At 45.6% G+C, this 242,500-nt stretch overlaps 1 protein-coding gene across 1 annotated transcript; it reads right to left on the bottom strand.

The window, feature by feature from the left end:
• Positions 1-24,426: 24,426 nt before the first annotated feature.
• Positions 24,427-193,622, bottom strand: grin2da (glutamate receptor, ionotropic, N-methyl D-aspartate 2D, a). The gene is made up of 19 exons (XM_070984035.1): positions 193,363-193,622; positions 123,471-124,108; positions 121,600-121,737; positions 117,829-118,095; positions 111,433-111,620; positions 105,653-105,793; positions 80,962-81,076; positions 71,058-71,263; positions 68,158-68,326; positions 64,761-64,914; positions 55,599-55,724; positions 53,897-54,009; positions 51,541-51,657; positions 50,876-51,036; positions 47,182-47,251; positions 46,406-46,523; positions 35,744-35,805; positions 33,822-33,992; positions 24,427-28,651 (listed from the first exon to the last, which is right to left on the bottom strand). The coding sequence occupies exons 2-19, from the start codon at positions 123,951-123,953 to the stop codon at positions 25,463-25,465; spliced, it is 5,988 nt and encodes a 1,995-aa protein (XP_070840136.1). The 5' UTR covers positions 123,954-124,108; positions 193,363-193,622; the 3' UTR covers positions 24,427-25,462.
• Between the last annotated feature and the right edge of the window lie 48,878 nt (positions 193,623-242,500).

Raw genomic sequence — 242,500 nt, 5'->3', positions numbered from 1 at the left:
CTGTTGGTGTACGAATTAGCTGACTCACTGCAACTGAACGAGGAGGACGCAGCAGCAAAAACGAAACGCAAAATGAGTCTAAAGCAAACTGTCAAAGCCTCACAGGAGCTACGTTTGTACTGTCACACCGTCCTAATCGCGCACACACACACACACACACACACACACACACACACACACACACACACACACACACACACACACACACACACACACACACCCTGACAGCACAGTGGAGTCGTCATCTCGGCTGTGGAGCTGCAGCAGCTCTGATCTGGGTTGTGCCACTTCCCATCTCATCCTCCCTTCACTGTAACAGAGTCTCCAGTCCTCTCCATTGGATTTCTGTCCTCTCCACTTTGCTGACTGTCCCGCGGTCCGGTCCACGCAGTCCAGCCCAGAGTTAAGAAAGAGGCGCGACAGCTGGCCAGTAATTACACCGCCGGCCCCGCTAATGTGCTTTATTAGGTCGAGCTGCAGCAGTGAGTAAGTCACTCAAGCAGGTAGTCAGAGAAGCAGTGCAAGAAGAATTTCCCTCCGTCCTTCTCTGACTGGGAAAACCACTGCATCTGGCACCCTCTAGTGGAGGGGATGCTGAAGTACAAGCACCGGGAGAGCAGATAATCAAAGCATGCTTCAGCTGCTGCCCTCAGCTGAGATGTTGCCTTTCAGGAAAGGTGATGAAGCTTATTGATTACTGAGTGTTAACAGTTTGTCTGGTTCTCTTTTTTTTCCTTCATGCACAAACCAGCTCCAGGAGGAAATGGTTTTCCCAGTTTGCTGTGGAGGAACATGACTGACCTGCACAGAACCGTGACTTCAGCCCCATCCAGCTCCTCTGGGATGAGCCAGACCTCGTCGCTGAATGCAGCCATGGCGCTCTCATTGAGCATTAGCACTCTTTTGGATGAATGGTAGCAAATCCCTGCAGCCGGGTTGGAGGCCTGAGAGCAGACGAGTGTTAGTACAGCAGATTAAAGCTCACGGCGGCTCCCGCCTCTCCGTCATCTCGTGTCCTTTTCACTTCGCCTCACTGTAAGTGGACGTAGATCATTCGTGGGACAGTTGTGGTTCATCTCAGGCTCCCCATCAGGTGCGTGATACTGCAATCAATGTTACATCAGACCAGACCTCGCGCTGCAGTGGGGAGGGTCAAAGGTCAAACTGAGCTCAGTGCATTAGAAGGTTTTCAATCTTACCTGTGCGATTGGTGTGCGTATATGACGACGCTTTAGAGGCTATTATTCATGTGGAAGTGTTTCACGAGAGGATTTCAGCTATAAATACGTGTGAAGGCTGCAGGTGGATGCCACATGAGGTTCATGATCACGTGCAGGTGTGTGTGCTCGATGACTTTTCTCTAGATGCTCTTTTTCATTTGCCTGCAGCTGTGAGGCGTCACCCGGAGGCCAGCGAGGAGCTGATGGGGAGCATGAACTCCAACCAGGCTGCCCTCCACTGGTCAGCGAGGGGACTATTATCTGCTCTGCCCACTTAAAAAAGGAGAAAGTAGCACAGACGTCACATGAGTATTTTATCCTTATTTTAATCTTAAGAACACGCAGAGCAGATGATGCAGTCCAGACGCAGGACCACACAAAGACAAACATGCAGGCAGACTGTCGCTGTGCTGTGTTTTCACCAAAAATCAGACAAACAGAGAAGAAACTGAGGCTGAGAAGACAGAATCTGCATGGCTTTACGTCTGCATGTCTGTAAACTCTTCACACTGCAGGATCATCTGAGCAAACACTGCTCAGACCAGCCTGGAGACGCGAATCAGACCCAGGATCAGCCCACTCATCCTCCAGTGTGGGGCCAGCTCAGGCTTTTCCTGCACCATTGCTCACAATGACCATAATATTATATCTGCAGCAGCTTGATAGCTTTATTGATCAATACAAATGATTCAGTGTGTGCTGAGAGTTCTGGCTTTCAAACCGCAGAGTGTGCTTTATTGTCCATGTTGGAATAAAAATAAAACTGCTGTCACGAAACGTCTTCATGGTTTATTCCTGGTGGATGTCGGCTTTTACGGGATTCATTAGTTTAGGCGTATAAAGGACAATCAGGCAACCATCTGTAGCGTTAAACGGCATTTTTGATTTGAAAATATTATTTTATTCTTTGTGTCGTTTGGAGCATTTCTATGTGGCGAGCATTTGAAGTAAATTTTCCAAAAAAGAAAAAGGAAATCAGAGTGCACAGAGCAGCAAGAGCCCCAAACCTTGAATATCTGCATTTGTCTGAGGTTAGAAACACAAAGATAATCAGAGAAAGCAAACGGAAACAAGAGCTGAGGAAGACGTCTGTGTTTATACTGAGATACTAATGAGAATAGAGAGCAGGTGTGCAGGTGGGCGTGGGCATCAAGACAGGTGACTGGGAGTGGTGGGACCACAGTGAGGGTCGCAGCACTGCACTGGTTCATTATTTATTAACCACAGGAAGGCTCCATAACTTCACACCTTCCCCTACGGTGAGCCTTTTTTGGCTATTTTCAGGTTTGTTTGGGTACAAATTGAAAATATGCAAAGCAAAAGTCAATTTTCTTACAGGCTCGGTTCACAGCAGTAACGCGATCAGAAGGTTTGCAGATGTTTATTCAGTCAGTCCAGTCAGTCCAGACAACGTGATTTATTCAGGAGGTGAGGCATTAAAACAAATATGGACCACCTAGTTTTAGATCTGCCCAGCAGCTCACAGACACAAAAGGTTTCTGCATACTTTCAGTAACGACACATTCAAGTTTAAAGCTCTTCAGCTCTGAGCAGCCACATGAGAGGAAACTCCTCAGTCGACTTTCTGTGCTCTCACACTGAAAGTCAAGTGACGGGAAACACAGAAAAGTCAGGAGCCAGGGCAGGAAGTTGTTAATTTACTCTCCATAGCGCTCGCTCGTTTCGCGGTCTTAACAAGTCCCCAAATTATCGCCTTCACAGGTTCCTTTACGCCGAGTGAAGGCAGCTGCTTCTGAGGAAGGGAAGACTGCGAGAACACGGAGGAGGCGACAACTTTGACAAGTTTCTTTCCAAAATCAACCAGCCACTATTTGACAGCTGCAGCTGCTGTTCTGAAAGTCAGTCCTGTTGGACTCGTCGAGGGACGTGAGCTGAATAAATATAAAAACACGTTGGAGGAAAACGTGCTGCAAACTTGAGAAAGGGATGACTTCTGCAAGGATTAGCATCCAGTTTTTTAATTACGAATTAAGACTCAGAATCAGTTTTACTGCCAAGTGGGGGGGCTCCTGCTGGAAGTTTGTTTCTGGGGTCCGCCACAGTCTTACCTGTATGCCTGGAGGTGATGTTCAGCTCCCACTTTAGGTCCTGGGAGATGACGGTTAGACAGTGTGATGGGGGCGGTGAGGCTGGGGTCCCTCTGTAATGCTCAACCATCACTAACATCCGCAGAGCGTTGAGCTTCAAGCTGCACCTGCAGATGGTCAGACCCGCCCCTCTAGGTGGACTCATCCCCACCAGAGGTGAGTCCAAAAACTGGGTGGAGTGAGTGGAGGTGCAGCAGTTGGTGTACCATGAAAGCACCCATCTTTGGGGGCATGTTAGCATTAGCATTTAGCTCAAAGCAACACTGTGTCAGCGTGCCCCCTCATGGAGCAGAGGGGTTTCTGAACCACTGCTTTGTAATTTTCCCTTGGAGATTGTAAAAACTATTTTCTTGCTAATTTTTCAAGCTAACTCATCCTATTAAGACCTCTTAGGGGCTCAGCGGGTAATTCTGGGGACTTTGAGACACACAAATTTAATATTAAAATCATTTCTGCATATCTTTGTTTTTCGGTAAAACACTAAGTATTTCACAGCCACTGAACACACCCTGATAATTGCCCAAAAGAAACAACCTGTGAAGGGGAAAATTACTCTTTAATTCTGCTCTCATGCATGTGCAGCCTGTGGCAGAAGTCCAAGTACACTGTGCTTCATTTTAAGGATACAGAAGCCGAACGTGCTCATAAACGTCGTCTGAAATGGTCAGAAAATCCACTCTTTGAAGCAGTGAAAACACATCACTGCAGCCTTTTTCTCTGACCACAGAGGCTTGAGTCAATGACATGACGTGATCTGTGAAATAAAAGCCTCCCTGCGGCAGGTTCACACTGTTATTAGAGTCAGGTAGAGGCTGCAGCACTGAGGAACTGTCCACACATCGTTAGTATTATCAGGAGAGGTCAGCCATTATGTTCGGGTCACGCACATTAAAATGTACAAACTGTCAAGCCGGCGATAAAATAATCTACCGGACGGACGCAGTAATGCAAGGACAAGAGGTCGCCTGGCTTTTAAAATTACATGGCTTGTTTAATCATCCTATGTGTTCAAGTGCATGAAATACCAGCTGTTCACCTGGAGGCAACACAGCGAATGATGTGAGTGTAAAACAGGGTGGACGTGGACAGGACGCGTCTCTGGAGGCACAAACAATAAAAGACTTCTTCTTCTTCTAAACATGGACGCTTTGTGCAAAGATACATGTGCATTTTTAGATCATGCTGCAGCTCACAGGAGAAATATAAACAACCATGATCACATGTTTAAAATCATATTTTCCAAATGTTCTTCATGCATCCGTCCTTTAACCAAATTTCCAATTATTCTCAAAGAAATTCACAATATTTCCCTCTTAAGGAACAACAAACACACCTTCTCACTTCTTTTATATCCAAGGGAAGAAAATGAGGATTAACGTCTATAAAAGGTGCCTCCGCTGAATGATTCAACCTTTTCGTTGTGTTTTCTTTGATGCTGCACAATTCTTCGAGTTCTCTTGGAGCTTCTTCCTCTTCCACACGAGCAAACTAATAAATGCTGCACGGCAGTTTGTGTTCGACAGTATGACGCAGTCACTGCTAACATGTCTCAATGCACAGCAGCAGAAACATAACCTGAAGCTGAAAGCGTCTCTGAAGATCTGAAACGTCTCAGGAGTCAGATTCTGTGAGGATGAAGCTTTCTTTCACTGCGGTACGTTTCATTTCAGGTCTTCTCTCAGCAGAAAGGACAGAGTGACAGCAGCTGTATTTGACCACGCACCTCTCCGACTCGCTCTTTGATTCATGATCTCCTGCTCATCGGCCCTGCCGTCCCCTCAGCATGTGTCTCGCTCTATTGTCCTCTGGTGTCCTGTCGCTGGTACGTCTCTGCTCTGCTGTCGCCTCCAATCGACGAGCCAAGCCTCGCTTTGAATGCGGTTTGTTCGGTCCTCAGAGGAGCTGGAGGGACGTTAAAGATTGTGATTTTCAGCAAGATGCTTTCAAAGCCGTTGTATTCAAGAGGGTAAAAACTTTAAACTGGAGGATTTGCAACACGTTGCAAAACACAGCGCGGAGCTTGGAAGTCACCTCTCACATCCTTTAAGCTCGTGTTTGGTAGAAAGCTGCTCCACCACACTGCACCCCCCATGAATTATTTAGCCACCAGTGTCCAACCGAGTGTAAGATAGCCGTAAGAAAGTATGAAACAAACTGCATTAATTGATTTTCTGGGTCTTTTGGGAGCAGTGGAACAAACTGTAAAGCCTCAAGCTGATATTGCTAACATGTTAGCATGGTGCATATCCCCACAGCCAGCAGACACGGAGCTGAATCATTCACCTGGAATCATGTTTATGATCCCTCACAAAACTCCCAGAAACGTGTCCTGATACAGTTTAAGCGGTCTGTTGGAAGCATTTCAGCCTACAGTTCTGGAATCAGTATTATGGAAATAATGTTGCGTTGAGCTGAACCTCGACGTCTGACACGTCAGCGCTGCCGTTGAAGATCGGGTCCTGGTGGAGAGGGTTGCCATCGAGACTACGAGATAAAAAGATGAAAATCCGTCGAGGCTGAGGACGAGCATCGCCGCCGCCTCCCTCTCTGAAGCTTAACCTTCTCACTCTGCCTCCTTTCATCTGCTTTCTTACATTCATCCTCTTCGTCAGACCCACTGCACCTCATCTCCTCTGTGGTAATAAGTTGAGGACATTTTTGAGATTTTACCTTTTTGTTGGAAACTACATTCTATTAGCTGCTCGAGTCAAATGTACATTTGTGTGAGTTTTATCAAATGCAGACAGGAAAACTAATTATCTTTAGTGTTTAACCAAAGAGCAGCAAATATTACATCAGACCTGCCCAGAAAATAGACTGATTCAGTCAGTTTATACAAGCGGTTCCTGATTTGCTCGATCACCTTCACTTCACTGTTAACACCTCAAAGACAAACTTCGTTACGAAAAGGAGAAATTAATTAGATACGTTGTATCTTTGCAGGGTTCACTGAAAGTGGAGCTCTGGCTTATTAAATTCAGAGTCAGATTTGAGACAGAAATATTTCATTACCACACAAGACTTGTGGCATTTCTGTGTAATCTTGGTCATCAAGTTTGTTTCCTGAATATTTTTTTAAACCAAAATGGGGCTTTTTCAGTTTTTTATCACTTAAATAACGAAGGAGCTGCAAGTTCTCAATGTTTTTGGTGGTAAAGATGATTTTGCTCTTGTTCAGGGGCTTTGTTAGAGCAGACAGTTTCTACATCTTGAACGTCGCTAACGGCACGGTCACACCTGCGAAATTAACATTGAATCCTTCAATATCTGAATCCTGTTTCTATGCAAATGAAGAGGCAAATAAAACATTTGCTTCCAATGGCAAAACAAATCAGCATCTTTGCTTTAGCTTTGTGTAGACTTCAACTTTGGTGACCTCTGAGCAGCACATCACAGCCAAAAGAAGTGAGCGTGGTTGAGCCATCGATTGCGCTACAAGCCAGCAAACTGGCTTCCACGTGCGTCACATCCTGCCCACGTTCAGACCTTCAGAGACAAAACCCCTGAAGACAGCAAGGACTCCACACTTGTTGTGCGATGCAGCGACTCGAGCCAAACATCAACCGAAGAGCAAAAAGTGCCTGAGAGAAGCAGGAAGTCCCAGGAGGGTTTTTAAAGGAAGCGCTGCACACGGGGCCCAGGTGTGCTGATGAACCCAGGTGTCGCCTTCTGGCTGATGACCCTCTGTCACGCCCACCTCCAGGTCCTGCAAAGACAGCAGCTACAGGGTCGCAGAGGGTCGTCGCACCGTCCCACTCTGGACATCCTGTTTCTTTCTGAGACGTGGTGCCAGTCAGAGCTCAGACTGAGACTCATCAAATGCCTCCACGTTCCTGAGAATCCACGGCTCGCACAATCAATGACGCCTCATCAATCACTCAAAACATTTCAACAAAGCAGCTGCAAACACAGCGGATCGAGCTGTCGATGCGGCGAAGTTACTGTCTTTGAATTCAGTTCAATGTCGTGTTCCAACCCTGAAAATGCACTTTCACAGAGGGAGACAATGCGATTCGATGCTGTCTCTGATTCATGACGTGATGACGGGATGAAGGGCAGCAGCGTGTGTTTCAGGTTCAGGCTCATTGTTACTGAACATCCTGCTCGTGTACAAACAGTCCTTTCTAAGCAATGGACGAGTGTGTTTCTATTGAGGGACAGCTCCAGCTAAGTGGTTCAGTACACATCACGAACGAAAAGATATCTACTGGTGACACACCGTCACTGGTTGAATATGTCTGAAAATGGAAAATCATCCAGTAATTCACAAATCAAAAAGCAACGTTTAGAGAAATGTCTGAAGAAATAAATATGATCTTGTATCTTTAATGATTCTTTATCCTGCTAATCATCTCATGACGCCTTTGATTCCTCGTGCGCCTCCTTTGAGATGAATTCCTCGACGATGGCGATTAACTCGGTGAGTAAACTGGTAAAAACAGAAGATCCAGGAGGTGAAAAAGTGTTTGAAGCTTCCCTCGAACTGCTGCTACTTTCCAAGTCAAAGCATTTCATTAATAGAGAAGAGAGACATGAAACACTGAGACAAATGGACAAAGACATGAGGGAGAAGATGAGACGAAGGGCGAAGATAAGGACAAATAAGAGCAATGGTGGAAAAGGTGAAGAGGAGAGAAGAGACATCTCAATCGATCAGCCTCTCCCTTCTCCTTGTCCTCTTCTCGTCTCTCTCCCTGTCTGTCCTCTCACTTTGCCTCAGCCTATCTGTCTATCAGCCAATCAAAAACCTCTCCTCTCACTTCCCTCTAAAACTCCCGGCTCCATCTCGGTCTCTTTATTTCTGCTCGTCTCTTTTCTCGCGTCGATCTATCTCGCCGAGCCTCTCTCTGTCTCCGCCGTGGCCTGATTTCCTCTCCACTTTGTCTACCAGCGACAGAAACAAAGAGCAGCATGTTTTCTTTGTGTTTCACTCTTCGCTCTGGCACCAAACCGAATCCAAAGAATACATAAATATATCTTCGGCGGTGATACGAGCTCTCGCGCTCGGCAGGAAAAGCAAAGCAGCAGTCGTCTGTTTTTAGCTGCACATGTTGTCGCTGGCAGAGAGTATGTGACAAAACTGACAATCATATTTTACAATGTTTGCTGGGTTAAATATAGCCTTTGTCACATCCAGTGTACAGTATGTGAAGAGGAAGATTTGGGCAGAAACTGAGCAGTTTGGAGCGTGAGCTTTTATTTTTAGAGGCAGAAGACAGATTTTTCCAGGAAACGTTTTTTGTAACTCAGAAGAAAAAATTTCTCATGATCACATTTTTTGTGTTTCTGTGGAAACAAATATAACAATTTGGCCACAGAAAATAACACAAAATAACTTTATTTATGTCCTTTCTGAGCTTCTGTACAGAGCTGGAAGCTGTTAATTTTTTCCTTAATTTATTCATCACTCCGACCTCCACGATGCTCAAAGCTAGCTCAACATTTGGATATTAAAAGCTGCTCTGATAATTCTAAATAAAAGTGGGAATACCAAATTTTTCTCTCAAGATCAGCAGTTTGTTGCTGGTCATGTCTGATCTCTATTGAGTCAGAGTATTTTACGGTGGCTGATGAGGGCCAAAATATCTCCAATGAGGAGAAATGTATAGTCTCAGAAGCGATCGTAATTCAAAAACACGCACAAAAAAATCAAAAACAACGGAAACGTGCTGCAGAACGCCAAAACAAAGACGTTAACAGCAAACAAGCTGCAAATACAGAAAAGATGCAAAACACACAGAAGAAAATGAAAAGAAAGCACTAAAAGACTCGAGAAAGAAATGTAAAAACAAAGAATAGGTCACTTCTTTTCACTTTTCTTCCCACATCAGAAACAAACACTCTTCATTGTTTGGTGGCGCCCTCTGGTGTCTGCAGTAATTATGACGGGAGCAAAGGAGGAAGTCAGGTGACATGGGAGGATGGATGGATGGATGGATGGATGGATGGATGGATGGATGGATGGATGGATGGATGGATGGATGGATGGATGGATGGATGGAACAAATGGAGGACTTTCACCAAGAAGATTTGGTGCCTGAAACTAAGCAGACTGTGATGACGAAGGTCCAGCGTGATGAAGGTTTGGTGCGCCTGACGCTGGTTGGCGACCTCTTCAGAGGGACGTGGTGCTGTCGCACTGAAGATGCTGGAGTTCACAGTTTATCTTATTTCCTTCTCTGAGCTCGTTTCTCTTCCCTCTGCCTGCTGAGATTTACACAAACTCTATAAATACGTTTATTTTCGCCTCCACATCAGACATCTTATGAGTCTGATCGGATAATGAAGAACTATAACTTCTCGATTTAATATTTAAACTCTGCACTCCATAATCGAATATTCAGGTACAGGAGCACCTGGAAGCGCAGAGGTTTCACAGCCTGGTGATGACGAGGAGTGAACTGTGGACGAGTTACGGTTTTTAATGAAACTGTAACGACTCAGTCATAAAGGCTGGATGCTCGGGTTCGACTTTATGACTTAATATCACTTTGAATACATTTGAAGGAAAAACCAAAGAGCGAATTAGGCAGAAGTACAAGGAGCAGGGAGGCGACAGCCATCCGGCAGATCTGCTTTTATTACAAACCGCCGTTGACGTGATTATGAGATTTTGTTTCCCTTCAATGAACCGAACCTCCAACATTTCCATCGTTTGCTGCAGCGTAACTTTCTTTTGCTTTACTTTCTAAATAAGTTTTTTTAATCTTATTGTTGTGGCGACCTTGGTCAAATGTCTTATTGAAGGAGAACATGGCAGAACGTTAATTTGAAGGGATTTCAGAGTCAATGTTCTCATCGGTCTGAGCTGGAGACGCTGACTTCACTGCAGTCTGTTGACTCTTATTACATGATGAGGATTTATTTCTGGGATTTCTGCTGAAATTGGGTTCAATTAAAATTGACTTTCCTGAATGTCTCCCTTCAGTCGTTTATATTGACTCCTTGGTTTACGACAGCAGGCGAGGTCGAGTCCTCCAAACAGCCAAACAGTTCCCGGGCTGAAAGCGTTTCCCCTCCTCTTCTCCTCAACTGTCAGGGCGGCAAACAAGCCGACATCAATTTCACAGAAAGGAGGACGCCGTGGAGGGATCGGAAAGGGATTTTTCAGAGCTTTTAGACACACCCAATGGGTCTCATTTGTCAATTTGATCCTGCTCGTATCCTCTGAGTATGAAATGTGGTTGTAGCATGTGGCGGCAATTCTGTAATAAAGACTCAGGGGAGAAGATGTCTTTCTGAGTTTTATTACATACACTTGCAAGCGGGCAAAACACTTCAGAGAGCTGTCTCAGGTAATGAGCCGTGCACTTATCCTGACAGTCAATATTTACACATTTCAGCAGATATGACGAGTCGCTGCACGCGTGGTCAGACTGACATATCCTACGTGACTGCCGTCCGATGTCGTCAATTACTGAAGATATTTAAGTCTAGATGAGTATTTGCATGGTCTACGTGAGCATTGACATCCTTGTGACAGCGGCAGGTTTGGGAGTTCAGTGCCAAAGTGAGGCTTGATTCACAGTGAAACCACAGTTAGTTATGGTTATAGTTCATTCATGGAGTTAATCAATCAATGATCTCATGGTTTTTCTCGCCCCTCCACCCACGACACCAACCTCAACTGCAGTTACCTGTTTGCATGAAGCGATCCTCAAACTCAAACTATGTTATTATTCATAATTTGAGTTTTTGATTCTTCTCAAGGCCGAAACCTTTCACAGCAGTTTGTGTTTCAGCCTCAATGTTCGGCACTGCAGCAGCCTTCAGGGGGAGCTGAAAGCATAAATAATTTGTGTTGTTACGTCTCTGCGCAAAAATTACACTAAAATAAAGCTGAAGAGTCTCTGAGTTCATGTGTTTATCTCCCTCATCCAGTCATGTGTTCACAAAGTGGTGAACCTCGCTCCATCCTCACTTGTGAACAACTGAGTCTTTCCAGGACGCCCCTTTCAGACCCAATCATGGAGGTGAAGCTTCTTGAAGCTTTCCAGCCAAATGGTTCAAGGTTCATTTCTCGAGGCTTCTTGTGCACACAAACCCCCCCTGCTGGTCAAAGACTGCTGAACAGCCAGATATATTATAGGTGGTGATGGGTCGTACCATGCCGACGCTTCGGAGCGGAACCTATAAATTATAGGAAATTGTAACTGTAATTTTATCAATTTGCCTGCAGCAGTGCAGCCACGGGGATGACTGCCAAGAAAGATAAATCAATTCATCTTAATAAATGCATTTCATGGATCGTTCATGTATTCATTCATATAAATACAATTTAGATTGTTGTTAGATTGTTTAGTGTATTGTGGGTATGTCACATGACAATACAATGGAATCTAATATTACTTGTTTATCAGTAAATAATTTTTTCAACGTCTGAAAGGAGAACAGTTGCTTTCAAACTCTTGCAGTGTTTTAACGAGGTAAGAGGCAGTGGATGTGCTTGTGAACATGAAGAGGGCAGTGAATCTGACTGTGCAACTTAAGGACTTCATTCATTTTATTCAGAAACAAAATACGGACTGGGTCCAGCCACATTCCCCTCATTATTTTCATGCAAAGCACGAAAATGCCTCAGCATGGATGAGCTGTTGTTGTACCCCGATTCTTTCCGAGCAGCATTGAAAGTTTTTGAAAAATAATAATCAGATTTAATATGAAAAATGCTCTATTTTTGCTCAATAGCTCTGGGGTCATGTGACCCAATGACCCCAAATGAGTGCAGAATCACCTGTCTACTTGGGCTGTGTGAGACACAGCCATTGAAAGCAGCATTGAACGGTTTTGAAAATTAATATTCATATATTTCATAAAAAATGATATATTTTGGCTCAATAACTCCGAGGTCATGTGATTTGTTGACTCCAAATCAGTGCTGGATCACTTGAACAGACAGGCTGCCTCAGACACAACTCTTTAAAAACAGCTTTTAATGGTCTCCAAAATTAGATAACATAGTTATTATAAACTGAGATTTTACCTCAATACCCTGGAAGTTATATGACTTGATGACTCCAAATCAATGCTGAATCATTTTAACAGACACGCTGCTTGAGACACGCCTCTCATAAAACCCCGAGAGTTCCTCCATCTGATTGATATTGATATTATTGAATTATTCTGTATTATTATTGATTGAGTTTCGGCCCAGAACACAGAAATCTTTGTGCAAAATGTTGATGATCAAAGATTTCTGGCTGTTAAACTGAGAGATAATTCTTCAGCTTCCATCAGTCAAGATATGTGACAGTGAGCTGCACCAGGGTCAGATCTTTATGTCCTGCTGCTTTATTAGACGTGGACGTCCAACAGACGTCTGTCTGTCAGTGAAAGTCAGGGACAGACTGCATGAAGTGAATGTGCGACTCCTCTGACGTCTCATTTCACAATAAAGACGTGTTTTCAAGAGCAGATGGTCAGAAATATGAAAGAGTTTGTGGAGCCAAATCTTTCTTTCTGAGTGTGTTTGTGTGTTTGTTGACTGCACAGCAGAGATGATGAGGATGTCTTGAATGCGCTGTAGTTCTTTTTGATTGTGTGTGCAGGAAAATAAGGTTTTTCAGTGATGAATAAAAGTGAAACTCTGAAAACTGAAATCATGACATGAAGTTTTTCTTGCAGTGACTCACTCTCTGAAGTATTTCTTCACTGCTTCTTCTGGAGTCCCAAACTTCCCAGAGTTTGTGACTGTTGGGATGGTTGATGACGTCCAGATCGATCACTATGACAGTAACACCAGGAGAGAAGAACCCAAACAGGACTGGATGAGCAGAGTCACAGCAGATGATCCACAGTACTGGGAGAGGAACACTTTGAAGTATATGGGTCACCAGCAGGTCTTCAAATCCAACATTGAAAATTTGAAGCCGCGCTTCAACCAAACTGGAGGTTTGTTTATTTTTCACTTTCTGCTGATAAAATGTTGTTTATATTTGAATCCTGTATTTTAGCAAACAGATGTTTCCACACACACACACACACACACACACACACACACACACACACACACACACACACACATGGATTCATGCATCGCCATCTTCACATAATGAGGTGATTTGATGACATAAACCTTAAAGAACACATATTGACAGTCAGCAGAGTTTTCTTCACCGTTTCTGCTCAGAAAGACGTTCTTTGGCTCTCTGCTTGTTTTCCATCACTGGAGGAAACACTGCAAATCAATCAGCAGCGTCCACAAACATGCTGTGGACAGTGGACGGCCTGAATCGCACTTTACTGTCACTGTTTATGTACTTATTTAAATATTGCTACTGCAAAGGAATAATTTACCAAATTGGCATCAGTAACAGTCTAAGTGTGAGCACACATACACAAAATAAAAGCATCAGTATGTCATGTATTTTCCAGATTTTGTTGTTTGCAGTCAGGAGATAAAAATGGATGTTTTTCAGGTTTTTCTTAACAAACAGGAGGATCTTTTTTGTTTCATAATATCCACCTTTGTCTGTTTTCAAACATTGTTCTATATTTGTTTCTTAAAGGGTTTTGGGATGTTTGAAGCTTCTCCACCTGTAACCAATGAGCCTGCTTACCTGTGGAATGATCCAGACGGGTGTTTTTGGAGCATCTTTCCCAGTCTGTGAAACGTGTTGCAGATTCAGAATAAGCAGATATTTACAGAAATCTATTGTAGCCTGTGGAATTAGACGCCACACAGGACACAATTCATCAGGGGAGCTTCAAACTTATTGTTTGCAACTTGTGCAGCAGAGTCTGTGAACACTGTGTGTAAGCTACCAAGTGGCGGTTTAACCAGCTTGATAAGTCTTGTCCAAAAGAGGAAATGGCAAATAAAATCAAAGAAGAATGAAACAGAGCGAGAAAATACAGCAGTGGCCTGAAACTACTGACAGAAAAAAAACAAGCAAACAAACAAACAAAACAATAAATTCCTTTCAAAATGTGCGTTTCAAAATCAGAAACCCACTTAATTACTCTGCAAACGTAACCTGTTAACTTACATTTCAAAGCAGTTCACCACACACCTGGAGATTGAACCCAACACTGTCATGAACAATGGACAATTCCACCACATTTCTCATCTGAGCCAACTGTCCTCTGCATCGGACCACCTGTGTCCCATCAGCGTGGGGACACACTGAGGGGACGACGTCCTGCAGATTTCAGAGCTCTGACAGTTAAAGACAGTCATCTGTGGAGTCCATTCAGGACTGAAGGACGAAACCAAACACAGCTCAACTCGAGTTGACGACGCCACCGCTCTATTCCAGGAAACTACAAACCCTGTTCAGCGATGCAGTAATATTCACACTTTTACTTGCTTTTAATGACGTGTTTATGGGATCAGTGCGTGAGGCGTGAAAAACCTTTATCATTCATCATCGTTCAACCTTCATCTTCATCGCGTTGTCCTTGATTTAAAGGCCTGACAGACCGTCTGTGCTGCTGTCTTTTGTCTTTTCAGCAGGGGCTGATTCGGCTCTAGTCTGCCACCTTATGGACGTTTAGTCCATCAACACAAAGCACATTAGCGTGTGAGCGATGACGCTGGCGTTGCAGCTGTGCGTCTGTGTGTCGGTAAAAAGCATAAAAAGCAGACACACCAGAGACTAAAGATCCAGCAGATGTCCATGTCCAAACGCCAGGTGAGAAGAATTTTACTGTTTTCTTTAAAACGTTAGTTTCACTCGACGCTGAAGCCTTTTGTGTGTCAGGATTAAATGTAAAACAACCTGCTGTGATACAATCAGCGTAACAAAGTGCCAAACACCTTCAGGTTTAAACTCTGACCAATCAGGTCACCAGGTGACTTCACTGACTGACGCAGCGTCAGAGCTAACGAGCCAATCAGCGGCCAGTCGTCATCTCCTCTTCTGGTTTTCTGTGAGTGTGACAGACGAATGAACGTCTTCATCGTGTGTGTGATGCGACGTGTTTTGTCAGGGCTGAGGACGTCTTCCAGCGTGTCCCGAGGCTCCTGCAGCGCCGCCACTCATCCTCCTGTTACCTGCGTTGCCCCTGGATACGGGAGCCATCTCTTTTCTTCTCTTCCCATCATGCCTTGCCTTGTATTCCAGGCACGCAGGAGTGTGTGTGTGTGTGTGTGTGTGTGTGTGAGGCAGTGAAGGGCGAGCACACACACACACACACACACACACACACACACACACACACACACACACACACACACACACACACACACACACACACACACACACACACACACAGGGAGAGCAGTGACACACAGAAACACTCATATACTCACATACATTTAAATACACACACTGACCTCGACACAAGAGACACACACGCAGAGAGAGGACATGAATATAGACACACACACACACACACACACACACACACACACACACATACACACAGTGCCAAGACTGTCAGGCTGTTGCATCAGAACAGGCGACGCCCCTCGTAAGACTCACACCACTGAAGTTAACTACAGTCAGATGAGTGTGCACGTGTGTGTGTGTGTGTGTGTGTGTGTGTGTGTGTGTGTGTGTGTACAGTAGAAGCTACTGAAATCCCAGAACATGAATACTCAATAAGTGTGTGTGAAGTGCTGGACTGTGGTTGAAGCCACAAACCACAAGGCATGAGAGCGCACAGCATCATGCACTTACTTCTGTGTGTGTGTGTGTGTGTGTGTGTCTGTGTGTGTGTGTGTGTGTGTGTGTGTGTGTGTGTGTGTGTGTGTGTGTGTGACTAAGTTGAAAGCAAAGAGCAGCAGCATGAGTAAAAATTAATAAAAGAAACAGGAAAAGGACGGAGCTCATTAGCATTTTCTGCCATTTTCTTCCCTTCATTTTCTCACCAGAAGAATTTTCTTTTTTTAAATCTGCAGGAAATAAATCTTGTTGTTTTGCTGCTGTGGTTATCATTTCCTTCTACGCTGGTGAGGAAAACATATTTTCACGCTGTGACGTTTCCATTCGTTTGGAGTCATCGGTGACTTCCTGCCGAATCGGCGGGAAAATCTGCTGGATGCTCCGTATGCTCGCCGGCTGGATGCTAACTCCGTCTGCTGTTTCAGCGCCGAGCAGGTCGAATAAACTCCGACTCAGCGAGCGCGTCTCTGCACAGCTGGACTCAAGAATGATCGTTTCAGATCAGTTTGTTCCTCTGAACGAAGCGTTAGCATTAGACGCGACTCCGCCCGCCTGCTCAGCCGACGCCACGCTGCCATGACGCCTCGCAGGGCCACGGCCCCCCAGACAGCATTAGCTTCTGGCCGGGGACCCCGTTTGCAAACCCACCGACAATGCTACAAAATACGTAAAGAAACATCAACTTTTAGAATGATTTTCTTACTTTTTTCACTATTCAATAATTATTACATTTGTTTAGCATAAGAATATTAACGAACATGTTTTAAACGCTGTTTTATTTTCCCAACATGTTTTGCTTTTTTCCTTAACTTCCCTCCAATTTTCTGAGGCCCCCCTAGCGCCCCCTGGCGGCCCTGGGCCCCCACTTTGAAAACCACTGTCATAGTGAACCTGAGCACGCTATCAGACCCAGAACCCAAAGCTGCTGTCGGCATCATGAACCCCTGTGAAGCACTGCGGGTTTGGACCACACTGAGCGGCACAGCGTGAGTTTAATGGCCGCTAGCAGGCCGGTGAGGCTCACACTGGAGGTCTATGGGTGCACGTTTTGGGGGGCATTGAGTTTGAGTCTGTGAGGATGTGCGAAGACAAAAAACTATAGATTCTGAATGCACGTGCAAACATTTAACGTGATCACTGCATTTCCACACAGCTGGTGGCGTGATGTCATATAGGCTGTTTCCATCGAGCAGATAATCAGAGTGTGTGCTGTTATTGTGATCGCACCTGTGATGGCGGTTTATTGAGCTCTTTGGGGACATTAAGGGGGACGCAGAGACGGGATGAAGACAGATTTTAAGGCCTTTGTGTGTGTTCGTGAGTGTAAAACATGGCTCAGAGACGACATGGAGGCGGGAGCGTCGACTGCGTGCAGACGCTCAGATGATCATCACGAGCGAAAACCTGAAGATCAGCTGAAAACAGCTGGTGTCACAGTGGCAGCGTAATGTGAGACGAGTTTTTTTCCCTTCAAACAGATAATAAGTGTGTGCTCTTATTGTGATTGCACCTATTAAGAGCAGATAGCAGATTATTAAGCCCTGTGGGGAGGCAGCGTAAAGGCCGATTTTTAAAGGTGCCGCATGTGTTGGAACATCAATCAATCATGGTGACAGTAATTATGGTGGAAGTATGATTAAAGATAACACATTAAACCGTCGTCACAAACACTGTTAGCCTGGAGCGAGCGCGGCTTTGCATTCAGAGGGGTGGGTGGAAGCAAAAATATAGCAAGAAAATTCAGATTTATTCACATTTAGATGCTAATGTCTCATTTCTCAGTGTTTCCATTTATTCCCACTAAATATTTTCAAACATTTTTGATCAAAATCTCTCTGTTTGCTCAGAAGCAGACGGCTCCATCGCTTAATAAAGACCAATGTTGGACGCAGAGTGTATTTATCTCCATTTCCTTCCAAAGTTCCTTCATTAGAAAACCTTTTTCAATACAAACCTTCACAAATCTGACCTGGAAAATCATCCGTCTCAACGAGTCAACCCCACTAATGCACGGGGGGCCGTGCTGCAGCCTCAGTCCTCAGAAACATGAACCTGAATGCACCACGCGCAGCTGTAAATCAATGTGACCCACAGCGTTCGTCTATAAATCAGACACATACACGCCTGCTAATGCACGATGCCTTCACAGGTATGTCGTACATCAAGTGTTTGTGGAGTCAATTCTCAGAGTCCTTCTTCTGCACCAGAGTTTATCTGATCATTCTTCACTTTAACTTGCTCTCTGATAGTCGATGGGAAAAACGTCCTGTTTGTAAGCGCCGCTGCGTGTGGTGCAGATTGCTGGTGAGTAAGGTCAGAATGGGAAGATCATGCACGTGTGTGAAGCGCATCGCTGTGATGCAGGATTACAGCGTGGAAGTGGAAGAGAAAGGGCAAAATCACAGGTATTAACGTGCCTCCATCGCAGCCTCCAGTCCTCTGTCTTCAGACGAGGTTTGCTCCTCTGCAGGTGATCAGGTGATGCAGGTGATGCAGGTGATCAGGTGATCAGGTCTGGAACTGGTCTTCCAGCTGAACCCTGAAGGTGTCGCTGGGCTTGAGATCAGGCTTCTGAGCAGCTTGTCAAACTGGGAGAAGAGCTGGTTTTGTGCTGGGGTCTTCAGAGTTGGACGGCTCAGTTTCCTTTTTACAGCCCAAATAAGTCTTTGTCTTATGTTTGTTTAGAGCAAACAAACAAACAAACAAATAAATGACAACTTCAGGTTTCTGAGTGTTCAGTTTTGTGTGTGTGAAGAAGCGCTTTGAAGAAATGTCAGCTGAGGGATTTTATGTGTTCAGATGCAAAACTATCAAGCCTTTTTGGCATCTCGTGACTTTTAAACGACGTGCTGATAAAGTTTTAATCTGATTAATCAACTTAATTAAATGTGTTTTTGGTTTTAAAATGTTTTCATGTATAATTTCTAGTAATCAATCAGGCCCTCTCATCTGATCTGCTAATCCTAAAAACATATTTTAAAGTATTCAGCCGCCTTTTTAAGTGCTGCTTTGTTTTACAGCATTAAATAAAAGGAGATTTGACAGATCCATGCAGGACTTGTGCTGATCAGGGTTCTTTTGTTGTGGACACAGTCAGCCGAAGCCTCCTGACCACACACAGGTGATCCTCGTGGACCGATAACGTGACTTCTACACCGAGCGGCTGCACCAGCTGCTAATATTTTACACTTGTAATGAACTTAGATTTCTTTGTTTTTGCTTTGACATTAAAGAATCTTTTGCTGTTGTGCGAAAAATCCACCTTAAATCAAAATAGTACAAATAAAACATGAAAATGTCAAAGTGATGAACACTTTTCTGAAATAATGAGTTTAACTGATGAGAAAAGGTTACGTACACTGTGTGTTAATGCTTTGGCACCAAACGTTTGCTAAGGTCAGCGGTGAATGCATTATCACATGGCGGCATTTATGGTATGTGCCGTCACGCCACGTCCATTACGCAGGTCAACAGCAGCGCGAGCCGTCTGCTGGAGCTTCGGGGAAAAGCTGAGTCCTGACGAACTGCAGCCCTGACATTTCACTGGCCTTCACACGAGTGTCGCAGGCTTTATGTAGACACACAGGAGGGCAGGTATAAACCCAGAGAGGGAGACATGAGAGGAGACATCAGTCAGACGAAGACACGCGGCAGCACAAACACACTGAGCTGCCTTTATGGAGCGTGCTTTGTGGGAAAAGCTCGTTTCCAGTCAACACGTTTGAACTCCTGAACCTTCTGTCTAATTATAGGAGTGCAAACCGGCAGGCGGAGGGAGTCCGAGGCGGTAAATCCTGCTGCGTTCGAGGGAGAAACCGTGTGTGAGGCTGATTGTGTGGTCGCAGGAAGCAGGAGTGAAGCGAGAGGAAGTGTGTGTGGATGAGATTTATCCGGATCTGCGGCGTCCTAATGCAGGCGGCGCTCAGCGGTGGCCTATTGTTGGCAGAAATGACAGCCGGCTCTATCTTTCCCTGCAGACAACAGGAGAGCCGTCTCCTTTCTTTCTTTTCTGTCCTCTTTCTATCAGCGTCTCTGTCTCTAACACCTCCTCTCTTGTCTCTGCTGTATCTTAATTTCTCCTTTCTGCCTTTTGTCCTGCTCTTCTTCAATTCATTCTGTCTCATTTAGCAGCCGCAGATTCATCTTTTCGCTCCGATTTTCAGCTTCATCAGCATTTCTTTACCAAACACTACAAGGCTTAAGGACACGCTACCAGCTCCATTTGACTCTGTTTACCTCTAATGCTCATAATCCTGGATTTTAAATGCATCGAGTTTCATTGGCTGCAGAGTAAAATCCATCATCTTCTAACACAGATTGGAGCAACAACAGAGAAATGTATCTTTAACTCAAACGAGGCCACTGATTTATCATTTCTGGTAATTGTAATTTGGCCAAAATAATCTTAGCCAGCAGTTAAATGAGCTGCTTCTCCTGAACAGAAATGACAAAATGAGCTTTTTTATTTGGCCACATGCACGAGTGTTTCAGGAAAAGTCCATTTCATTTCTCCTGCAGACGGCGGGTTGAACCATCAGTGCAGGAGATGAAAGCTGCCTTCAAACAGATCCGTCGTCTGTGGTTGAGTTGGAAAATGTCAGATTCTTCGATAAGAAGTCAAAGGTTTGTACCTTTTGCCTGTTTGCACATCAACGACGACACGTCTGATAGCAGCCGGTCACAAACCTGAAACCCGGCTCTGCGCTGCGAACACGACGGAAGCTGAACATCCTGATCTGAGTTTGCTCTGATTTGCGCCTCCGTCTGGTTTCTGTTGGTCTGAACATAAACCTGAAGGGTCATCACATAATCCAGGAGAGACCTGGATTAACTCAGAGTGGAGAAGCAGCAGCTGTTCCCCCTTAGCAGCGAAACTTTGGACCAAAATTAAAATAATTAGCACGATCAGTGGGTTTGCTCAGGGTGTTAAAGTATTTATTGAAGCAGATCTTTCTTCAAGTTAAACTTTGATTAACTTTAACATGCTGACCTTCGAGGGACATCCTCATCCTCACATCATCGAGACCTTTGCTTGATCGACTGAATGACTGCCACTGTCTTCCTTCTGTCCATCCTGGTGTTTGTCTCTTCTTCTTAATGTAATTTGGAGGTCACATGAAGGAACATACTGTGCATCTAAACCTGAAAACCTGCAGTGAAACCGGAGCTGGACCCATGATTACTGTGGTTTTATTGTATCTGCTGTCTCCAAACTGAGCTCTGAACGTGCTTCTCATGTTATTATAATTCCTCACATACGAACAATCAAACCGTTCACATTTCTTCACTCACTCAAAAATAAAAGTCAGGCATTTGTTTCAGTTCTTTATTAAAATCATCTTTTTATTTCTGTCCTGCTCGCAGTACAGCACAGTATTGTCATCGTCCTCACTGGTGGCGGATGTGGCTGAAGCAGAGCGATGGCAGCGTCTAACCACCCTCACCTGCACGAGTGTGTGTGTGTAGGTGTGTGTGTGTGTGTGTGTGTGTGTGTGTGTGAGGCGCTGACAATAAAGTGCAGCACAGCTAGCCATCATGTCATACAGTCTGTCAAGACAGCAGTATTAATACAAGGCCTTGAGACATTGTTCAGAGGTTTACAGGCAGAAACTGAATGTGTTTCCACTGGAGGCTAAAAGTGGGCTCGCTGGGGCTCAGGACCGCTCAACGCTTGGTGAAATTTACCTTCCATCATCCTGACTTACGTTAAAGTCTCACCAGCACGTGCAGTGCAGGTCGGCCAGGAGGGTGGAGCTCCTGTCTCAGGCAGTGTTGTTTCCGCGTTTACTCCATGATGTGTGCACCGTCACTGTTCTCCCTTCATGCTGGCAAAAAATGGAGATACTGACTTTTTTTTGTCTTTGTTTGAAGGTGATTATCAAAAGAAAGCCCATTTTTGGCCTCAGTGGACACCACACCGGCGAGCAGACGTAGCCCTGCCCCTGACATGTGTCGTATTAGCTTTACCAGTTTTGTAAAATTAAGAAATAGTGTGTTCGTTGTGTATAATTCTTTTTTTTTCTCTTTTTGTTTTACAGCACAGCAGCTTGGCAGATACAACACACTATGTACGTATATCAAAGTCCTTATATAGACCGTATAGGTTGGTTGGCAGGGGTAGCTGTGCATGTGTTTGTAGAGTAATACAGCTACTAAGAGATGCAAAAAAAGCCTGTGCTGCTCGCTACATCGTGTTTCAAAGAGGTCACCTCGCTCTACACTGCGGTACAAACTCCAGGGTCCGACGTGAACCTGAAACAGGGTCGAGAACGCGACCCCGACACAAGTGAGAGTTGTGGTAAAAGCTGCTGTATCCGTAAAAGGTTTAATTAGTCATTAATCTGTAGCCCAAACCAAAAATAAAGGCCCCTCTGGGTAGACAAACACACGCCGCCACTGCTACAGTGACACGGTCATAAGACACTCGCACTCCCCTCCACGCTGTCACTTTGTTGAAATTTTAGCGTTAGCTACAGTAGTAACTAATGGAGGCGGATGGTTGGTCTTAAGTGAGCAAAAACACAGTTACATACTGGTCTCTGTTTTCGCTGTGGGGTAGGGAGCTTGGCAAGAGGTTCGAGACAAGGAGAGACAGACAAACGGACAAAAAAGACATATTCATCGAGATAAATAGCGAAAAATTTAGTAGACAAACTTATAACATAGATCTTAGCGCCTTGAAATATACTATCATATATATTTAGATATGCTATTTTTTTTAGATGAAATAAATATTTCCACAGATACTCCTCTTTTTTAAAAACAGACCAGCTTCACAATAGCAGACACGCACCAACACGATGGATAGACATGAGGAAAAGGAGGCGAGGGGGGAGGAGGAAGAAATCGGTGGCTCATTCCTGTGACGGAGCGCCCGAGCTTTGCGTTCACGCCGCGAGCAGCTGCCGGGTTTAAGCTCGCCGTCCGATGTGTCGGCAGACTTGAGCCGCTCGCGGCGTGAACGCACAGAAACATGTCACACTCATGATACGCTTTTCCTGGTCTCCGTGAAGTTTGTATAAGCTGTTGATTCCTGATTGTAAAACGATCGCTTTGATAGAGTCACTCTCTTTAGAAGAAGGTAACTGAAGAAAGTAACTTCCCTGTTGTCAGTGAATATGAGGGAAGAAGCGTTTTTAACACATAATACTTGGATTATTATCATTGTGATGGACGTGGAATGAGAAACTATATCCCCAAATATCAAAACAACAATTTTCTCTAACGCTACCCACCGCCACAAATATATTTATATATATATATATATATATATTTATGATATATATATAGAGATTTTTTTCTTAGTGAAAGGCAAACAAACCACACAACAAGTCGATGTGAAAAACTTAAGTTTTCTTTTTGTTTTCTTCAGCTGAAGTAAATTATGGCTCAGATGCAGTTCCAGGCAAACAACAAGAGCTGACCAAACTGTTGTGAGAAAAATGGCTCAGGCTTTCAGACCGACTGTGTGCGCCGGCGGCTCCGGCCTCTCCACCGCACCTCCACCGATGTCCTGACGCTGAATCCTAACGTGGATGGAAATAACTAGCTTCTCTCGCTAAGTGCTTGACATCTGGGTGTAACTGCTGGTGTCAGCTCGTCGTGGATTAAAAAGCTATAGCTCTTGGTTGCACATTTACAAGGTGAGAAATACCTTTCTTTAAAAAAACAAAAGGAGATTGCACATGAGGCGCCGCTGTGTCTTTCAAACGCCATCGCTCTGACTCAGCGCTTCTTCTCACCCGCTAGCTAGCGTCCAAAGTAGGCACAGTCTCTTTGACATCAAAACGGCACTCGCACCAGATTCAATTTCACACCAGTCAAAATCCTCTGCGTCAGATTAAAATACACATCTTCATACTCATAAAACATATGGCAGGAGCGACTAGCATAAGGCTATTCATGTTTATTTCCCTGCAACAACCTTTCCCCTTGTAGCTCCACCTGGCATGCTAGACACACGCCTCCTGTTTGACGGCAAACAAGCGTGGGTTTGATTCGCGAATCTTTGCTGTATTCGAGTCTCGCCACCAACTGAGAAAAACCCTGCAGATCCTGAAGCACTCACCCTGCGAGGGCAGCACATCTGCTTACGTCAGGCTACATCTACAACTCAACTCTCTTCGCTCACGCTGAACATCATAAATGCTACGATTTCCATCTCCAAGTGTCTTAATTGCTGCAGCACACTTGTTGGCGGCTGACTTTACATTCAGTCAAATGCAGGAGGGCCAAAGACACTGCCTCCATTGTCGTAGTTAGGTAGTCGAGAGGACGTTTCATGTGCAGCTTGAGTTGAGTGGCACAGTGCTTACATTGTATTAGACTTAATGCATGTTTTGATATATAGATCACCATCAAGAACAGCAAGAACAACTACAACACAGAAGTAAAATGAAGGTTTCAAAGTATAAAACTGGAACACGAACAGAGGGTGAGTAATGTATTGCTCAAGAAAGAGAAGAGATGAAGTTACTGTTGGTGTGCATGTGCGCATATTTGGGAGATGACGGCATACTCTGCGAGATAAAAGGAAACACAGCAGCGAACGTACAGGTTGATGTCGAGCTCTACTTAAGTTTGGCACTCAGCTTTTCATTAAGCCAGCAGAATATCAGTCACAGTTGACTTACCCTGTTGTCAAGAATACAAACACAGAAAAGCACAGACGCACAGAATAATCACATCGAGGAGAGGAGCCAAGAGGGTGGGACGGGAGAGGACATGAGAAGACAGACGTGTGAATAAGGTGGCGGAGGAGAGGAAAATAGGAGGGGGAAATAAAGCAGAGGAAAGGGTGGAGAGGAACGGGAGAGAACCAAGGAGAACGAGAGAGGGAGCGTGGAGAACACAGAGAAGACGAGGTGGCTATCGCCCTCCTCTCCCTCCAAACAAGAAAGTATTGATCATACACAACAAACGTGCCTCAGGAGGGCGTCACAGTTCTGCGGGGGTGTAAACAGTTTGTTAAGGAAAAAGGAAAGTAGGGGGTAAGCGATTTGTTTAAGGGAAAAATAAGAACACTGTTCTGTGTTAAAGGCTTCCGAGAGCAGCAGGCATACAGTACTACAAAGTTCCTGAGCCCTCAGTAAGCATTAAGAATCATCTGAATACAAACTGCTGCTCTGCTTCAACATCCAAAGCCCTTTACTGTCTAAAGCAAAGGAGTCTCCTTCAGTTGAACCACTTTCAGTGTCTGATTTGCTTTTAGTGTATTGGTTAACCCAGTTCAGAATGCAATGTTGTTGCTGTGGTTGTAGTCTTTCACATACTGAGAGGAAAGAAAGGAAACAGCAGCAAGCGCAAGACCGCTCCCGTTTTCCTTTGACCTACCCCGTTGGGTTTGTTTGGCTTTCTGGTTTGTTTGTTTGTTTGTTTGTGCAGAATTTTAGGAAAGGGCTCAGTGCGTATACTGTACTGACTTGGCTGAGCAGCCATGTTCGCTGCCACGCAGATTCAGATCCAGATCACCCGCTGAAGGTCGGCCTTGCAGGGCTCTCTTAAGACTCTGGTACCTTGTTGAACTTCAGACCTCGCTCTCCACACTGGAGAAATGGGCCGAGCCCCTTCGCGAGCAAAGGCTCTTGGCTTTGAGGGGTAAGTGAGGAGACTGAGGAAACCTCTGGGGCTGAGGTACAGAGCGCAATCTCTGGTACTGTAGTTTAGCACTTGCCGAAGCCATGGTGGAGGGCTGGGGCGCCCCCGGGGTCGATGAGACCACAGAAGGAGAGGATACAGATGAAGAAGAGGTAGGGGGAGGAACGTGGATAGGGTGAGATGAGGACGGAGGAGCTGGGAGGGCAGGAAGCGGGGGAGGCAAATTAGGTATGAGGGTCGGAGGTGGGGATGATTGCCGCCCTCGATCTCGATCCCTGTCTGTCCTCTGTGTCCGCTGCTGGATGCTGAGGTTTGACTGGCTGCCAGATTTCGATGGATTCTGCGAGCGATCGGGTTTGGAGGACGATGAGGAGTCATGTTTGGGCTTAAGGGGACCACCAAAACTCTGGCAGTGTGGGTACAGCTCTTCCTGGCTCCGTGAGGTGATGCGGGCCCATTTGGAGGAATGGGAGTGTGGGTGGTGTCTGGGGGAGTGACAAGAGGAACAAGCCGTGTGCCCCCTCCCCTTGTCCTTGGACTTGCGTTTACTCTTCTTCTCATCCTGTATGTGGAGTTTGTCCACCGACCAGTATCGCCGAGGAGGTGGCGGCGTGAGAGGAGGCGGCGGCCAGTGTGATCCTGAACCCCAACCTCTCTCTCCTGCATCGCCTCTTCCTCCGCCACCACCACCTCCACTAGACCCCCATCCACTTTCTGCCGTCCCCCACCTCTCTCCTCGCTCCACGAACAGGTCGTCTCTACTGTTGATGCTGCCGGTTTTATCCCTGGAGGGGTAGGTGCTGAAAAACCAACCTCCCCCTCCGATTCCTCCCACTGCCCTGCCTTCATGATCCTCCCAGTACCTCTCAAACTTCCCAAACTCTCCTGAAGAACCATCATCATCAGAATATATCCCGACTACTTTATCATGCTCTCGCTCCTCATCGGACATTGTCCTTCCTCCTCCACGCCTCTTTCCACGCTCCACTTTCCTCCTCTCGAGCTCAGAATCTTCTTCTTCGTGCTCCACCTCGGACTCCCACTCGTGGAAGGACAAGCCCTCCTTGGAGTGCATCTCGCCTCTTCCGTTGCGTCCCAGCAATGGCCTCCTCTCTCCTTCCATTCCTACAGCATCCCTGTCTGAACTTTTACTCTTCCTCCTTTTAGAGGAGACAGGCAACAAGGGCAAAAAGGCAGATGGAATGGCGTCAGAGGATGGGTTGCCCCCTCCCCAGAACTTGACAGATGAAGAAGGCTTACTGCTCGAGCTTTGATAGTGCTTGCTGTTCCTCCGTCTGTGCTGTCTCTCTTTCCCTCTGCTGTCTTCCCCATCATCCCTCTCTTTCTCTTCCCTCTCCTTCCTCTCATCTTCACCTGGGATGTTCCATCCATAGCTTCTGATTGAGCTTTCGCTCTTTTTCCGAAAAGACTCTCGTCTCAAAGGTGGGTATGATGGGTAGTCTGGTGTCCCTGACTTGAGTTCCTCTCTCTTTTCAGCGTCTCCTCCCTCCTGCTCTGACCTCTTCCGCTCTCTCTTCCTTATCTTATCCTCTTTCTTCCTCTTCTTCTTTGTTTTGCGGCGCTTTCGCTCCCTTTCTCTCTCCTTCTCTTCCCTCTTCTTCTTCTTTCGGCCCTTCTTCCTCCTCTTCCTCTCGCGCTCCCTCTCCTTGTTGTGCCTCTTCTCCTCTCGGCCCAGTCCTACAACTCCTCGGCTTGTGGTTCCTCCCCTCCCTCGCTCTCTGTCACCCCATGATGCCCACCACTCCTGTAACTGGGCCAGCTGGCTGCCCGTTCTCTCTCTGCCATAATCTCTCTGAGGGCGAGGCTTTCGCGGTGGGATTGGTGGAGGTGGTGGGCTGCACGGCAGTGAGCGCGATGACATTCGACGCGAACGAATCTTCCTCCGTGACCCCAGGAGGAGGCTGGACTCCTCTGTAAGCAGATCTGAGTCATAATCGTCATCCACCGTAAAATCCCGGTCGCCTGCTCGATACCGGAAACTGAGCGAGGAGTTGTAGGAGCTGTCGCTGGAGCAAGAGGAGGGGGAATTTGACCTAGAGAGCGAGATAGAGGATGAGGAGGAGGATGAGGATGATGTGGAGGAAGAGGAGGAGGACGAGGCACTCGAGCAGGAGGAGTAGAAACGACACGGGGATGAGGGCGTGGTCGGGGTGTGCGTTGGGGAGGAAAGGGGGACAGGCAGAGGAGGAGGTGGAGGAGGACGTCGCCCTCTCCTTCCACCTCCATCACTTGCTCCATACCTCCCACCTCCTCTCCTCCCCAGGGGGAGTATATTCTCATAGAGGGGACCTCCTGAGCCTTTTCTCCTCGCCTGGACTAAGCTTCCCCGTCGCCAGAAAGGAGGCCTTCGCGGGGAAGATGGAATCGGTGGAGGTGGCTTGGAGATCAAGTGCCCCGGCCCTTGCTGGGGGCCTTTAGGAGGCAGACGTGGCATCCCGGAGGCTTTAGGGCCTCGAGGATTAGCTTTGGGAGTCTGCTGGGGGCCCCCGGCCTGTTGGTCTGAGTTAGCTCCTAGCCCCTCTGGATCTATAGGACCATAGTAGCGCTTATATTCATCTAGCCCTGTGTCACCTCCTCCCCCTGCACCACCTGCAACACCTCCTTGCAGGTTCCAGTGCTGTCCAAGGTTCTGCTGATATTGCTGCTGGGCCTGGAGTTCGCTGATGCCTCCTGCTATGCCCCCAATACCCACTCCTCCACCACTACCTCCGCTCATGACTTTTTCTGGCTTTGGCCTGTTCCAGCGATCGACCACAGCCAGTCTGCGGTCATGCCGCGGCAAGAAGGTGGAGCAGGGCATAGGCCCCTCCAGTAAGGGGCTGTTTGAGGGTCCCAGAGCCATTGCTGAGTGCCCTGTCGTTGGAGGCGATCCAGGTAGCATGGTGGTGTAAGTCTGCCCCTGCTGCTGCTGTTGGTGGTGCTTCTGCTGCTGTTGTTGCTGCACCATGGCAATGGCAGTCGTGTTATTTATTGTGGCTGTAACGAGGTGTTGTTGGGGTGCTGCAGGCATGGTGGTCATGGTGTGGTACTGGGGCAAAGAGCTTTTGCTTCCCCCTGGTGTTGTCTCATCCTCAAACTGGCAGCAACTGTACATCCCCTGGGTGGAGAGATAAAAGAAAGATTGTAATTAGACCAGCAGGCTGCCAAGTATGATAAGGAGGAAATGTGTGTGAGAGAGAGACAGACAGAGAGAGCCGACATCCCCGATTCTGAAAAGGAAACCGATCGAGCACTTTTGATCTGATACTTGCACAAACCACACGAAGGCTGTCTTCGGAAACCTGCTAGTGTGTGAATGCAGTACATAAGTCTACAGCCTGATGAATGATGATCTTTTGAAAGCAGCAGATCCATTTAAAGCTCACTACTTTCACCCACAAAAACACACTCTTCGCCACAGTTTAGAGCAGGCGTCTCAAACTCATTCCACAAAGGGCCGTGTGGCTGCAGGTTTTTCCTCCAACCAATCAAGAGCACGCAGTCTGACCAATCAGCTGTCTGAAGACTGAGATCAGCTAATGAAATGAGTCATGTCTGGTGTGCTGCTGCTTGGTTGCAAAGAAAACCTTCAGCCACTCGGCTCTTTGCGGAATGAGTTTGAGACGCCTGGTTTAGAGTATCAGGTTAGGACATTTTGGTAAAAGAATGTAGAAAAAGCACAAATAAGCTGGAGCTGCAAGAAATCTGGATTTCCACCAATGTTAAAGATCAACTGAGATCTCCTCTTACGTTAAAATGAGCAACAAGTGATGACACCACAGCTGTGTTGTTAGATTTTCTCCAGGTATTATTACCATGCTGAGTAGATAGACCTGATTTACTGTTTAGATGCTAACAATAACCAAACGTAATAAATCAGTGGCTGTAAAAACTCGGCATAATGTCAATATTTGGATTCATTCAATTAGCATGTCTTGATGAAACACTACGCATGCTGAAGCAAGCCTGTTTAACAGCCACTATAAACACTTTTTACCACGCAGTTAAAAGCGTGACAGGTCGCCGCATCAAGAGAGGCTTTAAATTTGTCTTGTGCTTCTATCCTCACTGTTTTCCTTTATCTTTATTCGGCGCGCTGCACAGCCACTGACTGTGTAACTTTGTCGGCTCAACACGTTTCACAAAAACATTTTGAAAAGAATAATCTGTCTTTCTCTCTCAGCGTGCTGGGAAATTGCTCTGGGTGGTTTTCCTCTACCTCAGGTTCTCTGTGTCACCACGTCGCCGCTAAAGGCAGACAACAGGGAGTACTGACCATTAAATATTGATGAGAGTTTTGGAGAAACTTTGGACTGAGTTTAGCAAGCTTCTTGGAGTGTCAGTTTTCACACAATCAAACCAAACAAAGCTTTCAGCAAACAAAGCATCACTCAGCTGGAACAGGACTGGGTTTTCTCCAAAAGCACTGCAAAAAATAATTGAAGAGGGAGGTATGTGCAAGGAGTGTACAGCTTCTGGAGAGGAGTCAAAACAATGGGGGAGAGCAAGGCAACAGAAGCTATTTTGTCACTGTGCAAATAAAACAGCTGGTGACAGATGATGCATCTTAAGAGAAGCACCTTTCCCGTCTTTCCTTAACCGAAACCCAACGAGCTTCAGCGTCTCCTCAGACGTCGTTCCCACTGCACGAATGAAGGCTGAAATAACGATGAGCGATCTTAACCCAACCTTAACCAGGTGATCTCCCAGCGCAGCTACAATATGTCAATTCATTTCCAACAGATTCAAAGAACTTTCCGTATCAAAAAGAAAGGTCAACTGACGCCAAAAACGACTTGAGAGGGAGATTTTTAAAGTGAAGGAAACAGTTGAAAATGGACGCAGGTCCAAACCTTCTGATCCAGAATGATCTACAGTTAATTCAATTTCAATTCAATTTTATTTGTATAGCGCCAAATCACAACAGAAGTTGTCTCAGGACACTTTCCATATAAAGCTGGTACAGACCAAGCTCTTTTATCTACAAAGAAACCAACAATCTGATGTCAAGATCTTGTTTCCAGCAGCCGGTCGCTGGATGCATCCCGACAGAGACTCGTCTTCACGTGTCTTGGAGCCGTTATTTGTTGCCACTTGAGTTTGAGTACGATCTTTCTCACTTGGTTTTAATGAACTGCTCCAAACACGGCGTTTTACATCTGAGCTGCAACATTCAACAATGTTTGATATGAATAAAACATCAGATGAAAGAGTCAGAAATCTGAGTAAATTACTAGCTCCTGGTGACAATGTCCTTTTCATTTTTATACCCGGAGCAGACTCCAAGTAAAACAGAAAAAACATCAGAGGGTGCTCCCTCTCCCCTACCTCAGTATATTTACGCCTCGCTGTAGATAGATGGGACTCAATTAGCAGCACTGAGGACAACCATGTAAATCAGAAAGACTCTATTATTCTTCATATATGACGATGATTTATAACATTCATCGATATCTGTCACATCTTAATGACTAAATGTGTGGCGCCTCCTGTAAATCTCTCCTCCCTGCCGGGACACAGATCTGATGGAGAGACTGTAATAACGGCCCTTCCGGACACATGAATCAGCAGTCCCAGCGGCAGAAATGCTATCGCAGGCTCCAGAGCACGGGGCGCACACACTGTGAAATTGAAACTTGGGTGAGTCACTGATTGGGTTAAAGCAAGGCGCAGAGGCCAGCTGCCGAGGCTTTAAAGCAAACGCAGCATATAGCTCGTGAGATAGGAGCGAACTGGTCTTGGGAGTGCCCGTTGCACGTATTGATGTTTTTATTCTTGGAATGAGGAATGCAACAGATAAGAGTCGAGTTCGCTCGAGCGAGAAGAATATGCAGTCTGAAGGCATGAAGAGAGGTGGAATTAAAGGGTCTGCAGGGAATATCTGGATATCACAGACTGCAGGGGACACAACGGATTTTCACCCACATGGACAATACAAATTTTCAATAAAACAGTGGAGTGTGTTCAGTAAATGGCTCTTCAGCCTGAAAGCCAAACCGTCTCCAGCAGTTCACGAAACAGTCGCGAAATTTAATCTACGGGACGCACTTTCCATTTTGTTCCTGACACTCAGCGCGAGTTTCACACTAATGCATTTCAGTTGGAGGCATCTTTCATGCCAAGTTAGCGATAATAATATGCAGCATGAGGGGAGACTTTCAAAATAAAGCTTGCTGAGAAACCTTTAAGATGACAGTCAGAGTTTGGTTAGGATTAGGCACGAAGGTTATGCTTTGTGCTTCCTTTAAACAAAGATGGCTGTCGGGTGTCACATGGGAATTGAGAAAATAAGCTAAAGTGATAGATAAGTAAAGGAAAACAGTCCCTTTCTGAGCCGAGCTCGATAGCTTTAGGTCTGAATATGCTTTAAGATTCCTGGCTGAGGTTCAATAAAGTGTATATTTTGAATTGCTGATTTATGTGCAAAAGCTATAATTCTGTTTTCTTTTCTTTTGCTTTGCTGGTGATTAGTTTGATTTAGTTGTACTTGTGTCGTGTCTTTAAATGTTGGAAGCATAAAGTAGGAGCTGTAATGTTATTTCCTCTCCCTCCTTTTTAGAGAGCAATTAGCTCACTCTTCCGCTGTGCATGAATTAGCCATTTTCTCTGCTTTGTCGGCAGGAGGAGGTAATAAATCAAATCTTCCGTCGTCATTCCAGCTTGATGGTACCACCCGTCCGACCAGCGGCACTTCCACAGCGAGCGTTCCATCACAGCGTCTGCTGACAAACAAGAATATCTCCCCAGTGCTCTATGAAGCTTGTTTTCCACTTCAGCAGCCTCCCCTCCACCTCGCCTCCGTCCTCCCTCCTCCTATCTGTCCCTGTCGTTTCTTTCCACCCTTCACCTCCTTCTGGCCTCTCCCCAGCACCTGCTATACTCCACTGCCTCTGCCATCCAAAGCCACAGCTGTCTCCTCGGCCGGCTCTCTTCTCCTCTTATCTCGGCTTCCCTCCCCTGCCTTCCCACTTCTCCTTACTCTCCCTCCCCAGTCACAGCATTTAATGCTTTCCCATCCCTTTCTTACCTTGTTGTCTTCTTCCCGGTCATCCTCTGTCTTCCCCTCATTACCTCTTTTCTCGAAGGCCTCCCTCCGTTTCACCTCCACCCCTGTAATTCCGTCTCGGGACCTGCACTAAATATTTTCAGGACCCCGAGCTGAACTTACAGAAACTGTATTGGCGCTGAACGAAAATAGCTGTGCGACAGCTAAGTGATCATTCTGTCTCAGACCTTTTGGCTTCTCTTGGTGTGACGCCAAGGATAGATGCCACTGATGCTCCTCTTTTTGGCTCTGCCTCCTTCTCCCCTGCTGAGTGCCAAAAACAAGCACCAGCGCTGAGTGTCACCTACTTTTGTGCGATCCATATCTTGATCGCGTCTAAAAACTGTTTTCTATTCTTGCTTCATCTATATTTTCCTGAATGAAGTGGACCTCTTGGCTGCATCAGCAAGACACCGTCTGCTCTAATTGCATGCAGGGAAGAGGAAACTCTGAAAGTCTCCTCACATTTCAGCCTAGCAGAACATCTGCTCCTGCATAAATCCTTTAACAATGCTCCCCGAGCTCTGCATTACGAATCTGCAGGTCGTTCCACTGATTGGGTTTTAGTTCCTCTGCAGGTCGAGGGTGTGCAAATCAGTGAGACGAGCGAGAAACGAACGTTTAAAACCTCCTGGCAGAAATTCTTGTGCAGACAGATAATATTTATAGCTGTGACCCGACATAAACAACTGGCCTCCACCTCAGAGGCTGTTCTGATGTGGATTCTAGGCAAAGGCCATACAATGGCGGTGCATCCATTTCTCCACATGATGCAAACCAAACCAAAAAACGGCCTCAAAGCGTGACGTGAGAACATGCTCCATATGTCCTGCACATCACTGCATAAGTCATAACAGCTTCCTGAATGAGAGATGAGGAGAGAGCTGGACTGTAGCACCTCATGGCTCAATCCTCGTCCTCATTCATTTCTGGCTGCACACGCTGCCTTTAAGTCAGTGAATTTTGGATAAGCTTCTGTTATTATGCAGATTGATGAGGACAAATAAGAGATGTTATTATGGAAAGACCAAATTACTGGTTAAAGACTAAAAGTGAGAACCTCGCTTGAATGTCTTTAAATCAATCTTTTGTTAAGCACACTGTATCGCACATGAAACCTCTGGTGGTTGCTCATCAAATCTTGAAACATGTGTATTTTATTGTTTAATGTGCTGTCCAATTCTGAGCCAGTAAGCAAGGACGCTTGTTGCGGTGTATCGGGGTCTTTGCTGCCTTCACCCACCCTGCTGAGAGCCAGGAGGAAGTCCATCCCGCCCGATCGCTTCACACAGTGCCGCAGTTTCCAGTACACCAGATGCTCCCACGCAAATACCAGGAGGCTGAGGCCCATGGCCACCAGCAGCATGTAGAAGACCCCGGCCATGTTGTCTATGTCCAGCTTACTGCTCATCACCTGGAGGGGAGAGGGGATAAACGGGGGAAGACAGGAGGGAGGGAGATTAATGGCAAACGTTATAGGAGATGAGAGCAGGGAGAAGAGATGAGGAAGAGGAAGCATGAGAGTAAGAAGCAGAAGAGGTGAAGGAAAGCATATGAGAAGGGAGGGGCAGCGATGAGACAGGAGAGTGTATTTATTGCTAACGAGGGCCAATTTGTCTCCCAGACAGCAGATAAAAAGTTAATTACAACCAGCGGTACAATAGAGAATCCTTTGCTGTCACTGGATGTCAGAGCACCCATCTGTGATATTTTAGAGCTCACAACACCGATGCAAAGACCAAAACACATCAGTCATCACAAGAAATCTGGTCTGCATCAAACAAAAAGCTTTTCAGGGAGCTTAATGTGTTCACTTTAACATTAATAGCTCTCATCTGCAGCCAGGCTGCGTCAAATCAATAATTATTATTGCTTTATATCGAGGGTTTCGGTTCCTGTGGAGGCATTTGCACCCAGTCTGCGTGCAGACGCTCATTCTGAGGCCTTTACGCCTTACGTTTGCTTTGTTTGTCCGAGCAACAACGATACAAATTTGAACTTGTGTAACACCAAATAAGCGCGCAGACACCCCTGAAATTGAGCGTCTCGGCCCTCCTCCAGTGCGGTTCTGTTAGGTGTGTGATTGTCGCTGCACAAAACAACCTGAAAATGCAGGGTGACACCTGATAGGCAGTTAGCTGTGTTTGGAAATCTGAGCAGAGCAAATGAAGCGACGGCGAGCAGGAGAGGGGGTGAGGAATCATACAGAGCAGAGACAAACCTCAACCCCGGTGAGATGACTGCTTTTGATTACACGGCTTACAAGCTGTGGTTTGCAACCCAAGTGCAGAGAAACTTTGGACTTTGACTTTAATCACTTAATTTACAGTTTTTCACTAAGACCCAATCCTGGCCCCCCCTTCAGCGCGACCACTTGGTCCGACCCTGCTGATTTACACGCATACGTGTGGGTTAGGGCGTCCCATTTGTTTTGGGCAGCAGTCATTTATTCTTCCAACAGGCCCTCCAAACACAGCGTTTTCTCCAGACAGAGCAGAGTCCCAGAATGCTTTGTGAACTGAGGCAGTGTGACATGAAATATGGCTCCGGGTGCAGAGAGAGAAGACCATATCTTTGCAAATCATCATGCAAAAAACGTTAAAATGTCAGTTTAATGAAGATGCAAAGGAGCAAGGAGGAGAAAAATCGCCATTCACGATGTCACGATTACTTCCTGTGTACGCCGATTTGTGAGTGACAGTGATGTTATTTCAATGTGCAGCAGCCAATTTTCTGCACTTCGTCTCATCTGAGATCTCTGAGGGCAGGACTACACTGACATTAGAAAACATGCTTCCTGGCTGTTGTCAATAGATTAATCTGTCTTGTTCCTTCCGGCAAATTTGGTCATTTTTGTCGGCAGTTTGGCCTACAGGAGCTGATAAACGGGGGATGATCAGAGAATAAAGGGTGAGCTCAGGTAAATATAACCTGCGTCAGTCTGGTTTCAGTGATACCTTGTTATCAGTGCCTCTGTCTGTTCTGGGGTCACAGCCGGATCATCACAACGGATCGAGCTTCATCTGTTTGGTTAGAAAACTAACCCGACTAACACCTGACTGACTGTCTGACCAGGACTACATTAGACTACATTAGCTGATCCTGAAAACAGCACAGAGGCTGATGTGTGACAGGTTGATGGAGAAAAGGTAGAAGACGTCGTACCTCGATCTTATCATTGTGGCAGATGCCCGACAGCCAGAGACGCTCCAACATGTCAATCTCATCTGTAAGAGAAAAGATGGAGGAGGTCAAAAGGAGGAGACGCTGAAAGAAAATGGAATAACAAGATAAGAAAAAGAGGAGAGAAGGAGGTTTATAAGGTTCATAGGAAAGAGCGCAAGATGATGAAGAGGGAACAAGACAAAGGAAAGATGAGGAATTAGGGCGAGAGAAGACAATAAAGGAGGAGTTAAAACAGTCCAGCACTGCAGGAGAAAATAAAAGAGAAATTTTAAAAAGGGGATTACCGCCCCTTTGTTATGAGAGTGAGGTTTCTGATCCCCCGAGGGAGAAGAAAGAAGGAAAGCTGAGGACGAGGAGAGAGGAGGAGGAGGAGGATGGAGTTTATTGTGTTACGCCAAAAAACAGAAGGACATATGATGAAATGCAGCAAAGAGGGAAGAAATGAGAGGAGGGAGAGAAACCTGACGTTAAAATCGAAGAAGAGAAAACAGAAAAATAAGATGGAAGGGCAGCAGGCGGTCACGTGACGTTCAATTCAGACGGAGGGCAGGAAGTGAAAGCCGCGATGGACGAGATGAAGGAAAGTTCTTAGTGGGCCAGTTTAGATGAAAGTATGAGAGAAAGGTACAAACAGAAAACCAGAACAGTCGAAGGAAAGCAGACGAAAATATGGCGGCAACAACTTTCTTGTTAGCGGTTGGGTTCCCGACCTCGGTACTCCGGGTTCTCTGCTGTTTGGTTTTTGCTCGGGTTCGTAGCTTTTATCGTTCTGTGGATTAACCGAGCTACAAACGTTCAGCGCCGCGGTGCTGAATGTTGATGTTTATGTTACGGTTGTTTGCTCGGTTAACCGCTCGCAAAGGTCCACTGAAACGCCACTAAAGACGTGGATCATCGCTAAACAACACAGGATACGTTATTTATGTTCAGCTGTCTTATGTGAAGCCGTTAACGCTGATTTAACAAGTGTTAGTTGTGTTGCTTGTAGATGTTACTTTAAATCCGTCACCACAGATTTAAAACAGCAGCTAATGTTTCAGCACTTCCACCATCATCCCACTGCAGACAGTTAACAAGACATTGTTTCCAGCGTTTTCTGGTCACTTTCTTGCATTTTTCACTCTCTGGTACTCAATAAAAGCTCCTTGTTGTGTCTTGGTTTGATCAATCTGAGCAAACGACGCAAAGCACAGGCATCTTGAGTGTGTGTTAAAGAGCTTCCCGGCCTCCACCTGCAGTTCACGCCGACAACAGAGTGACGTGACGTCACATGCAAACAACCTGTTCTGTGGCCACAGTGTGTGTGGAGTGAAATGAAAGTGCAGGATATCAGTTACTACAAATTACAAGCTACGATGTTAAAGATGCTCCGAATGACACCGAAACACAGCACGTGTAGTAGAGTAAATATCCAAGTATGAACGGAAAATGAAGGATTATGACACCGGGAAGAGGCTGAAGAGAGAGGGGAGGAGGAAAAAGCTGCATGAGAACGAATTAGAGGCCATTTTTACAGAGAAAGTCATGAATTGAAAAGAGAACCTGGGAGTTAGAGGCAGGCGTGGAAGCGGGAGAAGCCCTTTGAAGCAGCTTGTGAAATGGCCTGGTGTCTGAGGGCAGAGCGTCGCGGCAGTGCATGGGAGATGAAAGCTGGGGGGGGGGCACAAACATTAGACGATCCGCTCAACTATCAGCATCACGTGCACATCTGACACACACTCTGCGCTCCGGTGATACGGGCCTCTCAGCGCCGGCCATTAATGCATTAATCAAAAAGAATGAGACAGTGGGAAGGGGACGCAGCATCAGACGTGTGTACCGACCCGGTCACAGAGGACGTTTGACGCACTCTGAAGACGTCCCAGTCAAAGGAAGCTCCAGCTCCCAGCGCTCACAGTTACAATATTAATCGACCTCTGGGTTAATTAGTGCTGCGTGGAAACCTCTCGTGAAGCCCCGCCACGCGGATTAGACCGCCGCGGCTCGGCCGTGTTGACTGAAATGTCAAATCCGCTCAGACAAAACACAAATCTCACTCCAGCATGAATCACCGCGTGCCACAATCCACTTCCTCAACGGCCATGTGTGGGAATTCAAACGTTCCTTGACAGGCGAATTATGCCGGGCTCGACCTCGGCTCACATCCTGACAACAGACGCTAAAGACGCATGTTCATTCTGTGTGCGGCTCACTCCCGTAATCTAATTCATCGAGTTTCAATGAGTGCTCGGTTGATTTCTCTCTCCCTGTCCGGCTCTCTGCTCCCTTTATGTCCCTGTAAATACATTAATCACGGCAGTCGGCGGCGCATAAAGCCGCTCTTTGGGAGAAATCTTCCCCACAAAGAGCTGACAGACAGGCAGAATTTCAGCTATATCCTCTCTCACCTGCTCTAAGGAGGAAAATGCCACGGAGCAAAGAGGGGGAACGTCTGCACAAATAAAAAGAGCAGACGTGCAAACACAGAGGGGGAGAAGCCAGAGCTTACAATTAAATTTCATCCTGTCCATTTCTGACATTTTCGTGAAGATTTGGGGACATTTCAGCATATTTTCAGGTCTATTCTCACCTACAGAACATGCCTGCCTTTGAAGGCTTTACATGGGTCAACAGCGAGGATTTAAGGGCCTCGAGCTTCAATCCTCAGAAATAACATTTCCTTGATCCAATCTGTGCAGAAAAGCATTGAGGGAAAGGGTTTTATGACCCAGAGCAGTTTCAAACGTGTGGCATCACCTGGAGTACGTCCACATGCAGGCAGACCGACATGGCTAAGCACCTCAGCTGACTCCCTCCGTCGTTCTGCTCTACCCAGAGTATGAAACAGCATCAGTAATTTGTTCAGAAGATTAAAACTTCACAGGCCACAGCAGCGTAATGTTGTTAAACCACTGCGCACAAACCTCTTATTACGGAGGTCACTGTGGAGGCATTTGACTGTGAGACCAAACGCTGATATTCAAGTGTGCTGTTGTACTAACGGTCGACATCAGCTCCTTTCAAACACGACCACAGTCTGTGCTGAGGTCTAAGTTTACTACACTGAACCGAACTCTGAGTGCAGAGGTTACAGATCAGAAAACACTAAAGCAGGGCTGTACAGTGCGACAACTTCTGTCGCATTTGCTGCTAAAAATCATTCTGTGCGAAGAGAAACATGCATCCACAAGCACAAGTGCGACGGTGTTGCAGTGGGGGAAACTAGGCTATATTACTGTCGCTTGTCCTGTTCGTCAGATGTTGGAACAATGCTTCATGGGAGTTGTAGTTTGTGTGTGTGTACTGTCCTTCTACATTTCCGGGTAAACGTTCCCGCCCTCGCTCATCTGTGGCGGGAAAACGCAACTTTTCTATCATTTCTGTGACAAACCAACCGCAACAACTAAGAATAACAAGAAGACTCAAGCAAAATGAAGAGGTGTTTTTCTGTAGTTTCTACCTCAGTAGGTCACGACAACGAGGATAAAAGACGCCGTTTGGAGGAAAATAGTACGACTACAGCATTTATGGAGTCTGACGCTGAATCTTTGTCACTCGTCGCTTCTTCATCAGACCGGCCTGTCTCCTCAGATACAAACATGAATCGATTCAACCCTCAGTGGTTAAAAGATTTCAACTGGCTTTTATATGACCAGAGCAAAAAGGCAATGTTTTGTAAGTATTGTATGGCGGCAGGCAAACGGATGAGCAGCACAGACAGTTCACCGATGTGCATTGAAAATACAACGTTGTTGATTTTTCATGTTTAAAAATGTTTAAATTCATCCTGTTGTGTTCAGGTGGAGGAAAAATGTAGGTTAAAGAATCAGTTTAATTGTTGTTCAACATTATTAAAATTTCTTATCAGTATCAAATTAATTTAGCCAATAAACATGTTAACTAACTGTTTTTCATTTTTAACTTGCTAGCACCAGTGCTACCACCTAAAAAAGTAAGCGTACAGCCCTGTAAGAAGCCATTTTATCACCACTCGTGTGAATTATCTGAATAACAACTGTATTTGCTGTATTCACTGAGACCTCAGGAGGAGGCAGAGTGTGGGTGGAGCATGGGCCGACTGTCGCGGCTAGCTGGCTAGCTTAAGCTTTAATGCTATTTAAATGAGTGATTTATACAAAAATTCAGCCTCTGTACAGTTGTCATGAATGAGGAAATTAGTTAGAGACCAAAACTGCTTTTTGCACCATAATGTAAACATATTTCAAATTCATATCTGCTATAAAGTTGGGCATTTTAATGTGGGGGTCTATGGGAACTGTGGATTTTGGCGCTTCCAAGCTGGCTTCAGTCCTGGACTTTTCAGTCCTGGACATCGCTGCTTGCCCCAGACTGACTTTACTGCTTAGTTCCAGTCATATTTGGCCAGAAATCCCCCAAATGAATGAGGTCACAGCTGATTAAACAGAAAGAACACTGTCAGCAAAAAAGCAGAGCACATTGATCCTGAAGTCGCTGCAAAATCCTTCACTAATGGAGCCTAACGTGCCAGTAAGGGTGTCGCCTCCATTATGATATCTACATCACATAATATGTGCATGAAGACGCACAGTAAGCAAACATAAGTAAAGACTGGATGTAAGCTTTTACTTACTGTAGGCTGGACTGTTCAACAAAGACACTGCTTTGGCCTCGTCCCATTTCTTTCAAAGTTGTTTAATTTCATATTTCAGTAAGCTTTTTTTTGGCGTCTCATCCAGATTGGATAACATTTTACTCTCTGTGACACTCTGAGCAGCAGCAATATTCAGCATATGAATAACTGTAGATGAAGCAGAAGTGAACTTTGAGGGGAAAGAAATATTGGACGGGACAGACGACACAGTAGATGATTTAAAGTTACTGTGACAGCGTTTGTTGTGAGTGACAGAGGTAAATTAAACGAGCTGTGGTTGCTCCTGCCGTCGTGTCACTGCGCAGTTCCTCTATCTCTAAAAGAAATTGCTTTGTGAAAACTGAGAGCGGCTTTCGCCAGTCGACCTGTAAAAGCACAAACAATGATCGGACAACCAGCCGGAGAGGCAGGCGTTTTCAGGGTGGGAGGGACGGCAGAGGCGGTGGAGTCTAATTAATCTCCAAGGACTTGGATCCCTAAAAATATTAATCTTTTCAAGTGTACTTCTGCGAAGCACTCGGAGTTATGAGGGTTATCAAACTTCAGCCATCAAACAGCGCCAGAATATTTTGTCCAACTGCCAGAACGAATTCAACTTTAACAAGCGTCCCATCTTTTACTTCGCCTTGTCTTTCTGGAGTCGACCAGGAGCATCTGCATCCAAAGAGCCAGCATCTGATGTTTGAAGGTCTTTGTTGACTGAGATAATGCACATTATTGATTTTGCATGCTGGTGTATGTAACAATAAGAATAATAATGCCACGTGTGGCTCTGGAGTCTTTTTAAAGGGACGTTTCTGCCATTTCTAGTTTGCTTATTCCTTAATTTATTTGTTTTTAGATGCTGATCCCAGATGATCTGTGGATTCTGTTTGGATGTGGAAACCAAACATAAAACTAAATTGCAGGTTCAGAGAAACACGCTGCTCTATTCTGGGGCTATGAAATTAAAATCAACATCTGCGTCTCTGAAGACTCAGAGCCATCTGAACAGAAAAAGGATGTGAAGGAAAAAAGAAATCAGTTTCCCGAGGGTGTGCTGTGCCGCTGCAGCGTGTCCCGCCCTCAGCGCCCAAAGCTGTTTGCATCCACATTTTCCTTTTTATCAATCCTTTGTGCGTGAGATGTTGTGTTGGCTTTGCTCAGTCAGCATGAATCAATGTGAGTGACACAAAGGGGGAGTGGAGGCCAGCTTTGGATCCACGCTGCTGTGCCCAGGTGCAACGTCAGCAGCTGCATCAGTACGTATCTCGGTCCTTGCACTTCGAGGACGGTTTATTTCTTGGAAGCGGGACTTGCTGCACAGCTGCCTCGCCTTCAAAAAGTTTCCATTATCAAAAGTACTGCTGTGCATCTGCTCTCCAACTGGGTCTGCTCTCTATGTTTTGGCGAATGTGGGGTCAGCAGAGCTCCAGAAAAACAGTTCAACATGTAGTAATGTCCGTTACAGCCGGGGACTCATTTAGCTTCTGTCCTTTTACGTGAAACCAACACTTCCTGCAGATTTTCCAAAATAAAAGACAACCAGGGGAGGGAGAGGATCTGCACTTTGAGCTGCTAGGAGGCTTTTAATGTGGAAATACAGGAAGTGTTGAGTTTCATTTGCAGAAGCTTAACACTGATTAAAAAAAGGTGATTGAAAGTAGTGAATGACAACAGCACTTCTATTAAAACACCAACTCAGAGCAGCAGAATTGTGAGTATAATGTTGAGTTGTGCTAATGGAATTAATACACCTGAAATATAAACAAAGAGAAGGTGGAAATCAGTGGATAATCAGACAGACTTCATATAAAGATACACTTTCATAGACGAGAAAAACTAAAGAAGAAACAGGCCTGTATTTGAGACAGGCCTTTATTAATAAAGGCCTGGTCTTCTCTATGTGTAAGGTGTAAATATATTTGAGAATAAACAGCATGTCTCCATGTGGGAGTTTTATTGTTCCATATGAACAGTTTTGTAGTTGTGGTGTCACCCTATCAAACAGCCAGATGTCTCTTTTTAACGAACCCCCTCCCTCAGTCTCACAGTTTTCAGCCTCCAGTGTTCGCGACCCCTGGGAGCCGCTGTCACCGCCGCCACTGAGGCATTTTCCACCTCCACTCCCAAGTTTGCTAATTGCGAATGGACTAAATTGCTCTCCAGAGGAGCCAATTTGACGACTGACCAGTCGTGCTAAAAAATAAAAAAATAAAAAATAAAAAAAAAGAAGTGACAAGCCTCTAACAAAGAGATGTATTACGAGTAACAATTACAGGAGCTGCTGAGGGCCACAGCGGACGTGCCGGGGATAATGAACTCACATGATGTCTTTGGGGGTCAGTGTGAGCGTTCCGCATGAACAATGAAGAGAACACAATCAGACTAAACGGCATTGACCAAAAATGCAATTTACACTGGTCCTTCAGTGTTGTTCCGACAAATAATTCCTTAATTGGATTTGGGATTATTACACGGAACAGCGTTTTTTCACACCCCTGCATGAACGATCAGAGCGTTATCAAAGTTTCTGATTACCACGTGCTACCTGTGCAGGAGTGCTTCTGATGTTTCTCTTCACACTGTCAGTTTCCTTCACTGTTCAGAGTGAACCAGCTTTGTTTACGGCTGCCTGACGTTTGCTGCTTTTGAACTCTGTCGGGGTTTCAGAGTGTAAGATGTTTATCATCCTCTACAGACAGGTTTGAGTAACTTCAACGTTTTACTGTTCTAGGTTTGCCCAAACAAACAAAAAAAAAACACTTGTTGAAGCTGAAAACCCTTCAGTCAGACCACGTTTTCTGAAACCAGGATGTAACGTTTGCATGCATGAACATCAGCAGCATATCAGTGACAGTAGTCCTGGTCTCTGCACCTGTTTGTGAAATCATTTTCACAACTTATCTGCAGTCGTGCTGCAGACGGTTGGTACTAATTCAGCCTCAGTGTTTTTTCTCTGAATGCAGATTCATCACTGGTTTTACATTACTGAGCACTGACGGCAGCAGAAGCTAAAAAGCTCCGGCATTATGAAAACATAAAAGAAGGTTTTCAGTTTAATGTTGAGTCCTTCTGACGACTGCAAACCTAATTACTGCAACCCGTCAAGGTCACTGCGTAACAGCTCCTGGTCTATTCTAAAAGAGCTCCTGGCATGAACGGAGGAGGGCAAACATTGCCAAAACATCTGAGTCAATCAAAAAGACCTCCGAACATCACATCTGCTTTAGAATAAGAACCTCAATGCTTTAATAAAAGACATTTACTTCTGTCTTTGTCGCACAATTTTTCACCTTGAAACTAGTAATTTGGACGTGTTTTTGTGCCATTTAAAATCTTATTTTGACATATTTTTAAAGTTAAACCTCACTGTGTTTGCGTGCATGTGATACACTTTCCTTTCTGTGGGTCCACTAAGTTTGATGCAGCCTCTCTAACACTCGCTCCTCTGCAGGATTTAGTAAACTCATAAACTTCAACATGCAGGTGCGACTCGGGTTTCTCCTCCCTCATCTTTGCCGCCATTCCATCGATCTGTTTTGGGCCTCCTCTGAGAGGCCATGATTGACACAAACAGGCATAAACAGACTGGTTAACAATGCCATCCAGTTAATTGTGCTATTATAGGTACCAGAAGGAGCCGCGAGCGCCTCCGCACCTCCTCACATCTGTCTCTGTCACACCTCCTGCTCTTTATGCTTCCACTCCTCTTCCTTCTCTCTCTGACTGATCTGAATCACTTTCCTCCCTACAGCCGCTACCGACGGGTTCAGATGTAAAAACAAGATTTAGACATGCAACGACTTTTCCACAAGCTCTCTGCTGTGAAAAGAACCTCATCATTGTGAGGTGACGACATGAAAATATAACCGCAGACACATTTAAAATGATGGAAACCCAAATGCGCTGTAAAATGTCAAAACTGAGCTCGCCAGCAAACCAAAAGACTCCATTGATCTTAATCATCGTGAACCTTTTTAAGAGTGATTTGGATTGGGGAGAAATGTGAAAGGAACAAGTTCGACAGAGACGCTGACATAAGTCACGAGCCGGGAAGAAAGATGAAGTGAGGAGGTGAAGCCTCTGAGGAGCTTTTAAATATATCTCCCAGCGTCTGAAAAGGAGCAGAAAAAAGTCCAAAACTGACGAGCGAGACCTCTCAAACAGAAGGTCCGGAGACGGAAACATGCATCAACGACAGATAAGATGAATACAGTGAGAGGGAGGCGGGCTGTGTGTGTGTGTGTGTGTGTGTGTGCGTGCGTGCGTGCGTGCGTGCGTGCGTGCGTGCGTGCGTGCGTGTGCGTGCATCACACCTCCTTCCCTCTTCCTTTCTGCTCTTCTTCCCTTTAACCTTCTGTATCGATCTTCCTCTCTCTCCCTCCTCAAACCTTCCTCCTCTTTCATTTCTCCACTGACCCTCACCCACCCCCTCGCACCCCCCTCCCCTCACAACTCCATTTGTCTTCCTCACGCCTCGCTCCATCTCTCTTCCTCATCTTTGGCTCCTGCCTAACTTTGAACTTTGTCCCCTTTTATCCCGCCGCCACCTGCATCTGCTGCTGGCGCACATTCGTATCGACGAGTTGAAAAAAGCTTTTGATCAAACGTTTTATACCTTCACTGCCGCCATACTTGAACAACAGAAAGTATGTAAACTACTGTATGTGCAGGCAACTTCGCATAAAAAACAAATACTTTTATCCACGCTGCAAAAGACCAGTAAAATCCCCACGTAAGGTCAAGGTTACGGACAGACTGGGTTAAACAGTCTCCGCCCGTCCAAAGCTGCACTCATAACATCGTCAACTGTCACACAAAATGTTCTGCGCGTACCAAACGATGTTCTGCTGATGTTCGGTAACGTAGTGTTGTTTTTGGCGGCCTGTTTTAATTTTAGTTTTTATTAGTTTTAATCACGTTCATACTCTTTTTAGTCTAGTTCAGTCGACTAAAAGTCTGAGCGTTTAATCTTATTTTAGTCAGAATTATCTGTGACTGTTTTAGTCTAGTTTTAGAAAACTGATGACATTTTCGTCTAGTTTTAGTCAATGAAAACTGTATTTTAGTCTCTTTTTAGTAATACAATTCTATTTAACCCAGTCAATATAGTAGAAGTACCTCGCAGTATAGACAAACCAAAATGTTCTTTCTTTTGTTACCTTATAGACTCAGAATACATCCATTCCAGACACAAAGACGCTCTGATTTGAATTCACAACATATTTATTTTACCAAGCAAAGCCGGCTGGCCGGCCATCGGTCCCGTCCTCTGCGTCAGCTGCCTGTCGTTAACGCTAACCTACCGCAGCTGCGTCTTCTGAATAACGCCGCGAGCGGGGATTGAGGAAGTGACGTCGCTGCGACTGCGCAGTGCGACCTGATGCAGCCCCTGAAGTGAGACACAGGAAACAGAAACACTGCAAAATAATAAGAACGACGCGACTGAACCAGACGAAATAATGTCAGAACATTTCGTCTCGTTTTACTCAACGACAATGAAGAGACATTTGAGCAGAGCTTTTATTTTGTAAACCACGTTTAGTCTCGTTTTTATTCATCAATGATATTGCATTATATATTTAATTATAGTTATCGTCACATGACCAGCATTTATGTTGCGTCTCGTCTCGTTTTTGTCACGTGATAAAGGTTCGTTGTTGACGATATTTAGTCATAATTTTGACGAAAGCAACACTACAGTAACATACCGTCTGTGCGGTCCTACATTCCTGAGCTGAACGCAGCTTCTCTGAGCTTTGCGGTCTTGGTTGGATTACATCTTTGTACTATATGCAAAGCACTGCAGCGGCACGATGCAGAAAAGTGGAGGTGTTAAATGACCATCGACCTCCTTTCTGAGGAGTTTCAGGGTGACAGAGTAATAACACTGCACTCTGTGCTCAGCGACTGCAGGATCCTGCACCACTAATTATTTCATCAATGACAGTTTTCATTTTCCAGACTCATGACTGACTCCTTTCTTTCCCCTTAAGCCAACCCAGGTAAACGCTTCATGTGCCCCACCCTCGACCCCCCCGTCTCACCGTCTCCAACCAGCTGCAGCAGAGCCAGGTCCAGAGGGCGTTTCCAGCGGGAGTTCTTGTGCAGGGCGATGCCGTAGCCCGTGGTGGCGAACACCTTCCCGGAGCCGATGGTCATCACCTTGTGGAGTGAGACACGAAGATGTAAACACCTGCACACCCACGCACACAAACACACAAACCCCTCGACAGTCGGATTCAAAGAGACCGATGGCGGCGAGAAATGAAAATTAGCTTAATTTCTGCTGTAATATTTTCCGCCTGCTGTCACTGTTGCATACATGCAAATCAGCCGGCTGACTTCTAATATCGACGTGTGAAAAAGTCCCAGAGCCGGAGCGCAGGATATTGTTTCAGTGGAGGAATTAATATAGATCCACATCAGTTGTAATAATTACTGCAGCAGTGGCTGTTGTATGAGGCTGCTGGGAGCTCGGGCCTCCCACAGACCTTATTACAAATGATCACGGGTAGGATTTTCATTCTCGCTGCGGGAGCCGTATCAAATCCAAACTTATAAATAAATCAACACCAGCGCTGTCCAAAAATGACAATATTAACTAGCTACAGGCCGCGAGGGACACATGTAAATGCATCGGGCGTGTTTGATTCATTTAATGCAGCTGCAGAACTGCTCGTTTGGCCCGTCTGCTGTTCACCAGGCTGGAGATGCTCAAGTTTTTTAGCACGCAGTAGCTGCAGGGTCCTTCAACGACCGCTGACACTACGTACGAGCGCGACGGCGTGCAGAGCCGCGAAACGACAGACCTGCTTCTTACCTTGCAGCCCTCGTCCTTTCTGGCCATGTAGTTCAGCACTGCAGCGTCGTAAATGAAGGCATCCAGCTTCCTGCAGGGCAGAGAGGAAGGAGGAAAATTACAACAAAGGAATGGAAATCACTGACCTGCAGCTAAGTGACAACAGAGGAAGTGCAAGCAGTGTACAAAATGACAGAGATGATGGATAAACCGGCGCTGGGACGACGACGGAGGAGCAGAGGAGCTTCTTTCTCGACACCATTTTCAACAGTCGCACAGAGAGCTATTCATCACGGAGGAGGCAGAGATGTCAGCTCTCCTCCTACAACGGACCAGAGTACAGCTGGCGAGGTTGTGACGCGAGTAAGATGTGATTCTCACTTCTGCTAAGCTGGAAAAACTCCTCCTCTCATAAACTTCTGAGAGCACTTAATGTTTCTCACAGGTGAAGAAGAGAAAATCAGGTAATGGACCAGAAACACTGTGAATATTCCTCTCATGTCAGATCAGCCTCTGTGAATATGGGAAAACCTCTGGACTGCAGGAAGGTTAGCAACACTGCTGTTCAGTGTTAGCGTAGCATAAAGGACAGAGCGGCTAAGCAGAACTGTTTTCACACATTTCAAAGCAGATACGTCAGCGGTGAATGACACATTTCTCTCATCATGACTTCAAATGGATGAAAAACCCCGTATAGGACAGAGTATTTGTATGATTTGGTCTTCCACACATCAGACAAGAATCAATTTAGACAACATTAGCTTTTAAAACAATAAGACAACATGCTAACGTTGCTATGATACAAAGCCAATAAAGGCCTGTTTCAGCTGATCATTACTGCAAAGTTTAAGACATCATAAGACTCTTTCTACAACTCGGAGGCTGAGATTAAAGGACTTATCTTTCCATCTGCACACTGCGACACTGCAGCATTCAGCGCTCTAACAATTAATCTGTCATCAAAACATCATCCCAGCGCAACTTTAGTCATAAAGTGGAGCTTAAGTCATGTCTCATATGTGAGGATTTGATTCATATTTCTGGGTTTCAGAGTGTTGGTGGGTCAGAAACGAACGAGCTGAAGGTTTGAAACAGCGACAGACATTCACATTTTTCTGACGTTTCATAGACGAGACCATTAACTGAGTAATTGAAAAGTAATAAATAGATTAAAGTACGATGGAAAAAACATAATGAGCTGCATCCGTTAAAGTCCCTGCAGAGAAGGCAGGCTGAGGAAAGTGGGCGTGCACCAAAAGTCAGCGGGAGCACTTGATCTTAACGTAACGGAGTGGATGTAAAAGCTGAGTGATGAATATGAGGGTCTGATGAAGGATCTGTAACTACACCTGCTCTTCCTCTTCACATTCATTCAGATTCACACATGGCAGCGCTGCACTGTACAAGGAAAGGGGGGGGAGCGCGGCGGCGCTTTAAGGATGGAAGATTGAAAAGAGGTGAAGAGGAGGTTAGATGGTGCAGGAGGGGAGGAGGTGGGAGACAGGAAGAGGAGAGAAAAGGACGGTTAGAGATAATGGCTGGAGGGAGGAAGTGCGAGGCAGAAGCAAAGGAGCTGAGGAGCTAAGAGCAAGGAGTTAATGAGGGAGGAGGAAAGAGGCCAGGGGAGACAGAAAAAGGATGAGGAGGAGAAAGAGGGAGGAAGGAGAGGAGGAGGAAGGAGGAGAGAGACGGAGAGGTGGTGTTTGGTGGAATCTTCACGCCGCTTCGCTGTGACGGCGCAAACTGATGTTTCCTCCATCGATAAGGTCAGATCGAGAGTTAGAGGAAAGATGTCGATAACGAGGGAGACGCAGAGGCGGACATGATGGGAGGGGAGCAAGAAGGACGGCACAAAGAAAGGCATCATGGGAGTTTTAATAACACGGTACGTCAAATGTGCTAAAGACTGTGTGTGTGTGTGTGTGTGTGTGTGTGTGTGTGTGTGTGTGTGTGTGTGTGTTTGATTGTCCCATTAAACATCTGAACCCTCATCTGCATCGACTAACATCACTCCTCCTCCTCCTCCTCCTCCTCCCCCTCCTCCTCCTCCTCCTCCTCCTCCTCCCACTTCAAACTCGATGAGCAAGTGTATTTTTTATGGCAAGTGCCTTGTGTGCTCTGTGGCCCCACAGGCAGATAATAACCCCCGCCCGCCCTCCACCCCCACCCGGAAGACAAGAGGCGCCTGAGTGGCAGTCGGTGCTGAGATGGCGGGATCCCCCCCCCCCGCACTGTGGCCGCTGCGAGCATGTATTATTGAAAGTACTCCTTTCTCCCCTCGCCTCGTTCAGTGGCTGTGATCCTAATGGGGCTGCACAGGTTACAACAGGCGGATCAATGCGCTCGCACAGACAAGAGGGTCCCGTAATTGAAACGAGGCGCGGGCGAGACAACGTCGCCTCCAGTGCAACATGAAAAAATACACAAAGAGCCGAGGACAGAGGGAGGGCGGTGCTGCTGGAGCCGCCGTCAGACGGGTGTAGCTCCGGCGTGTGAATTACAGGAGAAAGGTGGAGTTTTTTTAACTGGAGAGGACGACGGTAGAAGTTTGGTAACAAGGTTTCTGTGGATACAGCCTGCGGCCACTGCCCGACTGCTTTCACCGCATGAGACGTTCAGAGCATTCAGACGTTTGAGTGAGCTGTGTCCTCCATCAGCAGCTCCATGCCAATGGGGGGGGGGGGGGTATTATCTGGAAACGTTTCATGACAGGAGAAAGGTGATCACTGGCTGCTCTGTCTGAGGCAACAAGCCAGTGCCAGGAAATGTCCCCCAGGAAGGATGTCTGTTTGGCGTCTCCTCCTGTTCTCGCAGTCTTTCCTTTAATTTGTCAAACATGTATATATGCATACAGTATAATGCTCCCAGAGGGCCTTTGCCTTGAGCACGTACTGTACAGACAAAGTATTTTTACCCTCTGAGTGTCTGATGGAAGTCAGCCGGAGTGAACGGACGCTTCAGACGTGGTTACACGCTGCAGGTCCCACTCTGGATCTACAGCTCTGACCTTTATGCCGCCTTATTTTGAGTGGGTTTTTTTTTAGCTTTTATAATTGGCTTTTTTTACACTTCAAGCCATGCTTCACTCTGTTTGTATGCACATGTGAGTGTCTCTGTTCTCAGGCGGCTCTTGAAGGCCCTGCACACCCACGCAGGTGTTTACTGATGTGGCTGATTAACCTTCTGCTCAGGGTGGTGTCGGGCGGAGACATGTGAGTTAATGAAAGAGCTGAACTCACGAGGACTCATGGTACAATCTGACTGACATTAGCTTCCCGTTCACGTCCATGCTGACGCGTTAGATTACTCCCATCCTTCAGTTCAACCTGATTGAACTTTGACCCATGAAATCAGGAGGTTCTCTGATGTCCAGCAGGTTTGACAGAGGGTGGGGCTGATGTCTCGTTTGTTTATACTCTTATTTTGTAAATGATGAGTGAGTGTGAGGACAGCAGGATGTTAACATGAACAAATCTGTGGCCTCCTGCTGTTAGCACGTAGCCACGTTAGCTCCCACAGTTTAAGTTAGAAACAACATCCACACGACCTGCTGCCACACCAGGAGCCTGACTGAGAAAGAGGCCCACACCTGGTCTGATCAGGTGGTGAAGTCAAAACCCCAAACAAAAGTAGAAATGTTTACAGAACTGTGCTGTAGATGGATTTATTTAAACCTTCTCTTACTGTTCCCTCCCCCACCTCCTCCGCTCCTTACCCAGTCTTGAGGTTGTCGATGGCCTCCTCCACGCCCTTCTGGTTGTTGCGGATCATGTACTGGTGCATGTTGGGATAGTTGGAGCGAATGTTCTCCTCCGTGCTGCCGTTTGGCACCGTGCCGAATCTCAGCGGCGGGTACTGCTCCGTCGGGTGCTGGAACTACACGAGAAGAAGAGGTGGGCGGAGATTAAAGCGACAGGAGGGAGTTAAAGAGAGGCAGACGAAAGCGAGGAAGAGGAGCTGCCGCGGGATGAACCGCTGCAAAGATTCAAAGCGTTCACTTTCAAAGCGCGGCCTCTCCGCTGCAGCCTTCTGAAGAGCTGAGGGGGGAGGCTGATAAAACAGACGAGGGTTTAAGGTGTCACAGCAGCAGGATACAGTTTGGTGGCTTCTGCTGAAGCTGCGCTGACACATAAAAAGCAGCAGCAGTGAGAGGGAACATTTCCAAGGACTGCACGCCATATTTTACTGGAGCTATTCTGAAGATGCCCACCTCTTCCGGAGGAACTAAAGCACCTTTGTAGGACGCTGTTAATTCGTTCTCTCATCTGCTCCAGTTTACTTGCATTATCTAAACTGTAAAGAGCTGTTTGGCTAACTGGTCCGTCTGGCCACCCACCTGTTGGCGCACGCATCGATCAGCCCCCGCCCCCCACACTGTACCTTCTTATCCGACAGCCCCGACACAGTGTCGATGTACTCCTCCTGGATCATGAAGGCAGCCAGGTTGGCAGTGTAGGAGGCCAGGAAGATGACAGCGAAGAAGGCCCACACCAGCACCTGAAGGAGCAGCGTGGAGGAGTCACATTAATGACGGCTGAGGAAGCTTTCTGAGATTCCACTGACACTGTTTTCACCTGTCGGTGATTCATTGCTAAACGGTCGATGCTCCATCCTGCCTGGAGGGTGGAGTCGGATTTGTCAGCACGACACCTCGAAATCCAAATGTCACTGCAACCTTGGTAATCTGGAGTGCGGAGGAGAAACGCTCTTTTCTCTCCCGACATAATCATACCTCACTACTCAAGCTCTGTAGCACATAACTGACGTACTTGTACTATGAGTATTTACACTTTCAGAGGGGAACAAGGCACTTTTTACTGGACTGCATCTGTCTGACAGCTCAGGTTTAATTGTGCAGTTTGAGATGATCGACAACGCTTATATGCTAAATATGCCTGCAGCGGGTTAGCTTAGCTTAGCGCAAAGACTGGAAAACACGGGGAAACAGCCAGCTTGACTTTGTCCACAGTCGACCACATCGACCTAAATCTGGCTATTAAACATGTTAAAAGTTTTTTTTTTTCAGTTATGCTGGAGGTTATGAGCTGGAAGCAGTGACTTCCTGGAGTCTCTGCTGGTTGTCCGGCCACACGTCGAGTTTTCTTTAGAAACAGGTCAAAAAAATATGTTTTTGCTTCTTACAAAGGTCTTCATAAAACAGCTGGATGCTGTAGTTTCACATTTACAGCTGAGCCTACACTACCTTCACCTGTAATGGAACATCTGCCTGTTAAGAAACGAAGAACAGTTTCCAGTGCTGGGTTATTGTAGCACATACAAAACATCCTTTGAAAGGTGGTTTAAGGACTCGGCGTAAACACATTCAGCTCTTCAGAAGTGCTTCCTTCATTGCTGCACTGTTGACATTCAGCCAGGGAGCGAGTGAGAGATGTGGATTAGTCTTAGCTCTAAATTTGCACTTGCAGTCGGTGATGAACGGGGCTATTTGCTTCCACGGTGCTCTGTGTTTATGCCAAAAGTTCATTTGCATAATTTTCTTAATGAATAAGATGAAAAATGTACACTCGCTTTTAAAAAGAAGCCATCTTGGTGAACGAGGACTCATTGTTTTGCTCGCGCTGCTTCAGCAGGAGGATCCGTCCTAACGAGAAGGTGAAGGACGGACTGCTCGCTAACAACAGCTCCCTGCAGAAGGTCACGACCCCTGGGTCGATGTAAAACCCATTAAAACCTCTACGTATGATATCAATAATACATGGTTGTCAGTTACCCACCCAGTGCATGCTGGGATGGACAGTGATGGCCCAAATAGGCTTTAGAAAGTATGTAACCTGAACAACACATAAGCAGAGGATACGCCTCCATTAGAGGTTCCATTTATCTGGTAACAGTTGTTGTTGCACCGTTGAGTTGTTGTTGCCTCATACGAACGTTTAGCGGGCAGGAAGCTGTTGTCGGGGAAACCTCTTAAAGGCACAGCGGGCTCTTCTGTGTGGGCTACGGGACCGTTAACCTGCGAGGTGACGTGCAGCAAACCAACAGTTTAACCTCAGACTGAAACACCTGCAGAAAAAGAAGGAAACTCTCTCCTCTGACCCGCTTTCAGAAAGCCTATTGAGCTGCTAATGAGCTCTTGAGATGATTGGGGTTATTGTGAAAAGCACTCGGGCAGTCAGAAGAAGAAAGACACCTCGAGTTTTTAACCTCCCGCGGCTCTTTACTCCGGCGTGGAGGGGGCGAGCCTGCGACTGATTTTTCGGCTCGTGAGGGCAGAGAGTAACAGCATGCATTAAACGGACCACCGCGGCGAAACCAGCGAACGAGCGCTCTCAAACTGATTGCGGCGGCTCATAAAGCTCACGAGTTTCAGTTTTTTTCTTGAAAATGCAAATTAGGGATGTGTCGGTGTGTGGGGAAAATTAGAGTCAAGATAAAGTTGAGTGGTACTGTGTTTTATTTTTCACCTGTCATTAAACTTTTTGTTCAATAAACCGATCGATTGACCCGCCAGTTGAATACTTAACTCACTAAACTAATAACGGCTCTAACGCTGCCCATTAAGCACTGATGGGGTGAGTTTTTGGTCCAAACTGGGCTGAAATTGACTTCTTATTGATTGAAAACATCTAGGTTGGCCATAGCAGCATTTTAATGGCTCTATTTTAATGTGAGGTAAAAGGAGTTGAACAGACGGTGAGACTTTGGTTCCTTCTAGGTGTCGACTGGTCGTCCAACTACCAAATACAACAATCAGCCAATCAGTCAGAGTGATCACCATGATCTTGCTGGTGGTTCCTCTGGGATTCTCCACTGGCACAGAGTTGTTGAAGACCAGCGCCCACAGCAGCCAGACGGACTTCCCTATGGTGAACTTAGACCCCCCTGACTCTGAGAGAGAGAGGAAGAGTGTTACAGAGTGAGATGTTAGGATGAAGAACACTTCACACACGTGCTGAGCGACAACAAGCAGGCGGACCACATGGCAGCGCAGACGAATGAACGTGGACACTGAAGTTAAGACAGCGTGTGATTGGTGAATGAGTCTTTCTAAAACCATGAGCCTTCCAGTCTGCTGGTCCAGTCCACCAGATGTTGAACCTGCTGCAAGGATTTGCCTCAAGAGCATCACTGGGGTCTGAAGGGTCTGACTCACAGTCAGCACTGCAGTTCATCCCACAGGTGTTGGATCGGGTTGAGATCAGGCTCCTGTGCAGGCCAGGCAGGCAGTGACGCCCGCATACATTCAGCCATGCAGCAGACTGGTTCTGATGGCGGGTTACAGGGACAAACTGTCCCACAGTGATCCAACAACTGTCTGATGTCGAAAGTTCAAACAGGGAGATTGAGTTAAAGACAGGGCAGAGGGAAGACTTATATGGAGTTATTAAAGATTAAACCTGGCACCTCGTGTTGAATGCAGAATCTGTGAAGCCTCAGAAGGACGAGAGACAAAACTGAGGAAGCTAATTGGGATGCTTGAGATGAAAGGTGGAGCTATACATTTCCTCTGAAGGTACGGACAGGACGGCGGGCGATAGAGAATATGAGTTATCAGCTTCTCACAGTGAGAGGTCAGTTTGACTGAATGTATGAGTGAAAAGGTGGAGATGATAAAAGAACAGAAGGATACATTAAAGCCAATAGCAGACTTAATTTAGCTCTGCAGCAAAAAGAAGCAGAAAAACTTACAGAGCAAAAGAAAGATGAAAGGAAGGAAGACGTTTCATTGACTGTGATTCTACAAATCAGCCCCAGAAGAGACAAAAATCTGAGACAGACACCTCAAAACCTGAACAAATGATAGTTTAAATGGCTAAAATGACCTTTAAAGGTGTTTAATACTATGACAAACAGCGCTGAGGTGGTCACACGTGGAGGGGGCTGTGACCTCTCACCAAGCTTCAATGACGGTCGGCCATAATGCGTCAGAATAATACATAAATATATCAAACTATCAGACTATGACCACTTAGCAGATTAAAGCAGACACTGAGGAACAGACAAGGAGATTAAGACAGAAGCAGATGTGTTTTAGCTTGAACTGATAAACACCAACCTGTCACTCCAGTTCAGTATAATTCCACTTATGTCGACTTATTAGAAAGTAATGAACAACATCTCTGAATGATTATTTAACATGAACGCAGCAGCGCTGAGGAGCAGCCAGCAAACACTCGGAATAAATGATGAACTGACAAGTTCTGTGAAAACGTCAAACTCCGGCACCACCCTGCCGTCAGTGTTTGTTTCATTAAAAATAAATAAGCCGGCTCGTGGGTGTGGAGTGATTGTTTTGACTCGTGTGCAGATAAAAAAAAAAGTGGGACGCTTTGCATAATTTGAGCAAACACCCTCCTCAAATCAGCCCCCCCTCGCTTACATAACTGACGAAGTGACAAGTCGGTAATAATGTCATGAAATGAGCAGTGGCGGCGGGTTGATTGGCGTGCCGGCGCCGGAGTGACTCCGTCTCTTACTCTTGGCGCTCTGCAGGCTGCGGTTGTATCCCACGGGGCTGAAGAACTCAAAGATGAAGACGGTGACAGCCACCACCGACAGGCACATCACAAACATCATCACCCACACCGCCGGGCTGTAGGGCTCTGCAACACACACACAAACACACACATGCAAACATCAGATAAAGTTTCAGAAGTTTTCCTCTCATCTGTGAAGTCACACTTTATCAAACGCCGCAGTGTCTGTCACGAATGGACGTGGACAAAGACGCCGTGTCCTGACGTGTCACTCGCTGTTTAGGAACAATTTGCACAATCAAATCAGGGCCTTCTGATTGGCTCTGTTAACATGAGTCAGCAGGGGCTGCACTTCCTGTTTTGGCGCAGTGTTTACCACTCTGGACCTCCAGGTGGCGCTGTAAGGTAACTAAGCGGAGCCACCTTGGCTAGCAGTGGATAGCAAAGACTCAAACCAGCACCTGGTGGCTGCTTCTGCACGCTGATATTTTTAAATATCCCCCAACATCCGCCACACAAAAGCTGTTTTTCTGCGATAATGTCAATACGCCTCACTCTCACACAGCCAGTGGTGACCAGTGCCGCCTCCAGCGCTTTCAATGTCAGCACAATGGTGGGCGTGCTGCTGAGGTCGGCGGCTGCAGCGACGAGCAGAGGGGGGGCGAGTCAAAATACAGAACGTCGGCGTAACAGAGTGGCATCAGCAGCAGCAGCGACCATCTGAAAGCACCTTTACTGCCTGAATGTTAATTGGCCGCATTTACATGGAGCTTTTCTCTCCCGCCGGCCGCTTCCTGTCGGCCGCTTCCTGTCGGCCGCTTCCTGTTCCTCCGTGTGGTGACACACAGCGTGAAGCCACTGAGAGAAGAGGGAGAATTCACTTAAGTGGCCGATCGCTTTAAGTTTGAGTGACTAAACCGAGGAAATGTACTGCTTTTAGAGGCTCATGAGCCAACTTTAGGAGAACCTGAAAACTTCCTCCGTAACACTAAATATGTACGACTCCTGAGCAACAATCAGAGTCAAAGTTCAGGTAAAAACATCCAGAGTTATTAATAATTTGCAGTTGAGCGCCTGTTCAGATTTGGCCTCCAATCATCAGTGAAGCACGCCACGACTGTCAGCGCATTTCAGCTCCAGAGAGCTTTGGCAGGCGAGTCAAGAAGTTAAATTTCATGCATTAGTGTGAGGGTGAACAAAGGCGATGACGCAGTGAAAGGAACACAGACGGAGCTGAAGACGACTCTCAGCCGTCGGATCAGATTAACAGCAACTCAAAACCGTCTGTTTTCCTTCGTACATTGTTTACTTGTCGTGTTTTGCTTTTTTTATTGAAGCTTCTTATCGTGACTCCCTGCTGGAGATTAAAAGATGATTTTAAACGGCACAAACGTCTCCAACGAGGAAGACTATACATTAAAGCATTATTTGGTCCTCAGAAACATGGAAATAATGATGTAACCAAAATGTACTTGATGACCTTTTTGAGAGCTTTTCTCATCTTTGATTGGACACCTGAACCACCCCTGAGCGAGGACAGGAGGACATCGTGTCTCCTCGTCTAACTTCTGGCTGAGGAAACGAGCCGATACTTGTGAGATTTGCTAAATCAGTGAGAGATTTTCTGAAAACAGCTGTAACGCTAATCAAACAGCGGCGAGCTGAGCCGCCGGCTTGCCTCATCGACACCTTTGCCTCTCAGCGTCGCGTCCAGGTAGAGATGCTCGATCAAACTCGGCTGCATGCTTCCAAAGAGTTTCCAAATATCAGGCTTTTAGCGGAGCCCCCCCCGCAGAGAGACGTACAGTGAGGGCGCAGGTGGAGGCGCTCAGGGCTGAGCCATTAAACCTCCTGCCAGACAGGGTTAAGATGCTTTTAGGGCTCAGCTGTCCGAGTGTGCGCCACGAGGACCGAAAGGTCTGATTCACATGCAGGTGTGTCGCAGCGGCCGACGTCACGTGTGCAGAAACATTCTGTTCACATCGTCTGATTTCATGATCCATTCAGATTCTGTAACATCATTCATGATTAAACACACAGTGAAAACCAGTCTGAAACACAAAGGAAGCCGCCAGCGGAGGAGATTTCAGCTCCAGCACTGAACTAAATGTTCCTGTAACGTGCAGGTGAAGGACGCCTCAGCCTGCTGAAGGGTCGCTTCAGCTGCCTGGCAGCAAAAATCTCCATTCTGCTGCTGTGATTTTCACCAACTGTTGATGTTCTGCGCTCTCTGCGTGTTTCTGTGTCACGCCGACAAAGAAACCGACAAATAAAACTCTGAAGACACTTTTCAGAGGCTCCTGCTTTGGTTTTCACGCCGTCAGCTGTCACTTAAAGCCGTGCAGTAAGAGGATCACATCATTGGGCTTTTCAACTGGACTCTTACACAATACATAATAACGGTGAAATTAAAGCACTTGGAGGCACTGACGTGTCAGTTTCCAGTTTATTGTGCTGCATGATGGAAAGCAGTCTGACATGATTTAATTCAGCTTGAGAGGTTTGTTCAGTGTGTTCAGATTATACAGCTGCAGTACTTTACAGAGTTAAATCAACATGAACGCCGTCTTGAACTGAATTGTATTTTCACAAACATTTAATGAATTGATGAGGAAACTGCACCAAGTGGTTCGACGTATGAGGCAGGAGTCAGAGGTTGAACCACGTCATTAGTCCTGAGAGATCGTTTAACGCGCCTCTCATTAACGCCGTGAGCTTTAAAGGCGCCTTGTTTTCTCGCGTGTGAAACGCTGAGATTTGAGCGTAACGCCGAGCTCCTTTGTCTCGTTGCGTTTGCTGAGCGCAGCCTGAAGGAGGTGATTTAAAAGTGATTTAAAATATCTGATTGCGTTCTTTGGTCTGAAGTGTTTTCCTGAGCAAAGATTACAGCGAAGCGGCGAGCAGCAGCCGTACAGGCAGCAGCTCGGCGTGCGTGTGACTCCTTTGTTCAAGGTCCCGTTTCTCTAATTGAACTGAATATTTTCACTGGAAGTCGTCCTGAAGCTCTGGACACAACACTGATTTATTGAATTTGTCTGCTCATTTTTGATGGCGGTTCCATCAGAACGGGCTTGGCAGAGGAAGAGTGTAAATAATTACATGGTGCGCCGCAAACACCGAAGGTTGCCTTTGATTTATTTTCTCTTACTCTGGCGGTGAGGAGCGTGAGGCAGATGTGCGCTCTTTTCAAAGTGCTGTCAGCCTTGAGTTAAGATCTGAGGAGCTTTATTGTTTTATTTCGCACTCTCTCTCGGCGAGTCTCTGCGTTTCCAGCAGCCGTATATCCACTTTGGACGACCACAGTCTATTTATAGAGCCGTATTTAATCAGGGAAAGTCAAGAGAAGACGTATGCTTTTTGTCAATGATGGCCTCTTTAAAATGCACACTGGGGAGCTGCAGGTACAACCAGCAGGCGGGGCTAAGGTCGGGGTTAATGAGGTTCACGTGCTCTTCCTCAAGGGCGTTCAAGCAGCGGTCGCTGAGTAAAGTGACAGCTTTACTTTTTCATGCTGCTTGCCAACACGTTCCCAGCAGGTGAGGGATTCAAACTGGTGACCTTCGTACTGGGGGCGCTGTGGAGTGTGTCTGATGTTGAGTCTCGCTGTGAGTCTGAACGCAGGCCGAGGTTAGCAGGGCTTCCTTATTATGCAAATATCATTTTATTATCTAGTCTCACACCTGGAAGACATGTGCACAGGAAACTGAAACTCGTGTTTGGTCACAACGCTTCACTGTTGGTAGCTCTAACTCAGCACATCATGTACAAAGATGTCTCCGCTCTTGTTAAATGGCTCCACCGCTGTGAAGGAAGTCTGTCTGTATCGTACTGTAGGAAGCATTTTAAACAACAACAGCACAGAGAGCGAAGCATCGTACTGGTGGAAGATCTTTGGCTTGTGTTGTGAGGCAGCTAAAAAATGTGGATAGAGTCACAGTTAGATTCATCAGTTTACACGGATTAAAATGCCCTTCAACGATGTGACTACAATCCACAAATCCTGCCTCAGTAACGCCTCCTGTGACCCGAACGATTCGTGAGCATAAGGTGTTTATTCGGGCGTCGCTCTCCTCGTAGCATCTCCTTAATTGTATTAAGAGTGAATTATTATTATGCCTGTGAGCAAAGTGTCTGTCTTTCCAGCAGAGTGGCTCCTAAGAACTGGAAACAAGTGAAATGCTCAACACACCTGTCAGGGAGAAGCTCACGAAGTCACTGTCACCTAATGAAAACCTGATAACCGTGTTAGTCACGCTCAGACAGACGCTTCACTTTCACCCATTAACGCAGTTTTTAGTCCCCAACTGTGAAACGTCTGCATGTGTTTCCATGAGGTGACAGAAATTTGAACCTCGCGGTCTGAAGGCAGGATGAGAGAAAACAGCTGTTTCCACCCAAATTTAGTGCAAATTCGAGCCAAATTTCAAGAAAATCAGAAAAGAACAAATGCAAATGAATTCGTTTCCATCATCCTCGTCAAAGGTTTAATTCAGATCACGAGCTGTGGAAATATTACAGCTGTGATCTTTATTCATCCCACGTTGAGGAAATGAAGAAAGAATAAGAGAGAGACAGAAAAGAACCAAAAAAAGACGCAGAAAAAGCAAAAGGCTCGTCTCAGCGGTCGTACATCCACGCGTGTGCACGATCGAAAGACAGCAGAGACACAAAAAAAAGCTCAAACAATTCAAAAATGCACGGCCGCTGTTAAAAAGTTATGTTCCGGTGCTGCGTCGCACACGAAGCAGCACTTTCTCTGCCTCAGACGTATTGACTGGTCGCTCGTAAATATATTCATTTCTACGCTCAATCCCTCAGAAGCTCTCGCTGAAGAGGAGCTCGGCGGTTTGGCCTGAGAGGTCTGCTGCTGCCTTTTCTGGAGACTTTTATCTCCCAATTGCCGATATGAGTGACAGCCGGGCCGCTGCCGATGACCATCCTAACCAACACACACACACACGCACACACACACACACACACACACACACACACACACACACTCTCCTCTTACTTCTCTTCACTTGTTCAATTTTCATGTCCCTCTTTACTGGCCCTTGACAGTTTAAGTGTTTGTCATCATCCAGGCTCAGACTCGGTGTCCTGCCGTGCTCTCCGGCTGCGTGCTCTGTCTGGGCCTCCTTCTGTTTCTCATTCAGCGGCTGTATCGAGGCGTCAGAGGAGCTCGGCTTATCGCAGCTAATCTAAAAAAGAGACGCGTCGTGTTTCAATAGTTAGAACAAACCCAGAATTAGGAGCTGTCTCACAGCAGCACACATGCGGACACGCTCGAGGTAACGTTCAAGGCTGGACGTGGAAAAAAAATATCTGAGTCCTTTTTCTTCAAGTTTTCTTTCTAATGGCGACAGGAAACTTCTGAGTGGCTCTTAATGCACACGGAGGCGACAGAAGTTACTCAGCAAATGTGTCTTCCGGCTTTTCAAAATGTTCCTTCTTGCAGAGGAAGAGTGGAGGAAGAATTGGACTTGTTATTTCTCACTAAAAGTGAAGCGAGGACTGACGGACGAGGCGCAGCCGAACATGATGAAATGCTTCTTTTCAATCTGAGATTTAGCAATGAGAGAGTTTTTTCTGCATGTAAACACTGAAAACCTACTCCGTCCTGTAAGGCCAGCTCAGCCTGCAGGAGCACAAAGCAACGAACGTGTCTGACACGACAAGAAAACCCTTTGTTAACGAGCGTCATCAAACATCTGACCGCCGGCAAGAAACACAGAGTCAAAGGACGTCGAGTCAGAAGACGAGGAGCCGAAAAGGGACTTAAATATTTAAAGAGTCGCACAAGCAGAAAACGTTTCATTCTCGCAGAACTGAGCGCTTCCAGGAGCTTTGACAGGAGAGTCTGAGCGATCCGAGTGAAGGAGGCTAACAGGCGAGCGTCATCGCGTGCGTCCACTGATTCAAACGTCTCGCCTCTTGGTGTCCATCGCCTGACGTCCTCTCTCCCTCTGCTCCTCTTGTCCCTCGTCTCTTCCTCTCCCATCGATAACCGGCTCTACTCAGACTGTTGGAGGGTTATTCGGCGGCAGCGTCATCCTCACACGCTCCTGTCGCCTCTTACCTCTCCGGCCTTGCTTACCTTTTTCCTTTTTGTCCTTCCCAGCAGCCCATCCACCCGCTCCCACACACGCGTCCATGCGGAGCTACAGTATGGACTCACTTCTGGCCCTGCGGCCCGGCGGCGTTCACATAAAACGGCCTCGGGAGCGCTGCACCTCCGTCCAACCATGACGTGTTTGGGATTGTCTCCTAAACGTCCTCTGACAGATGGACAGATGTACTGCTGAGACGTGTGAGTATGAAACAGATCCCTTAAGGAGCGCGAGGGAAAGATCAGGTGTGAGAGCGCGAACACAAGTCGAGCGCCGAGGCCAGAGAGCTGATCCATTACAGGAGGATCTGAAGAGGCTGCTGTCATTTTAATTTCATTCTTTTTATTCATCTTGATTGGATTGAATCTACAGCCGTGATGTGGCTTCGGGACATTAGCAGTCAGCTTTTTCCTAATTCTTTCATTTTGTGTCTCATATTTTCATCTGAATTGGAGCTGATGAAGGTTACAGAACAACACTTTGCACATAAAGCTTTTTGTCTCCTGCAAGTTTGTTCATCTCGAGCTATCCTGCATCCTGCACCTCCATTAGAAAGGATGCTTTAAGTGAGTGAGCATGAAATAAACATTTAATGAAGGTACAATGTATCACAGCTTTGACATATAATTAATAGTGTTATCACCAACATGGTCAAAACTGTGAGCAGCTTTGAAATATTTTGAGATATTCTGAGATATTCTGAGATATTCTGAGATGTCTGCAGACTCTTACTTCAGACTCAAACCTCTAACACTGAGTGAAGTTCAGTGCGAGCCCAGCGTGCACTGCGGTGGACTCGCAGGTTTTCGGTGACAGGCTGGAAGAGAAGTCGCCCGGGACGCTGCTCCGTGCTAACAAGTCAATTTGCTACGGGTTACAGTCTACAATACAAACACACAAACACACGCACACACAGCAGCATGTCAGCCAGCCGCCGCTCAGATTAAAACATCTGAGACTGAAGCAGCCTATCGCTCCTCCATCGGCCTCTCCCTCAGTGTTTTCTGTTTGCATTGGTGCTCGACACGACTCCCTCTCTCCTCCTCTAACCTCCCCCCCCCCTGTCTCTCTTTGTTTTAATTTCTCTGCCTCCAGCTCTCTCCTTTCATCTCTCCATCTCTCCACGCTTGGAAACGTCTGGAATTAGTCTTAGGAGATTTGTAAATGAAGAGGTGTTATCTTAGGAGAGGCTAACTTTGTCTGAGGCACAGACTCACTGTGGGAGCTCGTTGGATCCCAGAATATTCAATCTAAGGTCCGGGCCGGCCGCTTGGCTTTGAGATGAAAAGTCATGAGCGTGAACCTTTTCACGTGGAGACAAAAGCTTCAGAAAAGGCCTCGTCCGTAATGGAGGATCGTTTACGACACTCTGTGCGGGGTTACGTGAGATAGCCGATCTTTTCACTCGCTTTTGAAAACAACGCGGTCCACATCTGCGTGTTGCTTGGTCATGACGCCCCTCACAGCGCCTACAGCAGAGCGTTAGACTGAACAGATCGGCCCCCGTGTATCGGGCCCTATGTCACCGATACCAATCTAGAAGTTTCTTCAATATCGGGACCGATACGATACCAATATCAGATGGGTGCATCCCTAGTGGAAATCGACAGAGACAGATTTCCACAACCACGCCTTGCTCGAAGGCACTTCAGGCATGATTTAGCAATAGTGCAGAACACTATGCTTAATTATTTCCACACCTTTTTCCATTTGGAATGTCATTTTTAACGATTGCTGCCAGATGAGCACCTGATGCAGATGTTAACCTTTACAGCCTTTGGTTGGACTCTGATGCTGCTCAGAGCAGGTCGACGCTGTGCTTCCTCGATAACTGCGTCCCTGAGCAACGCTCGAGTGTCCTCAAAGCTCAGTGTCTATAGATAAAGCCCAGATTTTATGGACCTCAACTGTGTGACTTGAGGGGAAGTCGTCCTCAGAGCCAGCAGGCTGCACCCAGAGTACGTAAACTATCACCAAGACTGCAGATGTTCAAACACAGCACTGCTGAATCTCCTCCAGATGTGGCATTTCAGGCCCAAACAGCAGCACATCAGACAATCAGCTCTCTTCTCTCTGTGAATAACTGAAGGTCCTAGTTGACTCAGTGGGCCTTCATGTTTTTACTCGACGTGTTTTTTCACTGAACAGCGTCCAGTTGGTCGGTATGTGTGAGATCCTTCACACGTCGCTTTGGGTCGATTTGGTTAAAGTAAGTTTCGACTGTGCACCAAAGCCTGCGTGAGAAAATCAGATCACAACAATGACGAAAATAAAACTGTGAAATTCCCTTTTGGTTTGATTCAAAAACAGTAAGTAGGACAGAGAGAGAGACGGCGCGTAAATCAAGCAGCCGGGACACACGGGACGGTTCGCCCCCCTCAAACAAACCCACCTTCATCCAAACGCTGGATACCTTCTTCATGCTTCATGTCGGCCATACGTTGAATCTGTTACGGATGTTTTTACTGACACATCCGACGCAGACGAAGATTTCCCTTTTCCTCATGAATCTTGGATTTTAGGGCTCCTCTTGCAGAATGTAGGTTAGCAGCAGTTGATGTGTCTGTAAATCCCATTTTTATGGAAGCGCAAATAAACTTTTTTTTTTTTTTCAGATAATGCAGTTTATCACAGCTGCGCCTGAAAAATAAACATATAATCCAGGCTTTTCAGACTCAACAGGCTCATAAGCTCCATGCAAAATGTCCGTTTTTGTTTCGGCTTTTCTTTGAGCCTCTGCTCGAGCTCCTCTGTCAGGAGCCGAGCTCTTACACAAACAAACTTCCACTGCCAGCGTGCGTTTGTTATTTATGGAGAAAAACACACGGGATAATTACTTTAGCCACCTTTGAACGCCACGTCTGACACGCGAGAGTGGGATGAATCGCTGTGAAAACGGCCTCTTTCTGGATCTATTTTCAAGGCTGCGATGGAACACATTTCATTTGTCGCTCGCTGCATGACGCACGCTGACGCTTCACGACGCTCATTCTGAGCTCGGCTGATTAACGTGCGCTTCGTAAAGCGGCACAGCGCGAACGCTGAGACTCACCGAGGAAGGCGGAGGGAGACACGGTGCCGTTGCTGCGAGAGACCATGACGCTGATGCCGGTCTCCACGAAGGGGACGGAGAACTCCACGACCTCCGACCTCTCCTCGTTGATGGTGAGGGAGCCGATGGCCATGTCAGCCCTGTTGGACACCACCTGGAAGACAGGACCCTGAGGTTAGAGGCATGTCATGTGACTCAAAGGTGAAAGACTGAAAGACAATCCACATTATCCTGCGTCAACCTTATCTTATCTTATCTTATCTTATCTTATCTTATCTTATTACTGAGAAGCATCTTAACGTATGTGAACCTTACGCCCTCCTGCAAAGCAGTGCGTCAAGCCTGTGCTGTGCAGAGCGAAGAGAGAGTCTTTGAAAAGAGGAGCAGAGCAGCAGCGATGTCTGAAAAAAGACTTAATAGGCTTTGCCTGTGAACGGTATGTAAATTGGAGTGTGTTTCACTGGTCTTTTGTCTCGGCGTGCGGCCTGAAACTGGGCCGTGTTCCTCCTCGGGGCTCTTCTGACAGCTGTAAATGAGGCTCAGGTGGTCAGAGGGTGACGAAGTGAGGGGATTCGCAGCTCTGTCGTGTTTCACCTGGCAGGAAGCAGAGGTTACCTGACTGCACAGGAGGGACTGAGGAGGTCAGAGGAGCTGGCGGCGAACCAAAAGTTCATTAGTCTGAGTCCTGGCCCGGCCCCAAAGCCTGTGAAGACAAAGGGCCCGGCGGCCCCTCACCAGCCGCCGCTGAGACGCCTTTCAGCTCACTCTGCAGCCACAGAACTGCTCTCAAGGCCTCTGTCTCTGCGGACATCTCACGCTCAGGGCTCGCTGATTCGCTGCTGATGTACTGGCCTTCCCCGTTATCATCAGCCAATCACACAGAAGTGACGGCACGGCGACGTCTTCATCTTTGGATTTTTCTCTTTGGGATTCTGCAGGTGCCACTTTTTTATTCTTTGTTCAGCCACGATGGCTTTTACCGCTGCTGCCGGAGAGCCAGAGCGAAACGAGCTCGGCCACTCGAGCCAGTTCAGACCGCAACGTGGCAAAGAGCTATGGCGGCGCGAAAATGACCGACCTGTGAACGTTTCTGGACGACAGAGAACGACCTTTGAATCCCCACAGGTATCTCTGATTTGTTCAGGTATTTGTTTACATCAAGTCTCACTTTGTTGGAGAAACTATCCACCAATCAGAGCTCACATAAGAGTCAGCGGTGACTATAAAAACGGCTGCAGTAATGGTGGCAAGCGTGGATGACATGAAGTAACATGAACGTGCTGTCATAATGTCAAGTTTAATGAAAGAGATAAAGCGTCAGCTCAGCGGGGGAGTCGCTCACTCGCTCAGCAGGACGTTCGTAACATGAACGTTTAGTCGGCCTGGTGGGAGGTTCTGAAATCTCCGCTTTGACAGTTTGATGCTGAAAACTGCTGCGGTTTCAGGCGACGCTGCTGCGAAACGCAACCCAGAAAACTCAAAGCAAGCGTGTAGAAACAGATCAGTTTGGTTGTTCATCGGTTCGAGATCCACAACTTGACCATCAGCTTTTCTAATTAAGTCTTACTCTGCCATGAAATGACGACCTCACATAATCACATAATGTAATTAAACATACGTTCACTGTGATGGATCACCTGTTTCAATCATTCATTATAATACTGCAGCTTAACACGAGCATGAATTAATGTCTGAATGAGGCAGAAGGACTGAAACATCGTGTGCTCGGCGACCTTCTCCGGACGAGTGCAGGCGGAAACTTTTTAGCTTTACTTTGCAGAATCAATAGTTTGTCTTTGAACCCTCGGAGACGCTTTCAAGTACAAACTTTCCACAACAGCACGATGACGCGCAGGTTTTACACCTCTGATACCCCGTGAACAATCAAGCCGTGATGATTATTTCATTTAATTCAACCAGGTCACTTCAGCTGTCTGAATACAGTCTGAAAGCAGCACCTGTGACACCGTTCAGGAAGTCCTTCATCACTGCAGAGAAAAAAAATCTCACACCAGGATGATTCACAGCCTGGGACGAGGAAACGTCGAGGACATAGTAAATTACTGCTTTACTGAGAGGCGTTCATGTAAGGAAGAAGGACAAAGAGTCCAAGGCCGCAGGACGTTCTGAGGAACAGCACAAATGATTGTCCAAGCGAAGCTTTGACTGGAGGACACAGAGCAGTCTGAGGAGGACGGGCCGGTTAGCCTTGGTGAGATTTTACTGAGTCAGGATGAGACCAAAGACTAGTTAATAGAAAAAGACACAATGGAGGTAAAAAGAATAAGCTGAGGACAACCGGGGACAAAAGAGCCAACGCGAGACAAAAGCAAAAGAGGGGCGTAAGAAAAATGTTTGGACTAACAATCAGAAGCCACAGGTAGCAGGAAACAACGAGGAGGACAAGAGGATGTGGGGGGGGGAGGCAGGGGGTGGGGGGGAAAGAGAAGAGAGAGAGAGAAGGGGGGAGAGAGAAGAGGGGAGAGGGGCAGGGGAGGGAGAGAGAGAGAAGGGGGAGACACAGAGAGAGAGAGAGAGAGAGAGAGAGAGAGAGAGAGAGAGAGAGAGAGAGAGAGAGAGAGAGAGAGAGAGAGAGAGAGAGACCACGTGCATCATTCAGGTCTAACTCGCCCCTTTCATAAAACCTGTTCCAGGCAGGAGTGTGTCACTGTGACTCCGCCTCGAACCTCCAACCCTCAACCCCTCCCTCAGCAGATGACCCCCCCACCTCCTGAGCCGTGGCCCCCTGCATCCCCCGTCTAACCCCATGTTAAACCAGCTCCAGTGTTGCAGCCACCAGAGGGGGGCAGGATTCAAGGAAACAGCATGGTACATGCCACCACACACACTCACACTCTCACACACACACACACACACACACACACACACACACACACACACACACACACACACACACACACACACACACACACACACACACACACACACACACACACACACACACACACACAGTCTCAGTATTTCCAGCACTAATCTTTTCGACAGCCTCGCTCCATATTTCCTCTCTTCTTCGATTCGGGTCCAATCCTCTCGCTGGGTCGAGTTTTAGAGGATTTGAGGCGGGATAAAACGAATTTCACGGGAGCACGCGAATCAAACCCCATTTTTGTAAACACAACAGAAGAAAAAGACGGAATGAGAAAGAGGACAAAACTGCACCGGAGAGCCGAGAATTAAAAGCACAGCTACGACGTCTCAGTGAGGCGCAGACTAGACAGGCTCGCGGCGCGTTCGTGGTCTAAATTTCAGAATAGGAAATGCAGACTTCTGTCCTGGATCTGGGAGCGATGCGACCTGGACTAAGAGGCTGGATAAACGGAGATGTCTGAGGAGCCAATTTTCCACAAATACAATGCATGAAAAAACAGTGTCTCACCTCTCCCACCATGCCGTTCCACTCCCCGTCGATGTTCTTCCCGTGCCTCCCGTTGGTCACCAGGTAGAGGTCATAGGTGAAGCCCACGATCTTCGCCAGCCGCTTGAGGACGTCGATGCAGAAGCCTTTGCAGCAGTGCTTCATGGGCCCCGTGCCGTCCACCACCAGGCTGAGGAGACGATGTGAGGAGAGACAGAGAGGTGAGAATGCGAACATGCTTTTGAGGTGTTTTATCAAGGACGTCTTGACACGGATCGACTGCCGGCGGAGGGGAAGCGAGAGGAGGAACACCGGAGAACACGCCGCGAAGACGAGGAGGCTATGAATTACCGGCTCGGGACTGTAAGTGGATCGACGCTGACAGTCTGCGCTGTTGTGTTTAAAGAGGCAGTGCTTGACAGGTCGGAGAGTTTAGGAGGAGAAGCGCTGCATTATTAAAACTCCATTTTCAAAGTTCTGCAAAGGCCTGCGAGCGCCGCCAACATTCAACCTGTGAGCAGGTCGGACACACAGGACGTCCATTTATAGCACTGCCAGTCAAGTGGCTGCACTGTCCTCCGTCAGCTGTCCACACCTTTTATTACACAAGCCAAAATAACGCCTCACAGCGGGACATGTGACTCCTCGAACATCTCACACAGCTGTGAAACAAACGGCTTTTATTTGGTAAAACCAAAGAAAATACAAGCTGTGTTACTGGAAATATTGACGACAGAAAAAGAAAAAATTACATGTAATTAATGACATGAAATCATGAAATGATCCCACGTGATGTACAGCAGCACAGGTGCTACGTCATATGTCTTCACATATGCACAGCAGATGATTTGCGAGCCGTGCTTTGATAAAAAGATGCATGATGTCACGAGCCGATGAAAACAGGTCGTTAACTGAACTGATTAGTCAGGTAAAGCAGCAATATTTAATTTTTTAGCCACTTAAGAGCAGCTAAAGCCTCCACTATACTCACCAGCTAGCTGCTAGCACCTAGCAACTATAGCTAGTCGCTAGTTGCTGCGTTTATCTGAGCTTATCAGTGAAAACGATGAGCTGAAAGTAGCTGCAGAGCTGATGGTTATTCTCTGTGGGTTTGTCACTATGAGCAAAGACAATCACTAACATCAGTAACATCAAAACAGCTTGTTAATTAGTGCCTTCAGTTTTTCATTATTCATGGGATTGTATATAAAAACATATAAACACAGCTGCATGGTCAGCTCTGTAAGGTCTCGTTTTCATGTTGAACATGACTGTTTGAGATCAACACGTCACATGTGATGTGGTCTTCGTCAAAAGTGACAAATATTCATACTGAAAGGTGTTTAAGTGCTGGGTTGTGCCCCAGTAATTTATTTGCATGTTCACTTTAAGCGAACAAATCGCGACCTTGGCGGCGACGACAGGAGAAAAAAAGCATCAAGTGATGGAGAAAAACAGATTGCGAACCAGTGAAACAGTTTGTAAAATGTAAAAAGACAGACATGAGAGAAAGACGAGCGCTGTGGGAAAAAAAAAAAACAGGGTCAAAGCAGGTTGATTAAGAAGAGAGCAAACTTCTGTCTCAGCCAATAAAACTGGTGGAGGATGAACTCGTTATCTTCCTATTGGCCAGGTCATGCTGGCAGGAAGGAAGCTTATCTGGGATAGACCAGCAGGCTAGAACGCACACACACACACACACACACACAAACACACACACACACACACACACACACACACACACACACACACACACACACACACACACACACACACACACACACACACACACACACTCTCCCCTGACTTATTTTTGCCTTAAATGATCCTCAGACAGACATGAAACAGGAGAAAACTGAACTCTAAATAAATCTACTGCATGTTATATTTGAAATACACATGATATATGTAAGAAACAGGAGTCAGTGTTCATCGGTATTATGTTTTTTATACACATGAAGTACAGTGACGCTCACTGTAAATCGCTCTTCATGAGCCCAGTTATGATTGTGCAGAATGATTAAAAGACAATTAACTTTATTTTCCTCTGCGGTTTCTATTGCTGTCAGTCACATACTTTAGCTGGAGCCACACGACTTTGAACGCATCTCCAGCTGCTGTGAGGAAACTTCATTTTCTCTCTGGGGTAATTAGGTTATTTTGTGATGTTTTCATCTATTGATCCCAGGAGGAAAGTCTTTCTTTAAGCCTAGCCTCTCTGCTCACAGCACCTGGAGATGCTAAAGATTTACTGTCTTGTTCACGGATGCTCGGCCAGACATTTCAATTTCACGAGGGATCAGAGCCCAGAAACTTCTGGTTTCAGGATGGTCTCTACTCCTGCACTTTTTCAACTTTTCTACTTTCCTCTGAGGTCCGCAGGCTGATGAGGATTTAGAGGAGACCCCACCAGGAGACGTCAGCGTTAGACATCAAGTGTTATACACAGAAATGCCTGCTGTGGAAACAGTATCCTGCTTCTCTCGCTCATGCTCATTATAAACCGCACGCCACTTTCTTTGGCTGGTTCCAAAAACACTCTTTTCACGCTCACTTTCATTGCGATACTGTTTTTGTTTTCCTCCCATCTTTGCTTTTGTGATGCTAAGGTTTAAACCCCTCATCATCCTCTCTCAGCAAGTCAAATTAAACAACCAGAAAATGGCCTGAACACCACTGCAGTGGCAAGGGAGGTGTGCAGGTGACATTTTGCTTTAATGGCTATAATGGGCACATTCGTTCAAAGTCAAGTAGGTTCAAAACAACTGTTGTAAAGCATCTATTTCACAGCACCTAAAGAGCTCTGCTGAGCGAGCCGGAGACTCAGAATGACCTTTTTCTTTGACCATGTACATTCAGAGGGCATGTGATCGTTGCAGCAGTGAAGGGAGCGGGTGTGTTTCTGCGCTGTGTCGTGTTACCTGGTGTTCACGGGCATCCGACAGGGGACGGAGTCGCGGATGCAGGAGCTGGTGCCCGGGTCAGCCGGCTCCACGATGACGAAGGGCCTCTCTTCCAAAGTGACCACTCGGAGGTGCTGGGCGTCGTCCAGAGGCTTCAGGAAGGAGCCGTAACGTGACCAGGGGTGGTAACGCAGACGCAGGTGGCCGTTCTCCCACCAGCCAACCTGGATGGGCGTAAACAACAGAAACTAGCTTGTAAGCTAATGATATCACCTACATGACTGCTGCTAACACATGTGACCTGCTCACAACCCAGTCAGGCCACATTTAGTCACCTGCAGGTGAGAAGATGTTACATCATGTAGGTTTTTAAGCTCCCCATGTGTATCTAATGCGTTGTGCTTTCTACTGATGGAGGAACATGAGTCTGTGTTAGACGTCCAATAAAATGAGCAGCTGCACGCTAACGGAGCTGAGCGTTTTGAAGTCGGGACCGAGGCTAACGACAGGACAGTTTACAGTGCCACGCTGACCCACATGTGTAAACAAATCTGTTCACGTCGACTGAGGGCGCCGCCGCATCGACGCTCAGCAAACGTGTCATTTTCAAGCTGCGCTATCGTATATTTAGATGTTTGCATATTTGCATACAAGCAATCCTCCTGTGGATCTCCCTGACGGTGCCGGGCTTGGCTGCGGGGATTTGTGAAATAACATGCAAAGCCTCTTTAAACACACACACACACGCACACACACACACACACAGCACACCCACAAACACTTTTTGTTGCTTACTTACCAAAGCCTTAACCAGGTCTTAAACCTAAAGCAAGCGGTTAGCATTGAGGGGACTTAATGATTCAGACGTGAGTCCCCACAATGTGACAGTGTGGACAAACACGTCTTCACAAACATTTGTACTCGAGGACTCTTACTGTCATAATCCACCCCCTAAAACCAAACCCTGAACCCGAGCTGAGCTGGATTCTAACCTCATTCTTGATAGGTCACACCATTAAAGCACTACTAATCTCAACTACGTAAGATGTTAAAAATGTGTAAATTGGTTGCTGGAAAACAGGTGGCGCCATCAAGTCAGCAGAAATCAACTCAACAGAAAGTTAGCGCTGCGCTGCTAGCCATGTCATCCAAATGTAACCGGGTCAAGAGTTAAATTAAACTCAGTCTTTTGTAAATGATGGTATAACTTTGTGTTTATTCCAGCATTTACACTTTTCACTGGGAGGGAAGAACTTAACCAACCTCAACTGGTCTGCTGTCGAACACTATCAAATCCATAATTTATGAAGGCGTTGTATTTCTAAGTTTTATTTAAAATCTTAATGTAACTCCTGATTAATCAGCATTTGATAAAGTGTCCGTCCAGATATTAACGATATTACTGCACATATTAAGTTTTTTAATAGCTTGATCAGTTGTACCTGGTAATCAGTGGTTGCAAATATTATAAATAAAGATTACATAAGAACACATAAGACTACATAAGAACTAATCTCTATCTATGAACTACAGAGTGTGTGTGCTGCAGAGAGGTGGGAATCAGCTACGTCTGAACTTACAAACAGCAGGCAAGTCCAGACCCAGCTTATTGTCCCCACATGTGAGGTCAGTCCCCATAAGTCCTGTGGAAAACCATGTCCCCACAACGTCGTGAATACAAGTAGCCTCTCACACAGAAGGACAGGTGTGTGCATAATACTTCAACATCAGAGACGCACGCACACATAGACACAAACAAACAAACAAACACATGACGACAACACAGAACAGAAACAAAAAGACACAACTGGGCTGCAAAATGCAATGAGGTGCACTGACGCATGCACACACACACACACACATTCATAATTATCAATTTAGGCCACTTTAACAAATTAACATAAGGGTCAGAGATACAAACCAGAGAGCCACTACAAACCTCATTCACCGCCTCTTTTATGCATTTCCTGTCTCGATTTTTTTGGACGTCTTTCTGCTGGTCTTTGTCTCTGCTGCATGAATAACAACCAACACTTCATCACAGAGCGACGTGATAATTCATTCTTCCTGCCTCATTTGTTCTCCGGTTCACCGCGAACATGTTTAGCAGTAACTGAAGTAAATGCTTTCTGCGGCGCGCACACACACGCACGCACACACACATGCACACACACATGCACCCAGACGGCAGCTGAATCCCTGGACTGAGAGCAAAACGCACTGATGGACTATGATCTTGTATTTCGTGGTTCTCGGTCACCATGGAGCTCAGACAGGCCTTGGGATTTTTATCATGAAACTCAGCGACAGCAGCAACATTTAATCCAAAGTAAAATAATTAAAAGTGCAAATCATATTCACACCATTTGCTGCTCGTGATATTCAAAGATTGCGTAAAAAGCTTTATTTTTTCCACCTCGTCAAAGTGAGGTGAGCCGCAGCACAGCTCAGTCCATCTTTGACATTTCCAAAGCAGTTTAGAGTGCTCGATAGGTTGGGATGCAGCTCGCAGGACACAGTCGTTCAATACGCACTGCTTCCAAAATCAACATGTGAATCGATTCGGAGAACTTTTACTTCAGTGGTCATCACTCCAAAATGTCTCTGAGGGATCAATAATCTGATCTGCTATCAGTAATTCATTAATTATCCCAAACAAGTCAGTAGCTGCGTCACTGGATCCACAGCTCGGAGGAATATTTGATATTTTTCTTCATCTGTTCTGCTCACCCTAACGCAGCTCGTCTGTTTATTACAAACTAATCAGCTCTGCTGCTGCTGCAGAGGTGGAACTCATCACTATCTGAGCACCAAAGGACCTTTTCACACAAAGACCAAACACTCAGCGATGAGAATATCAATCGTAAAACAAAAGAAGAGAAGCCTGCTGTACACAGGCTCCATCACCGTCACAATGGAAAAACACGTTCATTCATTGCAAAATGTTTGCAAATATTTAAACAGTTCTCTTCAAAATAAAGTTTGAGTGTGATTTTTGATCAATGTGAACAAGTCTGGTTCTGTCGGAGCCATCGAACGATACAATGTTCAGAAAAACGTTAACTTTCCTTTTAATCGGACTGTAATCTGTCGTGTGTTTTCTGTGATTTTTGGTCCCTTTAAGTTTAAGTTCATATTTCACACATATATCAGTTTACAGTGCTCATCATTGGGAGCAGATTTTACAAATAACCCCAGTGATGTCATAGTGATGTCATTAGGATGACATCATCTTCTCTCAAACTTATAACAGAACACAAAAACCAGGTTACAAACAGGGGGCTTGGAGTTTGACATGTTCACCAGACAGGAAGTGAGTAATGATGGAGGCTATTTTTATAACAAGTGCATCATGGGAAGTGTAGGACGAAGGGTTTTCATAACTTGACCTGTTTTAGGGAATGATGTCAGGATATTTCAGCCTCTGCTGCTTTGATTTTTGACAATATTTCCCTCTTTGTGTCTCTCGTAAATCATCCATCTTCACCAAAGCAGGACTCATTTGCTCCACGTGGCCCTTTAAACAGATTATGGTGATGTGCTGCTGCAGGGGCACGTGGGGGACGGAGTTCACCTGATCGTAAAGGAAATGTGCCTTAAACCAGACCTCAGAACAATCTTTGCCCTCAACTTCCACCATGGTGCAGCGTTTTGTTTCATCTGTTTATGTTTGTTGTTTGTTCAAAGTTAAATTATTTATGCGTTTATTGAAAGCATTCACCAGTGATGATTCTGACTGATCCACAAGCTCCACCATCATATAATTGTGTTTTTGGCTGATTTATTGTGTTCATCTTTTGCTTTCCTTAACCTTGTAAGCTTCAGCATCAAGTATAAAGTCTTCTTGTCTGTCTGTTTGATAAATTTGGATTATAGTTGAGTCTTTTTCCGTCTGGACTTCCTGTCTGCTTCTGTCCTCTTCAGCTGTCTCATTACTTTCTTGGGTCAGACTTGGACGGCCCCGGCCTTCTTCTGTTTCCCAATGATGTCGGACATCCAAAGAGGAGTCGAGGCTCTTTAAGCACCAACACGACTAATATTCAGCCTCGCCGCTTTCCAACTTACTGCACTCAACTCCAATATTGAAATGTCAGGGGGAGAATGATTGCAGCCCAGAAATCCTTCCAACAGGAAGAATGAAAACAGCCGGAGCTCACCTGTACTGTGGCACTGCAGCCATTTCATGGACAGCAAAGTGTCAATAGAAACGCGTTCATCCGTGCAGCTCCTGCCAGGAGTGGATTCATTACTACTTTTAAGTGATTTCTGGCTCTATTTCCGCTCTGCAGGCCCATTCTGCGAGTGCAAAACAGCTGTAAATTGTAGTAAACAACTGAAGTGCAAAATTGGCAAAAATAGCTTATAAACTCCAGCTAGCAGCAGAAATGGAATACCTGCGAAAGGATGCCGAATAACGGCATCAGCTGAACAGGAACAAATAAAGTTTGAGTCATACTTTGATTTAATTCAACGTAGACAGACGCTGACTTCTAAAGGGTGTTCCTCACACCGCGGCGGCTCGGTCTGACTCAAGTAATGACTATTATGCTTTCAATGGTTAATAAATATGAAAACACGAGCCTGAATATGGACGTGGGGAGACACGGACAGTTTAAAAGCCAGGGTCACACCCTCTGGCTGAGCTCAAGACTTATTCTAAAAGTGGAACAATGGAAGAGATTTGGGCAAATTAGCATAAATGGTGTATTATGGGGATTAACTTTTCTCATTTAACACCAACTTCAGAATCCTGCCTGCACTGCAGCTTTAATGATACGATATAATGAGAAGATAAGGCGCTCACTGTAATGTATGTGTTTAATATGTGTCTGAGATAACGTCTGATTTCTGCTGATTGTGTGAGTGACCATCCATCACTGTGACCGTCATCAGTGTCCTGTCGTACATAGTTTGAATTTTAGGTTAAAACATTGATTTTTTTTTTTTTGATCAAATCTACAGTTCTGCTCTCCAACAGTGCACCGAGCTGGGTGACAATTACCAAACATATAAAGACAAAACCTCAGCATGCAAATGGCTGGAGAAACACGATTTTTGCAATCGATTATGGACTCTGTCAAACTCTTCCCGAAGACATATCGAGGTTACTCTGTGCTGAGAGGTGTGAAACTCTCACTGCGCCTTCAAACTGAACTGACATCCAGCTCTGTGTGTTTTAGGATTTCGGCTTCCTGTCATGTTGATTAAAAACGTGCTGCGGCTTTCTTGTCTTACTCGCTCATTGATCCACTGTATACTTCCCTGTTTACCTCAAAGAACAAACAAGTGGAAGAGGACTTGCCACACTGTTGCCTCATATAACACCTAACTTGATAAAACTCAGCTGTCACACATGCAATGTTCAAAAGCCTGAATGAAAGAAGGCTCAGCTGGCAGCAAAACAACAAAAATCCACACACGAAAGGACTAATTTACACTGCAGCTCAGAAAAATAATTTAAAATAGTATAAATAACTTCACTGCAGAGTGTTTAACAAGCTGCTGGGGTTAAGAAGTTAAGGTGAAGAATAACAATCATCTCATCAATCGTTTTGAGACTCCTGATACAGTTCCAGATTTCCATACGAGTTCACGGCCGCCCCAAGGTTGCTTCACTCAGTTAATGTGCTCCATAAGTTCAGGAGAGGTTAATTCAGCGAATGTACGCCTGGGAAACGGGGGTGTTTGGACAAACGAGACTGGAAAAGAGCACTGGGCGGTCAGGGTCAAGCGCCGCTCTGTGATGGAGACGGATCAGCGCTGTTTGTGCTTTGCTTGGCCATCATCCCTCAGACCAAAGCCCTCGTTCGACGTTCGCTTCCAGAGAGTCTGGATTCAGGCCTTCGTCCATCAAATCTGGAAGCCTTTGCCCAGAAATGACTGGCGAAAAAATGAAATGACATGTTCGGCTCAAATTTATGTTTAAACTGTCGTCCGTCATGATTTTCACCTGTGGCCATCCAGAGGCTTCATGGAGGCATTTTCAGGTGTCTTTTTCAATGCTAACGTTTTGGTCAGGTAATGGGCTTAAAACTGACTTGGCTTATTTTGTGAGCAGCTGAAGTAAGTGTTAGCAGAACAGTGAGCTAAGTGAGTTAAGTTGACATTCTGTACAGCGGATGAATGCAGTCCATCTTTCACTCTCCTGTTAGCTCCTTTAGCCTCCTCGCTAACTCATGAAGGGAAGGGCTGACACGCTCCACCGTGTTAGCCAGTTAAATGCTAACTGTGTCTGCCTGCAGCAAGTTTTTGGAGTGTCTTCGCTCAAATCTGTTTCCTGCTGCGTCTGAAGATGATACTGATCAGAGGTGAGAATAAACAGTAAAATAATGAGCTGAAAGACACTAAAATGCTCCATAAAGCTGAGGGTAACTGCCGAGTCGGGCGCTAACTCTCTGTGGTTTGCCACTGTTATTTGATGCATTGTTAATGGTAAAATATTGTTTATTGCAGCTTTAAGTGTGCATGTGTTTGAGCTCTGTTCCTAAAGAACCATATCTGTCTGCCTCCATGTCATTTCCAGAGAGGGATCATAAACTCTGTAGAATTACTGAACATTGTAATATCTTAAGGGGCATTTCCTGTATGAAACATGAAATTGGTACCCTGGTGATTTCCTCCTCGACTCACCTGAACATCAGATATAACAGAGCACCACAGGAGTCATCTTTAGAGAGCAGCGGTGAAAATTGAACCCTTATCTGCCACTTTTTCAGCTTGTTGCAGCCAAATTTTCTTCCTCTATCTTTTCCAAACCCGTGGAGTACAAGACAGTAAGCCATCTCCCCTGTCAGTATCTCAGCCTCCATTCAGTAAAAATTCAACACAGTAATGGGGAGCTGCATCAGAACAGGGTGGAAACAGGGAGAAAGTGTAAGGTACAGAAAACTCTTCAATCACATGATGAGAGGCTGCCTGTTTGTCAGGTTTTAAACTACACATTGTCCTTTAAGTGAACATTTCCACTGATCTGAATCTTCCTCTGAGGCTTGTTATCGTCCGCAAAACAAGATTGGGGTCAAATTTTAGATCACAGCATGCACGACATGTAAAACTGCAGACTCCCCTCGAACACCAGCACTCAGTCGAAGGGTTTTCACATGCAAATGACCAAAAGTCCGGAGGGAGGAACATTATGCATGCGTTGACAAGTTAATGTGTTTTATCGTGAGTGCTGACAGCTGAAAAGGGGGATTTAGAGGCCAGTTCAGATCAAAGAGTCGCCATGTGACACTGAGCAGGGTGGAAACTGGTGACAAAAGCCTGGCAAAATGTGATTCCACGACTGACCGAGGCGTCAAAGATGCTGTGATGTCACTGCGTCCGTCACCCGCTTCTCATCGCTGATTGTTTGTTTAAATACACAGTTGAAGACAGATGTGTGGAAATGTGTGAGCTCATGCAATGCGGCCAATAGAAGCTTTACAGTTTATCAGTGTGGCATCACGAAGTTTTGCTTTTCAATTTTTGATGGAGAGGAGCAGAACATTTCACCTTTGTGTGATTGTTCATTGTTAGCATTAGCATTGATCTATCCAGCCACAGAGCTCCATCATCGTTTAACGTCGCACCGCGTCAATGCTGTTTTTCCATTTCTGCATCACAAACCTGTTTTTGTGCTGCTGTTATCTGTGCTCGTACATGCTCACGTCCTTTACATCATGTGCAGTTTTTACTTTGCTGTATATTTTCTCAGCTGCGCAGTAGTACAAACACTGTGTTTGTTATCCAGATTGGCAGCAGTACTTTAATAATCTGTCCATAATGTACGTATACATAGTTAATTTTTAATTTTTTATCCCATATCCTTTTTATCTTGATCCTTCTCCGACACTGATTTTTTTGCTCTTTTAACTAAAGAGCATGCTAACATGCTGGCTGTAACAACTTAATTTCCTCAGTGCGGGATCAATACAGTCTAATCTAATCTCTTATCTCATGTTAATCTGCAGCTAATTAGAAACAGCAAATACGTTTTGAAGGAAATTTAATGCTGAAGTTTTTTATTAACACAATGACTGGATGTTAATGTAGCTGGCAGATCACAAAACCATTGATGCTGAATGCATGTTTACATACAACATGTTTCATCTGTCACCAAAAACAGGCAATCCTGCAGTGCACTATCCTCTCGTAGTGACTACAGCAGAATTCAGCTGTTTTATGGTTACGTTTGGGCTCAGTTGGTTAATGTTAAGGAAGGAGGTCTTACCCAACTGACAGAAGTTTCTGTGTAAAAATTGACAACTTTGCTTCTTCAAAAGCTCATCTTCCACATGGGGTCCCCCAGGACTCAATCCTCGGCCCTCTTTTATTTGCTCTTTATTTACTTCCCTTGGTTCTGTTTTTAGGAAACACAGCATTTCATTTCATTTTTATCCTGATGATTGCCAGATCTATGTTCCACTGGCACAAAACAATGCCCACTCAGTCCAGCCACTCATAGACTGTCTTAACGACATTAAAGCCTGGCTTTCATTTAATTTCCTCAGTCTAAATGAGAACAAGACCGAAGTAATGGTGTTCGGACCAAGTTGTTGTTCTTCCCCCAATGTTGCTCCTGAGCTCTGGAACGAGTTGCCTTTTAACATTAGACAGGCCTCGTCGCTTCCTGTTTGGAAATCTCTTTTTAAAAACACACTTTTATTCCTTGGCTTTTAATACATTTGAATACACTCTGTTTGGCATCCTCTAAGAAAGCACTTGCCGTGAGCTTGTTTGTATGTTTGCTTGCTTTTATGCTTGTAACTTTTAACTCAATTATTATTATTGATTGATTGGAGGACAGATCGTGGTTTGTTTCAATACAGATCAATACAGGAGCTTTTCTGCTTCCAGTTCATTCCAGTGTGTTGGACGGGGTTGAAGTCAGGGCTGTGCAGGCCGGTCATGCTCTTTCACACCAAATTGGGAGAGCCATTTTTGTAAGAACCTGGCTTTAAGCGTGGTGGTGCTGCCAGGTTGAGACAGGAAAGGGTCTTCTTCACGCTGCTGCCATCCAGTTGTCTTAAATATGATTGCATGAGGAAACAGCACAGTAAACCTCAACTGAAACTATCCCAAACGATGGCTAACAGCCCTCGAGCAAGCATACAGTGGACTGTGGCATCCACACGCTTTGGACCATGTTGCACACATTGTGATTCAGCCTGCTAAGAGGTGTAGAGCACACACAAATCCTGCTCAGAGAAACCTCTGACATAGATTGAGTTTACTCATTCCTTAAATCCCACTTAATGCTCTCTAATCTGAACCCTTTGTCCATCCTTCTCTTACAAGCTGAAATAGTGTGCAGCACAGCACCTTCAGGAGGAAGTTCAGCTCCGACAGGACGGTGAAGAACTACAAACACTTTGAAATCCCAGGGCTCACACTGATGCTGCACGCTTACAGCTTTCTTTTTTTCTTTCCAAAGGTTGATTTTTCCTTTTTGGTTATTATCCTTAAGATGAGGGGGCCTTGAGGCTGCATCAGCGATAAACATACTGAGTCATAAAAGGTCAGGAGCAAATGGAACACAGCGGGATAGAACAACAAGGTTTACTTGTTTTTCTCAGGTCGAAGGGAGTCTTGAGGAATTGAAGCTGCCCTCTGAGGGCAGGCCTTGGATTTGGGGCTATTACTGTGCTATTGCTACACGCGGCCCCCGATGGAGAGGATATTGGACTGTGAGTTAGCGCTGGCTAACAAGGCCGACAAACCGGTATGAAAGAGTAGAGAAGAGAGGAGGGGGAGGGGAGGGGGCTTAGGGGAGATCTAATTAGATCTGGGAGAGAGAAGGGGGGGGGGGGGCAGAGACAGTGAGACAGCAGAAAGGTGGAACTGAGCACTGATGAGTTAGCATGTTTGATGGGCTGTGAAATTGCGGTTAGCCAGTCTAGCCGCTGCGCTGTGATAATTAGTGCCACAGCTGTTTACTGACCTCCTCCCAGCCTCTCCCATTGGTGTAGGAGATGACATCAAGCAGCGGGTTGGACAGGTAGCCGTCACTGTTGAAGGAGTAGTCCCGCCCACCTATGGATATGTTGGTGAAGTACCTGCGGGAGGAGGCGGGAGAAGAGAGGTGAAATAGGAGATTTGATTCTTCTACCCTAAACGATGGAGTCCATGTGAGGACGACAGGAAGTGAGTGTGGCGGTATCTCAGTGCGGCGGTCCCACGTCACCTGTGGAAGACTGAACTGATTCCCTCACCCTGATATCATGGGGGGAGGTCTGACATCAGTTCAACCAACATCATCTTCAGCCAAACAGAAGCAGCAAACCTTTTCACAACAATAAAGAAAATTCGTTGACTGACAGCAGCATGTGCAAACGCTTCGGTCTCATTCATAGTGATCAACGTTTCGCTGTTGTTATTTTTAATGGATGAAAGAAGATAGAAAACTATGTACTGAGAAGATGAAGTTGCCTTTCTTAATCTTGCCTACTAAGCTCTGATTGGTTGATTGTTTCCCCAGATGGTGGAAACGGCCATTAATGAACCAAACACCAGCCCTATTTGAAGTGGTGGCGTCATGCTAGCTAGCTAATATCTTCCTGATTTCAGCATTTTGCTTAAAAATCAGGCTGATGAAGGTTCGGCCAAGTCTGATGTTACATGTACAGTCTGAGTGTGAAATGTCTTACATAAGCCACCGTAACCCCCTCTGGTTTGTCACATCATGACAACTTCAGCATCTGATAATGAGCACATTCATGCTGCCAAGCCAACAAGCTCGTTTGATTTTAATGGCCTCACAGCAGCCACCCTCAGGACAAACAGCTGCTGCTGCTGAGGGTCCACAAAAGCATCTGAAACAAGGAGTAACAGCGTTTTAGAAACACTGTCAGCAACTACCACTGGCACGTTTTCATTAGAAGATTAATGAGTAAAAATACAACCAAATGCTTTAAATGTATGCCATACTGTCTAAAAATATAAAGAAACAGAAGAAAATCAGGTAATCAAAGGTGTGGAGGAAGAGCCGGGACCTCCTCTGTGGGGAACAAACATCAGGGACTGAAGACAAAACACATTTCCGTTGACATGAGAGGAAATCACATGGAGGTGTAGAGACGCAAAGAGCCGAGAGGAGGTGACGCTGGGTAAAGAGCCGGATTCAGCGAAATGTTTGCCGTCTTCAGCTGCATCCTGGTGTCACACAACAGCGGGAGGTTTGCAAAGAAGAAAAACACTGCGGAGGAAAGCTGAAAGAGGGTAAACATCGGAGGACAAATGCACGGGAATACTTTCAATACCAGGAAAGACAAAAGCAAAGAGGGCTGCAGGAGAGTTCTACCTTTGATGTCTTTTAATCAAATGTCTACCTTAAAAGCATGTGGAAAAAAGCACATCAAAGCGCCCAATGCAGCCATCCCGCACACTCAGCAACACACGGCGACCGCGCCGAAAGAAAACCTCAATGACGTCTCAAATAACACTTAATCATCAGACTTCTGAGATACGGACTGCAGAACCCGTCTCAACGCCGGCGAACTGAAGTGACCACTGAAACAAACACGACCGGTTCATCCATCAGAGCGATGTAGACGCTGTCCCACATTCAAAATCTGAAGTATTAGCATCAAAGTATACTTGTAGCACCGAAAGTGAAAGTACTCATTATGCAGAAAGGAGCACTGGAGAATCGTACGCACTCCCTCTGGTGCAGAGGAAGCCAAAGAAAAAAAATCATCAATGGAAAACATCAGAAAAAAGCATCTCACTGTTTGACTGACAAGTGACAGAAAGTCAACAACAACAAAATCCTCCAGCACAAGAAGAAGAAGAAGAAGCTCCTGGAACCAGAAGACACCAGTCATCATGTGAGGTGACATCACCGAGCGTCAAACATGTTTGTTCCCGTCCATTTACTGCCATTATTTCCAGAACCTGCGACAAAACAACGTGAGTTCAAAAGGGAAGTTATCCTGAAACTTTCACCGTCAGTGAACGCTTCATTTGATCGGCGACACGCTGGTTACACGCCGCGATATACGTGAAGCTTCGAACTTTATTTTTGTGCGTAGAGAGCTCACAAAGACCAAGAATGAACTGTTTGAAAATGTCAGAAAACAGTGAAGCATGTGTGCTGCAGTTTTCCAGAGCTCAATGTGACGTAAAGAGTCTTCTGCACGATGTTCAGAGAACTAATCAATGAATCTCTGAACTGTTTCAGCACTTACGGTAATGAATGATGCTCTATCGTCCTCATAACTGTCAAAACCAGAATTTAAGGGTTCTGTTTGCCTCGAATAAGCGAAGCGAAAAGGGTGTTTGGAACGGCTAATATCAAAGCTGCCCCATAACCTCGTCCTGCTGCATCACAGCAACCTACTGGTCCCTCGTCAGTCCAAGGGTCTCAGTGTCTTCTGCGTGTGTTTGTAGTCCACAGTGAAAGGTTCAAATGGGAATAAAGGCGCACGTTGTCGGACAGCTTCTCTTTGAAGGCATTCACTGTGTTGCACTTGGTTTCACACATGAAAAGTGACAGCATTAGTCGTGCGAAGCGTGGAAAAAGAGAGCTCGAGAGACGTGGCCGACCGCTGCGTAACGTGGGCGTGATGGTTAAATCGTCTGTTTGGGAAACCTTCGAAAGCGTCCAGACGCTGTGAGAGGAAAGAGGTTTCCAGATGCTGTTAGACTATCTGGTACCATTATGAGCTGGGCCTATAATCCTTAGCGGTCCAGTGTGGGATTTCAGCGGTCACAGAGGAAGTCATATGTTGACTTTAAGTTATGAATCACAGGAAGTAGAAATAATGTAAAACAGCGTCAGAAAGCAGCTCAGAGGCTAGAAATAAGGATATTATATGCATATCCCTCTATCACATGAAGCCTTCTAAAAGTAAGAATGTGAGCTCTCCCTGCTATTGTAATGAAATATGGTGTTCAGTATTAAAACAGCACCTCAGTATTCTGAATATTTACACTTCCATCCAGGCGCTGAGCAGCAGCATCTCTTCACATTCAAAGAGTGAAGTGAGATTCAGCTGCTATAGGTGCAGCTGACTGAAAAGTCCCAGCCGTCACTGCAGAGCTGATTCACTTTGACTTGGGCTCCCAAAGGGGAACCGCTGGGCTCCCTCTGAATTCAAAAGAAACGGCCAGGTCACTAATTGGTTGAGAGAAACCAGGCTTTCTTCATGGTATGCTAATGTGGCCCCGGAGCACACCAGATTCAAGTAGACTTGAAGAGCTCCTGCTGCTTGTCATTACAGACAAACATGTTGCCCAGCAGACCTTTAAAAGGCAGGATTCAAGCTTTCCAGCAACCTCCTTTAACACAAGCAGTGCAATGATTAACACCCCAGCAGATGAATATCCGAACATCAGCAGCACCTGAACTAAAAACACACTGAACACAGCAGCTGCAGACCGAAGCTCACACGCTGTGCAGATCTCCAAGGGCGCTTTGACAAAAAGGTGCTCGCGTCTGCGCCTCTCCATTCATGTCCACATGTGTCGTGACTGGAGAGTGTTTGGCCTCCCTGGCAGGGGTTCTGTAGGAGGGGACCTCCAACCCGCCACAGTACCCACAAGCACCTGATGTTGCCTGACATGTGGAAGGTCCCTGAGGACTTGAGTTTTTCTCTTTCACCTGGTGTTACCTCAACAAAGAGGGAAGAATATCAGCCTGGAGGCTCAGAGCGGCAGAAGTGTGGGCTACTGTCCTCCTGTTTCCTCTCACCTCCTCTATCCTTTATTCTCCACCCTTCCTCTCTGCCTCCGCGGCCTCCTTCCACCCCACCGTCTCAAATTCTCTTGATTTGCCCAGGTGGAAGGTACAGTACAGTACAGAGGCGCAGCGAAGCAGAGGCGACAGCGGCGAGGACGAGGAGAAGAAACAGCGGGGGGAGGAGGAGGAGGAGGTGGAGAGAGGCAAAGAGAGGCTGGAGGAGAGAGAGAGAGAGAAAATACAAAAAGAGGAGACAGACAGGGAGAGAGAGGCAGAGTGTGTGCATGGCACAGAGATACGAGGGAGGGAAGCATCAAACAGGTTCACCATCCAACCGCTGCTTCACACACATGAACGAGGAGTCCAACAAACCCAAACCTCACTGTCAAATCCGGGGTTCCGTTTTTAGAAACAGGCATGATCACCAGCTCAAAGAGACTTCAGGGGTGATTCACTGAACTGCTTTACAGCAGCGTACACAAAGAAAATGGCTGCAGTTGTCACTGAGTCTCGGCCACGAGATGTGATTTCACTACGATCAGGAAGTAAATGATAACGAAGGCCAACGCCTAACCAACCCTGACCCTAACACACTTAAATGTCTGAACAACACACATGAGTTCAGCTGCAGCCTGCAGTGACTTTCAGAGTTCCCTGACGGTCCAGGTTCAATTCAGGTGTGATGAACAGAATCAGAGCATCTGTCCACTGTCTGCTTCCCTCACACTAATCTGATATTGATATCTACGTCAGCATCACTGCAACCTGCTTGATGAATGTCATTAAATGCAAAGTCTGAGCTCTCTGATGGATTTTGTTATATGAATGGATCAAACGCTGAAATCACCGCTTGTCTAACTCAAGCAAAGCAAAGCTCTGGAACAGGAAGCAGCAGCGATATGAGGTGCATTTTAGGGAAATCTGGAAGATCCAAAAACAAAAACAAAAAGGAGGTTTTGGTCTGTTCGGTGCATCTGAGTTTATTTTTTTATGTTGGTGACAATTTTCTTTGTAAGCTGTCGTGTTTTTTCTACGATCCAACCCACCTGTCAATCAAACGATGCGTCCACTAGCCTGAGTGCTGAGAGCTCGTTGGATTTTATTTGTTATTGTTGACAGCTTCTCGGTTTCTGAGTGCGGTAGTCTCTGCGTGGACTGTTCAGCTGTCGCACTTCTTACCAACCAGAGTCACAGACGAGTGTTCAGATAGTGACGCTGGCCTTTTGAGACAGAAGCTGTATTTGGAGCAGCTTTGTGGACCCGAAATGTCCTTCATATTTTGACCTGCTGTGTTTTTAAACGTCCCCATCACCTCCACGTTTGATATGAGATGACTAGTGTGCTGATTGTTGCTGTGGAAACGTGCAGGAAGCTGAATTTATGGGCTGTTCCTGCAAACCGTGCCCCCGGCCATTATTTGAGACTAATCATTTGAACATGGCTCTTACATGGGAGTATTGTATTTGAAAGAATTCTATTGAATTGTATTGAAAGGGCTGCTGTTAAAGTGTTCGAATTTACCCTAATCCATAAATGAAGATGTTCAAATTAACATGAAAAGGCCCTCGTGATTAAAGCCCTCATCTAACAGGAACAGAACATTACTGAAGAAACTGGAGTGGCAGTTGAGAGGTCTAGCTATTAAAATAAATCACCGGCTGTAGCGTAGAAAAGAAGCTGTTTCCCCAAGAACAACCTTTCAGACGCTGAAATCTGGGAGCAGCACATGGACAAGTTTACATATAGATCAAATACCTACTTTTCACTTCCATCAATTATCAATAAAACTGGCAACAATTTGTGTGAAAATGTCACACGTGATTGAATTTCACCTGCAAACCAGCAGATAGAATCCTGTGAAGGACTAGAAATAAAGACAGAGAGAGAGAGAGAGAGCGAGAGAGAGAGAGAGAGAGAGAGAGAGAGAGAGAGAGAGAGAGGACTAGAAATAAAGAGAGAGAGAGAGAGAGAGAGAGAGCTAGAAATAGAGAGAGAGAGAGAGAGAGAGAGAGAGAGAGAGAGCTAGAAATAGAGAGAGAGAGAGAGAGAGAGAGAGAGAGAGAGAGGGAGGGAGGGAGTGAAGAGGAGGCTGAGCGTACCTCTGCTCTCCATCTGTATGATACCTGCACAACAGCAGAGCTGAGACGGAGCTGATTTAATCAATTAATTCATTACTGCGACACGTGGCAACTGTACATTAAGGGGGGGGGCTCCCTGTGGAATTAGCACCTGTTTTATGACTTTAGAGACTGGAGGAGCAGAAGAGAGAAGAGCAGCAGATGAAGTACAGATATGAAAAGATGAAGGTGAAGAAGATGAGGAAAGAAAGGCTTTAAACCACAGACAGAAACAGACTGACCAGTTTGAAAGCCATGATCAGGGACACAGCTGAGATTCACCCCAGTTCATCCACCTTTTCATCTGCAGGATAAACTTTACCCACACCTCCACCTGTTCAGGCTCACAGGCCTGCTGAGGGCACAAAAACCTCGGATGACAAGATGAAATCTCGAGGTGGTCGTCTGAGGACACACACGGCTGGAAATGACCGGCTGAGTGTGAATAAGTTCCTCAGCTTAAATTATAACAACCAGCCTTTGTGTTTTCGGCCTCGTCTCATCAACCTGTTAATTCCTCATCACCGCGACTCTTCCTGAACCTCGCTGCGCACACACCCTGCACAAAGCCAAACTTTTAATTCTCACTGCATGAAAGAAAAATCAGGTTCTGTTCAATCTTGCAATATTTCTCTCTGGCAGAAGCTCGTGAAATCTGTTTCTAACAACTGACTTCATACAGTACATTCAGCAGGTACGTTTAATCAGCCCACGCTTGGAGCAATGAAGCACAGATGTTTTAAAATGTATCCATTGATTTTTGGCCACTAATGAAGAAGAACTCAAAGAAAGCTCTCACGCAGGTATTTTATCATCCTGCTGGAGTTGCCTCTGTTCACCTGGTGAATGTCAGCGGAGTGTTTCTTTAGTCCTGTTTTGCAAACATTTTGCAGAGACTCAGCTTGTTTGCTGAGAAGCACGACCTGCTGCTGCTGCTGAAACCAAAAACATGAACTAAAGGAGGCTTAAAAGCTCAGCGCAGTGGCAGAGATGGGGATAATTGGGTTTGTCACCTTAAGAACACGTCTCATTGGATTCTTGCTGAGGATTTCCTGATGGAGACCGAGACGAGCTGATTGGTCGGTCAGTTTCTCTCTGGGTGATAAGCCTGCTTTTTACCTCGATGCTCTGCCATTGGCCAACCATCCCCTCTATTGTGCTTTTTCTGACCAATCGCACCAAATGCCACCCCGGCCTGGAAACTGCGTGTGTGTGTGTGGGGCTGACAGCAGATCCTTCAGATCAAAACCAGAAGCCTGTTGCTTCTGCTGTGCAGGCCACAGATTCGCAGATTTCTCGTGGTGGAAATGACTCAGTCCTGCATCCTTTGCTCAGTTTTTGTGTGAATCCACAGTAAAACAAACTGAGGGGACATTTTATTTCTTTTTGCTAGCTGACGATTAATGATGAGAGCCAGCAGCTCTGAGCCTGTGCTGGCAGAACTGCTGGCTGTCCATCATTTAGGTCTCATTAATGTGGATAAACAGATAGAAACAAACAGATCCAGCAGCTCCATGAATCTCCTGCACAGTTAATGACTTTCAACACGTGACTGCTGCTCGTACTTGTACAAGATTTTCAGCCTCATCTGTGAATTTATTAAGTGCAAAGGGGGCCACTCTATGAATCCTACATTTAAATCCATCAGACCAGCCGAGAGCTCCCGGCCACAAACACAAAAACATTTTATATGGGAGAAAAAAAGCATTTCCATTAGTGTGTGTCACAAATTGAAATGTTCATGAATCCTAAAAGCTAAAACTGATCAGGACAAAATGATTAAATATATTTTCTATTTGTCGCTGTGGTTGGAAACGCTGCAGCAGAGAAACAGACAGCGGACTCCCTCAGAAGCTGGACGCCACAATCAGACAGAGACAGACAGACAAAAAAGATCCATTCAGGCAGAGGGAGGACAGACAGGCTGCAGAGGACGAGTGCCTGCCTGTCCGTCCGTCCAGCATGCAGTGTGCGCTAATGGCTTGCAGCCCCGCTTTAATAAGCAGCAAAAAGCTCGCCGGCTGATGTGAGCGTGATTTTCCATCAGTGGAAACATTCAAGCTGGTACAGCAACGCTTTCTCTGTGTCCATGACAACGTCTTCAAAAGTGGAAGAGAGAGACGGAGACATGGGGCGATGGAGTCCAGTGAAAAGAGAGACACAGTGAGTCTGTTATCAGGAGCCATTTCATGCTTCACATAAGGAAAGTTTAGGATTTGACAGGATTTATCCTCCATCGCTCTTCATCTCTCTTTCCTCTTCCTCTGTCACTCTGTTACAAAGCAGTGAACACAGCGCACTGTCACGAGGTAACAAACAGCAGAGTGGACGCCGAGCGCGTCCAGCAAAGGTCACGTCTGGTGGTCACACGCAGAGACAGATTCACGTTTAAAGTCAGCCGTTACTGGACGGACGGACTGTGTCGTGGTTTTTATTGGTCGTCATCTCCACCTCTTCAGCGAGATAAACAACTTCCTGTCCCCTCCTGCGGCGCGGATAACTCATCACGCTGAGCACGGCATGACGTCAGATCGCGGCTGTAATTATTATTGACAGACTTCTTTATTAAAGCGACGTCAGAGCTCTGCAGACACACACGTCAGCTGCTTCCCTGCTGAGGCTCTGACAAAGCAGCTGCTGCTAATCAGAGGTGACAGCGACCACAACCCCGCCCAGGTAAATGCTCACCTGGTGTCTGCTGTAACAGACCTAGATCCAAATAACAACACAGTCTGTTGCGTTTTGGTCAGTTCTGTCTAATGGGTGTGATCCAGGAAGTGTCTGAGAGCAACTCAAACTTTATCTCAGTGAGGAGGTGTGGTTGGCCCCGTTACTAGGTATGACGCACTCTTCTAAAAGCTGTGATTGGTTGTTACAAAAGGGAAAAAGAAAAGAAACAAAAAGAATGGACAGTAAAAATCAACCATTGTATTAAGAAATGTGCAATCCTGACATTAATTTTATGTCATGATGATGAATTGTGACACAGCTTCAAGATGTTTGAACTGTCCATGTCCATGCTCTGAGGCTTCTTAAACGTCCTCCACCTGACAGTTGTCCACCTGAGGAGCTCTCTTAAGGCCTTTGTGAGTAACTTTTACTTCACCAAGGGAAAATTCTTAGAAAAATCTTGGAATCTGAGGAAAGATTGTTCTAAGAATGACGTCTAAGAGCTACTTTTAGCCTGACGATGCTTTGTGAATACGGGCCCTGCTTCTTTCTTTCAGCTTGTGTGAACTTGGCTGGGTTGTGTTGTGCTGGTGTGATGTTGCCCTGATGGGGTTTGATAATGCTGGTGGATGAAATGGGTTTAAATACACGGCGGCACACTCTCTCACCCCCGTCTCTCTCTCTCTGCTAACTCTACTTCCATTTTCAAATTTCCCTCATTTCCCTTCATTTGTTCGGAGGCTGGCCCATTAGAGACTGAGATGAAGAGCTGGATGAATGAATGATTAAATAAAAAAGCCCTGAGCAGAAACTGCTCAATGGCGTCCTCGGCAGCACCTCTCCCCCCTCTCCCCCCCCGCCTCTCTCACTCTCACCTTCTCTTATTGACTAACATGATTCACAGTTTATCACGTCCCATGACAGAAGCGCCACGAGCCCGAGCTCGTCCTGTGGAAGTGAACGCACCAGCAGAGCCGTCTGTGCTCCTCGGCCGTGAAGAATAATGTTTGTATCTCATGCTACAGCGCACGCACACACACACACACACACACACACATGCACATACAGCAAATGAAAGAAAGGCTGAATCACACCACACAAAGAAAGGCTTGTGAGCATGAACAGCAGAGGGAGGGGGCGGCCTGATGGAGATGTAAAGGCTATCATGATGTTGTGACTCAGAGACTGTGTGAGGGAGGACACAATCTGCTGTGTGTGATTTAACCGGATCTTTAACATTCATTAATCATGGCGAGATCCACTGTGAGCCATGTCACATTGTTGTCAGGAGGTTCGTCAAACTGTAGGCTTGATTTGAGGCTTTTTGAAGAGCAGGAAGATCTGAGGAGACACTCGCTGGACGACCGCGGTGATCGATCCGTTTCAGACACACTAACCAGACACACACGCCGAAAAGGTGTTCATGATGTCACAGTTTTGGATGCATAACTTTATTGGACCTGACGGCTCAAATTGTGACAATAATATCAGTACTTGTTGTTTTCCAAAAAGATTCACGTGACCTACAGAAGATGGTGATTCCTAAATAACGGGGGAAAGTAGGAAGCAGTGAGATTTATTGGTGTTTTAAATTTTGATAAACTTGACAATGGGGTCATGTGTATGAGGTTTTTACATGTGACAGGAGAAAATAATAAAAGTCAGCGATGAATGAAATGCATTAAGCAGAGACTTTACGCTCAGGGTGATGGTCAGACTGTCACGGGCAGAACAGACCAGAGTCAGAGTTACTGCTGTCAGTAACAACAGAGACGTTCCTCCTATGACAACTTTAATGCCAATGAATGAGTGAGCACTGATTAAAACAATGATGTGTTCAGCTGTTTCAAATGAAAAGCCTGGTGAGCTCTGACCTTCAGTCAGTTCCTGTCTTGAGTTATCACAGCCCAAAACAACAGTAATCAGTGAAAGGTTACTCCACACTGAACGCAGCTTATCCTGACGCTATCCTTGCTTCTACATAATGAATGATGGTTCCTTCAGGCTTTAAACTGAAGTCCCTGTCCAGTCAAAAACATAAACCAACATCCACATATGGTCGGTCTCTCCTGGCACATTTGAGAAGGCAGGAATGGGTGCAGAGAGGGAGAACAGAAGTTTTCTGCTGGAGGATCAGTTGAAGCATAGACGGGTGCAGGCAACATATTTAAGGACTTCTTTGGGACTGCGGAGGTGCTGATTGGTAAAATCAAGCTGAGAAATCTAATTTTTCAGTCCTGATGCACCTTCATCGCTGGGTTTTGTCTCCGGACACAACATGCTGTTCACCATTCAGAGAGCAGAAGCACACAGGTAGAAAAAGAACATGTGCTTTCAAGGTCGTCCATTCGTTTTTCAAAATCCATCAACTTGCACGAAGTCCTGCGTAAAGCTCGAGTTTGTGGAGAGAATGTGAAGGTGTGCGACGCTGAATCAATGAGATCAAATATGCACAGGTAGCCGCTACAACCATTGTCTTATGAAAGAGGAGGAGGAGGAGGAGGTGCAGAGGTGAAGCAGCGCTCGAGAAATTAAAGGGAGGAAATAAAAGGGCGAAACGATAAAACACATAAAACCGGAGATGTCCAGTGAAAGGAATATTCGCTTGCTCTCTGGTCCGTGGCAGAATAATTATTTCATGCTTTGGACACAAGAAAAGATGGGGGATTAAAAAAAATCCTGCTGACAAATAAGAAATTATTCATCCGGTCAGGGCTTTGGTTCCTCGGTGGAGGAGGAGCGAAAGTATTTGGCTTTTCAAACAGGATGAACAAAGAGCAGCGTATCAATGGAAGCTCTCAGTTCAGCGTGCTCTGTTCTTCCTCCTCATCCTCCTCTCTGCCTCTTCATCCTTTACATCTCATATTTCCCTTCTTTTCCCAGTCGTCAAGCACCCCTTTCTTCCTTTTCGTCCTCTTTGAACCTCTTGATTTCTCTCTCACTGAGTCCATCAGTCTCCCTCTTCCTCCCCGTCTCGTTCCAGCTCTTCCTCGTCCCAGAAGGGTTGTCATGGTGATGTGTGGAGCTTGGCATTACATGTGTTTTCATTAGCGCCGTACATGGCCGGGCCCGAACGGCAACAAGGCGGCAGAGGCGAGACGTTTGAGTACAGCTCAGTCCTGGCAGGGACGTTTCTAAAGGAAACAGATGGAGGGAAGAAGATGGAAATCCCTCCATTAGCTTTAGCCGCTTACCCTTTGGAGGGTCGGGGGGTGGGACACTGGAGAGGCGGCCAGTTCATCACAGGATGACAAATAGAGACAAACAACCACTTGCTGCAGGCAGCTCATGGTCGGAAATGTCTTTGGAGGCCAAAGCTCAGAGGAAACGCCGGGAGAACACGCAGAACCTTCTTCCTGTGAGGCGACAGCGCTAACCCACGCTGGGCTGCCCAATGGCCTGGCCCAGACACACGACTTCAGCCCGATCTCGACTCGATTCTTGTCGTGGCCGATGAATCACCAGCTTCAGGAGGAGGAGGGACGCAGAGGCTGCTGCTGTCAGGTGGGACAACGGGGAGGTCACTTCCTCCTCGAGGGAGGAAGAGTCCAAAGCGACAAATGCTGGTGAGAAATAGCAGAATCAGCCCGGCGAGGGGCTGCTGTGCTGTGCTGTCACAACATTATCAGTCCTAACTGCAGGGATGTGCTGATCATTGCTAAGTCCGGATGTAACGTTAAAGGAGTCTGTTTGATGCGATCGACACAGCCAAGCCTGCTGCCTGTAGAATTAAGAGTAACAGAGAGGAAACACACCTTTGCAAGTCACGATGTAACACCTGTAACTGATGTAGTAAAAGTAGAACCTCCTGCTCTCCTGTACACTGATCCTGTGCGCCATAAATATTTAACGTACAGCATTCGAACGCATCACCAGCTGTGACAGTCAGCAGGCCAGCACTGCGGAGAGCCTCCGTAGGATTATTTTAGGATGCCATGTTAAAGCAAACGAGGTCTCTCTGCGCTTCTCCTCGGCTCTACGGAGCTTTTCAGCGTCTCTCAGTTTTGATTTTACAGCAGCAACGTTTTTGGTTGAGTCTCTCAGCTCTCATCTATCCAGCATCACATGGCTGAGTGACAGTCAGCAACCAGCTGGTGAAAACAGTATTTAGCAGCTAGAGAGCCACATATTTCTTTCAGGAGCTGGAGGACACAAACATGTGCTGGCAGCTGCGCACCAAGACATTCGGCGTGTCAGTTATGTTTATAGATTGTTGCATGTTTTATGCACATAGTTATGCGATTGGCTGAAAGCCACTGAAGAAGCAGCAAAGTAATTTGACAGCAGAGGAGACGCACAGTCTGAAAATGTAAGATGAGTATTTATCTTCAGATTTCTACTTAAGCTGCTCATTATCGTTTAGAGCTCCATCATTATTCTTAATCTTTTAAGTTGCGGCTTTGCACACACTCTAGAAAACACCACCAACACGCCACCGCGACGGGTAAGGCCAGAGCGTCATTAACGCCAGGAAGTTTGACCATGGATCAGTCAAACAGGTGCTCACTGCAAATGTCCAATTTCCAAATCCAATCACCAAGAAAAATAAAAGCTAAATGAAATCACGGTTGTAAAAATGTCTGTTAATCAGAGATTGCATAATTTCACCATCAAGAGCCTGAAAAAGAGGTCGATAGGAGGAACGAGTGATACAGAAGGACTGTGAGGACAGAAGGAGGGAGTGGGAGACAGCAAAGGAGGTGAGGAAGAGACAGGGAGAGAAAAATGATGAGGCAAATATTGGGGGAGGGCTGTAAAGAAGGCAGAAAGGGAAGGATGAGAAGGGAGGAAGGAAGAGAAGCAAAAAGAGAGGAAGCAGGAAAACGAGGAGAGACAGAGAGGAAACAAGAAGTGATGGAGAGGCAGGAGGAGTGCAGAGACAATTAACGATGGAGAGGAGGATGGCGAGGGGAGGAAAGAACAAGGAGGGGAGGGTGGAGGGGAGAGGGGGAGGAGGGTGGAGGGGAGAGGGGGAGGAAAGAACAAGGAGGGGAGGGTGGAGGGGAGAGGGGGAGGAAAGAACAAGGAGGGGAGGGTGGAGGGGAGAGAGGGGAGGAAAGAACAAGGAGGGGAGGGTGGAGGGGAGAGGGGGAGGAAAGAACAAGGAGGGGAGGGTGGAGGGGAAGAGTCTCTATTTCAACATCAAACAACATCGCAAGGAACTTAATGTTCCTTTTACAGCTCCATTTGCATGTTTATAAGAAGGAGTGGCAGCTACTGTATTAGACACACGTGCACACATACACACACACACACACACACACACACACACACACACACACACACACACACACACACACACACACACACACACACACACACACACACACACACACACACACACACACACACACACACACACACACACACACACACACGTATTAACACTTCACTCCCATCATCACACTGATGTGACTGCCTTCATTAGCACTGATAGGACAGGTCGCAGCAAGGGTGCCGGGGGAGTGTGTGCACGTGTGTGACAGTGTGTTTGTGTGCGTGCATGTGCATGTGTGTGCGCGTTTCACAGAGCTGACATCTTTCACAGCGATGCACTCAAAGAACTCGAGGAGATCTGCTCGCTGTCAATGACAACCGGTAATTTAGCGTGCAGCAAACGCAGCGAGTCGCCTGCACATCAGGAGCGCCGCCGCTCTGCTCCTCAACGGCAGCGAGCAGATGAATCCAAGAGAGCGCCACGACCCCCCGCCAATTAACCAGCATCTCAGGTGATGCGAGCGTTTGCGACTCGTCGTGAAGAAGGCGCCTTCTCGCTCGGGTCAGAGGCTGACGGGCAAAGTGGAAAATAGAGGTTCTTAAAAAACAAGTCAAACTGCAAACGAGGCCAGATTAACAAGGCAGGCCAACCACAGAAGAAACTCTTAAGAAATCCTTGTTGTCTGTAATCAATACTCAGACTGATCATTCACTGTCTCCACCCAAACATCAGCCCTTCACATGCAACCATTGCTCTGTGCAGAAAACTTGAGTTTCTCTTATTTAGAGCTCCTGGACGTCAGTCTGGAGACGGTTTGAGCCGTGCTAGGAACACTAAACTCCAGAGAGCATAAAAATGAAAGTTACTGTGACAATTATAAGAAAGATAATCAGCACACTGCCTTTAAAGACAGCAATCCACGATGCTAACTTTGACCAAATCGCTGTTTGTCATACAGCTGTTGAACGTTACCACAGCAGCCGTCTTTAATCTCTGCTGTGGTCTCCATAATGCAGACATGCAGCTCTCAGGACACGAAGTCTTTTACCAAAGAGATGAGTCTCTGCAGGTTATTTTACTGACATCATGTATTTTGTCGTGTCGTTAAGCGTCGTGTATGCTCATGATGTGTCTTGCATGTGCGGGTGTTTGGCTGAGTGTGTGCGTGCACTGACTTATTCATGCATTCACATGCGAGGATGTAAAAAGGCATGAATCTTTGGCTTTCCTGTCTCTTTCAATGCTGCCACCTCTCTAGCTGGCTCCTCTCATTCCCTTGATCCCACCTTGCCTCCTTCCTTTCTTCCTGCCTGCCACCATGCATTATGCGTCCGTATCCAATTATCCAATTTACATGCAAAACGACGCATCAGATGCCTTTGTGACCGCGGCCCCCGGAGGAGCCGAGATGGGAGACAAAGATGGGCAGGAGAGCAGAGCAGAGAGGTAGATGGATGGAAGGAGCGCAAGATAGAGTGAAAGGGGAGGAGGGGTTGATTTAATAAGCGAGGGGTGGGGGGGTGAAAAATGAGAGAGATGGAGAGTAGAGGGGAGAGCGGGATGGGAGGGCGATTTGTGTATGAATGACGGCGCTGGAAGGAGGGAGGGCGAGAGAGAAATTGATGGAAAATGACAAACAGCATGACGGACAGAAAGACAAATAACCAGTTAACTGAGCTAATTGATGATGGAATGAAAGAATCAATCAAACAGGAAATCAATTCGTCGATAAATCAATGGGCCATTTTGGTTTTGGCTTTTCACTGAGGGCTGTAAAGATCTGCGAACAGCGACGGCACCAGAAGAAGAAGAAGTCCGACGTCACATGATCAGACAGGTTTTAAACAATAACAGACCAGCCAGACTGGATCCTTCAAAAACACCTGTTTGGATCATTCCACAGGTAAACAGGCTGATTGGGAACAGGTGAGAGGATCATGATTGGGTATGAAAGGCTCAGTCGATCATAGAGGATGGAGCAGGTTCACCACTTTGTGAACATGTGACTGGATGAAGGAGATGAACACATGGTAAAAGAGTTCATTTACAAATGACTGCATTCTGTTTATATTTACATCTCACACAACATTGTTTTTGGGATCTGGGCTGCTCTCAGGCTCTTCCTGGAGGGATTGTTACCAACACTTCAGGATTCATTCACTTTCAGATAATCTGGATGGACTGTTTGTTTCCAGCCCTCTGATCATCTGACCGCTCTCTCTTTGTCTCATCGGAGAACAATCATATCAAAACTTTAAGAAATAATGTCCAAAGCTACGAAAATTAGACCTACTGCAGGTTTAAAGCTACAGCGGTGTCCTCACAGGCTGAAGGAGTTTGTGGTGTGTATAGTGTGTTGGAGCACTCATATTGTGCATTAAAGCCTGAACTTGTTGGTTCACTCCATGAAGGAGCACTGCCTACATTAACTCCTCACCTCCCTCCGCCTGTCATACATCAGCACGGAAACACTTTCCTCGTCAACAAAAAGTCTGATCTGGACAGGTCAGACTCCTGAAGCCATGTGTTAGCCTTGGCTGAACTTTAAAATGCATTTATGCATGGAACAAGGATTTTTTTCCCAATGTGCAACACTGGAGCCGCGCTGGAAAGCTCACCTCACGGTCAGCCTGGAGAAGGCGAATCATTAGAGGAAGAGGGAATGAGATTAGATTTATTGAACAGTGGGAAAGCAGTGCATGAAAGAAAGAGCAGGAGAGGCACCTCTGCTAAAAGAAGCCGGAGCAAGGGTGTGCTTTAATGTGAAAATGTGCATCTGTGCTTATTACGCATGTTAATCTGTGTTGTTTTCTGAGGATCAGGGTCATAAATATAAAAAACAGTTCACTCAAAGCAAAAAACAGCCTTGAAAGTTCAAAAAAGACCCTAAAACTAAAAAAAAACCTTAAAACAAAATGCTAATTTCTATAATTAACCGTGCATGTGTGCACCTGTGCTGCGTTTGTCTGCATCTGAGAGCAAACTGGACGAGGGAAGAATGGGCGCCGCATGTATTCTGAAAGCTCATCACATAATTGGTCGGAGCGGATGAGGAGGAAAAATAACATTAGAGCATCCATTACCCCGAGCAGAACCATTAACAAAAGCCTTGGCATAATTAGGCAGTAAAGTCGGCCCGCCTGTTTAAAACCCCCAAAGCACATATTACCAAACTCATTCTCGGCCTGCGCTCCCATTGGCTCTTCCCGTCTCAATAAATCACCCTGATTGTCGAGGACACGCGTTGTGTAACTTTATCTCGACTCCCGGGGACGAACCTCAGGTACGATGTGACGGGTCAGCGCTGACGGCCGGAGAGGACGGAGACGGGGACAGACGCACGTCATGGCCAGTCAGATGTTTCACACTCAACAACCACAGAGGCAAGAATGAGAGAAGACGGACGGACGGACGGACGGACGGACGGACGGACGGACGGACGGACGGACGGACGGACGGACGGACGGACGGACGGACGGAGCAGCAGACGCTCTGAAAACATGCTGGAGTGAGTTCAGGCCTGAAGACCTTGTTGCTCTGCTGTCTTGCTGTTACAGCGGCACTGTTTCAGCCTTCTCAGACTTCCTGTAGCGAATGCAACAACCTCACTGTACGCGCTCCCACAAGGCATCCTGGGAAATGCAGTAAACCGATAAGTAGAGGACAGACACTCGACATATGAGACGGCAGCATGGGGACAGCAGCAGTGTGAGGACATGTTGTTCTGCCATACCAAAGGCTAATTTCCATCTGCTGTCCCTCACAATGAGACAGAATAAAAGGACACGTCTCACGTCTGAGACAGACACTGAATATGAGAGGACGAGGCGGGAAAGGTGTCTCACCCAGCAAAGAAAAAAAGAGCGAATGCATGTGTGAGAGAGAAGGAGGACGAGCTAATAGCAGGCCAGGAAACACAACAGATGGGAGGGTGACGAGCAGATATGATGAGCGACGAGGGAAGGTGTGAAGAGAGAGAGAGAGAGAGAGAGAGAGAGAGAGAGAGAGAGAGAGAGAGAGAGAGAGAGAGGATGATAAAAAGGTCCTGTGACCGGACACACAGCTCTGACACTCCATCGTCCTCCCATCTCTCAGTGTCATGTTGTTCTTTCTGAAGAGGGAGCTGATGGAGCTAAAAACGAGCCTTTCAGCGGTGGAGTCTGGTGAAACGTGCGGATTAGACCTTTGGCCTCAGACACTAACATCAACTTTGTTCAAGTCTTTGCAACCGCAATCACATCTGATTAATCACCAATTTCTATTAAAGTAATCCAGGTCTCCAGCTCCCCGAACAATCAGCTGATTTAATCTGCTCTGTGAGCGGAGTCAGCGTTAAGGACCGGGACGTTAGATAGCTGTAAACTGTTTCTCACCATTATTTTCTGATGGATTTTTAATGTTTACGCTCGATAAATACTGCTGTTAGCTGTTAGCACAGTGGCTTTCATGAATATTTCATGGCGCTCCCACTGAAAAGATTTATGCTGCACAGGCCGCATCGCTGTGCACCCTGATTGGCTGCAGTCCATACAGGCAGAAGCTCTCCTGCCGCGTTGTGAAGACGAGGTGAAAGCCTGAATAAAGGATAAAGCCACGTGGTTTGTGGAGCTCGGAGGGGAAAGAGCGAAGCTCCTTCTGGTTGTTCCTGAATGAATGTGGCTGCTGAGGATGACCGAGGTTTGGTTATGAAGAAAGTGAGACAGAGCGGGCGGTGTGACACTCCTCCACTCCAGACGAGCAGTCGCTCCCTCTGGAGGTTCGAGGCGACTGGCTGAGCTTTGGTCTGACTCTCCTCCTCCTCCTCCTCCTCCTCCTCCTCCTCCTCCTCCTCCTCCTCCTCCTCCTCCTTTCTGCCTTCTCCTCTTCCTGCTCCTCTGTTTCTTCTTCCTCTCTCATCATTTCTCTCCTGCTTTCAGTTTTACTCTCCATCTCCTGTTTCCATCGCCTCCTTATTCTCATTTCCTCCTCCTCTCTCTCTGCCTCCCATCTTTTTCTCTCCTCTTGTTGGGTTTTGACATTAATCTTCATCATAAGCAACATTATAATTAACAGTTAATAATAACATGGTCTTTCTTCTCTGCGTCTTCTGTCCTACATCGTGCATCGCTGCGTTTCTATCCTTGAGTTAATGCTTCAATCCGGAGAGAATTACAGCATTTCCTTCCGTCTCATTCTGCGTCCACGCTGTCTTATTCTGGTCCTCCTGGCGTCTTTCTGTCCACACTTGTGTGTTTTACTCATTCGGTTTCAATGCGCTGCATGTCTCAGTTGTCTGAAGGCATTAAATCCTCCTTAAATCCGCCTCTCCTCCCTCCTCTGCATGTCTGATGAATGAAGTGGCTATAATCGCTCAAATCACGACGTGATTGTGGCTTTTGCCTCGATTTACCTGATCAGAGCGTTAAAAGACAGAGCCGGCCAGCCTCCTCGTTTGTTCAGCGCAGGCGTTTGCTGTTTAACGATGAAGGTAAACAACAAGTTTCAGCTGAGTTTAAGTCTGAGTAAGTTTGAGGCTACGACGATAAGCAGCAGTCAGACCTTAAAACAGAGCGTCACGTCCGACGCCTCTGTTTCCTGTCTGCGTATGCTGTCAAATAAAGTGGCAGAAAATAAAGCAGTGGTGGGCGGCGCTGCTTCAGCTGCCGGTGAGTCACGAAACCGAGTCCAGGAAGTCCAGTCAGAGCGACAGATGCATTAATCCGGAGGCTCATCAACACTGAAACACCGCACAGCGGCTCACACCTCAGAGAAGATTTCACAGCTCTGGAAAGTTTCACGGCAGGGATTGTTTTATCTTTTGTCACAACGCTCGCACACGCTTGACGGCCGCTGCAAGGACAGACTGGCTGCAGATAACTGTGTAGTGAGACTTTTGGTCTCTTTTAGCATTAGCATTAGCCGCAGCAGTCAGGCTGTCAGGCCCGTGGAGCTGTGGCCTAAAATTAACAAATGGCTTTGGTACATTTGTCGTGGAGCACTTTGGTTTGAAGGGACCTCTGAGTGTGACATCTTTGCTCTGTGTGAACAGAAACTTCACAAACCACTTTGGAGGGATAATCTTCCTCTGGCTGTTCGTCTGAACGCTCAGTGCAGCTCAGAGTTGCATCAAAATACGGCCAAACGCACAACATCTGTGTTGTGCCATCACCCTCCTATCAGCCGAAGCGAAGAACATACTGAGAACACACACAGACTCTGAGGAAGCACATTTTCCAGCACGAGCGCTTCGGGACGTTTCTAATGGTATTTGACACTTTTTTTCCTCCGTGAAAATGTGCCACCACTGAAATCCACTGGAGCCAAGTGGATTCAAGCTGTGCGGAAACACAGATTTTTAACACTGCTGACGCTCTTCATCTCACAGCTAAACATTAACAGACACCTGGAAAATTCTTCTTCTTCTTCGTTTCTTCCGTGCGTCGCCGTGAACTTTTGGAGCGCCGTCGCCGTGAGCCGCACCGCGTTCTGTCGTGCCGCATGCGTTAATTGATTTTGCCGCACTGGCTGACTCTGCTGCTGTTGTTTGTAATCTGATGGCCAGAAGCTGCAAAATGATTTCCGAGCCGACAGCCAAATCACCGCCATCGTCATCATCATCATCGTCGTTATCTCTGGCCCTCTCTCCTGTCATCTCCATCTCCCATTTGCTCTTTCTCTCCACCCTCTCGACTCTCCTCCAGCTCTGCCTGCCAAACCTCCATCTCGCACATTTCCTGTCTCCTCTGTCCTCACACCCGTCCCCTCCTCTTCCTCTGTCTGTGCATCCTGAAATCTGTGCTGCCAGCGTCTGTGTACGTGAGCAGCTGGCTGTTCACTGGATTTTGGGCTTTTCGGTGAATGCGGTCATGCAGCTCCGATGCTGTTTCATGTTGTGACACGTGTCTCGGATGTCAGGGCGCACAGAGAGCAGAAAGACTGACTGATGGAGATCGTTAGGAAGCAAAGCAGCTCTTAAACGTGTATTGTCTCATCTGACATGCTGTTTTCCAAACGTCTCCTGTTGTAAGAAAGATGATCCACCAGAAGAGCGTCGTCTCATAATCCAATCTCAATATTTCAGAAACATAAAGTCCATAAATCCATGAGATAATTAATAATATCAACTCCGCTTTGCTGTCTTTTAATTATTAATTATTCAGGGGAGATTTGCTGAGCGTGCGTTCGCTCTGCCTCCCACTCGTTTGCTACTGTTCAGTCAAACAGAGGGCCACTGGCGGCAAGTGAGCAGCTCCATTAATCTGCATCATTTTACTTCAGTGTGAAAGAAGCTGTCATGGATTTGAAAGGCACAACCACTGAAACACTACCTGCACTCAGACCTTTAGAAAGAAAGAAAGCCGCATGGGAGCCGTGTTGAGCAGGAGGTTCAGAACAGGTCCTAACATCACTCATGTGGGGAGTTATCACATAATAACCAGCTTTTCACGAGCTGAGCAACAGGACTGAAACCAGGATTAGAAACGACGCTCTTTGTCAACATCAGTTAAAAGGAAAACACCACTGAAAGTGTCACACACGTGCTCACACGTGGAGGCTCAATGGTTCTCAGAAGTTTACATCATTCCTCTATTTGGGGGACGGCAGCTGCAGTGAGCTTCAATTCAGGACAGTTACAATGGACTCCAACCACAATCCAGAGTCACAGCACAAAATGTGCCAGAATATTAAGGAAAGCGTCTCCGATCACTCCTGCAGCATCATCCACCTCTGAGCTGCAGTCCAGCCCGGCGTCTCCTGGAGAAACGTCCATAACCACGATCGTGATTCTCATCATGTTTCAGCTGACATGCAGAAATCATTCTGTGCTCAAGTTTGCAATAATAAAGACGGAATAAACGTTCCCTTTGTCTGTGTCAGATATATGAAATTTAAATGAATACGTGGCCAAAATGAACCACAAATGAACTGAATTGAATTTATCCAGATTCATCCAGTTTTAAAGTGACGACACGTAAACATTCAGTGGATGTTTCCATGCGAGCACGGCCGTCAAAAACACCAACAGGTTTGGCTTTAATTCTGTCAGCAGCAGTCAAAGGGGAGCCATCTTTGCGAAGGTGTGCTTCTCCCTGGAGAGCGAAAGCCCTTCACGTGTTACAGGTGTCATTCATGGCGCCGTGGCAGCGACTATCACCGCCACTCGATGAGGCTCCCACGAGCCCCGGCGCCTGTCAGCGTGACAGACAGCCCCGCTGCTGATTGAGAGCATCCCAAAGCCACATTCTGAGGGGTATGAAATGTTTTGCCGGGTTGAAAATGAACCTCCTCACTTCGTTAAAAAGCGCAGGCAGTCAACCTGCAGTAATCATCCATCTGCAGTCGAACTTGTTGTCTGTGCGGGGAAGATTTCTCTGACACTGTCATCAATCTGTCATATCTGCACCGATCTGTTATTTTCTGCTGTCACCTGTTGTAATTTAGCTTTTTGTCGCGCCTGCTCTCCCTCAACCTGCCTCATCTGCATCTATTTCAGGAGGAACTCTGCTGCATCGCACACACTGTCTTTCACCACACATGCAATTAGAGGAAACAGGTGCAAACACCCAGTTTTCAAAACACTCGAGAAGAGAAATGAGAAATAAAATTCACCTTTGTTCAGTTCAGTACAGTCAGCGGTTCTGCTGCTGCAGCTTTGCAGCTTCTGATATCTGCATGCATGACCCAGCTAGAGGCAATGGTAAGGTGTCAGGTATGTTCTAGCTTCTAGATTTGTGGTCCATTTGTACTGTCCAATCGCATTTAAGCAAGCTGTGGTTGCATGCAGGTAAACAGTCTGTGAGGCAGAGCGGATTGGCTGCTTTTTATTTGCTTTATTTCTTAATTTATCTGTGTTAATATGAAGATATCGGTTTATATAGATTAGCTCAAATGTGGGCCAATCCTCAAGTTGCTAATCGGACAATAAACAATAACCGCTGCACTGAAGATGAAGCATTGATATCACGATCCACTGGCTGCACCGGAAGCCCAGAAACATGGACCATGTCCTCACAGACTAAAGAGAACAAAGAAATGAATCAAAATAAAAAGCTGCATCGTCTAAACGTGCTCAGACTCCACAAGAATCCAACTTTAAAGGGGAGCATGACTGAATATGAAGACACAAGTGGTTGGTGGCTCAAACGGAGGCAAAGACGTGTGATGAGGGCTGAAAAATGTTCACCTTGAGTGAAGCATTCGTGACTCTGGAGGTGAAACAAAGGACAGAAGTGCAGCTCCTACGTCTAAAGCTGAGCCGTCACACAGAAACACTTCAGCGCTCACGTTTGTGAATCCGGTGAAAGATAAAAAACGCTGCTTTTGCTGTGGCTGCAGATGTTCTCCATACTCTGGCTTTTGGGTGGGTCTTCGCTGCTGCACACGAACAAACAGAAAGTTACTGATTTCAGCTTCAGTTCCAGCTGAAATTGGCTCTGAGCTCTCCTTTAAAATGCAAATTGTTTTCACACCTGTGTGTCCGGGAGCTTCTTTTCCTCCTTCCAGCAGCACGCTTCTTCATATTGGGTTCGCTGCAGTCCTCTGTTAGCTGATCCAGTGAGGCAGTGAGGGACTCGGTGCCTTGCTCAAGGGTATTTTGACATCATCTGTCGAGATCAGGGCTTCTCATTCACTCCCGTCTCCTGACACTGAGGCTTTTCCTGCGCGTTGAAGTGAAGGAACACAATGTACAAACCGGCTTTTGTGCATACATGCCGCATCTCTCCCGCAGACAGCTCATTTGTGAGTGTTATTCAGCACGACTGCATTAGTGAATCTGAACACAGCTCTCCAGAGCCGGCCTTGCAGCGGTTTACCAGACAGCTCCTGTAACCCTGACAGCTGAAAAGAGAGAGAAACCTGACTCCTCCAAACAGTTCCCAGAGGGGATTTTGCCAAAGAGCAGCAGCAGTCAATCAAGCATGCCGTTAAGATCTGGACTCCTGCTATCCTGCTCCTCTGCTCATTGTCCCTGCGCCTCCTTTAGGCCCCTCTGGGTACAAATGGCAAATTGTGCAAAATGTAAATATAAAGCTGGGATGTTTTGGAGACACTGTACCTGGTTTCTGACAGTGACACGGATATGAAAATGTCTGCAGACTGGCTGCCTTTCAGTCCTCTGAAGGACACACCTTTAAGCGTGACATCATCCTTCAAAGGCAGCATCACCTGAATTTTACAGTTTATATTACAACATTTGACTAAACTATTGAGATTTGCTCTTGTGCATAATGAAAATCAACATATTCGAACAGAGAAGTGACGTTTCCACAAAGAAAACACAGACAGCTGCATGAATTCAGCGGCCTTTCCTCCAGGACCTGAATGCACCATGTTTTTGGTCTGTTCTGGCAGCGATGAAGGCGACCCTGAACTGTGCTGAGCTGCAGATCAATGAGCTCTAACTGTCTTTTGTATGAAATATGTCCAATATGTCGATCCAAAGTGAGAAATACATTTGTTTGACCTCATGATAGCGATGTACAGTACTTAACCCTTTAAATCTGCAGCATTAGCAAACAAAGAGTTACTCAGAAACCCATCCACCACCAGGAAACCACAGTGTGGAGTTTCATCTATAAAAGGTACCACAGGGATTTTCCTCTGGGACTCGGACCCTTTGGAGGACCTCCGCCACAGAGACCAGGGTCTAATTTCACTTCAGACCGGAGGCCGGAGGAACCTTTTAGCTCGGTGCAAAGTAGCTCCTGGGCCTGAAAACTCCAGGTACTCTGGTTTAAACACGTCTGCTGAAACAAACCAGCTATTTTCAGGCCGGAATGACTCAGCTCTCTGGATTTGCTCTGGACGTGGAGGCTTCATTAAAGCTGCCTGCCACTATTTACTTTTCCATGCTGCTCTGCTGTTTGCTCGCTCGCTCGCTCGCTCGCTCTCAGTGTGTCACAAGCCGGTGCGGATGCCATCGAAATTCAAAGTCACCCTCCGTCATCTCCCGTCCCCTCCCTCTCACCTGATTCTGTCTGGCACTCTGTGGGTCTGGTTGCCGTCGCTCTGGCAGTTGCCGGCGTACTGCGAGCGGCTGGTGGCCCCCTGGTCCCTCCGCAGAGCCATCGCCCCATGGGTGAGCACAGAGACGCCTTTGGCAATGCGCCTGCAGGATTAAGGAGAGAACAATGTGAGACAGAGACGGGGACATTTTCAAAGGTCTCTTCTGACACTGCTGAGGTCCAGGAAACACAGGAGAGAGAGCCAGTCGGGGGGGAAGAGTGGTCCCTGATGGAATAAGTGCAAAGCCAGTGACAATGAAAATGCAAGACGGCTAAAACAGAATGAACGGACTCCATACCTCAAATGTGAACTGAGCCAATTTTTAAAGAACTCCTATCTTGGCAGTTTGAATTATGTGTGACTTCAACAAAATGAAAAGCAATTCCATCTCCACTGAATGAAACACTGTACAATTACCCAGTTCCTACAAATAAGGCTGCGGCGGCGGGTGCGTGCACCTCTCCGCTCACGGAAAGTCAAGAATAAAATCCAAACCGTCTCCTCATCATCCCAAAACTGGACTCCTCGGCATTAGATCTTCATCCTCTCGTCTCTCCAACATTTTGGGAACACATGTGTTTGCTGTCTTGCTAGAGAAGAGCAATACTGACTTGTGTGGTCGGTAGACTGGTAAATATTTACCTTTCACAACCTCTAAAATATTATGCACTGCACATGCTGTATGCTGTTATATTCTAGTCACCTTTACGTTCAAGAACCACAAAGGTTTTGATCAAAGCACGAGAAGTTCGAAAACTACGGCTTTCAAAAGTGCAGAAACGTGACAAAACACAAGAGCTTCCTCACTTTTCACACCTTCACTGGAAAGTTCCAGTTCCAGCTGGCACTGACGATGACACCTGATCTTCACCCAGCGCAGTAACAAACACAGTCGAGGGTGTTGAATATTCATAGCAACTCATTTTCGCTGCCGTCTCTTAGGCATTTTAAACCAAGCCATGATGTTTTCCTGAACTGAAACTTGTTGTCTAAAGCTGGAACCTGGGATCATAACGGGATAAGATGACAAAATGTTTGAGCTGCATGGAGTTGGAGCCACAGCACAGCTTGAAAAGAAGACTGAAACACTGCATCAAACATGTGAGAATGAGCAAATCATTGACTCTGCAGCACCTACAGCACACAGCACTGAAAATGGGCATCCCATCACAGATTTGGATTTGGCTGACACGCCGCCCCAGATGTCTCCTGACGCCAATGGATCAGCTGCTGAGGCTCCTAAACCAGCCCTCCCTAATGATGCTTTTTACTGGCACAGGACTGACGCTAGACCAAAGGCTTAAACTCTATCCAGGAGTGTACGGCACCAACGCTGACGCCACCGCCCAAACTCTCATCGCAGTATGACCCACTGACTCTGAGCAACACCCAAGAAAAAGCCCCAAAACCGCTGCGAGGCCGAGGGCCAGAAGACATACTGATAACCTCACATCTGATAGCCAAGTATGGAAGAATGAAGACTGAATATCTAAATACGACTGACAAATCATAGAGGAAAAGTTGCTCTTTCAGGGCGGCTACGAGTCACAACATGCATCCACATCAGGCCTCGTTCCAGCCTTGAGGAAAGGAGTCGAATCTTTCAGCGGACTCCTTGTCCTGAACATATGGCTTACATCGACGTGCCTCACCCATGGGATACAGTTAATTGACAATTTCAATATCTTCTGGAACTGTAAAGGCCGCTTTGAGCCTGATGGGATGCATCCAAACATCGCTGGCCGTAGACTGCTTGGGCTGAATCTGCGTCACACTCTTGGCACGCCGAACCAAACCAAGAACGCACAGATAAGCTTGAAGGCACTCGCCATTTCACATCACCCAAAGCATCCACAGGATCCCTCTGGCCCCGTCAGGGATCCACCAACCCCCTTCCCCCTCTCCATCACCTCCACCAGTGACCCAACAACGGCCCACCTCCACCACAACCACCAATCAAAGAGTTCGTTAAAGCTGCTACACTGACATTCAGTCAAACTGGTGAACTGAAACTGCTTTAAATAAAACCATCGGCAATTATTTCTGATGGAAATAATTTTGTTCCACCACTCACTTTATGTGCATGACACCATAAATAAGATAACTAACTATAGCAGGGCCACCTTCTACACCTGTGCTAATAAGACTGGACATTAGCGGTTAGCCGGTTGCTGAGCAGCTGATACATGAGTCACTGATGGTGAATCACGAACGAAGCAGCTGGTGCCAGTGAGCTAAAGCAAGAGCAGCTTCATTACAAGAGCGAACATCCAGTTTCTAAATGTATTTATGTGTCAAGTATCCTCCGTTCCCATAAATAAATATTAGCAGACTGCCTCGCTGCTGGTCTCAGGACAATTTAATAATAGATCAAACTTTGATGTTGAGGAAGCTTTCACAGAAGCTCGACACACTGCTTGCTAATACGGCTGTAAAGTCAGCTCTGATTTTTAACTCGCCGCGTAAAAACAAGACTTCTCACATCTGATTATACATGTTAGACTCATCATGTAAAATAAACATTTGAGACCAACAACAGATTCTCACTGCAGTCCTGAGGAGGCCTGCTTCAGCCTGGCAGGAAACCCGATCGAATGATCCCGAACCATAGAGCATTTCAGTGGAGTCTTGCTTCCATAATTCAGCGCTTTACATCTTCAGGCAAAGCTGGTGGGACGAGACACGGAGTGAGGACTGACTGCGGGAGTTCAAAAGTTCAGATGTGCTCTGCACACTAATCCGAGGTGCCACAAGTTCTGTCCTCTTCACAGGGAATTAATCCACAGTCCTGGCGTCTTCAGGAGAGCAGGCCGGGATCTCACAGTTACGCCACGTCGCCACCACTGCTGCTTTGAAAGCCTCTGCTGGTACGGAAACGTTGTGGTCACGTGACACATACAGTGTGCTGCTTCCCAGGGTGGAGAAGTAATGAATCTGGGTATTAAATGAAAATTTTCTTGCATGTTTGATTAGTGGAGTCAGCTAACAAGGTTTAATTTCACACGTGGCTTAAAAGAGCTGCTCGCGGTGCGGTGGGGGGAGACTACTGGTCCACATCATGAGCATCATTTTTACTGTCTACAAAGGCTCTCTGGAGGATCCAGCAGCAGCAGCAGCAGCAGCAGCAGCAGCAGCAGCAGCAGCAGCAGCAGCAGCAGCAGCAGCAGTCATCAACACTGCAGCAGAGAGCTGCCTGGACAGAACACACTTACAGTGAGTGGAGGCGGCACTTACTGTGTCAGAGTCACCTGAAAGTCTCACTTGGAGGACGCACTTATCTTTTGAACCCCCTTGTCTCCAATAATCATCGTTCAGGAGTCAACTGCGTAATGGTGCATTCAGGTGACCCTCATCAACTCATTAAGTTGGGAAATCTCACAAGTCGTTTTTACTTTTACTCGCTCGTACAGTGAATGTGTCACTCCAAACAGCCCAATGAAAACACACAAAAAATAGTCTTGCACATCAAAATGTCGCGTTACAAGATCAGATCTGACACACCTGTCTGAAAGACTTTCTGGTGTGCGAGAACTTTGTAGTAACTGCTTTCTGCTGAAGATAAAAATGGAAATTTTGCCTGTCCGCATGGGTCAGTGAATGCACTGTGAGTCCTGGTCTGAGAAAACCTTTTCGTTGGGGGATGAGGTGCAGGTTCGGCCTGACAGGCGTCTTCAGCGGGATCCATCTGCGTCGGTCACGTCCCTCCGAGCATCCGGCCTCAGTCACCATCTGTGTTTCACAATGCACCGTGACGTTCTGCCTGGTACTGACAAGTGTGCCGCTCATTCTGACTTTCCTTCCAGCGTGGACACTAATTCCACAAGCGCAGCAATCAGACGCATTCGAAATGCTGCATCTCAGCGGAGTCAGGATGGTGACGGACAGCGAGTGTTTAATAAAGCACAGAGAGCGATGAGGCAACACTCAGAGTCGTATCGCAGAGCTCAGCGGACGTGTTATTCCTCCAAATGCAGCACATCGAGTCAAGTTTAGGAATAAATGGTTTGCATATTGATTAATTGTATGAGTGCTTTGTGTGAAAATGGGAAACTTAGAGCACAAAGATGAAAAACGCTGGTTTGGATATCTGTTGCAGAAACCTTTGCATCCCTGCATTATTCAACAGTCTTCACAAAGCGTAAAAATCCTCTCTAACCTGTCTCCCTCTCGGTTCCCTGTCATGACTGAGCGGGATTTAACACTAAAAATCAATAAAGAATTCTACCTTTCACCTGGACTCACTTGGTCAGTCTATTTAGATTAGATTAGATGAAAATTTAATGATCCCTGCGGTGAACGCTGGTCTTCCCTGCAGCAGAGAATACATCACGGGCAGAGCAGGTGGTCGTAAAATTTCACCGCGTGCTGCTGCGGGAAAAACACGGAGGCGCACAAAGCGTGTGCATTTCGGGGATGAAATGGAGAAAGTGTATTTTCTCAGTGGTCCTCATGTATTTTTAAAATCATAAGGTCGGCTTTTCAGCAGCTTCAAGGCGCAGCACTGCAGAACTCGATACGTGGAAATTCAACTGAGAGAAAAGAAACAGCAACACCAAAACATCAGCAACGATAACAACTGCACAGCTTCCACAGCGCCGGAGAGTGATGCACGCCTCCCTCTGTGCTGCAGAGATCCGTGTCAGAACACGCTCAATTTTAGAAATGAGCAACATTTAAAGTTCAACATCAAAGTCAGCTTCCAATTCCATTTTGCCATCTTATTTGAGAAAAACAAAGGGTTCGCTGGGTGTCTGCAGGTTTCAGAGAGACAAACACTGCTGCTTGGAAGTTGATCTAATGCCAATGAAATAAAAAGGACAAAAAATCATCACTGAGCATAGCATGAATGCTAATGAGAGTGGGTGGTGGTGTGAAATATTCACAGGCTCTGTAATGTAAGAACAAATCCAATCCTTCTTCATGAAAGTTGACAGGAAACACCTTTGGTCTATTCATGCCCTCAGGGGCTTCGTCTTTCTGAGTGTGGCATCGCTACACGCTAACTGATGCTAGCAAATTTGGGAAACAGCTAAAAGCTTTTTAATCACAGTCCATAAGCACTGTCACGTCGTGGACACCACTGACCGCACACCACTGGCATTAACTTGCGATCAGAATCTTGATATCTGGACCATCACGTCGAATCAAGGACCAGACGTGTCAGCAACCACGGCATGTCCTCGATCAAGCAAAACGATGCTGCTGCCTGGGCTCTGCGGTTTTTCTATTGCCAAGAACGAGACTGCCCACAGCTCTTTGTTTGTTGACACGAGGCTGAGATCAGATCACACCACCCCCCGATCCAATGCATACATTTACACTTTGTCCCACCGTGCATGCTTCCTTCTAAGACCCTGATGCTGATCAAATGTTAACACCAGGAGGAAAAGGGGTTAAATAGGCCGTTTGCAGACTTTAAAATCCATCTCTGCTCGTTGTTATGCTACATTTATCATGTGGCCACCGTTAAGCACAAGGCTCGCTTTAATTTAAGGACAGTCTGTTCTCTCCTGTTCTGTTGAGGAAAGCAAACGCTGCAGGATGTGTGCTGGTCTGGCCCTGCTCTGTATTAATGTGAAAGTGTGCAGTGAGCCCCAACAGTCCAACAAAGCCAAGTGAAAAGTCACCACATATAACACCTTAACAGGTCTGAAGTAATTTCCTCTTGACCTGCAGAAGCCCTGTTCCAGTCCCACAGCCAGCGAACCCACGCAACCTAAAGCCCTTCCGCTGTGTTCATACCTTCGTGGCTCGTCCCTCCAGCCCTGCGGCCGGATAGCGAACAAGGCCTTTGGCAGCCCCTCCAGGCCCAAGCCGGACAGGGCCGGTCCCACGGCGAACCACATGTGACTGGGCCCGGCCTGACCCGCCGCCCAGGCCGCCCGGAAAATCAGCTCGGCCTCTTCCAGGGAGCAGTACAACAGACGCACCTGGAGGAGGAGGAGGAAGAGGAGAGGAAGGAAGGGAGTTAATAAACGGAATTAACAGAAAAGGAAGCAAGGAAGAGGAAGTAGGAAAGAGACGGAGAGGGACAGATGTAGCAGGAGGGAGAGTGGAGGGACACAAGGAGGAATAGATGGTCCAGACGGGGTGAGTTTAAAGAGTGGGAGTGGAGGATAAATCAATAAAAAGAAAGGCAGAAAGAGGAAGGAAGAAAACAACACAATGAAAGAGAGAGAGAAGAATAATGTACAAAAGATGGAGAGGAAGTAGAGAAAGACGTAATTATCAATGGCAGGAAGGCACAGGAAGGAGGAAATGAAGGACAGAAGGGGGGGAGAAACAGGAAGAGAAGAAGGAAGAGAGAGTAAAGTCGGGGTTGAGGAGGAAAATAATGAGGAAAAAGGGTAGCAGAGAAGGAGAGAAGAAGAGGAGGCATTGAAGGAAAGATGCAAAACAAAAAGATAAGGCCAAAGAGGGGAGGAAGAGGGAGAGGAAGAGGAAGACAAGAAAGGACAGAGACAGAGGGCAAAAGGGTGAGGAGAGGAAGGAAAGAAGCGATACAGTAAGGATGACAAAGAACTGCAGGAAAAGAGGAATGTGGAGCCCAAAAGAGGCACAAACTGGACGATCATCCCATTTTTCATCTTCCCTCGTCGGTGCTGTTCATTCTTTCCAGTCATAGATTAGATTCATTTACAATCCAAACATGCTGCCTGATACATTAATGATCCTCTTCAGTTATCGATTCATTTCCTTTCAACACACTGAGCTGCTCTTGAAAAATGGCGCCTCTTGGTCCGCCTGCATTTCCCCTTCATACATTATTAAAGAGGGGGAATGAAGCGCGGGGGGGGGGGGCAAGATTAGAAAGACAAAGTGTGTAAAACACGTGAAACCAGAAGAGGAGAGGAAAAGGAAAGAGGCTGTGTGTGTGTGTGTGTGTGTGTGTGTGTGTGTGTGTGTGTGTGTGTGTGTGTGTGTGTGTGTGTGTGTGGCTGAGGGTACTTCAGATGATTACTCAGAGGAAGCACTTGAGGAAAATTTGCGCCACAGTTTTGCAAGACAATCGCAGAGGTTATGAAACTGAAATCGGTCAAAACCAAAACGTGACTCGCTTCACGAGCGCGCCCCTGATGGCGGCGGGCGGGCGGATCCTCTCACACGCCGCACGCTGGCGTCACAGAGGGTGGCGAGGTGACGCCGGCGTGAGGTCCAAGCGAACGCTCAGTCCCTGTCAGCCTCGTCCTCGGAGCAGTCAGGGTATTTTCAGACCTCTCTGCGCTGACATTTCCTGAGCCTGAAGTTTGTCTCTGCAGGACGAAATAAAGCGGATCCAGTCTGCCGGCGTCTTGTCCTCCTCCTATCCTCGGAGGACGGAGCCGTCCTTCAGAGAGACAAGTAATCTGTTATAATTTCGTGCCATCAATCACTTGGTTAGTGCGGGTGTCTCATTTTTCAAAGGCTGGACATCTCATTTTGGGAGAAAACATTTCATTTAGACGGACGCGGGTCGTCATATTTTATCGTGACGGAGCTCAAACGCATCACCGTCCAGGTTGAGATGAAACAGGTCGCGTCCAAAATGCTTAATTTTCCCACGCAGAATTTTGCACAACTATGTTTTTAACAATGTGCGTTTTTCAACCAGTGGATTCATTTTTTCCCTTGACAGCTTGCAGTAATTTGCACCTTGGATGTTTTAATCTAAAGAAAGAGGCTGTCCTCCGGGTTAAATCCAGAACATGAAAGTTTCTTTGAGTAACTTTTCATGGCAGCGACATCAGTTTACACTCTGCTCTGAAAACATCCGTTGTTGCTTTAACTAAAACTACATTTTAACATCAAAGCCTGAATGAAAACAGTGAAACAACAGCGGTTTATGTTGCTGCGCTGCTTGATTTGCTGTGCGTTTGTAATGATAAAGTTAAGCGACTCAGACACGTAGAGGAAAAACAAGGCGGCTGCTAACTTACTTACCAGTCGCAACACTGGAATGGGAAACATCAGCTGATGCCTGCGCTATGCTAATTTGTCAAGACGAGCTTTGAAGTAAAGCAAATGGCCCATGCAGCACTCCAGCCTCCCCAGTGCCTCCACGGTTATGCATAAAAGACACGTAAGATAAATTATTCTGCATTAAGCGCGACAGAAAGTCGTCCGGTCGGCCGGGCATATTTATGTTTTGCGAGGGGCGGAGGAATTCTTTGGGGGCGCCGACGGCTAATTTTAATTTCAGGTGTAAATGAAATACAGATTGTTCGCATCCAGACGCGGCTCGTGAGAAATGTTAATGTACAGTGAGAGAGGAAGCACGGCAGGAAAAGGGAGGATGAGAGTGAAAGTGCGATGGTGAGCAGTAAAGAAGAGTCTCAGCGGGGAACCGTTCCCTCTGTCTGAATTACACTCACATCACAGCACCGACGAGGCAAAACCAAATTTAATCAGGGACGCCGGCATCAAGAGAGAGCGTGTGTGCGTGAGGAGGGGGTTTGAGTCGACACCCAAAGTGCAGAGCTCGTCCAATTCACCAACGCCGTTCCACACTGAACCCGCTCGGTAACGCTCCTTTGGTTTTTCATCAAAGGTCTGAGCATCATGGGAACCAAACGCAGCATTTTAAAATAGAACAAGGTGCGAGCAACGTGACGCGACGGTGGGAAAAAAAGGCTGAATCACAGCGCAGTGACGGACAGTTCAGAGCAGAGGTCACAGCAGCAGACGCACGCTCCTGAAAACTGAGCAGCCAACAAAACCCGACGTGGAGTTTTCTCTTCCTTTGGCAAAGAGCGTGAAGCAACTTCAGGTTTTACGTGAGCTCGACAAGCAGACAATCTGTCCTAATCATCTCCCTTCAGTTCAGTCTTTCTCTCAGAGCTTCTCCTTCTGAGACTTTTGTACTTGTACAGATCTTTTTAACATTAACGCGTTTTGAACTTATCTCATGAGAAGAGAAGAAAAAAAAACACAAGGAAATGATGTAAGGCAAGAAGAAACACAGCGACGTTTCCTCTCCAGCTCCGTCTTCAGCTGTGACGGTGCTAGAGCTACGTCACCTGTCAGTTTAACGGCTCTGCGGCATCCAAAGTCACACCATTCATTTACACTGATTCTGACAAAATGCTCCCACAAAAGGTCTGTTTAGGAACAGTTTTAGAGCTCTTCAATAAGGTAAAGTTTATGTTAAAAACATGTTGATGAGCTTTCACAGCAGCCCGATCAGCCCGTGCATCCAGTCACCAACAGATTTCCTGACTGTGATGGTGTTGATACGATAAGAGACCTTTGCACTGGACGCTCTGTTACTTCCTCACTCAAGCCTGCCAACTCATTGATCTTCACTCCTCCACAGCAGACTGGATCATGCTTATTGATACAGTATCAGACCAGTTCGACCTGCGTGAGGAGACAGGAAATGAGGCAATGAGACGCGTCCACAGGCCGCTTCCAAAGCACAGCGGTCCGAAAGGCAGGACGTCTCATTCGGATGCAACAAACTATTTTTTCCAAGGGCATGTGCTCACATACTGTTGTTAAAAATACCAAATGTAGATGGATGACACTGACCCTGAACCCGAGAAATGCAGCACCCAGTGGGCAGCAGAAAATGCGTCCTTGGAGACCGTCCAAAAACCTGACCTGTGCCTTTTGTTTGCAGCTGCTGGTGTGGACGTGGACGTTTTAGTGAGGACCATTTAATTAGAGCCAAGCAGCCAACTCGACAGAGGAATGAATTTTAGCAGCAGAACATGAAGTTTGGAGCAGTCGCTGACATTTCCAGTGCATGTTGTATCTCTGAAAACAATCAGCGCTTTCATATAAAATGTGACACCTGCAGCCGGCTCAAGATTTAAGATCTGACCTTTAAACCCAGTCAGAGGCATCAGGCACACACAGTGCTGCTGCTGTCCCTCTGGCAGCTCATTTCCCAGGTGCCCGTCATAAATAACAATGTCATTGCCAAGAAAAACATTCCTCATGATTGAAATTCGAAAACATTGACAAGCAACACACTGAAAGCTCATTGGTTCAGACTCGACTGACAGTCTACAGCCATGCTAGAGGCTCTGTGAGGCTGCACAGTGCTGTGAGCTAAACGCTAACTTCAGCGTACTGGGCACATCTACGATGCTAACATGCTAACGATGACAATGCTAAGCAGGTCTGGTTTTTACCAATCGTGTTAGCATGCTGTCGTTTATCATCATTTCATACGCTGCACCTGCACAAACGTCCATCTGACTGTACATCTCCACATCTAAATCCCAGAAAAAGGTTCATTCACTGCCTCGCTGTTCAACATTTCATATCACTTTCACTCCATTACATCACATCATGTTCACTCCGGCTCTTTTGCTTTTGGTCTGCCCCCCCTTTCTGTCTTTCCCCCTTTCATGCATTTCATTTTGACAAAAGGTCATTTACACTGACAACGGCAAAATATGAGAGCGAGGAATAAAAAGGGTTCACAGTGAAAGAGAGATGTGAGGCAGAGACGGATACTGCACTCGTACAATGACCAGGGCTGGGAAGAAGGAAGACCCCGCGGCCCCCAAACACTCCTTCCTTCCTTCCTCTACCCCATGTGTTAGACCACAGCTCAGGTCACCTCTGAGAACGTCCACCCTGCCGTTAGCCTGTGTTGTTTGTTGTTTCTCTGCAGCTTTTATGCTGAACAGCAATTACACAAAAAAAGACTAATTTCTTGCCTTTTATGCTGCTAAAGGTTAGAAAAAGTTTGCTCTCAATGGGTCACCGTACAATGAGTCTGCTTCATTTCAAAACCCCGAAGCTTTATTTAGCTGAAAGTAAGCACAGGCAGAGCAGGACTCACAACGCTGTCTGCCAGAGCAGAAACCGGCGTAGCAGCAGCGTCCGACCACAGGGACACGAGCGAATATACCACACAAAAAACAAGCGGCATGTCTCCTGTGGTCGTTCCTGTTTGTCTTCCACCGTAAACAGCCTTTCCTGCTGTGATTGGTCACTTTATGAAGAGTGGTGATGACCAGTCAGATCCTTATTTTATCACATTTAGCTCAGCTCAAAACTATACACGTTTCTGTTTATAAGAGCTAAGAGAAGAGGACAGACAGGTTTGGGTGGATGGACAGATGGACATTAGAGCTTTAGCACCCTGGACCAGGTTTTCTTTGCTGGAACATAACTTTTTCACTCAAGAAAGTTGTTAAAAAAAACATCTGGCCTCACCTGTTTTGACATTTCTTCTTTTAGGTTCATGAAGATGAAGCTTTGAGCTGTTGCTGATGTCATGAGCACCTCTGAAGAGCGGCTCAGTGCAGAGCTGCAACGGTTAAACGCTGCAGTGTCACTGCGAAGCTCTCAGGTGTATGCAATAGCGTGTGTGTGCGTGTGTGTGCGCGGGGGTGTGTGTAAGTGGTCCCTCAGGGCGTCAGAGTAAATGAATAGCGTGTCCTCAGACGACCTCCCTAAATAAGGCTTTTACTGCAAACGAGGGGCCACTTCCAAAACGGTTAAAACGTCTGAAGAAATAACTCTGAACGTCATAGCTGCACTGTGCCGCGAACGCTGAGCATCGATCTGGAAAAGTTGATTAAACTGCTTCGGAGTCCAGCTGAAATTAAACTGCATGTTTCTTTCTGCGACAGCACGGAGAGGAAAACTCAGAGGGGAGAGATTCATACCGCTCTGCTGTTTGGCTTCTCCTCTCTGTGCATCTCAATGTCTGTTTGTCTGCAGCCAATCAAATCATGTCTTTTTAAACTCATTGGCTTTCCTTCAGAACTACAAACACCTGTTTTATGTTGCGTCATTTTGGAGGTTTGAGAAAAATCCTTTCGTTCTGACTCTTCTTGTACAATTTTACGTCGTTCTGTTATTTTCGTAAACCAACTTCCAAACTTGCATAGTGATCACGCCACTTTAAAAACAAACGACGTCTCAAACTTCAAAAGCTTTCGTTTTATTTTGAAGGTTATTTCATGTTGCCACAGTCTGTCTTTGGTTCTGCGAGGTTCCAACTCAAACGCACTTTTAAAAGATGTTGGCAATCTTGCACTTTTAGGTTGAGTACCATTTCTCTTTTTAACTTCAAGACCGAAATAACTTCAAGACCTCCGACTTGAGAAATTATTTTTATCCTTTGATACCCCATGTTCGTCAGGAAATAGCGATAAATTAAGAACAAAATGTGACGTCGGCGCTGCCTCGTCTCACCTGGGCTTCGTTGTCTTTCAGCAGCCGCTTGGTTCGCGCCCCGCTGGGGTCGTCGGTCACGTTAAGAACCACCACGCTCTTCTTCTCCCAGCCGATGAACGAGCCGTCCGTCATTCCCTCCACCATGGCCAGGAAGTCCTCGTAGCCGTGGTGACGGGTGGTCACCACAGAGAAGGAGGTCCAGTCGTACTCCTCCAGCACCTCGAAGATGACCTCCAGCTGGAGCGAGGTGGAGCAGGTGAACTGGAGGTAGATGGAGCCGCTTTCCTGAAAGCGAGGAGACAAGAAGAACTCACAGGTACAGCATTCAGGTGGGAGGTTACTGACCGTAAAGGTTTAAGGTCAGATTAGCATGACGCCGTGTGACGAAAGCCAATCAGCATTAAGACTGTAAACATCATGAATCAGACATGGAGGTAAGCCCACCTCCTCAAATATTCACAGGTTGATCATTTGGGTTCATTTGGTAATCACACAAGTAACGATTATAATAAACACAAATGGTTGCACTGTCCAGGAGGATCATGGGTAACACGAGCGACGGTCTGAACACACCATTACTGCACATCCTCATCGTAAAGTGTGGGTGTCTCCATAGGCTCCAGCAGCAGCAGCAGCAGCAGCAGTCTGAGCTCGCTCTCGTCCAGTTCAGCTCTTTTCTTCGCCCGGTGGCTGACTGACTTCAGCTGAACTGACAGAGAACACTCGGAGGAATAACGCAGTCTGCCTGTCAAAAAAGTCCTTGGCTTCTGAATAAGGCTTTCAGTGTCAATGAAAGAAACAATGATCGCCTTCCTCTCTGCCGCTCCAGTCACATTTAATCTGGATAGACGAGCCGCTCGCTGGCTCAAAGAGGAATTCATTTCTTTGGGCTTTTCTTCCATTGTATTTTTCCTAAAACTAGAACAAAGGAGCAGGAAGGAGTAATCCATATAGGCTGAAAGCTGGAATGAATGCGAGCTTAAACGCTGAAAGAAAGCGAAGGACTTAACGTGACGGGGCGCACGTGTCCACGCACTTTTCCTGACACTGTCCAAAGTTTTCAGCGGTGTTGTTAGCAATTAATCATTCAGCATCTTGTGGACATAAAGAGGCGGTGAGCATGTGTCTAAATTAATGATCAAGAGGAAACTTCAGGGAGTATCAAGCCGCCTTCCCGAGTCGACAGGGCTCACCTCAGGTTACGCTGCGCTGAACTGGGTCAAATATCAAACCGGCATCAGCCTGATTTATGATGTAAGCCTGTCTGCTCTTCAGAAGCCAGCCTCCGGTGGAGTGCACAGGGAGCATGCTGGGAGTGAGCGGTGCTGGTGTAGGCTGAGACATAAAACTGAATTTTCTCGTCCCATTGGAAGCTGCAGCTAAAATAAAACCCTCTACTCGCGCTGTCGTCACGTGAGCGCTCGGCAGAAACGATGAATGACTGACGCTGCGTCCCAAGTCACAGATTTAGAAGCGCTGTTGACTCAAGCTTGATTGATTCTCGCCGTGTATCAGGAAACAACGTCCCAAAGGCAATTAAGAGCTCATTAGAGGTTAGTTCGACAAATATTTCTCAAATGCGGAGCGACTCCGGAGGCCAAACCGCCCGATTTGTGGTGTTAAAGCCCGGCGGGGGGGTCAAGACACCACAGAGTTTCAGATAACTCACATTGACTCAAACATGGAGGAAAAGACTGCTGGTCACTGACAACCCATGCTGAATTATCTGCTAATGAGCCTACCTGTTTGTTCACACTGACTAGCCAACTAAGCAAGCTAAGATTCTGCAGGAATAAGACTCGACGCGTACGATTCAAAAGTCCAGAATCATCTCCAGACGGTCTGTGAGCAGCGATCAGCGAAGTCAGACCGGGCCTCTATTTCTACTGTGGAGTTGAGAATAGCTTTGTCAAAGTCATTAATTCCAGCTTGTTCCAGGCATTATTGTGCTCAGTTGACACTGAAAGAGGAAACTAATCTCCTTTAAATCTGCACAGATTTCATATATCTTACTCAGCTGTTACTCAGAGGCGTCTTCGTCTCTCTCTGCCTTTTAAATCGTCAGTCTGGTCAGACCAGTCTGCAGCTCTGTCAGAGCTAATGTACAAAATGTACTTGCTTTGGCAAACCGTTGATACAAAATAAGCTTTATTTGTACAGAGGCCTGTCTACAAAGTAAAGGCATGAAAGGAAACTCAGCGGTCCTCTCAGCCTTTTGCAGCAGCGATTCCAAACTTTCTTTGGTTCGGTATCTTATTTTAGCAAAAAGTTTTCTTCTTCCTCGTCAATCGCATTCTGGGTTTAATTCTACCAAAAAAAAAAATACCTGTGGCTCAATAATGTCTCATGTGGGTTTTGTCCCTGAAGCAGTTTGTCCTTTGTGATTGTGAAACTGGACGTTTAAGCACAAAATCGACAGAGGCAGGCGTGCTCAGAGCTGCAGAAATGTGGGCCCGACCGAAGGAACTTTACTGAGTGTAACAAGAGCAACAGCAGCTCTGCACCTCCCCCTCCTTCAAAGCAAACCCCCCTCCCACCATAAACACAGCTGCTTCTCACAATGAACACTTTCATACGCTGTGACATTCAGTTTAAAGCTGAGTGTTACATCCACAGCTGCCGCTGGTGGCGTTACAGTTTTCTAGACATCCCAACAACCACAACGAACTGTCAAGATGAGCCACTTAAAACAAATTGGACCACTTATTAAACATCACACCTGTCACGCTAAACTGCTTTGTTAGCCTGATCTACTTATCACTAATGCCCGTCAGCAAAACATTACCTTTTGTCACACACAGATTAGCCAGCTGAGGAGCTGATACCCGTTAATTAGTCCGTAACAATGGGCGACGCCGCAGTCATCGTGATTAACTCGACGGAGAAATCTGACACTGAAAATGTCCAAATTCTCCGTTGTATGATCAGTGGTGCACTGGACGACTGCAGTACAACCGTCCTGCACATCCTCCCCTCAGTAAAGAGATGCTGATGAGCTTAGCGGCGGTGACAGAACTGGAGCAATTCTGACAAAAATTACATTTTCCTCTTCCTCGTTTCTTCTTAGCGATGAGGGCAGAGCAGCACGTTTGCTGAAATGTTTGGTATTTAGAAAATAACTATATCCTACAAAGGACTCCAGTCTGAGAGAAATGAGAGACTCTTTGCTCCTTTTCTGGAACTAAAACTATGATCACAACCTACTACTGCTCGTTTTCTGCTGCTGGCACGTTCACCTAGAGGTCCCAGGCTGCTCTTAAAGCGGCTCTAATAGATGGATTTCTTATTTATATTGTTATCGTTATTGACAATGGACCAAATGAGTGTGTGTGATGTGTAAGCTCTGTGATAAACTCAATGACCTCCTGACTCTGCAGCTCTTCGTACCATATTTCACCTTCTCATTGAACCTGACATTTCCAACAAAACAGAGCTCAAAGAAGAGTGAATATTGGACTTTGGAGGCGGAAAACACGTCGACAGATCAATGTTACTGTGGCCGCTGCTTGCTAACAAGTTCACCGTACGAGGCATAGAAAGTATTGCTTGTTCCGCTTCCCCAAGTGGAAAAAACAATAATAATAATGCGGTTTTAATTTTGACGGCAACGTACTGTTGCAGTCTTAATTCTTTCTCATCTCTAAAGTTATGAAATCCACCTCTGGAAGGAGGTCACGAGGTAAATTTCTCCCAGTCTGCATTTCGCCCTCTGAGCCGCAGTTACTTCTCGCTTCAGTCCAAATGAAATAAAAAGGGTTGATGATGCAACGTTAAGTAATCCATTTTTACCTGTGGCTCTCGTCCCAGGCTGGCCCCTCCCCCCACAGCGACCACGGGAACCCCTGTCTGGGCGGACACAAACTCCAGCATGGGGGCCAGAGGGGCGCGGTTGGGCGGCGGCGGCCTCTCCTCCTCAAACACCAAACCCTGGAAGTGAAACAGGTGGCGCAGTGAAACAAAGGCGCTCAGACAAAAGGCGTTACATCAGCCTCATTGAGACACAATTTCATAAGCTTCAACACACTTTTATTCATCAACGCTGCTGCTCTTTTATTCGTCTGCACCCTGAGAATAAATTAAAGGCTGAACAAGAGAGCAAAATACAACGTGCTGCTCGCAGCATGAGACAACAGCTTATATCCACTAAAGACTTTTCTTCTCACCCTGCTAACAAACATCTCGACTGGAGGAAACTGAATGTTTCTGAGGACTTTTACAGGTTTAATGAAGTCATGAAACAACTGTTGGAAGCTTTTAAAAACGGGACTCTTGTGCTGCTCTGATTGGCAATCAGTGCTGGCGGAGATAAAATCAGAGTTAAGTCCCTGCAGTGGACTGGCATCCTGTCAGGAGGCGACTGTGTGTTGTAGCTATACGGCTTAAGCTGCTTTACACCACAGAAACAACAGATAAGCTCCTGGCTTATGGGCCACCTCGCTCCTGCACGGGCTTACTCACAGCTGAAAACATGCTGAACCACGGCTGCAAACAAGCCGTGTTTTGTCTCAATGTTTTGGTCTGCGGGATTTTGCCGTGATTGCCTTTCAAGTAAGAGCTGTCAGCAGCGGTAATAAATTCTGGATAAGCGCGTGAAGTTCTGGCGACGGCCATTACTTTCCGTAATGATACATGGAGGGCAATAGTGATTTGAGGCCGGCTTGAAGACTTAACGCTTGTTTTCCTGTAGCAATTCAGGGGAGCAAATTGAAGTTAAGTGTGGATGACAGCCCAATTCTCTCAAGGAAGTATTTGATATGCAAATCGGCGACAGACAGGACCTGAAATAAGACAGCGTGTTACTTAAAAGAGTTAATATCACACTTGATCTGAGGCTTTGCCACCGTTTTCAAACAAATCCACAGCTAGAAGGTTTAGATTAGTAAATACTGTACATGTTTCATAGAAGAATGGATGAATGAATGAATGAACCTATGAATGAGTAAATGAATGAAGAGTAGTGTGTGTTATTACCTCTGTCAGTCTCTCAGAGTTGAGGCTCAGATCTGCTCCCATCCACAAGTCTTATACTATGAATGAATGAGTGAACGAGTGAAAAGATGAACAAACTGCACAATGAAAAATGAGCATGAATGAATGAAGGCACAGTTTTTAACTTCTGTAAAAACAGCTGAAGGAACAAAAAAAAGCATGCTCTGGCAGAGTAAATGCATTTGTCAGTAAACCCGTGAAACACACGCGTGTTCATCCTGAACGGCTCGATTCGGACGTTCAGTTCGAATCACGATCTCCTCCGTTTGCTACACCCTATTTAAGTTATGTGCACAGACACAAACTCTGGAGCGACCGGTTAGCCTGGTCAGTCGAGCTCATCTAATGTTTCTGCCGTCCAAAGGGCAAATACATACGAGGGACCAGAGCTGAAGGGTCCTCCCATGACATTTAGAGGCACCTTATGGGAGCACAGTGGTTTAACGGCTAGGTGCAGGAAGAATCAGTGGATCAAATGAAAACTGTACGGCGACATTGTCAAACTGAAGTCGAGCACGTCTGCGGAAACAAGCGAGTCGCATCACCAAAACGTGTCAGAGCACGATGGAGCATTACTGATATTTCTGTAACTTATTTTTTTATTACTCATCATCTTTGTTGTGTTGCTACTGTAGGTGTCATGTTGTTGTGCGTGATGTGTGTGACGTTACCTGCAGTGGCGTGGTGGCCAGCAGCTCACACAGCTGCAGCAGCAAGCTGCCCGGGCTGCTCTCATTCACAGCCAGGTAGATGACGTTGGCCTGACCCGATGGCGTCATCACCGTCTCCCCCACGAGCGCAGCCAGCGACAGGGGTGACGAGGAGGAGGAGGAGGAAAACGAAGCCATCGCAGCCGCTCCTTCCAACAAAGCTGAATCCGTTATTCCCTTTCCTCCTCCTCCTCCTCCACCTCCTCCGCCTCCCCCTCCCGGTCCGTTTCCGGGCCCTGGCCCCGGCTCGCCGACCCCCGCACCTCCCACCACCGCCGTCTCCGGGAGCAGGGAGGAGCCCGAGTGGACCACGGCGATGTTGACGCCACCAGAGTCCCTCTCTCTCTCCCGGGGCCGGAGCAACAGGGGGGGCGAGGGGCGCGCGGGCCCCGTGCAGGCCAGGACAGCCAATAGCAGTGAGAGGGCGGGCCTTGGGGCCACCATGGGGTAAAGGGAGGGCCAGTGGCAGCTGTCGGATGGGGTTTGGCAGGTGTGGCCAGGTGGGATTCAGGGATTTTGTGGTAGTGGGTGACGTCTGTGGGGGAGGAGGGAGGGAGGAGAGGGGCTCACAGTGCTTCACCTGATGAAGACAGGAGACCCTGGAGGAGAGAGAGGAGAGGATGATTTAATAACTGCCATCATCCCGCTGTCATATTTCCTCTCTAGCCAGAAGACGAGCTTCAGCCAGTCACTTCCTTTCATTCATTATATATGTGCAGGTGTTCTCGAGTGGGACAGGTGATTTATGCAGCACATTCATCCAGTTAACAGTGTGAATACATGACACACTGCTCCTACTCATCCTCCTATTTACTGCTCCTCTTCAGACATCCTGGAAGTCTGTACATATAATTCTATTTACTTTCCTAATAATTAAATCCTGCTGACATTTAGGATTAAACAGGGCAACAATAAAAGTTAACTGATGTGTCGGAGTGCAGTGCAAAAACTGCAGAGTGATTACTGTTTGTTTGTTCAGGAGATTAGCTCTGCTTTAAAGACATTGATGACACTGTAAATACATCCTGAAGAGAAGCGTAGACGGCTTTTATTCCTGCAGTCTTACCTGAGTCACAAATCACAGAAAACTAAATAAAATTTTGATGACAATCTGCAAACCAATGGGAAGACGGCAGGGTTGCTACAAGTGAGATCAGTCACTACCTTTAAAACACAGGATTTGAATATTTTTGCAATCAGGACTTTAAGCAGCAATATCGTTTGTCAGGTAACACAAATATCTAAATATGGTTTCTCATAACGTGTCAGGTGTGTAAACCAGGTGACCTTAGCTAACGTACAGGTGAGGTCAGACTGTTGGCACAAAACTATAAAACAGATTCTAACATATCATCTGACTTTAAACTGGAAATATAAACTTCTCTTTCTCACACTGTCCTCAAGTTTAATGCATGGAAAACACGTGTGATCTATACAAGTTGAAACAAAGAAGCCGATTGATAAACTGCCCCAAAACACATTAAAACAGTAGTTCACAATGTGCATTAATTGTGTGTAGTTTGGAATTCAGACAGCATTTCTGCTGGAAAAGGCAGCAGAAGGGGAAAAAAGCACAGTATGGAGGTCAGGTCGTTTCCTCCGAGGGACAAAGTCTGGAAGAGAGGCTTTCATTTCGAACAAATTTAGTCTTTTCCACAATCCAGCACAGACCGAGGTCTGCGTCGCGGCATGCCAACGCGTGGATGGACCCGGAGGAACCGGCGAGAGCGGGACCACAGAGAATAAAGAGTGAGAACAAGCAGAATAGAGAAGCAGAGAAAGTGCTGCAGGTGGCGAAGGGATAGGAGGCGAGGATTCAGCTGCAGAGGGAGGACAGAGGCAGTGTGTTTGTAAGGCAGAGCAAAAGGGTACAAAATGACCTGCATATGTATGAGAGGGAGGCGGACAGAGAGCAGAGAGGCTGAGGAAGGTAGGCAGCAGAGACAAACAGGACGAGCAGTGCATACGATGAAAGCAACCTGTGCACACTTTGGCATAATGACCAAGTGTTGTGACTGAGCTTAAGAGGCAAAGAAAATAACATCACGACGGAGAAATGTCGATGATGTTCACCTTGACTTCCTTCCTCTGCTTATGTGAACTGATGATAAAACTGCTCAGGCTTTAAATTAAAATTCACTGTACTTTACAGTCAATGTTAAATGTGTACAATCAAAATGTTCCGCCTCATCTAACCAGCAATGCTAATTACTTTTGATAATTGCAAGGCATGAATACTCTTCTAGTATTTAACAAAATTAGTATTATGTCACTCTTTCAAATAAATACCTAGTTTGCAGCTATACATCAGCAGGTGTAAAACATCGATGAATCGCCTGTATGCTGATGATGAACTCTTTTATTAACACTTTTCTCACAGGAGGATCATTTAAGTTATTTCCAGGATGTGCAGTGAAGTCTTTACTGAATATATCCATTAATATTTCTTAGCATTTAGAGAGTAATTTAACACCAACCTGGAGAGCTGGTGACCGAATCTAATTGTTTCAAGTTTGTCGTTGTTTGCTGAAGTCTGTAGCAGCTCATAGCATGTGCTGCTTACTGGATCTGGTTCATATTTTGTAGCTTCATGTAGGCTGGACAAATAAAGAAAAAGTCATCTCCATCAGTGAATTCAAACTGACCGCACACCCTTATTGTCACTTCTACATCACTTCAGCAAAGTGACAACTTCAGCCTCTGGTGGTCAGTAAAAGACGATTTCCAGCCACTGGTCTGACGCTGAAGTGGACGCCCTGACGTAAAACACTCAGCTTCTTCTTGGAAGCTGCAGTAGCCTGAAGGGTTACACACTTTCACACATCTGGGAGCTGCCCAGCACTTACACAAACACCTATTGACTGCTAACAGTCCGGGGTTAAGCATCTTGCTTGAAGGCACCTCAGCAGAAGTTGAGGGAGTGGAGAGAGCAGTTTCTTCCCACTGAGATCAAATGTTACAGCCGTTTCTTTACGTTTCCCCTTCCCTCTGTCTCCCGAGCTCCAATCTGACCACGATAACTCAAACCACTTGCCGAGGTGGTCTGGGACACATGGGACCACATACATTTTGTAGTGTAAGCACTGATGCGTCCCGGACAGGACGTAACGCTGATGTACGTGGTTGGACTGCAGTTCCTCTTTCATCTTGTCCTGCACTTTTCACAAGTTGTAAATGATTATGTCCTCCTAATCTCAGCAGCTGGAATAGCCCATACATGCATATTAGTTCTTGAAAGCTTTTGTTTAGCTGGCTAGCTGTTAGCCAGTGTGAATCAGATCTGACAACCCATAATAACCTGCCGTGGGGTCCTATGACCTCGCCGAAGTGACATAGGCAGTAATGAAATCTGAACACAAGTGGTCAGCTGGACCCTTTGGAGACATGTCTGCTCATGCCAGGTGTGAACAGGGTCTCTGTCCCTCTCTTTGTCCCTCTCTGCCTGAGCGATTGTCTGAGTGGAGACAGGTGTTCTGAAGCCAGAGCAGAGCATCAACGGCTGCATCTCATCCTGTAATCAAGCCTCCTACACAGACTCAGCTCTGCTTCCACCTCAGCAGATCGGAGCTCCTGCTCAGCCAGTCTGAGCCTCCAGCCATCTTTGTAGTTTATACTCGTCTTGTTGCCTGTTAGCTGCAACTAACCCCATTTCTCATCTCCCTGCTGTTTCCTCTGCTCGGCTCTGGACCCTGTCTCCAGCCCCCCGTCTAGTCTGCCCTGCCCTCCTGCATCAGACTCCCGTTCAGCCCAACATCTTCTCAGATTCCTCCCTGGATCTGCTTGGCTCTGCTAACTTAATATATTTATTTTAACTACGTGAAAGGTTTTCTGGAAGGCACCTCACGCAGACACTGAAGAGTACCTTGTGCATCTGTATGAGACATCAAGGAGCGGCAGTGTTTGATAATGGTGGCTTAATGAGAACAGATTAATTATATGTTAAAATGATGGCAGTAAGAGGTCACTAAAATTATGTTTGAACGGCATCAAAGAAAGCACTTTAGTCGAGGTTTAAGTTAAGGGATTGACTTAAAGCAAACAGCTGTCCAGTTAAATGACAGCATAGCTTTAAATCTTGGCTAAAGGAACAATATCACAATCATGAGGTGAGAGCTGAGGAGGAGGAGGGCTGGTGGAGGAAGCTGCAGCAGCAAAATCTGTTAACATGAGCGTATGAGCACTTGTCAGGCTGTGACGGCCACGCTGTACTACTGCACGGATGTGATTGGACGACGCTAGTCACCTGATAGCCACACAGCTGGGGGGAGAGAGAGAGTGATTGCAAAGCATGAATGAAAGGAGCTGGAGCGCGGCGGCGGCAGAGCAGCGAAGCCGAGCTCCACTTGTGATTTTTCTTGTCGGGTACTATTTAGTGAACTCAGTGACACGACATGGCCACAAGCTTCATGAAAGCGACTTCACTCTTCTGCACACAATATGCCAGCACACACCGATGTCACGTCACATTACGAGTCAGAGAGACCACGCTGACAGCCGAATGCAACATTTACGCACACGCAAAACACGGCTGTCAAGTTTATTGATAAGACGAGACATTTTGTCTGAACAGCTCCTTCATTAGCTGTCCCACAGAATCCCTTTGTCTCCAAACTCTGATCTGATCTCTCTGCGTGAAGGTGTCTAGTTTATAAACCTCTTGCCCAGTTGACAGAAACCAATTCAACCAAATATTAACGTACCAATCTTTGAAGCATGTCACAAACCTGACTCCACGGATGACATGTTGCGTGGCATGGTAAACCTTACTGTGAGCACTGATCTTATCTTTCACTAAATATTAAGGCTCCTCCACTGATGTCTGCATTAGTGCCGTATTGAACTGCTAAAATATGAAAACAGATTTTCTGAGTAATAAATGAGAGTAAAACAGTCCCAGCTGTATATTAAACAGAAAAATTAACTCTCAGATCCTTTTGAGCTGTCAGATACCATCAGTCTTGTTTAGTACGTTCAATACTTTCCTCAAGTTTAGAGTTGTAATTTCCTTTTTGTTTGTACCCACTTTACCTCAAAATAACCTCATCTCAGTTAGTGATTTCACCACTTTCCTGGAATAGTTTTCATCAACCTCCAGAAAGAGGCCTGAAACGTCTTTGTTGTTTTCGGCTTTAGGTTAGAAATTGGGGGAAATTGAGTGATGATAACGGCGTGAGAGTAAGACAGCACTCTGGTCTATCACTTTTGAGAAATTGTGATTTCTGCGACTAAAGTAAAACCTCGTGCAATGCTGTCAGTGATGGAAAAGGCAGGACTGGAGGAGGATCATGGAAATAAATTATGGCTTCAGAGGGAGCCAAGTGCTGTTCTCAAAGGGAAGAAATAACAGAAGCAGGAGTGAGTCAGCGCTCATTGTTAATGTACATTATCGACAAGGTGGACATCGAAGACCTTCAACTGCAGCTCGGCAGAGGACATACAGCATTCATGGCTGTGGACTCCTTCACCTCAATATTCCCTGTGAAGATATCATGGAGCACTGATGGAGCTGCAGGAGCACAAAACAAGGCACTGGATGCATCCAGTTAGTCCACCCCACCGACGCCAAGCACCTGCCAGCAAAACGAAACTTTCTCCAGACCCAGTGACACTCTGGCATCAGCTGTCAAAGCTGTAAATTTCATTAAAGATCACTCCACCGACATTTGTCTTTTCACGGAGTAATGAGAGGATGAAACACGTGAAACGTTTGTACCCCACGTGCTCGTCTACTGAGGTGATTCTGCGTTCCAGGGTTGCCGAGTGAAAAACGCTGCAACAAGCAACGACCACAGACATCATTTCCTTTGTAAACAACTGACACAAAACAGCATTTTCCATCATGCAGCATTGACCTACTTAAAGGAAGCCAAAGCTCTTCGACAGAATGCGCTCTATAGAAAAGCACAGTACAATAAATTCCTTCAACGGTCATTTTAAAATGCTGCACTCCGGCATTACATTAGCTCTGCTGTCTCCCTGTGGATTAGCGTTTCATAAACTCCTAAATGGCTCAATGGAGCCAGAGGACATGTGGTTGCCATGTAAGCAGAGCCCTTCCATGTGTAACAAACCGAAACAGCACATATTAATATTTACAAGTACACACTGACTCCAGAAACGTCTAGAAGATAAACAGTTGAGGGCTTCTGGCTCAGGATTGATGCAATGCAAAGGTGTTCCCGTAAGTGCTTTACTGCTCAGTTTACTGAGGAATATGGATGGGATGGACTTTCCACCACCCACCATCAGGTTGCTCAATCTCTCATCAGCTCAGTGAACTTTAGGCAGAGGCAGGTTCGGATTGTCAGAGGAATTCGACCGAGGCTAGAAAAATACGCTGTTTAAAGGTTCTTCTCCCGCTCAGCACAACACACTCGAATACCTCAATGATGAAACAGACTGCAGACATCAGACTGGTGGTCAACACTGTAAAACTTCATCTGCATCGCCGACTGAAAGCCTGCAAACCCTGGTGTGTTTCGGAGCCTGCCGGTCGAGATACACCTGTTCTATTTTTTCTCTTATTTAGTCTATCAGGTACTTCTTACCATGCAGTACAGCTCTGCCAACAAATTCCAGAAATTATGCCTGTGCACATACAGTATCTTTGAGTAATTTTGGTACGGGGCTGGTTTTCATGGCTTGGACTGGACTCCTCAAGCAATCTCTTGAGTTTCTATGAATCCTTGGAACTGTAGAAATGAACTGATGAATGTTGAACTGATGCACCGGGGGTCTATAGCTTGAATGGAGAGCACAGTGGGTGGCCTGATGTGTGGAAGTTACTGCATCAAGGTTAGAAAAGTTTCATTGTGGTGAAACACACTTGATTTTGCTGTGGTACCCAGTATCACTCCCAAATCCTCAAATATCCTCTTACATTTTCAATGACTTTTGTCGCTATTTCGATTCTTTGGGACACTAAAGTACTACAATAATTTTAACCCACAAAGACCATAGAAAGAGGCATTACTGAGAACCATTGGAAAGACAAATAAACTTTGTACCAATGCTTTCAAGTGACCAGCGTCAGTCACTATAGATGAGAATGTAATGGAAGCTGACGGGTGAACAGAGAGCCTGAATGTGAATCATACCTGTTATGCTACATAGCCTTAATACCAACCATTAGTCATGCTGTTGGCCTTGGCTGTACAGTCTGTGCAGGCTCAAGCTGCTGACACTCATCAGCCTTGGATACATAGAGAATGTGAGGCGGTCTGAGGGCTGCAGGCTGCCAACCAGCAGAGCCAGACAGCTGGCAAGGCACTGGCACGGTCTCAGCCTTCAGTGGTCGGATGTCCATTTAGAAGAAATGTAAATGCTGCAACCAAGACCGTCCAGATATTCAAACGTTTGTCTGTTTGCCTGGTGCTGAAAGGCCTTTCCGATGACACACTGCAGCAGAACTTAAGACAGTAAAGTGAGCACGAACTCACCTGTGCTCAGTTTATTTTTACGCTTCATAATTTAAAGTCGTCTTCTACATTAAAGAAAACTGGTCCGTCTTCTAAGGCAGGATTTTTTTGCAAATAAAAAATGTTTTTGGCAGATATTTTCAGATCAATGATGATAAAGGTTGCTTGTTATCTTTTTCTTCAATCTTCAAAAATGTTCTAGTTGTTATATTTTCTTGAAAACCTCGCTGCGGCAGTGACCCACTTTCCCATCGTCATCATTAAAATCTCATCTTGTTTTATGTCGTCTTATCTTTTCAGAGGACAAGATTATCTTCTCTGTATCGATTAAAGTTTACATGTGTGCAGCAGGGCGGTGTGTCCGCTGTGTTGTGAGCAGAGCAGAACTATTGAAAACATTTTCTCCCCCTCAGCAGCCTGTTTTCACTCTTCCACAGCCTCAACCTGCCTTCAAACTGACAGCACAGAGCTCCTGGGTTGCTCTAATTTCACAAGCTGTGAGTGGTGAAATTGAAGGTAATTTACCACTGACCCGACAACACATGCACATACTACTCTCTAAAAATCACTTTTTTAACTTGCAAAGACAGGTTTTACAGAGATGAGGCTTTGGATGAACTGGTACCACTAAAAGAAAACTTTTGAAAGATCAGGACTTTGGACGGCGCTGCTTGTAAACGTGTTCTTTCTTTAAGTCGTGGCTGATTCAGTGACACCTACTGACCACACAGGACGGCAAACATACCTTGAGAAAACAAAGAAGACAATCATCAACAACCAGAAATATGGTTCCTCTTCCAATAACCCATGCAAAGTAAGCGCATGCATCATTTCCTGTTAATCCCTTGTTCTTAAATGTCTTGCCTGATCAAATAAAGGTAAAATAAAACAGAATAACTGACTGCAAACTGTGCCTCTTTTGGGAAACGGTTCATACTCCCCCATCTATAAAGCTGGATGGTGCAACACAGCTATGACAGCTTCGCCTCTTTAGGATGGTTTGCCGCCATCAAGGCGCTTTGCTAACGTTGAACGGCGTTAATTATCTTGTCAGAGCTTACTAATAAGGCTGAACCTGATGAGATAAATTTGCACATATTTACTTCACCCTGGAAAGCAGATCTGTTCCAAATGCTCGACCATGCTTCATTGTTGGAGCGCTCATCATTAATAGATCAAAAATGGACGCTGATGAAAGGAAAATCTCAACGCTTGTTAATCTAAACAGCAGTGACTTCACAGCTGAGATGGGATCGTTGAGCAGGACTGTGGCAGCTCTGTCTCCTAAAAACAAAATTTTGACACCAATATTATCACTTTTACTGCAAGTGAATATTGGCTGCAAATATCGGTTATCGGCCTCCTTGACTACTAACAATCAGTATCGATATCAGCCCTGAAAAAAACATATCGGACATAAGACATAAGATTTTTTATTAACATTTAACCAAAATCACGATCTTACCCTAATCTTAACCAAAGCACGTTTGTTGCCTAAACCGAAAAACAGTCTGGACACCAAGACCCTCGATTCACAGGCGTGCATTTTGTAAGCCCACCACCCACCCAAACCATATACATGGATATTCTGCTTCACTCACTCAAAGAAACATCTCTGAGCATAATCCAGGCAGTGATTACACTGTCACACAACATAATGATGAATGCAAATTAATTGTATATAAATGAAATTTCTAGGAAACGGGGTTGAATGTGGAGTTCAAAACTGGTAGGAGGTTTACAATGTGGACCAATGGACTGAACATTTAATGGGCCTTCATCAAAACCAGCATGGAAAATGTGAAATGAACAGCTGCGGTGGCAGTGAATGTGTCAAAACCTGCATGCAAATTAAGCCGTTGTTGGAAAAACAAAATGCAGCCTACACAAACGCCCTCTGGAGGGACACCGGGAGAACGGCTGCTTGTGGGGTAGGCGCTGGAGCACATTGTGAGTTTAGCACGTTGCAGTGCTGGTGAGATGGATTTTTTTCCTGCGCTTGTGTGAAGGCTGCTAATGCATGATTGATCATCAGTCAGTATTCAGCTGCCTGAGACGCGGGGGGATGCACCAGGCCCAGAGCATTTCAAACATCTGCAACTGCCAATGCAAACAGCAGATTCTTTGTAGAAACTGTCAAAGCACATACATTAAACGCCTCAAACCCACTGTGCAAACAACATTACAGCTGCGCCCAAACAAAGCTTTGCAGGCAGATGTTAGCTTGCATGCACGGTCTTTTCTGTTCTTGCATGAGTGCAGGATGTGAGGTTAAAGGAAGAAATGGCCGCCATCAACGGTCTCTCAGCAACAAAGACAAGGTTTATAGTCGTATATGACAGAGAGAGAGGGAGAAAAAAAAACAGACAGACAGCAGGGAGAGGACATGTAGAAATGCAGCGGCAGAGATATTTCTCTGGACGGGGTAGATGATGTGGGGGGAGCGTCGGGAGTCCACGCTATGATCAATCAACATCAATTTAGGTCAGCTTACCCACAAAGCTGAGTACAGAGCACGTCCTCGGGAGCTTTGGGCCTCCTGCTCCGAGGGCAGAGCGCTCCCCTGCGTATTAATTACATCTACTTACGGTGCCCAGGAGTCTCACTTCACTGTAGGTTTTTCTTTTTTAATATGTTTTTGTATGTAACTCGCTGCTCTCACGCTGGCACTGTGGCCCGTCGTCCTCCTCCCACTGAGCTCTGCAACGTTATGAATTAGCTTTATGGGGTCCTGCCTGCTTTTCTCAGCCAGGATAGTTCTTGCTCTGGAGAAAGTGGAGCTGGAGCACATTCAATCTGGTCTCTTACCTGTACAATGTTTAATGTTATAGCACTAATCTGCGTCTGAATCTGCATCACTTCCTGTCAAACTTTCAGAGGAAATGACAAAGACTTGATGTTCAATGTGAGGGTCTCCTTCTTGGTTTTGATATAGCAATCAATGGAAATCAACAGTTGTGTGACAAGCAGCAAAAACGCTTGAGAAAATCTGAAACTTTCCATTAAAAACAGAGGCACAGTCTAATGATGTTTACTGCTCAGCCAGCAGAACTTTCTGAATAAGCACATCCATTCAAATCTGACTTGGGAGCCATTTCTCATTCATGTTTTTAAATGCTTTATTAAGCCTCGCAAAAACGCTGTTTCTGCATCAATGATTCAAACACTACATTTACTTTAGCATCTCTGGAGTTTAGATACATAAGCTATGTGATGACTTCTCCTCTGGTTTGAAGAAAGGAGAGTGTAAATGGCGGTGTTTGCCTTTAAAGACGCCTGAGCGCGAGGGCTGAATTGTGTTTTTCACGATCGATCAATGAACCCACAGCTCCCCAACGCGCTGCCTCCCTCCTCTCATCTCTCTCCATCTCCATTTTTCCCTTCTTGTCTTTCCCTCTTTTTCTTCCTAACCTTGATTCCAACCTTTCTTTTTTCTTCTCCTCCTCCTCCTCCCTTCCTCCCTCTCCTCCTCTTCCTCTCCTGTGGGCCATCAGAATTCATTACAGGCTGAGCTGATTCATGGCTCAGTCCCACATCATTGGCGAGCATGGAGGCATGCCTATAAATCTGCAGCTACACGCTACTGCACAGCACACCACAAAAATACACTGCATGCATACACAGCATATCAAAGACACGGATAAATGAACATAGTGCACGAGGCAGAGCCTGAGCGTGCGCACACACTAATACACACACCATGCAATTACACCCACACATCACACACACACGTGTGGAAAGCCCTCCGCAGCTGCACAGCATCCACCCCGCAAACCATCATTACAGGCAGCGACCTGCTGCGCGTGCTGCTCTATAGGTCTGCGGCAAATGACTCCTGGCTTCATAACAAGCACGGGGGGCTTAAGGTCCCTCAACTGTACAGATACTCTGCAAATAATGATTTTTTTCTCCGTGGGTGATTGTGTGTGAGCGAGAGAGAGAGGGAGCAGGAGATCAAGGGTGGCTTTAAAGAAATCAGCTGCTTCATCCTTTCACCATCAAGGTCTCACTCATCAGCTGTTCGGCTAGCAGCTGACCAGCGACACTCAGTCATGTGCATACAGGTGTACAGGACAGCACGTTTAACCTGGCAGGTCGCACTCTAACTGCCGCTTTCTTGACAACACTATTTGCCATGGTCATGTGTCACTGGATGCACTCCAGGCTAAGGTGAAGCATTTCTTTTTTTTAGTGTAAGGCTGTTTGATCAGTCGCTTAATTATCTCCACCAGCTGAGCCTGGACCGCGCGCTTGGCTGTGTGCGTGCGCGCGCCCGTGCGCTGCGCCCACACTGACTGCTGTGTTTTATGACTCCTCTCATCTTAATCAGCTGGTTGGAGGCGAAAGAGATCAACAACAGCAGCTTCAGTGAGGAAGCCAGTGTCCGCTGAGGACAACACGCACTTTCTTTTCCTTTTCTCTTCTTCACGTTTTCACTTTTAATTTGACATTTTGCATATTTGTTTGAGATCATCTAAATCCACACCCGGTAAAAATCATCCACCCTCCCCGACACCCGCACCTGCCTGCACGCTCCCTGTGGCTGTACCGCCTTTATAATGACGTCCATCAGCAGAGTTTTCCATGTGATTTCTCAACCTCTTACCATTCAAACAAGCCGCAAGTGGGCCGGAGGAGTAACGTATTTAACGCCTTTATTGTTTTTGTCTATTCTTCAGTTACGTTCATACTCACACTACACGCGTTTGAAAGATAAGACTCTCTGAATCAACTGATGACGCCATTTAGATGAAATCACAACAGGAGGCACATTAAACTCCAACAGCAGACAAGCAAAAGATTATTAAGTTGGCAACATGGAGGCAACTCACCAATGACGTCTCTCAGTGATCCGCGGATCATAACACACCGACAAAAACGGTCTGGAAACATGGACACAGGTCCACACGAGCCACTGCAGTGAAAACATTTAGTCCAAAACATGATAATAATCCTCAAAAAGATGTTTTCTCCTTTCAAATTACGAGATTTGCTCTTCTGCTTGCCCTCCATGTTTCACCTGTTACAACTTCCGGCAACACGTACAAATTGGCGCCATCTCCTGCTAGTCACTCTGTGGAGTCTCACTTGACCAATCACGAGCTGCCATACCAAGCCTAGCAACCAGAGCGGCCAATAACAGTTCGAGTAGAATAGATGTGCCTTGTTCACTTTTTCCATGTGACAATCAAGGCAATCACAGCCGAGTTTGCAGATAACTGGCGTTTCGAGTAGCCAATGACATTCGAAACAAGTCAACCACCAGTTCCGTGGGTTATTAACATAGATCGATAGATAGATATATCTATGGTTATTAATCCCCCAAATCAAGTGACATCGAGGACTTCAGTGCAAATGCGGATATTTATGAGTGATAAACATAATAAATGTGCTTGATATAAAGATATATAGCCAAATTATAGGTATAGATGCCTTAGGTATTAATATAGATGGCCTAAATGTAGATTGCAGAAATATACAGATAATGATATGATAAATATAATACATTGCCCTTTTTTTTGGCCTTTTTTTTTTCTTTTAAATTAAAATTTTAAAAAAGCCTAAACATAGCATTACAGAAGTCATATGAAAACATTCAGTTCTTGGTCTCTGATATAACAAAAAAAATATTCAGGCAGAAAAAAAACTTCTACTTCAAGGTGTTCGAACTTCAATTACTCAATGCCAGTTGCACTTACAGTGACACTGGGGATAAGAGTGCCACCTTTCAAAAGAGACCAAAGTGTGTATGGGTGGGCCTTGGATCGTCCTTTTAGACTTACTTTACTGGAATGCTAATTAATGGTTTACTTTAATGATGAAGGCTGGGGCTGTTTCCAGTCATTTTGAAACCATGTGCGCAGTAATGTCACTGCTGCAAATATCAAGGGAAATTTAAGCAGCAAAATGAAAAACTGTTGTTCTAAACTTGACAGGACAGAGGAGGCTCTCCGGAGGAAACAGGATTAAACTTTTAGCTTCTGAAATTTTTTTTTATGCAGCTCTGATGGAGCTCAGGACTGATCGGGAGGACGGCTGCTTCACTTTGTCTTTTGGATGTGGAGAAGAATACGGTATTAACTAACATTAGATCCTGACTGACCTTGTTGGCACATCAGGTTTAAATAATCAAAAATTTACATTTCAGTGCCTGGTGCGTGAATACAAACAGAGTCTCTCTCAGTGAGGAGACGCGCTTCTGGTTTCTCCTGTGGGGGGGGGGGGGGGGGGGGGGGGGCACAGCCTGACAAAAAATGAAGCTTAAAATATGTTCACATTTTAGAGAACGTAATTAATATTTTCCTCATGAATGATGTATTATTTCATCCACCTGCAACCTATTAACCAGAATAGAAATTTTTATGACCCCCCTGATCCGCGGTTCACGCTCACACAGATCTGCACTCAGCTGGCGAGTAACCTGTGTTCAAAACGTGTAATGTTTTACATTTCAGCATAAAAACCAGTGCAGCGATATACAGAGAGACCGCTTCACAGTCACAACGGCATTTCTTTTACAATGACAGTCACCAAAGCTGTCCAATGAGTGAGTGAGCTTCCAGCCTGCCTGACAGAATATTTTCACTCGTTTGAAGGAACCTGAAACGTAACTAAAAGGCAGCACTGCATCCTTTTATTTCTGTTATGGACGAACAGAACCAAAGAACCAAAGCAGTCCCTCTAGTGATGCTGGTTTCTGGTTACTTTATTCCAGAGTTAGATTACATTACATTACATTCAACTTTATTGTCATCATCAGAGTGCAACACAGACACAACAAAATGCAGTTTAGCATCTAACCAGAAGTGCAAATAGTCACAATATCCAAAAAATATATAAATACATGTAAGTAGTGCAAGTGGCAGGAAGTAGAAACAGTATGAGGCTGGTGCAGGTAGTGCAAGTAATTTCTATGAAACCATAAAAGCATGTGCAGAATGTAAACAGGTGACATGTGCAACAGGTAGTAAGTGGCAGTGCAGATGGGAGCCAGTTACAGAGAAACATAAGTAAAATGGAGGCTCTGTGCACTGCAGGCGTGCACACAGTGTGCGTACTCTGAACGAATGGGCCCTTATGGCCACTCTGACAAAAAGGAACAGCACAGGTGGAAGTAATGATATTAATCAAGGCTGCTTTGCATTAAGACGCTCCAGTTCAGCGGGCTCACTCACTCACTGGAACACTTCAGTGGAACTGAGCCATCTTTAAGTGTATTACTTCCACCTGTGCTTCCCCTGCTGCGGCCAGTCAAAATGTCTGCCAAGGGAAAGCACCACTGAGACGGCTTTTTTTTTTTTTTTTCCAATTTTTATCATAAAACTACAGTCCACATTATGAAAATGACCATTATCCATTTTTCACTTAAAGGTCAGTCATCTGTCACTGGATAATGGAAGCGGCAACGTGACTCAAGGTCATGTGTGCCGAGTGTCAGGCTCTGAGCCAATCATCAGCCAGAGGCAGGTACATCGTCATAGTATCTGTGCTCTGGTCACCTATCAGGCAACCTACAAGGATGCTGTGCATTTAAGTGTGTGTTTGTGTTTTCACACAGTGTGTGTGTGTGTGTGTGTGTGTGTGTGTGTGTGTGTGTGTGTGTGTGTGTGTGTGTGTGTGTGTGTGTGTGTGTGTGTGTGTGTGTGTGTGTGTACATCTATCTTAATAAGAAAATGAAATATGGGTGAGGAAGAGCCCCAACTGAGGCCTTGACTGGGCGTACAGGAACGTAAGGAGACGTAAACAGCACAAGTCAGTGTATCATCCTCAAGTCACTGAGCTCACCAAATGTCTCACGCACACACACACACGCTTCTTATACACAACCTACACACACACACTCCATCTTCCCCTCCGTTACGCACTTGCTCGTTCCATTCACTCTCTTTAATTAACCCCCCCTCCCCGCTTCTCCCCTCAGGCTTTGCACACTAAGGCACCAAAATACACACATTTTCCTTAGTAAACAGCACTTGTGCACACACACACACGCGCACACAATCTACAACTGCATCTGTTATATTCAGCTGTAGTTGGACAAAACTCCACTTAATTAGACAAACTTTTGAAGCAAGTTGCACGAGCCTGATCTCAGGAGGGTGGAGCTCGTTTGTAAGTGGATGCTTTCAGATTTACTGTTTACTGTCAGGGGTGCAGGAGAAACATGGCCTCCCCTGCAGAGGCCCGGGTTCAGTCGCCTGCTGCAGCAGAAACTGCACCGCTGACACACGTGATGAGGACGTGTGAATTATTAAGAGCTTCTTCCTGTTTCAGCATCATCGCTGATCTCCATCAGGTACAGAGAAATCCCACAAACTTCAAATATGAGACGAATTAAAAGACAAATTATTCACTTTGAAGAACCATTATCTTGAATTTCAGAGGCTTCATTTCTTAAATTAAGACAGTTTTATTAGTTTTAAAGGCTTATTAGATCTCTGCTGCGGTTTAAATCAGGCGGAGCCATGATGGAATTATGTGAAATCGATGTACCAATAAGAATGAATGAGAGGGAGGGAAGCCAAACACACACACACACACACACACACACACACACACACACACACACACACACACATATCCAAATCTGTCTCAAACTTTACATTCGCTCCCAAAAAGTCAGCTAAATAAACATGACTTAATGTGCGTTTCCATCCACTGCTGTTATGTGATTAATAGGAGTTGGTTTGTGATGAGTGAAAATCCTCTGGTCAGGTGCCTTTAATCCACCACAGAGGAAGAAGCTGCAAGAGACGACATCTTTGAAAGATCTCTGCACACACATCTTCTGCACCGACTTCTCCACCTCAGGCCAGCGTCAAAACTTTTTGCGATATTTTGTCTTTTTTTTTTTAATTACCAGCATTTTCATTTTATGTGTCGATTGAAAATGTGCATAAAAACAGGAGCTGGATCGGCATCCACAGCTCTGACCCTGCGTTTACACGTAGCAGGGTGTTTTGGAAAACGGATATTTTGGCCCCTCCGTTTTCAAAATAACATCGTGCACACAACATTGTTTTCCGCCATCGAGCACATCATAACGATGCCAAACCGATGGGTGCGAGCGTAAACAAGGTCGCTCACATGACGTTAAGTGTTTTTAGTTGCATGTTGTGACGTTTCGGAAGCTAAAACGCCGTTTAACCCTGTTTACACGCCAACACATAGCTGGCTTTTTCAGAAATCTCCACTTTGGCTGGAGTTTTTAAAAATGATCGTTTTCCATGAAAAAAAAAAAAAAACTCAGTTTGTGTGTAAACGAGAGGCCAAACCGCATGAAAACATAGGTTTTCCCTAAGTGTAAACGTAGCCTCAGAGGCGCTCTGATCAGGCAAAACGCCCGGCGGGGTGTAACATGGGTGTAGGACTTGATGAAGATCAGATGAAGCTTCACTCTCTGCATAGTTTATTAGTATTCTAGCTTGTTTATAGGAGGGGATTTGGCAGGGCAGTATTTTGACTAAAGAAGAATATGGCAGATTTCTGCACTAGAATCACTTAAAATAATGAAGTTAGAACAATAAACACGGTGAAATCATCTTGTTGCAAGAGAAGATTTTAATGTAAGTAACGACACGGGGGCTGCAGCACAGTCCACATCATACAGCACACAAGAAACACACTAATGTGGAGGGTACACTCAAACATTCCTCACTTACACACACACACACACACACACACACACACACACACACACACACACACACACACACACACACACACACAGAGACAATCAGAGCTGTCACTGCTGACTTCTGTCCAAACATCACTTAGTAATGCCGCTGCTTTGAACCAGCAGGCTCTCTGACGTAACGCTCGCTCTGCCTCCCTCTCTCCGACTGTCCGACCTCTCCTCCTGTTTTCTTCCTCTAATTTAATTTCCACATCCCTCCGTCCCTGTTTTCTTTCTTTTTTTCAGCCTTAAGAGTGAGGAAACAGATGGGGCGAGGGGATTAAGATGATGAAAACTGCTCATTTCGGGAATGGCGATGGCTAACCTAACAGATGAGGAAAAACGATGTGTAGCATCGGTGGAAATAAAACAAAAATGGTTAGTGCATCCTGGGCCTGCGAGCGAGAGGGTGATGGGGAGAGGGAATCAGATTGATGGTGAACATGTGCAGGGCTGCATTTTTATTCACGCCTTTTTGTCGAGAGAAGGAACGAGCCCAAGAGCCAGAAAGAAAGAGACATTTTAGTAATAAACGACAGTAAGTGCACCGTATAATGAGCAGAGCAGCAGGGGGAGAGGAGTGCGAAACAGGAAATGGAGGCCAGAGAGAAAAAGGGGAGAAAAGAGATATTAAGGTGACGGGCGAGAAAATAAATATTCCTGATATCTCTCGCTCAGGCTGCGGCAGGCGGCGAGGACCGGAATGAGCCGAGGAGCGGCTCCTGGTTTGTGAAACGCCGCTGCATTATTCAGGCAGATATTAAAGGGCTCGCACAGCCGTCGGCCATGATGGGAGGTGATGTGTGTGTGTGTGTGTGTGTGTGTGTGTGTGTGTGTGTGTGTGTGTGTGTGTGTGTGTGTGTGTGAGGGTGTGCGCAGGGAGGGGAGTTGGCATTGCTCTCCATGCAAAACACTGCTGATTATTTTTGCTAAATCGAAGCAATTTTCAAACATGAAATTTCATGGACGGCGTCGATGTGTTAGCAGGCGTGTTGTCTTGATTACGCTGTTTTGTAGTTTATTAGGCAGCAGAAACAGCTCTGCAGACGTCAGCCTATGGCCTCATTATGCACACTGCAATGGGAAATGCAACATGTACAGTGCTCGTATATGAAACCCCATCATTACTGCCAACAGTATGTGGTCAACCTTCATCACAAAGCAAGTTAATTAAGCAGAACCACCATATTAACGGATTGCCGGTGCAGGCTTCCTTAGCTGCAGCACCTGACCTTTACTCTGGTTTCACTTCTCTCTCTGTGAAAAGGCATTCGGCTACCAGCTCCCACCATCCCGCTCTTCTCCACCGAGCTGCACTCGCGGGGGATCAGCACTCGCTCGCACAGTAAAGTAAATATTTCACTCTGAGGCCGTTTTTACTGCACAGTAATTGCGTTGACCCCCCAGTACGAGCAGCTTTCTGATCTGTTTTCACACCGCGGCCAATGAGAATGCTTGTTTCTGTTCAGCTGCCGGGCGAATCAGGATACCTCAAACATTTAAGAAATCATCCTGAATCATTTAACCGGAGAGACTAACCTCACCAAGGTTTATACTGACCACATGAAGGTTTGATAATGCCGTTGAGTTGATGAGATCGTGTCCTTTGAGGTTAGAAAATAATGGACTCTCTGGAGGAAACTATACGAGTTTCTTAACGGCACATTTCTACCCCTGAAACTGCTCCAAAGCTCAAGAATGAACTCTCACGCTCTAGCAAATATGACAAATATATATTTTCTTCTTTCAGTGGCGACTAATCACTGTGGATTACTAACAAATATCAATCTGCACAGCCTAATTATTTAAACATTTGGACACAAATTGAACTTTTACATTAACTGTAACAGCAAAAATACAATCATTTCTCCTTCCTTCCCACTGGCGTACAAGCCGTGTACAAGCACGTCATGTGTGGACTTTCATGCTAGAAAACAACACGCACAGTATCTAACTTTACTTAACTGCACGTCACCGGAGGGGTTGGGATCAGAAATACTGCCAGCCAATCAGGGAAGTGCATAAGGAATAATGATGAAGACAGATATCAGTCATAACAATAGAAAAAGACCCCCGCTGCTTTAGTTATTGTTACTGTGCTTTATGACCACACATCCTAAACCTCGCTGAAGTCCATCTGCAGCATGTCAGCGGCCGTTTGAAAGTTTTCTGGCTCTTCCTGTTGGCTCAAAAAAAAAAGAAAGTAGGTCAGCTAATCAATACGGCAGCATCCCTTAGGCCGATGAAAGCGTGATAGATGTACCTGCCAAAATGCTGAAAATCCCGACATAAAGGGTTTTAATAGGACGCCGGACGAACACGAGCCACCCATATGGCTTCAGTGAGCCCTGACATCGAGTCGCTCTCTGCTGGTTGCTTTCAAAGCCGAGTGAGGCTTCACTCCTCCACAGGGACCCCGAGACATCACACAGAACACTGAATTAAACATGGCGGGACCCCATTTCCATAAAAACAGCCTGTATTGATTGTTACGGGTTGTTAAAGGCAGAATTTGGGTTTTGAAACGTTTTGTTTTGATGAATTCTTCTTTTTTGAGATGGCAGTAATCGAGTCTTATCTACCCCTGAAGTCCGTTTGTCAGTGAAAAACATTTTTATTCTCTTTGGTGCAAATCTGCAATGAGAACAGCAAACTTCCAGAGACATCATTCTGTTTTCAGGAAGCACCTTTTCTCGAGGAGAGATTGCATATTTATGCTTAAGTTAGCAAACAAAAGGAAACGTCTACTTTTCAGTGAAGAATCAGCTCTCACCGTCATGCAGAGGTAACCTGCTCTTACTGTCTGTTACTGCTGACTCAGCACGACTGTTACTGTGAAGCAGCTGCAGTATTAACTTAGTCGACTGCATGCATGCACTTTGACATTTCTTATATATCTGACAAAGGTGAAGTTGATGTATTTATAGGTATATATTGCATTTTGTGCAAGCTTCAAACTTCTAACATCACCATGAAAGATCTCTTTCTCTGCATTTTAACTGAATGTTCAGTACAAATGAACAAATCTTTAATACCAAATCCTCAAGCTGAACTGAGTCATCGGCGTCACTGACCAAATCAGCGGGTTTTTGTTCCACTCACTGGTGACTAAAAGTCCTGTTGCCAGCTCAGCTGTGAGCTACAGAGTGTTGCTTCTTTAAAAGATTACTGAGAGACTGCAGAAGCCATAAAAACAAGCATGATGTACTAGCTGGTGCAGACAGGCGGTGCTGAGCTTTTATAAAGTAGCTGAACCCAAAATCTGTAACACTAAAAGTTTAGATTTAGTAAACGTCCTCACTTTAGCATCAGCTCATTCTGGTCCCAGTCTGTTGTATTCATTGGCCAGTTCTTTTTGAACAGAAATCACAATTATGACGCCGTGCTGCAGGTTTGGGGTGGCTGTGGTTCAGGAGGTAGAGCCGTCCACTTATCAGAAGGTCAGAGGTTCGATCCCGAGCCTCTGCAGTCTACATGTCGAAGTGTCCTTGGCCAAGATACTGAACCAAATTGGTCCCAATGCTGTGCCATCGGTGTGTGAGTGTGTGTGGATGGATAATAATGTAATAAGCAGGTGGCTTAGCCGCCGTACGGATGTGTGTGTGAATGCAGACTTGTGCTGTAAAAGCGCTTTGAGTGGTTGTCAGACAAAAACAGGAGACTTATTTAAAATCTGAGGCTGAACTGAAGACGGTCACTTCTGGAAGGTCACACAGTCATGGATGACGGTGCAGTCACTTTCTGCCCAATGCAACAGGTAAAATGATCTGCGCTGTCGACACCTGCAGATCTATGAACTGCATTAAGCGACATGATAATGTAATTTCCACTTTGATAGATGCATACATACACAGAGGAACAAGAAGCTTAATGGAAACTTTCATTTTCGACACGCACTCCTTCAAGAGTGTGAAGAAACAGTAAATGTCAGGAAAAATGAGCTCAGCTGGAGGAGGACGAGGCAGGTGGAGGGAAAGTGGGGACCAAAGAAAAAGCCTTTATCACTTCATCGCTCCTGGAATGCATTTAATGTGTCCTTTAAAGCAAAGTCAGCAGTGGGAATCAGCTGTGGAACTATGACCTTCCTTTCCAATTTGCCAACCTACCACACATGCTGCTTCACCCCACCCCTCCACCTTCCCCGCCGCTCTGCAGTGCGCCATAAAAAAAACCAAAAACAAAACAAAAACAGCCAACAGTCACTCGTCTCCTGCTGGCTGTCAACTGCCATCCATCGCGCTTTTACTGCGAGGTTTCCCCCGACTCGCCGGCGTGATGAGACACTGTAAGCGAGAGTGTGTGTTTGTGACAAAGTGCATCCTTGCTCCCAGGCTGGTGTGTGTGTGTGTGTGTGTGTGTGTGTGCGTGTGTGCGTGTGTGAAGTTTCTGCATTAGGCTGTGGGTTGTGTATCTCTGTGACTTCAGATCTGTGCCTGCAGTGAATCGTGCGTTCATGATCTCCACTTTAACGCGTCTTGCTAGCATGCATTCGCACAAAAACACACATCTGCATTATTTATTGCACATTCACCGTTCGTTCCTCATCATAATGTCTGAATCAGGCTCAAATCTCCTTCACTGGATTTAAATAGAGGTGCAAGAGAAGCTCTACATACAGGCTGAACCACATGTCGATGGACATACTGTAGACTTTACACCTACAGTTTATGTTACTGTTGAACATCTTGTTCCACGAGCGTTAACCTGCTGCTACCAGCCTCCAGTCTTCTGTAAACCTGCCTGAGGGATCTGCTCCCATTCAGCTACAGGGCATTCGTGAGGTCGGCTGCTGATGTGGGTTGATAAGGACTGGCTCGCAGTCGGCGGTCCAGTTCGATCCCAAATTTGTTGGACGGGTTGAGGTCTGTGTAAAAGTCAGTCCAGTTCCTCCATCAAGTTGAGGCAACTGTGAATGGCTCTTCCCTTCGGGTAGGAGCAGTTTGTCCTGGGAGCAGCTAATGCTTAAGACCACACAGCTCTCAGGGTCAGAGAGCTCATGTAAACCTCTCCGCCCTGATAAGAGATCCTGTAACCTCCATCCTCTCAGAGATACAGTATGTTGAGGATACACTCTCCTCCGACAGAATGTGTTCAAAGTGCCGCCTGCAGCCTCTACAGTGTGCTGAGGGGGACCGAACTGGAGGAGACACGAGGGGGGGACCAGGACGTGCTGCTGGACCCTACCAGGGTCTGTTTGGCTGCTTTGCTGCAGTTTTGATCCTGATCATCTAATCATCTAAACTGTGCAGTCTACACACTGAATGTGCATGTTATGGTGGTTTATGTGTTGACACAAACATGGCGTGGACTTAGCTACTGACAATGTGTGCAGACTGATATTCAGACTTTTGGTCAAAGTGGATTTCTCTTTGCAAAGTGAATGCATGTTGCAGTCCTCACCAATATTTATTCATGGAGAAGAAGGAATGCTTTACACCAAACATTTACCGCTAACATTAAGGGGGAAACTAGATTTTCTTCACTCCACTGTACACACACACACACACACACACACACACACACACACACACACACACACACACACACACACACACACACACTCTGTCCTGGACCTGAACCAGCCTTCCTCCTGTTTCCAAGCCAAGTCCTCACAGACTGAGCGACTGCCACCCCAGAACATTTAATGTTAATGAATACTCCAGGGTTGGTTGGTTTAACAAAAGGGATCTTTTCCCACAACACACACAAAACAGGAGCATTAATAGACCAGTATAACGAGCAATTAAAAAGTGAAGGGATCAATTAAGGAGCCACAGGCAGTCAGAGGACAATTATTGAGGACCGTCTTTAAGTTAAAGGGAGGCTTTGAATATTTCATGATACTCTCCCGAAGCAGCCTTTCGTAAGTCAGCTCTGGTTTGAGATTCCCAGAACATATGCCTAAAAACACCAAATCCATTCACTTTATTTTCATTGCTATTTAAAAAAAAGCCTAAAGTTGCCGCCGCAGATGTCAGGATGAACCAAAATGGCCTGATATGATTGTCTCCAAACAGATTCTTGTGAGGACATAAATACTCACGCAGCACCCACAGTTTCAGATATTACAATTACCCTTTTGGTTGTGACGCTCACCAGCTCCTCAGCTCTGCCAGGCTGCCACTGACAGCTGAGATATCTCGCCAGTATCTTGCCAGCTGTCTGGCTCTGGGCTCTGGCAGCCTACGGTCTGACTTTCTGAACACGCTGTGGGTCGATGAATACCGACATTATACGTTCCATTTGTCACCGAGCGGCACAACTGATTCGAGGAAATGCAAAGTGTACGTTTAGTTTGCATAATTGGTAATTGCAGAATTCCTCCTCAGAATAATAATAATACTACATTAACGTTGGCTAATTCAGAGATGAATAATCACAGTTAATATGGACCATCGCAGTACGTTCAGTTTAGCTGGAAATGTGCATCCTGAGACTCTGCAGCCCGTAATCAGCTGTTCCCTCCGGGGCTGATCAGTGTGAAAAGCAGCTGGCGATCTGACAGCTCAGCATCAGAAAGGCCTTTAATTACATTTCAAGCTGCACTCGGTTTTCTGTGATTGCAATCAGACCCATGACTGGAAGGTTGCAGGTTCAAATCCCACTCCAGGTGGAATAAGTGGAAGTAACCTGAAATATCACATGGGGGCTTTCTCAGCTGATCACCAGCACGTCATGACAGTGGTTGTACTGGGCAGCTTCCAGCTGTGATTTGGTGTAACTGGTGGTTTCCATGGCTGCGCTTCAGGGGCGGGATTACAAACTGGATTCAGAGAGTGGTGCACACTTTGGAAATTAGAAAAAAAATGTGTTAGATCCCATTTTAAAAGCAGGTGTAAATGGGATGTTTGTGGTTGTTTGATTGTGTTTTCAATCAGAAATGTCAACAGTCACTTCATATAGAGGCAGCATCGTCTTCTACTCTGGCAGAGGGGCACCAGGGGTGGCCAATCAGATTCCTTTGTCTTCCTGCCCCTCCAGCTCTGCCTCAGCTGACCTTAAATTTCAGCATTTCACATGAGAGATGTAGCCACTTACTTTTACCTCAGAAAGGTGGAAAGTTCAGGACATCTCTCTCCAAGGAGGACAAGGAAAGACTGATGCGTCCTTTTTTCTCACATTACAGCAACTGGATGTGAAAACACACCGAGGTTCAGTCCAGAGCTTCAGCAGGTTCACAGCAAATCATCTAAACCAATAATGTGGAAGTGTAAACAAAAGCATTGTGAGCTTTTTTTTTCTATGCTGCAGTCACCACCAGCAGCCGTGACTGCACTGACACAGCAGGTACAGGTGGACAACAATCACTGGATTCATTTTCACTCAAAGACTTCTAAACATGGTGAGGACTGGAGAATATCTGCAGGTGTGAGCAGCATTTTCTATGATTTTTATGCAGATTTTTGTCTGATACTGAATCACTCCAGGGGGAAGTCGCACTGTCTATATTATTTCTCTGAGTTATAACAAAGAGAGACATTTCTGACTTAAACTGCATTAATTTGGCTGAAAGTGTAAAAAGAGTTTTAGCTTTCAGTGACTGTGCTGCACCTTTTGATGCAGGTATACGTTTCATGAAGGACTAACGAATCTCTCTAATTAGTCGACTGCAAGAAAATTAACTGCCTTCAGTTTTGAAGATAGAATAATAGTTTTGGTCATTTATCCAGAAAAACTTTTTTTTCAGAATTTTTCACTATTTTCTGACATTAATTGATTTATGCACTTTATTGGAAAGATAATCCACAGATGAGTCAGTGACAGAAATCATCATTTGTTGCGGCCCTCTTTGCTCTTTGCATGCCTCGCCGGCAGCTGTGAGGATCAAACCCGCGGGGTGTTGTGCTTACAGGACTGGCTCTGTGACCACCAGTCCGTGCTGCTTCCCAAATATTGACCGCTACGTGGATTTGCTCATGAGCGCTGTGTGGCCGGAGTTAATCTGCTCGGTATCAGCCGGCTGTTTGCATACGAGCTTCAGCAGCCTGGCAAGATAACAAAACTCACACACAGTCATGTGAAACACGCAAACACCTGCAAGATGCCCCAACTGAAAGCAGGAACACACACACTCACACACACACAGGCTCAGCTGCATTTCACTTTAACGAGCCTCCACACGTTCACACCTCTGACAGTTACTCCACTGTCCACACACACACACACACACACACACACACACACACACACACAAACACAGGACATCTATCCAGCTATAAACCCAGCACACACCTCAGCAGCAGGATGGATTACAGCTTAGCAAGCAGCCTGGCCGTCCACGCCATACGCTGAGGCAGCTGTTTCTGGATCCGCGTGCATGCGTGTGCGCGTGTGGAGATTTATGACAGTGTAAAAACCATGAGTGAGGCTTTACGCTATTGACAAAACAATAAAATGTGCGTGTGAGCAAACGTGTGTGAGGCAACGTGGACTCCTGTTTGCAGCGATGGTGCAGAAATCAATAACTCCCTTCACCCTTCACCCCCATTACGCATCAGGTGATGGTTCCAAGGAAAGTGTGCTCCCTGGGAGAGATGAGGAAAAAATCAATTTCCATTTTATCAATTGATTGATATCAACAGGTTGGTAAAACAGTGTAAACACGAGGAGAACAAGAAGAAAGAGAAGATGAAGAGCTGCTGATACTGTGCGCTGCCGGAACCACTTCACCGTCTCGTTCGCTCGTTATCCGGAATTATTTTTCCAAATTTTCATAGAAATCACTTCCATGGTTAGTCTCATTTCAATTGCAAAAGTCTTGGAAACCAGCCTCCAGGCCACAACAGATTCATCATTTTCTGCATTTGTTTCTTGGCAAAGCGAGAGGGGATCGGCTGTTATTTGGGAAGTTGATCTTGCGTGACAGTTCAATATTAAATCCTCTGAGAGACACATTATTTTTATGGTTGGACTGACTCCTGGAGCGAGAGCTGACAAAAAAACAGAAAACACACAAGACTTACTGAATTTTATTACAGCAAAAGGATCAAGACACCTTGAAGAGGAGAGTTCACCGAGCCCACGGGGAGATAATCGGACCGGATTGGCTAAAAATACCCAGAAATCCCACAACTCTACAAACTGGTGTGTTTAATGTCTTTAGCGATGCTGCTGGTCTGTTTCTTAAGTCTGTGACTTCCCAGTTTAGCATGCAGAGCGGCGCTGGGGGTACTCAGATTACTTTTTTGTTGTAACATAAGGCGTTAGTTTTGCAAATCAGGTAATCAGTTATTTAGCTACGATTTCTGATAAGCAAAGAAGAAAATCTCCAATGCATTTGCACTGTTTCTTGACGGTGTAGCTGCGTACTGGTGAAAGGTATCCTCCATGTGAGCGTGCACGTGGCGGAGAGGACAGCCTTTACATCGTGGAAGCGTTTGCATTATTTTGATACTGTGTGTGAAAGAGCCAAGAACATCACAGCGACATGCAAACTGTGCCTGAGCGCTAAGCGTCTGTCAGCTGTGAAGAGCTCTATTTAGAATTTAAAGACGCACCTTCGAGCGAAGCACAGCTGCTCAGCACTCAGGTACCTGCTTTACTACAACGGGAGGTCATTGAGATATAATGTCCAGACACTTTCAGCCTGGTCACAGCTGTTTTTCTGCGGCCTTCAATATCAAAAATAGAGCAAATGTCAAGGATTGGCGTCAGATCATCTGAATGAAGGCATGTATGTTTCCTCTCGATCTCGCAGTCATGGACGGACACAAAGCGTCTCTGGGTGCAGACATGCACAAGGGCACCATATATAAGTCCCACAGAAAGCCAAGCATGCTCCATGTGAAAGGAAGCAGCTCAGAAACGGGAAGAAAAAAGCACCAGAACATCCCTACTCACGACTGAACCCTCGACTCCTCAGTAGGTCATCGCCCAATGGTGCTCAGGAGCTTCTGGTGCGTTCAGGTGAGATCGTGTTCACATGAGGAGTCGAGCCAAACAAGCTGCGAATGCTGCATTCACGACTTCTCTGAGAGCTCAGAATAAACTGGAGACTTAAAAGAACGTTTTCAAAACTCCCTCATACTGACGACTTGTGCGTCCTTTCCTGTTCGTAGCGACTTTTGTGATGAAGTTTCAAACAACAGCACCAAAGCAATGCGAGCGTTTACTGTCAGTCAGGCCGCCGCGGCGTCCTCATGACTTACACACAAAGGATCATTTGTGATCGGCCTCTCGGTCATAAATCACAGAGTTCTGCCTGAAAGCAGAGCTGTTGTAGAGGCATTGTAGGGCTTGTTGATCGGCATCTTGGCGTTTTCTGCGTGTTGGAAGTCACAGTTTGTTAAACACGACAGTATATCAAGCTTTTCTTGTCTGGACAATAAGTCATTGTTCATTACATGTGCTGTGCTCAGTCTGTTACAGCAAGCGACAGAAATTAGACAAAATTTCCCATCATATCGCAGCGACCTGCTGCAAAAATCAGTAAAAGGTCAAGCATAAACTTAATGACTCAAAGCTCGTCCTGTTCTTTTGTTTCAATGCACAAAGTGATTAACCGTCGCCGCCGCCGTGTTTGTGCTCCTACTATCTTTCAGATAATCAAGGGTGTTTGTAATAACTCCTCGGCGGCCATCGTGGTCGTCCTCAGCCCTTGGGCAACAAAGATAAGTGAAGAGCTGATCTTCTTTTCTTAATGTACGACTTGGCCATCTTTACAGAAATCAATAAACATGGCCGAGCGGAATTGGAGCATTTCAACGCTGATAAATCTGATCAGCAGCCAGCAGCTGTCTGGTCCGATATCCCCGAACTGACCTGGCGTGAACACAACATCCTCCTCTGTCCTTCGATAGTCATCTCTGAGACATGTCGCTCCTCGTAGCTCTTAACTTAAATGAAGATGCAGAGACAGATATGAGGAGGCGCTGACAGATGACGGTTAGGGTTCCACTTTACAAACAGTTTAAAGGCAAAAACAAAATTAAAATTTCTAACCAACCAGTCTGTTGCAAACATTTCAGCGTCCTTCTTCGGCTTTGACCGTCTGGACTCTCTCAGGCTCACAGGTGTGCTCACCTTTCATGTCTGAATAAGCAGCTCAGGTGATGATGCTGATGCTGATGCTCCTTAATTACTGCTTTCTTAAAACCTCCAATAACAGATTTCTTTGGCCGGTTTGGGAGCTTTTGGGAACACAACATTGACACCACCTTTTAATTTGATTTGGCAGCAAACACTTCCTTATTCTTGCGCCAGGAAGGAAGCAACATTATCCTTCATTCGGCGTCACGTCTGAGTCGTCCTGATGGATTTAAGTCCAATATTCACTCTCTTCTGTTTTGGGGCTCCGCCGACTCCTGAGGGAAATATCTGGCTCTTTAGCTGCTAAATGCTCCACTACATTCACCAGATAGTGTGTCTGTCTGCTGTGCGGTGCTGAGCAGGTGGCGTGCGATGCCTTTCTGGAGCCTTTTCACTGAAAGCAGATGCCTGCTGCAGCCACAAACAACGACATAAGAGCAGCGGGACAGTAAACAGAGCAGGCTGGTGAAACACACAAAAGCTGAGGGAAGCTGCTAGTTCACGACTATGAGCGCCCTCTGTCACACTGTCACTGTTTTCACATGTTCATCTGATAGATTATCATAAAAATATTGATTATAGGCATATAAAACATGGAGTGAAGCTGAAGTGTACTGGTGTGGTGTGTTATAAGGAAGATTTTTGGGGTTAATGTCTAACAGCAGTAGACGTGTTTGATGTCCCTCCCCATGCAGATGCAGTAAATGACAATGATTTCAGGCACACAGCGGCCCGGGAGTGTGCTGATGTTCACAGTGAACATGGACTGAAGCTGCTTTTTCCTACCGTGCCTTTCAGAAGCAGATCGTTTTTTATTGATTTGTGCTTCTACAAACGGTTTCTTCTTCTTTTTTGTCAGTTTTAATTGCATTTATTGTTCTCGTTGAGAGTCTGCACATTTAAGAATTTAAGATTTATCACGAGCCTAGCTTAGCATAGCAGCATAACACCCACAACACCACTTCTCCACATGTAGCTCTTGTTTTTAGGACAGGTTATTCTCCAACACCAGCGCCTTCCAAAACAACTGGGTTCGGGTTAGAAAGCACTGCTGGCAGACACACAGTGTCCTGTGTTGAATCACATGCTTTGTGGATGTTATATCAACACTCAACTTGTCTTCAGCCCTGGCAGACAGCAGACATCCAGAGCAGGTTATTTGTCCGGGAACGTAAACATACTTCAGGTCATTTTAAGCGTTTAATGACCAGTGCTGCTGCTTTTCTATTGGTGGCAGTCTTGAAGTCAGTAACAACAACAACCAGCCTTTATAAAGAGCCTGAGCTGAGCCTCTTAGACAATCATGCCACCTGAACGTCCATCTGTTTTTCTGTTGTATTTTGTTTTTTGAGGAATGTGCTTGTGCCTCAGCGTTGCTGTGTCTGTGCTGGTGGTGCACAGGGCTGGGCTGAGCCAGCTGCATCCTTGACCCTCCACTGCTGCATGGCTATCCATCTTTGTCTCTGCAAGCAGCAACGTCACCGCTGGACAGGCACCAGTCAGGAGGGCTGCACTGTACGAGCCCCCCCGCCCACTGCACATTCTTCACATGCAAACGCAGTGCTGTTGTTGCTATACTCCACTAGCAGCTATCAAATGTGCAGACACACACGATGCAGAATATGCATCAAGCTAAAAGCCGAGCTGCCACATTTCAGTCAGTAACTGATCTCCTCCCTGCAGCCAGCGGATAAAGACAGTCGAAGGATGGAGGGAAAACAAGAGAAACGCTGAGCTTTGGCCACCCTAAAGCTGCCGTCTCATGTCTGCTGCCCCCGCTTAGACAGACAAACCATGAGACACATGACGCCGAGGCCTGAACCGACGCTCCCAGGCGCTGTGATTATACCCAGTATTTCTCCCGGCGAGCCTGTCGACACGCTGGCAGACGTTCTGCTCTCGTCCAAAAGAGCAATAGGAGCTGTCTGCCCCGTCTCGCTGCCTGCCGGCTGCTGACACGCTCAGGCAGGCGGCGTAAAGGCACATTATGACGCGAGCACATATTCAGACCTACACGAGCTCATGCTGACTGAAACATGAATATACAGTCAAGAGCACGTGAAGACACACTTTGGAACGTCAGCCTTATGCTAACAACACTGTTACAGGGAATGCTGACTTGTGATTGGCTGCAAGGTATCCATTGCCAGTGAGGCTATTGGTCTCAGCTGTCGCGGGCTATGTCCTCCAGTACTTGTTAGAGTAACGAGCATACTGCTTCAAACATATATCAGTAATTCTTATAGAAATAAAATAATCCAGACTCGGCTTCCTCAGTCCAACAACAAACATTAAACCATGATTTTGGAAAAACCCTTTACAGTCTGGAGTTTCTGATACTGTTTTTGCAGAGCTGAGTAACAAACACACTGTAGATTTGTTCATATCATAAATCACTCAGATTTATGTCTAACAACTGCTGCTGCTAAAAATGTGGGTTTCTAACATGTAGATATCACCATAGAACGAATTAACTTAGCTTAGACTTTTAAATGAACACTGGACTATTAAAGGAGTGTAAATGTGTTGGTGTTAATCTAAAATAATCTAATTGCATCTGTGCGGTTTGCATTCGCTCTCCTGCCAACGGCCTCTATTATAAACTCCTATCTGTGAGGTGCAGGAGATTAATGTGTTCACACGGTGGGCTTTCCTGCTGGTTTCCAGCTCCGTCGTGTGAGATGGTAGAAAGAGATGTCGCTGATGTTGGCCTTGAAGTCAGCGTAGCTCTTCTAACGCGTGCGATCGATCATTGAAATGATGTTGAAACCACAGTAAAGATGCTCTGACATGCTCATGTTGCTCACATTAAGGTCACACTGTGTGTAACGGCTCTGGTCTTTATTGGCAAAGAGCCTCCGAACGCCGGTGCAGCACAGCAGGTCCAACCACGAAGACGCGCCGGTCTTTAGGCGCAACCCTGCAAGTAATTATTTTTATTTTCACTTACAGAACTCCAGCATTGCGCTCATTCATCATATTACAGATCAGATCAGCAGTTTGACAGAGCCGCGAGCTGCAGTGATGGCTGATCTTCACTCACACCGCCAGAAGAAATACCATCACGCTGTAATGACACACACTCGCAGTGCACAGCAGCACACACTCACACGGCCTGTAACAGTGCAGAGAAGGGGAGCCATCACCGAGAGCCGGCTGAGAGGGAAACATGGCGTAATCCATCATGCAGTTCCTTGACCCCCAAACGCCAACAGCCTCCTCTGGCCCCTCCTCCTTAGTAATGTACCAAAGAAACGCCGAACCGGCACCTCCCTCCAAACACAATCACACATACGATCACACACCGAAGGTCACACAGGGATTTAAGCCTCACACACTCCGTCCCTCGCGCTGTTTTTAACTCACACACACTCCAGCACGCGCTGACAGATGGAATTCAATTTTGTCGCAGCAAACTGCTTTTCACGGGCGTTCGCGTCTCCGCCATAAATGGAAATTTCATGCAGTTAAAGAAGTCTTCCTCTGGTTTCACTGAGACACATAATGACGTTTCTGACCCATTACAGAGTTCCTGAAACCTTCATTTATCCAGGAGGGTGGACAGAGCAGAGCGCCACCTCAGCAACAAACTGCGTCAGCATCAGGGTTTATTTTACTGCTTTGCTCAAAGGCACGTCGGCAGATTTTAGCACAGGAGGAAAGAGATTGTGCTTTTATCTTTACGGCCAGCAGCTGGTTTTTTACCATCGCAGGCCTGCATCCTTATCCATGCAGCCTGCTCCGCTATCGAGTTAAAGAGCTGAGATTTCATCAAGCAAATGATTCCCTGAAGCCGTCTGAGTTTCACTCAGAACAATCACTTTTTGTGCCGCTTTGATTTATTTGTGTCTACAGCTTGGCTGAAGACCCGATTGGCTATTTAAAACTAAATACGTAAATAAGCACAGTTTTATAATGATGCGTGCGATGAAGAATAACTTTGAGAAAAAATCAAACCAAAATGCATTTATTACAATTCTGTGACTGTAAGCTAGATAGATGAGTACAAACAGTGACGAAGTTATGGTTTAATAATTTCACATGAGTATCAGATCCATTCAGGGAAATGCTGAATCAGAAATTCAAACTATGAAGAGACTTCACGTCACTTTTTTGAGATAAACTACATCCCCTAGCTTTCTTTTTATTTGTAAATAATATTTCCAGCCATGTCATTCGATATCAACGATGGTCAGTCAGTCAAACATAACATTAAATTTGATGATCTGATGACTTTTCCTGCAGCTCCACCACGAGGCTCACATTTGTGCTTAAATGTCTCAACAATATCGGAGGGATGATGATGTTTACGTTACGGTTGTTTGCTAAGCTAACCGCTCGCCACTGAAGCCGTGAATCACAGTTTGTTATTTATTCAGCTGTCTTATGTGAAACTGTTAACACTGATTTAACAAGTGTTAGTCGTGTTACTTGTAGCTACTGCTTTAAATCTATGGTGATAGCTAACGTTACACCATTTCCACCATTAACCGACTCAGCCCTCCCGACCAAAGGTGCTTAACGAGACATTTTCCTCCGCCTTTTTTCAGTCAGTTTCCTGCATTTTTCACTCTTATAAACAACATTTGGTCTCAATAAAAGCTCCTCATTGTGCTTTCTCATTTTGATCGACTTGAGGAACCGCAAACGATGCAAAACATCAACATTTTGAGTGTGTGTTGTAGTGCTTCCTTTGCAGAGAGTCACTTCCAAAGCAACAAAAGAGTGACGTGACTTCATATGCAAACAAACAACCAGACATTACCATGCTAACACGCTAAATTAACATGGTGACCATAGTGAACATGTAACTACCAGGATGTTACAATCAAACAGGTCGATGTCAAACTGCTGACGTGTGAACTGGTGGCTCAGCGAACTGTTGGCCTGCAGCACAAACGTCAGTCAGCTCGTTGATTTTAAGGTGCTGAACTGCAGTTTTCTCTTTAATCCAAATATCTGCTGCATGTTTTATTTTATGCCAACAGGTGGACCGATTGACAAAACAAAATCCTTCTCGTATAGGTTTTATGAAAGTAGAAAAATGTTTATTCCTACACCAGAAGCAAAAGCCTCAGTGTCTCGGCTCCTCCGTGAAGTGCTGCTTACAGATCTCTGCGATAATTAACACACCAGCTCCGTCGCTTCAATCACTCAAAGCATCCTGTGCTTGATTGCTTCCTTCGCCGAAGCGTCCTAAAGAACCAGCTGATGAGCTGACAGAGCGGCTCTGCGTGTGCTGATCGGCGCCCACAGGATAACGACGTGCACGCAGTGAGGCGAAAAGGAAACTGAATTGTCATGTCTTACTTTCATGTTTCAGGTCAAACAGCATGTGAACATCGACTGCACTTTGTGCTAAAGGTCACGAGTTTCTCTCTTCTTACTCCACGGATAGCAGAGCGAACGGACTCGGGAAGCTGTGCAGGAATGTTTGCGATGCTCTCTGGACCCCATCGATATGATTATTGATCACATTCAGCCTCCAGTCGTCCCATCTACGAGCGTCTCTGCACCACGAGTCACTTTCAGCTGCTGCTCCAAACTTATCAAACTGTTTTACTGCACTATAATAATCTTATTCCTCTTTTAAATAATTGGAAGCTACACGTACACCAAAGGTAATTAAGGTTTCACAAGTAAAATGAACTATTTATAGTTACCCCGTCTTCTGCAGGATAATTCCCTGTGTGAAATCCAAATCAATAAGGTTTCTCATTGTATGTCAGGACTTTTCAGTGGGGCTGACGCATGTTAAATCCCTCCTGTCTTTGGCTGCTTCTGCTCTGAGCAGACATGTGATTAATCATGTGATCACTGGAGAGCTGCTCCTAATGGCTCCTCCGACACTTTGCTGTGAATCAAAGTGAGACATGTGTCTTCTGTATTTTTGGTTAGCTTAACAAGTGTTGACGTTACAGACAAATGCACTGAAACCAGTTTTTTACTTCTGTATTTAGAGTTTTGAAAGTTTGAAGATGAATAAAACAGACCACAAAGGAGGTCCGTCCTTGAAAGTCAGATATTCTTTATTTTTCCTCTAACCTTATGAAGTGTCATGATCCAAAGTGGAGTCGTGATTTGCTTCTTTAATTTGAGGGATCTGAAACTGCTCGTCTTCCAAGCGCTAAAATCAAACGGATGGCTGTTATTATGAAGGACCAGAGGCTGCAAATCCTCATTATTTGACAAGCAAACAGTGTGTTTCACAGAGGACACGAGTGTATATTAGAAACCTAATTCCTCGTATTCATTAAATAATCCTGGGACCACCTGAAACCGTTTAGTGCCTGCAGAGGGTCGACGCTCCCTGAATGAGCCTCTTCTCATTAAACTCAGGTTCATATTCATCCGGAAAGCCATAACTTTGTCCTGCAAGGCCTTCCTGCTGGATCACAGTGTTAACATGGAGTCGGCTAAATAATGAGAAAATCCATCCATGCGTCGTCCCTGTAGCATTGCTTGTTTTCAGCAAAAACAACATCAACGTGCATCTTCTTCCATCATTTCAAAGCTCGATGCGGGCGCCGGAAAAGCATCCGTGACACAAACATCCTGTAAACATCCTGTGTACCTGCTCACGCGTGGAGGCGCAAATCCATGTGTTATTTCAGTGTGAAGCCGCTGACTGTGCAGTGGGCGAAACAGCAGAAAACGCTGAAATACTCAAAGCCACGAGGTGGGAAAAAACCCTAAATGTTCCTAAAATGGTCACACATTTGAGAGAAGTGCCAATAAAGAAGTCAAATCAGCACAGCTGGACACATCAGCGCCATTTTCACACTTAAACCAGCAGCCTTTCATCCAAACCAACCCGTGGACCTCCCATTATTTTACTGCGCTTACATTCGAACTGCTGACTGCGTCCGAGAGCTTTGTGGCCGAGAGGCATAAAAAGGCTTTTAGCGGCGCGGGGCTGTTAAAATACATATCACCTCCTCATTAATGTCCACTCCGACTCCTCGACGCTTTGCTGATTTATGCACTTTTCCTTCAGCCGCCATGAGTGCTTCTGGCTCCGAGCAGATCTCATCACGCCTTTTAACGCAGACTTCTCTTCTGCCTGCATCGTCACCTCTGCTGCTCTGAAACCTCCCTTATCTTCCTCCAAAAAAAAAAAACTTCACAATTCAATCCCACAAAGCCTTCAGCTCCTGAGCTCTGCAGCTCCTTCTCAGCCTGACTGCAGCTTCTCTTCTTTCCCTCCTGTTGGAGAACACATTGAACTCCCCGTATGCAGGGAAATTAGATAATTAAGTTATTTCATCTTGCTTTTTTTTTTTTTTTTGTCTAAATACCACCTAACGCAGGCTTATCCCACCCCATGCTACCACTTTAAAAGACTGAAATTCGGCTTGGGCGCAGTTTGAGATGCAATTTTCATGCCAGAATATGACCATTACATCGACTTTGCAGCATCAGAGGTAGAACAGGCTGCAGCGGCCACAGCAGGACAGATGGAAAGCACGTGGAGCATAGAGGGACTTTTCCATCATGGCTGCTGTCGTTTGAAAGAACGGCTGCACGGCCGACAACGAGCACACTTAGATCACATTAAGGTTTGTTTGGCTTTAATGCACAAGAGGGTCTTTTAACTATAAAACAGTGAAGGCAAACTAACCAAAATATGACTACATTTGTGCTTGACAAAGAGAAAATATAGCTCGATTTCTTTTACATTCTTCTGCCTCTGTTTTGGAAACCCCACAAAGCCCCATTTTCCCACGTGCCCGGTCCGTTCCTGAACGCATCAAAAGCCGTCCAGAGGGGAAACAAAGAAACGTGAAGGCAGAGAGCGGTTTGACAGCTATATGAAGACGAGAACAAGCCTGACTTTGTTGCAGCATCTTCAATTAGTCCAACTCCTCTTCATTAGTTGTCAGAGAGAAGAGAGCAGGCGTTGGTTAATGAGACATTCAGGGAGTGAATCTTAAATAATTCATTCACAGAAGATCCGATGTGGTTTAATTCCAGGAGGTCAACTTTTTCCCCCCGCGCTACAATAAAGTCAGTTTCTTTGTTCCAGCATTTACACTCACACTCACACTCGTTTTAATTATTATCAAAGCCTGCGTGAACACGGTCTCATTCACGTTGGGATGCGACTGAAAGCGATTCTCATAAAAAGTCACAAGCTTCCAGATAAATATTTCAAAATAAATCATGTCATCTCATCTCAGATGGACGGAAAGATGAAAGGAAAAGTGAATATTTACTCGCCTGCATGCTGTCGCTCATTAATTGGGCCCAGTCTAAATGCAGCATTGACTTCAGTTGTTCTGTTAGTTTATGTGCAGCAGACGCATTTTGTAGGAAACACACCGCAGCCTGAAGGATGTGTTTGACGTCCACTCGCAGCAACTAAAGCACCATCAGGGATTTTTATGGTTGTGTTTAGGCTCTCATAAAACCTGGTTCTGTGGTCATTGTGGTCTTGACTAACCTAATCACATGCAGGACTCTGCTGTTAAAACCCTCCTCAAAATGAACGATACTATGAGACTGAACTGCGTACTGTACTGCACGATGCTAATTTTAAACAGTAAATAAGTTCAGAAGGAATTTGGATTTCACATTCTTTGAACATAATGAAGAAATTTTAATCCGGCAAACATGCTGACACTGAACGCATCAGTAAAATCTTCACTGACATTGTATTTTATATCATTGTCCTTATAATATTCACACTCAGTGACCGCAGCATTATTTTCACAGCTCCTTGCAGGCGCGTGCAGCACTTGGTTAAGTCTCTGAAAAGATTGCAGTCTTGGTTTAAAGAAGAAAAACTCTTTAAAAAAGCCTCACACCTTGTAGAAATTGCTTATTTCAAGCAGCAGTTACGTTGATTCAGCCCTCTTTGGATGACTGAGGATCTTCACAGAGAACTGTTCGAATTTAATTTTCGAGGAGAAAAAGTTTTCCTATTGTTCCAGTAAAAAGTTTTACTTAAATCTATTGAACTGCGCCGCTATTGTCACTTTTTCGGGGTCTGTCACTTTTGTGCCAGAAGAATCAGGATATTATTGTCAGATTTTACAAAAAAAATCTTCCAGACATTTCTCAGATTTGTTGTCATCTCGACAGTCTAGCCTTATTGTCCCGCCTGTCGGAGAATTGCACAATAAATACTCAGAATAAGAAGAAGAACTGAGTTGTCCGATCAGCTTGTCACATTAAGAAAAGTGCAGAAGCTTTGAAATGGAAATCTACCAGGATGAGCCGTGAGGCTTTAACTGAGCTTCAGTATTAGCAGTTTTGTCTCTATTTCTACTCAAAAAATCCCCAATATTGAAAAAAACAAAACACATCTTGGCCAAATTCAGTTTTATTGGTCTTCTTCTTCTTCTTCTTGGAGTTTAGGTGGCGAGCAGCAGATGATTTCGGTCGATGACTCGTTCCTGCTGTCTTCAAACAAACATGTGGCCTGAGGACAACGCGCCGCGGCAAATAAAGGTGATCATGAAACATGAGTTCATTTGCTGTTGCAGACAGAAGCCTACATTATTAAATATCCGGTGAATATATAACACCGTGCTCACGGAAACAGCTGCAGCTTTCGAATACCTGAACTAACTGAAGCACGTTTCACAAATATCTGCTCGCTTTGTAGCTTTGAACGACGCAGATGTGGCTTCACGTGCTTCCCAGCAGCCCGATGTCGACTGCAGCATTTTATTTGCAGCAGAGATGAAGTGAGAGCTTTCTGTGCGGCTCCTGCAGGCGTGGGAAGTTCCCTCGTCTGCGGCGAAAGTTTCTGTGTATGAACGTTGACCGACGGTGTGAAGTGGCACTTTTAAAGGTGATATTGCTCTTGCGGTCTGAAGGAATGGATTAGAAAACACGACCAGACGAACCTGCAGCTGCAGGAAACACCTGCATGTGACGTGAATGAGAGAAAAATATACGAATACAAAAGAAGTTCCTTGAAAGAAAAGTCTTGGTGGAGTAAAAGCAAACATTTGTGGACTTCTCACTCAGCTTTCATGTGACCTGACAAACATGGATGCTGGAAACACGTGAAGAACTGAGTAACCAAAGAAAGCAGGTGTGACGTGTGGTCTGTTCTCAGGGATGAACACCGTCTTCAATTCGTTCATGAGGTCCAGCGATTTCTAATCCGCTCCATCAGCGACGGCTGCACTGCAGAGGCCTACTTGGAGCCATTTAAGCGTAAATGCCACCCAAATTCATCTTGATGACAGGCAATCAGTTTATGTGCTGCAAATCCCTGCAGGTATGCTTCACCCAGTGACTTCAACACTTCTGCGTCCTCCATATTCTGCTTTCATTTCAGAGCTGATTATTCTCCGGCGGTAACTTCTCTTGAAATAGATGCATCCACCTTTTTGTGTTCTACCATATTTGCATGAAAGCAATTTTGGAAAACTGGCAGCACGCGTGCCGAGAGTGGCATGTACGCATCTATCAAGATAAGTAATTGGCCGACTCTGGATAGATGGCCGACAGCGCGGGTCAGTGATGAAATTCTTTATTTTCTGGTTTGCAGACAACAAAGACGCCCGGCTGATTGGAGCTGCATTGATCTAAGAAATGGAGTAGAGATGTGTACAAGATGAGAGTAAACAAGCACAGTGTCGTGACTACGTACACTACGTGGGGGGGGGAACAAAATGAAGGCAACACCTGGCGAAACTGCAGTAACCACCTGCTAGGTGGTTTGTGATCATGCTGCAATTCAGCGATGTTTAAGTTCACATGGGCTTTGTTTGCATTAACTGGTGATAAAAAGCAAAATAAAAATACAAAAAAAGAAGCAAGAACATCCTCAAAACAGAAATAAGCTGACTTGGAAATGTGCGTAAATAGTCACATTCAAACACATGAAGTTATGCGGGTCTCACCAGCCAGCAGTCAACTGGTTTAACATCATGCTGCGTTGATGTAGGAGCGACCTCACTGTCAGGTGTGCTGAGGTGCGTCACCTGTAAACCATCCTATCAGGTATTCAAACATGACATTCAACAGACGCTTCATGCAGGATTTCACTGATTCAAGCTCATAAAGTCTTGGTTCTGTCTTAAAATGTGGCTTCTTTGTGTCTTTGTTCAGGAGGTTTGTCTCCTCAGGTTGCATGAAAACAATGGCTGCCTGTCCTCTTTTAAAGACAACACATGCTGCAGAGTGAGACTGTGAGCACACCTGCACAGGTGTTTTCACTCTGTCATGCCTCCTCAGACACATTTCAAAGCTCCGCTGGTCAAGCTGCCGAAACGCCTCATAGCCACACTAAAAAAGCTGAGTTTGTTTCAACAACAACAACAACAAACAAACAAACAAACACCGTGCTTACAAATCCAGCAAAGTGCATGAGAAGATGGACTCAGGTGAGATTAATGAGACACTCGGAGCACTTCTGTCTCCTGCAGAGCAATTAACAAAGGCCTTACGCTGACCTTACAGGTGCCATTTCCAATGGTCATTACCTTAATTGTATTTTAAGAGACGAGGCTGTGGATGGGTGAGGCGGGGGAGGGAGGAGGGGGGTGAGAGCAAAGTCAAGGTGAGTAAATATAAGCCGGTTTCATCTGTAAGACGGAAAGACAGGGATGGAGAGAGGGAGAGAGAGATGGGGGAGGGAGGGAGAGGGAGGGAGAGGGAGGGAGGGAGGGAGGGAGGGAGGGAGGGAGGGAGAGGGAGGGAGGGAAGTGTGTTTTAGCAGCTCTGAGGCTCCAGCTGTGTTTAATGACTTGGTGTTTATGCGGCTCAGGATGCTAAACTTTAACCTCAATGGAGCGAAGATTACAGGGAGCATCCACCCTTTATGAGTGTGTGCGTGTGTGTGCGTGTGTGTGCGTGTGTGTGCGTGTGTGTGCGTGCGTGCGTGTGTGCGTGTGTGTGCGTGTGTGTGTTTGGGTCTAAATTACTTTGACATTCCACTTTCTCCAGAGGGCAGACTGTTAATGAACTCTACTGGAGTCGCATACAGTAACTACAGTTATCACAACTAATTATTTCACAATTAAGTCTCTTATGAGTGCGATTGTGCTGCAGTTTAAGCTGCAATATGTAAGTTTTTTAAATATTAAATAACAAAACAAACAAAACCTATTATCCTGAACCCCACCATGCACCAGACGTCCACTTTTTTTTCTTTTAGAGAATAAATCTGGTGTGTTCTTCATCCTCAACTAGCCTGAAAGTAATTAAAATGAAGCTGTTTGCTGTATCCAGGTCCAACGTCTTCAAGCCTCACTTAAACACTGAGCGGCTGCTGTCTGTCCACTGGGACTGATGGGGTTAAAATCCATCAATAAATAAATGAAAAACAAATAGAGGACGCGACCTGCAGAGCTGGACTATTTACAGCTCGCAGACGTCACATGGCTTCATTCCCCCACAGCAGATTAAACACCTGTTGAATCACCATCAGAGCTTACCTGTGTGAGGTGAACATGGCACCGCTCTTATCTGCTCCCCTTACATGTAAAAATAGGCATGTTTGTGTGTTTGGGTAAGAAGTATGAATTGCAAATAGCTGCTGAGCTCGTATTGGAGACGGTGAAGGGAAGCGACGTGTGCAGGGCCGGGATGTTTGCGCTGCAGCGAGGAGGCCTGAGTGGAAGAGGCAGGTCAATACAGACCGGCTGTAAACACACTGAGAGGCTGGAATAATTTGTAAATCTCTGCCATCCACTGCAGAGGGAGGGAGGGAGGAAAAGGAAGGGAAGGGAAGGGAGGAGAGGAAGAACTGATAGAGAGGAGGCCAGGGAAAGAGAAAGGGAAGGAAGGGAGTGAAATATGGTTGGAAGGGGAAGGAAGGGCTTGAAGGATGGAAGGAAAGATTAAAGGTTGGAGAGGGGGCGGAGTAAAGAGGGAAAGAAATGAAACGAGCAAGGAAGGAAGGAAGGGCAGAAAGGAGAGCAGGAGGTGGGAGAAGCTGGAGAAGGAAAGATGGGAAACAAGGCTGGAGGGCTGGAGGAAAGGAAAGGAAAGGAAAGGAAAGGAAAGGAAAGGAAAGGAAAGGAAAGGAAAGGAAAGGAAAGGAAAGGAAAGGAAAGGAAAGGAAATATTATGAAAGGAAGTATTATAGGAGGGATAGAAGTTGAGTTACAGAGGACAGAAAGCTGAGGAGGAGTGGGGGAAGAGGAACGCTGGTAGAGGAGAGCGAATGATGGAGGTAAAGGAAAGAAAGGATGGAGTAAATATCTTAAAGGAGGATACTGTAGGAGAGGAAAGGAAATGAAGGGAAGCAAGAAAAGAGGGATGACAGTAGGAAAGGTGGACAGAAAGGAAGCATAGAGAAAGAGTAAAGAATGGAGGGAAAGGGAAGGAAAGAGTGATGAAAAAAGAAGGAAGGAAAGAAGGACAGGAAGCGATGAGGGATGGAGGAAAGGAAGGAAATTAGGAAGGAAGGTGGAACTTATGGGAGGAATGTGACAAGAAAATAAGATGAGAGGAAGGAAGGAAAGAAAGAAAAGACTAGAGGAAAGGAAGTGGACAATTCAAGAAAATGGGAAATAATAGATGCATGAAAAGGAAAATGAGGGATTCAAGCAAAACAAGCGTGAAAGGAAGGAAAGAAAGGAGTGAGGAGAGGAAGGAAGCAAAGGAAGGATGGAAGGAGGTGTGCAGAGAGTGATGGAGAGGACGAATGAAGAGGAAAACAAAGATAATCCTGAGGGGAAAACAACAGCTTTGCTATTTCGGTTTCCGTAATGCAGTCGCTGCCTCTCCTCTCATGTCCTCTACGTGCTGCTTCGGGTTTTTTTCATCCATCTTTCAGGTTGAAGAAGAAGAAAAAACCTTCTGAAACTGATTCATCACTCAACGCTATTCATCGTCCTGCTGTCAGATTTGCCCGCGAGGCTGCCAGTCAAAAAACAGGCAGCCAATGAACCACCTGGCACTTGGCGGAGGAGACAAAAAGGAAGCCGGCACGCTCGAACAAACCCCCTCAACTCTTCTTCATGTCTGAGGAAACAGGCAGCTGATCCGGGACGCGGCGGGAGGAAGAGCGATGAGACAGCTGCGCTAACGCTTTGCAGAAGGTCGAGCCAAACGCGAGCGTCTGCCAGCAGAAAGTGATGGCGTTTACGTTTTTTCCCTCCTTCTGAGACTTATTTCCAAGAGTCTTAGCACCATCGACTATCGACGCCGTTCAACGCCGATGAGGAGGTCATTTACATTTGGGAAGAAAAGAGCTGGAGGAGGAGACGGAGGGAGGGGTATTTACGAGCAGCGCCTTTAGCCAAATGCTCAAACTGGGGCTCCGATAAGCAATTTACGGCCCTCGATTAAAGCGCAGTGTTCAAACAGAGGAGGGGAGCCATCTGCTCGCCGCTCTCCAGCCCTCTTACGCTCACGTGTCAGAGAAGTAGCCCATTAGAGGCCATACGCTGCCGCTCTCTGGCACAGATGAACGACTCCAGGCTGATTGTTTGCAGTCGGTGGTTGTGCAGTGCGGGCTAAAGGGGACTGGAGGTCGTGATTGTCCCTCTCATCTGGCTTGGACTGATAAGGTGCCCTTAAGCAAGGCATTTAACCATCAAATCCCAAAGTGGAGTCAGAATACCGACGCAGTTTTCAGCTGGTTCCTGCAATAATTTATTCATTTCCACTTCACGATGCGGCTCGGCCAAACTGAACTCGATGCACTTTCGGTACTTTTCTCAGTCTCGGCTGCAGCTGGGATCCCCTCGATGGAGGCGGGATTCTTCAGCAAACACGCGGGAACAATGGAGGACATTTTTTCTTCTGAGATCCTTTCATCTGCAGCCAAACAGAGGAACAGCTGCACGCCATCGATTGACCGCAGCTTGGTTTTATTGGCTGCCAGGTTTGGTTGGTGTGCAGGGTGTGCCAGTGATTCTCTCTGACCAATCAGAGCACCTTTTAGGATCAGCTCAGCAACCCTGAAACCTCAACCAAGGTGATACCAAAAAAACGACCAGGTGCCAGGTAATAGTAAGAGCTTAAAACCAAAAAAGTGCGAGTAGACCTGAAGAAACCCCCAAAACACCTGTTTGGATCATTCCACAGGTAAACAGGTGAGAGTGTCATGATTGGGTATGAAAGGGGCATCCTGGAAAGGCTCAGTCATTCACAGCTTTGTGAACACATGACTGGATGAGGGATGTTACTGCTGATGTCTGTGCTTTGAGGTCTTTGGGTATCAGACAGTAAGTTGCTTTAATTCACCGTTAAAAACATGCAGATGTTCACATCCTCTTCACTTCTTTTCCCAGAGAAACTGCAGTTGTGGTCGTAGTACTTGCAGTAAATACTGCGCTGGTGCATTTGAGCAGATGCTGAGCTGGATGCACCTCCTGCCCTGACAGCCTCCGCCGACTGGGTGGCTGAAACCTCACGAGTCCCTGAAGGCTGCAGCAAAACCACCAAGCACATCCTTGAAGATTGTCCAACCGCCATGTTGGCAGCCGGCTGGCTCGCCATCACCAATGAACCAGATGGTAAAGGTGACGAAAGGCGCCAAAGGGGATTATATGTGTGGGTTTCTCTGTGTGTGTGTCTTTGTGTGTGTGACAGGAGAGGATTAAGGCATATTTTCCACAATGTGTTTTATGTTCGCTTCTGTATGTGACACCTGCTTTATCCATAATAACATAATACTCATTCTCTGCATGACCCATCTGTCCACCTGTGGTGGGGGAAATTCAATTTGGTCACAGAGGTACATATTGTAAGTATCACCTACCTAAATGCAGTCATTTGGAGGATGTTGCATTTGCATACAAATAAGTACAATAAAGCCTCAATCCTCCTCAGCAGAAAGGCTGGAAAATTAACAGCAGACAGCAGCCAAACACTCGGCAGCTGTGCTCCTCTGCTGGTAAATAAGGCTAATCTACCGGCCGCGGCGACACCTCACCCTCCATCATCGGTCCTGCAAGCTCGACTCCGGAGAAGTTTGGACGTAAATAAAGACAGAATCCAGTCATTTCCACTAAAACTGTGTCTCTGAGCTCATGTGTTCATCTCCTTCATCCAGTCATGTGTTCACAAAGCGGTGAACGACTGAGCCTTTCCAGGACGCCCCTTTCATACCCAATCACGATCCTCTCACCTGTTACCAGTGAGCCTGTTTACCTGGAATGATCCAAACAGGTGTTTCCCAGCCTGTGAACGTGTTGCTGCATCAGACTCACAATAGGCAGCTGTTTTCAGTTGAGTTCATGTCAAAAGGATTGATTCATGATCTCACTCTGTTTCAGGTATCAGACAGCATTTTTGGATTCAGGGTTCGAATAATCAACTCAGAGGTTAAAATAATAAAACAAAAACTCCAAAAAACTTTATCGAATTAATTTTGTTTTGAGTCTGAAGTTCTTATTTTCTCCAAACAAGTGTCAGAAATTGTCTCAACAGATTCAAACACAAATCATCTTCCCACACACGGATGTGGAGCTGATTCTGATACGACTCGGGCTCGACGGCTGATGCTGGACCAGGTCTGTGCCAGTCTGCATCAGTGCGCGCTGACAGAGGATGAAAGCCAGATGCTGTTTGCACTCAGGCGTCTGGAGCCAGCCGTCATCTTTACCTAAACCTAAAGAAGTGCTGCGAACCACTGAAAATAATACGTTTTCCAAGGTAAAGCTGACTTTTAGTTTTTTAGTTCTCTCTCCGGGCTCAAAGTCCTGTGTTTGACCCGTTCATCCATCACATCCTCCTCCCCATACGGACTTTGCTCTTTTCGCTGCGTCACCTGGTGACAGGTGTAAATAGCCAAATAGCGGCCATTTGACTATTCTGACCCGGCTGCAAACAGTGCAAACGTTTGATATTTCCGCCTGTCACCGGCAGCCGATGACGTCACCCGTGTCTCATCCGAGGAAGACGTAGCATCTCCAATTCCCTTTGTCAGCGACACCGTCAGCTCTGCTCACGTCTCTCCATCCAGGATCTCACTCCGTTTTTTTTTTGCCTTTTCAGCACAAATGTTGCTGCACCTCTCAAAGTGCGCTTCAGTTCAGGTGACGACTCTGGTGCGTGGTGCTGCTAGCGCGATTTTCTCAGGCACTATGGGAATGTTATAGCTAATATTACAGTCAGTAATGTCATGCCATTTACAGATATTACGGTCATTTTCTCTTCCCCGTGTCCACATGTGTATTGTATGTGCCCGATCCTTATCTAGTTCCAGAGGTGGTTTTGGTCTGGAGGTGCATTTTCAGCTACTGAATGATCACAGAAATATTACAGGGATATTATAGGAACACTACAGGCAGCAGTGTGTCTCTATGATCCTCTCGCTCTTGTGTAGCTTCTCACTTTGATCATGAAGGTGACACCACTCTATGGAGTATTCAGGCTGCAACATAGTACAGAATGAAGCATTTATTGAGTATCGTTTGTATAATGTTATGGATACAAGATGAAACTGAAGGAAGGGAAAAGGAGTTTCAGCACCACGGACAGCGCCGTGGATTTATCAGTCGCCGCACAGTGACGCTGCTGACGTTTCATGTCTGGGACCACAGATTGAAACTCAATCAACCTCAATCAAATGAAGGATCGATGAGTCAGGAAGACTCAAATAACATATTAACACATTTCACATTTATTTGTATCATATCCAGTTGAGCTAATGCTCTTCCTTTCCTTTCCTTTCCTTTCCTTTCCTTTCCTTTCCTTTCCTTTCCTTTCCTTTCCTTTCCTTTCCTTTCTTTCTTTCTGGGCAGAGACCTGGCAGAGCAGCAGCCAATATCACATTTCAAGATGCTCATTTCCACTTTTGGAATAAGACCACTGGGCTGTGACCCTGTTGTGTTAGAGCGTGTTTATACCTGCCCTGCATACTGTTACATGTACGTATCTGCAGGATGAGCAGAGGCTGCTTCCAGGTTTCACGGCTCCGGAGCTGAACAGCACTTGCACACATGTTCTTCAGCAATCGTAATCTATCCAAATTTATCTTGACCTACAAGAGACGCTAAAATAAATTTGAATACTGTAGCAGAAGTTTGGTTTGGTTTTTACGATTTTCCTCATTTCAAGGCTCGTACACAATGACGATGCCATTTTACTGCTCTGCTCCACATTGTTGAAGGATTTCTATTGAAAAACTAGTCGGCTTCTGTTGCTGATGGGAGGCTGCAGTGGCAATCACACCTGAATATTTGACAACTAGTTTAAATAAATTACATACACGAATGAGCACTGGGTTTGTTTTGTTTGTTTCACATGGATTTACTAGCTTTCAGCGGCACTTTGGGCCAGAGCAGAGACTTTAACAGCATGACAAACCAACATGAAAGAGAGTTTGTTTTAAATATAAATAGCATTACAAATGTTAGAGATAATATCGCAGGATCAGAACATTCATATCTCCAGCCCTGGCACAAGCCTTCTTTACACTGTCTCTCATGGACTCCTTCCTGTCTCAGTCTAATGTTTCTCTCAGCCCTAGGTGAAGAGCTGCTATCCAGGTGTTTGCACAAGACTTAGAAAAAGGGAACAAAAATCAATAAACGGCAAGGTTATTCATCACGGCTGAGGACGGAGGTCTGTGTGCACCCTCAGACAGTCGGCTCAACCTCACCAGAAGTCACGGACGTGGTGATCGAGGTAACAGCTTCACCCTATGAGCTGCATAAAACCCGGCACACCTGTGCATCTATGTGCTGGCATCTATGACCAGAGCAGTGATGAAGGTGTGACCTGTAAACCTGTTTGAGGAGGAAAAAAACACGCAGCTGATAAGAGCCAAACTCCAGCAGCAGAGAAAGTGATATGGAGAGATATAAAAAACAGAGGGATTGCGTGCGCACGATTCGGCGTGTTCGTGCTTTGCCTCTGAGCCAGTTATCATCGCAAAGTCCTCCTGCATTATTTACGAGCCTGTCAGAGCACATGGGGAGAGGATAAGACAACACAGAAAAAACAGCTCGGGGTACTTCAATGCATTTGCAGAGTTAATCTGAGCCTGGGACACGTCGCTCGCCGCTGACTGAGACTGGCCACGGCAGCTCAGCTGATTGCACCGATATTGAGAAAGATAGGCGGCCGCGTGTACGGCCTGACACGAGGGCCGGCTGCAGGTATGGTAATATAGTGGAGCTCCTGCTGAGCTGAGTGAAAATTCAATTTCTCTGGGTGGTTATTGAATGGAGCGGCGGCATTACAAGCACATCTGATACTCGTCATTATAGACGCTACGACGCCCTGTTTGATTAGTGTCACTATTATTAACCACTACAACAGTAATGCTGCACAGCACACTGCATGTTTTATTTGCATGTCTCCTCTCAGGAGGCGTTCAGACTCAACATGGTACCAAAATAAGCACTAAGATCTACTCCCCGAGGAGAAGTTGAGCAGTTCCTGCTGCTATCTGCAACATATATCCAATCTAACGTGCCCCCGCAGTGCGATTTAGCCGTCAGCGCTTGACTATGCCTGCTGCTGCACTGCTCACCTTAAAAGTCTGCTCTTACTGCAGACGCTGCTGCCACCAGTGCTGTTTCTGTTTGCATAGCGTTTCATGTGTCACCCCCGCATGCACTTGTAGAGTAGAAGTTATTACTGTCACTCCCCCAGTCTCTGCTGCGCCGAGCACGGTGCATCCCTGCAGAGAGCGACGAGGTCAGAGCCAATAGACGCCTGCAGTTCGTCAATACTGATCACATTTTGCTTTTAGAGATAAAATAACATATATCCCACAGGAGTACGAGTACGAAAAAACAGATATTTCTTTTCTTCATTTCTTTGAGAAATCTACATTTTGTCTTTTATTTTCTGTCTTTATTTGTCACATATTGATCAAGCGTTCTCACTTTAACATGTCATTCCTTCATGTCTTGCATATCCATGAAATCAGTCGCTTCAGCTCAACTCGTTTCTGTTCAGTTCAGATAAGAGATGAGGTTTGTCAGTGTGACAATATTTGGACACCTTGTTCCTTTGAGCTTTACTGGTTCTGCTCAGCTTTCAAACAGCGGCGTGGACTGGAGCTCATGTTGAGTCATTTCTACGCGTTCCTCGCTGATATGAACACCACAAGTGTTCGGCTACGGCAGACAGCACAGAAAACTGCTCAGTTTGTTTCGACCCCCCCTCTGCTGCCAAAGTCTGTAATGTGGCAGGACAACAGGTCACCAAACTGTGTCTAGTACACAAGAGAGTTAATGCGACTTTTGTTTACTGGCCCCGGTTTGCTTGTAATCAGTCAGTGTGAACCTAAACAAAGCAAACAAAGACATAAAAGTCAACTCTGAAACGCCGCTGATGCATGTGGTTTCCCCAGAGCTTCCTGAAAGTTTGATGCAGGTCAAGTCAGCGATAGTCTGACAGGACAAAGTTGACGTCGGCCATGTTGGCCCACGCTGTGCTGGTTGTCTGACATGGAGAGGCGTTCAGGTGCTGCTTCCAGGCAGGAAAGCTGCACATCCAGCAGGGCAACAATGTGTGAATGCACAATTAACGCTACGTCAAAAACAAGGCTGCAAAAAAGCTCTGAAGCTAAAGCGGGCAACATGTATCATTAAACTTTAAAGGTCTGTCTGAACAAGAGCCAAAACTGTCAACAGCTTTGATATCACAGAGCAGCCATGGGGGGCATCCACAGTCAAAGCGGAGCTGTTTGAAGTCAGCCGCTGCCCTGGATGTGCCGCGGCCTAAACTTTCCCAGCGTTCTGTCCAGACGCTGCTGCAGCTTGAAACCGGCTCTCATTTGGCCATTTTTCAAAAGAAGTTTGGATGAGCCCACCCTGCGGTCCACTCTGAGCAGACACTCGCTCCAGATGACGCGTTTTGATTTCATTGTTCCAGATGATTATTTTGGTGGCCGACTTTTCTTCAGGTCTCACACTATTCACACGGAACAACGTAAGGATAAGGAAACCTATGGGAAAAGAGAAGAAAAACCAAACTTCTACAGCAAATCAAAGCACTAGCTGCAGTAGAGTCAGTGTGCTACCAATGATGCACCTTCTGAGCAAGTTAAGGGGGAACAAAGTCCCAGAGCAGCAGCAGCAGCAGCAAAGAGGCAGGTAAACAAACCCCAAACAATTATCGAATTGTTATTGGTCTCCTTACTCTGAAACACCTTGAATAGTGTAGAGTAAGCATCAGGGAGGCAAAGTGCAAATTGTCTTTTGTCTAAGGCCCAGTCATTTTCAATAACAGTTCTTTAATTCCCCCCCGGTCGTCCTCCCGAAGAGAAGTCGCGTTCGTGCGACACAACCATTCATTGATTTTCAGCACCGTTCCACTAATTAGGAAAACACACTGAATCTGGGATGATTTGTGCTTGACGTTCACAAAGAGACACCGCCAACACTGGTGGGGACTTGTGCATGAGCCAAGGCCATTAGCAGAACAACAAAACAAACGTTTGGGACTTGGGAATATTAGCTGCACACTTTGTTAATGCAAAAGGTGACAAAACAGCAGGAGCATTCAGGAGAACGCTTTCCTGCTTCGAAGTTTCCTCAGCTCGTCCTCAAAGGCTCGCAGCGCCTTGAACTTTTCATGTCAGGTTTTCTGCTTGCATGTTCTTGTTCTGAGTGTTACAGTGGAAGGACCAATTCTTACATCAGCGGCTTTACAAGCGCCCAGCAGAAAGGAGTGGGTAAAGGTCAAAGCCACAGGAACATGATAATATTCCTGCTGTCATAAAATGATCATCTCTTGGGTAAAAATAGCCCCAAAAAGGATCTAAGGAAAGGTCTGAAGGCATAAACCACACACAGCAGAGAGAGGAGAGGTATGAGAGGGAACATTACAGCTGTTCTGTTTTATTGTGTCTATAAACAAAAAGCAACTAAAACTACACACTGAAATGAAAATAAATGCTCAATTTGCAGCTGAAAAAACAAAAGGGAGCAATTTGAAAGCTGGAAGCTGCTGTTAAATGTGTTAAAGTGCCTGATCACGACGCAGCGTTTGTGAATGTTTTAAATAATCGCTCTGCTCTGCTGTTAAAGCACCTGAAAGGTTTGAAATCTTTCAAGAAACTATTCTGTGTTTGTCATAACAAGCAGAAATTAAGTTAAAGCTGCGCTAATCGATGTTTTTTATGTTAAAAATGGGTCAAGAGCCAGTGCAGGCTGCCTGCCCAGCACCAAACAGCACCGAGTTAGTGGAGTCTGAAGAGTCATACGTTTCCCTCAGGAGACCAAAGCGGAGCTAAAAGTCCAGCGAATATTGGACCTAAGTGGTCAAAGCATCTATTAATGCTGCTTTAAAGCTGCAATCCCTCCTTCGAGTCCTTATTTATAAATTAATGAGAGTTTGAAAGCCAAATCTGCTTCATCAGCACTTCTTAAATTCTTAAATTCTAATTGGTAGATTAAAAGAACGTGTCAGCTCTTTTCCGCCAACGCAACGAAACCCACAAACCAGCACATGCGAAACACTGACAGAGAAGGCTCACGTGAAGTCATCAGCAGATAACGGCGCGTTCGTGTCCGACTTGTTTTTATCACCGTAATTAGTTGGAAGCTGGTTGAGAAAACAGGCTTTCGGGGCCTTTAGCTCCAAACGGAGAAAACGCACGAGCAGCATTCTCCTCAATCAGCCGCTGCTGAGCTGAGGTGCCCTTGAGCAACGCGGTGAAACCTCCTCTGCTCGTGTGGAGGCAGGGCGCTGCTGCGAAGGAGCACGTTCACTCTGCAAAAACAAGGCTTCAGACACCTGAGAAACGCTGTTCATTTCAATTTCCCGCATGCTCATTTCTATTCCAGACAGATGGACCAAAACCTGCGTACATGTTGCATCGGTGATAAGTCCACAGCACGGCTCTGAGCTGTGAGCCGAGCATGAGTCAGCAAACGTACACAGCACATAGCTCGACCACTTCCACACTGAAATCTCCTGATTATAATAACTTTCCTGCTTGTATTGAACGCATGTGGCCTAACATACGAAGAGCATCTCCCCCGCTGCTGCAGCCGAGGTGAAATTAACAGTCCAATGAAGCCTAATGTCCCCCTAAAGCAAAAGTAGGTCGAGTCCTGATGTCTGGATTGCTTTCATGACGGTGAAGCTGTCTGTCTGACTGTCTGTCTCCGTCCACAGCTGGGACCGAAACCAGGACAGAACCCGGAAACACCCGCAAACACCCCTGTTGCATAAAAACACCAGACCAAAACAGTAATCACGTTTCTGCAGTCATTCGGCCGCGCGGAGGCACGAGTATGAAGAAGTCATTTTTCACTTCACCTGGGGATTGTTAACGCAGAGCTCTGGGCAGCCTGCAAGGACAAGAGCCAAGCAAATGACTCTGTCTCTGGCAATCAAGCCGTGTCGTGTTTTAGTGTGACCTTGCTGCTGGACGCCGCCAGCCGATGTTTGAAGCTGACTCGGATGAGTTGCTGCTGCTGTTCTTGTCTCAGAACGCAGGATTAACATCCCTCCTGGCAGGTAGTTTGCGCTTTTTACTTATCTTTCATTAAATCTGAGAATAAGGTTTCACCCCGAGCCAAAAATACTTTGAAGTCACGAAGGCGTTCGCCAGCCAGTTTGACAGGACGATGGAAAGCATGCGAGGTCAGAGCTGCTCTCATTTCCCCCGAAGCGCTCCGAAGGACCTTTTGGCTTATAAGCGAAACAAGTTCTTGACCTCGGAAATGCTATTTTGACAAAAGAATCCCAGTTTTTTCCAGAGCTTTCAACCATATCACATCCAAAGTTGAGTAAAACTACTGTTTGGGGTTTAAGACTGCAGTTTGTGGGTTAGGTTGACCCTTTGTGTTACGCCCAGTCCCGCGTCACAGCATTTACCACGAGGCAGATCACTATGACACAACACTCGCAGAACGCTCAAACTTTTGTCGCTTCGACTTTGTCAAAGACACTTTGTAGGAATAAAAAAGGATCGTCCTTCTTGTTTAAAGTCGTGTGCTTTCGTCACATCGAAATGTGCTAACAACAGTTCCACCTGGTGTCAGGGTCAAACAGCTCGTCCCACAGATGAAAAATGAGCCCGGCGTTGGAGGGCTGAGGAAGTGGATTTCTTTGGGGACGTGAACATGTTGCAGGTCTGAGTGATGGAGCTGCATGCGAAGCAGCTTTGACCTTCAGCGCCCTTAAAAAGTCCTCGCTCTTGTCTGACATTCAGAACTTCTGCAGGACAGACTGTCGGACACTTAATACAGTGAGTCTCAAGACACCAAAGTCTGAATCCTGTTTCATTAGTGTGCAAATTTATGAGATCAGCCTTGACGTCCGCTGGGAGCCCCCTCCTCTGGTACGTTCCAGGACTCTCTTGGCCCATGATTTCATCACCGCGATGGGTTTCAGGGACGTATTGATCATCTCAGAGGTGATGATTCTATTTACGCTGCAGCTGAGAAGTTTGAGTAAAATCAAGGACCTCTCAAGTGGTCTGAACGCTTGAAAATGTGTTAAAAATTATTCTGCGTCTCTGAGGGAAGACGAGAAATAGGACAGGAGGAAGGGGGAACAGGGTGCAGACGGGAGATGTCAGCTCATTTGGAGATGAGGAGTTGGAAGGATGAAGATAGAGGGTTATGGCGTCCTGCGTGGACTGTAGAGAGGTGAAGAAGACTTTTTTTTACTGCAAAACTATCAGAGAGACAAAAAAGAAATGTGTTTGTTGAAACTGAGGAGCACAGGTGACGTAAACCTGCTGAGCTCGTGAGCAGAGAGCGAATGAAGGTTTGCTGTTGACATGAGCAGGAAACAGAGAGGAGGAGGCGTTTTTGCATTTTTCTCACCGTCAGCAAATCTCGTGAAACGATCCGATGGGTCAGTTTTTCTCTCGGTTTGACAGTTTATGACTTCTCTGCTGTCTGTGGCTCTCGGCTTGAAGCCTGAAGGTTCCTGCTAAAGATAAAACGGATGATTTCATTTCCTAAAAGAGCCGAAAAGTAGCTTTTACCAAACATTACTCAAACAAGAGTGTGTTTGCTGGGGACTATTTTCAGCGGCGGATTAATCCAGATTTGCTGTTCTGGTGAGTATTTGTGGCAGCGGGACGGTGTGTGTCAAAAATAAACTGTGTGTTCATGCAGTTTGACTCTGATGTGTTTCAGTTAGGAGATTTATGGCACAGAAGAAGAACAGACTTTGGATACACCTGTAGGATCAAGTCTTTGTTCTGTGTTTCTGTTTTGTCATTTACTGACAGCTTACGTTTACAGTACAATCACAGAAATACAAGAAGAGCAACAGCAGATGGAGCGGAGATGGAGGTGTTACAGGAGGAGGAGAAAACGGCGACTGAGTGTGTGATTAAGAGGAGGTTGAGGAGGATCTTCAGCAGCTTCATGCACAGCCACGCTAAAGAAATCATGCACAGTTCATACCTTCGTGGCTTCCTTCTATTTAAAATTCAAAACTCATCTCGCTGCTGGTTCACTCGCGTAATCAGCAAACCCACAACTACCACCTCCCCCTCCGACGCACACTGGAGCCAATTAGCTGCAGCTGTGGCGTGTTGCTGCGATGCCGACCAACGCCAGCACATGACGCCAGCCAGATTAACAGCGATGACGACCGAGCTGGCAGGTGATGCCACTGGCCTTCCACAGGTTCATCCAAACATCCAAACAGCGTATCCACAAGCTGATCTCTCCTGTTTCTATTAAAAAGCAAACTGTCTCAGTCGTTATTCATGTCCGAATTTAAATTACTGTGACGCCAACTACGAACTGAAAGTATGAAAGAGCTGAAAGAAATGCAAAGCAGGAATATTAAAGAGCGTTATATTATTCATGTGTTCACCCATGGGCTGTTTCAGAGGACCTCTGTCCAAGAGTTAGTGGGATCTACAGGCAGAATAATGCAGAAATGGAATTAAATATTCATTAGTGTGTTTTTATTTGCTTAGAATCACCTGAAACTCAGAATAATTGTGTTTTCATCTGGGAATGAGCTCCTTGTATCTGCAGAGGGAGCTGGTCCTCCTCCACGGAGTCCGCCATGTTTCTACAGGATGTTTCTGCAATCTGCAACCTCACCACCAGAGTCCTCCACACTGCTCTTTTACTCCTGGAGCCAGTCCAAGTGGACCAACCGCTTTATCCCTCCACAAGCCCACTCACAACATCTGCCTCACCATCGATAACTACGCTCTGTCTCCCCCCACGCATCCGAGTTATTTTCAACTGCGACGTCTCCGTCCAACTCCTCTCCACCCGTCACTCTCCGTCTCTCGAGTACATCCAGAACTCTGCTGCCCGCCTGCTCACCTGCTGTCCATCACCACCCGTCCTCCAGAGCTGGCTCCAATTCAAAGTCCTCATCCTCACTCACAGAGTCCTTCATAACCGCCTCACGACCTGCTCCACCACCACGCTCCTTCCTGCAGCCTCTGCTCCTCTGATGCCTCCTCTCTCCACCACTCAGGCCACCTGGGGTGGCTTCTCCACAGCTGCCACCTCCCTCTGAAACTGTAGCGGTCTTGCTAGCCACATTTACAAAACCAGTGATGGGGGCTCACCTGGCTAACTAATTTATTTAGCAAACTCAGCAGTGATAACCGGCATTTGGAACCACCTTCCACTGCTAATGCTATCCTCTGGTTAACATGAGCGTGTCAGTACAGGAGCTTCCACTACGGCTGCCACGGGGCGTCTTACGTCACCTGAAAACACTCCAGTTTCTCTCTGGATTTACTGCAGAAGGACGCCATGAAGATGTGCAGCGGTGTGAGTGTGTGACAGGGCGTTGCCTAATAAGAGCTCAGGGAAACCCTCATGTGAATAAATAAAGTCAGAAACAGGACACGCAGTTGGAAAACAGGCAGACAGGTACAGGCGGAATAAGGAGAGAGATTTGCCATGGGTGACTGTGGGACAGAGATCTCCTTTATGCCGTCTGTTGCTGTCAGTCAGTGTCTCTCGCTGTCAGAAGAGAGATGGAAAAAGAGAAAAACGGGAACAGTAACAGAAGCAGCTGTAGCTTTGAAAAACAAGTCTCAGAAAAATATCAGCTCAAAACTGCATCTGGTGAAACAACAGAGGGTACGATACGGACGCACCTGCAAACAGGCGTACGCTCACTTTCTGCGCTTGATTTAAGACGAGAGTGTTACCCGGCATCCATGTTTGTTTAGGGCGGAGAAGGAAACATCAGAGTTACATTTCAGCTGGTTAGGCGTCAAAATATTAAGAAAAGGTCAAAATTAAACAAGAGCACTGATCTGAAAGGTGAACTCAAACATGCCTCAACTCCTTATTCCTATTCTCTCTGCACTGAAGCTGACAACATGACACTTCCTGCGCTGACACAGGAAACTACAGCCAAAATTAACTTTGCCAAGATAAAATCAATAATGGGCAAACAGCTGGACTAAGGAGTCCATCGAGCGGGATTAAATCCATTCAAATACGTTTAAGGTTTGCTGACTAGTCGTGGTCAGGTGAATAATGAAAGGTGGGAAGATGGACGTTTCAAAACTTCAAGACTCTCACAGCCCTGATTGAACAGCTCGGACTCTGTGAAACATCAATAAAACATTCCCAATGCATCACATGACGAGCATACAGAGTGAGAAAAGTCCACGCATGGAGGACGGCTGTATTTCTTTTGTAAGTAGGTAAGTTAATGTACACGACACACTTATTTTAGACAAAGCCACAATCTTTTCCCAGTAGTTTTTAGTGTCTAAATCTCACCAAAGTGCAACCGTTTGTTTATTATTGCTCTCAGCAAGCTTTATTTTGAAAGGCTAACAGGATGTTGTATATGTCTAACTTAACTTGACTTGAAAAATGATGCTAACGTGATATCAGGTGCATTAAAAAGTGAACAGGTCAATCACAGGACTTTCACTCTGGACTGGAGTTCAGTCTCTCATCAAGTTTTCACTTTTCTGGTTTTGTATTCAAACAAAGTGAAGCAAACAAACAAAATAAAATATTTTCAGTCTGTCCTTGAGTCTTTCAATCTCTAATCGTGTTTTCTGAAACAGCAATTCAGGTTTACTTTTAATTTAGTGAGAAAAAAATGTTTATTTATTCCTTTTGGTTAGTAAACAACCAAAAATGCATCGACTTTAAAAGCACAACTTAAACGCGTGAATGTCAGTTTAGTAAAAGTAGTGAAATGATTTAAAGTGCAGCTTTTATTTACTTTGAAGTCACTGAAGCTGCTTGACGCCGTACAGTAAATCTAAATTATTTTAGGACTAATTGTGCAAAACATTTCATTTTCTTTCTGTCTCTTTAGGGGGTTGTAGTTTATTTCTAATCTTGCACCCATTTAAAAGTGATCAGCGTCTCTTTCAGGACTATCGTGTTCCAGATTTGCCTGTTTGTAATATATTTTCAGCGAGGAGCGTCCTCTCAGTTGTTATTTACCTCACACACCAGATAATCACGCCGGATCCTCTCTGATCAGGACGCAGGACACGTCGCGAATGCACACAAACTCACAAGGTCATTTCTGTCTGAGGATACAAAGCAGGGGCCTTGAAAACGAACACTCGAGAGAAGAAGGAGGGAAACAGCAGCTTTGATAGCATTTTAGCTTTGCCTGCAGCAGACTTGTTGTCTTTTTCTAATATTTTTGACTGCTTAGATGCCTCTGCTTGTGTTTCTGGCCTCCACAGGACAGAAATGAATTGCATTAACCACCATTCATGCCTTTGGATCCAGTCCAATCTGCTCCTCACCTGCCCTCCATCTGTTGAGTTTTCTGCCTTCAGCCGTCACCTGATTCAGTCACCTGACCACCGAGCGTCTCCTCAGCCATTGCTGTTTTCAGGCCCACCGTGTGTTTGCCTGTCTGTCCCACCTGCTTCTATATAAGCAGGGCTGAACTGAAAACTCTGAAGCTCCCTCAACACTTGACGTGTCGTTCGTCTCTCTTTGTCTGTGCGCCGTAGACTCCGCCGTTGATGTTCAACCAATCACAAACCAAGAAATTCAGTGAGACCTCGACTGACATGTGGACAGCATGCTGAGAGATGTTTTTTTAAAATGAACGATCATATATGTGTGATATTATGGATCGAGGTGCAGAGCTTCCACATCACAGCGGAAAAAGTTCAAATGCGAGAGGAGAAGAAACGTCTGGAAGCTGCTTGAGGTTCAGAGTCTGTGGCATCTTAGAGGTGGTCCAACTCAGTAAGAAGAAGAAATTCTGACCTGAAAGTCTTTCACAGCGCACAGGACAGAGCCCGATCATCATTTTTGCTCATATCATCCCACATCTGTCCGATCTGGCCATTATCAGCCTGAAGTCTTGTCCTCTCAGCATTGACATGCCAAACCTTTATGCTGATGTCTTGCATGCTCTGTGTTATGTTGATACTCGCTCCTGACCTGCCCGTCCTACCTGCTTTGAGCCTTTGAGACTTCTTCCTCTGTACGGCGCGTTTGAGCAACACCAACGCGCTTTAATTGGCAAACAGCAGACGACTGCGTGTGATTCAGGGCTTGACTGGAAACAAAACAACCCCCTTGTTCAGCAGATCTTCCCTGTTTAAACAAAGGTTTTGAAGGATCAGCAGCCAACTTTAAAGCCACAAGTAGAACAAGCAGGAAATACTCTTTGATTTAGGCATGTGGCCGACACTCTCATCCAAAACGCCTGGCAGAGAGAATAATAAGCTCGTAATTCACTACATTACAGTTATGCGGGAGTGCAGGGGTCACATCAGCTGCATGGAAAGCAAAGAAAACATAACCTTGAATATCCGTTTTCCATGCAGTGAGAAAATACAGAGCTTAAGAGGCAGGAGAGTCTCTGCCTGAATGTAATGATCAATTGCACACAGCTGATTGATTACGCAATACCATTTTCATCTCCGCCTGGAGTGAACAAAGGGTGTTACTGAAGTGGGCAAAATGAGCAAATTAGAAGGGATTTAGGTAGAACTAAAGAGATCTTCTCAAGCAAATGGTGCTTATCATCCTATTAGCCTGCTGGACTGTGGGCAGATAGGGGGCATCTGCAGAAACTGCTCTGGGCAAAAGGCTCTGAAGCTGCAGAGGAAGAGGTCAGTGAAATTAAATCGCAGCTACAGCCAACAATGTCTGCACAAAGTCGACTCTGCAGCAGGAGTGCATGAAATGTGGCTCCGCCGCTGCCTCGCCACTGTTTCTGCAGGTGATTTATTTGCCGTGCGAGCTGTGAGCTGGAACATACGTGATGCGTACGACGCTGTTGTACTGGTGTTTTTCTGCGTGTTTATGTTCACTGTTGCACAAAAACTATTTACGTGTTTTAAATGTCAAAGCAATTTTTCACCTCTGCTGACGTAAATGCCACACGCCAGCTGCGTGGCGGTGAAAGGACTTTTCTTTCTACCGATTTGAATGTGAGTTATCGTCTGAATGTGGAGGTGTGGCATGATTATCAGTCTGTCTGGGTGTTTATGCCACTGCTCACAGTCTATATCATGAATATGGAATGATGGTCTAAACATAGGCAGTTTAAGATGAGCTTTGGGCTTTAGTTCTGTCTAATGGCCAGCAATTCCACTGGTTGCAAAAAGATTGTAGGCTTATGGGAAAATGACCCTACTTCTCACTTGATTTATTACCTCAGTAACTGTCCGATTGAGTTTATGGTCTCAATCTCTAGATTCAAGTCTTCTTCGATACAGCATGGTGTCCACTTTGAAAGTAATGCTCCCACTTTGAGTTAAACAGACGATAAATCAGGGTATGCTTCAGGGCATGGCCACCTCATGATAAACAAGTCACTACCACGGCGTGTGTTCAGCTTCTCAGATCCAATCAGGACACAGCAATGCATGCAGCGCCACCGTCTTGTTCAAATATGGTCACATCTGGCTCCAACAAGCCAAGAACAAAACTCGTTGTTTCTTGAACATGCCTCCTCACATGCTCGCAAGATGCACTCAGACCCAAAACCATCCAGAATGAGCTGCACCCAATTAACTGCCATCAGAGCTCACCTGAGCAGGTGGAGGAAGAGCAGAAAGCTTGTGGAGCTCGCCAGGGTTTCAGGAAACTGACAACCAAAGCATTCAGTGTATTTTGCGGCCTGTTGGTGGCTGACACCCCTGAAAGGCTCAGTGGTAATTAATGCTCGACACCAAACTATAAATCATGTCAGCAGGACTACCTGCGCCCTGACATTGGACTGGAAGCTAAGTGAAATGGATGTGGCTCAGACCTGCAGTGGAGCACTGAAATGAACGTGAAGGCGCATAAGACAACAAAATGTCTGCAATGCTGGCTGGTCCTAAACATCTAGAGCTCTATATGTAAGAGTTTAAACATTTCCTGAAAGATAAAGGGAGTGCTCTGTAGTTCAGCTGCTTGAGGTAAAACCATAATTTAGTCCTTCTGCACCATACTAACTTATTTTCCTGAGATGAAAGAGCTCTGTTCTGGGCACTGATCTTCAAACAGAGTGTAAGAAAGTACAAAAGCTTGTAGCATCTGATTTGTTTTAGGAAAACCACAAACTCAAAATCCTTGGGTAGTGCTTCTCTTTTGGCCTCCAGGACAAGAAGAAAAAGTGTTTCTATCTTTTGTTTTCAGCTTAAAAAAGAAGAATTACTCCTCCGTGTTTAATTGTCCAGAGCTGTGAAGAACATAAGCCTTTTGTCTCATCGGGCTCTGCAGGGACGTGTAATTACGTGTCATTGGAGTAATTGGAGAAGTTATGATTTCTGAATGGGTTACCTAAACAAAGCACAGAGTGCAGGGGATCAAGACGGCTTCAATGCATCACACCAAACACGTGTTACAGGCCAAAACATGTCGCACAAAGGGTCAGACATAGCTTTAGCTTTAGCTAGCTAAAAGCATTAGCATGTCGAAGAAACATTTTAGCACCATGTGCCAACCAGCGAGGAAAATATATACAAATATATACAGTTTTCCTTTACTTCTGCTGATGCTTCACATCTCATTCACCTCTGTCTTCTCAAAGGCTCGTTTTTCGGTTTAGCAGTTTATTGGTAGCACATCCCGCCATTTTTCAGTTGCTGCTAGCAGGCGGACGTGAGCGGGAGGTGCGTTCACGCAGTCGCTGTGTGCAGACGTTTGTCCCGTTGCTGCTCACTCCTGAGCTGAATTTCATGTGCAAAACATGGAAATCTAATTTTTTTTCAGCTCATCACTTACAGCTGACTGAAATGAGAGCGGTAGCTTTTATCGTTCCCATGAGTCATTATCAAATGTGACTTAAGCTTGACCCAAATGTGGAGCTATGTCTTCAGAGCGACTTTTGTAAAGGTGGAATTAATGGAGTTTTCACATATTTGTCTCTGTCACTATCTGCATTCAGCACCGGATGGACATTTCAACCTCTGTATAATTCCTTTCTGTCTCTCTAATAGCACAGAGTCAATCTCTGTCAGTCAAAAAGTAGTTCTAGCAACAAAAAGCTGGACACGGACGTATAATCTGTCTCACCCACAGCTGCTTCAGTGGGTGTCACTGAGTCAGTGTTGTTGGCTTTTTTTAATCATCTGACCATTTATGAATCGTCAGATTGGCTTATTGACCACGTTGTAAATTTCACTCTGGAAGCCAGCCGCTCATTTTGCTTCGTCCACGTCGAGAGAAAGAGATGACTCTTGCTGGCGGTGACACAAATTACACAAGTGTTTAGTTTGCCATTGGCAAAATTACTGCTTTGACTTGAAAATGGATGCAGAAATCGATGCGCCGAGTGCCATTAGAGGGATGGAGGCGCACGCAGGTCTGACTCTGAAAGGCCTTTTACGCATAAACTGCATTTCTTCTCCACAGGAAAATCGCCCTGGATGTTCTGTATCTGTTCGGATCTGACATCACATGGTCTAACGTTGCATCATGGATCGTTATGTGGAGGTCCTGCTGCTTGCTCTCACTTCCACCGCTGGCCTGCCTCACATTCATTCAAGTCCTCTCATTTAGGCCCAGTATAACCACAGTCGTCCTCTGGTAGCCACAGAGCAGCTGGGGGCTAAGTTCTTGCGTGCCTGCACCTCGGCAGCAGTCTTTAAGCGTGGGGAAAGTGTTACTCATTCGGTTTCCCCCACCGGGCTTGCGCAGGGATTCGAACCCCGCCTAATTGACTACATTGCATTCAGTGCGCCGGAGTCACTGCAAACTTGTGAGGCAGCGTGAGGCAAGGATCTCGTCTAAACCGAGCCCTGAGCCTCTGACAGTGGGAAGAGTCACACAGGCATTTTCTCAACGGCATATCGGAAATTGCCTCCCTCTCCAAAGCTTCTCTAACAATATTCAGCTCGGATTTTAGGAGCGAGGGGCATCGGGCCGGCTGCGAGCTAATAGCCTGAAAAGTCCAAAGTGTACAGCGGCTGCAGGGTAACAGGCAGCCGAGGCTGAGCTGAGCTGAGCTGACGGGATGGCTGAGAAGCAGAGGAGGAGGGAGGGAGACCGAGGGAGGAGAGGAGAAAGGGCAAGGAGGAGATGGAGGGAGGACGAAGAGACCAAAAGGATGGAGAGAAAGAAGAGGCCGCAAACAATCCTCTGGTGATGCTCTCACAGGTGCAGATGGCCGCTCTTCCTCAGCATCCTTCCTCTCCTTCTCACCGCTCGCCCTCCGTTGCTCCCCGGTGCCCTTGTCTCTGAGCGCTACATCAGAGGTGGGGTCACAGGTGCACCGAGCAAATCCTTCACCTCCCTCCTCCTCCTCCTCCTCCTCCTCCTCCCTCCCTCCTCGGCGGGCTCGAGCCACATTAATCCACTGATGTAGATTTACAGTGACAGACCGGGCCGGTGAGCCCCTGGTTAGTTCACTTCAATTCCAGAACGTTCTGCTGAATGTCCTTTTGTTTTTTCTCCTCGTCTTCCTCCTCCTCCTCCTCTCAAGCTGCCTCTCCCGTGTTCCACAAGCTGTCGCCTCTCTCCGCCGCCGCCGCCTTTTTATGTGATCCTTGACACAATTTCTTCAAATATCTGATGGGGCTGCTTGGATAATCCCGAGTGGGGGATTAGTGCGACACCTGACCCAGACGCTGGAGATGAAGAGCAGCTCCGCCCTGCACAGACCTCAGACCAGACACCTTTCCCATGAGAGCACATTTTCTCCCGCTCCTCTCATATCTCGCGTTCAAAAAGCAGCAGCAGAATTCATGTTTGCTGAGAAGCTTTCAGCATTATGCAGACATGTCATTACTTCTCCACCATTTTTCGTTAATAAAACAGTTTGTGTCTGTTGGTTGAGGCGCGTAATGCACCGTGTAAATGTGATGTCCCGCTTTTAAATCTGGCCCAGAAATGTTGCTGCGTGTCATCCACTCCTCTTCCTCCTAATCCTTCGCTCTCTCAGTCTACCTTAAAGCATGCTACAAAGGAGAAAATGCCAAAAAAGAGTGGCACATATCCGCCAGCCTGAGAGCGAGAGTTTCACTGCCAGCGACTGCTTCTCTGTGTGCAAAAGGACAAAGCACTCGAGAATATGATGTTTCAGAGAAATGAGGCACGACAGGTGATCAAAATAAAGGAGTATCTGTAAAAGATTTATGTATTCAAAGGAAAATGTCCAAACTGTTGCATCACTGAATCCCGGTATATTGATTTTATTAAGCAGTAAACCTCCAGCTGACTGCAAAGGACACACCTCAGTTTGCCTCTGATCTGCTGTAAAAGCTTAAAGCCGCAACCCCGTTTCCAAAAAAGTTTGTTCGCTGTAAACTGTAAATAGAAACAGAACGTGATGATTTGCACTGAAACCCCGTATTTAACTGAAAAAAGCACAAAGAAGACATATGAAATGTCTGAAAATCACAGTCTTAAACTGTTTTCAGCCCAGTCTGCCGCAGTGTTGAAGCTCTCCTCATCCTCACTTCAGACAGCCTCTCTCTCTCTTTTTATACCAATCATGTCACTCACCTGCTGCCAGTTAACCTCATTAACTGTGAGATGTTCCACCAGCTGTTTTCTTCCAGCATTTCACAGCTTTTCCAGCCTTTTGTTGCCACTCGTCTCAACATTTTCAGATATGATGCTGACATCAACGTCGAAATGAGGATATAATTCTCAGAAAACAATTAAATTTCTCAGTTTCAACATTTGACATGTTGTCTTTGTGCTATTTTCAGTTAAATATCAGCTTTCAGTGCTTTGAAACTCATCACATTCAGTTTATATTTACATATTTTACAGGAAACAGGATTGTGCTATATTCAATATTTGTATACTAATGGTTTAAATAAGTGCCTGTATGTAAAAGATGTGGCTCATGGTGCCACAGACAATGATCTCCCTGCTCTTCTCTTCATCTCTGCTGGGATTCATTGCATCTTTCAGCTCATTGTTTTGCTTTTACAGCTCACAGCTCCTTCACTCTCATGTCATGGTTTGTGCACCGTTTGGCAGCTAAACAGACATTCTTGGTGGAAACAGAGCTAAAAGGAAAGTCAATATTGGACTCCATCAGGTGGACAGACTGTAAACACAACTTCAAATTGGATATGTAAATCAGAAACTGTTCGCCGTGTAATTTAGTGACAACATGTCCAGGTTGTGTTGACGGCTCGGCTGTACCACATGCCCTCAAGGGGCCAAAAACAATCAATTGTTATGCTTTTCACACCGAAGGTTACAGCTGAGGATAAACTAGTTAGCAAGCAGGCAGAGCAGCTGAAATGCACGGCTAAATGGAAGAGCGAGGCTAAAACGTGACAGTGACACACATTTACTCCGTATCGACTCACGTGTGCAGCCGTGGATTGGAGTTTTCTGTGTGGCTGCACAGCTCATCTATCAACGGGGGCTTGATGATGGTGAAGGTCTCCCCGAACCCCCTGACTGTGAGGGTACGTCATTAAAAAAGGCTGCAAACTTTTGGAAATATGTCTGTTTATGTATGAATCTCTGTATTAACGCACGCCTCATGAGTGGACGCTCTAAAGATGCACGTCAGTCTTGTCTGAACTGGAGAGCGAATCGGTCGCTCTTCTGTGTTTTCCGTTCTGTTTTTCCACTCGCTGCTCCCACTGAGTCCACGCCTGCTGGAGGCGCGCTCGCTCCTGACATTGTAATGCGTCCACCAAATGGCATATGTTAACTCGGCGTGCATCGATTAACTTTGACACTGCAGCATCTTGTCTCTCACAGTTCCAGCCACTGGCTCCTTTCCACCGCCGTCTCCTCCACCAGCCCTCCGCCGTCTTATCGCTCTTCCTTCTGTTCTCCCTTTTCTTTCCTTTACCTCATCTTCAATCCCCATTTCCTTCCTCCCTACTTCCCTTCGTTCTTCCTCGCTCTCTCCTTCCCCCTCCACCCAACACCAGTCTCTCTTGATGTGACGCTGCAGGAGGCTGTTCCACTTAGTTTCCTCTCCACACTGTTGACACTGGCCTGAGTCCTGCATCAGATATACCAAAGGAGAGTGTGTGTGTGTGTGTGTGTGTGTGTGTGTGTGTGTGTGTGTGTGTGTGTGTGTGTGTGTGTGTGTGAAGGGGTGAGACACTGGGGGAGGAGGGGGAGTCATGTCCAAGCGTGATGAAACGCACCTAGGGATGAATGCAAGTCCATTCATCTCCTTGTTCTCAGGAATCCATTCACAGAGGCTGATGGAGCGTGCCGATAAAGAGGAGAGGATGAAAAAAAAATCAGCTGATATGAATGGTCCCACTGCGAGAGGGAGGGGACGGAGGGACGAGGAAGAGGAGGACAGATGAATGAAAGAGGGTGGAAACGGAGGAAGGAATGAGCTGAGTAACAGAGGAAAGAAAGGAGAGATTTATGTAAGAGGGCAGAGCAGAGGTGAGGAAGGAGAAAAGAGGACAGCAAAAGAACGAAGGACGAAAAGAATGAAAAGATGAAGGAAAAGCAACTAATGATGAAAAGAGAAAAAGATTTAGGAAGAACGGAGCAGAGAAAAGAGAAACAAGAGGAATAGAGGGAGGAAGGAAATGGAGGAAAAATGGAGGGAAGAGTGGAAATGAAGACAAGGCAATGGGAAGTAATGAGAAACAGGAACAAAAGAAGGAAGGAGAGGAAAGGTGGGAGGACTGGAGGATGGATGGAAGGAAAGATGAAAGGGTGCTAGTAGGAAGGAGAGAAGGAGATAGGAAGAATGGGAACAGGAGATAAATGAAATAAGATGTGGTGGAGAGAAGGAAGGAAGGAAAGATGAAAGGGTACAGGGATGGAGAGGATGGAGAGATGATGGAAGTGAAGAAGAAAAGCTGCACCGGGAAGGAGGAGAAAAGGAAAGAAAAGGAAGAGGGCACAAAAGAAGGAGGAAAGAGGAGGAAAGGGCACAGGGATGTCAAGGGAAGTCAAAAAAAAACAGCAGAAGGAAGAGCAGGAAATAAAAGAAGGAAGGAAGCTCCAACAAAGCGAGTGGACAAAATGAAAGCAGAATAAAGTCCGGCTGATTCCCGAAAACGACCCAAAATGGCTGAACTCATTTAGCCCGGCGCGGCGCGGCCCTTCAGTGGATATGATGTCACTCCTACACACACGCGCGCACACACATGAAAGAGAGTGTGTTTCAACAACACTCGGGGATTATGTGAATGAAATGAAGTATTCAGACGGCTTAGTGTCACAATTAAACGCATGTGATTGTGGCGAGGAGACGGAGACAAAGGGCGAGCGAGGAAGACTGACAACAGGAAGAGGAGGCGAGAGAGAGAGAGAGAGAGACGGGCAGCGCCAGCCTTCATTCGCTCTGCTTCGCCGTCGCCGCTGCTCTGTGATGGATTGTGGGAAGTGATGACACATGACAACTTGGACTGTTGTGTTCAAACAGGGAGAGGCTGCAGACCAGTTGGCAGGTTTCACAAAGGTACCTCTGATTCCAGCTTTCATTCACTCCTCACTCCACGACTCCTCGCCTTACTCCCTTCCTCTTTCTTTTGTCTCCACCTTTCTTGTCCCTTCATTTTGGACACACGCTGTTAGCATGCAGCGCGTCCAGATACATGCATCGCAAACACGCAGCTAACAAGCTACCAGATGCTGTTAAACCCTGTCGGCTTTTTCCAAACTAATTTTACAATCTGTTGACACAGTCCATCCAAAAGCGGCCTCATGGCAGTTTAAAGGACAGTTACACAGCTTGGGTCTTACATTGGCAGCTTTGGCCGCGGTTTCTATCAGTTATGATAACGCCGCACTCGCCAAAGCGACTGCCAAGATCTGGAGACCATCGCTAAAACACGAGCAGTCAGACCATCAGGCCGGCTGGAAACAGGCCAAACGCTTCGCCACGAAATCTAAACCACTTTACACGGAGGTAAATTTCAGGGTGAGCGCACCTGAAATGTTCAACAGGTTCTGTAAACCGAGGGGAGTAATTCTGCTTGTTTTCTCCTCCACATGAACTCGTCTGATCTGTTGGATTGAATGATGTCCGATCATCCGACGTCTCTGTTTCTTGACCCCTCTGGCGTCTTTTTATTGACAATGGAGTGATTGCAGCCTGCAGTTGTTAGCATGCTGAGCAATGCAAGCCTGTGCATTTGTTCACAGATATTATGTCAGTGTCTGCTGACATATTTCCAAGTAAGATTAACATGTGCACCAGGAAACAGCACTTAATGAACCATAAATAAGTCCCAAAAAAGAGCTGATAGCAGGAACGTGCAGTTGATGTTTCGGGTGCGCCTCGAGGAAAAGTTCAGTCAGCCAACTCATATAGAATCGATTATTATGTAAATGTAGAACATGGCAGCTTTAATGTTTGGCATCAGCAGGGAGCGACGACCTCCTCTCAGCGTGAGCGATGTCAGCGAGGTCGACGGTGCTTTCAGGTTACACGTCATTTCTGTTCAGCGGGCTCAAAAACAAGCTGCCCGAAGAGCCTCACAGTTAAATTTGAGAGGACTGTTTTGTTTACCGAGGTGGAGCCACAGTCTGAAGTTCAGCTAAAAAGACGCCATTACTTTGTTGCCTGTGGACGTCTGGTGTAACTTTCATGCTCTGGTGCAGCGACATTGTAAAAAGCGTGAGGGAATGAATGATCGTGCTAATTTGTTCCCGCTGGACTTAATGACCGCGCTGCGGATTGGCTGACATCATCTTGCAGCTACAACTAAAAGTTGTCGGTTTCAGTCTCGGACCTGATTTGTCTCCGTCTCGTCTGAGCCATGACTCTAATTAGCTGCTCTGTTCCTTTATATTCATTTTTGTATCTGTCTGCACCTTTCAACCCCCCTGATGAGCAGAAGCTGACGGCAAGTTTCTTCTTATAGGATCAGCCCTTACAACAGTGGACATCTGGGGGTGGAAATTAATGGAAAGACAACATGAAGTCTGTCAGTGAGGTGTTCGTTTCACCATCAGCCTCTCTTTGGCACAGATTCTCCAGGGTTGGACGTCATTTATCCATCGTGTGCCCAGCGACACAACGTGAAGAAGCTGAGAATTTTATTCAGATTTCTTCTGCAGCAACAACCTGCAAACAACCAGCTGTCCTTATTTAGATTCCTTCAGGAAACAGAAGCTGCTTTCTACTGGAAGTCAACAATGAAAAGCTAAGCTCTTAAATCAAATGTACCATCACCCTCCTGATTGAAAATTACGTAACTTTACACACAAACACAACACAACGCCAGAAAACGACATTAATATCGGACAATCCTACAATATGTGTGCGTTGCAGCTGCTGTGTGATCACAGTTCAGGACAGACTGTGGTTCATAAACATCTGGACGTTAGCTGCAGGTCTGTGATGGGAAGTGAACGCTGGTCTCCACCATGAAACCCGCCCGGCTTACTGGGACACACCAGACTGCGTTGGATGTAAATCACACCTGCGTTCAATGACTCATTTATTCAGGCTCTTCCTTTAATTCGAGCAGGAAACCATTATCGGCTCACTCTTCACATGCCTGCCTGCTTTCAGGTGAGGAGCTTTGACAGAACGCAGCAGATAAATTCAGGATCTGCTCATCAACAGTTTAACGAGACATCGTTGAGATCAACATGTGCAGCTTCTCTTACTTTTCCTCCCGTTAGACCAACACTGTCTGTCACACTCAACGCCTGTGATTCTGACAGCAGCTCCGGACGCCATCTTTATCCTTTTGTTTCATCTTAAGGCGCCTGACACGAGAAAATGCAGCCGTCACCTTTGAGGAAACGCAGCGTGGATGACCTGAGGCTCACATGATGCTTCGGCCTTACAGGAAGGGGAAGGTGAGGGTGAATATGGAGTAAGCCCAGCAGCCTTTGAGGGAATCAGCCAGGAAGCCACCATCTTTATCCATCATACCTTGGCTGGCTTAAGTATCTAACAAGAGATAAAATGCTCGGATCGAGCCAAGCGGACCGCTGGCCTGAGAAGCAGCATCGTGAAAACTCTGCTGCCTCAGCAGTGGATGGCCTCAAAATGGTGGAAGCAGGAAAACAGTGCAGCCAAGATGGTTTTTTTCTACTACAACTGAGGGCACAAGGTCACACAAACATGTCCAAAATGTCAGTCAACACAGAATATCCAGTAGATTGTTGGCATGGTTACTATCGCCTCAGACAGAGCCCTTATAGAGCTGCTGCACAGCCACCGTTTGTGGAAACAGGAGGAAAAACGCCAGCTTAGTTTATATTTTAGAGACGTCAGAAATCCGAGCAGGTGGTACATCAGTGTGCTTTTAGAGGAAGGAAGAGAGGAAAACAGCCTTTTAGCAAAGGGAGGAAACCATCTCTGCACACTGGCCTGGTGGCTTCACGCATCCGCAGCCCTTAACAGGTGAGGAGACCAAGAAAAGAGGAGCCTTCACTGCTAATGTCACAGTGACCAGCAGCTCCCACTCCGCCGTGCAGCTCCATTACAGCTTCAACCATATTTCAGCAGAAACGCTCACACAGGCTGCTGTACAGAAAGCGCAGGGATGAACGTTGTGTTTACACTACATGACTGGAAATTCAATTCAAACTGTTGAATCAGATGCACACGCACTCGTACGCGCACACGCACGTGAAAGTACATCATCATCAGTGGCAGGAGTGTGTTATTTCTCATCATGCTTTGAGGAATTGTGTTTGTGTGTTATGGTGGTGGCTGGGGAGGAGATGGTGGAGGAGGAGGAGGAGGAGGATGGAGGGGTGCACGCTCCTAGCACTGAATCCCAATTTCCCCTGTCTGTCCTGGGGAGTGATCTTCGCACACACAGCCTGCTGCTTGCTGGTGCACCAGCTGCTGATGTGCGCACACACACACACACACACACACACAGGACTGATGCTGGATCTGATAGCTGCCTTACAGCTAATAATACTGAAAGGGGGGGAGGTGGAGAGGGGAGGAAGAAGGAGGTTTTGGGAGAAGGGGGGGGGGGGGGGGTGTGAGGGATGTGAGTCCTCTCGGTGCGGTCAAGACAGCTGCTGGAGAGGGCATAGCGCACATATGCGCAACAACCGGTTGGAAATTGCAGAATGCAAACGCCTGTACGGTGAGATCGCAGGCGCGCGGGGAGGCAAGGATGCGGGTTTTCAGACATGTCACATCTGAATCACAGCTGCCTGCATCTGTCTGTCACTGGCTCTAAGTTATGCTCTGACTTCATGCGTGAGAGAAAGACAGACAGAGGAGGGACGGAAGGATTGCGCACCGGTCCGTACATGTGAGCGCGCGTCTGAGTGAATGCACACACGGCCATATCGACATGCATGCGCATCAATGACAGAGGGGTCAAAGCCTCGCGCACCGGCCGGCTGCGTCCTAGCTGTCACCGCGAGCCGGGGAGAGCAGCCCGGGATGCACATACGTGCACAGCAAGCCCCGGGGAAATGCAGCAGCGCCCCGCATCCAGCAGCCGGGATGTGAAGGGCAAAGCCGGAGACACTTGTCTGAGACACGGCGCAACATTTTCACCTTCAGCGGAACAGACCAGAGGAGCAGAGGGACACACGAGAGGGTCCAAAATGAGGCATGAAAAGAATTTACTCACTGTTTTCAGGAGCCCGACACTCTTCTTCTTCTTCTTCTCTTTTTGCTCTCCGCGTCTTCTCTCCGTGCACCACAATCCACCCGTCCATCCCTCCGCTGGACATTTCCTGCGGCATAGAGCCTGATCGATTCTAATGTTGCGGGATAATGTCCTCGGGATGAAACGAAAACATGTCACCCCCCCTCCCCGCAAAAAGCAGCAGAATCACGCGCGCACACAGTTTCGACCTCTCCTCCACTCGGCGAGGCTACATGTTGCTGCCTGCTGCCTCTCTTTCCCTCTCACTCACTCTCTCCTCTCCCCTTATTTTGTTAAAATTCAGTATGTACGCTCTGTCACCTAGCAACGTCTCTCTACCTCCCTCTCTCTCTCCCTTCCTCCTCCCTCCCTCCATCTCTCCCTCTCCTCATCACTTCCCCGCGACACGTGTTGAATGCTAAACTAAGTTGCCCGTTGTGGGATGAGTTTTTTTTTTCTTCTAATCGCTCCTTTATTATTTTCCTCTTTTTTTCTTTCAGGGTCTCTCCTCATCCATCTTGCCCTCTTTTTCCCGGCATCCCTTTCTATCTTCCTCTCTCCTCACGACCTCCCATCTTCCCTCACTCTTCCTCTCTTTGCCCTCATCCGTCCCACCTCCTTTCCTCCTCCTCCCATTCCTTTTCTTCCTCACTCATCTTTTTTGCTCTCCTCTTCCTCATCCTCTCTCCCTTTTCCCCTCCTCTGTCTTTGTCTTCCCTCTCAAATCTGACAGCATTTCATCAAAAGCATCCAGTGAGGGAGAATAACTGAAGACTAACTCTTCCTGCTTATGTACAAACTGTGCTGAAACACTTCAATTAAGTGGCCATCAAAATGTGAATCTTAAACAGTCGATTAGTCATTTTACAGTACTCCACTTAAGTGTATGAACACTTGCTGATACTGCTTGGATTAAATTAATAATATTTGCTTCTGAATAATTGTGGAAAAAAATATTAACCTGCAATAAGGAACAAAATCTTGAGGTTTTATCTGACTTTTCTGCATCATGACAGTCAGATGCAAGGAACTTAAGTAAAAGTAGCAATACAGCAATGAGAAAAATGCTCTTATTGTAATGAATATTATTGTCATTTAATCCCTGATTCATTCATTCATCCAAGCAGCATCTGAATGCTGTCGAGGTAAAGCTGATTCTTACAACTGTATGTATTGTTTCAGCAATCAATGCACATTTTACATTAAGAAGAATGAAGAATCAGAGGGCCCTTTATTTGTCACACCACACATACATGCAAACATGACATGCAATTGGTGAAATTTGTCCTCCACCTTTATCCCATCCTGGTCGCCTTCCTCTGTGGGAGGTCAGGAGCGGTGGGCTGCCATCCGACTGGCGCCCGGGGACCCACCATTGGGTTTGGTGGGTTTTTTATGGAGGATGCCTCAGGTGAACACGGGGAGAACATGCAAACTCCACACAGAAAGGCCCCTTTCCTCGAGCAGCAGGCACCGAAGGCATGGTGGAGGACACTCCACCAGCACCCACAGCAGGAATCAAACCCGGGACCTTCTAGCTGTGAGGCAACAGTGTTTCCACTGTGCCACCGTGCCACCAACCCCTTCATCCCTCCATCCTCATTCCTTCACTCCACTTTTCCCCTTCTCGACCCTTACACATGCCTCCTTCACCATCTTGGCTCTCCTCCAACCGTCATGTGTATTAAACCATCCTGAATCTGTGTCTTATTGGCGTCGTCACGCTGCTTTAAAGAATCTTTATCTGAAAAGTAACTAAAGCTGTCAGATAAAAACAGGCAAAAGTACAGAACTCATGTATCATCCATCACCTGTAAGTACTGGTGTGAAAGCACCTAAGAAGCACTAACATCTGATCTCTCTTACCACATTTGGAGGTGGTGGAGGCTGCATATGGCCTCATTGTTTGAGCTGAACTGGTATCAAAGTGTGTAAATGAGCATGATGCTTTGGCTCAGTTCAGGACTGAAAGCGACCTGGTTTGGTTTAGGAACAGATCACGGCGTCACTTACAGTAACTTAGAACAATCAATATTGGTTTCACGCACGGCGAAGCAGACCGTCACGTTATCCTCTGCGGCATCGTTGGGTCATTACACTCTTTGGCTTGAGGTCCTCTTTGCAGGCAGAAGTACAAACGTATTCCCACCAAGGCGTCATATTAAAGCGCAGAGCAGCAAGAAGAAGCCTCAACGAGCCGAATGGATTGCGGCCGATGGACGTGAAACTCACTGTGTGATCTTCAATCAGGCCGCCGGTTAGAACAACAACACATTTGGTCTTTTCAGACAGAAAATGTGCATGTTTATTTGCATATACAGCAGGGAAATGAGATCAAGTGATCACTCGAGACGCATGCGGAGACACGCTGAAATGCCAGATGTGAAGTGAAGCACTTGGAGCTGTCCAAAACACCCAAGACGCGTGTTAATGCCAAGTGTGAACAGGCCTTAATTAAATTCCACCGCAGATCAAATGTAGGCTGAGCTGCATCACATGCTCAAGCCAAACACAACAAACACATTTAGATTCCTTCAGTTTTACTTTATTTAACTATTTCTGATTCATGCAACTGAGGAAAATATTGTAGTTTCTAGTTCATTACAGTCACTTGAAAGCTTAAGGTACATTGAACGTTTAGTATAAAAAGCATGAAAGCATCCACAGATGAAACTAGCCAGCTGTCTATAAAGTGGTCAAATTAGCCTCACGTCCACCAGTAATACAGTAAAATGCTGCGCACAGTTACACAATATGTAGATTAGTCCTATAATCCAATAATAGAATATATAGTAATAATATAACAATGAAAGCGCGTTTTGCATACTTTAACTTTTGATGCCCAAAATCTCTTTTCTGCACTTTCACACTAAGATTTTTAGATCATTTACCTGAAGGATTCGAGAACTTCTGCAGGTACCAGGTGTTACTGGAAAGACGGTGAAAAAGATGCTTAAATACATCAACGTGCACACAAACACTTTCATTTTTACGCCTAAAACATCTGAAATAACAACAAGCTTTGAAATCTGAAAGTTCTGGCAGCTGTAACTCGTGATGGGGATTTGTATTTATTTATTTATTTCGCATTTTATAGGCAATTTTGTGACTTATTGAAGATAATTAAATATTGATTGTCAGAGAAAGTGTGGAGAGAAAGGCGGCCCGCGTGTGATTTGTATTCTGAGGTTAAAAGCAGAGTCTTAAGAGGCAGCTGTTTCTCCTCTTTCACTCCCCCCCCCCTCTGCTCGTCTTGTCCTCCTTCACTGTCGTAAACAATCACCAGAAAATTAAACACGTCCTGCTTTGAACGTTGAGTCTGAATCAGCATCCATGAAAAAACAAACAAAAAACAGGTATTTCACTCGCCTCACTGTTGCTCAAATTCACATTTTGTCATTTCTCCTCTTAATTGTGGCGACAGCGAAACTTTTCATTCTGTCCTGCCCGGAGGGGGATGGATGATAATTACCGTTGGGGTTTGTTCTTCACAACCGAGTCCGCCAACTTTTTCCTCTTCTCCCTCTTAACATATTCCATTCACACTCTCCCACTGAAGATAATGACAGTTTCAGATTAAGCTCTCAAAAAGAGAAAACTCTTCGGCCAATTAGCCTAATCTAAAATCATTTGTATCTCCACAAATTATTACCTTCCTCTGTTGTCCAAATGACTCTCCTCCATGTGTAATTACCACAAAACGTTGTCATCAGAAGACATTTGCATGAAAACCGCATCGCCGTTATCACTTACATGATCGCCAAGTGCTCGAAAGCCATTACTTTTTAAGTAATCGCCAGTGTTGGAGGTTTTTTTAGTGTTTTCCCGGAGTTGGAAAGCGACAGGCAGCAGTCGTTTTAGCACAGAGAGGTGAAAAACAGGCTCTTGTCTATTTTCACCTGGCTCAAACCCTCATTGTTCCGGACAGCAGAGTGTATGAAATGATCTCTGAGCCTCGCTTTTATCTTCCACCAGCCCATCATCATTAATGGACCTCTGTGTGTGTGAGTGTGTGTGATAAGGGATGTTGCTGGCGGTGTGTGTTTCCCTTCCTTTTCCTCCAAACACTTGTTCTTTCCCCCGGCTGCCATGGTACATTCTGTTTTGTTGGCATGAGTAGAAAAAAGACGAGCAGCAGCTCCACCAGTCAGCCGTCTCGCAGACATTTAAAAATAGTCCCTAATTATCAGAAGGAGGCTCGGACGGACAGGCAGGCGGCCATCTTGGTTCTTGTTTACGCTGCGGTGCCGCTGTTGTAAATTGGACACCAGGAATCGACTTCTGGGCTCTGAAAAGCCTGCCTGCCAGAGTACTAACAAAGTGGAGAGAGGTTAGGAAAAAACAAAGAGGGCAGTGCTCGCTCTCTCTCTCTCTCTCTCTCTCTCTCTCTCTCTCTCTCTCTCTCTCTCACACACACACACACACACACACACACACTGATTACAGCACATAGACACAGGCATGCAAACACAACAAAGCAGTGGACACACAGCACTCACACTGTTGCATGCAGGTGTGCTGACAGTCCAGATGCACCAGCATCTGATCGACCATCCCTTTATCCATCCCAACATCTTTTATTTTGAAAGTCACGTAATCCTTTATTGCAATTTAATTAGAGCAGCTTCTCTTTAATGTAGTGTTCAGAGGAGTATTTAGATATTTTACTGAAGTAAAAGTAGCAGTAAGACTCCATAAAAAAAACTCCATTACCAGGAAAATTCATGCGTTCATCATTTCACAAGTGTTTTCAGCAAAATGTAAATAAATTATCAGAAGTCAAAGGAGTCGTTAGGCAGAAGTGTTATTGTTGTTATTGTTGTTTTGTCAGAATTATTAACGATGCATTTTTACAAGTAAGAGTTGTTTTAAGATTTCAGATTAATTGTCAGTTTTTCCAATCAAACACATTTTCCACATAAAAATAATAGTGAACATGATCAATTACATTTCAGAATAAAACTCCAATAATTCAGTCATCAGAAAAAAAAACTGTGAGATCCTGGACTATGATCAACACACACACAGCACAAGAACCTAATGTGTGTGTGTGTGTTTGTACTGTAAGTGTGTATGTGTGTGTGTTTGTACTGTAAGTGTGTGAGTGTGTGTGTGTGTGTGTGTGTGTGTGTGTGTGTGCGTTCCTCCTCTGCATTCATTCAGCAGTTGTGGGCAGAAACTGTGAGAAAATCATCGCCGCAGCCGAAGGAGCAGAAATAAAAAAATAAAGCGGCTCAGCTTTGAATTTCTTTGACAGCACATTCGAGGAGAGGCCAAAGTTTGGAGTTGATTAAAGTTTTTAAATAGCAGCATTTTAGTGCTGCACTGGAAACAGGAAACAAGGAAGCGGACGTGTTTACAGACAGAATCGTTGCTTTCATTTGGTCGGGGGGGCTGGGAAATGTCCATAACGTGTACGTGTGTGTCCTTTCTCCGCCGCCGACGCGGGGTGTGCTGATGGGCGAGCACCTCGGTCTGAAAATAGCTTTTCCCTTTGACCTGCAGCATGGTTTCGTAATGACGTCCTGTATAATGTGTGCTGTAATGCTCCCACAGTTGATGTATCTGTAATTGCTGGCAGAGGAAACGGTCTGGGAAACGCTGCTCCTGCGACCTGCGCAAAGATCGAAACTCAGGTTTTATGGATGGTCAAAACTGAGGCCATTAGGGGGATGTATTAAAACTCAGTACACAGTATTTCAAGGGCTTGTTTCCTCACCGCGGCTCTGATGATTTAATTGAAGTACTTGGATCTTTGACGCCGCTGGATTGCAGCTGCAGCAGTGATTTTGTGATTTGAAGGTTAAAATAATGTTCGGTCGAAAAGTTTTTTAGATATCTGAGTTAACAGTTGTTTTAATATTATCTGATTAACTGCAGGTCAGTGTGCAGTTCAGACAGTGAATGCATCGTCTTGAGTTTTGAGCATTATTAGCACCTTTTCACGGCGAGTTTTGGACTCAGCAGCAAGTTTTACGACCCATGAAAAGGTGGCTCTTACCTCTGTTTTGTAAGTTTACCCAAAGAGCTATAAGGCCGAAATCTTCCACCTGGTGTGAAGAAACTGTCAAGACAGATTTTCCTCTGGCGTTACCATGAGGTTGTGTTTATGTTTTATCTAGCGCCAGTTAAAGTTTCACCTTGTCCATTACTTTGGTTTATGACAAATCCGCAAGACTAATGACGTTCTCGTCAGCCTCAGCTGTGCTGTGCAGTCATAATTATTAGCAAATTATAGCAGGCTAACATGGTAAACATTAAGTCTGCTAAACAACATGCTAGCATTGACACTGTGAGCATGTTAGCATGCTGATGATAGCATTTAGCGCCGTCCCTCAGTACGCCTTCACCACATGGCTGCAGACTCCTCGTGATTTTACCCAAAGCTGCCATCTCTCCCTCACCCACCCGAGTGAAGCCTAAACTTAACCAAACTTTAACCAACGCAGTGCAAGATCAGAAAGCCTTTAACAGTTTTAATGGCACCAAATCAGAAAACACTTATTTGTGTCATTGTGGAGGACATTTACAAAAAACATGCTGTCTTTGGGGGACTTGTAAAGGTCTGTATGCTAGACTTCCTGTTTTCATACTTCACATACAGTTTAACATGGAGAATGTAAGAAGTTCAGGGAAATTACATTTTGGGACAGTAAATGTAAAAGTAGTCAAGGCAGGCTGAGGCAAAGTGAGCTCGCCATGAAGATGAAGTGCAACATTTCACACTGGAAAATGAATCAAACCTTACAAACTGCTGCCATAATGTCTAACAGTGCAGGAGGACCTGAGGATGGATGTTTAAATTTTGATATCCAGCCTGAAACCATCAGGCCGGGGCCTGTTCCCTGAGGCTTGATCAAGTCAAGTCTCATTTAATTCATCTTATATTTATTTATTTTTAGTCAGGAAGTCTGAGCTTGAGAAATCATTGTGTCAAAGAAGTGGACCACCCCCCCACCCCCCCACCCCCCACCCCCCCCGGCCCTGCCACCACTTTCTGTGACATTTAGGAGCTTGTCACTTTGCCCCTCAGTGGACTAAAATGAGGCGGGGAAGAAATTAGCATCATGAGAATCGACTTTGTCCTTAAGACAGGGAAAGTCTGAGGTATGGACCAGCTTTGACACCACGGCCGGCAGTGACAGGATGTCCACGGGGTTTGTTAAATGTCAACAGTGTGAAAATCTGCTAAGGTTTTAAAATCAGGGTAGTGCAACTCTGCGAAAGCATATGTCATGGTAAGAATGTGGGTTTTGTTCAGAGTCGAGCTCGTTAAATGCTGCTTGAGTCTGGTCTGATCTTCACATAGTTATTTATTCATGTTTGCATTTGCTCACATGTTATTGAGACTGACAGGAAACAAACATTTGTACAGCTCAGCTTCTTTGCTTTGCAAGTTGCTGCTGTTGTTTATGTGGTATACTTAAATAATTTTGCACACAGAGATGTGATGCACTTTACATTAAATACAGAGCAAAAAGGATAAAAAACAGACTATATAAAAGAATAATGTGAAAAATGAGATTCGCATAGTTAGAAAAGAAAAAGAAAAGAAATATCAATATGTTCCCTGTATGAACTTCTTAGTGTTTTGACTTATTGAAGTGCGACGAGGGAGCGTAACAAGTGTAAATAATTCATTCTGCCGTGCTAAATTAGACACATGGACCATCGTTAGCTGCCTGAAATGAAGCTGCTAACATGAGCATTTCTTGTTTGCCAGAACTCAAAACCAAACTGACCAAAATATTTGAGATGTGCTGCTTCCCTGAAACGACTCTCAGGTAGTCTCTGAATCCTCTGTTACACAATGGAAACTGGGCTCAAATAAATCATCTGCAGAACATCGAGGTTATAGGTGTGTGTGTGTGTGTGTGTGTGTGTGTGTGTGTGTGTGTGTGTTGTCTGCACGTAATGATTTAAAGCATCACATTACCATAAACTAATCCTAAAGCTGCACATTTATCATCTGGAAAATTTAGACAGCAAAGTGAAAGTCAAAACAATCTATTCAACTAACAGGGAAATGAACAAGTCTGGACCTCTGCCACAGAAAACACCTGACCTGCTTTACAGTACTTCAGTATTTACAGTAAATATTCTTGATGCATGCTACAGTCTCACTCTTCTTCTTTGTAAAAATATACTGCAGTGCATTAATTAGCTGAGGACCAAATGTGGACACCAGTGTTTGAGGATTGTTTATATATGGAGCCCAAAATTTTTTGTTATAATCAGTTTAGAAAACAATGAAAATGCTCCATATAAACACCTCAATCAGAATAAAGAGGCCCAAAGCAGTTGCAGAGTAGTTTAAACCTTTCCATACACTAATTTGTACCTTCTGATGTCATCTGTCTTGATATAAATTAGTGCTGTCAATCAATTAAAATATTTAATCACGATTAATCTCATGAATATCATAGTTAACTTGCGATTAATTGCAAATTAATCGCACATTTTTATCTATTCTAAATGTCCCTTGAATTTACCATGGCTTAAACTTTCCTTTCTTAAGTTTCCTATGAACATAATAGTATCCATATGCCTCTGTCGAAAGCCATCCATTGTCGCCTGGAGACGGCGGAGAATTCGCATTCACCGTGTGTTTGGCCATCAAGTGATATTTCAGACTGGATGTGCTACGGTGATAACTCAGTTCACACCGACAATACACACAGATAACTTTGGTCTTGTCAGTCGACTCATCTGGCAACTTTTTGAAACGAAACTTTCCATTCAGAATCTTGTTCGCATCCATTTCGGCGTTTCACGCTTCACAGCAGGCAAGACACCGAAGACGTGCGTAGGGCGTGCCTATTGTTTTGTTTCCGGTTTACAATCAGATCCTCTAGTTTTTCTTACGTTACTAGCAGTGGCCACAGCTTATAAAAAACTACAAGTTCACTCGGTCACAAAGGATGTTAATCTCACGACTAAAAAAAAATGATGCCGTTAAAATTGATTTGCGTTAACGTGTTAATAACGCAATATTTTTGACAGCACTAATATAAATGCACGAGGGCGGACGTTTCTCCACTTCCAAAGAAATGGCGGCTTCCAAGCTCAACTGTATCTGTGCAGAGACTTTGTTTTTTAAGCAAACTGTTGACGAACTGAACATTATTAGACGCCTAGATGTCACAAAACAGTGCAGTGTTGCTTGATTAACAGAAAATAGATATCCATCTTCAGGGAGCTGATTAAACAGATATTTCTGAATGGGTTGTTGCTGAAATGTGGCCGTTGAGGAAGACGAATGCATGATGTATTCATCACTTCTGTAGAACTGTTAAAATTAAATGTGTCAAGCATGTAAACAGCTGAGCGTATTAGATCACATCTCATGTAAACAGCTGACCTAAAATCTTCAGTCAATTTCAATCAGAACGGAAAAAAAGAGCATGAAGCAGCTTCTGTTTCCATGTCGGGGACGTCGTGAAATTCATATTTGTTTATCTCTAAATATTGCAGATTTGATCATGAGATTTGCTTGCACAGCTGCTGCGGTAGCAAAAATAATCACATTTGGTTTGGAGTTAAACAGAGGGGCAGTCGCCAGTTTTATTGGCAGTAAATAGAAAGATGGAACGATCGAAGGATGCAACAAGTGAACCGAGCCTCCTGCTTGTTCTGGTAAAGATGCTCTGTGGAGTTTTCCTCAAGAATGAGGCTAAGTGTCATATTATGTTATATATTCCTGCAGCGGAGTCCTCTTTCTGCATGGTTAATATCTAATAAGGGCAAAATTAAAAAAAAAAACTTATATTTTTCTATATTTCCTCAACCCAAACTATGCTCAAACAGAAGTAAATGGTGGATTTGTCAGGGTTTGCTTTCACATGTACACGTTTGGTGCTCTGTTTTTGGACAGCATGAGTCAAAGTAAACTAAAGTGCATGTGTCACCCAACAATGGAGCTCTGCAGTTCAGAGAGAGAAGATATATCAGGTTTTGGATATTATTTGTAAGAAGGATCAATTGGCTTAATTCATTTTAGTTACCAGGTGTCACTGTAACCAGTTGCATTCAACAAACAGAACAACCAAAGATGAATCTTGAACGTCAGCCAACAGTTGTACCTTTGATGGTTTGACTGTCTGTGCTTGGAGCCAAAAACCTTCCTCGCATTACCTCACAGTTGGTTTGCAGTCACGATTATCTGTCCCCTATGAGAGGATGCAGCCTGACAGAATGATATTAAATTTAAACCATCAAAAATTGCTCCACGCTGCCCCTAGTGGCCAACATTTCCCCTGGATACCTTTAATTTGCTCTGTCCTCTAAGACAATTGAGGTGCTGTTGTTGCATTGGATTAGGTTGCATTGCATAGCAGAGGTTATACAGTCCAATACAACAACTCCACAACGCACCATAGAATTAGAAATTAGGTATTATTCCTCGCAGAGCTGCAGTATTTTGTTGCATTGCATCAGTATTTTTTCGGTCATTCAGTATGAGATTATTTCTATTTTCTCCAGAGCTGCTTAAAAACACTCTGCACATTATTCCAACATTAATTATTTAGAGAACAGTAAGAAATCTCTTTTGTCAGATAAGAATGTCTTTAGATCAAATCTCTTTAAGAATAGCTTTAAGAATCCTAACGGGATGTCAAGTAATAATTGAGGGGTTACGTATCCTCACGCGCAACACTTAGAGTAAAAATATTAAGGGTCATTTTATCTTCCATCTGGGCGGTTCCCCTGAGTCTGAGCATCTTTGTCCCGGGCAGACTTGGCTGAGAAATCAGTGACAGAAAGCCATTTGTGAAAACAGCATGTCAGCACTCAGAGAGGCAGCAGCAGAGCAGCAGAATGAATCCGAAATAAGTCTCGGCCAATCCGAACGCGGGCAGATTCTCGTCAAGTCTGCCTCAAGATCCTTCATAATCACTTTAAACTCACCACGGGAGCAACTCCAAGAATACCACCATCACTAACATGCTTATTCACCAGATCAGCTCCCATACAGCTCTGATCTATAGAAATGTCAACAGAATAAGTAAAATGTCAGTCAGCTGCTGGTTGATGGATTGTATTTCTTATTTCTGCTCTTTCAGCAGCAGGCTTGAACACCGGCGACGTTGCAGTTATCAGCCACAGTGATGAAGAGCGACTCCGGGCCTCCTCCTCTGTCTCGTCAATAGCAAACGTCGTTTAAAGTGATAATCTGTGACGCTGCCGCAGGGGTCGACGTCAGCTTTGATACTGCAGCTGATAAGTAGGGATTCAATTTAGAACCAGATCATTAAAGTTTTTTCATCTTGGTGTCCATTTGGGTTGTAGTATTTTGGGATGCTGGGTCTCCAACAAGTTGACTTTCATAGACTGGATCAAAATGTGCAGACAAAGTTGTGATTTGGCTAAATAGATGCCACATTAGTTGCTACTTACATAACATGTCCAGACTGTTATTGTCAGGTTGCATTGTGGGTTGTAATGTAGGCACCAGTGTTTGATAAGGAAGAAGAAGTCTTGAAGCACAGAAGATGATATCTCTGATTTGTCTTGTCAATTCTGACCTTGGTGGCGCAGTTTAAGTCAATCGAGCATTTTAACAGAAGATAATCTGAATTAAGAAAGAGTCTCAAAAGGTGGTAAATCTGCCTGTTTTGCTCTTTTGTGGGGACAAATCACAGCTTTAAAAACCTTATTTGTTTAATAAATACAATGCGGTGCTGTGTTTGTAAAGCGAATGTGTCGTGAGCAACTGGTGTGTTGAAGGTCATCAAGCAGGGAGAGGATGCACCACAGATGGCTCTGAAATACAGAAGGGACTCTGGAGCCATAAGTGCTTTAGATATTAAAAGCACAGGATCTGTCCGGGTGGAACTGGCAGACTTTCATCGTACATGCTGTCACACGTACTGCAAGAATAACTGACTCGAACATACACTATAAACAGAACGCTCACATACAGTTTGTGTCCCAGCAGAGACGTGACGGACTCACGTCCCAGACCAGAAGATCTGCAGTGAGACACTCAAACTGAGACTTATGTAGCGCATGGACCCCCCCCCCCCCCCCCCACAACCTGTCATATTAACATAAACAACATAAAAACATGAACATAAATAAAAATACATAAACACTTTTAATGAAAGTCATCGTCAGTGGCCAAACTTTGGGCTTTATCTCAAGTGTATTTTAGTATTATTTCTCAATAACTTACAAAGAGATAAATAATTAAAAATAACCAATTTCAAAGACTCTGACTTTATAAGTGCTGTGAACATATTATATAAGGATATAATTAAGGAATTTAAGGTATTTCACTGACTTTTTGGGTCATTTTTACCAAGAAAAACTTTAACTATGAAAATAAAGCCCACAGAATAAGTATCGTTCATGTTGTTAGGGCTGTAAATACTTGTTATATTGCTGTTTAAGGGAACAGATATTATCAGGAGGCCAGGCTGTGACTGCATTAGCGTGAAGCAGGACACTGTGCAAATGAAAATAAATATATGCTCAGTCAACCCTCCATAGATAAGTGAAGGTTGCAGTCTGAACAGACCTGTGTATAATCAGCATTACACAATGAAGTCAGACTAAGGAGAGAGTCTGTAATTTGGCCATCTTTGATTTGAACCCATGACCTGAGCGCTAAATGAGATTCCCTCCAGGCAAAGAGGGAGATTTTTGGACTCATAAATCCTCGGACAGGGCCACAATCAGTCAACATGGATCAATCACATTTCTCAATAACGAGCAAAGGAATTCTCATTTTTCTCGCTGACACCCGAGCGCCTTTGAAATTTCCTGCTGAGGTTCTTGGACGACTTTCAAGGATCCGAGGATCAGAAAATTTGGAGCTGTTTTTCTAAGTGCTCGTGCCACAGGTACCGCAGTATGTCTTCTAAATCCCCGGCCTCGGAGGACGCGTCGTGCGTCTGGCGTGTATGCCAAAGCGTTTCTAATGAGGCAGATGGCTTCAACAACTCTCTCCAGCTTGACTGTGTTTTCAGCATGTGGAGGGGGCTCAAAGATTCTTTAATCACAGAACATGACAAGGTCCTGGAGCAGAAACGCTGCGTTGTGAAAATGGGCTGACATTTGGAAATTCAACACGACTGTCTGTTACCTTGTTTACTGTCTTCCCTCCAACCCTTCTCCCATTCTTTAAGTCTTACATCAGGACTTTTCTTTCTCCTCTCCAGTGCTGCTCGCTCCCTCGCTTCCTGTCGTTTATTGTTTATATCGGCTCTGTGTCATTTAATTTATTCATTTTTCTTTGGTCCAAGTAAAGAAATGACATGTAAATTACTTCTTTAAGTGCAGATGGATGTGTGTGTGTGTGTGCGTGTGTGTGTGTGTGTGTGTGTGTGTGTGTGTGTGTGTGTGTGTGTGTGTGTGTGTGTGTGTGTGTGCTATTTGAAGGTGTGTGTTTGTGCTTGCACATTTCCTATATGCATGTGCACTTATTAAAAGTGGAATTCAGGCAATTAGGATACCAAATCTGAAAATTAAATCCGGTCCTTTGATTGGTTTGCGTGTGTGTATGTGTGTGCGTGTATATGCGTCTTTGCGGGGACCAGTGCTTTTAACCTTAAGAGTGAGGACACACTTCATCAAAGGGCTGTTTAGGAATTAAAGACCTGGTTTTTGAGTTAGAAGGTTAAAATTCTGTGTTGTGTGGATATAAATCGGTCGCACAGTTGCATTGTGGGAAATCAGGTGGACTATTTTAGACGAAGGTGTTGGGTTTAGTCATGTACTATGAGGGTTAGAGGCCAATGAATATATGTAAATGTCCTTATAAGTATGTGACTGCAAATGTGTGACTGTGTGATTAAGATACTGCAAAAAATGAGAACCAGTTTGAGAATTATGCTGCCAGCAAACTCCGTCAATGTCTGTCAATTAACCAATCGCGCTGCCTCTCCTTTAATGAAACACTCTCTATTTCCCCTCCAGCCAACATCAGGGATGATGGATTTGATTTTCAATGAAGTGGTCGCGTCCCTGACAGATTGGCTCTGGCGCTTTTTTGTAATACTCGGCCAAGATGCGGTCACAGATGTGGATCTAGTCCAGACTTGGGCAGAAATGTACTGGCATGCACTTTGAATTAAACATGAGGCACGCTTGATTTGTCTTATCTTGTAAGCGGACACATGCACTTTTTGAAGCTGTTTCAGAGTCGGGCAAAGTGGAAAAAATATATTAGGGATGCTTCCCTTGTATTGATTAGCGCTGCCTTTGCATAATTAAAATCCCATTTGTTTTTCAAGGCTTAATATCCTTCTTGTAACTGATTCTCTCTACGTTATCCTCATCATTGAGGATCACAGTTTTTACACCTGGTGGGTTGATGAGATGCGGCCAAGCGTGCACTCGATACGGTACAACATTGATTGTTTTATTTACCAAATGGAAAACTGATGCAGCATTAGCAGCTTTTATTGCTTTAATTTTGACCTTGATAAAGACTGAATGCGGTTTGTTTAACAGTGCAGTCCTCTTTTCTAAACAGGACTCAGGGCCATGATAGTCATTTCTGTGTGTGCTCAACAGCAGTTTTAACAGTCTCGTTCACTGCAGCACTACTTCAGTTCACCTCTAACCTACTGTACTATGATGCCTTCATTCAGTTTGCAGCTCCAGCCACGAGATCTGTCGATGATGATAACAATGTGCTCAACAAAGTACTTGCAGAGACCTGCAGCCCTTACACCACAGTGTGCTGAAGGACTAACTCTCAGGTGACACTTAGTTTTTATGGACCTTCCTCTTGCAGCCCAAATTTATGTGCGCACTGCGCACGCTGACAAATGTCTCCCTATGCAGACACCCACTATAGCATAATTAAATATAATATAATTGTTGTCCACATCCATTTTAGCAGCCCTGAAAGAAGATCATTACTTCAGTGTAAAATGGAAGCAGTTCCCAATACACCTCAATACAATTCATCCAGTGAGCATAAACTAAATGACTGACCTCCATGATGGCAGCAAAATGAATAATAATAATAATAATAATAAAAATGATGAGCTAAGTGTTCCTGGGTCCATGTATTAATCCCCTTCATCCAGTCATGTGTTCACAAGGCGGTGAACCTCACTCCATCCTCGCCTGTGAGCGACTGAGCCTTTCCAGGATGCCCCTTTCATACCCAATCATGATCCTCTCACCTGTTTACCTGTGGAATGATCCAAACAGCAAATGATTTCACTATATTTTGCACAGCTTGTTTGGAATCAGCATTGTGGCACTTAAGTTACGTCACTGGGCTTTTATTTATCCAGTGAAGATCGTGTGAGCACTTGACGTCCACCTTGAATTAGATTCACTTACTTGGACATATTTACACCCCAAAGCTGCTCAGTGCACCACCCTGCTCAGTGGCACTGTGGCAGCTTTTCATTATGAATAACCCAAATCCTTGTCGCTGCTCTGGGACTCAAACGGACTCTCTCTCAGTTGTAAGCTCGCCTCTCTAACCTCTGTGACAACTTTACGAAGATGAATTGAGCGGAAAGAACAAAGTGACTCCAAAAAAAACTGCATTTCCCTTAAGGAGCATGTGTCTCTGGCACCTCGTTCCTTCAGTCGCACTCGATTCCCCGCTTTAAAAAAACACCCAGTGCCGCTCTCCTCTCCGGTCTTTGGTTGCCTGCTCCCTTGACGCTGCTGCTCAGGATGTTTATAGATCTGAGGGGACTGCGAGGAGCTGACAGCCATAGGGGGTTTGAGGCGAGAGCGACTGAAATGGAGAAGTCCCGACTGGAGCGACGACTGTAATGGAATCACTCGCCATCTCTGCGGAATAATGATCACAATTAGTGGTGAATAAAGGGGAAATTACTGAAGGAGCAGCCGCTCTTAAGGGTCTCATTTTCAGTTCACCACATATGATGCATCAGTCCAGAATTTCTTAAAAATATAATTATTTCAGACAAATTATGGTGTCATCTCTTAATCCCTGGAGGATTGTGTCCTCACTTCTCAGACCATTAAAGAACGAGTCCAAACACCGAGTTCTCCATCCACCAACACTAGATCATTTTTCCTCTCCTGTGCTGTCGGTTTGCTTTTGATATGAGGCATCAAAAATCGGCCGCACCGCACTGAAGTTAATTTTCAAACAGTCACTTCTCGCTGCCTCCCGGAGCTGCTTGTGTGTGAAGTTGCGGAGCTTGAAGTTACTCCTCAATCGAGTCCGGCCTCTGTGACTCAGCTCAATATATCAAATAAAAGAGGTTAATCTTGACTGAAAGCGTATATGATTAAGCGTAAGGCGCTGAGGACATTTGATGTAATGCAGTGTTTAAGAAGCAGGATGTCTTTAGTTTGTTTCACTAAAGCATCCTAATGAAAGGATTTCCAACGGTCTGCAGCTCCAAATGTCCACAGGCCCCAAAACTTCCAGGCTTACTGGTCAGGAACTGGTTTGTGCTAATTTAAGTGGAAATCTGGTTGGTACTATGGACCATGACATGATAGCAATGGGGGGGTTAACAGGCTCTGAGCTGTTCTTTTTTGCCCTCCAGCACCCGAGTATGTGAATCTGGTCACATCCATGATCAATCCCTGACTGTATACTTCAGCTGCGATGAAGTGTTGAAGCAGTTTTGTCCTTTTAAAGTGATTTGAACCCTGCTGCAAGCCCGTTGGACACGTTCCTCAGCCGCTCGTCTCAGGCAGCAGACGCGCTTTCATTTTAAGCTACGCTGATGTCTGCACAGGCTCCGTTCAGACTGCGTCTCACGCGTAACCACAGCCTGAGGCGTTTATTCAGGCTTCAAGTCTATTTTTCGACAGTAAGCACGAAAACACAAGGTTGATGCCCAATAAAAAGGCACTGAATGAATATATTTATCTATTTTGGCTGCAGCAGCTCACTCCGCTTTGGAGTCTGTAATCCCACAGACTCTCCCTTCACTTTGCCCAGCAGCTGGGTTACATTAGGAATCCACACATATCAAAGGAAAACTGCACACAAACTTTTCTTATTGCTTTCAAGGCTTTTAATGTGCAGCGCTCTCGCCTCTCACTTTTCTCAAGGTTTCGCCTATTTTTGCTGACTGTTTGTCAAGGTTTAGAGAGTTCGTGCTTCGTCAGGACCTGTTGCTGTAGTGCCTGTAATGCCCACTGAGACACTGTATATCATCATGGTCTTTTTATTTTCAGGCGCTATCAAGACAAAGATTTTGAGATTTCCAGCAGAATACTGTTTACTCGCCGGTCAACAAGGTATTCATTTGATGGAATAATGAAATGTGGGAAATGCAAAGCTCTCGATAACCTTGGAGAGACACCTTGCAATCAGAGCACGAGTCAGTCGGAGGTCAGTTATTGTTTCAGTGTGACATGAGATATTGGAGAAGATTAGCGTCCCGCTCTCTACCTTGGAGGCAGTCGGATTCTCGCTTCACGGCTGTTTTGATTATACTTCTTAACATTTGCTTCATTACCATCAGACATGTAAGGTGGTGTTTAGCACAGCAGGACTTTTCTCACAGAGTCAGGTAAGCTGGCAGTGACTGAGGCGGTTTGGCAGATGTTCTCATTCGAAGCAATCTGTGGTGTTCGTGCTTAACAAAACACCATCAGATCAAGGTGAAACTTTCATTGCACTGAAGAAGCAAAACAGAAAATGCCTCTATGTTAAGTCATTTAGTTGAAGTCAAAAATCGTCCTGAAGGCACCTTGAGGACTTTCCGCCCACGAGGTATGGGTGTGTTCCATTTTGTTTGTTTATTGCCCTCAAGACAAGAACCATCACTTGTCCAAAGCGCATTTGTCCCTGCAGCGACGTCATACGCATTCCCTCTAGATTTAACAGTATTCCCAACGTGCCAAGAAACAATCAATGAACCAAAAAAAGGCAGTGAGGCAAAAGACTGTTTGCAAGCGACAAACAAAGCATGATTCAAACAAATGTTTTTTGAAAGAGGAAATGCATGCAACGTGGACGGAAAGCTGACTTTAATGTCTCCAAGAAAAGTCCCACGGTGCCTTAAAGCCAGAAATATCCGATGTTACATACAGTATAATGAGATGTGCTGATTGATTGATCCGGTGCTTTTTTTTATTCTAGAAATTACTGAAACAAAGACCTCTGTTGGAAAAATGTTAAAATATTCTCACACAACGTCTTGTTATGTGATCTGTATATTATATACATTATTATGGTCAATAATACACAAATAATAAACGTTTTTGTTCCCAATGATACCCTGGTTTTACCGCTCTGGTACCCAGACAGTGGCTCTCTCAAAGGGCCATAAATGTGCTTCTAGTGGCTGTCAGAGGTTCAGCAGCCTGTCTGTCTTTTCCAGTGGAGAAACAGAGAGTCTGACAGTATCACCTGCCAGCTCTACATCTCTGTCCATGCTACACTGAGCGGTGGTCAGTTAGTGTCCCACGTGTCTCCTGACCTCCTGCTGCTTCACACCTCTGCTGCATTTTTTAATATGCTGGGAGACAGGCGTCCAGCAGGAGTAGTTACCCTTTAAATGTGGACAGATTGATACGGCAGTCATATGGAGGAGCATAAATGCTGCTCATGAGGTACTTATGAAAAAGCATTAGCTGCAAAGGGCTCCATGAAGCAAAAGATGGATGTCCATAGCCCACAGCAGAGCCCACACACACCACAGGCACTTTGGTTTGATTTCTACAGTCTGTCAGAGAAGACATTAGCATCACCTGGAAACGGTTCACAGCTTTCAGCCATGTGGGGGCTGATGACTGGCTGGACTGGATCCAGTACATTTGACGCTTACATTCACTGTTTTGTTTTCTCCCTGTGTGGGACTCTGAGGCGTATTTTGATCAGTTTAAAAGCCACAGCGAAAAAACACGCAGTCGTAACCTATCGCAGCGTTACAGCTCGTCCCTGACATCTTTGTCATGAAATCTTGGTCTCTCTGTGTCTGCCAAGTCCCAGCAGCGAGTTGAGTGATGACATTATCCACTGGCTTTCTGACATCTCTTTAAAAAAATCTAAGATTCAAATTCTCTTGTCTGTTTTTATTTCCAGGCAGCTGCAGGCAGAGGAAAGACTCGCGTCTTTGTGGGGGAATGAAAATGTCAAATATATGCTGTTAAAAAGGTATCATGTCTATGCAGCACATCATTTCTGGCTCATATTGACATGATTTCATATACTTAGTGGATATAATTTCCTTTCATGCTTTAATGAACCTTTAAAAATTGGCAAAAACATGCATCTTCAACTCCAAACTGCTTCAAATATTAATTATTTACTATGTGAAAGTTGAGCAATTTGACCTTAGAAGCTGGGATGACCACAAAGAAATAAAATGAAACATACAATTAATGCAAAGTTTACCCATAAAATGTCAAATTTTCCCCTCAGAATTGATCACTGTGATGGATCAGACCAATCTAATCCATCAAACTGATGATCCATATCCACAAAGGAAGGTTACCAGCATCGTCTCCTCTGGTTCCACCTTTCCATTGATCCCGAACACGCCCCAGGCATGGCCTTTTCAACGCATCGATTGCTTGATCTGTAATGACACAAGTGCCAACAAAGAGTACACATGAAGTCAGCCAAGACTGGATCAAAGTGGCTCGATAATTTACAATCCATTTATAGTGTTTCAGATCACTTTTGTTCCCAAAGTCCTGCAGCTGTTTGGCTGTCGTTGGGCTGACAGAGTGTCATGTCGTCTGATGTCTGAGGAAAACAGTTTTAAAGACATTTCAAGACTTTAAAATCACTTCCATGTATCTATATATTACATTAGCATTTTTATCATTAGCACTTGGTAAAACTCGTCCGTGCAGCAGACTGTGCGGAGAACACTAAGGTAAAGAATGAATATTCATTTAATCAATAAAGCCGTCATTGTGATCTGTAATCAAAACTGACTCCCCCCCCCCCCCCCCCCCAAAAAAAAAAAAGACTAAGGTAGTAACTGAATAAAGCGCACACCGGTCTGTGAAGGCTAACAGAATGAGTGACTCTCGGGCATTTAGATGAGTCCCGTCTTTAATCAGAGTACAAACTAATAACACGTCTGCCGCTAAAGACACAGGAGGATGAAAGGCACAACACCAGCCTCCTTTGTTTTATTCCATCACTCATCTCGTCCCCCGGCACATTAAAGCACTCCATGGCCCTAACAAGCTCTCCCACGGCATTGACTCGGGCTTAATGGATAGAAAATGTGTGTGTAAGTGTGCAGCGCATGTGTGTGTTTGCTTCTCTGTGGTAATGAACACACACCTATGACTTACCTAGATGTGAAAGCAACATCTTTAAAAGAAAGGAGTCAGGAAATTAGGGTTTTTCAATTATTCCAAGACGACCTTTGATGTACAAATAACGGCCGCTACTGATAGGACAATTATTCTTAATGTTGGGATGACTTTTAGCTTTTTGAAGAGTGTCGTGAGGCCATGTTTCCACATGCTGCAAGATGGGGAAGAAGATGTTTTGGGAAATATAGTCATGAAACGAGATGAGGAGCTCTTAACTTCGTCTGTTTGCACCAGACACCTGAGCTGAGCTGGTGACATAAAAATTGTCTTTATTTGTTCTTCACATCACCATAAAAATGAATTCTATTAGATTCGACATCAAAATGAATCTGGATCCTTAAGTTGGCACCATCGAGCTAAACCAGACACTTTCTGCTGCATTCGTAATCACTCAACCTGTTTGTCATCAGAATGACAACATAAGAGCTTACCTGAAATAAGTTTGATTAAAAAGATGGTAAATTAAGAAAAGTGATGCTTTTGGTTGACTAGGCTGACTGAAGTGTTTTCTTTGGCTAAGATAAGACTAAACCAGTCATTCAGTCAACTAAAACTTGACTTAAGGTTGACTGAATATGATAAAAACTAACAAAAACACGACACTGGACTGAAAAACAGCAGACAAAATAAGAGCTAACCAAACTGGAACTGACCCAAGATGAATTCTACCACATCCAACACCGACACATGGCAGCAGCATGAGTCTCCACCAGCTAACAAGCAAATTATAGTGATACATGAGCTTTTTCCTGCACTGCACATTTCAGTCCTCGTGTTGCATCAGACACATCCCACCTGACCCAGTCGGACTGGACTCAGATCCCAGCTTGGCTGTGGGACTCATACGAAGCATCAAACACTTCTGCTCTTAACTCTGCTGCTGTTGGGTTGAATATCGACAATCTAATCCGACTTTTCTCACCATCAACAACACAATAAACATGCTTTTTTAACAGCGTTTCAGGGGTCATATCATGACACAGTTGTGGATTTATTTACAATAGAGATCAATAGCAGAGAAATGGACAGCAGGAGTGGCCTGAGGACACATTATTGCTACTTTTGGTGCATTATTTGGTGTATTTGAGTGTGTATTTTATAGCTCCTGTTGCTTGAAAAGTGGGCTGAAATGCTCAAATTCACGACTCCAGTAACAATCGCAGCTTCATGTCAAACAGCAGCCGAAGCTTCCAGAGCTTGTGACACATTATAATGGCAGCTTGTGCTCCACAGTGCATGGACACATAATTTCTTTTCATTCACAAAGACTTCCAACTGGCAAAGCAGCTGGCGAAAATGTAATTTTCCAAACCTCCCAATCTCAGATCCGCTATCAGCCAGTGATAAGCTGGAAAGCTGTTTTCTAGGATCCCCGTTCAGGAATAGAAGTTCTGGCTCCCGTTGAATCGCTTTCTACGCTCTCAGATGGCCCGTGATAAAAAAGTAAACGAATTCAAATCTCGGCCGTGAAAAACCCTGAAGTTTGTGAATTAAATATGAACAAAAGCTGCCAGACGACAAACGGGAGGGCTGAGGAAGAGGACAGACAGACAGACAGACAGACAGACAGACAGACAGACAGACAGACAGACAGACAGACAGACAGACAGACAGACAGAGACAGGAGGACATTAACGGGGCGAGAGGAAAACCGGCAGAGCGACGCCCAGACGATGGAGCAGTGGGAGGGAGGCAGACAGTTTGACAGACTCAGAGAGACGGACAGGCAGGCGGGCGAGCAGACAGACAGCTGCGAAGGTCGACAGGTTCGCATACAGTGAGACGGCGTTACCCCAGCAACGGACAACCAATCAGTCATTCACAGACAGCAGAGTTCAGTCCAGTCAATCTTTATTGTCCCCGGGGGATAATTAGGAAGGGCAAGCAGGCAGACACCATAGCAGAGAGACAGAGAGGACAGACAGGATGGACAGACGGACAAGCAGAGGGACAGTCGCTCCACGCACTGCTGGACACAACACGCCGCCACCGTGACCACGCCAGTGTCACAACAGCTGAAGTTTAAATCCCACCTCCACGTCGGCAGAAGAGAGAGAGATCTAACCGTCTCTGCGTGCATGCCGAGCGGGGTCACTTTGAGAGGAAGAACGAGGCGAGGATGAGGATGCTCCGTGCAGCCGAAGCAGCAGCATCAAAGAGCGAGACCGCATCTGGAAGTGAAGCCCAGTCCAACATAAAGTGTCTGACAAACTGCTGCCAGGAAGAAAATAAGAGGCTATTTATAGCCACGCTAGCAGGGCGGCTCTGGGGATGGCGGCGTCGGTCAGTCCACCTCTGTGTCCGCTGAAATATATGGCAGCAACTTTTAGATCTGTGGTGCCTGGAGGATGAACTCTAAGGCTTCAGCGATCCTCTGACTGATCGAGCATCACCGTTAGCTTGGTGTTTGTGATGTGACTCAGAGTAAAACTACTATTAAAAGGAGGAAATTTGCTTTAGGTCCCTTCAGAATGAATCACAATGACTTTGAGTGCCACCAGCAGCTCAAACTTTTCACTTATTCACTAAAACATCTGAACATGTCCTCCATGGATTGGCGCCAAATTTCGTTCAGACCTCCATGGACCTCAGAGGACGTTTTCTAATTTTGGGGATCCACTTACTTTTCCTGAAGCACCTCCATAAGGGTCTTTTACTGTAATAACGCAGCAACTTTTAGATGGATGGCCACAAAACGTCGGACAGACATTTATGGTGTCTGGAGGACGAATCCTCAGGCTTCGGTGATCCTCTGACTTCTCTGGCATTAGGTCGATGTTTGTGATGTGATTCAAAGCAAAATATCTCAACAACTATTGAACTGATTGCTTGATTCAAGGTCCCTTCAGACTGAATCTTAATGACGTTGGTGATCCCTTGTGACACCAGCAGCTCAAACTTTTCACTTATTCAGTAAAATATTTTAACACATCCTCAATGGATTGGCACCAAATTTCATTCTGACCTTCATGGACCTCAGAGGATGTTTTTTAATTTTGGGGCTCCACTGACTTTTCCTTTAGCATCACCATGAGGGTTTTTTTATTGAAGTATCTCAAAATTTGTTGGATGGATGAAGTTTTCTGTCAGATTCATGATTAACTCAAACTTCCCAGCCTCAGCTGTCCTTTGCGTTCGGTGCTAGTTAGCAAATGTGAGCGTACGCAGAACTAAGATGGTGAAATTATACCTGCTGAACATCTGCATGTTTCTGGAGATCCGTTTGGCTCCAGTTCAGCTCCTGTAGAGGCATCTTTCTCGTCTCTGTAGCTGCTAGCCGTGGCGCTTCTTCTCGAGCTAGTTGATAACTTACCTGACATTCGGTGCTGGCAGCTGTCTTTTGTTATCTCTCTCTGTAACTACTAATTAACTGTGCCCATAAATTTCTGCTCGGGCTCCTTAATTCAAAAGTTTGTCGAGCCTCTAAAGGTCAACAGACTCCCAGTCAAACATGTTTACGAAGCGATGCAGAGAGGTCAGCAGGTTAATGTGGGATCTGACGGGCGAGGCAGGTCGATGCGATCGACAGCTACGATGAACAGGCCACTGTAAATACCTCATATGACCTTTGACCTCTCCCGCCTGCAGGTGTCTGTGACATTCGGATGCAGCATGGAGTGCGCTCCCTCTCATTAGCATGTTGGTACTCTGCTGACACACACACATACAAAGTTGGATAGAAGTGGAAATGCAAAGTGACACACACGCAGGAGTACTTGCACACTAACATTGGGAGGAAGTGCACACAGATGGTTCAGTGAAACACACACACACACACACACACACACACACGCACACACACACACACACACACACACACACACACACACTCCTTCCCACTTGATTAGCATGAGCACCTGTCCGCCTACAGGAGCACACGCTCCGGCGTCCATGTTTACTGCTGCCATACGGACAATACACGGAGCTATTACAGCAGCTCGGTGACGAGAGACAGGGTAATTTCCTCCTCCCTCAGGCCTCCTATGAAGGGAAAAATAAACAATGCATGGATGCCTCTGGGAGCTCGATCTGCACAATAGACCGGAAATATTGTCTCATTCCATTTGCTGCTTGTTTTTAACATGCAATTGAGTTTGGATGGTTTTCTCTCTCGAACACTCCTGTTCTACGTGAAAATGAAAAAAAAAAACAACTTTGAAAAAAAAACTCAATTTTGATCCAGTCGCTTGCTTTGACAGCGCAGTATCATTCAGAGGGACGATTCTGGATCCATTCTGGGGGTAAAACAAATTGTACAGCCCCCGCTCCTACACACAGAGATGCTCAAAAACACAACCACAACACACACAAACGACAGAAAGAAGCCATTCTGCATTCAGCTGGACGTGTTATGTGCACATAAAATAATGAATTTATCACACCTGCAATCATCTGGAATCATGGATCAGAGTCCAGGTTCAGACTCTGCACAGTGACGGCGTTTCTCACCAGTTTCTCGCTTTACAAAGCAAACATTTGATGGAGCGATCAAGAACAAAATCAGCAGATCAATTCATTATGAAAACAATCATTAATTAAGCAGCAGCCCTTTATGAAACTGTTAAAAATGAGCTCCGTCTCAACCAGCTGCAGGAGTCAAACGCTGCTTAAATATTAATGCACGAGCAATAATATTCTGGGTATTTAACAGTCAGGGCAAACTTCTCTTCACTGAGTACTTTCAGTGTTGTTACTTGAAGTACATTTTCCTGATAGCATTTACAAACTCAAGTATATTTTGGAACGCAGTACGTTTACTTGTATCATTTTTTATAGTGTACTGTTCTACATGACGGACTCACACTTTGACAACAAATTAAATAAGTTATCAGCAGTTTCTTTTTGCAAGTTCAAGCATTTTTTCCTTCAGTACAGATTTTCTTGGAGGTCATGTGACTGTTTTTCAGTCTGTGTTTGTTTCCTTGTTCGCAGTGAAACTCAGTTCAGCTGAAGTGGCTCCACCACGGTGTGAACGGCGTGGAAAAGAGTGGGGATTATTTCTCCACCAGAGCCAGAACAAAACAATCGGCCCTTTTCAACCACAACAGCAGATGAAGAAGGATGTCTTTGAAGAGATACCAGCCTGTGGATTAGAAGAAATTTGTCCTTCAAAGAAGTATTTCCCCCAAATTCATGTAATTCTGAGTGATATATTTATACAGAGGCCGGCTGATTCACCCAAACCTGAGGGGCAGATATATCTTTGCTCTTTATAGTGGAGCCTCGGTCGAATCACATTCTTCCTTTCATCCCATGAGGGCAAATAATGAAGGTGCCATATTGCAACCTCAGTTGGCGAACAGATTTACGCGCCCCATAAAGCGACAACCCATGATTCTTGAAATGCAGGAGGGTGTCAACACACTGTCCTTGTCTGGTCAAACACCCCCGCCGAGCGGCTCTGCGTGGACTTTGTGCCGAGGCCGCCGTTCGCCACGCCTGGTCGGTCGGCTCTGTTGTCAGGCGCCGCTGCCTCCTGGCCGTTCTCACTCGTTAATCATGATTAACATTCTGCTGGAAGCCGTTCATTACAGCTACCTCCCAAACACCTGTGGTCCCGACACATCTCCATCAATTCCCCCTGGCTAACAGGAAGGATGAAAGGATGAAAGAAGAGAGTGAGAGAAAGAAGACAGAAGTAATCGCACATCTATTTATGCCATTAGATGAGACAGTGGAACTTGTAGGATGATGTATGAAGCTGACTAAAGTGGAAACCCTGTGGACACATCTGTCAGAGGAAACCAGGACAAGAGAACATCTGGAATCAAATAAAACTCATTACTGTTCTACACAATGTTGTGTAGCTGATATTTGATAAACAAAATAACTTCAGTAAACTACTTTTTATAGTGGACAAGTGGCATCAGAGATATTCTACAGTTTTAGCTGAATTACTGATAAAAGTATGTGTGTCAAAACCAATCCAGGACACTCGAGAGGGGACACAGAACTGAGGTTTTTGGGTCCATGTACACCTGCGACCTCATCTCACGCCAACAGACTGATGGTCAGTCAGGCAGACGGGTGAACTGGTTGAGCTACTGGCAAAGCAACAGACCGACTCTCAGACCAACAGACGACTGGCAGCTTCAGAATGGCTGAAATGACATCAGCAGGTTCGTGGACTGGCTTAGCAGACTGGTTTGAACATCCAGTCAGTCCATTTATTACTGCAGCTCAGTTTCCTGTTAGAGCAACTAAAATCAATACTGTCACATCCACAAAATCAAATGAGAAAACAATCCCATAATGTGAAGGGGCAGCATTATAGTGGGTTCACTGTTTAGCTGCCCAGCAGTCAGACACAGTTAGTGACTCGCTGGTGAAGAACAAAGCTGAGGGTGAATGTCAGACTTTGGTTTGTCAGGCTGACAGAAACATCCCGCTGAACGAGTGATAATGTTGCTCTGTGACTGCTGGATGTGTAAACAAATTCATTAGATCAACTTAAAAAAGTGGTGATATGTCAACGCCATGTGCACAACTTGATTCTGCTGCCCCCAAGTGGCCACAAAAGAAAATGAGTTACTGCAGGTTTAAGGCAGATTTGGTGCTCCAGAGACAAACTGAATGCAGGAAGACATTCAGAAGATAGCCTAACTGCTGAGGTAGTGAAACTAAATTTGTTTTACCTGTTAAACTATTTTAATTGTACTTAATTACGATATGTAATCAATTTGTTATATAACTTTTTAACTTCATTTTTCTTTTATTTTTGCCTAAAACAGCCAAATTCTGAGATGTTGTGGGATTTTTTTAAAACATAAATTCCCCTTCAGGTTGTTAAACTTCCTTTTCATTTTTGTTGTTGTTGTTGTTGTTGTTGTGGTTGTTGTAAATGAATAAAAGACAGAATAACAGGCTCCATGCGCTGACTGAAAGGTGAACTGATGTGTTTGTGTGAATGCGACGGATCATGTGTGATGACAGATAGAGATCATGTCAGTCTGATGGTCAGAAGTTACCTGTCAAATGTTCCTTTTGCACAAAGAATCATTGTTTTCTTGAGTTCTTTTCAAGCTTTATTTAACATCACACACTTCATGCAGAGGATGGTTTAAAGCAGTAAATTCTCTGAAAAAGCAGAGGACGTCTCACCTTTTGTCGTGTTTGCAATGTGACTAATTTAGTGCTGCTAAACTTCCACACAGGCAAAATGAATTTATGGGAGTGGGGAGTTTGACTTTGAACTCTGTCATTATCCCTGTGATTATTTCACAAATAAACAAAACAACAAAACAAAAAGAAGAAAAGAACAGAGCCATAAGCTTCAGCTGCCTTCAACCTGCCGTGACTCCCATCACTGCTGAAAACATACGAAGAAGAGATTATTTCACTTCAGTCAGAGAAGAAGAGCATGCAGACATGAAGGAAATGAGCCCACAGTCAGTCAGAGCCACATCAGACCTTCCTCACTGTGACTCTGCTGCTGACATGTTGGCACCATCGTCATCGTCAGGTGCTGAGAGCAGGCTGCTGCAGGTGCAGCTCATTGGATTGATGAAGAGGATGGTGAGGAAGATACTGCCTGTTTTTAAATGTATATGAAAATACAGGAAAGAGGGGAAATACATGAATGAATATCAGATGTGGAGCAACGAATTAAAGAATAAAGCAGAGTGATATAAATGTGTATAAACCTGCTGCATATTGGTGTTAGTGTGACAGGAGTACTGTCTCATATCACTTCTGACATTAAATAGATTGAGTGTTTTAAGGCAGGACAGCCTCAGTCGCATGTTTTTGATCTGCTTCGTTTTCTATTTGTTTCGTTGAAGATTGTTGTTTGTGCAATTTCTTTTTCTCTTCAAGAACAAAATGTACTCTGACCCAAAGTTAATATTTTTATGGAGAATGCCAGAAAATTAGCATGACTCGAGTTTCCAGACCAGAGACCGGCCCGTCCGGGTGACGTGTCCATCACTGCTGAGCCGAAGCTGAAAAATACCTGCAACTACTGCGAGTCCTTTGACCTGCAAGTGAATGTCGATTTAAGACAAAAGCCGGACGTTAGCAGCTTTTATTCGTCCACTGTGAAAGATTCGCTCGCTCGTAGGTCTGACGCAGTGAACAGTTAAGTACAGTTTGAAGCAGAAGCATTTTTATTTATGCGAAAATCAATCTTGATTCAGGCGACGATCAAGTGATTTGAAACAATTTCTTCATCAAAATGTTAAAAACTCATGATTGAAGATGTTGTTTTTACTGTTTTTAGAAGAGAGGCACCTTTTCACTCCTGCACATAAAAACCATTTTCTTTCTTACCCTCCAATTTAAAATTACACTGCACATCCAGAGTGAGCTTAATTGGCAGGTGTGTTCGAGGCGTGTGAGAAACACGCTGTTTGACACCGACTCACAGAGACTGATTGGACAGTTTAAAACTCACAGACAGAAAGATTTTTAACATATTCTGCAGATGCAGACTCATTACTTTAGGTCAGGCCTTTTAACAGCATTTAAAATGAGTTCTAATTTATCTGACTTGATTTGAGGTATACAAAACATTGTACATCCTGTGGCTGCAGCTGAATATTGAGCTGATGCCAAACAAAAAGAGGAGCCGAGGCATTTTATTACAGTATACACATGCTAATACTCCCATCCATCCATCCATCCATCCATCCATCCATCCATCCATCCATCCATCCATCCATCCATCCATCTTTAATCTATTTTTAATGCTTCTTGTCTGGGCCACAGTCACAGTGGCAGCAGGGCAAGCAGAGCAGCAGGCACCATTTCCCCCTGCAGCTCCCATCAAATGCAGTATACAACATATACAATAAACATGGCAACACTATCCACAACCTGCCAGCACAGATATATTTTGAGTTGAGCGGGATTGTGCAGAGGTTTGCACTTCTCGGATGAAAGGAGAAGAAGAACAAGAACTCTCCGACAAGTTCCTGACAAGAAGACGTCACTCTTTTGTTCTTCTTTAAAACAAGTTCAACACACTCGCTCGCCTCGTGGCGTTCACGAGAGGATAAAATCTCTCATTTGCAGCCCATTATTACCTCTGCTGGGCAGAGGTAAACCAAATGAGACACATTCCCATACATACCCCTGTTTAATCTGAGGAAGAAAAATGGAGCGAAAGTGCTGATGTGGAGAACCAAATGAATCTTATACATAACAAGTCTCCAGCCTCTCAAGGATCCCTTGTTCTGTGCCAGGAATAATAAGCTCTATTTACACTGCGTTCAAGGAAAAGGCTGCTTCTCAACCCCTGCAACAAGACTCGTACAACGCTTACACATTGTGCAAACCTGCATCTCTCATTAACGGAGAACAAGAAAGTCAGAGAAAGTCAAACAGAAGTTGGTCAGAAAAGGTAGAGATGCAGTGGCTCAGTGCTTCACTTTAAATTACCACAGCTGTGCCACGGAAAACTTGTTTGTCGCTTGGCCATTTTTAATACCAACCTAACTGCTTCAGGACTTCAGAGCTTCACAACTGAGACTTTAGTCGGTTTCTGAAGATACTTTTGACTGGTCTGCAGTGTTGGGCCAGTCTTAAAATGTTTGTCACCTGCAAGCTGACTCAGAACTAAGAGCCATGTTTCCAAGGTAACAATGGAGGCAAACATGGCTAATAACTGATGATAAAATGTCCTGAATTCTTCCAGAAGACAAATGGTTTCTGCTGAGTGTTAGCCTTAGTTAGCTTTGTTTTTTAGTCCACAGGTGGTTTGGGATTGACTCCCAAAACAACGTTGTTATGCCCCTTTCTAGGGGAACCCTTGACATAACAGATGTGCTCCCCCAGTCTTCCCACTCCAAAGAAGGCCAGTGACTAAGTAAGCCGAGTCCAAACAAGGTGCAGTTTTATGTAGCTTCAGGGGGAGAACAGGCCAAGATAACGAACAGAACAAACTAAAATCCCCCTACATTTACCAAATAAACAAAAGGAAAATAAATGACACATTTATAACCTAAGCTCCTGACCTAGAAAAACAGGAGAAAACAGAAAATAAAAAGCCTCCCCACTTCACTGCTAGCTATTTACACTATTTACAACAGTTCAAAACTTGATTTTTACACACTCAGCATCTTTGTGTAGGCCGCTGGTGTTCAAATAGACCGGGGATCCGCCCCCTGACCAATCACGCTGCAGCAGTCATCATCTTGCTCCATTCACGCTGAAGAGAGAGAAAGAAACACACACACCGGGAGAGGACACACTGCACACACACACTCACAAATGACCCACAGGGTCATAACGACATACAGGACATTGGACAGTACCAGTGACCAGTGACAGGTGCACGTACTCATAGAACTGGAGTTACATCCAGTAACCACTGTGAAACACTGTTAAACAGTTTCAGATTTGTTAGTTTTAGGCAGCAAAACTACTTGGTTAGGTTTCAGAAAAGATCACGGTTTGGGTGAAAAGTTACATAAGTAAGTTAACTTATGTTCAACAAACAAATAAATAAATACAAGGGCAGAAATGAGATCGGAAGCCTCGGAAGCAGAAATGTTTTCTGAAATATTCAGTTGTTCACTTGTAGCAAGGCAACTTTATTTGCATAGCACATTTCATTAAAGGTGCTTTACATCACAATCTACACAGCAAGGCAGAGAAATGTACCATAAAACAATATTTAAAGACACAGCGAGAGGGAAACCAAATCAGTTCGAGTGAAATGAAACCAATTTAAATCAAGTGGGCACAGCAGCACAATACTGCAATACGGCAGTAATGGAGTAATTAATAGCTCCAAATTTAATTAGAAAGGAAATAAAAACACTTTGAAAACACCAGCTGGAGGTGGAAGAGGTTTCCAAATGGAGAACAGACCCAAAAGCGAGCTCTGAAAGCCAGAGTTTCAGCACCTGGTGAAGGACTCGCCGCCTCTTTGTTATTGGTCAAGAATGCCGGCACACCCCACGGATACGGCCATTTTGTTTGTGTTTCAGCGAAGGGCGGCAGTTTAAACCTTTTTCATTGCTCTTTCACTTCCTGTTGACATTCTGAAGTGGACATTTTCTGGTGATTGAGGGCGCCGTGCCCGCCAGCTGACTTACGCACTCTGCATATTGGTGATAAAGGGAAAATGCCTCTGAGGGGACTCCACCATGTGCAGCAGATTCGGGGATCCCAGTGAAAGTGGAGGGGCGGATGGGCAGGTGTGTGCACGGTAATGAGTGCAGCTGCCCCGGGCCCTGAGCCCAGAGGAGCACGCAACACACAGTCCAAACCACTTCACCCGACAAGCACAACTAATGAAGAGCTTCACTGCAAAGGAAGACATCTGCCATTTGAATCAGTCTGAGCGTTTTGCTCGTAGCACACGGCTACGACATGAAACACGTGATGCGTTCAGGCACTCAGTTCAATTCAGCTCCTCTTTAACCAACCTGGAAACTTTGAAGAGCCAATCAGGGAAAGCGAATTCTCCTTCACACACCTTCCACCAAACGCTCGGATTAAGAGGTTAAGACTAAGAAGTTCAAAGCCCGCCCTGGTGGTCTTGCACCACAGCATCCAACCAACAGAAGCAGAGCGCGTGTGATATACAGCAGTCCAGGCTGCTCGTGACAACATAAATTTATGTCTGCAGCTCATTTGGATGTAACAGATGCCTTTCGGGCTCTATTGAATATGTCAACCTTTTGTTGCTTCAATCCTTCTGTCATTAATCATTTTAAATGTCACCAAATCCGATCTCGCGGCTCAGCTGTCATTAACCTGCGTTTTGCTTTATTTTGTCTGACGATGTTGTGATAATTAAATAATGATCGCATATGCAGCTCAGCAGCTTGGTAACGACTGCTGGTCAACACAGTATTTATCGATCAGGTTTCACACCCGTTCCTTTGTCTGACAACACAACAAATATATTATGAATTACACAGAGTTGAGGGGGTCACTGGGAGCAGGAGGAGATCCATCTCCCTCCATGCTGTCGCTCTAGTTATGTCATGTGACAGTGTTAAATGTAGGGTGTTGAAGCGAGCTTTTAAAACCTGCTCACAACTAAAAAAGACAACAAAATGTTCATTGTGATGGATTTAACTTTGTAAGGTCATAATATGAAAGTCTGTTCAAGCTTATTTCATGCTGTACTGTAAAAAAAAAACACTCTCAGTCCATGCTTGATGTATTGCAGTACCTTTCAAGGAGACGCCTGTGAAGAAGCACATGTGGTTGTCGCACCACGGCCTCTGCACATGAATGCATGAGGACACGCTGCACATGAGATCATTTGCATTTGAAGGGACTGTAGCTCTAGTGTGCAGGAGACATCTGTGAGGCATCTGCGAGCTGCATGACCGCCACACTGACAGCCCACCCTTACGATGATACAGATACAGAACCTGCTACCATCATCATCATCATCATCATCATCATCATCATCATCATCATCATCATCATCAAATTGGCTGTTTGGCAAATATGTCCAGAAGTAGCCTGTTAGTGATGCATCCAGCTCGTAAATCATTACACCTTAACCCGCCTTGTTTGATAGTAAATTAGGTTATAAATAATCAATATCGGTATTGATTCTGGCCCTGGTGTTACTTGGTATCGGATCAAGCTTGGCTGTTGCAGACGGAGCACAAACTTACGTCAGGCTACCGTTAGCGCTGAAGCTACGGAAGCAAACAGCTGATGCTGTTGTTTGTCTGCAGTCTGAAAACCAGCAGCGTGGTCCTCCACTTCAGCGGTTCTTCCTCTCCCTTTTGTATTTCCCTGAACACCTGTGGAAGTGAGTCCTTGTCCTACCTGCTGTATTTACCCCCAGTGTTGATTTACAAGGACGTCGATACTCCACAGCATGCTAATTCTCTCAGCTGAGATTTACACTGATGTCAATACACAATGCTAATGAGGTTGGGTGATTGTTTGCCGACAGCGTGTCATGACGACTCGCAGGAGATTATTTCAGGAGTAATTTGTTCTGGAGCTGAACAGGTGAGGAACGACGGTAACGTAGCCGGAGTTGAAGGTTTAATTCCCTCTCAAAAGTTACTGTTTGTCTCCTGCTGGAGCTTCAGGCATGTGAGGACATGCCGATGAGGCTGCAGCGCTTTCATTAAGCACTTCTTGAACTGTACATCTGAAATGGCCGAGAAATTAATTTCTAAAGGTCAGCAAATGGTCCCAATTTGCTACTCCTCCAGCTACTTTTCAATTCAGTTGCACTGGAAGATTGATTTTCCTTTTCCTGCAACAGAAGCTGCTGCTGAAGACTAGAATTATTGCTCTGGCTTCCTCAGGAAGCTGGTCATTACCATATTTAGATTCCATGGTTATATCAAGCGTGTTCCTACCATAAAAAGTACATTTAAGAGCTACCTGGATTAGCATCTTGAACATCCTCTGGCATCTCGAAACATTTTAATGAAGCATATTTTGAACGCAGGAGCTCTCAAGCTAAAAAAATGATGACATTTTTGGCCAATTTGGGCAAAGTACACGGTGTATCTGACAAGATGTCAGTCCGTGGGACGAGTTTACTCCCTCCTGCCCAACTCCCCCAACCCTCGTCTGTATGTGTTCAGCTGTGGGCTGAGCAGACAGGCAGCCAGTCCCTTTTCTCAAGTCTTTAATAGTTTGGCTTAAAATGGAGCGTTAGCAGTGTCACTACACATGCTGTAACTTCCACAGTAATTGGACACTGACCTTCCAACATGCACAGATGCTTGTGCTCCTGCATGAATGTCGTCTGTGGGCATCGCAGTCCTAAAGAAATTAAAGGATTTTAAAATGAGTACATATAAACCACACACACACATAGTTTTCCAGTGCCGTGAGGACATTTGTGTCACATTTCCATAAAAAAATGCAGTTAATTGACTGGCATCCTCAGATGGTGGGAGTAGATGAAGACAGCCAACAGCAGAGAAATTGGTGTCTTCTGCTCGCACCTTCGACATCTTCCTGTTACTGGAGCCAACGCGAGCGAGGGAACAGTGGGCGGGACGGTCACCTCGCTGGAAGACGTCCAAACTTTAAGTGTGTTTTAAAGCTTTAGTGTCCTCACTGTTCCAAACAAGACATCCCAGGGTAATGTGCATGCAGTGAGGGTGATTATCTCAGACATTTGGTCTAAAAACTGCATGCACCTACACGCACATGAGCAGCAAACACAAAGTAAGACACAAAGACACCATCCTCTGGCTCTAACAGTCGAATTCAAAGAGGAAATCGCACCATAGTGTCACACACACACGCTCACACACATTCCTCTGGTAAACAAAGCCACTCTGGTAAACAAAGCTATCATCTCCCATTAGCATCCTGTTGACCTGTTCATATCTGATATTAATCAGGCGGTGATTATGTGATCAAGTGAAGAGCGCTCTCCCGCCAAAAAAAAACAAAAAAACACCCCAAACCTCCTTCGGGGGTTTTCAAGGTTGCTTTGCCAAAAATTATCTGCTCCTACATTATCGACCACGCGCGTAATTTTATTTCCGCTGCCCGAGATTTGCTGACTGTGCTCTTATTGTCAGCACGCCGCTGGTTTGCAATAATACACTTTCACACATTTCCACATGGATGCTTCCAGTACAACTGCAGTCTGTCTGAGGTACATGAACCAGTCCTGCACTCAGTTCTGAGGTGCCTTTACTACAGTATTTCCATTTTCTGCTGCTTCTAATCAACTACGTTTATCTTGCAGCTATAGGTCCTGATTACTGTCTACATGAGGATTTTCCAAACATGTGATGAGCTAATCAAACACACACATGGTGACAGAGGAAGCCAGTGGCTCAGGTACAAACTGTAAAGAGGTTACTATCACACACAAAAATAAAGATTAGTGACTCATGACCCCTCACATCTATTTTATGACCCTTTGGAGGGTCACTGGTTTTGAACTACTGGACGAAACAGCATATAAAATTAAACTAGCTTCACCTCGAGCAGCTGCAGCAGTAAAATGTTCGTTCACACGTCAGTATTAACGATCTAATAATGTCAAATATAATGTTATATCAGTAACAAGGGCCATTTTTCTGCATGAGCACATTTGGCTGAAGATACTTGTGTACTTTTACTCAAGTGACATTTTGAATGAAGGCAATAAAGTGCATTTATGGAAGCAGCCTCTGAAAGAGCGTTGCTCATGGGCACAGTGTCGCCGGGAGTAAAATAAAATGTGGTCATCTATAAAGTTATCGAATGACAAAGACAACATTCATCTTATTATGTAGAGCGATAATGAGCTCTAATTTCATGATCAAAAGGACGAACGAGCTTTCATCACACAATCAAAACACTTTGGTTTTCAGAGCAATTCCACGAATAAACCCTTTTCGAAAAACTATCTGTAATCCAATTTGATTACAGTGTAATCACATTAGATGTGATCCCCCTGCTCACCAATGCGGAGAGCTCATTAGGTTTCACTGATTCAGAAGCCTCTCATCTTCCTCACACAACAGGAAAGAAGCATCACTCATATGAGCATCTAGCTTTTTATTCTTATCTGAAAAGGGATTAAATGAATTTACTTTTACATAATCAGTGTCTTAATCAATAAGGATGGAAAGTCTAGCACCACTTTAATATTTCAACATTTGAAATCCTTGAAACATCTTAATCTGCGCACAAAACCTCTTAAGAACACTTGAACATATTAAAATCTGGTCGTTTATCCATTAATTACCAATTTGTATGACCCTTAATTTGCATTTCCATTGTGCAATTAAAGTCTCTTTCAAAAAGTACACACTCAAGTTTTCCTGTGCTCTAATAACAGCCTTAACCCATGCAGAAAATCAACTGAAAACCAAAGTATATTCCAATCCATGAAGTCCTAATTGATTCCATATTAATTTGACTTCACTACATTTATAAAGACACAGTGTTAACGTAACAGCTAGCATGCTAATAATTTTCCTCTCTGGGAACCTGAAGGCGGCGGGCAGGTGTGGCCGACACATCTGTTTCGGTCTCAAACGGTGGAGCTCTACTGCGACATCTCGTGGCATCTATGTCAAATATAGAGCCTTTAATTTGCACCTGAAAATATTCCAGGCCCGTACTGCAAACCACAATCCCACAGATCACGTTGATTTCTTAAAATAAAACGTCAAGTAGAAGCTGTTGATATAATCATTAAATATTAGATCAAAGGACTTTTCCTGTACCTGTCTCTTACAGTCAGCACAGCTGCACACTGTAAAGCAGCGAGCCTCTACTTGGATTTCGGAGCACAAACCCAAAAAAAAACCCAGATCCCTGAGCTCCCTTAGCCGTCTATTATTAATTCTTTCCTCGGCCTCTCCCTTGGCTGCAGAAATCCTCCATTTCTCTGAAGAAAATTTCAGTTTCACTGGGGCGCCTGTCTGTATGCGTTGCTGCTGTTCCTTTGTGTAACACAGGCTAACTGCAGAGCGTCCACACCGGCTCGTAGTAGATGTTTTTATTGAACAAAGTTAAAAACAAGCCCATCCCAAGCCCTAGGCAAGTGCTTTTTTATCAGTACGGCACACTTTTCTGCAAGAAAACTGAGGCTGCCAAGAAGAACTACCGCTGGAAGTAACACACAGTGCAGCGCCTGCTCACACTTATCCAGAATATTAGCGCCTTACATCAATATTGCATCACCAAAAAAAAAATCATTCTGGGATTGGGAATAAGGTTGGCACTTGCTTTTCAAGTTAGCATGGTCACACTGGTAATAAATATTCATGGAAGTAACATTCACGCTGTAATATGGCCAGTATGCTGTTACTGTCTTGCAGCCCAAAGCAATGATGGAGGGAATAGATTCTGGGCGTTTATCCACAGCGATATTAACACAGTATATCAGGAACCTTGGATCAGCCAGACGGCTCGAGCCCTTCAAGAACTCACAAAAATCACTAAAAAGCTGTATAGAAGTGAGCGTTTCTGCATGAAATATACTGTCAAATATTGATTGTCTTTCCAAAGACAAAGGTTGGAAATATACATAATGATCTTTTCATCTCAAAATCTGCAAGTATGTTTTGGTCATGAAGCAATCTTCAACAGGAGTCCGACCAGGTCCTTGAATGACTTTCAAGGGCTCCCAGCAACACAGGAAAAAGGTTGATTTTAAATTTTCACTTTGAATCTCCCACGCCTTATTCATGGTGTACTGGAAGAGAGTTTATTTTATTCTCTACTCTGAATAAAGCATTGTTTACCGGGGAAGAACTCTGCAATGTGTTTTCATTTTGATGGAGCTGCATTGAAGCTCACGCTGGTCTGCACCTCGCTGCATGTGCGTGATTCTTGAAACAACTGGAAACAAGAGAAAGAATCGACTGCATGTTGATTTGCATGCAAAGTAAATTATTCTTAGTGCACTGCTGCATTTTTTTAAACTTGTTTTAAGAAAATCGTATAAAAGGACTCAAATTAACAGAAATGAGTCAGTGAGGAGAAGGTGGCAACTTTAAAGAAGGATTTTCGTTCACCCAGCTGTTCCAACAATTTTGCAATAATGTACAGCATGTTATTAAACGTAACGTCTTAATAATTACAATAAAAGGTGTAGGATAGTGTAAAATAAATGGGCATTTGTCCTCTCATCTTCATGTACTGGAGGGTTTCTGCAGTGGCGAGAGGACACCAGAGGGTGGCAGCACTGTGCTGCACAGCCACCAGAAATAGGATCCATGGGCTGTGCTCTCCTGCATTTCATTAGTTTAAGAGACAGTGTGTGCGTGTGTGTGTGTGTGTGTGTGTGTGTGTGAGAGAGAGAGAGAGAGAGAGAGAGACAGTAGAGAGAGAGAGAGAGAGAGAGACAGTAGAGAGAGAGACAGTCAAAAGTTGCTTTTCCATCATATTCAACTTTTCCCACCTGCAGTCTCTCTCAGTCTCACACACACACACACACACACACACACACACACACACACACACACACACACACACACACACACACACATACTTGTATATTTATTCCCCTGCGTGTCATGTCTATACTCTGCTTGGCCAGGTGTGTCTAGATTTATGCACCTGCACCTTCATTCATACATATTCCTGCACACTCGAGCATGTACACGAATACATAAACAAACGCTGAAACCGTCCTGCAGCACTGATGCCATACAGGTAGGCTGTGTCCCACGCAGCACGTCGACGTGAGCGCCCTTTTACACTCTGACACATTCGCATCTGTGCACTGTGGCAACAAACTGACACCAACACACAACCACAACACACACACACACACACACCTTCCTCCCTCTGTCAGCCGTCTTCCCTCTGACAGATGGGATGATGGGATGGGGTCGTTTGCCAGATTTGGCTTCCAAGCCGAAGCCCGACAATCTGAGAGGTGTCAAAGATGAGAAATGTGGTGAGGGGGGAAGTGAGGGTCAAGACAAAATGACAGTGAAGAGGGAAGACAGATCAGAGACAGTGTAATGCCAGGAAGGAAAGGTCATTTTGGTTTTTGGTATTACTGCCTGCTCATGTGTCAGACGCTTCCCATAGCCGAGCTTCAAGAGTCTTTGTCCGAGTTTGGGAAGATCACCAGCCGGACATCCATCAAACCAACCGGTTCGTCCTCATCCTTGAAGTGTCCTCTCTTGGACCGTTTGAAAACACTTTCAATTAAGCATAAATCTCTCCGTTGAGTAGCAATGGTCTCATTGTTGCTCCTCTGGCCTTAGGGGGCAGTCATGAGTCCATTACAGTCTGAGCAACGTCATGCTGAAACAAGAGAGGACCTTCACTAATACACAGAGGGGACACTGAATTCACCAGAGAAGAGACGCAAGTGACGAATCCCAGTTCTGGTGATAAAATTTTCTGTCTGATGGAAACTGTGTTTATGACTTAAGAAGAGATGGAAAAAAGGTTTTGCCAGGAAAATCTTTGTATGCTATGAAAAGATACTTTTCATGTGTGATTATGAGTTTGAAAAAACAGCATTTGTGTTTTTGTTTGTCTGTTTTTTGTTTTGTTTGTTGTTCAGGATCATATTTTGTTGCTGTAATACTCATTTCAACCACAAGAGGGTGAAGTGCAGATGGACACATGGAAGAAGTTTGCCTTCAGGGCGGGAGGCCTTTCTGCCAGAGAGCTTTCTGCCAGAAAGGCTTTAAAGTCACGTGACGCAGCATAAAGAGCGACAAAGTCCACACCAGGACGAGGTTCTGGTGAAAAACAGTCAAACACAGAGCTTCCACACAGGGTTTCTGTTATCCGTGAAATCAAAACTCAACACTGTCTCAATGGTTTTAGACTCCAGTTTGGCTAGGTTTGGGAAAAGACCATGGTCGGGATCAGATTATACACTTTTACCACGTTATCCATGAGTGAGAACGGTTTCTGGCAGAAAGCCCGGAAGGTAAATTTATCCCATGTGAGGTGCACGGCGGCCTCTTGTGGCTAAAATGGTATCAGAACAACAAACACTTAAACAAAAAAAAACTTCTTTACCTGCAACCTGAAAGCACGTTGGTCAAGGCCGGGAAAGATTTTCATTTGGTTAAATTTTAATAAAAGTCAATGGTACAAATACATCTTTTAAAATATACTGTGCAAACCTCCTGTTCCGTTAGCGACCAGGCTAACAAGCTTGCTAACTATTGTTATCTGCCTTTGAAGACCACACTGCACTGCTTTTTAAAGTGACAAGTCCAGTTTGGTATTGTCTGTTCAGTGTGTGCCACCATATGAAGATCAATGAATGAAAGTCCTGATGGTCCAGGTTCCAAATGATTCGAAGGGTTTCTCTCGTTGGTCTTCTCTTTAAGAGCTTTCCTATTTCTTTGCTTTGATTTTTCACTTCCTGTGGGCGGTCATAATTTCTCACTAGTGACTCGACGTCAGTATTTCATTTGGGCAAATAGAGCAACTCTGCAGGGTCTCAATTAGTTTAGAGTGGACAATCTTTGCCGCTGAAGCCACAGTCTGTGATTTACACTGATAGGTTTGGGTGTTATTTTAAAAAACATCCTGCCTTCTGCTGCTGTGGACGAAAGGAAGGTGGAGAGGAGAAATGAAAGCAGATAAAGAGACCCAGGAGGCAGGAGACAGAAAGTGAGGAGAAATGAGGCAGAGCTTGTTGTTTGATGTTTGCTGCCGGTGCTGAGGGTCCAGGAGGCTCCAGACACATTCTGGAGATGATGAAAAACACCGAGACGAGGAGGAGGACGGACAGACGGAGGGACAAAGAGAGGGAGTCAAGGAAACAAAGAGAGAGCGGAGAACAGCGCCTCCTGCTGGCTTCGCAGGCGCCCTGAAAGTCTTATGTGTATTTGTTAATTTTTTTTTAATTGATTTTTTTTTCAATTACTGAAGAACAATATAAACAAAGTCAGGATTATGACCCAGCACTGGGTCCTCTGCCAGAACACAGAACGCTTCATTAGTTTATTATTTTACTTTAAACTGTGCTTACATGTTGTGTTTATAGTACCGATAGCATTTGGATTTCATGACATCAGCTCTGTGGAGGTTTATACCAACTGTCAGCGAATTGTTTTCAGTGTTTTATTGTCTTTTCTCTGAAACCACACGGTAGCCTTCACTACCTGCATTACCAGCACCAAAAGGCAGGCAGACAGTTAGCGACTGGCTGGTGAACATGGTGCAGCAAGTAGCAGCTAAAGAGCCTTGAAAGACCTTTCTCAGGAGGTGGTGGAGACCAAAAACAGAGCTAAAAGAAAAGTGATATATGAAACTTTGAATGAGGCAAGTGCCACGACTCCAAACGAATGCTAACGTTGTTTCATGTTGCTACATTGGCAACTGTATGCTAACGTATTTGCCATATCAATATAGGAAGTGATAACATGACGTTTAACATCCACTCTTCAATAACTGCCCACTGAAAACCATGTATCTTCAGATTTGCTTTCATGTAAGTTTCACATAAAATTGTTAAACCATTTACAAAAATGTCACAAAAAAGCCTGCTTGATCTTAGTTAGTCTTGATTTAGCTCGTTAGAGTGACAAAATTTAGCATTTGAAGAGCAACAGACAGAGAGACGGGCGGACAGTTGACCAGAGGACAGCGGAGAGGCCGAAACACCTTCATCTCCCTTTCAATCACCGTGTTAGCGGCCGGCTAATGGCTTTGAAATGACAAACTCTCTGACACACTCATCACACAGTCATTCAGCCACAGTTAGCAATGCAAATAAGGTAAAGCAAGCAGGAGGTAGTGAGACAGAGAGGGGGATAATTTACATGCTAAAATGTTCCCAATTGTCTACATGTAAAATATTTCATCGCGCTGGAGACAGAGGTGCCAGTGATGGAAAGGTGGAAGGCGGCTTTGCTTCTGAAAAGCCTAAATGAGCACAATTATGCACAGGCTGGTGCTGTGCATTAGCAAGCGAATGGGAGAAACAGAATTTATGCAAAGAGGGGTCTGGGAAATTATGACGGTTGCTGCCGAAGCGTAGATTGTGTTGACTGAATGTCAGAAGGAAAGAGAGAGAGGCAGATGCATGGAGATGTTGGGTGGAGGACCCTGCAGAGCAATCAAATCAGTCTCATCACAGTCCAATCATAACGGCTCTTGGAAACAAAACTGCTGGAATATGAGGGCGCTTTAATTGTGTTATGAAAGGCAGAACTCGGATTTGAAAGATGAGAAAGAATCAAATGAAGCAGGAGGAAAGGAGGCGGGAAAATGAGCTGGAACAAACGATGCAGTTGCAAACAATAAGCAGACATATGCTTCTTCATTCATTAGGAATTTAAAAAATCAAGACGAAAACAAAATTAGAGACAAAGATGTGACAGAAAATTCTTGCTGAGAGTTCGATGAGAAGATCAACAGCACTCTTTCATATGTTTAAAGCCAGCAGCCAGTTAGCTTAGCTTAGCATAAGTACTAAAACCAGCTCAATCTGTCAAAAGGCAAAAAAAAACCCACCTACCAGCACCTCAAATCTTACCACTGTAAAAACACCAAGTGGCACTTTCAGGGGAGGTTTTATGTGTCATTAACTCCCTGAAGTCTCCCCTTTTAATCCTGTATCAACTGTAACACAAGGTACATGCTAATACAAAGAGCTAGTCTCTTACTCATTTGTCAGGTATCGGCTCTGAAAAATCAGGAACAATGCAGCCAATCTGCCAATTGATCCCACTTTGACCCACACACGGCTCAGCCATTATTTCCATATCAATTATATGAACAGCACTCCCGCCGCCATCACTCACCGTTCATTTCAGCAGAACGCAGCTGAACAGGCGAGTGATGAGGATGTAGAGAGATTGTAAAAGAGCTACAAGTGCAGTAAGAGATTTTTTTTTTTATTTGTGTTGAAGCAGGAGGAGTGAAGAAGACAGCATGGAATGAGAAAGGGAAGGAGGAGGCTACGGACAGCTGAGGGAAGAAAATGGGAGTAGAAATAGCCGTGAGTGAGTGGAAGATGGCGAGAAGGAAGAGGGGATTCGTAAGAGGGGAGAAAAGATGGCAGGAGGCAAAGAGAGGCAAAGGCCACAGCAAGACGAAAACAGATGGAGGAGAGGAAGAAGATCGAGTCATCCTCTGCTGCTTTTCCATTAACAGAGAGAAACTTTCTGGTTGCATGTGCTTGTCTGCTGGTGTTTCTGAAATATATGCAGGGTTGGAGGCAACAGCGTGCCGTCCCATTACCCCAACACTGCGTAACTAAAGGCATATTTTTCTCTCCATTTTCACGTTCTGTGGAGTGACCACAGTGGATGAATCTGAGAGCAGAGATCTCACAGAGCGGTGCTGTAAAGACATCAGCACGCTGCAAAAAGAAGCTCCCAGGAACGAAGCACAGCATCCAAAACCACCTCCACCCACACCACACCTTTTCGCCATTTGGAACATCGTTCAATACGTTTGTCTTACCAGACGACACTCAGCACGGAGGAGTGCCTTCAAGCATATCCCAGCCTTAAGTGGAAACTTTCAAATTTTGGGAAATGCACTTGTTTAATTTCACATCTGTTTGTTCCATATTAAGCTGGAGCCGGGAGGCGATTAGCTTAGCTTAGCATGAAGGCTTGAAAGAGGCAGAAACAGCTAGTCGAGCTCAGTCCAAAGTTTGCTCATTATGCATCTGTTTTCTGTTTGGCATTTGTGGTTTTAAAGGAAATAGCTCAACAACTGTTGGAGGAATTATCATGAACTTTTGGTTCACATGTTCATTTCCCCCTCAGCGTGAATTTTCATTTCATTTCATCATCATTTCAAGCCTCGGTCTTGTGTTTAGCGCTGATTAGCAAACAGCATGCTAACACACTAAGGTGATGAACATTATAGCTGCTAAACATCACCAGGGTAATATTGTCATTTAGCATGCTGATGTTAGCAGTGAGCCCAAAGTGCTGCTGTGTGAGCCGCACAGGAGGCGTTTGAGCTGCATCCGTGCTAAACCTGAATGACCTACACGCAGGATGGTGCCTGAACGCAGCGTGTGATGTTGGCCTGAAGCTGTTTGCTCATCTTGAGCCGTGACTTCTCCTCAGTTACTTAGAAAAGATCTGGAAGTTTGCATTTGGGAAATACATTGGTACATTTGCTTGAATAGAACGCAGTAATTGTTTCCACTGCTGCATTCAGGCTTAATGAGTGTGTGCACGACTACGAGGGGACTGGGAGCAATAGTAGCGCAGATGTTTGTGCATATGTGTGTGTTTATGTGTGTATGTGTGTGTGTGTGAGAGGGAGAGACAGAGATAGGTACAAAGAGAAAAACCATCCATTCATGGGTAATGAGCGTCAGAAACATGTGTGTGACATCTGGCAACAATGGGCAAAGCCCTCCAAACCCCCACTCCTCTCATCTGGCATCAGGCTTCTCCCATGAATCCTCTGCTCTCCACTCTACCACCCTTCCTCTTCCTCTCTCCTGGCATTCCTCCTCTGTCCTCACTGAAATCCACATCTTAAATCTTGCGCTGGAGAGATGTAAGCAGAGGGGAGTGGCGCAGCCGGAGGCACGATGGAGGAAAAGAGTATGTGGAGGAGGGAGGGGGAAACCTTGACAAGAGGAGGTGAGAGAGAGAGTTTTGGGTGGAGGTGGGGGGTGTAAAATGAAGGCTAATGATGCAGCGTGATGAGAGGAGATGGTGAGAGTGAGGAGTCATCACCGTTGGAGAGCGAATGAAAGAAAATGGTAAAATCATGAAGGGAGATCCAAGGAAGTAGAAACACTCAGCGGGCACTTTGAGGATCACAACAGCAGGAAAGTGGTAGGAAGATGGAGTGAAAGCTGAGAGAGTACACACACACACACACACACACACACACACACACACACACACACACACACCTCCTGCCTTCTCCCTGAAAGTGTACAGACCCGTAAATCCCTCTGAAGCCAGCAGCAATGCAGCTCCGCTCACAGCCGCTGGATCCTGTCTCCATATTCCAAATCCCATGATGGTCTTATTACCATAATCGGCTCTGAATGGAAACACAACAAGAACTCACACACACACACACACACACACACACACACACACACACACACACACACACACACACACACACACACCTCCAGTCACTCATCAGTCTACCAGCCATCCAGTGGGCCAGTCAGCCACAATCTCCATATTTTACCTAAATCCCAAAACGTCCCTGCCAGCCCAGGCCAGCAGAGGATTCTGCAGAAGTTTATCAAAGTTCAGCGATAACGCAGCGTTTTTTCTGTTTCTTGCACTCGACTCTGCAAACAAATCCGCAAACCTGCACAATTACACTATTACAGCCAACATGAGCTTTTTGAGATTTGAAACTGGAGCTTCTGCCGCTTGACGACTGGCCCCAACTCAATCGCCTCCTCTTCGCCCTCTTCCTTAGACACTGGCGATCACGTAACCGTGTCCTCAAAAGCAAACTTGGACGAGCCACAAAAAGTCACAGTCTCGTATTTTTCAGCTGAATTAATTCAGATTATTCACTCATTCAGATCCTTATTGTAAGTTGAAGTGTACGAGCAGGTAAGCGGCTCAGTGAGGGACCTGAACTGGTTTGACTGGACACATTTTCCATCGTTCTTCGTCCATTAGCTTCTCAGGCTGCACGATGGCCGACCAGCCAGACGGCCAAACTTTGCTCTGGCAGTCTTTCTAACAGCTGACCTTGTTACACCTTCACCTTGGTGACATTACACACACATACACACACACACACACATACAGACTTGGCCAGATAACAAGTCCTGCAAATGAGGCTAACCTTGTGTAGCGGAGCAGCCAATTAAACCCCGGCAGCCTCGCGCTACACCGCTGCTGCTCGCAACAACGATGATGACAGTGATGATGGCGCCTGCACCGCCGAGACCAAACAAGACAAGAAACATCGCCTCCCTCTAATCGCTGTTTGATTCCCCACAGAGACAAAAAACATGAGGAGAGCGGGAGGAGGAGGGGGGTGAGGGGAGACGAGTTGAAAGGGTTTGCTGAGGCTTAGTTTAAAATATGCCGTTTTCTTTTTTTTTTTCTTCCATGCACTAAATTTAGCGCTCGCAGAGCCGTCTGGCACTTAACACAGCGAGCCAATGAAGCGTGCAAACCACCACCAACAGCTCACCACGATGTGATACTGTTATGTGGAAGCCTGCATTGGCTGACTGTTGGTGGGTTATGGTTGCAGTTGTGGGTGACCAAGACTTTTCAAAAAAGGTTATCGCCTGTGTAAATATTTGAAGCCTGTGTATTTACTGGGACAGCAGCCTGCAGCTGATTGTCAAACCTCAGATTCAGGCCTCTTCTGGGGATGCTTTGGAAGCTATGTGCTCGCTAATAAGTCAATGAATTTCCCTGTAGGTGGCTCTCCCACTGCCTTGTCACCGTTTGTGAGTTTCCAGGACAGAAGCTCAAGGGTTGGGGAGTGTGCAGTGTGGTGACCACGAAATTGGATCTCTGCTTTGTGCAGATAAAGCTCGTAGCTTTATCAGACCATGACCTCCAGCGTGCACCGGGACGGTTTGCCATCAGGTGGTGAGCAGCCGGAATGAAAATCAGGACCTCCAGATTCGAGGCCAGCAGCCTCTGTTAGGAGCTTGAATCAGAATTTCTGCTCTTTCGTGATAAAATGAGTCAGCTGAGTAAGTTTGGACTCATTAAGAAGACTTCTGGGAGAGTGACTGGGTACTGAACATGAACTTCAGGTTTGTCGTTGCAACACAGCAAGACAGACGACTCGAATGCTGGCAGTAATCCAGGTGCTTATATACTGAGTGAGCAGGTGGGTCTTGATTGGTGATTGTGTGCAGGTGAGTTCAGGAGGCCGGTCCCAACCTGCTGGCCACGCCCTGCAGAAACACAGATACAGAGTAGACAGACAGGAGACACCAGGAAGAGGAAAAGGAGGGGAGACTGCAGATCTCCACTCAGGGTAAGATCCAAACCCAGGTCATGGGTAGGGGAGTGAATAAGGAGCGTTTCCCATGATTTGTGTTGTGTATTTGTTTGATGATTTTAGATTTTAGGACATCAAACTGGCTTCAAAGTCCGAGTATCAGTGATGATGTATGTCTGACAGATTAGGCGTCCTCCAAGAAGTTTTGAAAAGCAGAAAGCTAAATAAGGTGAAGCCGGTCAGCTTTGCCTTTTACAAAACCCTAATCTGATTCAAACTGATTTATTTTTGTACATATAATTAAATGACCAGCACGTTCTTACATGCTAAAAAAGAGAAAATCTCATTCTTCCATTTATGTGTTCGTACAGATGAAACTAAAACGATGCAACGTGCAACACATGCTGAGCCAGGCTAACCACGTCCTGACAGTACGGCGTTTATAGACATGATGGATTCTGATCTTCTCGTCTCACTTTGGGAAATGGAGTCAAACGTTCACACCCTGCAGGCTTTTCCTCGCAGTCTCTTCTATGTGCTCTATTTCTGCACCTGACGCCATTTATCTTTTTAAAAGAATTTGGACCGGGACACGCAGTCAACTTCCTGTACACACTGGGGACGTCATTAGCAGGAGCACTTGTGCTTGTAGCTGCATTAAAAGAATAAATATAGAGCTAACGTGAACTTCAAAAGGCCACTTTTTACTCCGAGTCAAACGCGTCTTCCCTCAGTTGGACACTGCAGGTTGTGTTGGGTTAAACGCGTCTTTCACTATATTGCACCTGGCTGACTCACCTGGCTGCTCCCTGAGGAGTCAGTCACAAGCAGCAAAGATGGAGACAGAACAAGAGGATCTGAAGGATTACTGCTCCAAACCCGACTTCTGCTTCAGTTCTCTCTCGTCTTCACTGCAGCCCGGACCAAACATCCCCTCAGGGGAACAATAAAGCTAATGCAAATATTCCTCACATTGACTTCAGTCTTTGGAGGGCCGGCTTACTCCTTTACCTCCGAGCCATCCGCTCCTATTCTTACAGATGCGCTCCTGAAATTAACATTCATAATGTTTCCACTTTATTGAGCTTTGCTGTTATTAATATTGCAAAGCGTTCTCAAGATGCGTTCAGTGAGTTCTTTATTCGCGCTGCACAGATGGTTTCTCACTTTAAGGATTAAGGCTGTTTTTGTTGTTGTTGTTGTGCTGCTTCGCTCAAATGTTGCTTTTAATCCAGTAGAAAACATGAGTAGTGCTGTCAGGAGTAATTCTTTACAATCCATTCTTAGCCAGATTTGCATTTTCTATCCATACTTTTTTTCTCTGAGTGTCACCTCAGTCTTCCTCTGGCCCTTCTTTGGCAGCTGAGGTTACACACACACACACACACACACACACACACACACACACACACACACACACACACACACACGCACACACACACACACACGCACACACACACACACACACTCAGCTCCAGCTGAGCTGCTCCCTGATGTGGAGAGGGAGCTTAAGTGTGTGTGTAAGCTCATCTTGCCTTTAGCTAATGCCACCCACACACACACACGCACACACACACACACACAGGCATGCAGAAAGTATGATGAGGTGGAAATTCAACGTTGCGCTGCGCTGTCGCTGACATGCTCGAATACTGATGCGCGAACAGGCGGCTGCTGTCTCACACACTTGTACGTGGCCAAAAACAGCTCTGCAGCATGCACACACCGAGCAGCAGAATACTGATGCGAAGGGATATGACTGTCAAACGTGACACACACACACACACACACACACACACACACACACACACACACACACACACACACACACACACACACAGCTGAGCATCCAGAGGTGTTGAGAAGGCCTGCAAATAAGTCATCAAGGTGACTGAGGAACAATATCCTCTGTCTCATTATCTCTCCCTCACACACACACACACACACGCATGTGGTGAGAACTCAGCCTCACATGCATCGTTCCACGCACACACCGCACGTGCAAAGTTTCACACACTCATCCGGTACAAACATGCCCGAGCACTTAAGCCTTCGCACACAGACGTGCTCATGCATAACAGAGCATCACCTCCTCCACCTCTGCAGGACAAGAGCTGCCCCCCCCCAACACCAACACTCCCCCCCTCAAGCAGCTGTTTCCATGACAACATCCAATCGGCAAGCTTGTACGGAGAAACAGCCAGTCACCTTTTAGAGCGGAGAGAGGCTGATGAATTCCAACGGAGGGAGGGAGGAGGGAGGAGGGAAAGATGGATAAGACAAATCAGAGAGGGAGAGGAGGTAAGGATGGAGGAAGGGAAGAAAGGTGAAGAAGAGAGAGAAGGAAGGAAGTGGAGGGGAGATGAGAGGGGGAGGCTGGAAGAAGAAACAGAGGAAAGGAGGGAGAAAAGAAGGAGGAAAGTAGGAAGGAGCCAAAGGATGTAGAGAAGGGTGTGAGAGAGGGATACAGATAAACCAGGAAAGAAAAGAAAGAAATGAGCAGAAGGAAGGATAGAAGGAAAGTAGGAAGTAGGGAAGGTGGGGAGAGAAGGGATGACATAAATCAGTAAGGAAGAGGAGGAGGGAAGAAGAAAAGGAGGGTGAAGGAGAGATGAATGAA

The sequence above is a fragment of the Chaetodon trifascialis genome, chromosome 17 (assembly GCF_039877785.1).
Source record: "Chaetodon trifascialis isolate fChaTrf1 chromosome 17, fChaTrf1.hap1, whole genome shotgun sequence".
In the NCBI taxonomy this organism is placed as follows: domain Eukaryota; kingdom Metazoa; phylum Chordata; class Actinopteri; order Chaetodontiformes; family Chaetodontidae; genus Chaetodon; species Chaetodon trifascialis.
Note: the sequence above shows the minus strand (reverse complement) of the source record. Positions and strands in the feature narration are given on the sequence as shown.

What these genes read in the sequence shown, in the direction of transcription:
- grin2da (XM_070984035.1), bottom strand. Translation starts at nt 123,953, where the DNA reads ATGGTGGCCCCAAGGCCCGCCCTCTCACTGCTATTGGCTGTCCTGGCC. An exon ending in AGAGTGCCAGACAGAATCAG is followed by an intron (nt 81,077 to 105,652) that starts GTGAGAGGGAGG and finishes CTCCTCCCGCAG; the next exon opens with GTACTTCACCAACATATCCA. An exon ending in GAACCACCAGCAAGATCATG is followed by an intron (nt 51,658 to 53,896) that starts GTGATCACTCTG and finishes CTGCTCCTTCAG; the next exon opens with GTGCTGGTGTGGGCCTTCTT.